General features: G+C 40.7%; 26 protein-coding genes and 1 long non-coding RNA gene across 47 annotated transcripts; 9 read left to right on the plus strand and 18 right to left on the minus strand.

Moving 5' to 3' along the window:
• Nucleotides 1-2,469: 2,469 nt before the first annotated feature.
• cfap73 (cilia and flagella associated protein 73) lies at nucleotides 2,470-4,867 on the plus strand. Its single transcript, XM_071482837.1, has 6 exons — nucleotides 2,470-2,695; nucleotides 3,178-3,270; nucleotides 3,397-3,588; nucleotides 4,011-4,232; nucleotides 4,346-4,504; nucleotides 4,602-4,867. Exons 1-6 carry the CDS (start codon nucleotides 2,603-2,605, stop codon nucleotides 4,719-4,721), a joined length of 879 nt encoding a protein of 292 aa, XP_071338938.1. The 5' UTR covers nucleotides 2,470-2,602; the 3' UTR covers nucleotides 4,722-4,867.
• A 727-nt stretch (nucleotides 4,868-5,594) lies between these two features.
• iqcd (IQ motif containing D) lies at nucleotides 5,595-10,112 on the minus strand. Of its 2 annotated transcripts, none has more exons than XM_071482836.1 (5): nucleotides 10,019-10,112; nucleotides 7,408-8,026; nucleotides 7,017-7,232; nucleotides 6,831-6,902; nucleotides 5,595-6,248 (listed from the first exon to the last, which is right to left on the minus strand). In XM_071482836.1, the coding sequence occupies exons 2-5, from the start codon at nucleotides 8,023-8,025 to the stop codon at nucleotides 5,970-5,972; spliced, it is 1,185 nt and encodes a 394-aa protein (XP_071338937.1). In that variant the 5' UTR covers nucleotide 8,026; nucleotides 10,019-10,112; the 3' UTR covers nucleotides 5,595-5,969. The 2 variants fall into 2 exon arrangements, with proteins under 2 accessions (XP_071338937.1, XP_071338936.1); XM_071482835.1 differs by lacking the exon at nucleotides 10,019-10,112 and adding an exon at nucleotides 8,517-8,601 and having other exon boundaries at nucleotides 5,822-6,248.
• Nucleotides 8,812-19,380, plus strand: tpcn1 (two pore segment channel 1). The gene is made up of 26 exons (XM_071482830.1): nucleotides 8,812-9,446; nucleotides 12,267-12,403; nucleotides 13,161-13,337; nucleotides 13,429-13,542; nucleotides 13,632-13,762; nucleotides 14,022-14,110; nucleotides 14,240-14,274; nucleotides 14,414-14,472; nucleotides 14,642-14,741; nucleotides 14,928-15,044; nucleotides 15,167-15,291; nucleotides 15,378-15,426; nucleotides 15,528-15,591; nucleotides 15,678-15,722; nucleotides 15,812-15,868; nucleotides 15,954-16,007; nucleotides 16,162-16,234; nucleotides 16,354-16,461; nucleotides 16,550-16,711; nucleotides 16,851-16,966; nucleotides 17,600-17,646; nucleotides 17,758-17,826; nucleotides 17,943-18,039; nucleotides 18,274-18,413; nucleotides 18,495-18,575; nucleotides 18,660-19,380. Exons 1-26 carry the CDS (start codon nucleotides 9,356-9,358, stop codon nucleotides 18,801-18,803), a joined length of 2,481 nt encoding a protein of 826 aa, XP_071338931.1. The 5' UTR covers nucleotides 8,812-9,355; the 3' UTR covers nucleotides 18,804-19,380.
• A 100-nt stretch (nucleotides 19,381-19,480) lies between these two features.
• On the minus strand, nucleotides 19,481-28,195 carry slc8b1 (solute carrier family 8 member B1). Its single transcript, XM_071482833.1, has 15 exons — nucleotides 27,782-28,195; nucleotides 26,118-26,270; nucleotides 25,650-25,702; nucleotides 25,088-25,145; nucleotides 24,867-24,972; nucleotides 24,572-24,739; nucleotides 22,343-22,456; nucleotides 22,109-22,180; nucleotides 21,863-21,993; nucleotides 21,611-21,752; nucleotides 21,364-21,485; nucleotides 20,605-20,758; nucleotides 20,423-20,503; nucleotides 20,265-20,329; nucleotides 19,481-20,120 (listed from the first exon to the last, which is right to left on the minus strand). Exons 1-15 carry the CDS (start codon nucleotides 27,941-27,943, stop codon nucleotides 19,929-19,931), a joined length of 1,773 nt encoding a protein of 590 aa, XP_071338934.1. The 5' UTR covers nucleotides 27,944-28,195; the 3' UTR covers nucleotides 19,481-19,928.
• Nucleotides 28,196-28,762: 567 nt separating this feature from the next.
• On the minus strand, nucleotides 28,763-35,069 carry LOC139624055 (acyl-CoA dehydrogenase family member 11-like). Of its 2 annotated transcripts, XM_071482832.1 has the most exons (16): nucleotides 34,949-35,013; nucleotides 34,294-34,341; nucleotides 33,703-33,998; nucleotides 33,322-33,545; nucleotides 33,078-33,177; nucleotides 32,657-32,774; nucleotides 32,226-32,368; nucleotides 31,967-32,119; nucleotides 30,762-30,856; nucleotides 30,556-30,655; nucleotides 30,327-30,467; nucleotides 30,140-30,232; nucleotides 29,957-30,064; nucleotides 29,685-29,856; nucleotides 29,284-29,350; nucleotides 28,763-29,171 (listed from the first exon to the last, which is right to left on the minus strand). In XM_071482832.1, exons 3-16 carry the CDS (start codon nucleotides 33,979-33,981, stop codon nucleotides 29,057-29,059), a joined length of 1,908 nt encoding a protein of 635 aa, XP_071338933.1. In that variant the 5' UTR covers nucleotides 33,982-33,998; nucleotides 34,294-34,341; nucleotides 34,949-35,013; the 3' UTR covers nucleotides 28,763-29,056. The 2 variants fall into 2 exon arrangements, with proteins under 2 accessions (XP_071338933.1, XP_071338932.1); XM_071482831.1 differs by lacking the exon at nucleotides 34,294-34,341 and having other exon boundaries at nucleotides 34,949-35,069.
• A 319-nt stretch (nucleotides 35,070-35,388) lies between these two features.
• morc2 (MORC family CW-type zinc finger 2) lies at nucleotides 35,389-47,729 on the minus strand. 3 transcript variants are annotated; one of them, XM_071482825.1, is made up of 28 exons: nucleotides 47,549-47,729; nucleotides 46,904-47,058; nucleotides 45,805-45,858; nucleotides 45,649-45,683; nucleotides 45,479-45,547; nucleotides 45,237-45,327; nucleotides 45,030-45,138; nucleotides 44,448-44,607; nucleotides 44,124-44,235; nucleotides 43,871-43,996; nucleotides 43,705-43,784; nucleotides 43,534-43,616; nucleotides 43,199-43,284; nucleotides 42,754-42,894; nucleotides 42,513-42,667; nucleotides 40,802-40,930; nucleotides 40,598-40,703; nucleotides 40,289-40,421; nucleotides 40,119-40,202; nucleotides 39,488-39,739; nucleotides 39,123-39,341; nucleotides 38,006-38,125; nucleotides 37,623-37,680; nucleotides 37,376-37,514; nucleotides 37,113-37,280; nucleotides 36,918-37,011; nucleotides 36,548-36,736; nucleotides 35,389-36,392 (listed from the first exon to the last, which is right to left on the minus strand). In XM_071482825.1, the coding sequence occupies exons 2-28, from the start codon at nucleotides 46,969-46,971 to the stop codon at nucleotides 36,324-36,326; spliced, it is 3,129 nt and encodes a 1,042-aa protein (XP_071338926.1). In that variant the 5' UTR covers nucleotides 46,972-47,058; nucleotides 47,549-47,729; the 3' UTR covers nucleotides 35,389-36,323. The 3 variants fall into 3 exon arrangements, with proteins under 3 accessions (XP_071338926.1, XP_071338928.1, XP_071338929.1); XM_071482827.1 differs by having other exon boundaries at nucleotides 47,558-47,696; XM_071482828.1 differs by lacking the exon at nucleotides 38,006-38,125.
• A 1,128-nt stretch (nucleotides 47,730-48,857) lies between these two features.
• Nucleotides 48,858-51,916, minus strand: LOC139624061 (transmembrane protein 248). Its single transcript, XM_071482839.1, has 7 exons — nucleotides 51,775-51,916; nucleotides 51,194-51,363; nucleotides 50,648-50,915; nucleotides 50,477-50,576; nucleotides 50,187-50,328; nucleotides 49,954-50,094; nucleotides 48,858-49,783 (listed from the first exon to the last, which is right to left on the minus strand). The coding sequence occupies exons 2-7, from the start codon at nucleotides 51,353-51,355 to the stop codon at nucleotides 49,763-49,765; spliced, it is 834 nt and encodes a 277-aa protein (XP_071338940.1). The 5' UTR covers nucleotides 51,356-51,363; nucleotides 51,775-51,916; the 3' UTR covers nucleotides 48,858-49,762.
• Nucleotides 51,917-52,336: 420 nt separating this feature from the next.
• Nucleotides 52,337-57,465, minus strand: plbd2 (phospholipase B domain containing 2). Its single transcript, XM_071482834.1, has 12 exons — nucleotides 57,222-57,465; nucleotides 56,282-56,375; nucleotides 56,018-56,176; nucleotides 55,827-55,927; nucleotides 55,489-55,703; nucleotides 54,758-54,852; nucleotides 54,498-54,658; nucleotides 53,977-54,072; nucleotides 53,790-53,861; nucleotides 53,531-53,683; nucleotides 53,223-53,385; nucleotides 52,337-53,033 (listed from the first exon to the last, which is right to left on the minus strand). Exons 1-12 carry the CDS (start codon nucleotides 57,434-57,436, stop codon nucleotides 52,863-52,865), a joined length of 1,695 nt encoding a protein of 564 aa, XP_071338935.1. The 5' UTR covers nucleotides 57,437-57,465; the 3' UTR covers nucleotides 52,337-52,862.
• Nucleotides 57,466-57,596: 131 nt separating this feature from the next.
• Nucleotides 57,597-65,694, minus strand: rbm19 (RNA binding motif protein 19). Its single transcript, XM_071482829.1, has 24 exons — nucleotides 65,535-65,694; nucleotides 65,257-65,439; nucleotides 65,061-65,174; nucleotides 64,832-64,876; nucleotides 63,948-64,173; nucleotides 63,004-63,278; nucleotides 62,856-62,915; nucleotides 62,652-62,730; nucleotides 62,398-62,469; nucleotides 61,637-61,846; nucleotides 61,396-61,526; nucleotides 61,134-61,261; nucleotides 60,955-61,051; nucleotides 60,701-60,811; nucleotides 60,414-60,614; nucleotides 60,253-60,322; nucleotides 59,991-60,133; nucleotides 59,834-59,894; nucleotides 59,198-59,277; nucleotides 59,044-59,099; nucleotides 58,545-58,661; nucleotides 58,329-58,434; nucleotides 58,054-58,174; nucleotides 57,597-57,948 (listed from the first exon to the last, which is right to left on the minus strand). The coding sequence occupies exons 1-24, from the start codon at nucleotides 65,568-65,570 to the stop codon at nucleotides 57,866-57,868; spliced, it is 2,805 nt and encodes a 934-aa protein (XP_071338930.1). The 5' UTR covers nucleotides 65,571-65,694; the 3' UTR covers nucleotides 57,597-57,865.
• Nucleotides 65,695-66,764: 1,070 nt separating this feature from the next.
• Nucleotides 66,765-72,168, minus strand: slc2a11b (solute carrier family 2 member 11b). 3 transcript variants are annotated; one of them, XM_071482840.1, is made up of 13 exons: nucleotides 70,450-70,621; nucleotides 70,236-70,334; nucleotides 69,727-69,887; nucleotides 69,509-69,633; nucleotides 69,273-69,402; nucleotides 69,009-69,157; nucleotides 68,562-68,749; nucleotides 68,300-68,410; nucleotides 67,717-67,818; nucleotides 67,547-67,622; nucleotides 67,309-67,436; nucleotides 66,989-67,228; nucleotides 66,872-66,953 (listed from the first exon to the last, which is right to left on the minus strand). In XM_071482840.1, the coding sequence occupies exons 1-12, from the start codon at nucleotides 70,519-70,521 to the stop codon at nucleotides 67,034-67,036; spliced, it is 1,536 nt and encodes a 511-aa protein (XP_071338941.1). In that variant the 5' UTR covers nucleotides 70,522-70,621; the 3' UTR covers nucleotides 66,872-66,953; nucleotides 66,989-67,033. The 3 variants fall into 3 exon arrangements, with proteins under 3 accessions (XP_071338942.1, XP_071338943.1, XP_071338941.1); XM_071482841.1 differs by lacking the exon at nucleotides 70,450-70,621 and adding an exon at nucleotides 72,089-72,168 and having other exon boundaries at nucleotides 66,765-67,228; XM_071482842.1 differs by having other exon boundaries at nucleotides 66,765-67,228; nucleotides 70,450-70,687.
• A 2,422-nt stretch (nucleotides 72,169-74,590) lies between these two features.
• Nucleotides 74,591-87,352, plus strand: LOC139624064 (EH domain-containing protein 2). The gene is made up of 12 exons (XM_071482844.1): nucleotides 74,591-74,753; nucleotides 76,246-76,357; nucleotides 78,842-78,935; nucleotides 79,722-79,776; nucleotides 82,840-82,980; nucleotides 83,072-83,232; nucleotides 83,322-83,420; nucleotides 84,104-84,249; nucleotides 84,407-84,578; nucleotides 84,697-84,809; nucleotides 85,408-85,495; nucleotides 85,820-87,352. The coding sequence occupies exons 1-12, from the start codon at nucleotides 74,642-74,644 to the stop codon at nucleotides 85,871-85,873; spliced, it is 1,347 nt and encodes a 448-aa protein (XP_071338945.1). The 5' UTR covers nucleotides 74,591-74,641; the 3' UTR covers nucleotides 85,874-87,352.
• A 104-nt stretch (nucleotides 87,353-87,456) lies between these two features.
• LOC139624063 (apoptosis-inducing factor 3) lies at nucleotides 87,457-105,185 on the minus strand. Its single transcript, XM_071482843.1, has 20 exons — nucleotides 105,020-105,185; nucleotides 100,904-101,113; nucleotides 97,123-97,336; nucleotides 96,206-96,315; nucleotides 95,998-96,107; nucleotides 95,850-95,894; nucleotides 95,667-95,763; nucleotides 95,389-95,501; nucleotides 94,265-94,351; nucleotides 94,009-94,100; nucleotides 93,784-93,914; nucleotides 92,668-92,783; nucleotides 92,340-92,411; nucleotides 91,645-91,708; nucleotides 91,438-91,514; nucleotides 91,237-91,354; nucleotides 91,019-91,117; nucleotides 90,733-90,808; nucleotides 90,439-90,543; nucleotides 87,457-88,792 (listed from the first exon to the last, which is right to left on the minus strand). Exons 2-20 carry the CDS (start codon nucleotides 100,932-100,934, stop codon nucleotides 88,750-88,752), a joined length of 1,800 nt encoding a protein of 599 aa, XP_071338944.1. The 5' UTR covers nucleotides 100,935-101,113; nucleotides 105,020-105,185; the 3' UTR covers nucleotides 87,457-88,749.
• Nucleotides 105,186-107,168: 1,983 nt separating this feature from the next.
• On the minus strand, nucleotides 107,169-107,991 carry cldn26 (claudin 26). Its single transcript, XM_071481693.1, has one exon. The coding sequence runs from the start codon at nucleotides 107,983-107,985 to the stop codon at nucleotides 107,320-107,322; it is 666 nt and encodes a 221-aa protein (XP_071337794.1). The 5' UTR covers nucleotides 107,986-107,991; the 3' UTR covers nucleotides 107,169-107,319.
• A 1,195-nt stretch (nucleotides 107,992-109,186) lies between these two features.
• Nucleotides 109,187-117,070, minus strand: lztr1 (leucine zipper like post translational regulator 1). Of its 2 annotated transcripts, none has more exons than XM_071482845.1 (19): nucleotides 116,444-117,070; nucleotides 116,278-116,340; nucleotides 116,137-116,193; nucleotides 115,956-116,035; nucleotides 115,741-115,849; nucleotides 115,333-115,416; nucleotides 115,185-115,242; nucleotides 114,934-115,073; nucleotides 114,638-114,839; nucleotides 114,273-114,383; nucleotides 114,037-114,129; nucleotides 113,436-113,531; nucleotides 112,829-113,018; nucleotides 112,558-112,727; nucleotides 112,038-112,321; nucleotides 111,533-111,682; nucleotides 110,742-110,847; nucleotides 110,527-110,607; nucleotides 109,187-110,098 (listed from the first exon to the last, which is right to left on the minus strand). In XM_071482845.1, the coding sequence occupies exons 1-19, from the start codon at nucleotides 116,593-116,595 to the stop codon at nucleotides 109,982-109,984; spliced, it is 2,343 nt and encodes a 780-aa protein (XP_071338946.1). In that variant the 5' UTR covers nucleotides 116,596-117,070; the 3' UTR covers nucleotides 109,187-109,981. The 2 variants fall into 2 exon arrangements, with proteins under 2 accessions (XP_071338946.1, XP_071338947.1); XM_071482846.1 differs by having other exon boundaries at nucleotides 112,829-113,015; nucleotides 116,444-116,737.
• A 2,250-nt stretch (nucleotides 117,071-119,320) lies between these two features.
• On the minus strand, nucleotides 119,321-127,142 carry gal3st1a (galactose-3-O-sulfotransferase 1a). Its single transcript, XM_071482849.1, has 3 exons — nucleotides 125,728-127,142; nucleotides 122,268-122,418; nucleotides 119,321-121,986 (listed from the first exon to the last, which is right to left on the minus strand). Exons 2-3 carry the CDS (start codon nucleotides 122,393-122,395, stop codon nucleotides 120,837-120,839), a joined length of 1,278 nt encoding a protein of 425 aa, XP_071338950.1. The 5' UTR covers nucleotides 122,396-122,418; nucleotides 125,728-127,142; the 3' UTR covers nucleotides 119,321-120,836.
• Nucleotides 127,143-127,279: 137 nt separating this feature from the next.
• On the minus strand, nucleotides 127,280-136,649 carry pes (pescadillo). Its single transcript, XM_071482848.1, has 15 exons — nucleotides 136,489-136,649; nucleotides 136,194-136,273; nucleotides 134,859-135,012; nucleotides 134,416-134,525; nucleotides 133,804-133,975; nucleotides 133,577-133,666; nucleotides 133,114-133,230; nucleotides 132,658-132,735; nucleotides 131,591-131,680; nucleotides 130,207-130,337; nucleotides 129,979-130,104; nucleotides 128,798-128,982; nucleotides 128,283-128,437; nucleotides 128,019-128,186; nucleotides 127,280-127,734 (listed from the first exon to the last, which is right to left on the minus strand). Exons 1-15 carry the CDS (start codon nucleotides 136,510-136,512, stop codon nucleotides 127,657-127,659), a joined length of 1,758 nt encoding a protein of 585 aa, XP_071338949.1. The 5' UTR covers nucleotides 136,513-136,649; the 3' UTR covers nucleotides 127,280-127,656.
• Nucleotides 136,650-136,743: 94 nt separating this feature from the next.
• On the plus strand, nucleotides 136,744-141,214 carry p2rx2 (purinergic receptor P2X, ligand-gated ion channel, 2). The gene is made up of 12 exons (XM_071482851.1): nucleotides 136,744-137,469; nucleotides 138,080-138,215; nucleotides 138,317-138,388; nucleotides 138,506-138,581; nucleotides 138,672-138,768; nucleotides 139,032-139,112; nucleotides 139,210-139,363; nucleotides 139,589-139,719; nucleotides 139,836-139,926; nucleotides 140,018-140,083; nucleotides 140,186-140,263; nucleotides 140,661-141,214. Exons 1-12 carry the CDS (start codon nucleotides 137,303-137,305, stop codon nucleotides 140,757-140,759), a joined length of 1,248 nt encoding a protein of 415 aa, XP_071338952.1. The 5' UTR covers nucleotides 136,744-137,302; the 3' UTR covers nucleotides 140,760-141,214.
• Nucleotides 141,215-142,507: 1,293 nt separating this feature from the next.
• On the minus strand, nucleotides 142,508-157,908 carry pole (polymerase (DNA directed), epsilon). The gene is made up of 48 exons (XM_071482847.1): nucleotides 157,659-157,908; nucleotides 157,395-157,530; nucleotides 157,218-157,298; nucleotides 157,029-157,073; nucleotides 156,854-156,946; nucleotides 156,208-156,362; nucleotides 155,962-156,106; nucleotides 155,790-155,870; nucleotides 155,584-155,691; nucleotides 155,379-155,489; nucleotides 155,155-155,240; nucleotides 154,940-155,059; nucleotides 154,686-154,818; nucleotides 154,462-154,575; nucleotides 154,153-154,365; nucleotides 153,951-154,058; nucleotides 153,744-153,872; nucleotides 153,550-153,652; nucleotides 153,160-153,306; nucleotides 152,882-153,027; nucleotides 152,529-152,677; nucleotides 152,304-152,396; nucleotides 151,710-152,012; nucleotides 151,323-151,518; nucleotides 150,899-151,113; nucleotides 150,209-150,311; nucleotides 150,015-150,095; nucleotides 149,801-149,923; nucleotides 149,373-149,582; nucleotides 148,959-149,171; nucleotides 148,698-148,841; nucleotides 148,456-148,596; nucleotides 148,103-148,256; nucleotides 147,708-147,814; nucleotides 147,385-147,561; nucleotides 147,038-147,261; nucleotides 146,706-146,926; nucleotides 146,398-146,602; nucleotides 146,083-146,256; nucleotides 145,494-145,619; nucleotides 145,121-145,253; nucleotides 144,795-145,002; nucleotides 144,575-144,706; nucleotides 144,190-144,383; nucleotides 143,825-144,025; nucleotides 143,565-143,690; nucleotides 143,015-143,104; nucleotides 142,508-142,888 (listed from the first exon to the last, which is right to left on the minus strand). Exons 1-48 carry the CDS (start codon nucleotides 157,724-157,726, stop codon nucleotides 142,766-142,768), a joined length of 6,888 nt encoding a protein of 2,295 aa, XP_071338948.1. The 5' UTR covers nucleotides 157,727-157,908; the 3' UTR covers nucleotides 142,508-142,765.
• A 376-nt stretch (nucleotides 157,909-158,284) lies between these two features.
• On the plus strand, nucleotides 158,285-180,854 carry acacb (acetyl-CoA carboxylase beta). 7 transcript variants are annotated; one of them, XM_071482852.1, is made up of 54 exons: nucleotides 158,285-158,365; nucleotides 160,639-161,210; nucleotides 164,161-164,293; nucleotides 164,417-164,555; nucleotides 164,760-164,869; nucleotides 165,011-165,092; nucleotides 165,250-165,348; nucleotides 165,515-165,624; nucleotides 165,748-165,858; nucleotides 165,970-166,179; nucleotides 166,281-166,451; nucleotides 166,585-166,746; nucleotides 166,843-167,006; nucleotides 167,375-167,525; nucleotides 167,610-167,713; nucleotides 167,807-167,888; nucleotides 168,097-168,242; nucleotides 168,342-168,492; nucleotides 168,600-168,734; nucleotides 168,955-169,101; nucleotides 169,200-169,388; nucleotides 169,489-169,589; nucleotides 169,693-169,781; nucleotides 169,895-170,019; nucleotides 170,110-170,223; nucleotides 170,407-170,520; nucleotides 170,612-170,701; nucleotides 170,793-170,911; nucleotides 171,463-171,486; nucleotides 172,087-172,227; nucleotides 172,313-172,409; nucleotides 172,491-172,598; nucleotides 172,685-172,741; nucleotides 173,240-173,281; nucleotides 173,376-173,591; nucleotides 173,713-173,868; nucleotides 174,199-174,402; nucleotides 174,531-174,686; nucleotides 174,769-174,891; nucleotides 174,991-175,260; nucleotides 175,359-175,456; nucleotides 175,578-175,698; nucleotides 175,786-175,896; nucleotides 176,690-176,833; nucleotides 176,911-177,031; nucleotides 177,123-177,219; nucleotides 177,312-177,408; nucleotides 177,511-177,646; nucleotides 177,746-177,923; nucleotides 178,031-178,143; nucleotides 178,254-178,408; nucleotides 178,536-178,706; nucleotides 179,021-179,157; nucleotides 179,640-180,854. In XM_071482852.1, exons 2-54 carry the CDS (start codon nucleotides 160,657-160,659, stop codon nucleotides 179,764-179,766), a joined length of 7,302 nt encoding a protein of 2,433 aa, XP_071338953.1. In that variant the 5' UTR covers nucleotides 158,285-158,365; nucleotides 160,639-160,656; the 3' UTR covers nucleotides 179,767-180,854. The 7 variants fall into 7 exon arrangements, with proteins under 7 accessions (XP_071338953.1, XP_071338955.1, XP_071338954.1 ...); XM_071482853.1 differs by lacking the exon at nucleotides 158,285-158,365 and adding an exon at nucleotides 158,419-158,622; XM_071482854.1 differs by lacking the exon at nucleotides 171,463-171,486.
• A 236-nt stretch (nucleotides 180,855-181,090) lies between these two features.
• On the minus strand, nucleotides 181,091-188,052 carry foxn4 (forkhead box N4). The gene is made up of 10 exons (XM_071482859.1): nucleotides 187,216-188,052; nucleotides 186,522-186,622; nucleotides 183,938-184,104; nucleotides 183,363-183,475; nucleotides 183,161-183,271; nucleotides 182,946-183,073; nucleotides 182,741-182,837; nucleotides 182,442-182,649; nucleotides 181,933-182,325; nucleotides 181,091-181,831 (listed from the first exon to the last, which is right to left on the minus strand). The coding sequence occupies exons 2-10, from the start codon at nucleotides 186,599-186,601 to the stop codon at nucleotides 181,584-181,586; spliced, it is 1,545 nt and encodes a 514-aa protein (XP_071338960.1). The 5' UTR covers nucleotides 186,602-186,622; nucleotides 187,216-188,052; the 3' UTR covers nucleotides 181,091-181,583.
• Nucleotides 188,053-197,514: 9,462 nt separating this feature from the next.
• On the plus strand, nucleotides 197,515-205,041 carry myo1ha (myosin IHa). The gene is made up of 29 exons (XM_071484142.1): nucleotides 197,515-198,167; nucleotides 198,261-198,376; nucleotides 198,508-198,706; nucleotides 198,800-198,880; nucleotides 199,329-199,508; nucleotides 199,594-199,692; nucleotides 199,784-199,897; nucleotides 200,004-200,075; nucleotides 200,172-200,446; nucleotides 200,559-200,664; nucleotides 200,753-200,833; nucleotides 200,939-201,030; nucleotides 201,327-201,421; nucleotides 201,527-201,573; nucleotides 201,779-201,859; nucleotides 202,272-202,377; nucleotides 202,469-202,586; nucleotides 202,711-202,824; nucleotides 202,912-202,988; nucleotides 203,068-203,136; nucleotides 203,241-203,325; nucleotides 203,416-203,578; nucleotides 203,658-203,741; nucleotides 203,821-203,914; nucleotides 203,990-204,045; nucleotides 204,130-204,265; nucleotides 204,349-204,419; nucleotides 204,736-204,833; nucleotides 204,924-205,041. Exons 1-29 carry the CDS (start codon nucleotides 198,015-198,017, stop codon nucleotides 205,039-205,041), a joined length of 3,180 nt encoding a protein of 1,059 aa, XP_071340243.1. The 5' UTR covers nucleotides 197,515-198,014.
• Nucleotides 205,042-206,581: 1,540 nt separating this feature from the next.
• kctd10 (potassium channel tetramerization domain containing 10) lies at nucleotides 206,582-210,875 on the minus strand. 2 transcript variants are annotated; one of them, XR_011691629.1, is made up of 8 exons: nucleotides 210,740-210,875; nucleotides 209,790-210,003; nucleotides 209,516-209,685; nucleotides 208,783-208,869; nucleotides 208,640-208,692; nucleotides 208,318-208,513; nucleotides 207,159-208,196; nucleotides 206,582-206,836 (listed from the first exon to the last, which is right to left on the minus strand). XR_011691629.1 is itself a non-coding variant. In XM_071482867.1 (7 exons), the coding sequence occupies exons 1-7, from the start codon at nucleotides 210,740-210,742 to the stop codon at nucleotides 207,978-207,980; spliced, it is 942 nt and encodes a 313-aa protein (XP_071338968.1). In that variant the 5' UTR covers nucleotides 210,743-210,875; the 3' UTR covers nucleotides 206,582-207,977. The 2 variants fall into 2 exon arrangements, 1 of the variants encoding a protein (XP_071338968.1); XM_071482867.1 differs by having other exon boundaries at nucleotides 206,582-208,196.
• Nucleotides 210,876-211,066: 191 nt separating this feature from the next.
• On the plus strand, nucleotides 211,067-220,235 carry ube3b (ubiquitin protein ligase E3B). Its single transcript, XM_071482860.1, has 28 exons — nucleotides 211,067-211,311; nucleotides 211,500-211,634; nucleotides 211,836-212,004; nucleotides 212,196-212,313; nucleotides 212,540-212,599; nucleotides 212,686-212,790; nucleotides 212,884-212,980; nucleotides 213,079-213,164; nucleotides 213,307-213,389; nucleotides 213,564-213,669; nucleotides 213,757-213,877; nucleotides 213,991-214,168; nucleotides 214,393-214,559; nucleotides 214,697-214,864; nucleotides 214,963-215,134; nucleotides 215,224-215,342; nucleotides 215,435-215,549; nucleotides 215,672-215,771; nucleotides 215,850-215,969; nucleotides 216,058-216,234; nucleotides 216,337-216,447; nucleotides 216,553-216,690; nucleotides 216,821-216,886; nucleotides 216,977-217,035; nucleotides 217,141-217,323; nucleotides 217,564-217,675; nucleotides 217,773-217,865; nucleotides 217,949-220,235. The coding sequence occupies exons 3-28, from the start codon at nucleotides 211,844-211,846 to the stop codon at nucleotides 218,138-218,140; spliced, it is 3,207 nt and encodes a 1,068-aa protein (XP_071338961.1). The 5' UTR covers nucleotides 211,067-211,311; nucleotides 211,500-211,634; nucleotides 211,836-211,843; the 3' UTR covers nucleotides 218,141-220,235.
• Nucleotides 220,236-220,570: 335 nt separating this feature from the next.
• aldh3b4 (aldehyde dehydrogenase 3 family, member B4) lies at nucleotides 220,571-225,586 on the plus strand. 5 transcript variants are annotated; one of them, XR_011691628.1, is made up of 11 exons: nucleotides 220,693-220,828; nucleotides 221,302-221,497; nucleotides 221,586-221,696; nucleotides 222,005-222,125; nucleotides 222,242-222,327; nucleotides 222,869-222,950; nucleotides 223,038-223,427; nucleotides 223,531-223,697; nucleotides 223,798-223,897; nucleotides 223,997-224,283; nucleotides 225,447-225,586. XR_011691628.1 is itself a non-coding variant. In XM_071482862.1 (11 exons), the coding sequence occupies exons 1-10, from the start codon at nucleotides 220,773-220,775 to the stop codon at nucleotides 224,194-224,196; spliced, it is 1,509 nt and encodes a 502-aa protein (XP_071338963.1). In that variant the 5' UTR covers nucleotides 220,693-220,772; the 3' UTR covers nucleotides 224,197-224,236; nucleotides 225,447-225,586. The 5 variants fall into 5 exon arrangements, 3 of the variants coding, with proteins under 3 accessions (XP_071338965.1, XP_071338963.1, XP_071338962.1); XR_011691627.1 differs by having other exon boundaries at nucleotides 223,997-224,252; XM_071482862.1 differs by having other exon boundaries at nucleotides 223,997-224,236.
• mmab (metabolism of cobalamin associated B) lies at nucleotides 224,631-226,400 on the minus strand. Of its 2 annotated transcripts, XM_071482868.1 has the most exons (9): nucleotides 226,215-226,397; nucleotides 225,922-225,980; nucleotides 225,734-225,827; nucleotides 225,588-225,645; nucleotides 225,426-225,498; nucleotides 225,217-225,314; nucleotides 225,064-225,128; nucleotides 224,905-224,964; nucleotides 224,631-224,823 (listed from the first exon to the last, which is right to left on the minus strand). In XM_071482868.1, exons 1-9 carry the CDS (start codon nucleotides 226,316-226,318, stop codon nucleotides 224,739-224,741), a joined length of 696 nt encoding a protein of 231 aa, XP_071338969.1. In that variant the 5' UTR covers nucleotides 226,319-226,397; the 3' UTR covers nucleotides 224,631-224,738. The 2 variants fall into 2 exon arrangements, with proteins under 2 accessions (XP_071338969.1, XP_071338970.1); XM_071482869.1 differs by lacking the exon at nucleotides 225,217-225,314 and having other exon boundaries at nucleotides 226,215-226,400.
• Nucleotides 226,401-226,502: 102 nt separating this feature from the next.
• On the plus strand, nucleotides 226,503-234,763 carry mvk (mevalonate kinase). Of its 2 annotated transcripts, none has more exons than XM_071482865.1 (10): nucleotides 226,503-226,870; nucleotides 227,259-227,406; nucleotides 227,572-227,719; nucleotides 229,580-229,735; nucleotides 230,920-231,023; nucleotides 231,185-231,230; nucleotides 231,567-231,657; nucleotides 232,101-232,220; nucleotides 232,400-232,553; nucleotides 233,549-234,763. In XM_071482865.1, exons 1-10 carry the CDS (start codon nucleotides 226,793-226,795, stop codon nucleotides 233,698-233,700), a joined length of 1,197 nt encoding a protein of 398 aa, XP_071338966.1. In that variant the 5' UTR covers nucleotides 226,503-226,792; the 3' UTR covers nucleotides 233,701-234,763. The 2 variants fall into 2 exon arrangements, with proteins under 2 accessions (XP_071338966.1, XP_071338967.1); XM_071482866.1 differs by having other exon boundaries at nucleotides 226,519-226,870; nucleotides 227,575-227,719.
• A 22,478-nt stretch (nucleotides 234,764-257,241) lies between these two features.
• LOC139624799 (uncharacterized) lies at nucleotides 257,242-261,639 on the minus strand. The gene is made up of 3 exons (XR_011691751.1): nucleotides 261,502-261,639; nucleotides 259,268-259,735; nucleotides 257,242-258,187 (listed from the first exon to the last, which is right to left on the minus strand). It is a non-coding gene; the product is annotated as an uncharacterized lncRNA (long non-coding RNA).
• Between the last annotated feature and the right edge of the window lie 9,383 nt (nucleotides 261,640-271,022).

Below are 271,022 nucleotides of genomic sequence, written 5' to 3' on the forward strand. Positions count from 1 at the left end.
AATTTTTAACCAGCTAGTTAACTGAAAGGGATGAAGAATGCAAATTGTAGTGGAAGTGGTGTGATGTGAGTCCTACTTTTTTAGTTAGTTGAAACAACAGCCATGTACAATACAGGATTTCACCTATAAAATAAAATTAAATAAAATTGAGGGGGGGGGGCAGCCAGCTTGACCCACTCTCGACCCGGCGCCAAGCTGCAAGCTAGCTGCTAAGAATTGAAGCTATCTAAGTTTCAGGAGCAGGACCACACCTCAATCACACCTCATACGGCAATCTCATAAACACCATCCATGTCCATAGAGTTAGGAATCACCTTCAATACAGAGCCGATTCAGGCCTCTCTCCCAGTCTAAAAGCTCAACTGGCTCAGCCTTTTGATCTCTAATTTCCTCCTTGCTCCATGCTGCACCAAACACCTTCTCTCCCTCCTAGGCTACCTCAACTTTGCCCTACGCAAACCGCGTGCCTTTATTTCTCACCTATTATCCATCGCTTCTTCCGCCCCCTCTCTCTTGGCTTCCATGTCTTTGGATGATTCAAGCTGCACCGTACTTCATCTATGGCTCAATCTGATTGCTTGAATGGGATTTCTTTTTTCAATGATGACCAACTGACTCATCCTCACAACATTAATCTGTACACTGATGCCGTTCCTTCTGCCACTTTTGGTTGTTTCTATAATGGTAGATGATTTGCAGAAGAATGGCCTCTGAAGCTGGCAAAAGAATCCCAAATCTCTTGCTCCCCCCTCTTTGAAATCTACCCATTAATAGCCACTGCTGTTCTGTGGGACCACAAATGGTCCATCCTCACATACTCAGACAATCTAGCAGTAGCAGACATGGTTAACAAAGGACGCTCCAACTCCCCACTCATCATGCCATTCATGTACCGCCTACCCTGGCGCTTGGTCACACCAATATATCTTTCAAACAGCTCACGTTCCTGGTAACTCCAATGCCATCACTGACTTTCTTTCCTGATTTTTGTCTCAGAAGTTCAGAAGCTTGGGGGTGCTTCAGTGGCTCACCTAGTAGACTGCGTACCATTAAAGCTTAGTCTTAACCGCTGTGGCCTGGGGTTCAAATCCAGTCTGCAGCCTTTTGCTGCATGTCATTCCCTCTCTCTCTCTCTCTCTCTCTCTCTCTCTCTCTCTCTCCCCAACTTTCCTGTCTCTCTCACTGTACCTATAAATAAAGGTCTAAAAAGCCCGAAAATAAGGTCTAAAAAGCTCCATAATCAGCACTGAGGTTCAACATGTAAATCCTGCATCAGCACCCACGATCTTTGACTCCCTGAACCACCTCATCAGCAGCCTATTTCCCTCGACCTTTTCATCGTACTGGACAGCATCGAAAAGTTACCATCACTTTCATGATCAGTATTAAATAACCTTCCCATTGTTCGATCTTGTCACTCTGACTTGTTTTATTATCTATGCCCAAAGAACATTAACCCCTCTCCCTATTTTCCTCCATATTTTCTGGTCTCACTTAACATTGGAGCCAATGGGGCAGTTAGATGGTACACCTGTCACTCAGAGGCTTTTAGTTCAAATTCTGTAAGTCACCGTGCTTAAAAATGATATGTGTAGAGTGAAATTTGTGGCTGTGAGGACAAGTCAAACAGAGATTTTTCAGTCCAGTTGAACAGCTTCTCCCCACTCTCTGACTTTAAGCAGCAACCAAAAATGAAGGAAAGTTTCTGAACCTGTTGTGACTGGAGTTTCTATCTTAAAGTAAGAATGACTAGAAGTGAAAAATGCATGAAAAATGGTGGAAAACTTTGAAAAAAAAAAAAAACTTGAAAATTTTGGAAAGAATGAAATATCTCAAAAACTGAATACATCTGATAATATCCTTTTTTATTGAGCTGAACATTTTTAAGTTTGAGAGTTTTTTGGTTGAAGTATATGTACATAAATTATAAAACGGTGGAATAATAAAGAATTTTTCAACCTGAGAACTGGTGGGATTGTGTTTGCAGCGATTAACAATATTAAAACATGTCTAAAAAGGATCCTTCAAAAGCTGGAAATCGCCAAATATTTGGCATGATTGCTCAAAAATTGTGTTTTTGGTATAGCCTCCATTTCAATTTCAATTTGCTGATTAGTTTTTGATCAGTCTTTGCACTTCTATTGGAGCCTGACTTAGATTAAATGAAAATAATAATCTTTATGCCATTACTTTAAATTTGAATTTCAAGTTTGCGAATTTCTAGTTAACTGGTTGGTGGCGCTGTGTTTTTTTATTTATTTATTTATTTATTTTTTTTTTTGTGTGTGTGTGTGTGTGTGTGTGTTTTGTTTTTGCAGGAAATGCCGGATTGTGTCTTTAAAGGACTCGGGTTTGTGTTGCCATAGAAACGACGGGAGCAACGCCGGAGGTCATAGAAACTTTGAAAACAAACTTTCAACCAGCGATTAAGAGGAGGAAAGGTTAAATCTTCCCCAAAACTTTCCAAACGCATCCATCAGCTTTCACACTGAGTTTCTGTGGAGGTCTCCCCGTCCGCCGGTCAGGCTCAACGACCACTGTCAGTAACTTTTAACCAGGCCTGCGTGTGAACCGGGAGCCGGCTGCAGGGGGCGGCTTTGTGATGGCGGCCGACAGGAGCAGCATGCTCTTCGGTCTGCAGAGGAGACTCCGGGAGGAGGAAGACTGTGGACGGGCGTTAGAGGAGCGAAATCAGGTGCGGAGCTGGCTGAAGTTTTGTTTTTCAGTACTTTATTTGTTGACTTTCGGGTCACAGAGAGTCGTTCTAGGAGCGTAAAACAACCTGCCTAAAATGAAAATAAACAGGCCAGAAACCCATGACCATGTGCATGATAACGTTAATAAAAAAAATAGGCTATATACATCAAAATGTCTCAAAAGTTTGAGTTTAAATAAGCTTAAATTTTAGTTTAAATAAAAGCACAATCTTCATAGCTTCAACATTTTTGGAAGACTTAATTGAATCATAATACCTTCTCCAATTTTACAAACCTCTAATGTGTGTAGTAATCTAGTAATCAAGAAAATAAGATTAATATAAAAAATGCTTTCATATTCTCTCTGGTCATCAAAGATAGCAAAGATAGCAAACACCTTGCAAAGGAAACAAAACATGCATTTGAGAATTAGTTCATATTCTTTAGTAAACCTTTGTCCAATGGCTGTGTTTTTATGCAGAAGTTGCAGAGTTTGCAACAGCGCGTAGATGGGTTGCAAAAGGACCACCAGAAGACACAGGACTTTCAATTTGGCCTTGATATGTTTCTCAAGGTAGGGTACCATATTTCACACATGACTCCTGTATCAGTCTGCACATACTGGATTTCACTTACATGGATGGAACTGGATGTCACCAGCCTAAGTAACTAAAATCGTTCTGTATCCTTCTGTGTATAGGATGAAGATGCTGCTCGAGTTGTTGAAAAAGCAGAGAGGGAGAGGAAAGAGGTTCTCCAAAAAAGCAAGGAGATAGAGAGGCTAAAGAAGAAGAAGGCTGAACTGATAGAGTTCAGTCAGCAGCTACAGCTTGAGTTGCAGAGCCACATTCAGTACCGTGAGATAATGGAGCAGATGATGAAATTGACTAAGGTAGGCTACTTTGAGGATTTTTACATGAAGGAGAAACATGTGACTAAATCCCTTTTGAAACTCATAGGACCACCTAACATGTCAACTCCTAAACTACACGTTATACAACTATTACATACAACTCATCTTTTTGCTGCTCTAAAAGCTTTTCTCACACAACTCCTTCGGTATAATGCAAGTATTTTCTAAATGAGGAATTTCTCTGAGGGTCCAAAGCTTTGACCTCTGGAAATTGTTTAGTCATGGTGGTAAAGCTTGATTTATTAGTCTCAAGTTAACTTTTTATTTTTTGAAAAGTGCAGTAAATTTTGTCACGTTAGCAGGGGTGGTCCGTGTTTCAGGTGAGGTGGCCTTACTCAGACTATTGAAAACCCTGACATGTTTTGAGGAGATAGTGGAGTTTCAATGTGTGTGTGTTACAGTTCAAAGACGTGGAGTTACTCACGGATCATGTGGAGGGTCTTCTCCACTTGAAAGACCAGCTCTCTGAGAGGGAGAGAGAGGCGCAGGAGCAGGTTGACCGGAAGAAAAAAGAACTGGTGACACTGAATGACCAGCATCAGTTGCTGCATCTGCAAAAGAACAATGAACTGTCCCAGCTCCAGACTGAGCTGGATGACACACGCTCTGAAGCTCTGCTCTGGGTACCACACATAACACACAAATGAGTCCAGGTCCAATGTGAGAACATATATGGTGCTTCAAGACTGAACTACCATCTTCTGTATGACATTTAGTTGTCCATGTCTTCATACAGGAAAGGAAGTGGAACCATATTCAGGAAACTGCGGCAAAGAAAACTCTCCAACTGGGACAGATTAAGATGGCAACCCTCAACCTCTATGAACTGACAGGTGCCACAGTAGAAGAAGAGGAGGGTGTCGATATGAATGACACAGACAATCAGCTGGGCAAGGTATGTACCCTGAAAGAGCAGAGATGGTGACAAACATCCAGAGCAACAGAAAATGATCATCATTATAACACACTGTTTGCTACTGCCTCCCTCTTAGGTCAAGACGTTCATCCAGGACTATGGAAACATAGTGAAACAATATCAAACTCCCTCGCAGATGTACAACGACGGACAGAAAAGTGACAAAAAAAAACAAGCGCGTCACAATTTGCTCTAAAAAATGATGATATTTCAATTTGAAATAAAACGTAAGTTTCTATGCTGCTTTAAAACAGAATTCACTGAACTATTGTTTGTTACTCTGTGAGTTAACTGAACTTTAAACTTGAAGACAAAGAACTACAGTAAACTGAAAACACTGAAGATATCAGTTGACAACTGAGTCATCATTTTGACAAGGGTTTCTCGTATATTTATTCTGTCAGTAAGGAAAAAGTATCAAGGGTGGGTATAATATTAGCAGAAATATTTGTCCCAGAAGTGGGCACCTGCCTTAATTGTGGTTTTAGTCGTTTTCATTTGAATTTAGAATAAAGACCTTTTTTATCTGCCAATTTGCCAATAAACGTCATGAGTTTAATAAGTGGCAGTGGGGAAGACGTATTCAGAGCCTTTACTAAAGTTAAAGTGCCAACACAGTAATGAAAAAAAAAACACCTTTACAAGTCAAAGTCCTGCATTTGTATACATGTACATCAGTGCATTTTGTATATTGATACTTTCAAGAATCTGAAAACTTCTTCCACCACTGTATTTTATTATATATGACATCATTAGATGATTGACTTCATCAGATGATTGAAGCATCAGTGTGTAAACAGCATATTACTGTTGTGCTGCCAGAGGCACAGCTAGTTTGAACTACTTTATGTACAGTTTTATAAACCCATATACATTTTAAGTTGACATGTTTTAACTTGAAAAATACTGTATATCTAGTATCGTCATCAATTAACATGTACTGTTGCTCCTATAGTCTGCTTGACAGCCAAATGAATGTAATGTAATGTAGGTAATTGATAATTTAGAATGCAACAGCCTGTACTGTCACCTTGTGGCCATTAAAGAAAACAGCAATGGGTATACCCAATGAATGAATCCATATTTTTGTTTATTTATTATTTGATTAGACGTATGCTGGAAATGTGCTGAAACTCCATATACTAACAATTATTATAAAGGTCTAAGTTGTTCACTCATAACAGGTGCAACAAAGTTCACAAACACACCTGTGTGGATGTCCATTGGTTTTAAGCAATAAGAATGTTTCAGTATCTGCTGATGTTTCATCATTTGCAATTAGTTTGATATCGATGTTGTGCATATTCTGTAGTTCACACAAATAGACAATGCTTATGCTAATGGCATGGATGACAACTACACTGAATCTGGGGTATAATTGTATTTGCCCAACAAGCAGAGTGTGTATTGGTGTAGCACCAGTGTAATGAAACTAGTCATCTGTTTATTTCTTCTTGCCTTTGCCTTTTTTGGCTTTCTTGCTTTTGCCCTTGTTCATTAAGGCTTTGCGAGTACTGTAACCCCTCCACCAGGCTTGGGCGAAAATAGCAGCTTTGGTCTTCAACTCAAGCTCCCTTATCTCCTTCTCTCTCTTCTCCTCTGCCAGCCGACGCCTCTCCTGGACCTGGTTGCACTCCTCCTCTAGGACAGAAAAGGGTTTTTCTAGCCTCCTCAGCTCCTCCTCCTCCTTTTCATTATCAACTTCATTCAGCTCCAGGTCGGCCTGAGAGAGGAGATGGTGGCAGTTATGGCGTTGAGGGGTGTAAGGATGGAAAAGAGAAAAAGACAGAGGTGAAAGTGATGGATAGCAAAGAAAAATGGAGATAGAAGACATTAGAAGTTAAATCTGACCAAAGAAAATAAGTGTTACAAAACATTCATATACTCATTTCACAGATACAATCTAAACATCCTGAAATCTTTAAAATAATAATATATTTAGTAGGAAGGTATAAATTCACTAATGGTATGGAAAAAAAAAACAGACTAAAATTTGTCTAAACCAATTACATAGATAATCTGTCACACATTGTTATCAGATGTTATACAAGTGTGAATGCATCAATGCTGGATCTCAAACCAAACCAAACTCCATCAGCTGATGAAGAGTGAGAGATGTGGTTGAAGGCTTTGGAAAATTCTAGTTAATGGACCCTGTGTTAAGGCAATTTAATAACTACATCTAGTCAAGAAAAGAGTGTCACGTTTAACATCCTGAATACATTCTTATCAGGTATATGTATTAGTATACACAATTTATATTTTTCCAGTATCTTTGGACATTTTGTGGTGATTTTTTTTTTACCTGATTTTCTTCTATTTCATTGTCAAACTTGTAGAGCAAATATTCAATTTCTGTCTCCACTTTTTCATATTTCTGCCAAGGAAGAAAAACATTATTACCTGACATTGGTTTAAATGGAAACTAAATATGTTACTACTAATTAAATATGAAACATTTACTGTGAAATACCAAATAAACTAAACTTACCTCTTGGAGTACTCTCTCTGCCTGTCTGTTCTCAATGATCAAATTGTTAAGTTGAATGGTCAGTTGATCAATTTCCTGTTTCATGCTGGTCTGTTTTTTTGATATCTTGACATGTTGCTGGCACTGCTCAGCTGCAAGTGACATACCCGCTTCTTGTGTGTTCTTGCCTTGCAGAGAACACTGCAAATTTTTTACCAGAATTTTTTTCTGAGAAATCTGTGATAAAAACAGACACAATAGTTGAGATAGGAAAAAGGCCAAGAGCAGAGGATATGCTGGCTATAAGTCTTGTTTTTTCCTTCTCTAGCTGCATCGAACCAAGTTACACATGAAGTACACTGGACTCTTTTTAGTGAAGGCTTCTTTTTCAACATCCAATGTGGTGCCCCACCTTTGCATCTGTTTCCTTCTCGCTTGTAGCGACCTCTTCCTCCATTAGAGCCATGTGCTCCAGACTGTGGGCAGGGGATGGAGATGCTGGCTTGTACAGGACCAGCTGTAGGTCCTCTTCCAGACTGGTAAGCAACTTTACTACCATTTGGCTGTGAAACATCTTAAGCCCTCGAATCAGTTTGTACTCACTCTCCCCCACTTCCATACCTCTCTCTCTAAAACCAAAAATGTCACCTGGATGTGCTCGGATAAGCCTGAGCAGGTCCCTGACAGAGTTTTTGATGTCCTTCTCAAGCCGAGCCTTTGCTCTCTTCCTTGCCTCTCCATCTTCTCCATCCTCCGACTCCTGCTTTAGACTTTCCTCCAATCTTTCAACTAATAGCTGATGCATTTGAAGTGCCCTACTCAGCTCCTCATCCACAACACTAGATGAACTGTTTAAGTGGAGGATAGCAGGCAAAGCTGCCACTATCTCAATTTGACTGATGCAGTTTTCTAGTACGCTTGAGATGCGCTGAGCCTCAAAGGAGAGCTGCTTTTTCTGTGACAGATCATGGTCCTTTAGAGCATCCACCGACCGGTGCTTTACCAGCCTTATTGGCCCCTTTGCAAACATACTGGATGATAGGAAAAGAACAAACCATGACAAAAACTAAAGTAAAATTTTTATACTTTACATATGACCATACAATGTTTATCTATGTTGGCTTAAAATACTATCCTCTTAAGTATTGTTACTTTGTTTGTATAGCTACTTTGTTTTCTACACAGTAGGTAGCACTTCCATATAAATGCTTTTGTCTATAGGCCAGAGTTCAGAGTTTATCACTAGAAGGCCGTTTTCAAATTCTTGTACTAAAAGTGTAAAGTTTCTGTGTGCTCACCTTACATCTGAGTCACAGATACTTTGCACTTACATAAGGCCGAGGGGGAAACTCAAAGTCTGCATTGCAACTACATTGAGAATGGTCGTTCAGTGATGTACTTTTTTTTTTTTTTTTTTTTAACTTTAAGTCGTTGAAAAATGTTACGGGGTATGACAGCTGTCTCTTTAGCTTGTGTTGGTTCAGATGAAGCAGTGTTAAAAAGGATTTATACGCTACATACCTGTCGGGTCGTGCCTCGGGTCCAAGCAGAAAATGTTGTTGACAGTTACTGCACTGTTGCTAAGAAACCACTAATGACAGTGATATGGCGCATATATAGCTTATGACCATAGACTGTATTATGACACAGAAAATAAATACATGCATATATACATATATATAGTATTTTTTTATTAAATAAAGGGATGAATAAATGTGATATTTTTCGATTCATTGTTTTACGGCACAGAATTACAGCCACTGATTTTTATTTTGAAAATTTGGCCACGGTCACTGAGCCTGCCGTGAGTTGGTCCAGTGTCGCGAAAGTTTGTTGATGTACGGATGGGCACAGTATCTGTAGAGCGTTTGTTGTGTCGTTAATGAGTGTTAGGTGTTGTTGTTTGCGAAAGTATTAAGCGGATATAAAACGGGTGTACTTGGGTATCGATTAAATGTTACCAAAACACAAAGAGTGTCTGTTGTCCAGCACGAAGCCCGGTGTGCGGTGACGATGCCGTAATGGACAGAGACGAACTGTCTCGGCTTGTTAGCCAGGGTGACAGAGAACCAGCTGAATCGGTGACAGATGTCATCTGTGACAGGACAAAGACCGAATCTGCAGCCAGCAGGCATTGCTCGCCTCACACAACTTAAAAGCTGGTAGTTCCTGTGTTCAATGTCTCCGCAGAGACATTTAAACTTAGCTATCACCTTGGCTAGCACAGCATAAGAAGTACTCCGTTTGTTAGCCACAGTTTGCAGAACAAATCGTGTAGTTATCTAGTTGGTAAAGGTCGATTAGATTATTAACTGAACGCTAGCGAATCAAGGCGGGTTGCAGCCTGTTTATCTGCTAGTATGGAGTCGGACGACGATGTGCCTCTCATCTTGACCTGGGACGAAGCAAACAGCGGTCTGCTCAGCGAGGAGACAGAGAGGGGAGACGAGAGTGAGTTTGTGCTGTGATGTCCTCAGCCTCAGGGCAGTTATGTAGGCCATGCCATACAATACAATTAAAGCACAAATACACAGATTTGCCAAAAATAATGCAGTCTAATACACAGTGCTACCATTATGAAGGTTATGATGTTTTTGTTCAAACTGTGTAAGAGAGGTGTTGGTTCAACTTCGTGGTCATTTTTTGTGCTACTGCATTGCATTAAACTGTTCCCTGTTGTTTTAGTTTACTATCACTGATATAAATGGGCAAAGTATTAGATTCAACACCTCCACAAACTAGTCTCCAAAATGACAAAGGTGAATCCACAGTTCTCTAAAACAGTTAACACAATTACTAAAAGTTAGGAGTACCAGCTGAGAAGAGGCTCGGTGGTTGGTTTCTTCTATATAAAGAAAGACAGAAATGTACACTTTGATTATGCCGCACTATACATGTTACTGCTGCCTGAGTGGTGATGCATTGTTTTTGTATTTGTATTTATAGTGTTGTTTGTAGAAGATTACTTTTATGTTATTGCAGAACTATATTTTGTGATACGAAGTCAATTTTCATCTACTTACCAAGTTTGCACTGGTGCTGTCTGAAGCCTGTTGATGACAGCTGGCTACATGCTTGCTGCACGTCCAGGCCACACTGCTTTATCTGAGAAAAGAGATTGTCCACCAGGCTCCGTTGTGATCACGTGTGTGTGCGCACACAGTATGTATGAGTGTCCATGCATCCACCCAACATAGTAATCCTGCTCCCTTTGTATTCCTCACATATAAGCTACAAAATGACCCATCTGAGAAACTGCTGCCTCAGCAGACAGTGGACCCCCTCAGCCCCTCCCTGTTGCTCATAGGCAGCGTGTGTGTTGTGTGTGTGAATGTCTGTAGCCTGTGTGTAAGTGTGTCTGTGTGTGTGAGCCTACTGGATCATTTTCTCTGGCTCTGGAGGTGAACAGGAAGAGCAGAGGAGGTTTTTTCCCCCATGGATATCTAGGAGTGGTGGACAATGAGGAAGTTTCACATTGTTCTTGCTGATTACTGTTAGAGCTTTCTGGAAAGAGAGGGAGTTTGAACCTGGACACTGCGAAAGAAGGCTGCATGGTATCACCTTAGTGACAAATCACATGCTTGGCTAGAAGTTTGGAGTTGAGTTTTATTGCTGGTGATAAGGACCCTTCAGATCACCACAAAACTATATTTTGTTTTTCCTGGGAGAAACAGGCATGACTGCTGAGTTTGTTTGTGTTTCTGTGAGCCTGACCCCACCATGTTATTGAGTGGGAGCTCCAAACATGTTATTGTTCTCAAACAAATGAGGGGTTGGAATGGCACACGGCAGACACGGGGTGTACTCCTGTCAGGATAATAGCCAGGCTGCTGCTGGACTGGAATCTGATCTTCACACTTCAGCTCGATCTGCTGCGGTCATGGTGGACAGGAAACGTCTGTGACTGCTTTTCTGAGACTCATATGGTCTCCACAGCATTTTATTCCGAGGATTTGTGCCTGAAGCAGAAACATGTGATGTACAGTGTGTGGGAAGATCACCCAGATAGACTCGCACAGGACTGAAATGTGCAGCTGCAGAAAGACACATGAAGAGATTTCTTATTCAAGAAAGAGACTATGATTTATATTTATGCGAGATCCTGCTTGAATCTGACCATGAATCTGTAATTGAATGATGATTAGACAATGTTGTGTTCATTCGGATTTCATCTTTTACTATTGTACTTTTGAGTTCATTTTGTAGACAGTGTATTTTAAAGAAAAAAGTATTATTTGTGTCATTTTGAAGGGAGTCATTACCTAATTCTGTGTAATGGATTTCTGTTGTCGTATCGTTGGGTATCTAGATGTCCTCCCTGTCTTCTGAGAGTTAGTCGCACTGGATCTTGTAGCACAGGATTAATTCCTCCTGTGGTTTATCTGTCTTGTGTCTGTATCCTCTCTGTGGCAGGAAGGAGATGTAATAGGCAATGTGACATCAGTGCAAACATGGCACTTTCTTACTGACTGACAGAGCTCAGTCCAAAGTTCAAACTCTGCTGTTAAGGCAGCAACATTTCACTGTTACTGGTTATTACTAGAATTTCTCTCCTCAAGAGAGACGCTTTTTCCAAAAGAAGCGACCAGTTGTCAAAGAGGTACTGACTGTAGTAAGTTGTTTTGAGTGGTGTTCTGTCTCTAGTGTCACTTCGATCACCCAACTCGGCCTGGATATCTCTGGATCTGTGAGGACTCGCATCAGGACTCCACTTGTGACTGTGTTTCTGGAGTTTGCATCAAGCCTGAGTGGAATGTTTGGCAATCTGTATCTCCAGATGTGTGTGGATGCTGGAGCAAGAACAGCATACTGCAATTGACACACACGCACACACACACACACACACACACACACACACACACACACACACACACACAGAAACACACACACAATCAGTGCGGTGGACTTCAGGGACCATAATACATCCACACAACTGAGGCACACAGACAAATCCGAACTGATCAATGGAGTGCTTATGCGTGCATGCAGCTGGTTTCCATGAAGATCAGACCCATCACGAGAGTCCAGTGGTGATCTCCTCTTATGCCTTACAGTTAGAGCTAGACTGCATTGGTAGGCGCATACTCCTCTATGTACTCTGTGTGTGTCTGTGTGTGTGAGAGTGTGAGAGTGTGAGTGAGTGATCCATATATGGTTTCATAAAAAGAATAAGCATGGAAATTAAAAGACAAGCTAATTTAAGTTCCAGTTAGCTTTTCCGCATATATAAGGGCTGTATCAATAAACTGACACTTGCATGTTTTCTTCCAGACGGAGGTGGAGGCAACTATGACATAGTGAACAATGCTGTGATCTCAACACCAGGGCCACAAAACTATAGAGCCCAAAATGTGTCATTACGTCAAAGCTGGGAGATGAACTACCAAGAGGCAGCCATCTACCTGCAGGTACAGAGCAACTAGAACAAACTAACATGTTTATAAGATGTTTTTTATTACATCCTCTACACTGTATTACTTGTAGATAATTAAACCATGTGCTCTTTTAATGGGCTATATTTACATCATGAACAGCTGCAGGAAGTAATAAAAATTTTGATATTCAAGAAACTGAAAATTACAAAAGAGGGAGGCACAAAGATGGAATTTCTTGGCTAATAAAAATGGATTGTTGTTAATACAGAGGCATAATCTTGCAGGTTTGTTATTATATTCAAAAAGGTCCAGGTTATAATCAGTTCAGTTTTGATAAGAGGAGCTACAACTCTGACAGATACAGTACATTTTTTGTAAATATAGTAATAACTGTAATACAGTAATAATAACTGTGTGTCTGAGTTATGGCAACTTCCCACCACACAACACATTTTTCACATTAAGTGCAAGAAAGTTGGTAAACAAATGGTTCAGATAAATTGACTTGTCACAGCAGGAAAAGCACAGGTGGAACTAATAGCATTAGTAATAGCTCTGTTCCAGCAATTAATGCAATGAAGCAGTTACTCCCTGTGTTTGTTTAACTCAAGTTTCACTGCCTCATCATAGCAATATGTGAGATTCGATTTCAGCAGCTGCAGTGTGTTTCCCAGCCCTCAGCTACTGCTCCACAGTGGCGGGACATTAGTTGAATCTGGCGGAAAGAAAATATTATGAATACTCATGCTCAGTGTGTGGCTTATATGTGTCTTTTGAATTTTATATACAGGAAGGAGAGAACAATGATAAGTTCTTCACCCACCCTCGAAACCCAAAGGCACTGGCAGCGTACCTGTTTGCCCACAACCATCTGTTCTACATGATGGAGCTGCTGACAGGCCTGCTGCTGATGATGCTGTCGCTGTGCGAAGCTCCCGCTGTGCCCTCACTGCGCCTGGATGTATACGTGAGTGAACACATGCACAAACAAAACACACTCACCCCCACAAGGTTGCGCACTCCTCTGAACAGCTCCTGTGTATTTGATACCTCTGTAGGTCCATGCCACTCTGGAGCTGTTGGCTTTGGTTATGGTGGCATTTGAGCTATGCATGAAACTCCGCTGGTTAGGCTTCCACACGTTCATACGACACAAGAGGACCATGGTGAAGGTAAGTCACACATGATGGATCATTTCGGCTCGCAGTAATTCAGCTACTGTTACTGCATATTGTTCATGTTATCTCCTCTCCCTGCGCAGACCTGTGTGCTGCTGCTACAGTTTGTGGAGGCCATAGTGGTTCTGATCAGACAGACATCTCACGTGCGAGTGACCAGAGCTCTCAGGCCCATATTCCTGGTGGACTGTAGATACTGTGGTGCTGTGCGAAGGTACATAATAACCTAATCAAACACCCACACAGATTGACGCAGTCGTGTCTTTCAAAAAATTAAATGTATTACTCATTGACATTTAGTTTTGTTGTCATTACTTTGTGAGTCAGTTACCTCATAGTTTATGTGCTTTTTTTATGTTTTTTGTTTTGGTTTTTTTTTTGTATTATTTTATCCTGCTCCTTGAACACATAGACGCCACTGATTTAACTGTTGAACGCGCTCGTCACTGACACAGTTTCTTTCATTCAATCAGAAACTTGCGTCAGATCTTCCAGTCCCTCCCACCTTTTATTGACATCCTCCTGCTGTTGCTTTTCTTCATGGTTATATTTGCTATCCTTGGTAAGAATATATAGTTATTAAATGAGTATTATATAAATGTTGTTGCTTCTTTTCTGCCCTCTTTGGAAGTTCACTTAGGGATCTGTTTTTCTGTCACTCAGTGTTTGATTTGCCCCTTGTCTCCTCCAGGTTTCTGCCTTTTCTCTCCAAACACCGCTGACCCGGTATGTTGAGTCTTTAGTCTGCCTGACATTAGTTTGTTTGAATTATGTAAGTCTGGAGACTTTGGTGGTTCTTCTGTCTTTGGGTTTTGTCTCAGTTGTGGTGAGATTTCCTGACTCCAACCCTCTCCTTTCTCCGCAGTACTTTAACACTCTGGAGAACAGCCTTGTCAGTCTTTTTGTGCTGTTGACCACAGCAAAGTAAGTACAGCAGTACATGTAGGACAGTTCAGTTTTTTTTGCACACATGGCATGCAAATGGTACTTCCCTCTTTTAGTCCTCAGCATGAATTGTTTTGCCCACTATGTTTGTGTTTGAGCTGATTCCACAGTTTTCATTTTGTATCTTCTGGTTTCCTCTTTCTCATAGTTTCCCTGATGTGATGATGCCAGCATACTCCAAGAACCGTTGGTCCTGTGTCTTCTTCATTGTTTACCTCTCCATAGAGCTCTACTTCATCATGAACCTGGTACAAATAACCTTCTTTTTAAAACGTTTCTTTTATGTCGAGCCTGATGCATCTGTGTAATTGCAGTAACTGTCGTGCCAATTGGCATATGAGAAATATTATATTTAACTCCTGCATCTCATTAGTCCTTTTTATATGACTGCTCATCAGCCTCACTACACTGTCATTATCTGTGTCCCTCTCCAGCTCCTGGCAGTTGTGTTTGATACATTTAATGATGTTGAGAAAATGAAGTTTAAATCTCTTCTGCTTCACAAACGCTCTGCTATTGACCATGCCTTCCAGCTGTTAGTGAGCCGGCAGGTATGACCTCACTGTTCTTTGTAGTGTAATGAACTGCATATTTGGGACAAAGGATTTATTTAATTCATATTGCAAAGTACTCACAGCCTCTGTGTTTGGTTTCACTGCTGTTTTCTGTCCAGAGGCCGATGGGCGTTTCGCTGAAACAGTTTGACGGTCTGATGCGTTTTTACCGACCACGCATGTCTGCAAGAGACCGCTTCCTTACATATAAAGCTCTTAACACCTCAGGGGCTCCCATGCTCAGGTAACGGCCTGAGACACACTTTTTTTCACTCAGAATCCGTCTGCATTAAATAGCACTGTTACATTTTCATGTCTGCTCTGCTACAGTCTACAGGACTTTTATAAGTTCTATGAGGTCACTGGCCTTAAATGGAAGGTAAGCAGTCTTAAACTTGTACTATGTAGTTATAATTTACTCTTCCTTGTGTCCTTCTTGCTGTTTTTTTAATACGTGCTGTATATATGTGTGTTGTTTAGGCACGACGCAGTGGAGAACATTGGTTTGATGACCTTCCGCACACGACCTTCCTAATTTTCAAAGGCAAGCTGTTTCTCCTCTTTTGGGTTATTAGACCAAACAAATATTTCTATTGCTTATTGTCAGTGCTTTCCTCTCTACTTTAATAGGGATCAACCTGCTGGTGAAGTCTAAGGCCTTCCAATATGCCATGTGTAAGTGTCATCATTCTTTCAGCTGTCCTCAAAGATATTGAGGCAAAAACTGTCATCATAAACATTTTAACCTTTTCTCGTGACTGCAGATGCGGTGGTGGCCATCAATGGTGTGTGGATCCTAGTGGAGACGTACACACTGAACAGTAAGATCTCTCTTGACAACATGAACACACTCAGGGAAAGAGTGTTGATGTCCAGATGTTTCACCTTCCTCTCCTCCTCCTCCAGGTGGATTTTCCTGGTCCAGATTTGTTCCCTGGAGTTACATTGTTTTCCTGACCAGTGAGTAGGATGCCTGCTGTCTCCTACTCACATAGAGACTCACAACAGTATTCATATGCTGTAACACTGTTCATAGAGGGCCACAAGAATGAATTAAATATGACTACATACACTTACACTAATATTAACTCTGCATCTGTCCTTCCACTTTTAGTTTATGGTGTAGAGGTGTTATTAAAAATAACAGGTTTGGGGCCGATGGCTTACTTCAGCTCTGGGTGGAATCTGTGAGTAATAACAGGGTTTTTTGATTAAAACCTAAATTATGGCTAGAAGTAATGTGAACACGTACCAAACACTGGTTCTGAATTTTTAGTGATAATCCTTACTTTGATTGTCTTTCCAGGTTTGACTTCTCAGTGACAGTGTTTGCCTTCCTGGGCCTGATTGCTCTTGCCTTCGATATGGAGCCGTTTTACTTTATTGTAGTGCTCAGACCACTTCAGCTACTCCGGTGGGCTTTCATTTCTACTGTTGTACTGTTTATATTTCCTTTTTTTTTTTTTTTTTACATTTACACTTTTATGTGTCATCTCTGACAGGTTGTTTAAGATAAAGCAGAGGTATCGCAATGTCTTGGACACCATGTTTGAGCTCTTCCCCAGGATGGCGAGTCTGGGGTTGACTTTAATCATCTTCTACTACTCCTTTGCAATTGTGGGGATGGAGTTCTTTGCAGATGTGGTTTACCCCAACTGCTGCAAGTGAGTCTTGCCTTATTCTCAGTATTTGGATGTCAGTATCTAGTCTCCTGCATTCTCCTATACCTTGTAACATAAGAGGATAAATTATGGTCACTTCTAGTAACTACTTATCACTCCATCCATTTCTTTTTTTTCTCAGCACCAGCACAGTGGCAGACTCCTACAGACAGATCAACGTCACACATGGCAATAAAACAGTGTTGGAAGAAGGCTACTATTATCTCAATAACTTCAACAACATCCTCAGCAGCTTTGGTAAATCATCTCATATAGGTTTACGATACTCTTGTTGTTGTCTGCAAATCTCATGAAAAGAACAAAACCAAACATGTGTAAGTCTGTTCTCCACAGCTTGTCTGTAGCTTGTAGACCACAAACTCATTAATTCCTACTGAGAGCACAAGTTCATGAATATTTCATTCATTTTTAAAAAAAGCCTGAATAATTTCCAAACACAGATGGGCACTGTAGTTTTTAGAAAATGTTACATAAACATGAGTAAATAGAGCATTTTTACTTCTATTATTATTTATTCTGTTTTCAGCTGTGGATTTGGTGCCGTACTGAGTATTTATGGCAGTACGACAGTGTATGGAGGATTGACTATATAAACTACAGTTGCTGTTTTTGTGGCAGTGAAGGAGTATGTCACTCAGTGTCACCCCTCGTCTTTGGACAAGAGTGGAGGTCTAATATGTGGCGCAGAGGAATAAACTATATCAAAACTCATTACTATGATTAATTTATTAATTTATTTTTGCTTTGGTGATGCGATTGATTTGGGATTTGATGACTAGAAGGTTTTGCTTATGAGCTTTTTCTCTCCAGATCTGTATATTTTCCTGTTTTTTTATGTGTAGACTCATTTGTTGTTTTGTGTCTCTCCAGTGACTCTGTTTGAACTGACTGTGGTCAATAACTGGTACATCACCATGGTAAGATCAAGTCATTTGTCTGTGCTGTCTTTAATCTCTCTCCACTCTGCAGTCTTGTCATTGATCAGTAGGTGTCACTGTTTGACTGCTGCTGTGTTCACTCTGCCACAGGAAGGAGTGACCTCTATGACGAGCCACTGGAGCCGCCTGTACTTCATGACCTTTTACATAGTTACCATGGTGAGGCCTGTGTGATCGCATAAGTGTCTGTGAAAGTATACACTGCATTTTTGCCTTTTTCAGTGCGTGGGAATGTGTCGTTGATGTCTGTGATGTATTGTGTGTGCCTTCTCCAGGTGGTGATGACTATTATTGTGGCGTTCATTCTGGATGCGTTTGTGTTCCGCATGAACTACAGCCGCAAGAACCGGGAACCACTGGAGAACCCAGAGGGTGGGATTGTGTGTTTGTGTTTGTGTATTTTGTGTATACATTTTACAGAATCTGTAGCATTTAAGAACAACCTTCATGTATTTTTGAATATTTGTGCTATTTCTTGCACAGGTGAAAAGATAAAATGCTTTGATCTGATATTTGATTCAGATTTAGCTGTCAGTACTGTGTAGAAGGGCAATGCCGAGTATGAATTAAGAGATTGGTGAGTCATTTTTATTTGTGTGTTTGCAGATGAGAACGGGATCGTGTTTGAAGTAGAGGTGAGTCGAGATGAAGCTCTAACCACTCTAGAGCTGTACAAACAGACATGCCCAGGAGTTTCCTCCCTCAGCTCTCTACAGGGAGTCCTCCAAGCTATGGACAGGAGTGGGGTAAGAACACACACACATAGTAACACCTAATGAACCGATGATCCCACTAACTAGCTTTCCCTCGTGCTTTGATGTGTACAGCACTCGTCTCTGGTGTACCTGGGTCGCAGGTCTAGGACGAAGAGTGACCTCAGCATGAAAATGTATGAGGAAGAGATGCAGGTAAGAAACTAAAGAAATAATCCTGGACATCATGACAGTAGTTAGTTGGTCTTTCCTGACCTTTTCTACGTCATGCCTCTCCAGGAGTGGTATGCAGAATATTCAAGGGAAAACCTGCCTCAACCGGACCAAAGCCTGGAGGAGAATCTGGACAGTCCTGTCTCTGACCCGTCTCCCTTCCCGGAGCCTCAGCTCAACTCACAGACCGGACCTCATAGCATCAACTAAAACAGTTTGCAAGCGGTACATACACACCACCATCTCAACGTTTTATTAATACTAAGAAACTCCAGATCTTTTCCAGTTGCCCCACACTCACTGTTTGCAACAGTGGGAAACTTGCCCGGGCCCTTTCGGACTGATGTGAGAGGGAGGTGAGTTAACATCACTGCAGACAGAAAGACAGCAGTGCAGGTCTGTTGCTCTGATGGGAGCGTTGAGCGTTGCCCTTTTTCTTGCCTTTTTAAAGCCTGCAGCAAATGTTATGAGGGAGCCTGTACCACCACAGTATGTTGTGTACGTGTACTGCTGTAGGCCTTTTGTGAATTCTAGCAAATCATGTAGTACTTAAACCCGATGCCTTAGTTTAATGGCTCATCTGATCAGTATTAACACAGACACTACTAAGTTGTCTTAAGACCAAAAGTATAAAGACTCACACTCCTTTTAGCTCAAAACAATTACAGTGTATCTCCTAACTAATGTCTCAACAGACTCAAAGTGTTTTACTTTTATATAACTTCTTATTCTGTAATGTATTTGAGTTAGTTAATAAGGGATTTTAATAAACTGTTCAAATTGTCAACTGCATCGATATATTTTTGCTGTAATGATGCTGGTAACTACATATTTACTTACAATGTATCATTTAACACAGAAAACAAAGCCTTATTACAACCTGTAAATACAAATACCAAACCAAAATTATTTAATTCCCCAAAAGCAGCTTTGGACAAGGTCATTTTAACATTTTGATGTACAGTACATTTAGTTCATTCACAATGTTTTAAAGTACACATTTCTACAAAATGTGTTTTCCCTCTCGCTTCAAAAAGTACTATATCAGCTCCAGTTAGAACAAACAAGAAGCTGATCAAAGGCACAGTGTGATTAGTTTCAGCTCTCCCTGAGCACAAAATGGTGGTTTGTCGTTCCTTTGCCCACTTGGTTTCACAAACCATGTACAGCATGGCTCTGGGTGGCAGGCAGGTGTACTGTTGATTCTTCTATAAATAGTGCATCATTATTGTGTGTAGTTGTCATTCGTCTGCACTCAGTGCAGCCTCTGTTCCAGTGTGTCATTTTGCATGATAGGAGGACGTCCCTCATTTCAGACTGGCCTCAGTGTTAGGTCTATACAATGTGGATCTTGCCAAACTCTGTGAGCAGCGCAATCAGAAGGAAGCTGGCATAGAAGACGAGCAGAAAGATCCCGTAGGTTCGACCCAAGTGGAACCGGGACAGTGGAACAATGATAAAGGACAGGACCAGAGACAAACCCAGAGATCCTGCAAGAATCCACGTCAGCAAACCCTCTGGTTCAAACTGAGGAGGAGAAAGAGACAAAAATGCATCATCTTCATGGGTTCCAAAACAAGTCTCATGTAACTGATTTTATTTTCTTTTATTTCTCTGTATATTTGACCAGAACTGTAAACTCTTCATTTGTGTGTTTAAGGAGAGGATTACCTGCACATAAGAGTATGTTTTAAGCATCTGCACCAGACATCCCAAACCCACTCCAAACAGCATGTCTGAAGGAAATATAGTCAAGGATGTAGTCGACAGCCACTGTTATACGTCATGTTTTTATACTGATACATGTTTTCATGTTAAAATAAGGATACTGAAAATGATGCCTCCAAAACAGGCAGATATGGCCATCCGTGGATAACCCTGCCGGGCGATGGTGATGTCAGAAAAACAGTCTGAAAACAAAGGATGCACACAGACCATGTGTTACAGATTTTAAGTCCAAACATATATCTGTAATTCTTTTGGATAAAAGAATTGGGTTCACAAAGATCACCTCCTATGCTGTTGCCCCAGGCCAACAGAGTCAGGCCCAACACAGTGTTGCTGAGACTTAGCACCACACCGAGCATGTGCAGAAGACTGACCACTTCAGAGGCTGCTGCACTGATCAACACTGCACTCACCACAAAGCCCAAAAGAGCAAACAGCTGGAGAGAGAGAAAAACAAGACAAAATTAGAATCACATGGAGCAGAGCATATTTCACCATCACACCATGAAAAAAACACAACATGAATCCAATCTGGTAAGAAAAAAAAAAAAGCTTTAGGAAAAGTTATTCTGGATGAATTATGATGAATATATACAGTATATATTTTTGGCCATGCTAGCTGAGGATGTCAGTGTCATCTACACTTCAATACATCAACTATTGGATGGATTACACCACGACAGTTTCAGACATTCCTGGTCCCCAGAGGATAAATCCTACTTACTACGGTGATCACGGAGTATCATCATTATGTAAAGATTTATGACCAAATAATCTCTAAAACTAATGACATTCCCATCATGCTAACATGCTAAACACTGCTGTGCCTCAGTGGAGCCTCACAGAACTGCTAGCATGGCTGAGGACTCTTGTTATTGTGAAATGATAAATGATTGCATTGTCTAAGATGTTAATAATATGCAAGACAAGACCTGAGGGTGACACTCCCCGACCCCCCACCAACTCCACCTGCCAAAAAGGGTGTATGTCTTGCATATTTTAGACGGTGTCTATTGTTTTTTCTTTTTTTTCAGTTACTCACTGGATGATATTTGGGAGGGCAGTCATTGGTGGTGGTGCAGAAGACAATGGCAGACAAAAAAAGTCCCAGCAGAAGAGTCAGCAGCCAGACAGGAAACTGCCCTTGGATCATGTGATCGCCATCTAGACATTAGTTAAGAAAAAAAAAAGATTGATATTGCAGGGTAATGATTTAACCATGTATTTCATCTGATTACGGCTGCCACAGTATGTCAGGATGCCTTTATCTTGAAAGGTAATCCGCTTACATATTCCAGACTGGAAGGTGAGCACACACACTAGTGGAGCAGTGATCAGATGGAGGCAGTTTAGTGGGCGTCTCCAGTTCTTGTCTTCTTTATCAGGGTCGACTACTGGGATACAAAGCAGCAGCAGGACCTCTATAGGTGTCTGATGAGTGCAGGACACAATTGCAAGATAATTTACATTACAAGAACAGTTCTAAATAGCTTTGACTTCCAACGAGCTTCATCCAGACACTGAGCTCTTTGCACACACACCTTTAGTACTTTGACCACTTTCCACCTCCATGATTTCCTCCTCCACTTCCTGTTGTCCACTGGGTTCAGAGAGCTCAGCAGAATTTGACTTGTGGACTCAGAGAATGGCAGAAGTGGCCTGTACTCTGACTCTGAAACACCCACAAAAACATAAACCCACATGCATGTTATAGTCCTGATCAAGCAGAAAAATCCTGGTGAACATTAACTTTTATTCTGGTTCAGAGAACACTGCTGCATTCCTACCATACTCCTGCTGAATGGTCCCACCAGTCAGATTTGGAACGTCATCATCAGATGAGTCAGATGAATTAAACTCTTGAGCAAAAAAAAAAAACAAACAAAAAAAATTTACACACACGCGCGCGCGCGCACACACACACACACACACACATATATATATATATATAAACTTTGGCAATTATGGAACCATAGTTTTTTGTTGTTTTGTCTGTGTGTATGTGAATATTTGTATCAAACCTGGAACAGGTGCAACATTCTGGACACTCGCATTCAATGAATGTTTTTGCCGGTTGTAGATATATGCACTGATGATAACGGTCAATACATACACCACATAGAGGCTCAAATACCCTAGAAAAAAGGAAAACAAGCAAAGTGAAGTTCAAAATGTAAAAATACTGAGAGCTTGGACTAAAACTGCGCTTGAAACTTGATACAGTGGCTGTATGTGCATGTGTGTTGTATGTGTGTGAGGACATAAAAATGGAAAAACGATGAGGGGTGTGCATACAAATACCCTTTACACCTCTGGTTAATTTTTGCTGTTTTTCTTAGCATTCATTTGGCTTTGTTTAGCACGATTTACACTGTCCGTACTCCACGCACATTTATTTCTAGTATAAAGCTGCAAGAACCAAAGATCTGTGAAAATTCACACAGGCACCTATGAAAATACAAATCTTTACTCAAAATACTATTATGAAACACTTCTAATTTGACTAATAAAATTGAAACAATTTTTGTTTTCAAAACAATGTTTTATGGTCTTATGGTCTACAGACTATAAGTTTGTCAAAAGATCCACATTAGCATTTTCAACTGGTTTTCTCTACTATACATATGTGTGTGTGTGTGTGTGTGTGTGTGTGTATAAGTTTTGTTACTGAAAATAAAAAATGCCTAATGTATTCACCAATGCAGATGGACTGAACACATTTTCATATTTTGATACACACAAGTGGCTGCTGTCCTCTGTGTGCCAATACTTGATTAACAGAAAAATACGGCTGAGTGATTCTTTGAACTGTATTCCAAGATAGTTTTCAGTGAGAAAATAGCTGAGATTGCAGCCTGAGGCTGTTGGCAACAGAAAGAGAAAGCGCTCAAGAGACACATCACCCGGGAAGGTTGTAAAATTACTTAAGAAAATAAAAGAGACTGTCGTGATAGAAAGTCACAGGATAGGCCTACATGTGGCAGGTTTTTTTCTTTTAGATAAGTTTTATGGTTATAATGGCAGTAATAGCAAATACCTGGATCTTTACCAAAAACTAACATCACATCCTTGACTCAAGGTGTCATTTTCCACATTATGTAACTACAACTGACATCTTAAGACAGGCCTTTGATATGGCCTTTTAACTAACATGTGACACTGCAGAGATACTAAACTGCTAAAGATGGACGGTTGGTCAGAGATATGGGCTAAATATATTATGATAAATGTGAATTGTGCAAATTTACCAATAGACAAATAATCTTATCAAAAGGGCAAAAAATAGATGTTTACGTCCATGTCTGTGCAGACTCATATATCATATGTAGTGAAGACTTTGACGGGAATTAATAAAAGATATTAAGTGTATGAAATTTTTGGATTAAATTTACTGATATGAATTATATTGACAAATGAATTAAATTAAACGTACTAAAGTAAAACTGAGTTGTACAAATTTAATTATTTTGAAGCAATTAAATATTTAGACTCAAATTAAATGTTCTCAAATGAATTAAATTGAGTTAAATTAATTAAATAAAAATAAATATAGTGTATTTAGTTGAATTAAATTAAATTAAATTAAAATATATGTATTAAACACCCCATTAAATTACACTGAGTTAAACGTAATGTAAATGAGAATTTAAACAATAATACAGCAGTAAACAAATTCATCTATTATTATCTTTGTAAAAATCTAGTGCAGTAATGGCGTCCTGAGCGTAGAACAAAGTAACAACTCCTCTCTGAATGTTGTAATCTGACTTTCTGTGTTCTCTGTTTTGGTAAACAGTCTGGGAACCATTAGTGTTCATACATGTGCATGTTCATGGTTTGAGTCCTTCCTGTTAAAGCCCTGGCCCTCCCCACCTTTAAACAGACAGGCACCACTCACACGCAAGCTGACAAACGGGGGCCAGAGGTGTAGCCGACAAAGATAATGATTTGTTTTGGTCTGAGATGCTGGTGGTCTAGTGCGACATTTAGTGGCAGTGACAATCATTTACAGAACCTTTAAAGTAATTGAATTAAGTTATATTTATTCAAAAAAATAAAATTTAATTTACTAAATTGAATTAATTGAGTTAAATTAATGAAATAAATTAAGTTAAATTTACGCAATTAGATTCAATTTAATCAACTACATTTAATTGGGTGAAATTAATTTCATTAAACTGAAAGTGCTCTACCAAATTAATTTAGTGCCCCACTCTGTGTGTGAGTGTGAGTGTGCACACAGTGTGTACCCAGTGTTTCTCCCAGGGTGGTCGTTCCTCTGTACAGCATGAGGAAAGTCCAAAACACTGCAGCCATGTAGAAGATGACATCACGCAGAAATGGACGGGACGCCACAGCAAAAGGCTTGACCAGTGCCACGCTGCCTGCAACTACTGTGGTAACAAATATACCGGCGCCTGTGGAGGGAGACAGAGAGAGATCAGAAAATGTCCAACCAAGTTTTCATATTAAAGCTTGATTTGTTTATTTATCTTTGTGTGTGTGTGTGCGTGCGTGTATGCGTGCTTAGGAGAACGTGCCTACCAAATAAGGCTCCGACAGCAAGACCAGCAGTGTGTGGGTGGGAGAAAGCTGCCATGGCACTGAAGATGTCAGGAGCTCCATTACCAAGAGCCAGAAATGTCACGCCCTCAGCACAAGTTAAAGAAAATATTCCTCACATAAAAAGAACATTGACATAAGTCTAAGAGATAGAAAAAAATGTCAGAAAAATCATAAAAAAACTGGAAGGAGATAAAGGATACAGCCACATTGTGTGTGAGGTGCAGACTTGTGGAGATGGCCGAAAGGTTGGGACAGAAACTGAGGAGAAATGGTGAAAAAACAATGAGTGAGTATGTTCCTGAGAAATGCAGAGGGTAACGGAGAACAAATATTCTCCGTAAAATATTCTTCAGTAGTTCAGGATATTTCATATCAAACATACAACAGCTTCTTTACCATCCAGCTACTGTGTTTGTTCAGTGTGTGAAGTGAGGGTGAGTGGGGTAGAAATGCAGAAGCAACCCATGTTTCCTTTGAGGAAATCTCACAATCTTACAACTCAAGTGAAACAATGATAAAAAATTTAAAAAAACTCTCTACAGTCATGTGACTCTTCTTCATGTGACTATTAAGCGGACACACTTGTGAGTGTCTGTGTGTGTGTGTAGTCTGCACGTGTGGGGCCTGTTAATGAGGTGTTTTCACTTTAAACTAAGCAGTGAAAATGAATGATTAATGCAAACTGCACACAGGGACTGTCCTGACACATAAAAGGGAACTTGTGGGGCACATATTGACACTGGCAACATGAAAAATACTTACAACTTAGATGCTGTGAGTCCGAGAATTACAAACAAAAAGAGCAGCCACATAATCTGTGGAGAAGCAGAAGAAACTAAGAGTCAGATAGATTTTTTTTTTCCAACTTGCAGTCAGTCATACACAGAAAAACATTCCAAAAAATTAGAAATTAGGTTGAATAAACTGAGCCTAATAGACATGGCTTTGTTTGAATACAGTGATCCTATTGTTTCTAATCTGTAATGCAGACAGGTCATTTTTTTACAGAACAACAACAACATGTTTGATGGGGAATTGAAGAAGTTCATACATCCTTTTGAAAACCCATTATTTAGCAAATAGTGAAATGACTGAGCCTGGTAAATCAGTTATTTGATCATCCCCGACTCTCCCACAGCAACTTCCTCAAAAGATCAGATGGTGCTGCTGAGCTGCAGAGTTTCTGTCCACACACACAAACACACACACACATTTATATACAGGCCTTACACAGAGAGTGATGGTGAGAGGTGTGAGGTTGGGAGGAAGCAGACAGAAGGCCACATCAAGGTAGTTGATGAAGCCGTCTTCCATCGTACAGTCTGGGGTTTTCTTCACAAATGCACAGCGGTCTACAGCGCTGAGGTTCATCACAACATCACACTGAATATGCACACACACGCACACACACACACACACACAAACAAAGACATTAGTGTTTCTACCCGTTTTCCTTTAACGTGTTGGTACAGGCAGATTCAAATGAGAAACATTTTTGAACTCTTTCTCTCATTACTTCAGTGATTTATTAAGATGAAAAGAACAAAATGTTTACTTGTTAAAGCTTCGTAAATTCAGAGTACTGTGAAAGACATTCCTATGAGCCAGAATGACATCACGGTGTGCCGTGGGGCAGCTGTGACATAGTTTTCCCAGAATCCAAGAGACCAGCGAATACTGCGATGCTGGAAATGAGTTTGCTGTAAGTGTCGGGGGACACGCGGCACATAAGCGTAATATGAACAATATCAGGAGTGGTCACTAAGGATAAAAAATCCTCTCTCTCTACAGTGTGGTAGTTAGAGCCGTCACCTCACAGCGAGAAGGTTCTGGGTTTGAACCCTGAGGCCTTTGTGTGAGGAGTTTCCATGTTCTCCCTGCGTCTGCATGGTACTCTGGCTTCAGCTTAGGTTAACTGGTGATTCTAAATTACCCATAAGTGTGAATATGTTTGTTTCTATATGTCAGCCCTGTGATAGACTGGTGACCTGGGATTGATTCCAACCCCTTGCAACCCTTCAAGGATAAACAGTACAGCTAATGGATGGATTGTCTGTTTAGGATTTCTAGCAAACTAAATACCTGTCAAAAAACAGGAACTACATTGCATTGAAAAAAAACCCAAAAAACCCCATAAAAAAGCAGGCCTGCTCATTCATTTGCAACACTGCCTACAATATTGGCAGAAAAATTGCTACCACACTGACAAATTAATATTGTCTCAAGGTATATACACTCAGACACTTTATTGAGTGCATCTGTAAAATATAATTAAACAACTGAATTGTCAGGAAGAGTACATCAGTGCCAAATGAAATAATAAAAGATTATTATTACATTAGACGCCCTTAACAAGACAGGGCCTGCTCAACATCAGGAAAAGTTCTGGCCCTGACTTTTTCTGTTTACATTAAACTTTAGTGGTACATATTCTCAAACAACATTACAGTTGATCAAATTACCACAAATCCACAGCTTCGCAGTGGTCCTGGGGCCTTTGGGGGCCCTGGGTGTCTAGTGCCCCAGACCAAATGTCAGGTTTGGTGAACTGTGATGGGGATTGTTCATTGTTTTATTGAAATGAATGCTGGATTTATTAAAATAAATATCAAGGCTTTAATCTGAATGAGTGTAAATTATCCCAGAAGGTAAATCAAATACTGTAATATTATGCATCCCACTGCCCTCAGTATAAAACTACAGAGGTTATCCCGATGTGAAATTACACATTTCAGATTAAACGCATCTGTCAGGTTTCATTCATGCCCGTAGCCTCTTATCATATGACACCTGGAAAAATCTGATGACAGCTTCAGACAAACTGCACAAACACACACCCGACCACCAACCCTCACAGCTCACAAGTTACTTTGGAGCGATCAAATCTCACCGACCTCATCGACGTCGCTGTTTGGAGACATCATGCCCAACATGCTGTGCTCTGAGGGCCGTCCTGCTAGTCCGACACCAGACCGGTTCCCGGGGACGTGAGAGCCAGCGGTGCCCGGCTGGTGACACAACGCCAGCAAAAGTGTCAGGAAACCCGCAGGAGACATGATTCACTTTATCCTGGAGCCGTGTCCATCCTGGTGACAGGGCTGTGATGGGCTGCTTCAGTCCCGACCTCTCAGATTAGAGGACCCCCAAAACAAGCTACACCTAAAGTGCAGGTCTTCGTTGTTGTTGTTGTTGCAGTCGCAGCTTCACTCAACATAAGTGGCTTGTTTTTCTGGGGCTCTCGACATGACCGTGCTCAGCTCCAATGTCCGTGTACAGTCTGTACACCTTGGCCCGAAACCCCACCCACTGTTTTTCCAACCGTGTGCCGCATTCACGTACTCCTCGTAAACTCGGGACAGAACAGACCGTAAAATATGTAATATATATATATATATTTTTTTTAAACTATAGAAAAGTGGAAAACATGGATTATATTTTTGGTTTGCCCTGATTTAATTTCAGATATGGTTTCAAGACACAATAAAACAGAAGTGGGTAGCAGGGGGCTGGAGCCAATCCCGGCTGACATTGGACAGATCGCCAGTCTATCACAGGGCTGACATGTAGAGACATACAACTGAAGAGTACTAACCATGGTACAATTTAAAAGAATTAGGTGGCACGTAAATTGCGCAAAAGTGCAAAGTGGGATACATATATCTTGCATAGTTCTGGAGCTTGAAAAACGACGTGTCATTTTCTTGACTGTTCCTGAAAGCACCATGTAGTTCAGTCCCTCCCGCATCTGCGTCAGTCCGGGCTCCTCTTGCCTCTGACCTGTGCTCTAGTTAATTTGTGGTCTGTTGATTATTTCTTACTCTTGCCTTTTAAATCTGTTAACTATCCGGGTGATTATGATTGTAAATGTGAAAAGCCTGGGGTCATGTTTTATTTATCCAAGTCAAAGGCCTCCAAAAATCATTTTTATATTGTGAAAATTGTGAATCAGATTGTTCATAAAGAACAAAGATACAAATACTTTCACATAAACATTCATTGTAGTAGAAGCTTCATTTTTAGCTCCATTGCCGTGCTTATTGGGAAATAAAAGCATGGTTTCAGTCATCTACAAAAAACTGTGGGATACAGTGATGAGTTCTGGCACAGAATTAAAGTGAGGCATAGAAATGGCAGATGAAGTGACAGATTTATCTGTTGTCAGTAAACATTCAGTCTTGGTTTGGCCGGTCGTACACCAGCGCAGCATCAAGTGGTGGGGTAGTGGGATCATAGCAGCCTCTCGCCTGTTTAGTCACCACAGGACACAAATCCTGTTCACACCATCTGAGGAAGGAAAGTAAAAACATATGATGAATGAGAACATAATTTCCGTTGTTTCTTTAAAGCATGGGATAAGTGAAAATGTACTTTTTCTTCCTTTTTTCTTTTTTTTTACCTGAGAGCTGCATAGATGTCAGATGGAGAGGCTCCTTTCCAACATGCATGGTCAATGAGAAGGGCACCTGTTGCAGACAGTTGACACACAGTCAGGTGTATGTAGTAAAATGGGATTTTGTATATGGCTGAAAACTGATTTCACTGATTTTTTTCCTCGATTATTGACTCATCGTTTGGTCTATGAAAAAAAGAAAAATGTGTATAGTCTCCAAATATCAGTCCAAAACCAAAAGATATTTAGTCTACTTTGATAGTATATGACCTAGGAAAGCATCAAATCCTCACATTTTAGAAGGTGACACCAGACCGTGTTTATTATTTTTGCCAATCATTAACTAAATCAATAGTAGAATGATTTTTGCAGGCCTAATGTTATGTGAGTGTTTGTTTAGTACCTACCAGTGTAGATGCGAGCCAGGCTGTATGCCAGGTCTCTGGCTGCCAGCTCCAGGTAGCTGGGTGCTCTGGTAGCTGCTACTTGAACAAAATTCTGCAGTTCAGAAAGAGCACCGTCTACTGCATTCACTGCTGGGGCCAAAGAGGAAACACTTGATGCACCTGCGAGCAGGGACTACAGGAGGAGGAAAACAAGTGCACCTCACATTCCTGGTCAACTTTGTCATAGATAGGTTACTTAACTTGTCAGACAGGATCATTCCCTGACCCCGTACCTTAGCATGGGTGAAGTAAGCATGAAGAACCATTCCTGAGCTCCGAGCCACACAGCGCAGCACATCCAGAGAGAGAACATTCGTTGTACCTTCCCAAATACTCAATACCTGAGAGAGAAAGAGACACATACACTTGAAAATTACAATAAGTCTGAAATACTATACTATTGGTATTGACCTCACCTGTGCATCACGAAGCAGTCCAGGCAGCCCGGTATCCTCAATGTAGCCCTGTCCACCAAAGCTTTCCAAACCCTCGGACACTACAGCCACCGCCTGAGACGAGACAAAACAAGGACAGTAAGGGTCGTTTTCAGGAATATCAAGCAACTGTTTACCATCACAAAATGTATTTGTACAAGCCGCGCACCTGCTTCCCAGTGTACAGTTTGACCACAGGAGTGAGCAGACGCAGGAGGTGGGTATCAAGCTGGGTCGCAATGCCACTTTCTTCTCGGCCCAACAGACGACACACATCCATCACAAGGAGGAATGCTCCGCGAGTCTCCACCTGTCCGTGACAGAGGCGAGCGTGGGTGAGCCATGATGGGAAACACTGTATAGAGTTTGTGTAGTTTGTTGACCCCCAGTCATCTCACCTCCATCCTAGCGAGAGTCTGCATATGCAGTGGGTGGTCTTTAAGAAGCTTTCCAAAGGCAGTGCGGTGGGTGGCATAGTTACGAGCTAATTGGACCACCCTGTGAACACACACACAATCACACTTATCATTAATAATCAGCTTATTTGTAGCATATGTTTAGAAATAAGCGCAGGATGTTGTGAGTAGTACGAGTCGCATCCTGCCTTCTCATTGCAGCTGCTGCAGAGACGCTGTTGTGGATCCTGGTTATAGTTAGCATGTTAGCTATGGAGGCCACACCTCTCCCTTCCTCTGAGAGCTGTTAGTGTAAAAAAAGAAATAAGGATGTCAAGGATTTCAAAATATTCATTTCATCCCAAATGAACAAATCAACTGCCTGTTGTTTCAATAGAACAATCAAACAACAAAGAAAAGGTATTTCAACATGAGTCTTGTTTCTGTAATAGGTAGCATTGTATTTCCAAACGAAAATGGTTCTTGTAATGGAGCATGAGGAAAGAGAAGCTGGTAATAGTGATTATACCACAGCCACTGGGCGGTCCAATCTATATTACACACTATTTCTAGGCCACATACTGTTAGTATGCAGCATGTTCACAGTGGAAAAGGGACCAAATGAATTATACTCCAGACAGTGTGCATACAAAATATGTTCAATTTTTGAGCGTGTTGTCAATGGAGAAAACATTGAACAAATTGTGGGTAGGGGTGAAGCAGCTCCAAAAGTTCTAGGATAAAGTGATCAATCATATTTCTGAAGTTTAATTGCCAACGTTATTGACATCTGATGTCACACATAATTTACTGTTTGTATAAAAAGTATGTTGATTTTTTGTATACTAACTGCTGACACAGTACACCATGACAAGAATGCAATATATACCGTATAGAATTAGTATGCAGTATTTATGTATTTATTGTTACATTATAAATTAATACTAACATGTCATTTTCAAGAACACGTGAGTAGAAAAATGTTGCACATTTTGGGGCAGTCCTTGTTAAAGCTCTATTGAGCAATACTTTTGATATCAACACTAATCAATGACTAATGCAACTCTGTGCATCTCTCAACTGCTGTCAGCTCATTGCTTTGGTTTTCTGGTCTGTTTGACTTCCTCCATATGAAGTCATTTGTCGGTCCTCATCTACTTCTAACCATCTAGCAGGAAATAATTTTTTGTTCTAGAGCTTTAGCAAACACGACCACTGTGAATTTTCCACTTGACAGAATAACACCAGAAAGCTTAAGCTTATTCCCACTGCACAAACCTTAAGTATTAACAGAGTGAGCTGTATCTGACCCAGTGTAGTTTCACTGTAACACAGGCATCAACTAACTCTGCATAAAAAAGAGGAGGAATCCACTGTTAATAATTCCTGTAATAAATGATAATGTGTAACTGACCCTGTGAGCCGGCAGACCATCCAGCAACAGCTCAGCAGTTGGCATCTGTCGTGTGCCCAGCTTGTCCTTCAGTCTTTGAACCTCTATACCTCTCAGTCGGCCGTCCTCACCTCGACTCACCTCTGCATAGAACAGAGACAAACCCCTGCTACCCTGTGGGACAGAGACAGGCATACACACAATGCAACTGAATCATTTTATAAGTGATTCAGGGACAGACTGATGATGAAGGAGTGCAAGTGTGAGAAGTGAGTTGTACCGGTGTAGTTGCACCCGTTCTGTCCTGCACTCTGGCCAGCGTGAGGGTCATGTCTGCGTCTGTAGCAGAGGTGAACCACTTGAAGCCGTGAAGTTTGTATGAGCCATCTGATTGGGGAACCGCCACCGTCTCTGTGCCGCTGCCTGATGACATGCAAGACGATGAGAAGAAACTCGTGAAGCATTACAATAGTTACTCTTGCTCTGCATAACAAAGCCAAAAAGCGAAGAAAAAAAAGATTCTTCCACAGGTAACTCATTTAACAAAAATGACGTATCCACTGGAACATAAGTGAACTATATAAGTTTGTCTTCATTAAATCTAAGCCATTCCCATGAGCTTTTAAATATGGAAAGCAGCCACTGCTCTAAGTAGCTTCTTATCTATAGGATGAAGTTTACAGTGGTCCAAATGCGAGTGTCAAGACTGACCCACATCAGATCCTCCCTGTCTTTCTGTCATCCACTGTCCAGATGTCCAGAAACGTTCAGGCTGACGAGTGGTCAAACGACTGTAGGCTTCATCTACTGGCCACAACGCACCTATGGACTTCACATACACAGCCAGACAATCACTCACTCACTATATTCACGAGCTCAAAAACAACAGCTTAATGGGAGAAATCAGGTTTAAATGCATGTATTGCAGTAAATATGGTTTGAATTTTGGATGCAGCCATTTAAGAATGAACTTTCCTATCATCCATCTCTGTAATTACTCAAGTACATGTACATGCAGCTACTGTTCAAATAACAACATTTAATGATCAAAGTTTGGTTTTCTGACAAAATAACGCCTGTTTATGACATACAGGACACAATATTAGTCAGAAGCTTAGTTTTTCTGACACACCTGGATGACTTTAGCAGCTCCATCAGTCATGGCCAGAGGACAGGTGTAGAGACCAGAGGAGGGAGAGAAGATGTACAGCTTGCTCATTTGGTACACACGACTAGAACAGACACACACACACACACACACACACATTTTTTCAGTTTCTCATTTGGAACAACTTATCCTTATAGAAACTGAAAACGCTGTTTACTGAACTCATATATGAGTTAAACCGAAAAAGGAAGTGCACCAGTCTTCTAACCTCCACTCTCCAAATGACCTCTCATAGCCAATGGCAACTAGCCCTTCTTGTGCTGACAGGTCTTTCATGCGTTTCCAAGCTGGCGAGGTCACTATGTGGTCCACTCTGCGACCCCAGGGGTCAAAATGTACCAGCCGTGGTGGGGTAACCTCACACTCTCTGCCCCATCCGTCCACCTCATTCGCCACACGCTCTCCAAATGCACACAAGTCTGAGAGAGCTGCCTGTGAAGTATATACACATACATTTACATAGATGCCCGACAAGACAGATCCTGTCTGGCCGTTTACTCAAGTTGTCGCAAATTCAAATGCTTTTAGTTGGAAATAACAGTTAGATGAACCCTGGAGCAAAACCAGCTGAAGACACAGCTGTGCTCACCTCCTGGGGCAGGTGTCTCCTCAGGTATCCTCTGAGCAAGGCATCTTCTAGAAAAGGGTTCCTCAGCACAGGCCTTTCCTGAAAGAAAGACCCTATCCTGGCTCTGGAAAATGGCAAGTAGCTTGCTGCCTCCCAGAGGTTTTCTTCATCAGATCTTTTTGTTCCAGGCTCAGCTACACTGGCTGATCTGACGTGGACGAGCGGCTGAGAAACACCACCCCACACCCTGCGGCAGCCACCAGCTACATGGCGATTCAGGAGGGCTGAGTGCACAGACATGGCTGAGGACCTGCAGTCTGAGGTGAGAAAATCAGCACAGTGTCATGAGATGCAGCATTCAGCTGAAGGCAGATTGGGAAAAGGATTGGTTTCATTCAATCAGGCATCATCAGTCATTTACAGGACTCCAGAATATGGTGTAGTCTTGGTTTACCCATAAAGCTTATTAATAAGATTTTAATATTTTTCAATAGAATTATTTAGCATTAGCTTATGTTTCTTGCCATTTTTTCCCATTGCTCATATTTTTTGATCGAAGTAACTCTTCTTCTTTCCTCTACATACAATACTTGGCATTTTTGAGACACATACCACAGGCTACTCCAGTGCACAGAAGCCATCGATGTTTGGACACAATCACTATTGGAAAAGCCACACACTGTTAACGGTGTTATGATCATGTGAACAGCTCTAAACTAAAACTTTATGGACATTTGTTAGGCAAACATCATAATTTATAACGATGTGGTTGGACCTGCAACACTCCTCAGTGCTGTTCCCCATTTAACTGAAACCTTATTTTTAATATTTAAGAACGTTACGTCTCGTTAATGAGGAGTATATCAAAAAAAAAAAAAAAAAAAAAGTAATTTGGTCAGCGGTCATTCAGACCGGGGATCTCAAAAGTGGGTCAAAGTTCATTCGATTCCGCTGCCCTTTTTACGCAGATTTAAGTTTGTCATTTGAATCAGTAATTTAATTTAATTTAATTTTAGTCACAGGTAACAAGATACCATCCTCACTGGTAGCTCAGCCCTGCTTCATCCGACTGCGTAATATCTTCACTCTCCAACAACAACAACAGTTAAACAAGCGATCACGCTGTTAACTACGAAGCTTTTCTGTATTCGTTTTAGCGGCAATGACTTTTTACAAGTTCACACCGATAACTTATGTTATAACACTGATTTATCTGCAAGTAAACAGTAAGGCTTCGTAGATATAAAAGAAATAATATCAATCTTACCTAACGTTAGTCCAGCAGTGTTTACAGCCACCACCACCGCTGAAACCTTTCGCCTTCAAAATAAAGTCCGGTTGCTTGTTAAACGGCCAAGTCATCCCAATTATATACTTTTACAACTTTTGTGGTATGCAAATAGCTTTGCTTTTATTTACACAGGTTTTGAGATGTGATTAATTCATAGTTAAGGTTATGGGTTGTCATAGAAAGACATTTTGTTGAGTAGTAACATTAATTTAAATTCCATTCACCTTTATTTTATAGGGACAGTGGCAGAAATCTCAAATAAAGCCCAAAAGGAGTTTGAGACTAATATTTAATCGCTTGATTTTTAGCATTTACCGAAGACTCTGTCCAAAATGTAAATGTTAATTTCCCACAACCAACATTGTTATTTGGCAAATATAGACATATCAACATAACAGACATACATGCGTCAAAGGTGTTACTGAGCCTGTTTTATTGTTTTAAGTAAAGATTTGTCAAAAATACAGAATCCTTTGTTCCAACCAGAACAAAAAGACTGAAAGCATGCACTGTTTAATAAAACATTTTCATGACATGTTAAAAATCTGTTCAAAAGGAAGGACACAGGCACTGAATAATTATGAACACACAACTTTTGCATTAGTGAGATTTTTTTTTCTTCCAAAAATAAACACAGAACAGTCAGATTAAATGCAGGAGGGATTTAAGGGAATACTCATACTGATAAAACCCAGTAAGTAGTTCTTGTTTGTGGGTGTGGTACATCACCCAACCATAAAAGATTTGCCTGGTGTGCAGACCAGGGTGGAGGAAGGTAATGGGCAACACTGATGTGTTTTTAGTGTACAAACTTAAAAGTTAATGTTAAAGATTGCAGTGCAGAGCACAGCCCGGTCAAGCCCAAGTCTTGATTCGCTTCCAATTCTCGCCCAACTATGGACCAAAACAAATGTAGTCTGCAGTTTGTCACATTAACATTAGTTGACGATATAAAAGGAGCATAAATTCTATTAAACCTACACAAATAATTTCAGGTCAATTAGGACAGGATGGCTTGAACATAGCTTAACATACAGTATATAAGAAAGTATATAAAAAAAAGACTAAAAAGAAAACCACAGGCTATCCAACAATGGAGAAACACCAAAGAACCTGCCCAAACTCAAAGAGCATGCTGGTGCTTCCTAAATGCTGAACAATCAAAACCAAAGATTAAACTTATGACAATCTGATTTAACATGTGGAAGGATCAACGATGAAAACATCCCTAAATATTCACAGCCGAAACTGCACATAAGCATGAGTCCTCAGGGAGCCGTCAGCAAGTAATGGCTGGAATAAAAACTGCCAGTCTGTTTATGTGTTTGTCTTCTTCTTTTTTACGTCTTCTTTAATCACCCTTGGTAAGAAGGTCCTCTATGTAGGCGTCAAGCTCGTCATCAGTGTTTATGTCAATGTCCTAGAAGTATGATTTTTTTTAAAAACAAACATCATAAACAACATTACTTTCCTTTTTTTTTTTTTTTTTTTTTAAAACAAACAAAAAGATATTCTTTCCTTGAGCCACCAATAATTTGCAGTAAAGATGAAAGATTAGGCAGTAAGCAACCTTACCTCTTGTACTTTCTGCAGAAGTGCTACAATGTTTGTTCGTAGTTTCTGTAGTTTCTCGTCTGCCTCCTTCAATTTTATCTCAGTACTGTTGTTCTTCTCTTCCACAGCTTTGGCCCTGGCATCAGCTCTGCTCTGGTACGAGTTACACAATGACTGGAGACCAGATTCATACTGCTGGAAATATTCTTTCTACATGTGGGGGGAAAAACACATTAATACACACACAATCTATACTCAAAGAAACACAATAATAATCAATAAACACATTCTCTGTTATGTATTATATCAAAAACTACATACTATTTTTTTGATTTCAAGTTTAATTCTAACATAAAGATCAATTTATCAAAACATCTACTATCTATCTCACCAAAGGAAAGGCCACCAACTCCTCAGCTGTCATGTTGTTAACATCATCCTTTGGAATCCGAAAAGCAGGAGGGAAGAAGTAACGCAGCATTGTCCTAGAAACAGCACAGTGAACTCACTCGAATGAAGAATGAAGAATGATATCATGATTTACAAAGTGTGTGGTAACAGCACCAGGTCATTGTATCCAGCTCACCTCAACATGGTGACCAGGCTATCAGTCACCTCTCGACTGGTTCCTGGCTGAGTAGTGTCCGGCTCCATGGGTGCCGGCCCCTTCTCCGTCTCCTGTTGGGTGTCAGGTGTTTGAGAGATTGGAGATGGCGGCCGCATCAACCGAACTTCATCACTACCCTTGAACACCCTTCCCAGACACACACATATATGTAAAAGATGTTAACTATCTGGCATGTCAACAAAAGCTGACCTGAATGTAGCAATACACACAAAGTATCTTACCAGCGGTCTTTAGGGGTGGATCGAGGTACATAGTCAAACTTCACTTTCCAGCGAACACTCTGTTTATTTGCTTCCACAGCAATGACTTTGCCTGTGTACCACTCCTTATTGACACGGACTTCAACTAGAAGACCCTTATCTGTAAAACAAAAACAAAAAAAAAAACATGGGTAGAAATTCCTCCTATGAGAGATTTCTTTTTCCAGTTATGTGATACATGTTAGTGTAGAGCAGTATATCATCTCACCTTTCTGAGCATTTTTAGTATCATTCTCTGGTTCCTGCTGTGGAGCCTTCTCGGGTATCTGCAAACAAAACAACCATTACCACCACAGCAGCCACAGAAGGATTGTTTAATGAAAAGAGAGCGTGATGTTAAAAGATCTCTGTTAATCAAAGAAGTGAAAGCCCCAGTGCGACCACGGTCATTGGTTGAGAATGGCATGCTTAATTGCAGAGAGCTGTTAGAAAGGAACTTTTGTTTAAAGAGGGTTAGGGAAGAATAATTATCTGACAGAACACCCAGATCAGCCCAAAAGATGAAGTTGTCATGACTGTTAGAAGTTGTGAGAGCGGATGCAGCCCCACTTTATTTGGGTGTAGTAGACAAGAGGGACTGAGCGAAGCTACCTTGGCTTTAGCCCCATGCTGTTGTGTGGAAATGGATTTAGGGACAGAAGTTGGTGTGGTTGGTGTCTGCTGTGTAGGAGTAGACACCCCTTTCTTCTCAGCCTGGGAGTGTGTTTTAACCTGCAAGGTCAACAGCAGATGGGCTCTGATTGGAGGTTCAGTAACTGACGTATGCACCCCAGAGTGCCTATACTTCCTTCTTTTTTTTCCACTTAATGAACCTGAAATTGATTTCAATGCTCATCATCTTGCCAGCCATCCAAAGACTGTGAGAAACAAATTAAGTAGTGCTCACTGCTGTTTAGTTCAAAGCCTCCTGCTAAGCTTTGCCCACAGAAACACAGAGGTCCAATCAGAAAATGTCTTTTAATGCCACAACTGCCCAGATGACCTGATGCTTTGCTGCTGTACTAATGTTCTTTAAGGATGAATACAGCTCTATCTCTGCTCTGATGAGCAATATGGCAGAGAAATTAACTTTGTTAAGTGTTTTCCCAAATACATAGAAATAAAGACTAAATAAATTAACTTTAAGACAGTGGTAGATACAGATATTTATGCACACGAAGGGTGGGATGTATTTTATTCTTGCACTGTAGTTGCTATTATTTCATGTTTAGACTCCAATTAAGAAGATGGTGAAATCTGAGTAACCTTTATAAGCCAATCAGTTTAATGAATGCACACATAGTGATGCTGCAAGTAGACTCAGTTTTGTTCACATTTGTCTCCTGTCATTCCTTCATTCATTTATTCACTTCAGGGTATTAATCTCACATATGACACAAGCACTACTTAGGGAAGCAAGGCAACATGTCGCGGAGAAAAGAGACTGCAGCACACGCATTCACAGCAGAATCCTTACAGCACGTTGCATGATGCACCACAAATGAAGACTGACACACTCAGTCCAATTCACAAGATTGAAGCAAACACTTGAAGCATTATGCAGAGTTGCTAATATCCCCATCCTATAGACCAAGTTCATTTTCTTCTGTCAAGTGTTGTGTGAAATCTTTGCTTTTGCTGCTATTGTATTTTCAGTAAGATTTGAAATTTCATCAAAAGTGTTTCTGTCCTGATGCCAAGAAGAATCTACTCTCACACATGCATTTACCTCGTCCAACTTGCCACGTTTGGTCTTCTCTACCACTTTCCCAGAGTTGCCAGCTGCTGAAGCCATCTTTGATTTCTTTGTCTGAGGTTCTTCCTCTTCACTCTCCTCCTCTTCCTCCTCCTCCTCTTCTTCCTCCTCTTCCTCACTGTCCTCCTGCTCTATGATTCTCTTGCGCTGTCCAGCAGCTGTTGCTTTGGCAGATAATGCTTTGGCTGATGTCTGTGGAAGGTTACAGAGGTTACAGATATCACTTTTTCACATAGTTTTTTGGTGTTAACTGTTAGGCAAGTTAAGAATTTTCTCCAACAAAACCTGCCATTGGTACTGTGGAATTAGTGGAATACTTCTTAAAACCTGTAACTTACCCGTGAGCTGCGGCTGGGGGGAGGTGTTTTGGCAGTAGTTTTGGGTGAGGGCTTTGCTGGAGGTGGAGGAGGCTTTGCTCCACCTCTAGATCTGGATGGCTCAACTTTGGGTGGCGGTGGAGGAGCGGCAGGGGTCCGGGTGGGCCGGTGAGAAGCGGCACGAGATGGAGGGGTACTTGGGGCATTTTTGAGGTGCGCTGGGAGCGGTGGAGAGCGGGGCCTTGTTGTGGACCTCTCAGAAGATCTAGTTGCCTGCAGCAATGACAGAGAAAAGCAGACAACAAAAACATTTCGGGGAGAGAATGATGAAATCATCCTCAGCAGCACTGTTAGTGAGCTACTTTGGTAAAAAACTACAAACTATTTAAACCGACAAGTTCAAAGCCTAGTATGTATAGACCACATACACAGAAATGTATATATGCGTGTGTGTGTGTGTGTGTGAGAGAGTGTAAATAGGGTAATCAATACAAGGGTAAATAAATACAGAAGCAAATTAAAACAGAGACATCAGTTTGCCACATTTTATTAATAAATATTATTTTGGTGCATTTAGTGGCATATTAATTTATCTATTGAATCATTTATTTATTTTTGCTTTTGGCAGTCACATGGTAGGTAGGGTTTGTACCTGAGAGGAGCTATCTGTTGGTTTCATGCTGACCTCCAGTGGTAGCTTCTTTACATCTGCTGCAGATTTGATGGTGCTGGTTTTCTGAGAGCGAGAAATACAATATTTATGTCCTGATGTACACAAAACAGAGAACAACAGAAAGAGTTACTGAGAGAAGGACAAAGTACCTGCAGTGCTTCTAGTTTCTCCTGTTGCTGTTTGATTTTCTCTGACAGCTCTTTCTGTTTGTCTTCAGCTGACAGCTTGTCTTTTTTCAGAACACCACATGGCAAATTCTGTTTCTGTTCAGGAGCATCACACCTGAAAACACAAAACACACAAACTACATAGCGTGTGGAGATGCTACATTGTACTCAAAACAGCAATGTAGTGACACAATTGACATGCAATACATACACTAAACAAATACTTAAACTAATAATATAGCCTGAATTGCAAAATGAAAGACATCTAATAAAACAACTTTTTGTGTGTACCTGTCCTGAGTGCCGTCAGGGTTCATGAGACACACCCAGCTGTCTGGGTAGCGTTTGTCCACAGCATCCATCTGGAATGGTAGCGTTCTCCACTTTAAACATTTATCTGAAACAGAGAACAGGATCAGAGAGTAATAAGTGGTAATACGTTAGTTTGTCAAGATATAGTACAAGTATACATGTGTGTATGGATATGTTACTAACCACACTGAATAGTAAGTGGTATCTCCATGGCCCGACGTCTTTTGTATCTTGGCTCTGATGATGGAGGTGCAGACCAGCTGGCAGACAGATATCCAAACTCATCCCAGAATTTTACTATGCCTTTCTGGGCTGCAGGGCACAAACAGATAACGTATAAAAACATTATATGCAAGTAAGTGTTTAAAGTTGGCATCTATAAAGTGAGAACTTTCCTACTTGTTTCTTACTGAACCTGCAACAATGCATTTACTCACACTTCTGCTCTAGTTCAAACATTACTCTATCCCTCTACCCTGTCCTCTACCTGGCCCATTCTTACTTGGATGAACCAGGTGGTTACATGAGGATTGTATTCTTTGATTTTTCAAGTGCATTTAACACCATCTGACCCTCCATTCTCAAAGACAAGCTAGAAGGGATGGGGATGGATCCCTCCTTCACATTCTGGATTGTGGATTACTTCATAAGACGACCACAGTACGTCAGGCTGGGTAACTGTGTCTCAGGGACAGTGGTGAGCAGCACTGGGGCTCCACAGGGGACTGTTCTGGCTCTGTTCCTGTTCACCCTGTATATGGTGGACTTTAAATACAACTCTGAGACTTGCCACATCCAGAAATATTCGGATGACAAAGCGATGGTGGAGTGTGTTAGGAATTGGCACGATGGAGAGTACAGAATTCTAACAATGGCCTTCAGTGAATGGTGCGACAAGAACTGCCTCCTTCTGAACACCTCCAATACCAGTCTTGGAGGTGTTCAAGACCAAAATCAACTCCTCTTCTTTGACTTCCGCATGTCTAGGCCCGGCCTAGGCATTGCTGTGGTGCACACTTATAAATACCTAGGTATGCACCTGGACAGTGAACTGGACTGCAGAGTCGGCTTTTTTCCCCTAAGGAAGCTCAGGTCCTTTGACGTCTGCAGTAAAATGTTGCACATGTTTTATCAGTCAGTGGTGGCCAGTGTCCTCTTCTATGCTGCTGTCTGCTGGGGCAGCATCATGTCAAATAAGAACACAAGCAGACTAGACAAATTAGTTAAAAAGGCTTGGTCTGTAGGGGTCTGGACTCACTCAGGACTGTAGAGAGACACATGCACTCTAAGATGCAGGCAGTCTTGGACAATACCAACCACCCACAATATCCTTGCAGCCTAGAGAAGCAGCTACAGCAGCCAATGTCTCATCTCACTGCGCTGCAGGACTGAGCAAGACTGTCTTTGCAGTTTGGGGTGGGGCCAAATCACCTTAATGTTTCAGTATGCTTCAAAGGAAGTGGGAAGTGTGTGCACACTGGAGAGTGACTAGGAGGGTATGGTATGACCATTTGAAACAAGAAAAGACTCTTACATGTTGTTTGATGAACTAGGCCTTTAACCAGCTCCTCATTTTAAGGAACTGCACCTCAACTGGAAGGCCCATAAGCCATAAATATTTGATAGTAACAAGCATAGATAAAGCTAATGATGCCTTTTGGTGGGATACAGATGGATCCTTTACGAGAAACTATACTTCTGGCATGTTTCTGAGAGGTGGGTTTCAAACTGAAACTTTTATGTGCAACAGGAGCACAGTGATTTTAATGCTTTAATAGTAACTTCTGACAACTTGTCAGTGATGACTAAACTAAGACTTGATGATTTTTCTATTTCAACTGTACAGGTCAGGTGTTGCAGACAAAGGGAAATATAACAATTCAGAGGAACCCACCAATGTTACTGTCCTTCCAGTACTGAGCTAGATGTTCCCCCATGGATTTCAGTAAATGTCGATACTCCTTAGCATCTGCAAAGTCTTGTTTGTTGTGAGTAGGCTCTAGAACTAAATATGGGACATCCACTACTCCAACCACACCTCCACAGGCCCTAAAACACACAAACCATATAACTGTAAAACATTGTCTTCGTCTTTCAAAAATAGTTGCTTTTCACTCTGTGTACATTTTACTTACATGCCTCCCTCCAGCTGTGGCCCCGTCTTCTCGTACATCTTGATGAGACGAGAGCAGTTGTACACAAACATCCCGTCCAGGTCCCTCTGTTCAATGTTCACTCCAAATATAAAATTCAACTCCTTGGGCTCCTTTAATGCTCTGAGGAACAAGAAAGTATGGAGGTCTGACAGAATATGGACAAAGCCCAGCAAAAAGAAAGTGCTTTGAAGTGTTCTTTCAGGTGACTTTTTCAAAGTACACACTACTGCTTTCTTTACAAGCAAGAACAGAACATGGTTGTGCTTTGTCATATTTGACAAATTCATATCTACATTATACATTAATTATGTTGGTTAGTAACTATTCTAATTTTGGTCAAAATCTCTTAAACAAAAACTTCATTTTAGCCGTCTATAAATCTATACATAAGAGAAATGAAGTTTTATAATTGTGTTTATCATACTTCTGTTTGGCTTCAAGAATCCTTTTCTTCATGTCAGCATCACGCTGAAGCATCATGGCTGAATCCTGAACCTTTCTCAGAATTGCCTAGAGGAAGAGAAGGGGAAGACAGACATTATGGATTGTGCCTTTGCTGCTATACACCACAGAATCACACCTGATTCCACTGGTGACCCTTTCAAATCCCACTTCAATATTAACACCAGTTAGATTAAGGTAGGGCTTTATGCTTACAATCAAGCTTTTAGACAAAAACCTACATGCCAGTTGCTTGCTTACATGGACACAAACACATTTGCATATCAGAAATTAATCAATATATGCTCTTTGGCTTACCCGTGAATCTTTTGACACATCCTCTCCTAATCTGGCCTCCAAAGCTAGGCGCTTACTCTCTGCCTCTCTGGCTTTCTCCTCCGCTGAAATATATGACACAAAACCCTAAAGTGCAGTCAAGTCAACTAAAAAAACAAAAGCCAAATATGGATAAATACACCACAGACTCACCAATCTTAGCGAGATGATCTGCTTTCTTGACCTCTTGCTCAGCACGAGTTTTAAAACGAGTAGATGAGTATTTATAAACCCTGTCAACAAAACAAGAACGCCAGTGAAGGTTTGTCACTCCAATACAGATGTTATCGTTATAAGTTTTACTGTGTTATTGTATTACCTTGGTTTATAAAGACAGCAGGACAGTCTTTTAGTCCTGACTTTATGTCCTTGGATAAAAATCCTCATGCGTGGGTCAATGTACAAAACAGCAGCATATGCCCTGAATGACCTCCGCTCTGGCTTCCTGTGTATGAGGGAGGAGCAATCAACATTAAGTAATGTAATGTGCAAAATAAAATTCCTTTCACCATGGGTCAGAGTTTTAAATGGGGTCACTTTTGTGAACTACACACAATAAAGACTACACTCACACTCCTTCTGCAGGTGTCCCAGCCATCAGTATGTCTTGGTGATCTGTCTCTACGTCCAGCTCTGGTTCTCTGTTGTCCATCAGCTTCAGATTGTAGATGATCACTAGAGTACCTTTTAACAAAATGCAACACAAAAATCAGCATCACAATCGATATTAACACTGTCATTCCCCAACACTAAAAAAAAACTGTGTACTGACACAACAGAAATAACAACATTATTGACAGAGACATTTTAACTTTTTATTTTTGGGAGTAGTGGCAATGAAGGTGTCTAATTAATGGCCATCACAAAATTAATCTTGCACAATTTAATATGCTTACCACTGCTGCTTTCTATTTTGTTGAACTGCTCCATCAGCTGCTGTTCATTTTTAAAAGGCGAGTATTTGAAAATCAGCTCGGTCTCTATGGCATACTTCTCCGGATCAGTGGTCAGAGGCTCCTTGGTCTTCAGATCCCAGGATGGGAGGGGCACTATCACCTGAAAAAAGACGATTAAAAGCCTTAAGTACAAAAATCCAGAGACATTTGAGAAGCTCCTATAACAATAAAAGCCCAGTGGGTTCCAATGGTGGGAATTGCAGTAAAGTAAAGCAGTAACTTTAAAAATAACATAGACTGAAGCATCCTACAACTAGTATACCATGTTTTTTGACTTTGTCAAAATACAAAAAGTACTCATGTAATTGGAGCTATTTTTACTGGCCACTATTTCTTTTGTTTTCCTAGTTTGTGCAGCAGATACATCACTTGTTTATTGTGCAGTCACGATACATAACAATTAACTATAAAATTCTATCAATTAGGCATATATCCAATTAGTAATCAATTAATCTGTAAATCATACTCATCCCTAATAAAAGATGACATCCAATATTCAATTGTCTAACAGCTGACTCTGACCTCATCCAGCCCTTCTTCTTCATGGAAAGTCCTTGATAGGAAAAGGCAAGTCAGTGCGTTGCCCTTTTTTGTGAACAAGATGAAGTCTTTGCCAATACGCATAGAGCCACTGTGGGAATAGAGTTTAAAAAAAAATGTTATGTGAAAAACACTAGTGTACAAACTTCAAAATGTCATAATCACACAAGAATTGGGTTAAGGTCTTACGATTTCAGTCCATTTCCATACTGGCCGATCTGAGTGGACTCAGGTGACCGTTTGCTGGACTTTCCAAACTGAATCACATGGGTTGCCTCATCTAAAAAAAAAAAAGTTGGTGTTCAGATTTATATTTTGCACAAAATACATAAACCATCAGAAAACCTTACAATGGATCCACAGAAAGCACCTTTAAACATGAAATAAACACTAGCTTGAAGTGATTTTTCTGGCGATAAAGTCACACTCACTTGGGTCCATGCCAATACCATCATCCAGAAAACAGAGCATATAGCCGCCCCGCAGCTCAGGCCTTTTTTCTGTTAGAAAAGTAATAAGGTGAAAGACAGATATTAGGAGTGATGAGTGAATGTGTATGCTTCAGTGTGTGTAAAACTGATTGAGTTATTCTGAGGCGTACCTGTGTAGATGTCTATTCGCGTGGCATTAGCATCTCTGTGAAACAAATAAACCAACTCTGAGACTTTATGTACTACAAGGAAGACAGCACACTAAGTTCTGCAGGCTGCATTGTGTTTCAATAACTATAAGGTCTATTATGAATTACTATGGGTACCTTGAATTGTCCACAAGCTCTGCCAAGGCTCCAAATAAGAACTCATGGGTTGTCCTGAAAACAGATAATTAATTTCATTAATTTAATATACTTGATGGTTTAAAGAGATTTAATGTTAGTGAACAGGCAAGATGGACAGAGAAACTTGATGTGTGGGAGGTACTTATTGACACGATCTGAACATCACATCAATATTCTGTGTGAGGTTATTATTATTTCCTCCTTAGCAACAGAATAATTTAAAGGAAAGAGAGTGAAGGTACAGATGCCATCAACAAGTAATCTCTCTTCCATCAAACAACAATGAATATTTGAGGTTCCCCTGTTTTCAGTTTAATCCTGAATGTTCAGTCATTAACATTAAAATACAAAGTGCTCAGAGAACATCCATATTGTTATGGGGTCGGATGTGGGCCACTAACATATTTGTGTATATAATAACAAATGTCCTCCACAAGCAATCAACATCACCAGCTATTTCATTTAGTAAATTACATAAATAAGCTCTAAATCGTTTCAGTACTGTTCTTGTGGATAGAGCCTCCCTGGATCTTTGCATAATCCCTTAGCAATGGATTTGGAAATGAGCCCAGAGTCTGATATCATCTGTGTTCCTCAATGTGTTGACTGGTGCACCACAAAGAATTCAAGCATGGACAAGAGATTCATATGTACCTGATCATGAACGAGCGAAAATTCACTGACTAAATTTACAGGAACAATTGATGTTGTGAGTACATTGTACAATTTTTTGATTCCACACGATACACACCAACAGAGTAGAGTTTAGTAAATGTTAGCAAATATACAAAATTATCACATAACATACAATTAAATGATCCATGCAGACTTTAGAAATTATTTTTGAGTGCAAATCATTAAATGCAAACCCAAGCACACAGAAATTAGAGCATATTCAATTGAAAATAACTTTTCAGGTTAGTTCAGGTTGGGGTAAGGGATATTTGCAGTGCTCAGGTCTATCTGTACAAACATTTATGTTGTAAAACATGTAGATGGATGAGCTGGCATGCTGTATGAAGTTGGTGTAACATTAGTTATCATAATTCTGTTCACATATCAATTCCCAGGTACTTACGAATTTGTGTGCAGGTACTCAAAGGTAAGCTGAGCCCTGCTGAGGTTGCTGTAGCTGGAGTAGGCCATGGCTACTCACAATTATTTCCTGTTTACTTCCTGGTCTCCTGTTTGTCTTTTTTCTGATGAACCAAGCTCTAGTCCAGAGTTTTCATCCTAAAAGGCAAGAAAGCTGTCACAGGTCCTGTACATTTAGCTACAGATTGTCGACACAGACACGACATCAGCTGATGTGGACGCTTTAGTATAAGACGTGGGGGGCAAGAAAACACCCACAACTTATTTAAACCCCCCCCCCCCCCGGGCAAGGGATACCACGTGGGAGGCCTGCTTGGAAACAACAAAATTTTCAGTCAAATGCAAAGAGCGCCTGTACACAAAGTGTTAGCTGTGAAGACATTAACGCATTTGGACATAGATAACTGGTGTTGCTAGCTATGCGTCTGCGGAGAAAGGCCCGGCCATGTTGGTGACGACCACACAATATAACCGTTTCAGACGTTGTGCAGCAACTGTTACTAACGTTTAATATCACGCTAATTGTTGCTAGCGGACGTTAGCGTCTTCTACGGAGTGTTTATAAGGTAACAGCAGCTAGCTAGCTTCACACTGTTTAAACATGGAGTGGACGTTAATTTTCACCAACTTTGCAAACCGTTTTCATGAGACGGCGACTCAGTAGTGGCTCCGCGCTGGTGTGATAATCCGTCCAAGGAGGAATATATATTCTTGCTGCGTTACGTTTCCCTTTTCCCTGACATGAAACAGTCCGCCAGGCCGCGAAGACTCCGACTACCCTGTCTACTCGTTTACAGAAATCCCGCCTCTAGTTTTCTAACACAGCCAATAGGAAAGCACCATGTAAAGTTTCTGGACGATGATTGGAGGATAAATCTTGCTACTAGATCGGACAACATACCGGTGCAGTAAGTGGTGGCCTTTGGGTAAAATGAACTGAATTTCTAGTCAGCAGTTTTTTAATCATAAAATGACACATATATTCAACTGTGCAGCTGGAAAAATATTTATTGTGTGTTAATCATATTTGATAATATTGGCCTGTCTTGATGATCAGCACCATAGTCTTTGTTGTAAAATCCTATGTTGAAAGTTTTGGTGGTGGATCTGGCCTTTCTTTTGCACACTAATGAAGCTTTGCTAAATTTAAACCAGGCTTTATGTTCATTAAGAGATTCAAGGCATATTTCCAAGTCTCTGTAAGTAAATTTCTACTGCGCTGAGAAGAACTGAGAAGAAAACCAATGCCTGCCAGGAACACAGGAAAACAACATTCAAATATCTAAATAATCAGTTATTTGGAAAAATAGAACAGTCATTTAGAATATGTTTTTTTTCTGGCCTCTTCAAAAATAAAAATAATACAAAATAATAATAATAATAATAATAATAACACCATACATGAAAATGTCCTCCTCTTTGATTGCTGGTCCTAGCTCCACAAAAAATCTAATGAAGCCAAGTTTGTAATTAAAAGTTCAATGTCATTCAAACCAGTAACTGCAAATGTTTATGAATACCAGTATTTTGTGTGTGTGTGTGTGTGTGTGTGTGTGTGTGTGTGTGTGTGTACTTGTACTTGCTACATAGTAAGGACCAAAAAAGTATTTTACTAACAGAGTGAGGACATTTTGGGAACGTGAGGACATTTTGGCTGGTCCTCACTTTTTGAGACTCCTTCAAATCACATTTTGAGGGTTAAGACTTGGTTTTAGAGCTATGGTTAGAATTAGGTTTAGGTTAAGGTTAGGGTAAGGGGCTAGGGAGTGCATTATGTCAATGAGAGTCCTCACAAAGATAGAAGTACAAGTGTGTGTGTGTGTGTGCGCGCGCTTCAAGTGTTACATCAATATCTTTCCTTCACTTGACAGAAACTCAAACAAACCAGATGTTAAGTTACTTGCACATTCCAAAAAAGTCCATTAACTCCAGTCACATTCACAATAGAAAACTAGAATTGATATATTTTACCATTAATGTTTAATTCACTTGTTTCTGAATTGTTAGTGCAGGAAATCCTGGACAGACTCTGTTATTCAGTGTCTTGAAGACACAGTTCATTAACACTGCACACACTTTACTGTGCTTAATTCGCTGTGAACTCCTTGTTATTTAACAAGTTTTGTCTTGAGAACTTCAGGAACTGTTAAATACATTTTCTTTTCGTCCCTAAACGCCATCTGTTGCTTATAAATTGAAGCAACAGCAAGAGCTAGAAACATTTCAAGTACTCACTTCTTGTGTTTAAAAAGATTGTTTTGTAGGGGGATGCAACACTATTTACACTGTGGATCTTTAGACATGACATCCAAGTTCAATAAGGTTTCAATGTCAGACATGTAAATGAAATTGGTCAAATATGCAAACAGGCCTACTACACCTGCTAGTAGGAATACAGTATGCAATATTACACTACTACTTTCAGTTTAAAACAATATTAAATTTAGAGTTTTAACTAGACACACACTTCTTGGTATATTAAGCCCTTACTCAGTTGAATGCAACCAGGTAATGTCCATTTTCTACAAGTTAGTAAAAATAAAGGCAGTTCAGACAGCAAATAACTCCTGGAATGCACTGTACATAACAGACTTGTAAGTGAAATGTATGACCAGTCAACACTGTGGGCATTACCAGCTGAAGAGTTGTTCCCATTACACCATGCACCAATTACAAAATATAGTCTTTCTTTATCACAACCATATTTCTCATATATAACAGGAATGCTCCACTGATTTAGTATTGCACATTCATTAAGTTGGCCCCTTTAAAAGCAGTGATCCATATGGCTTTTCTCTCAACTACCAAACCATCTCTTCAAGATACAGTGGATGAGAAATGTTCAGGGGTCAATCAATGGGTCCTGCAAATGAAGTAAAGTAAAGAGGTTAGATTAAACTGTTTGCACATTCCTCAAAATTTTTAAGATATCCAGATTGTGGTACACAAAAATCCTGGTAAATGTAAACAGATTCCAAAATACTTAGCAGTCAAAACTGTTACTTGGATAGTAATGCAAGAATTGACCATTACATTTTGTAGATCCAGTTCATTCCAGTGGTAACGGCGTGCGGGTGAACGTTTCAGACTAGCAGCTAAACAGAGCACCGAACAAACTCCAAGCAGACACACACTGACTTCCAACAGGTGATGTACTGCCACGTTCTGCTCGTCCTAAAGAGTAAAAGTAGAGAATGACATGGTGACAAGAGGACATCTGTATTACAGCCAAGCATGGTATGTTGTTAACTTGTGACACACAGTACCTGTGTTAACATGACTGTGAGTGAAGGGTCATTTGTGGAGTGTAAACTGTAGCAGGTTTGTGATGCTGTTGGCAACTGGTTGCTCACTTCCACATAGACGGGTGAAACATTTTTCTCAAATGCAGGACACTCTGGAGGAAGTCTTCATGAAAGTATATAGTATGTGCATAAAAACACAAACACAAAAAAAAAAATCATGGGTTGAATGACATTCTTTTTAGGTTCCTAAATATTCAGCAATTCAAATTAAGGAAGCTTTGAAACACACTTTAGAGAATGAATGAACTTACAGGCTCATAGGCAGAAGGTGTGTTGGGGCACTAATGGTGAGGCAGGTGTGGGTACTGTTTCCAGGCAGAAACTCTAGAGTCACATGAACAATCTCATTGCCTGGGGAGTACAACAAATGCTCATGGGTGAGAATGTATGGTCATACACGCTTCATTCAGTACAATACCAACCTCCAAGATGTAGTTGACTGGCGTCTAAGGTAGTGTGTAGACTAAGGCCATTCAGAGAGCCACTGGTTGAACTGGCGGTCACAGCCAGAGGAACCTTGAGATGCAAACTGGTGACTGAAGAAGTCTTTGTAGAGATAACTGAAGTTTCTTTATCCTTTCCCTGCTCCATCAGAGGAGAGGGAACTGGTGAGACAAGCTCAGATGAATTTGCGTTGGCTTTCATACACAGCTGAAACTGTGATAAAGAGGAGAGTAGATGGTTCCAGTCCTAAGAGAAGAATAAAGCACATGATTTGCACATCAGAATCAGCTCAGGACACACAGAAACACATGCATACATGCAGTCACAGCCTGTGCAACATTATGCTTCACCAGTACACCAGTACTCATCATCTTTTAAGAAGATTGTACGGTAGAATATCTGCCCACCTGAACAGGCAAAGAGCATTGCTGTAACTTTCATATTTGTTGGTGAACTTTATTCCAAACTACGCAAAGTTTTCTACTTCCAATTTCCAAAATGAATTGGGATAAATGAGTCCTTACCTTTACTATGTCAGGGTTAGGCAGAGTGTGAGTGTAGCTGTAAGAGCTGAAGCAGATGAAGGAGATAGCCAGAGTCAACAAACACAGGAAAAAAGTCACCCCTGGAGGATTATGGGATATATAGTCTCTAAGGTTAGTGACTGGCTTCGAGACACCCATCATCCGTCAACCTGTAAATAGGAAGGAGTCGCTTCAGTTATACAGCAGAGCTTTGACAGCTTTTTTCCACCACTAATGTTTGTTTATGAAGCCAGTTAGTGAACTTATAATTTAATACTCAGACTGGGTCAACACGTCTGTTCAATTTAAGCAAGCTGTTCAGCTGTTCGTTTCTAAATCAGAGGGACAAATGACTTTAACTTTCTTTATGTGACTGTACCGCTTTTACAGTCCACCAGCAGTCAGAAGGAAATAGAAAGAACCATGTGGGCAATACGGCGGACGGTAGAGATTTAGTCAGGACTACAGAGTCAGAGACGTGTAACTTGTCAATCAGAGCAAACAGCTCCACCGGTACAGTAGCGTTTAGGTTACTTTCAATGTAATGTTGCTAATCTACTAGCTAAAAGATAACTTTATACCTTGAGTTTGAGCAGCCGTGTCCGATCACATCGTCGGTTTTCTTAAAACGATGTAACACCCGATTTTCCTGATGGTAAGTGAACCGGATTTCGACATTAAAACAGTTTAAAGTTCGGCCACTGCGCCGCAACAATAACGGCACGACAGCGCTGTCACTTTACGAGAGTGTACTGCCGTGACGACGGCCATGACGTAATCGACGTGCTAACAGTTGATTGGTAGCTGTACTAGCAGAGCTGAAGCAGGAGCCTTAGTAGAATAGTTAGTAAAATAGAGCTTATTTTCCATTTTATCAAACATTGCACAAGTAGGACATTTAAAAATTAAATTATATTAATAAATGTATATGTAATAATTTATATCAATTAATATTTAATAAATTAAATATGAATTATACATGGATCTGGGATAATAAAATGTTAGAACACTGAATTAAATTTTCCAATATTCTATTGTCTTTTTGTTGTTTTTTTAATATGAAAAAATAAAACTGAGAAGCATCACATGGACCAACCAGTAATTCAAAATCATACTTAAAAAAAGGTAACAATCAGGGCACAGTTGATTTAGAAAATATTTAAAAAATAGAAAACATAATGCATCATTACAGAATTAAACTATTCACTCATGAGACATTTTTCATTAGTGTTACAGAAAATTTGCATCTGCATCAATATTAGAACTTGGTGATTCCCCCAAAGAAAGTTGTAATTCCGTGGAAAAAGGTTACCACTGCAATAAATCATTAAGCCATCAGACTGGAGATGATATGCGTTTTCACATATTTAGCATCAGAAATCAAAGCATGAAAATCAGATGTAATCTAATGTGGAAGCTCCCACTTAACAACAAGATTGTGAAGTTGTTCAAAGCTCTCTTTAGCCTTTTGGGCTTTAATTATGCAAATAGTGCAATACTGATATATTGTAAAATATTATTGCCATTCTCCTGAGAATCAATAACATGACAACTGTGTTCATAAAAGTCATGCCACACTAAATTAAATAACCATTTCCCTTTGTCAAAACCTCTAACAGCACAGATGGCAGTATTAATCATACCACTTGTATATAGAGTATAACAACAATTAGGCAGTCCAGGTGATTTTTATGGGCTTGAATGCCCAAGTATCAGGATGACCCATGTGCATCAAGTCTTTGTAAGGGGAAGTGCTCCACTGGAAGGGTGGCACCTGGTCCCAGGTTGGCCCGCTCACTGCCACCATGCCATATTCTCGAAACATCTCATAGGAGGTCATCTGAAGAGGAACACATAGAATCCATCTGATTTAGCAAACACCTCATTAGCATGCCACAGTCAATTTAATTTGAGACAAACACACACAAAAGATTTGGTAAGCATGATGGGTAAAATCATAGGCAAGAGAGATGGGTGATGGAAAGTTGATTAAAGGTGTATAAATGAGAAAAAAGAATGAACTAAAAACCTTCATGTCTGTTCCTCCATGTGGTCTCTGCTTTAAGGCACCAAACGGATATGTTCCATTAGCTGGGTTCAGGTCTGAACGAGCTGAGATCGCATTCTCCCCATTTGCAGGGGGATTGCAGCCTTCGCACCTTGACAATGGGTCTTCTTTAAAGTTGTTATACCTAAGGAGAGACACTGCATCTCATAAATAAAATTACATTTTAGTCATTATCCTATAAAAATATAAAATCACATGTTTAAAATTTGTTTGCATATGCTGATCAAACCAGCTCATGATGACAAGCCTATGCAACTAACGGGCCGTACCTCATGAGGCGGATCATTGAGTCCACATCTTTGACATCCGTCTGGTTTCTTCTGAATATCTGAGCCCGAGGATTCTGGTCCAGAGAGAACCATGGGCCAAACTTCTCAACAAGCTCATTGCAACCACTGGCATTGAATATTTCCACGTAGTACCTACACATGAGCACGAATGAAGAAAGGGAAAATTTACACACAATAAAATCAGAAAACATGCAGCGATGTTTACAGAAAACTCACTGTTTCCAAACTGGATACTTACGGTATGTTGTAACTAGCCCAATACCCTTTCTCCAGCAGTTCCTGGGTTTTATCAGTGTAAACAATGAGCCCCCTATAGCATCACAAGATAAGAAAAGCTTATTGTAAGTAAATGAGTTGTGTCTCATCGTGTCATCTGCAGAAATACTGAAATAATTATCTATTCTTGATCAAAGGTCAAGACTTACGGAATCTGCTCCAGCACAACAAAGAGGTCCTCTTTAATATCAGTCTTCCCTGGAGTGAAGTGGTTATAATCTACAATCATCCACTGGTTGTTATACCTACAAAACACACATACACACACACATCCCAAACTGAGCATACAACTTTTAACCTACTAGCTTTTACTGATTTTTATTTATTCCCTGTACATCGATGTAATTTAAGTAACTGGTGAAGCAATTCACAACAAACACTCAGCACAATGACCCTATTACAGCCGTATGACCCAGCTGACTTCTCATGTGACACCTGATAATACTGTAAATGGCCCTGTTCTGCTGCCTTTGCTCCTCTCAATCCGCATCAGTCTGAGATCACACAACATTGTATCTAATCTTGTTCTCAGTGGGATTTTTGAACACAGTACAAAAAGCAGCAGACAACAGAGCCTGGAACCTGCTCAGAAGATTACATCTGGACTAAGTGGTGATAATGTTGGATAAAAAAAATTTGATTCTGTTTCTTTCTGGCATGTGAAACTCACGTCCCACTGTTGTACTTGCTGAATATCTCGGCCCATCCCTTGCCAGTAACAGCCAGTCGATTAGCAACAATGTTCCTCAGCCATTCCATGACGGTTCCTGTGGGCTGAACAAACTTCCAGAGAGCAGAGTTGCTGTTGCCAATGGTGGTTTCCAATGTAACCTGCAAATACAAGATGTATTAAGAACAATAAACTCCATCTAGGAAAATAATAACAACACATAACTCAGTTCTGTCATGTCTAGTACAAAGAGTTCTCACCAAGCCACTACTTAGGATATAAAAGTCATCTCCAGAGAAGATAGATCCAGGGTAAGATGAGAATGCTTGAGTTCCCCCAGGAAGAGGCACATTGTCTGAAAAAAAAAGTACATTAATACAATTAGATTAACCTGCATTCACATAATAGACAATGGTATTGTCTCTTGCCGAGTCTTTCAAACTTGGGAACAAAATGTTTTGAAAGGTGCTTTTAAAAAAAAGTGTAGGCCATATGGTCAGAAGCAATAGTGTGAGAAATATGTTTAGCTTTCGTGCCGAGAGTTAAATTGAAAATCACCACCAATCTTGTGTGTGTAGGCTGGCTTTGTCCAGCAGTAACAACCAGCACCTCTACAGCTCGGCAAATTAACACATTATATCTTATTTCTTTAATTGTCACAAAAACTAAAGTCTATAAACAAGAAGTTGCCACAGACTACTTCCTTGAAACTTGTTGTCCCACTGAGATTGCCAGGCCAGAAGAGCAGATTTTGTTACCTTTGGACAGAGCCAGGCAAGCAGTTTCTTCCAGTCTCTAGTCTTTATGCTAAGATACACAAACTAGCTGCTGGCTATAGCTTCAGATTAACTGTGCAAACATGGGAATGGTATTGATCTTCTCATCTAACCCAAGAAAACTATCAGTATTTTGCCCAAAATGGTGAAGTATTCCTTTAATGTAATTAATGAGGGAGTGTAAAAGAGGAGATGCAGCTGCATCAGTGAACTACCTAAAGGAGAGACTTTAAAGGCGAACATGTATTTCTTCATAATTCGCAGCATGGCCTGGTAGGTATTCCAGGTGTCATGTGACACCAGCAGTTCTTTATTGTTTGGCAACAGCTTAATGAGAGCAGAGCAGGAACCAGATCCAAGAGGTCGAGTTTCGCTCGATTTGTTCAGAGCCGATTCCAAGTCCTCAAGATCCCCACCCAGCTGGAAAAGTCTAGTTGAACAGAGTAGCAGTGGAGAGTGTGAGACAACAGTAAAAAAAAAACAAAAAACTTCATCCTCTCAGGAACAGTGAGGAAACATGTTTGATTAATACAAAATGGAAACAAGTACTTACACGAAGCCAAATGGATTGAATGAGAGCGGCCCCACCGGAAATGACAGCTCATCATTGTAGCTGTCCTCTAGACCTTTCAGCTGCAGCAGGGCCAGACGCACCTGAGAGGAACAGATAATGCAACATATTTTCTCTGGCCTTAAAACATTTTTCTTTCCATGAAATGGAGTTTATCCATCCTACAAAAGTACCTGGTACCAGTAGGGTGAACTTGGGTGCTTCTGTATTTGGTCCTGAACCCACTGCAGATTGGTTGTGATGAAAGCCTTAAGGCGCTCGCAGTAACTGGTCTGACTTGTGAAGGGCCCACAGTAACTCATTAGAGTGTTCATCCAGTGCTTATAGATGAGCTACAACACATATAGACCAAGAGTTCATATCATTTGGAATCTAAAGTGAGTAAACATTTTGACAATTTGCACAATGAAGCCTGCAGAGCGAAGGTTTAAGCTGACCTGAGATGTGACGGCTGCCTCCACTGCACCTGCAGCATAAGCCTGGATACTGTCATTGTATTTATCGCTGGTTGTGACCTCCAGGAAAGACCAGCTGAAAAGAGATGACAAATAATACCTTGAAATAATGCAGTGTTGGTAAGGACAAGGCAGAGGGCAAAGGGCATAGGCTGTGCAGACAATTACTCAAACACCAGATGTAATTTTAAGAGTACTGCTGCTTGAGAATCACTTCTGTATGTCATGCATTTTTCACCTTCCTCTTTATCAAACCGGCCCAGTTTGTCCCGTGATATCATGGTGGACATGCACATAATCATGCTGAACTGACCTTGTCTGCAGTTTGGTTATTATATTCTGTGCTGCTTAATTTTCCTACAGTCTATGTCCTGTACTCAATTCTTTTTTATTTTTTCAAACTATTGTCATCTGATTAGTGTTGAATGTTTTATGGTGTTATGCCATGTTTTGTGTTGCTAATTTTTCTCTATTTCCTTTTACCTATGAGTATTTTCATGAAACCCATTCATGCATATATGTTGGGTTTTAAATTTGCACACAGGGCCTTTTATGTCTATAGCCGTCTGAGTTTCACTTCTGCTCTGCTGTTTTTTGTTGTTTTTTTTGTGTGTGTGTGTGTTTTGTTTGCATTTTCTGGTTCCAGCTGGAATAATGAGTCATGATTTGTCGCTCTTTTTTGTTACATCACAGATAATTCAATATATCTGGTGCTCTACGTGTCACTTTCGGCTCTGGAAAGACACTTAAGGGAATTGTTTTGGTGTCATGGTGTATTATACACTAAACAAACAACTAATAGATTAAATGATAGGCTTAATAATCTTTAGTTGCAGCTCTAACCTTACCCAACTCAGACAAGTTAGAAAATAGTTTCGGTGTTATCCCACCTAAATCAAAAGACACATTAACGTCCACTTACCCTGTTGTTTTAATGTCATCAGTGAAGTTCGCCCATGCAACAAAATCTTCCTGATATCCCTCCAGGACAGACAGCTGCCCGGTTTTTTTGTCAATAACCGCGGTTCGTATTTCAGCTCCAACAGATGCACACATAAAACACAATACGTATAAAATCGCTAAAACATTTAAAACTGCTGTAAAGCCCACACCAAACATCCTACACTTAAACGCCATCTTCACAAAAAGTCACATGATAACGCGGGCGATTGGTCACCTGACCGTACTCGAGTGTATTTTCAAAATAAAAGACTCTGTCGTCTTACCGTACCTTTTAGTCGCTCACGGTTGTTCATTAATCCAGCCACTCAAAACAGACACAATGTGTGACATAAAGTGACACCAACAGCTTTTATAAAATTTTATACAAAAACTTTTATCAGCCCAATCATGTTGAGGTTGATCATTCTATACAAAACATATGTAATGTAAAGAAATACAGACATTTTTCACACTTCAATCAGATGATAAATTTATCATGATTTGCTCCTTCTGCACATCTTGGTCAGGTCCATATTTTCTTCTCAGTCCTATTCACACAGAAAAACACAGGAGCACTGGTCAGGATTGTGTCGAGGCCTTAACAGCAACAGTAGCGCTTAGACCTCAGTCTTCTGTGCCCGCTTCAGTGTCCATCGATTCCATAATTCCCTCCAAAACCTCTGCCTTTCGCTGCTTTTTGGGGGCTACTGATATGAGAAATAAATGAGATGTAAGGGAAAAAAATAAATATATAGCAAATTTATCTTCATTTCATGGATCATATTCTGTATGTCAAAATTTTGTGGATTTACCATGAAAATGTTCAGCTGTTTTCCGCCTCAGGGTCTCCACTGTTTCCTCAGCATCAGCCCACTCCAGCACAAGACGCCTCCCGTACAAATGGGTGCTGTGGCACAGTGCAGCAAATGCTTTCTGTAAAGAAAACAGGGCATAGTATAGCATAGTAAGCAGGGCATACTATACTGTAGGACACGAGGACTCTTTATTCCCTAAATATGCAAAATGTGCAAAATATGCATCTTACATTATCTACAAAAAAAAACAGAATATCAAATCATACACAGACCTTAGCATCCTGTTTCGTGAGGAAATCAACAAAGCCAAAGCCTCTATGATTCCCTGAACCAGCTGCCTTTTTTGGAAGACGGACTGTCTTTAGCTCTCCGAATGTACTGAGAAGAAAGAGGGAAGAAATCTTAGCATTATTAAATTATCTCTTTCCAAACCCTTCTCCATGCATAGTGTGAATAAAAAAAAGCAGTTGTGTGTATGTGACCGCTACCTGAAGAGTTCTCGAATTTCCCTGACACTGGCTTGGAAGGGAACATTGCGCACAAGGATCTTAGATCCTGTCTGCTTCTTCTCAACTTGCTTCTTCTTGCGTGACACCTCAGTAGTCCTGCACAAGGGGAAAAACACTGAATGAATAGTATCAACAAGGGAGGTTTATATGCACCACAAACCCTCGGTCAACATGTTAAAACAATGACAAACCTTTACCAGGAAGTGTTATTTGTTCTTTTGTTATTTATTCATGCACATTTCAGTTTCAGTTTTCAGGCACTGAAATCAATATTTTCAATTTTAGTGCCTGTTTCCACCAATGGATATTTACAATATAACTGTGTTGCTTGGTGCTGATGCAGATGCTTGAAACATTCAATAAGGCAATAGCCCTGGTTTACTACTTAACACTTTAATTTCAATACACTTATAATTTCACAATAGATATGAAACTTAGACAACAGTGTTCACTAAAATCACTCTGAATCAAATCTTACCTTGTGGCTTTCTCAGAAATCTTCAGCTCTAACTTGTGATCATCTACAGAACAATGCTGGTGGTGAGAGAGAGTGAGAGAGAGACACATATTAGCCCAGGACCAGGCTGCAGAGAAAGTGCGTGAGAGTTTCGATGACAAAATAGAGCCAGTACCTGTAGCTGCCTCAGGGCCTTCTGTGCTGCCTCCGGCGTCTGATATTGGACAAAACCGTAGCCCATGGACAACAGCTTTCCTAGGAGTCAAAACAGAAACACAGGGCGGTTAACTCACCTAATGCTCTCACTAAGCATGAGAACACACACTGAACATACAGAGACGTAGATTTTCCCTTTTATCAGAATCACATTTGTTTAGATAAATGATGTGTGGCACTAAACCAACGGCACTGTGTGACTGTAATCAGACTGTGGATGATAATGCTGAAAATATGACAGCACTGTTGAGTGTCAGCTCACAGCCTTTTTTTCTTACTGTATTTTCCCTTTTAATCTCTCATGATTCAGTAAAAAGTCAAGTGAACTGTGACAGGTGACCTGGATAACATCACTGTCAAAATGTGTTTAATCAATTCAATCAATCTTCTCTGGTCTATCTGTATATCTACAGAAATACTTTCTTCCAAAGTAAAATTTGTGGTTGTAACTGAACTATGTATGAGATTATATCATCAGTTCAGTAAAGACAATAAAGATAATCAACACATCAAAAAAAATCTCACAAATGGAACCCTTATCAATCAATGTTAGGTCCCTTTTTAGATTAGTGATCCTAGTTATAATGTTTAGTACCTGTTTTATCTTTCTTCTTGGAGATGGTGCAGGATTTGATCTTGCCACATTTGGAGAATGTCTACAACAACAAAAAAAAAAAAACATCAGTGTATGATTAAACCCTTCTTAACTGTTGCTAAATATAACTGAGAGTTGTGTTTATGAATTGACCTACCTCCTGTAGTTTCTCCTCTGTTGTGCTGAAATTAAGATTCTTAATGAAAAGTGTAGAGCCTGGAGCAGATTCCTCCTCTTCCTCCTCATCTTCCTCCTCTTCCTCCTTCTTCTCTTCTTTCAGTGCCTCCTGTTTGTCTAGTACTTGGTTAGACAGAACCAACACATATTGTAGTTATCCCTTACATGTAAAAAAAAAAAAAAAACTAAAACTTGAAATTTATAATTTGCCAGGTTTATGAGTATTTGTGATTGTATGCTACCTGGTTCTGGTTTTGCTGCCACAAAAACCCCGACAGGCGCCCATTCCAAATACAATGGGACATGATGGAACTAGGGTTTGCAGAGATACATACAAGTTTTCAATGTCCCCAGTCAACACATACTGTATGGACAGATTATGCAGGGGAAAAGCATCACACACCTTGCTGTAGGCCAGCCTTGTGAAGGCTCGTTTTGCTTCAGTTGGCTCCAGGAACTCAATGATGGCGGTAAGTCCTGAAGGTGGCAGCAGCACTCGACCCAAAGAGCCGTGAGGCGAGAAGAGCTCCTCCAGCTCTGACACCGTCACTCCAGCTGGAAGGTTTTTCACCAGGATCACAGTTGTACTCCTCTCTGCTGCTGCCTGTACACCAGGGGGCACAAGGAGGAAACAATCTTAACCAACTCACAGTAAATCAGAAAGTAAGATAAAGTTAATATTAAACTTACCTGACTAAAGGAATCCAGACAGACACTATTATCCAATAGAAACTGTCGAGTTTCCTGGACGATTTGTGTCTCTCCCAGAGCCATCCTCACTGCAACACTTCCCTTGGACTCCTGTGGAGGAGGGCAAGGACCAAAGAAGTTGAATGCTTAATTTGTATTTTTCTTTATAATTCACATGCTGCTGTAACCACACCTGCTGTAGAAGTATGTTGAGGGGGCATAAATATAGAAGAACAGGATGTAGTATTACTCACATGGTCCAGAACTTGGCTCTTAGTGGTATTGTATTTTTCAGCGATGGCATCTGCCACTGCACTTGTGCCAAGAAACAGGGTGTTCCAGTTGTGTGAACTGAAAAGAAGAAGAAATTTCATGTGTAAACTTCAAGAAAACCACAAACAGAGAAGCAGAGGATTAATGGGATCATGTATACCTGGCACTCAAAGCTTTATTCTTAGCATCTTTTTGTCGTTTGTAAGATGAAGAACCAGGACCACCAGCATCTGAGGATTCAGTCTTTTCCTTCTTCATGGTGGAGGGAAGCAGGTGAAGCATTCTGCCCTAAAAACATGAGAAAAACACATGTTTCCAATCAGCCTCAATTTAACCTGCAAATCAAGTTGCACTCCTTAATTAAAACACAATCACACATCACGTAGGGTTAACTTCTCAAACATCATTTAAAGATCAAATACCTGAAATATATGTCCGTCCAACTGAGCGAGAGCTGTCACAGCATTCTCTGGTATCATGTAGGTGATGAAAGCGAATCCCTTAGGTTTCTTTGTTAGATTGTCAATAGGGAAGAGCACCTCAGACAGAGGACCTGTAGAAATTGCACAATTGTAATAAATTTAGACAAGAGTGAAAAGCTTGTGTGTGTGTGTGTGTGTGTGTATATGTGCCTGTTTTTTGTTTGTTTTTTTTCCAACTCACCATGTTTAGCAAATAGCTCTTTGATCTCTTCCTCAGTGCAGGTGTAAGGAAGGTTTCTGATGAAGAGTCGACCTGACTCCGCAATATCTTCCTCCTCCTCATCCTCCTTGAGCTTCCTGGTGAAGTTTCTGTCGATTTCTTTGTCCTTTCTGTCCCTCCTGCCCTTGCCCCCAGAGGCATCCACACGGAAGACCTCAATGTAACGCCCCCCTGAAAACACAGACATGAGGTAAGTCCTTTTACAGACATAATGACATATCACATTTACTAATTAGCATCATGTTTCTCTACATTTGTCTTTTCACACTCCTTGGGCTAATGCATATTCATTCATTTTTATACAAAATATATACTGGAAATGTTTTATAAAATTTGTATTTAAAACATTGGTTAAAAATACCAGAATATTACAGCATTTAGTGGTTAAATGTATCACTTTGGGCTTCTCAATTACACAGTTTTGATGTTTCCCATTGCAAATGAAAGCTGAATTACAGAGTGCACGAAGCAGAATAGTCTGTTTGTACTTTTTCAAACAATGTTACACTTTGAATTTGGTGAAGTAATTATGCTGGGATTAGGTTTAAAAGCTAGATGACATGGGGAATATACACAACGGGGAAAGAGTGGAAGTTACCTTCACACTCAACAAATGTTAAAGCACAAAAAAAGGAGCAAAGAAAACAAAAAGTAGCAATGTGAGGCATTCTTACTACTACAACATGAACTATATACAGAAATAAGAATGAGACATTTTTCACCTATGTAGTCTTTATTCTTCTTCAAGGCCTTTTCCACCTCTTCTTCAGAGCGCAAGTCCACATACACATAACCTGAGATACACACATAAGACAGCTGCACTTATACATGGGCCTGTATACAGTCTATGCGTTACATATACTATAGGTGACTGCTGTACAATCAGATATATGGTATGCAGCACACTCAGTCTATAAAATATTGTTAACACACAATAAGCTGAGGAGCATACATTCAAATGCTTTCATTAATATACCTGTTCTATTTCCGCTTTCGTTCTTCCCAATCCTGATTGCTGCAGGCTTCAGTGGGGTCATGAACTCTCGAATTTGTTGCTATTGATGTCACACATAAAAACACACGTTGCTGTCAAAGATGCAGACACTGAAGTATACAGAATGTTTTTAAAGCAGAGTATCGTCACTGCACCTCTGAAATCAGGAAGCTTATGTTCACTCACCTCTTTAACATTGAATGGGGCTCCTCTCAGCTTCACTGTGAACTCTGTTGTTGGCTCCATCTGCAACAAACAGACGGGGGTGTTAACAAGGACAGGCTGAACACAAACAATATGCTGCGCTGCAGTGTGATGTATGAATGCAGATCACCTCCTGTGTGGCAGTTTTCTTGGCTTTGCTCCTCTTGTTATCCTCAGAGGAAACTGAATTTTTTTTCTTTGAGCTGTTTTCTTTGTCACCACTCTCATAGGCGCTGTCTGTGTGCTGCACAGGACCATTATCCTCATCTTCATCATCACCACCCCCCCCTTCACCATCATCACCTTCTTCCTCACTCTCTTCCATGGTGTCGTCTGTCTGTGCCACCTTTGAGCGCAGGTAATCCATATCTGACAAGCCAGACTTCAGTGCTTCCTTCGTGGCACCTGAAAACAACAACATGCCACTCATATTAAACACTCAATCTTTATTTTGCCTTCACTGTATATTTCTGCAACTGTAATATGTAGCACTTGTAATATAGTAAAACAGAGGTAAATGTATTAAATGCTTGTCATTTGAACCTCACACTTTCATCCATCTGTTGCAACTTCATCAGTACATTGCACTTCTCTCATTTTTCCTAATTTTATTTTATTCCATTTTATGTGAGTATGGTGTATGAATGTTTTATTTTACTTTAACTATTGAGGATTTCAGTCACAAAAAGTTTTTGTGTTATTGTGTTCCAATTCTGCAGCCTCGAAAAGGGGTGAGGTCCAGAACCACAGGCGCTTGAAAAGACCTGGAGGCCAAACTGAATCAACTGCTCCTCCTTAAATGAGACTGTAAAAACCAGCTTTAGTAGTAGAAGGTTGCCCTAAAATGCCACAAAAAGTGTAAATACTGGTTGTAAATTTGACAAGTGTTTCATGATATTGGGTATCATGAAGAAGTTAAAAAAAATTCTGGATGACTAAGACCTATTGTTAACTTTAAATCTATGCATTAACAGTTTTTTTCTGTAATATCCTGTAAATCCAGACTTCAGAGGATGGAGCCTCTGAACTGGGACACAGATTTCAGGTACCCACACTAAGATTACCATTACCAACCTTCATCTTCATCATATTCGTCTTCCTCATCCTCATCCTCATCCTCAGACTGGTCTGAATCAAAGTTGAGGTAATCATCTGAAGCAAGCTTCTTCTTGCTCTGAGTCTTTGTCCGTCCACGGTCAGGATCGGCTGGTTGCTGCACAGTGTCATTCGCCCAGGTTGGTGCTTGGCTTCGATTCTGATGTACTGACAGAAACTCCTTGAATCCCTGTTCCTCTTCCAGCTGAAATGAGACAAGAATGTCAACATGCAACGATTAAATAGCACATAAATAATTTAAAAAAAAAAACAACAACTTGAGAACAAATCAATGAATATAACAGACAGATATTTATTTCATTATGATAGACTGGTGCAGTCTGCTCACTGATAAACCTACAAAATTATTACGGGTATATTATCCAGATCAGAACATGGATGATGTAGAGTGGACAATGTTAAAAGAAACTGATGGCCTCACAAAAAGGTGAAATGAAAATGATAGAGCTGGGTATCACCTAATTTATTTGTTGTTGTTATAATACTAGCAAAAGAATACTTTTATGATAACTTACTTCAAAAAATACAGTATACATGTTTTTCTAAACATTGATTTGTTTACAAAACAGCTCAAAAAAGCAGCTAAAGCTCTCAAAAGTCAGATGTTTAAAACATGGATTTGAATTAGGATGCAGTTGGTCAAAGAATAACCAAACAAGACCTCTGATGTTACATGTCATGACAGCTACATACTGTGCTATATGCACCGATTGGTAAGTCCAAAATAGTCCTGAGGTGTGATAACCAGTTCGGGTTCGGTTCCATTTTATCCACATTCCAATTTTATATAATTAACATTTAACAGCAAACAAACATAGTTGCTTAATGACATATTTACTCACATTTCCAAGTTCACTGTTGAGTTCCTTTTTCTGTTTCTTCTTTTTCTGAAGTCAGAAACAACCAGACACATTAACATTACTCTCCACTAAGTCAAATGCATATGCTGTGGCTATCCAGATAATAATATAAGAAAGCTTAAGTGTTGTTCTTTTTTTTTAATGGCGATATTAAGACTTCCATGTGATTTCTCTCCTGTTTTCCTGCCTGTTACTTTGAGTGTGCAGGTACCTTTTTGTCGTCAGTGTCAGCAGGAGCAGAGGGTTTGTCCTGGCCTGAGCTCTGAGTGTGTTTACTCCAGGCTTTTGCTTTAGTGGGGTCTCCAAATGCTTTACACATCTCCACCTGCCATAAACGACACCCGTGGATTAACGCGTGGAAAAATAACAACACCGTGAACAGCAGCGGGAGAAGACTGAAACCTCACCGTGACTCTGGACGTGTCCACGAAGCTCTTGTTTAAATGTTTCAGAGCTCTGGTCGCGTCCTCCTCCGCTTTAAAACCCACAAAGCCGAATTTACGAAACTTTCCGTCCTTGGTAAACTTCAGAGAGCAGTCTGTCACGGTGCCAAAGGCGGCAAACATCGACCTGAACCTCTCCTCCTTCATCTGCACACAAGACACACAGTTAACAAGACATCTTCAGGTGGACTGAAACAAAAACCGAGCGTAACTGTTTGCTGACATCCCGGCAGGTTACTCACCCCGTTAGGAAGGTTTTTGACGATGAGTCTCGACATGGTTTCAGTAGTTGTAGACCCACTAATGAAGTATAAATTTGGTTTTTAAATAAATGTCAACAAACGAGCGTGGACTCTCCTCTAGGTCGCCATGTTGAGTAGGAGGGGCTTCTTCTTCTTCTTCTTCTTCTTCTTCTTCTTCTTCTTCTTCTTCTTCTTCTTCTTCTTCGTTCGTATTTAGTTCATAGGTGCATTACCGCAACCTCCTGGACTGGAGGAGCCTAAAAATAGATTGGCACTAATGGCGGGAAAATAACGGGGGTCAATAAATAGGCTACATTTTAAATATATATATATATATATATATATCAAAGATTTAAGTAAATTTAAACTAAGTATATTCTTGCAAGTCTTACTACTGCTGTCACTGTTGGTTACAGATTTAAATCAGCAGTCAGTTGCATTGATGTAAGAATAAGGACATGATTGAGCCAGATGATTCAGGCTGTTCTTATCAGATTTGTTTTTTTTTTATCTTCTCTTTTCACATAACTGTGACGACAGACCACACATTTCCTTAATGTCCTTATGATGATGGTCAATCAATTGACAAGGAAAGAAATATCAATGAAATATGAAAATTTAATCTCATCACACTTTCCTCATGACTGCTGCGCTTAGTTTTAAAGTTAAACCTATTATAAACTTTGGGAATTTGAGCCAAATACTCACAACCAGGACTCAGTGGGATTACTGTAAATAAGTAGTCAGCCCCCTTTGTTTGCTTGTTGGTCTAGGTACAATCTAAAAATGTTTTTATTTGGAATCACACACATCTTTGATGAAATATTGTTTTATTTTTGGAACTGACAATAATGACAGAGCAGACTACAGCTTTGTTGTTATGGTACAATCAGGAGGATATTCCAGTTAAGTTTGGTTTGAACCCTGAAAGAAAACCTGTTTCTTATCAAGAAAGGATGGTCAAACTTTTACTTGAGTATAGTTTTTTCACCTAAATAATGCTTTGTCTGCTTGATAATATGTACGTCATGTGACAATAACTCCACTTATTCTAAGAAGCTTTCCACACATACAGAGACATGCATGATATTTTTGTGTAGCCGTTCCCCTTCTCACACACTTCAGTAATCCCTCTGTTCTGCCGGCCATGCTGAAAGGTCAGGCTGCAGATTAAAACTGAAACATCAGACAGCTTCAGTGGTATAAACATGAGACATTTGTTGAGACATGTTTTTCATAAATTGATATTTATTGAAAAATCTCAATAAAACACCCAAAAGCTGTGCAACCCAAAATGTATTATACCAAAATATTAAATATATTTAGGGTGAATTACTAGTTCAAAGAAGGCACCATCATTTACTGTATGATTCAGTATTATACTGCATTTTCTGTAGTGACGTATTGTGTTGTGTGTGCGGACCATAATCTTCATGACAAAGACTCATCTTTGTGGCATAAATATATTATGGGTCATGGCTTAGATTTCATGTTACATTTCATATAGAAGTTGATAATAGTGTTGCTCCAGCACCATCAGCACTGCGGGTCTTTCTGTTGCTGGAGGACTGGAAGTCATTCTGGATTTCGAGGAAGGTTTTGTTCTTGGTTTCAGGAACAACAAGGAAGATGTATACTGCCACTGAGGAGCAAATGGCCAAGAACACCAGGAAACAGTACTGCTGAAGTCCAATCTGTGCAAATACAACACAAGTGAGCCCAACTCCTTGAAAGATTCAAGTCTAACATATAGTTAATATTTTTGGATACCCACCACAGTAAAAGGAAAGACCAGGCTGATGAAGAAGAAGCTTGACCAGTTCACTGACCCTGCGATCATGTACGCTGCAGGGCGTGTTGTTTGTGTGAATAGTTCAGTGGTCAAGATGTTAGTCACACCACCTTCGCAGGGGAAGAGACAACAAAAGAAATCACTGTTACAACTGCTGTGCAACAGCGGCTGCTGAGGAAATTCTTCAAAGGAGGAAGGAGTTACTAATTCAGTCAGTTACCTGGTCCTAAGCCAAAACTCAGGATAAAAGCAAAAACACACGCCATGCTCAAGTATGGAAAAACTGGGCTGACATTCTGAGAGAAAAGAAATCACATAAAAGAAGTGTTAACGCAAACTAAGAATACTATGATTTTTTTTCCCCCCACATTTGGTCTTGAGATGAATTACCTGAAAGCTGAGTGTCAGCGTGAATAAAATGCAGCAGATACTCATCAGCGTGTATCCTCCTGCGATGAGCACTTTCCTTCCCAGGCATTCGATCAGCATACCCTGTGAGACACACAGCTTGTCACAAGACCAGAAAGACTCCCGGAAGACATCTTCCTTGACCTTTCATGCAATATTGTCAGCTTTATTCTGTCAGATCCTGCTGCACAGTATTTTAGTTTATGTTTTAACATGTCGTACATTTTTCAGTTATTTTATTCCAACTTTATAAAAAGTCTTTACTGTGTGTTATGTTTTAACAATTTCCATTTTTATCACATTTATTATGTCATGTGTTCTTGTGCTGTTCTTAATTTTTTTGTCGGACAACTTTTATTTTTTTTATATAAGACAACAATAAAGCCACACTCTATTCTGTTTTACTGTTTCAGGAGTCCTCTCCAAACTTTAGTCCAGCATGAGAACATTTTATTAAAAAGATCTTGACTGTTGTACCCTTGTTATACCCATCAGAACATCAGAATTGTGTGTATGGTTCACTGCAGCAATGTTCTTCAAAATATAACGTGGAGCTAATACTTACACATGTTAAAGCAGTGATGCATTCACAGGCACCAGTGCCGACAGTCACGTATGGTATTGTATCCTCAGGAATACCAGATTGATTGAACACGTAATCTGCATAGAAGTAAATCTACAGAAAATGTAGACATGAAAACCAAAGTACAAATTAAAAAAAAAAAAAACTGAGCTTTTGCTTTTAAAATAAAGATATTTCATCTTTTTGTTGATATAGGCATTGAAGAATAGATTCTGAGAGACAGCAGGGCAAGAAATGTACATACAGCATTGATGCCATTCAGCTGTTGTGTAGCGTTGAGCAGAATGATGGTGAGAAGCTGCCAGCGCATGCTGCGATCAGTAAAGAGCTCCCAGGGTTTCTTGGCCTGGAAACCTGCTAGATTATTCTTCTCCTTCTGAATCTCCTCCTGTTCACCAACGCAGTCAGCTACACCGTGCAGTTGCTTCAGGGCTGCAGACAGGAAAACACATGACACACATAGTGATTGTAGTCTTTCATTCTTGTCATCTGATCAGTCTGTTTCTGAGAGTACTATCAAAAGGTTACAAACTGGTTTCACTCTGGCGTCAGAAGTATGTGATCACATGCTCACAGCCATGAAGACAAATGTCTCTGCCTCTGGGGATTCCAGACAAAGGGAGTCCTTGTCGTGTGCACTAAATCAATCTTTGCAGACCAAAACGGTGCATCAGTTGCAGTGTCACTTTACCTTTCTTGCATCCCTCTTCATCTCCTTTGTCGATGAGCAGGTAGCGTGGGCTCTCTGGGAACCAAGGCAGGATCAGGAGCTGCAAGATCGCTGGAATACATGTGGTGGAGAGGAGGATGGGCCAGTACTCTTCTCTGCCCAGGAGCTCTCTGTAAAATCACAAGAGAAATGTCTGATCAACATCCTTTTTGAATGACACAGATTCTTTAATCATGCTGGTGAAAGGTTAATGTTTTTTTTTAACACTGTGTGATCAGTATTTACTTGAGGCCAATCACTTGTCCAGTCAAAATCCCACCAGTGATGAAAATGGAGGTTCCCATTCCCATGGCGCCACGAAATGCAGTTGGAGCTATTTCCCCCAAATACAGAGGTTGAACACAAATGCCAATGCCTATGAGAACAAAACATGATTAAAGCCACATTTCAGATGTTTGACATGCAATGTTAAAACCAAATATGTAAAGTGAAGCTTTCAAATGTTTTCTTGAATTATTTACCTGCGTTTATTCCAGTGAAAAAACGTCCAATTATGAGTAATTCAAATAAACCTGTAGGGTAACTCAGTCCCATCAGCAGAGCAGCCACTAATGCAAAGATGTTATTGGTCAACAGTGTCCCTTTCCTGAGAAAAACAAATCACATTGGTAAATCTTGGATAAAACAAAAGGTAAAGCATCAATTCTGCCAGTGCATTTTTTTTTTTTTTTGTCCATACCTCCCAAGCTTCATAGACAATGTCCCACCGATTGTTACTCCTATAAATCCTCCTATGGTGAATATAGACACAATAGTGGACCAAAGTAGGGTGAGAACATCCTTTGAGATGCCAGTTTCGTAACGCTCCCTCCAGGTTTGGTTGATAAAATCATGCACATACTACAAATAAAAGAAGAAGAAGAAGAATTCACACATTCAGTAGTTGCCAAATAAAAATATCAGAAATATGTACATGCATAATCATTACACATCACTACAGTGGAGATGTACTGTGTATTAGTGATTTATCGTCATGAACCACTGACTGTAACTCGTTTAGTTTGTAACATGAGTACAAAGGTGTCCGCAGATACTGCACAGATGAATTGTATTTCACATGTTGTAGAGCATCTCTGAGGTTAAGACTTTGCTCTAGCCACTTCCCATTAATAAAATCATCACAACCAGTCGCAATTAAAATGATCCAAATACAGAAATAAGCCCAGTGAGAGGTAGTTGGGTTATTACCACTGTGGGTGCATTGATGACAGACACGTTATATCCATACTGAAAGGTTCCCCCTATGCAAGCAGCACAGGCAGCCAGCAGAAGTGACTTGTTTGGAAGCTGAAAATAAAACAGAGACACAAAAGACACAACTCGTTGAAAACAAGTATTTTCATACAATCAAGGACAGAAAGCTGCACCTGATTGCCCAGTCTTGGCTTCAAACTCCACGTACCTTTCGCCGCTTTCTATCTCTGATGTCCTTAATAAGCAGAGGTTGATATTCATCCAGATTATCTTTAGTCATTTTGTCGCTGGTGTTTTGTTGAAAGCAGATTATCCTACACGTAAAGGAGTTTCCTCCCAACAGGACTTCCTCCCAACTTATATATGAGGGGAGGATGAACTTATTCCCGAGGATAAATACAATTGATCTGTTGTCACAAAGTGTCAGTGGAAGGTGTGGCGAATCAGCCACATTATCCCATGTTTATCAAGATTTCACGGCATCTACAGCTGCATCAAAATGCTGATTCAGAGTGAGGCCTTTTTTCTTTGAAAGAAAGAAAAGAGGGGGTGTGGGGGGGGGGGGGGGGGGGGGGGGGGGGGGGTCCGGGGGGAAGTGTCGCGGAAATAAGTGTCTGCATTTTGAAACAAACATGAAATAGTGGAACAAAATGAAAACCTGAGCGCGGGTCTGGCTCGTTCACTGTGGTTAACAGCGTCACAAACTGTAGTGACGGAGGCGCAGCGTCGAGGAAAGTTCAGACAGCGGTCACTGAATATTTGATCATTGAGGGAGATCCTGGTTGAAATCCCTGCTGTACAATACAATCATTTTTGTTATTTTTGATTTTTGTGGGGTTTTTTTTTTTGTTAGGGCCAATAAAATGTTGGATACTAATGTAAAAAGACTGAGAAAACAATGTTATAGGCAGCAATAACTAAACGGGCTCGTAGGGATGCAGAGTGCTGGCTCCCCCCAGGGTCCAGTGTTTGTAAGAGCAGTCAAAGGTTCATGAAGTGCTCCATACTCTGGATGTCTGTCTTTTCAGGGTGGATACATTTGCAGGATACCACCTGAGGCTTTATTAGGGGTTTGTAAGTGTTTGTTGTTTTTATCCTCCATCAGCAGGACACTTAACCTTTTTCATCAAGAAGACTGTGACAGTGAACCTGCTTGTAAATACCTACAACTGAAGACATCATGGATGATTTGAAAGTGAGAAACCAACGTGCATTCATGACTTACCAACAATTATAACTGCATTATTATCAAATAGTAAAGATAAACACCAACCGAAGCCATTTTTCACAATCTGGCAACCCAAAACATGTTCTTATTAATGGCTTCTAACTGATAATTATTCAGCCTAATTATTGATAAAGCCAGTTCAGTTAGCCAATTAAGAGGTGGTACCATATCATTTAGACTACATTTGATTATAAATATATAACTGAACAAATCAATAAATGCTACAAATACACTGCAGGTTATTTTTGCTGGATGCTTCACGGCCACCTACACATACCATCACTATCTTATTGTATCGTCTGTTCCAGTAATAACATGTGAACTTGGTTTGTGTGGACAACAAACAGATTCACAGCAAACTGGCTGAAGTTCAAAACTTCTCGGGGGGTTTGTGAGATTCCAGATTCTAATCGAAAAGTTGCTGTGAGATTCAACAGTGCATTGTTGCAAAACCACGCACTGTCATGCTGCTCTCATTGATTCCACGAAAACAAAAACAATAGTGTGAGGATGTCGTCCGCTCTAATCCACAGTGTGACTCCCCAAACAAAACATGATAGAGTTTAATCTAAACTTTATTCAGCATGTGAATCAAATCCCATGCTGAATTTTAACTTACCTCTTTCCTGGATTCCACAGATCCCTCACTGAGGTTCATCTTGGAAGGTGCCGTGAAACAGTGTGTGAATAAACCATTTATAATTGTGCTATAAAGGTGCAGCATATGATCTCAGCTCCGGGGGGGGGGGGGGGGGGGGGGGGACTCATTAAAGCACATTCCTGCCGCGGAGGCTTGCCCCTGGCTAATGGAGGGATTGCTGAGCCAAATACTGAAATAATATTGACCCTTTGTTGTCTCAAATTGAAGAACAACATAGTTAATGGATCTGATATGCCTTTGGACAATCTATAGTTATCAGTGTAAGTGCTCAAAAGATTATTTTGTTTAATATATTGTGATTGCTGGAATACAAGTTATTATCATATTTTTAAAAAAATTTATAAATAAAAATGCATTGATATATTTTAAGTTCTTTCAACCTAAGTTTATTTTCAAGTCAGCAGAAAATGTAAAAGATATCAACATTGCTTCATAGCCATAAAATGTTATAAAAATGAGAAAGAAATTCCCTTTACTGTGGCAATATAACATTATTCAGGCACATTAATAGTTGTGACAAGGGCTGAAAAACCTGCTTGCTTTAAACTGCCTCCAGCATTAGTCCATAACGACGATGAGGCTTCAAAAGATGACCCAAAGAGTTCAGCAGCTCACAGAACAAAAACTTTTAAACCTGCAAGAGCCTCTCTGAGTTCGCTCACTCCACCATTTGGCCATTTTGGGCATTAAACTGAAAATCCACAACAGCACATTATTGTCTTGATAATGTAGCTACAGTTCTGTGTTTTGTGAGCAGCAGACGGTGTAATGAGGAAGTCAACTGTACACATATCCTGGAGCTGCTCCACAGACAGCAGATAAAACAAACACTCATGTGACAATAGTTGTTGAGTTTCTAAGAACACCGTGTGATTCACAGCTAGAAGCTCTCTGCCCAAGTAAAAATACAGTTGGATGTAACATCAAATAAACGATGCTGAAAGCCTGTAAACCTAGTCTACAGAGGGTGTACCCAAGAAAGGTGTTGAATTCTTGGCACTGCAACATAGACTGTACATACAATTAACTGTTTATTACACTTAACACTACATTTATATGACGGCCATAATTGGTTATTTTACACATATTTTATTATTATTTATTATTTAATTATATATATGTTACACTTGTTAAACAGGACATTAAACTACCAATCAGGAAATAAAATGAGCTTTTCATTCACAATTTACAACATTAAAGCATCACATTAAGCATTAAATTAATACAGTATAATCCAATAATACAATAATGTAGCACCACTCTGCTGAATATGAGTACTATCGGTTTTTAAACTTTCAACACATTTACTTCTGCAATGTTCTGTATTTCTGTGAGATTTTGCAGGTGAGACATGATGATCATGAACATGATCACAGAACTCTGTCATGTGTAAAAGCAGTCTAAACTAGGCATTTTTTAAGGTTGGTGTGAGGATCAATTGATCTCTCCAGTTTTCTAGGCTACAGTTCTCAAGTACTGTACTGAAGTAGAATTTCCATTTTATTTCCATTTTATAGTATTTTACACCAGTGGAGGAAGAGGTGCTCAAATCCAGCAACACCACAGTGTAGAAAACAGAATACTGTTACAAATAAAAGTCCTTCATTCACAACTTTAGTAAAAGTATAACACAATGTACTGAAAGTAAAAATACTCTTCCTGCAGAATGGACAGTTTCAGAATAATATATGTTGCAATACTGTATTGCAACTATTGATCCATTGATGTGTACATCACTCCCCACCGTTAAATTACTTGATAGACCGTTGGGTGAATTGTGAATTTCCCCTCAGGGGTCAGTAATGTCTTATCTCAACCTATAATAACACATCATCATTTATTTGCTGATTATGTGTTCTATTGTTAATATAAATCTCCCAAGTAACTAGTTAGTTAAGTTATAAAATGGGCATAATGGGGTAAAAAGTACAATATTTGCCTCTAAACTGTAGTAGATAAACAAACATTAAAATGCTGCGTCCATGTTAATGTGTTAATAATCCAGTAATATAAGAGTTATTTAATGCATAAACCTGACAGGGGTCAATCTACTCCATAATAAAAAGCCTCCTTTTAAGAATATTTTGCTGCCATTATATTAATACTTTATTTGAGTAGCAGAATGAATTCAGGCACATTTTTACACTATGGTAGGTCTACTTTATACTTTTATTTGAGTAAGGACCTGAACACTTCTTCCACAACTGTAGCAGGATAGAAGAAGCCTAATTTGGTTAAAATCTGCTTTTGGTGTATTTTTTAATGTGTGTCCAATGGTCACACATTGAATAATAGTTTTCTTAAGAAGCAGACTAACATTTCCTTCATGATTAAAGATACAAACCACTCGCTGGCTCCGACCTGAAAGTGAAACGCAGGCGTCCCCGTCCCATCAACCTGTGGCCGCAGGGGGGCGCTTCATCCGCACGGGAGAGTCTTGGTGCAACCCTGAAACTCTTCCCCCCGGTGGTTTAGGGAACAGCAGAGAGGCGTCTGGTGGCTGGGTGCACAATGTCGTCCAGAAAGCCCCGGTCTGTGGCAAACCCCCTGGAGTCTACGATCACCACACCCAGTGAGAGGATCCTGAGGGAATGCCACAGTTTGTATATCGACAACGAAAACGGTAAATAGCCCGATCGATAACCCGGGTTCATACGAGCCAGTGTTGCAGCCGAGTTAGGACCATAAAGCAGAACCAGACACACATAGTTGTGATGTTATGTAACTTGGTGGGCAGTGGGACTCGGGCCGGAGTTTGTAGTGAAGTTAACAGCGAGAAGCTGCTGGTTTAATGAGTAAAGTGGGAGGCGGTGCAGCGGCAGCGGCGGCGGCGGCGGCAGCGGCAGCAGCAGCGGCAGCAGCTGTCTGTCAGTGTCAAACTCATGACATTGGACACTGGTACGGCAGCCCGTGTGGACCTGTCTACACCCGTGGTTTACAAATGAGGACAATCTTGAGCCAGACAAACGTCTTCTTGGGTTTTTATGGCCCTGTTTTTGTCGCCACTTTCCTCAACAATGATTCTGTTGTGCTGTGAATAGACGGATTATGGGATAATGAGCCCCTGGTCACCGACATGTAAAAGCCAAAGCTTCCCTGCAACATAAGATCAAGACCCCTAGACTGAAAGTTGTGGTCGTTTTTTGTTCATTTTTTTGTCATTGTATATCTCATTGTAGTCACTTAAAGTCCGTTTGTAGTTGTTTTGCGTCTCCTTGTGTCCTGTCATGGTTCTTACAGTATATTAGTTAACTCTGGTCTAACAGAAAAGACAGAAGCAAACCTCTCAACAATAGATTGTTCTGAATTTCTAGCAAATAATGAGGGACTGTTAAACAAAGTAAGAGTGGAGAATAAATTTAAACTTTCCCCCCCTGAGCTCCACTTGAAACACTTCATTTTTCATCATCTCTCATCATTTCCCAATAATTTCCTTGGAAGTTTCATGGAACAAACTTGGAACAAACAAATTTTTAGAACAGCAACTATCAATTATTTTCAGTATTGATTAATCTGCAGGTTACTTTGTTTATTATTCAATTCATTGTTAGTGTATAAAATTTCAAAAAAATTGTGAAAAATGCTTGTTGCAGTTTTCAAGTGGCCAAGGTGAGAACTTTAATCCCTTGTTTGGTCTGACCAACAGTCCAAAACTCATTCAGGTCACAATGATGCATCAACAAAAAGTCACATTCTCTCATTTGAGAGGCTGGAACCAGACGTTTGACATTTTTTCACTATTTTTTAAGAATGATTGAAGTGATCAATTATAAAAAATAGTTGCCAATTATTTTTCTGTTGCTGAACTAATCATTTCAACCCTACCTGTAGACAAACTGACTCTCCACTGACTCTTTAGGTTACAAGACAAGACAACAACAAATTGAAATTAATTCATTGGAAATATATCTGGACAACACTGTCTCCATATTCCCTGTACATTTTTACCAAATTTCTAAGTTTTATCCAGGGAACCTAGAAATGATTTGTAATGAACTGTAAAATAAAGTGTTTTTTTTTTTGTTTTTTTTTTTTTAACGTGTTGCATTGTGATGTTACCTCTTCAGTAATCGCTTCATGCCCTGCTCACTGAATGTGTTCATGTGTGTTTTCAGGCCTGGTGAAGATCGCCAGCAGCCTTGGAGTCCGGCTCCTGCCTCCCAGAAAGAAAATCACTGTGATGATAATGGGTAACCACTCTGCGGGGAAGAGCTCCTTCATTAACTGGTAATACATCTTATTTTTAATGGGATCTGCAAAACCACGCAGCTGCCTGACCATCACGTGCTCTGCTCCATGTGTGATGGAGAGTTGGGTGACAGGAGGAGTGATTTGTCATTGTTGGCATCTCATGGTAGCTAGCTAGCTAATTCCCTCAGACACATACCATTTACTGTATGACTGAATGAGAACTCAGATTGCACTGACTTTATTTATGCTAATCTCATGTTGCCTACGCACCTGACCAGAACCTCTTATTAGAGCACAGTGGGGGTTTTAAAATCTCTGTTTAGCAAGTGAAATATATTTTACAATATAATTAATTAATAAATAAATAAATAAAAGGGGGAAAAAAGGGAAATAAGTTCAAGAGACACTATCCTAGTTCTCAGGGTCCATCAGAGCAGGATATTTGATAATTGTCATCCTATAATCACATTTGCACAGAATTTACCATGTGAGTCTCACTATGTCTGCCTTTTTTTCCAGTTTTTTCTAACCTCATGTAATAAAAGGTATTCTTGAGCCACTGTGTATGATCAAGAGTTCCAAAAAGTATGAAGATGGGATCATTTTACAATGGTTGCATGCTGGATCTATGTCTGGGAATCCCTCTGACAACTTCTCTTTAGTCCAGTGTGCCCAGTGCAGTATTTTACACAGTAGCAGCCCATGCTTTGCACATATAGAGGAGATGTGGAGTTGTTTTAATGTAGTATCTGAAGTTTAGTCATGTCATGTTCTCATGCAAGTCCCGCTCCCATCTATGTCTACTGATGGTGAGGGAGGAATTTTGTTGAGGCCCAGTACAGGGTCTCACATCTCTTTTTTTTTTAAAACTCTGAAATAACTTGAAAATGGTGCAATTAAACTCTAAAGATCTCTGAACAGGGCTAAGCCCCCAATATTTCAAGATTGCCTCTGGACAGGAGTATGATCTTCACGTGACTTTAAAAAGTGCTTTGTGGTTCGAACACAGTTCAGCAGTTTTGCCATAGGAGATGTTTATTTGTCAGATTTACAAAGTTGACGGGGAAAGACAAAAATTTCACTTTACATGCCAGTTTAGGTTTTAACAAAAACTTCTTGTAGAATCAAGATATAAAATAAAAAAAGGAGAAAATACCTTACTTTTCTCTAATTTCATTCCTTTTTTTACTTGTTGATTCATTTATTACTGATTGATAGCAACGCTGTCCACAATGGCCTAATACAAAATAGCAATTTTGGAAAATTGTTTGTTTTGTTTCAAGGGTTGAAATTTGGTCTGCTGCAGTTGAAATGCTACCCACAGCTAATTCATGTGTTTTTAACTACCTCCATAAGGAGCACAGACGCCAATCAACAATCACTGACATCACATATTTTGGGCTGGGGGAGAGCTGCCCAGGGTCTGTAGGCATTTTTAGCATGAAGTTCAGCAGATTGTGTGAGAGTAAACAGAAATGGAAATATCAGTTATGTCCACAGTTGTTGTGACCATTTTCATTGTTTTGTATTTCAGTGTTTGTTGGTTGGGGAACTAAAAAAGATTCTCCCTTAGAGGAGACACTAGATTTACTTGTTATGGTTAACATCTGTACAATGTTTGTACAGTAAGAGAAAACAGCCTGTTATACCCTCATCATAGGCAAATGTTACAGATGCTAATCTTAATAGTTCTCATATGCATCATTAATACTGAGAACAGTTGGTTTTGAGAAGATAAGAGTAATCAAGTTTGTTTTATCTGTGAGGTGTTAATGCAGGAACACACCTGTGATCACAGGTTCACAGATTGCCAAGGAGGATATGTTTTCACCCCTGTCTGTTTATTTGTTAGCAAAAAGTCGTGAACTGGCCACGGAAGCCATTATATTTTAGTGTGGATCAGGTCAAAGGGGGGAATCTAGGGAGGAACTTCATGTATAGGATTGTTTGGCCTTGGCAGAGGTATGAGCTCTACTGAGTGCCATTCTAGTTATTGTGATTACAATACATCTCTATGTGCAACTTTAATCGTGCTATGTTCTCTTTTATCTTGCAATTCAAATTTTAGCATTTTTGGACTTAGCCCCTCCCCATGATAGCGGGTTTGCAGACACTGCACTAGGATTTCTCAATCATGTTTCCAAAACAAAATATAACTTTTCTAAAAAAAGTCGAGAAAAATGAAGATATTTAAGAAAAAAAGTCAAGACCATTTGAGTTATCTGTCTCATGTCTAAGTCAAGTCTCAAGTCATAAATACCGAGTCAAAGTGATGTCGAGTCTTTTATCAGTGTTGGTCAAACAAATCTCAACTCCTCAAAAGTCTGACTTGACTCAAGTCCCCCACCTTTGCTGAGGAGTAATGAATAGGGTGTTTCACTATTTTCAAAAGAAACGGTTAATGATTAGCTGTAAAAAATAATCAACAGATAAACCAATGATGGAAATAATTGTTAGCTGGCTTACAAAGGCAACATTAAATGTTTTTGCTGCATTTGATGCCTACTACTGTCATTTTAGGTATGTTGAAGAGCACATACAGAAAACAGGCGTCGCCATTGAAACGCAGGGATTTACATTCATCACAAGTGGTCGCAAAAGAGAATCATTGACGGTAAGAACAGCATGAAAACAGCCAACATTTCCAGCACTGTCACATAAGGACTGTTCAGTGCGTTCAGTATGAGATCTGATGAAAAGCCCTGTAAAGATGTCCCACACAACACTTGGAAAGAGAACCTAGATAGCTACCTCCCACACCCAGCTCTGTGTTGCATGCTCCACTTTACTGCTTTCAAACAAATCTTATCAGTGTGTGTAAACTAATAGTATTTTATATTCAAACAGGTTTGTGGATGAGGGATGGTGGGATGGGATTTTTAACTGCAGTAATAGGAAGTGAAGCTGCAGCCAGTCATAAAGGTTGATGAAGCAATACGTTCAATGTCAGGGTGTATGGAAGGCACTCCCTCAGTCAGTGGTGATTTCTCATTCTGCATGCTGCTCCAGTGAGGGGCTTTGTTGTATAGACACACACACACACACACACACACACACACACACACACCCACCCACTGAGGCATCTTTGCAGCATATAAACAGGCTCAGGAGACACCTGTCTCTCTGCCTCCTCTCATCCTTTCCCTCTGCCTCTCTGTTCATATCCCGTGTGTGGTGAAGGTGATGAAGAAGAATTATATATTTGCAGTGCAGGACTGCAGAGCGGAAGGATTATCTCGTATGTACGGGAAGAGCTTTAAAAGAACATACTGAGCTGCAGCACAAGACTGAGTGCGAAGTACTGAGAAGACTCTGTTTTAGAGGACTGGGAGCTGAGGAAAAGCTGCTGATTAATGTTTGTCTCATTCTTTCTCACATTGTCTCTTTTCTTTTCTCACAGGGGAATGCAACGCTACATCTCTACCCGCACTTTCGACCACTCCTTGAGTTCAAAGGTAAGACTTTTCATCTTGTTTTAGCATCAGAAACTCATAATGGGTTTCTGAAGAGTGCACCACTTACACTATTTGCTGTGGTTGTATTGAACATGCAGTGATATTGCTGCTAAGAGAAAAGCCAGGCCTCTCTACTCTGTACTCACCCTGTATCTGATCTGGTGTATGCATGCAGATTTTGAACAGCTCCTAATGTGATCGCACATATCACACAACAGAAACATTTCCAAAGCTCTCACATAATAGAACAGTTTTATGTATTCCTCATGAGGATAATCACTAAATCTAGTGGCTTTATGTCTGCCTCCCTTTGATATTGAAACCCCTTTTATGACAATGATAATATCAGCTCTGCAGTCTTAGTGCACAGCAGTGTCATTAACTTGTGCACAGACTTGAATGCGATAGAAATGCAGGTGGTTGTGGATTCTACTGATATTTTACTTCTATTGGCATCATGATGATAAACATCAAAGGGTGCAAAGAGAGGGTAACGTGCAGGGAGATGCAGCGTTAGTCCAACAGCACTACAGGAATAGTGAACAGGAGATGAATGCAATCATTAGCTGGAGACGGAGATGGGTTCCTTTGAGGTTCAAGATAGTGCTCTCTTGTGTGGCCCGTGAATATTTCCCTCTGGAGGCTGCTCATGCCCGTCACAGACTCGGTTTCAAAGTTTAAAAGTTTTGCTCTTTTAGATAAAGCAAACTCAATTTTAAACTGCAGTTCATCCATAACATCAAGAGAAATCTGGCTGCTGTGTTGTACTGTGTGTTGTACTGTGTGTTGTACTGTGTGTTGTACTGTGTGTTGCTCTTGAGCTGTAACAATGAGTTATTTATGTGCTTCTCGCTATCACAGGTCAGGCTTGTCTTTTGTGATTTGAGGTCGAGTTTAGATGCTTCACCTTGATGACTCAACACTGAGTCATAGCCTCGGCGTATCAAGTTTTTGTTATAAATCAGACCAGACTCTCACATTGGTGCCATTTATTTCTACTCTCACAAGAAAGAGAAAAAAAGTTGTGCGTTTAGTGGCATCTTGTTTGAGGAGAATTGGTCTCAGCTCTCTGTGCGTCAGCAGTGGTCTGTAGCCTGTGGATGTTGAGGTGGTCGTGCAGAAAGTCTGGGTGTGCCTGCTGCCTGAGTGCGAGCATCAGTATGGAGGCGTGAGAGTGAGGGAGGGGGTGTGTGGGGGGGGGGGGGGGGGGGGGGGGGGGGGGGGGGGGCGTAATGTATGTGTGTGGTGTGGTTCGACAGTGAGTGTACGGAGAGTGAGGGTTCACTGGGTGCGGACCGGAGCGCTCACGGTATGGCGTGTGAGTCACACGCCCCATCGACAGCAGTGCAGTGGAGTCAGGAGGAGCTGCTGAGAAATGTCACAGCCATTAGAGACGGCACAGCCCAGACTTCACTCTGCAGGCCTGAGACTCGCAACACCAACCGTCTGCTGCTGAATACAAGCAGGCTTTTTATTTCAACTACATCGCCGCTTCTGGAAATACACTATATCAGGCATTTGTTTACCTGTCACAGCGACTGAGGATGACTCATCAGAAAAGCACCATATATCCTTATGTGGGAGCAGCTGCTTATCATACAGTTTGGTCTCCTTTGGGAAATGCATGAAGATACTTCTAAATACTGTTTTAGACTTGCATTCAGAATATTTAACTGTCTTTTTGTCTTTATCTTGTCAACCTGTTGTGAAGAGTTTCTGTTGTGGCTACGTGCCAAGATTTTTTGCTGTGTTCTTTACCCATTTTCATCTGCTTTGACCCGTTTAGTCCAACAAGTTCTTTTTAAGTCTTGGTCAATGCAGTGTTATTGCATTGCCTCCTGCCCTTTTCCTTGTGCACAGGATCTCCAGTGTAGCCTTCTCAGTTACAGTCACTTGAGGAACTTAGCACCCATCAGAGAGCATCACTCCTGTTTCCTTTTCACCTTTCAGGAGACTCAGAGGACTTTCTTCAGTTAGAGCGGATGAATAGATCGATATCAAGGCTATTTGTTTCATTTATTCTTAAATGGACTTGCATAATTGCTATTTTTTGTTGTTTTAGTAATGCAAAGATGCATGCATGTGTACCTTCTGAACAATGCTGACTAACTGAAGTACAGACGAGCACCCTTCTAGAGGTCTAACATGAAGCTACGTGATGCATTAATATAACGTTTTTCCAAAGGAAGTCATAGCTACCTTTTGTGTAACAGGGATGCCTCAATATTGCTAGACCATGGCAATACACTTTTAAGCTGTGTGATAGGTGGCAGATGTATTGATACTGTGGCCATCCTGATGTAAGAGAAACATACGGGAATGCTAATAAGGGAATCTTTGTGCTGCTCGCTGCAGCACAAGGATGTGATTTGTGCTGGCTGTTAACACCTGCCTCTTCCTATGAAACAGCCTCAGTGTCGTCCTTGGCCTGTGTGTGTGTGTGTGTGTGTGTGTGTGTAGAGGGAGGGTGGCGTGGTGGGTGGGGTTTATTTAGTGAAGAGTGGGGGATATGTCTCAATGGTGATCTATATGCTGTGCGGGCTCATGTGTGGTGGAGTGTCATAACCTCTCAGTGCGTTGCCTCACAGTCGTTCTTCACTGGCTAGCTTTATGTCCCACGCCCCGCGCTAAAGCTGCCAGTTGAAGAGCTGTTGTGTGTAACCATGACAACAGATCTCTCCGCAGAGGGGACGGTGACAAAACTGAGATGTGACAAATGTTTTCATGTGGTTAAAGTTGAAGTTTAATCTGTGAGGCGCTGGTTGCTGCCGCTGCTTATCACAACTAGAATTTACTAAGAATTGTTTTCATGCATGATCACAGCTAACGTACATGTCTTTATCAGGACCACTTTTGCAGTGTGATATACAAATGCACAATTCCTACAAAGCTGAAAGCACAAAAAGTTCTTGATCTTTAATGTCACCAGCCTCCCTCAGGTCTCCAAGTATTGACTGTACTGCGGCTTTCAGTAGCACGTAATAATAAAGTCATGAGAGGTGACAGCATTTGAATTCATCCTGAAGGAAGCTCCTGTACACACACAGCTTCTGTGTATTCCAGGTGTTATGGACTACCTGTGTGCTGAGATCTCCACCTCCAAACAGAAGAAGTTCAGCCTGGTGACATTTGTGGACACTCCGGGTTTGGTGGACGGGGACATGGTCTACCCTTTCGATGTCAACAGCGCCATCACCTGGTTGGGTATGTCTTGACAGTTCCAAGTTGTCTGTCCAGTGCTGATGGACAAAGCTGTTGTGTTTCTCTAATGGATGTTATTTCTGTTTCTGTGCAGGAGAACAGGCCGACTTGATATTTGTATTCTTTGACCCAATGGGCCAGGCGCTGTGCAAACGCACGCTCAACATCGTGGAGAAGCTGAGCGAGAAATGCGGAGACAAGCTGTTGTTCTACCTCAGCAAGGCAGATGAAGTTTGGAAGGAAACAGACAGACAAGTAAGTTGACTTGATATATACATGTTATATTTTGACTCAAAGAAAGTCAAGTTAAACCTGCCAAAATAACCCTTTTTTTTTTTTGGCAGAGGGTGATGATGCAGATAGTCCAGGAACTGTGTCGCCGTCCAGGTCTCAACAAATGTGGTTTTGAGATGCCGACAATATACATCCCCAACCCACAGAGGGTAAATAAACTGTGTGTTCCTGCACTGGTTATTTTACAGCATGTAGTATATTGAAGCAATTGCACTTGAAATCTTTATTTTCTTAGTTTCTATGTCAAGTTTTTAAAAAACGGATAAAACAATAACCGTCTGATACTCAGAAGCGCTGTAGAGCTGTTTTCTGTCCTTTTCAGGAGTGTTTTCCTCAGATCTCAGCTCTTGGGTCTGAATTTAAAGCTCTGTGCCATCCTTGAGGTTGAGCAGCCATTGATTATCCTTGAATGTAAATTCTCCACTCCAGATTTCCTGGTGGCTCTTGATGGCTGGGAACGGGATGATTCATTTTGCAATATGATGACTCGGGGGTGGTGGGTGGGGAGTGGGGGCAGGGGTTGTAAACCATGGCCTTTCTCAGCTACCTTTGACAACGGCAGCCCCAGCCCTGAGTTATTGCTGCACCATCTTGTGATCTACAACCACAAAGCTCTACTTGGCATGGTAGATTTGTGCATCCCTCCTGACCTCCAATTTATTTTTGCTGAGCAAGTGCATCTTCACTTCCTATTAAGTGCACATGGCTGTCAGTCAAAATACCCTCAGGATTTGTCATGGAAGTTTCCAGAGCTTCCCTTTTTTGTGATGCGTGAGGTGTTTGTACATAGATTCCAAAACTGATGGTGCTTATGAGCCTTTGTCTTGTTTAGCCGAGCAGGTGTGTGAACGAGATTGATGGCGTTTGTCAGACCATTGAGAAGACCATCAACCAGGCTGTTCAGAAGACTTTGGATCAGCTGGAGAAAGACTGTGACCTCATTCGTTCCACCATCAGCAGCAAACTAGAGCAGGACAGGTTTGACCTCTCGACCCACAGTGCAGCATGATACCAATTTACCCTGATGCAAAATTAGTAAATAAACCATATCATGTGTACGGAGGAGATGATAGTCACTAGATATTATACGGTGCAGTAAATATTAAAACCATCTTTCCTCTGTGTGCACATACAGGGCGGATGTGACTTACAAAAAAACTGTCCGTCTTCACTCCTTCTTGTGTGGGGCTCTGGGTTTTTTCCTCCCCGTCCTCTTCATCCTTAGTTTCATTGTGAACACTCTCTCCAAAGAGCAGCTGGAGGAGGTGTTGGGTGAAGGTCCCACTCGGACCCTCACTGTCTTCACAGTAAGTCCAAATGAAATTTTTACAGTTTTGAAGAGAGTGACAACTGACAGGACAATATTTTTTGAGTTATTAGTTGTGTGTTTGATGTCTGACTGTCTATTCAATGTATGTCTCACAGGGATTGGTGATGTATTTATGGGAGTGGATACCTGAAGACGGACAAGTAATGTTTGTGATCATTTTTGGGGCTTTTTGCTACCTCCTGCTTTTCCTAGCAAAGTATTTTGCAGGGTAAGTGTATAGTATACAGCTGAACAATTCATCGACTAATCGATTTTTCTATGTGTTTCCAAAATAGATAAAAAGTGCAAATTATTTCTTTCTCAAGTGTGATTATTTTCTGCCTCTCTGTTTTATATCAGTGTAAATTGAATATCTTTGGGTTTTCGACTGTTGATTGGACAAAACAACATATTTAGAAGCATAATCTTGGGGCTTATGAAGCTCTAATGGACATTTGTTCACTATTTTCAGATCTTTTGTTGAAAAAAAAGATGATTAATTGAGAAAATAAGCTATTAGCAGCAATTAATTAATAATAAAAATAATTGTTGCAGCTTACACATGCGCACATCCCCACCTAATCCATGTAGTAACCAGGTTACTTAAAATTTACCCTTAACTCAAATAACCTTGATCCTCAAAGAAATGTCTAAATAAGGAGGGTGTGTGTTTCATAATAAAGTAGATGCAGATCAAACATGCTCCCATACCTGTATGCGCACACACACACACACACACACACACACACACCCACACACACCAATAAATAAAAGAAGTGATTATTGAAATTCTGCTTGAACATTGTTGTGATGTTCTTCATTCTCAGCCAAGGAAATAAGACTCTGACGAAGAAGGAGAAGAGGATGATGGCAGAGTACAGTGATTATATCCAGGATATTGTCAAAACCAAGAAGGTTAGATTCTTAGTATTTTTATTCATTTGGATGTTAAAAACATTAAAGCTGCAGTAAAGTTTATTTTTATATTACCAAGGGGTCAAATTACTAAATGTAATGTGGAAAGGGCCCTTAGTGGTGATGCAGTTAGCTCAGTTCTACAGAGCTGTTTAGCATCTTTCAGTTTTCTATTTAAAACCCCAACTTTAACATGAACTGCTTAGTTCTTAACACAACAGCTTTCTGAGGTGTTGATACATCAGTGTTGTGTTTTCATCTTTTTCTGCTGCTCTTAGCATAAGAACTTCAGTGTGAATGTTAATCGTTAATTGTGTTCTACAGGGTAAATTGTACGAATGGTACCTCCAGCAGTGCGCAGCAGAATATGACCTGTGACCCCAGGGTAAGCTGAAGGCGGTTCACATGTGTTTGTTGGCATGTTGCTACAAGGTTTATGTGAAAAGCGTCAAAGCTGCATTTGGTGTTCTTATTGGAATCAGCGGGACTTTCTAAGCAGATGATCATCCACCAAATAATCAGGATTTTCATTTCATGGAACAGACACGTTAAACCTCTGATGCAGCTGAGAACACCAACAACATTATCATCTCAAGAGCTAATCAAAGATTAATAAGTGCCTTTGTTGTTGAGATTAGAAGAAGCTGTGATTGTAGTTGTTTGATGAAAGCAAGTGTCATAATGTGAACAGATTTTAAAATTTTTGTAGTACATAAGTGATGCTAGAAGGAAGTGAAGTGTTTACAAACTGAATTTTTTTCTTAATTTCTTAATGAGTAACTTACAGCTGCCTTTAGCAACGAGCATGTTTCTATGATGCCCTCTCTGATGTCTGTTCTTATTGTTCTCATGTGGTCCACATATCTCACTACACTGCCCTGAAGTCTGTCCTCTTGTCTGATACCTGACTGTCAGCAGTAACTACAATAACACTTGGGCATTATATGAAGAACATTTGATGAAATATTTTCATACAGTTAATAAGACTTCAAGCTTTCTCCTTCCTCCAAAGAGTCTGTCCTACATTTAGACAGTTTTGTTGTGTGATGTGCGCAGCCATTATTGTCATGTATTTACATACAGTCAAGACTGGTAACTACTACTAAGTACTACAATAGTACAGTAAAACTGGTGAGTGGTGAAGTCTGTCATCGCTCTGATGAGCATCTCCTCGTTGTGTTAATGAAGGCTGAACCCCTCATTTTGTCTATGGATCCACTGAACTCGTTTTGTGACAACAAACACCATGTAATTCCTTCACTCCAATGTTTGAAGATATATTTATTAGTCTCAACGGGTGTTTTTAAGGTGCTTCTTACAAGGGATGCACCAATCCGATACACCAGCTCTGTATCTGGGCAAACTGAATCTGACCTTTTTAAATTGGTTGGGTATCCACAGTTGTCATTGTCAGTGTCATTATAATATTTGGTGTTTCCATTATCATTCAGTTTCAAATTTTGGGGAAAAAAAGAGCACTTGGATCAGTAAGCTGTATCGGCAGAGACCCTGAGTTTAGGTATCAGTATCGGGAGAAGAAAAGGTGCATCCCTACTTTTTACCCCCAAAAATTTAGAAAAACCTCAGAGTCCATTTATATTGTATATGCTAGATGCCTCCTAGGTATCCTCCTCATTAGGGAAATCGGGTTTTAAGATATTTCATTTATAAATGTGTGAAACTTGTGTGTGAATTGTGTAATTTTTCCAAAAAATATTTTTATTGTCTGAAACCTGGACTCCAATGACTTATTTGGATTTTTTTTTTTTTTTTTTTTTTAGTTAATGCGACTCAGAGAATGAAACGCAAACTATGCTCTGTCACTTCCTTGAAAATTATTAAATATTTTCTACTTAATTTCACTCTAGTGACTAATTTTTTCTTTTCCTGGTTAATGAAGTCAAAAATGCACACAGAAACAACAGATGAAGTTACATGGAGATTTATACAGCAGTGAGTGGTCATTGTTGGAAGACTTTTTATTTCAAAGTTTTAGTTATAAAAATGCCATTCCAGGCGTCTCAGTAGGAAGAACAATGCTTTTTAAAACGCTGTGTCAGGGCTCAAGTAGTTCGGGATCATCAGCACACCGGGATGTAATCAAGCATCCACTTTATATCCCAAAAGCACATTACAAGCATTTCTGAATGAAAATGAAAGAACCAGTGAAATTACAATAACTGGGAAAATATATATTAAAGCAACAAATTCATTTCTGCTTGCAAAAGGACCAGTAACTCCAGTAAGCCCAGGCCACAAACCTCAGTTCCCTGAGTTAGTAACAAGTAATGTCCCTATCGAGGTGATAACAATCAAAAATAACCTTAAGCTACTATTGGATTTGTCTAAAGGAGTGATATCTGTTTGTTAGAAAATACACAAATCTATTGTGCAAGCACTAGTGTATAATCAGTGTAAGATTAGAATTTCATTTGTGCAATCTACCAGCAAGGCAACCTATAATAAGAGGTATGTTGTAATCCTAGACACTAATTCATCACAAATTAAAGCTGCATGTGTGTGTGTTTGTGTGTTAGTGAGTCAGTTAAAGCTGCATTCAGGGTTTTGCTGAGGTGATTATGCTGTTTTTTCTTGTTGCAGATTTAAGCTTGTTTGCTGATGCATCTACATTGAAATATCTCTGTTTTGGGGCTTATTTTTTAACTCCTGTTATCGTAAAGTTATACAATGCAGATTTAAGGTCTGTATGCAAGCATACAACCAAATCTGTTATTTAAAACTTAGAAAAATTCAGTTCAAATTGTATGTTCTTATTTTGTTACAGTGCATTCAGGATTATAGCTATATACAATGTTATTTGTACAAAAAAATGCCAATGCCCGTCCCTGGCTTCATATAAACAAAGTGTACAGGTAGATACATCTTGCAGCAGCACTGAGGCTGAAACCAGTATTGCTTTGTTGTGAAATATGACACAACATGATCATAAAAGACCTGCCAACACAGTGATTCAGGGTATTCAGACCGTGTATGGCTCCATTTGTCACGTTAAAGTGTCTCTCAGGAACAAAAGCAAGTTTCATTGTTGTCCTCAGGGAAGTGTGTCTCAAACAGACACAGTCCTGTTCCCAGTGTGTGTGTGTGAGAGGGAGAGCAAGAGAGAGAGAGAGAGGGAGGGAGAGAGTGTGTATGTCCGGACCGGGATAGCTGCTCAGTGTCTCAGCACCATAAGTGTCCATATTGAGGTGTCCAGTGGACTTTGTGTGTGTCCTTTGGGACCTTCAGATGTGAAGTCATTGAGAGCCTTTGTCAATCAACCAAGAAATGTCTCCAGTCCTGCAACACAAAAAACAGCCCTGAGAAACATACACATGTACGTTATCAAGTCGATTAGTGACAACCCCCCACAAGTGGGGGGTCAGTTTGAGTGAAATAGAAAAGAGGAGAAGCTCATGTTTTTCCGTACTTGCCAAGTCGTGCTAACATCCTTCGATTTTTTTGGTTTGCATTATTAGAAATGAAAGAAATGGAAGACATGAAGAACACTACAGTCAAATTAGACCAACAACACAATGACACAACAAACAGAAATGTATCCAACAACAGCAACATTACAATGTCGTAACACATTATATTACAAGTCCAGTGGTTCTGTAATAACTTGATGATGTATTAACAGCCAAGTGAGTGTGAACATGCAAACACTTAAAATGTGTCTGTGTGCAAGTAATTCAAGGAATATTGAGAAGACAACACTTTATTTTAACAGCTTTAACACTAACATTTATTAGTATCAGTATATCAACAATTTAAAAAAGTGGTTTCTAACACACCACCACTCACTGTCATGTAGGCATCAGCAGATATAAGGACACTTTAAATTCTTACGAATGTATCTGTCAACAGCTATAATTCATGACTGGTGTATCCATAGATATTGAATGACAATGTGATATTTACACTATTGTCTTAGTATCTTATAGGAACATGACATTTGAATTATAAATGTATTAGATTTAATGTTTTTTATTTACTGGTATTTTATGAAAGAAGTATGTACTATGATTATGTCTATTATATTATTATGATATAAATACTAATCATTTTTATTTGTTATTTATTTATTCATTTAAGTACTGCAGCTGGAAACATCTGACAAAATTAAGTAAGAAGCCTTTGAGTTAAGAATTGTATTTATTTATTTTTGTCAAACTGCTTTTTCCAAAGTCAAGAATGAACCTTGAAGCTCAACAGTTATGAACAATTTTAATCCTGCCTGTCAATGATGATCAAATGTGAATGATGATCAAATATTTAATAATATATGTGTAATCAAATATAATTAATTATGATTACAGCATGTTGTTGTTATTTATCATCAATCTACTGTTTATATACCTCTTGAGGATTTTCATAAAAGTTAAAATTAAAAAAATGTTTTTTCAATATCTGCTCGGAACTACTTTACAGTGTGTTATAAACTACTATGTGTTTATGTACATATGCTTACAAATGCTCAGTTGAGGAGTTAAAGTGAGGCGTTACCAGCAATTCCTATAAAAATTAATATATGATTATAAAGCGCTACATAACTATATAATTACTATATAGTTTTTTTGGTTCTTGCTTAAAAACAATAAATTAGTGTGTTTTTCCTGTAATTAGTACTACATTACATGTTTTATTTCTCCAAGAAATATTTACAGAAATTAGTGGGAAATTGTTAGCCACAAAATAAAGTGTTACCATATTAGTTAAGCCTGCAAAAAGCAACAGCTGTTATTGCTTGACAGGAATCTTAAGTGTTAGGTTTGTATAATACTTTCCATGTGATTAAAGTCACAAGCTCCACAACTCGTCATGTTTTCTGTCAAAGTGATAACATTTGTCAGGTTTTTCTTCACAGTAAAAACCTGAGAAACCTAAAGAACATAACAGCTATTGTAACCATGACCAGATTTAAGTCTTGGAAGCAGACTTACTCAACATCTCGTTTCTTAATCGTCTTTCCGGATCCTAAGACCTCTGCCACTCGGGATACAATAGGATCATAGTTCATGCTGGCAACAGCAACCACCTCCTCACTCCTATAGCCAGGCCATGGAAGAAACAATGAGAAACTATCATTAAACTAGATGAACACTCACAAGAACAGATTACAATTAGTTCATAAATACAGTTAGACAATAAAGTATTAGGACCAAATGTGTCTTTATTTTAAATAATATATCATATTGTGAAAAATAAATAAAGAATCAACAGTAAATAAACCTTACCTGGTATAAAACGCTACAAATCTGAGTTCATCCAGATCTCCTTGTATAATGACATCATCAAATCCATCACCATAACCTTCACAGGTAGAAAGAGAATAATCCAATTCAGGCTCAATTCTTGGTTTGGGTCTTTATACTTAGTTGTACAACTAGATGGCAGTGTAGTAGCAACATTTCTCTAAGCACTTCAGCCACTTTTCAACCTCTGATATTTCTCCTGCAGCATGTGTGCCTCATGACACCGATAGTAGCAAAGACTCTTAAAACTAAACACAGGCCTACCTACCTGCATAGCGTATGGTCTTCCCAAACATGGCTGACCAGAAGTAAGGCACAGTTTTGATCTCAGCGGCTCTGCCCATCATGCTGAGAGCCGCCACCCTTCCTGTCAGTAGGGTTGAAAACATGTTTGTCTTTAAGCATGTACATCATCACCACAGTGAAGTATGATAGCCTTAGATATGCAGTAGAAATACAATCAGGATCTAGCTGTAACACACTCACCGTGAACATGAGCCATTTGCCAGTGAGGGATGTTCACCTTCTTGTTGTTGCGTGGTGGGAAAGGAAACATCACCACATCTCCTCCAGCAAAGACCCCGTCAACATTTGTCTGCATCATCTGGGAGAAAGTTTAATGGACAACAATTAACAAATTTGGGATCAATTGGAGATTTTTGTCATGCAGAACACTTTGCAGAATACCTTGTTGACAGTGATGAAGCCCTTGGAGTCCATGTGGAGACCACTCTGCTTCAGGAAGCCTGTTGCAGGAACACTTCCTGTGGAAGAGGAGACACATGAAGGAAGTTAAACATGGAACCCTAAATTGAAAGTCGTCCAATGGGGAGTTTCATCACCTGCTGTAATTATACTTTACTGCAGATAATGAGGACACATGTTTGACATCACCTGCTCCGATGACACACACGTCTGCTCGCAGGACTTTCCCACTCTTCAGTACCACCTCTTTCAGCTGTGTAACAGGAAAAACAAAACTATGTGAGCTGATAAGCACAAGATAGAGATGGAGGCTTTTCTATCTGCTACGTACTACGAGCAACACAGTCCTGCAAACAATAAACACACAATTCACTGTTTAGGTCATTTTACATTAGAAATTTCTGTCTTTGTATTTTTGTCCTTAATTTACTAAGTTTACTAAGGATCCATTAAAATGGTGGAGACTCACCATAGAATAAGCTAGTGTCTAGTGCACTATGTAGTATTGGGCAATGATTTCAACCACAGCCTCAGAGTTTTGAAGCATCTGAATAAAATCTTTGAATAAATTTGAGTTGTTGTTTCCTTCTTTCGCCATCACTGTGAATCAAATCTGAGTCTTTTTGTCTCTTAAACTCTTATTAAAAATAAAATATGGGATGTTTCTTTTTAAAATCTAAGTTAAGCTGCACATGTGGTTATTTAATATTATAGAGAAATATTTTGAAACCAAATTTTCAGGGAAAGTTGGAACACATTTCAAATGGCTTTAATTGTGGAGAATACTCTTGTTTCTTATCTGCCTCATCTTCATCGTATATTAAACAGGAGAGGATAGTGCTTCTGAGCATCATGTCATGCTGTTTCTCTCACTTTCTGAATACCTGTCCATGATGGCCAATCATCTCTGACACCTCGTTCAACATGTAGAACTTCACCCTGTTTCCTTCAAACAGCTGCAAAGACGAAACACAGAACAGTAAACACATGAAAACAGTTGAAAACAGCTGAATTTCCATGTGTCTGCATGATCAATCACTGCTAATGAGAAGATTTACACTCTCCTTTGTGGCTGCTGCAGTATCGACCAGAAAAACACGATTTGCATTTTAACTAGTAGGTTTTTTTTCCTCTCAGGAAGAGTGCTGATGATAATATTGTAGAGGTGTTTCATGTTCTGTAAAGCTTGATTTCCCTGGAGTGTGTACGTACCTTCATTATGGCTTTCCCTACTTTCTCCCCGAGAGCTTTTTTAAAGGGGACTGACTCGATCCCGATGACAGAGACCGAGTGGGCCTTGTCAGTTAGAGCTGCAGCCACCTCCATACCTGCCAACACAGCAAAAAACAGTCAGTGTGTTTTGCAGTCAATACAAAATGCAAAAAGGAAAAATGAGCAGTAAAGTACATGGTAAGTAAAACAAATGCAGATTTGCAGATTCTTCCATACAGAGCACACAGTGGTCACACAGTAGTTTAATGAGAATGAAAATGATGCAAATTAAGTGATGGCTTTTGTGGTCACTTAATTAAATCAATTAGAAATAAAAATAGGTCACTTTCACTTATTAGCAAATTTAAGAACACAAGCAAAATCTTCAAAGGAGCTCAAATTTAAGAGAAATTTAAGAGAACTGTGGTGGCTAAGAGTAGATCCTTGAAGGGTCGTCTGATGCATCTCATCTACCAGCAGCAGAATTTGGTTTTATTTTTGTTTCCATTTCAGCCAATTTTTGTTTTATTTCATCCCAGTCTCTATATTGATATTATAAAAACTGCATATTAGGTTGTTGTTAATTTCATCTTAGTTGCCACTAGACATATTAAGGATTTCACAGAAATAAAAACTGAATTACAGATGTTTTTTTAAGCAAAATGTGAGATTTTTTTTAAGCAGTGGAGCAGATTCAAGGTAAACGTCTCATCTCTGACTGACTGTTAATATGTGTGATTAAGAATGTGAATGCTTAGCATTCACTGACTACACTTTAAGTGGGAGTACTTGTGTGTTTTACTCTTCACATTCAACAAATGATTTTTTAATCCTATATAGGCTCTTCAGATCATTCTTAAGTGTAATTCTTAGAGGTTTGATAAATACAGGCCCAGATCTCAACTCCCATGAACAGTTATGGGGGTGGTGCTTTCCAACACCATAATAAAAATGTGTACACATTGCTTCAAAAGTTTGAGAAATATGTAGAATCACTGCCAAGCCACTGTTCTACTAGTTTGTGGTGGCCTGACACTTCATTCACTCACTGTCTGTTTTTTTTTTTCTCTTAATTCATCCACTATCTTAATCAGGACAAATGTGTCTTTTTCTCACCAACAAATGATGTTCCCACAATCACAGCATTCTTGTTGTTGGCCAGCCTCGCGATGCTGTTAGCATCCTCGGGCGTCCTGAGGTGAAACACGTTCCTGACGTCTTTGCCTTTGTAGTTCATTGGTTTGGGTCTTTCAGGCAGGAAATGGAAGCAGTCAGGTGTCGGTTTATACATGAATGATCTCTGCTGCTTGATTATCATGCAAAATTAGAGTGTTTCATTACTTGCTTCCTGTAGCAATAAAGAGTTTCCTGTACTCCATCCTCAAGCCATCTTCAAAGGTGACAGATCGTGTTTTCACATCTATTGCCACGGCCTAAAATAAACATGGCAGAGATAGTCATACAAGTTGGATTTTTGTTCAAATTTTAGAATAAAAAGTACAAAAGTCATCATTAATCTTGATTTGATGAAATAACTGAATAGGCTCATACCATTTACATCATTTACCATCATTAATCAGTCTTTATCACCTCTCACCTCTTTCTCTGTGAGCAGTTCAATGTCATGGTCCTGCAGGAGGTCCATGGAGCGCAGTCTCAGCTGCTCTGCTGTGCTGTCTAGGGACTGAGCAAGTTACCAAGTTATCAAATCAAATCATCAAATCAAGTTTTACTTATATCGCGCCAAATCACAACAAAAGTTATCTCAAGGCACTTTCCAATTGGAGGAGGTCAAGAGAAGAGAAAGAGACCCAACAATTCCCACCGAGAGCAAGCACTTGGCGACAGTGGCAAGGAAAAACTTCCTTTAAGAGGCAGAAACCTCAGGCAGAACCGGGTTCCGGGTGGGCAGCCATCTGCCTCGACCAGTTGGGTTTGAGAGAGAAAGGGAGAGAGAGAGGGAGAGAGAGAGAGAGAGAGAGAGAGAGAGATAGAGAGAGATGCACTAATAGTAGTAACAGTAAGAAGCACTAACAGCAGCAATGATAGTTGAAGTAGGAGTAGAAGTTAGTACTGAGTACATGAGTAAAAAATAAAATGAAAACTTCTGAAATAAAAAACGACCTCTCCTGTCCTTTCTTCGTCAACTGCTGTTCTCAAGGTCAAGCATGAACTTTCCTTCTCAATTTTTAAACAAACATGGACGAGGCATCCTTTAAGTGCTCAGAAAAAATGAGATATTTGAACATCTGCTGAGGAAGATCATTTAATACGACTGAAAGCTCCAGAGGAGGCACTAAGTGTACCTTGTAGTGAGATTGTAGTCAGATTGTAGTCAGATATTTCCAGCTTTATCTTGAGTAGGGAATCTTATTTTACGATTACAGCCTTCAGATTCCAACAACAAACCAAATGATACTTAACTGTCATTTGACATGTAGATACCTGTAAACAGCAACAATAATAATCTATGATTATAATGTCAAATAAATCCAAAACAGTCTTTTTCAAGCTTTTTATGGCAAAAGTCATATTCTCGCTGATCTACTAATATCTGTTTGCTTCTGCACAAGCTACTCTCTTCAAAGCTTTGCCGCTGTTCCCCAAAGAGCTCCTGTTAGCGCCACCGACTGGAGCAGCACCTCTGCAGTCTGTTATGTAACTCACTTGGCAAAGTCAGTTCTGTCTCGGCTTTTAAGTGGTCGTGGTCTGTGTACAAACCTTACTCAGTTTAGGCCTGTCATATGGAGGATGTCTGTCCATGGTGCACATGACGATGCGATCGGTGAAACCCTCTTGCCTCAGTGTCTCTGCACACACCAGACCTGCTGGACCTGCAGACACGTTCCATAGTTTCCCAAAAAAACAAAGAGGTACATGACTTTGAAAATGAGTAAGTGAAAGGACAATCTGGAAATTAAAGGTCAACTGCAAGATATTAAACAAATAGAACTGCATCCCTGTTGGAAATAAATGAAGGCGGACAAAAACACACTGACCTGAGCCAATAATGAGAATGTGGCTGAAGCCAGTGCTGGAGTTAATGACTGCTGAACACCGAGCCATGGGCTTTGACCTTTTCTGTGACTGAAGAGCCTGGAAATGTTTGAAAAAGTTCTCAGATCAGTCATCTGGTCCCTTTTTCTTCCTTCACAAATTCTCCACGTTCTTTTTCTTGTTACCTGCTTGTTTGCACGAATGATCACCTTGTCCTTTTCAACTCTGACCTGGAGCAAACAGACATGAGCGATGTGTACACTTTTTGACGGTGCTTAGAGACATGATAAGGCAGGGAATGTGTTAAGAGACAGCACCAGCAGGGAAGGTCACCTGGAAGATAGGCAGGCTGTCCAGACCAGGGAAGTCCTCAATGTCCCCTGTTGCAATGTTGAAACACGCACCGTGCCAGGGACAGCGCACGTGTCCTTTTGACAGCACACCTGGAATGAGAGAAATGAACAAGTCTGTCAAATGTATACTAGTGTGTTAATAAGTATATTAACAATGTTCAAATCATTACTGACAACATATCACTCACCTTTGACCAGGGGTGCTCCATAGTGTGGACACTTGTGGCCCATGGCTGAGAACTCCCCGTGCTCTTTGATCAACAAAGCTCTGCCACTTCCCAAGTCAACCTCTCGCATCCTGTCAATCCCAGAAAAACAAAGAGGTGTCTGTACGTTCATAGGTGTGTTTCTATTAAAACCGTCAAAGAAACACACAAAGGTCATTTTGACAGGGAAAAACAACCTTGAGGAAAAATGTCACTCATTTATCAGGACCAGAACTTACCATCTGCAATTCAGCAGGTGCATCTATCTATCTAGGCTACGCTCCAGTAGTAACAATGAGTCGAATAACTTAAAGGAACAGTTCACCCAAAAACACTAAAATGACAGTTGTGAAAGTAAATCATGTATTCTGGGTGAACACCAAAAAAGTTTGTTATTAAACAAAAGAGACCATTAAAATAAGACTAAATGAAAAACGTGACAGAAGAAAATGACATAATCTTCCTCTTACAAATTAAAAGTTGAATTCATTCGGAATAAAACTCACCTTTACTCAATTTAATACACTGAGAGGTTTAGCTGCCACAGCCTTACTTGGTCTGGTATGACCAGTAGCTTACCATGGCTAATGTTAGCTACTGTTAGCTAACACAAGAAATTTGTACCTAGATATTGACATTACTGAGTGTGTTCACTGAATGAATGAGCTACTGTCATTTTTTATTGTATTTTTGTGTGAACGGTTCCTTTAAGATATGAGTCCCTCTGGGTTCTCGAGCCTCATTTCTCTCAAATATGTTTTTCATTTGATCATCTTGAAATAATGATGCGCATCATAATGATACACAACTGTTCATTTACCTGCATGCATGTGTGCATGAGAGTGTGTGCTCTTGGTGTATTAAGAAAAAAAGCAAAGTTTAATTTTTTATATTCTTACTGTCCATTTTCCAGATCTTTAACATGACAGACCGAGGCCTCCACGTAGTCCCGTGGTTTGTGGTAGGGGGGGAGTGGCGTGGAGTCGTCATCAGAGCCGTGTCCCAGGGCCCCATTAGGTCTGCAGTCAGCAAAGGGACTTGCTTTACCATTAGGTGACAGCCCGTCCACCTCTTTTTCTTTTTCCAGGAGAGAGAGTTCCACTTTAACTTCAACTGCACAACACAGACACGTTTCACTTAGAAAATGTCTGAAGATGCACATCTGAACACAAATAAGTCACAATGAGGATCTAAAGCTTTCAAATAGAAATTTGTTGAAGTAATATTTGCTACCAATCACCAGTGGATTGTATTTGATCAGTCTCTGTTATTCTGTAGAGAATAATTTGCCTTTCAGTGAAGACAGAAACGTCTACACCTTTGGCACAAATTGAGTCTGACAACTCCACAACTGAAACAAATGAGAGCAGGTGGCGTGAAAAGGGGGAACTGTCTAAGTGCAATATCTTATTTACATTTCCTTTTTTATTTTGTTTTGTTTTGTTTTGTTCTAGTGATTACAGCTATCAATCAACTGCTTAACATTCAATATTAATACAGATTTTCTAAATACGATTAAAAATCCACCTCAACTGTCTTCTAACAGCAGGAAATCAATCAAATCGGTCCTGTGCAGAGCAGTGCCAGACATATTTTAATATTGTTGCTGTTCATATTCTAGTTTTATGGTGCCGAAAATACACAAAAATAGAGACAGCTACTCCAATATTTTGCCAAAAAATTTTAAACAAATTTCACATTCTGTCTTTACCTAAATTAACTTACTGAGTTGGAAAATATGATTTTGACAGGATAATAATGCCTTTAAACACAGTCTTAATATCCATGAATAATGAGATTTCTGTTAAAGAAACCAACGTTAACACAAAAAATCCATGTAAGTACTGCTTTCCTGCAGAGACAGTTAAGAAAACAGACTATAACTAAGAGGAGTATATTAATCTGTCTTCTGGTACATATCCAGTTTTCTTTGATGATATGTGATGCGCTGCTGTTGGGTTTATGTTTCTGAACTTTAAGAAAATGGTTGTGTAACTCCACTGCAGCAGGCTTTATCTGTTGGGCTGGAAAAATGTGCTGATCATCCGGTTCTTACACAGTAATCTGGCTGGAATTTTCTCCTGCTGAGCAAGTCTTAATTAAAATCAATGGAAAATCATAATAGTGAGGGCAATTGCAGGAGAAAAGAAAGAGAAAGCTTTCCACAGCTGAAGAGAATCTCTAGACACTGCCACAGTAAACGGGCCATCACCACACTGACGCTCCATTTGGTCTGCACTAAAAATTGATCAGGCTCAGAACCCAAACATTTCTTGTTATGCTTTTGATTTTGATCTTTTCAGTGTTAAGAGCTATAACACAGAGTTTTTATTTACTTGATCACATGATCCTTATGTATACTTTTGGAGTATTCCTCAGCTTTCTACACATGTTCACATTGTAATGGAAATGAAGAGGGCAAAGCGCCACGTCTACAAGCTCTCTCTCCCTCGTAGAGCCTGGCACGGTGCCGATTTACTCCCACTTACACTTAAATCAATATAGTAACTATATATTTACTGTATGTTCAGGGGGAGTTATCTACATTTATACTTCATGAGCAGGGTGCGTTTATATTTTTATGGAGTTAAAAATATGAACATTATGTTTTTAATTTAATTCTTTAAGACTATGATTCAAACCTATAAGAGACTTCAGCCCTGGGTTGGTGACTGCCATGTCCTCCCCTGTTGACATAATCATAAGCTGTACCTGGAAAAATTACAAAATGACTCACTGTAAGAATGAGCCTATAGTCAGTGCCACCACATCTCTTCTTTTGTTTGGTTATAGAAAACTATTGACATAAACATTTTGGAAGGTGTGTATATGTTTTACATTCGACAATCTGGTTTGTGAATTGATTTTGAACATTCATAAGGTCTCTCCTCACACCACAATGAACCATAAATCATAAGGTGTTTGATTTATTACAATTTCAAATAAAGTTTGCTTTATTTTCTAATTAGTCAAGACTGCATTAGCTCTGTAGACAGCAGCTGCTTTACCATGTCATGGTAAAGCACATGTATGGGAAACCAAAAAAGCTTCCCCTCCTCTCCTCGAAGCAGCTTTTTCAGCAACACAATTTACTTCAGAATTCATGCCTATGCACAGATTCCTTGCGTGAATCTATAAGATGTAAAGAAGAACTGTCTTTCCCACTGTGAAAGAACATTTTAATAGATATTCCTGTCAAGTTTGATTTGTTACAGATTGTTAGTAGCCGGAGGTCGCACTGTGACAGGCACTTGGTCCTCATAGGGCTGACAGGCAGCAGCCTCGTTTGCATCACACATCTAGACCCTCATCTTTCTCACTTCACCTCCACGTGATGCACTGAACTGTCGATTTCATCTCAAAGCTTTTGTGTGTCACTAAAGATGATCATGGAGCGGCACAGTGCATGATTATCACCTGCAAGACTACATCAAGCATGATAGCTCCCAGCCATGCTACCACTGAAATGGATAGACACACAGTGTCAAAATTTGATATTCACTTCCCAGCATGTAATCCTCTTGACCAAAGATACCACAGAGAGCATTAAAATTCCTCCTACACATAACACTATACTGCAAACAGAGGAGGCTGAGAGGACATGTATAACAGGATTTGGAGGCAGTAGGTAGCTTTGAACATGAGTCAAACTGAACAAACTGTCCTGAAATATATATTTTAAAACACACGTTAGTTCTCACCACAAAAAAAGCATAACTGGCCTCCACACAGACAACATATGTCTTCAGCGACAGAGGGTATCACACGTCGATCAATAGTTCTATTAGAACTGCATCAGACCTATATTTTTCTGTACCTCATCTTTACTACAACTACATGGACTGCTGTGTCAGTGTATGAAACCTTTCTTTAGAACACACCAACAGCAGGGAGGATTTGTAAGAAAACACACTGTTCATCAGACTTAAACTGTCATCTACAAACAGTTAACACTTCTGTCCAGGTTCACTGCTCGTAAAAAAAAAAATCCCCCAAAAATCTGACCTGCACACGATGCTGCAAATGATGGACTGGGCGATAATTCAATGTTATCATTTACTGACTTTCAGGGGAATCATAATGTGATCATATAATGTTATCATGTTATTGTTCTGCCAATGTCTGTTGTCTGAATCAATGTTTCTGAGCAAGATGAACAAAAGGAGTAAATGAGGTGTCTTGTGTTATGAATATGAAAATGACAGTCCTGTGTAAGGCATAGCACAGAGACAAATTGCTGTAAACATCACTTTCAGTATTTTTAAGTGGCTTGGCAGACATTTACATTTACATTCTGTGATGTATTGCATATATATATATATATAAATATATATATATATATATATATATATATATAAGAGGAAACACTGTGAGAATTGTTTCAACCACATTGTCCATCATTTGTTCCAGTACTGGAAATACTAACAGCAAGAAAACATGTACGGAGTGGACAAAATTACATGAACACCTGTACAATAATATGCAATCCACTTCCATAACAAGAATTTAACATTACAGTTTGTTGTATTACGGTGCATCAGAGTGAGAGCATGCCTGTTTATCCTCACCTTCACAAGCTGTTATGGAGCTTGTTCGGTGCAGATTTTCTTCCAGACTAAATTAACCAGGGTGAAGGAGAGAGAGAGAGACAGAGGGGGCATAGGAAAACATCTTGGTTACCTGGTTTGGGTTTGGAGAAGCATCCTCCCATGGTGGGCCCAGGATTGAGGGACACCCAGGGTGAGGGAGGGAGGGGGGAGAGGGAGGGGAGGCGCGGTCAGATCCCCGGGCCGGGTTGCTTCGTTGGGAGGTAACGACAACACAGGACTGTGTGTATGAGAGCCTGCAGGTCCAAGCTGGCCATCGCACACGTCAGCTCCTCCACATAATCTGCATGGACAGAGGGAACGACATTGTCAACAACAACACAAACAGACACACACACACACACACACACACACTGCTGTGACTCACTGCTTAAACTGAGTGTAAAGTCTGATGATAGGATGAGTCGTGTTGTCATGATATGAGAGGTGAAAATGTTGCTATGTTGTGTGAAATGCTGCTATGAAATGTTTGCTTTTTGGCTGCATTCAGTTTAAAATGGCCTCTGTCTGTTTTTATGGTCCTGATTTATGAACACTGATTGTGTTTGTGTTATTTATCACAAAAAACTGCCCGGTGTTGCTCTAAAGTGTCAGAAGCACACAAACTTCAAGTGCTGGGGAAAGCTATTCAAATCATTTTCTGTGTGTGTGTGTGCGTGTGTGTATGTGTGTCTGTGCAACATATCGATGCTTGTAAAAAGGAAGCAGTTGTGTTAATTAGGAACATTTCCACACACATTGTTACCTTTGTTCATGCATATTGCATGGGAAACCGTTAAATATTAACAGCACTCCGACACCTATTAACTTTCTCGTCACACTGCACTTTAAAGGGAAGCAGGGGCCCCTTGAGGTTCAAAATCCCCCTTGTTTTGTTGCCACGTTGCCCTCACATTTCTGCCAGCTCTGGTATTTCACCCACTCATACAGTAGGTAGTTACACACAGAGCACTGGCTGCTATGAATCTGAGCAGACACAGGATGGCAGGTGTAACACTCAACGTGGTGCAATCCATCACCAAATTATCCTTTTGAGGTACAACCAAAAGAACTGCTTGATATTCTGAGCACATCTTAGTGTCCTTGAACTTCAGAAAAAAAAAGTGTGCAGTGTTGAAAGGAGAGCGCTGCTAAGAAAAAGTTCCTGAGAACAAATGAGAAATGGAAAGATCTTCTTTGACTGGTCACAATCATGCGGCTGAGATTTTGTATCTAAACTGTGCATTTGTTTGGCGTAAGTGAATGTAACTACATAGAATTACTCATGTACAAATACAATTTTGAGATACATGCACTTAAAAATACTTATTTTATGTTACTTTATACTTACTTTCAAAGGAAAATACAGAACTTTTTAATCCACTACATTTATTTGACAGCTATTGTTACTAGAGACTTTGCAGATTAGGTTAAAAAGGTTTTTAAAAGAAATGATAATCAGTGATTCTCAACCTTTTTTGTGACTTCCTCACTTTACTTCCCAAAGAGGTAAAGTCATATAATATTAAACAAAAAATAGCAAAGATATGTAGAGTATCTTATGACCCTTTTGGGGGATGTGACCTGTGGGTTGGGAGCCACTGGAATAAACTCAGACTTTTTTGTTTGTGACATATAAAACTGAACAAGTTGTTGCAGAAACTAATATAAAGCCAAAATACAGTCAAAAAAGCCAGTCATAATTTTCTGGCTGCTATATCTTGTCAGATTTAACAAATTGAGCATCACCCACAAATAGAAAAGCCTCTTTTTGGGCTGTATTCCTGCATTATTCATCCAACTCTCTGTGCCAAGCACTTGGTAAACAGCCATGCTCGCACACCAGAGCCTTTGATGTTGTGTGTTTGGCTAAACACAGAGAGCAACATGTTAAATCACTTTCTGCTCAGAGGGGCGGTGGGGGATCATGAAGAGTTTTGCCTCGCTCTCATGTGTTGTCCCTTTAATTATTCGACACCACTGAAAATTTGATGAATAACGAATTGGATCGCAAAGAGCTCCAGCAAGTCCAAGATATTTTGTGCAAAACTAAAGTAGGTTAAGCAGATTTGGTCCTCACAACATATGACGCAGATCCCGCTTTCTCACTGTTGGGCCTGTCCCCAAGCAGTGCTGATAATCCTGCCTGCAAACAAGCTGTCAGTTTCACTCACTCCCCTACAAATGTAATACCTGTTACTGGAATGCTGGGGAGAGGGGAGAATTAGCAAAATGCAGCTCCTGGTTGGTCCCAAACCTTAAACAAAACTTCTCCTTTCTACGAGCGCAAGCATCGATTTTATTGCTCTACATGATCCTCTCACAGCAGTAGATCTCTCTACCGCATACTCCTCACAGCCAGAAACAAAAGTGTTCCCCGTCAATAAACAGCAGCAGCAGCAGCAGCAGAGGAGCAGATGCTGCAACATCCTCATAAAGTACATTCAGTGGACACTACAGAGGTCGCGGACAGGCAGCAGCACCTGGGCTGAAGAGGAGCTGCTGGTTCGGTGGCTCAATCACCTCCTTACAATCCACATTGGTGACCTCTGTTTTAATTCAGACACTTGCTTGGTGGGTATGCAAACCTGTAGTTAATGATTAGGACTCTCTGATCCTCAGCTGATAAAAGACAAGTGCTCACAACCCTGAGTATCTGACCACACCTCCTTCCTTCACTCAGTTGTCCTGGTTTGTGAAATACGAGATAAGCCCATGGAATCATCCCCAGATTGTGTAAACCAAAAGTGCCCTCTTACCAGGCTTGTTTACTGTTGCCTTATGGAAACATTCAATGTAATGGACAAGCGGGTGAAACTGTTTTAATCTTTGATTTTTTTTTTTTTTTTTGGCATTTCTACATTTTTTATTTTGATTGTGGAAGGGGACAGGAGGGACATTAAATGTCCCAAGCAATATTTGAAGTCAGATGTTTGCCAAACTGGCCACCAAGATGGTCCCTGAAATGCAAAAAAGCTTTTGATTGACTTCTGTTTACTCCATCTCCTACATGTCTTACACCATGAAAGAAAAAAGGAGTGGATTACACTTACCACAGCCCCCATTAAGAAGCTCTAGCGTGTGTGACACAGTAATTGTGAACAAATTCACTCACATCATTCTTGACCAAGACTGTGCGAAGTCTTTCATATTTGTTTGTTTGTGGTTGAAAGAAAGTGGCGGCTTCCTTGTTAAGAGGAAAAAACTGGGAGACGTGTCAGCTGCTCCGTGTGGCTCCAAACAGCGTGTAGGTTGAGCGTATTTCAGTTATCAACAATCAGAAAAAAGGATGGAATATAATATCTGACACGTAAACCGTGTTTTATGTTATTATCAGAGTTTAGTTTAGCTTCAAAAGGAAAAGTGTGGAATAGAATAATATATACTGTAGATGCCACGTGGCTGTGGACAACAAAGATTATACCATCACACAGCACTTGTTTACTGATTAACACAACAGTGTTCATCAAGCAGCTTAAATCTGAGTTGCTCAAATGCATCAAGTAGTATTTGTCTGTGAAGCTGAAGCTGGTTAACAATGGCACTGCTGACTTGTGTCAGGACACTTTGCTGCTACTTTGAGCGATAACCTCTCCATGATGTCATGGAAAACTGGAGTTGTGGTTTACAGAGGGGTGTACCCCCCTACAGAGGAGCTGTGCTTCCATACAACAGTTCTGCTATTGACCAGTTTCTCAGTATGCACACACACAGACACACACACAACAACAACAACAACAAATACACACACAGTTGCTGTCAAAACCAATAGCAAAGAATAAAAATTGAGGAGTGCTGTGAGACATTTAAAAAAAAAAAAAATTCAGCATTTTAATGAGTTATTGGTGTATACTGACTGTTAAAAACTTGGCCAGCTCCGTATAAGAGTGTTGATCGGGTCCTGTTTCTTAATTATGTGGCAGAACTGATCAGGATTTATGCAGGAATTACAGCCTGTCCTGCCCCGTGGCTCTGTCTTTTCTGTGATTTCAGTTGATATACTGCAGCACAGCACACGGCTCTCCAGGGGGGAGCGCTGGTACCTGAGGCAACTTCCTTTCAAGTGCTGGATGTGACCACAGTGCAGGCAAAATCCTCTTGGGGAAATAAGTCAGCATCACCAAAACACACCGCGTTCAAAAAAAAAAAAAAAAAAAGTAATAAAACATCAGAACATTTCCCTGACTGTAAAAAGAATAAATCATCTTACCAGTGAGCATGGAGCAGGTGCACTGAGATCCTATCAAACTCCCCGGTGCTCAGCTTCCCCTGCGGGACACGGAAGCATATTAGCACAGGAGTCTCCTCACAGTCCGGTCCCTCTCTCTCGGCTCTGCCCGCTGGAGTATTCCCAGTCTGCGTGTCCCTCTGTACCCTCCTCCGCTCTCCTCTTCTGCCTCTTGATGCAGCAGAGGCTCTGGAGTGTGAGTGTGTGTGTGTGTGTGTGTGTGTGTGTGTGTGTGCCCCTCGCAGAGCCCCTCACCCCCCCCCCAGCAGCAGACTTGGTCGTGGGAGTTGCTCACTTTCGCTGGCCGAGCCTGCAAATGCAGCACTGGGGACGTTTGCCAGTTTCTCAGCTGTGTGCAGTATTGATGGAGTTGCTGAGGGGATGCTAACACAGCATGAATCCTCACCGAGCTCTGCTCTCGTCCTCCTACCCCTCCCTCCCCCACCTCTCTCTCTCTCTCTCTCTCTCTCTCTCTGCCAGAGCCTCCCCTTCAGATGTCAAAGACCTGACCTGCCAGTCAAGCCTGATCAAAGCCTTGCTGCTCTCCCCACTGCACTGGCTGGTCTGACTGCCCACTTATCACACTGCCTGCTTACTGTGCATGCATTGTGCCGCATGCCTGTGCTGCTGCAGGAGTATCAGCTATGGTTAAAACTCAGCAGTGTGACATTTATAGCGTTTAAACTGAGCCCTAGGAGACACTGAAGAATACTCTGCAGACAGTTACATGCTGTTAACACTGAGACAGCTCTTCCTGTTATGTGCGCCCTGCACTTTTTTCAGTGTGTGCAGCAGAGGGAGTGAGTGAAAGAGCGGTTGGTGCAGTAAATCCCAGTTTCAGTCAGGGGGTAGGGTGGAGCAGGATTAAAAAGGTATACTGAGTATTATAGAAATGAGCTCCCAAGATATTTCCATTCCTTATGCTCCCACTGTGGGAGCAACTGTGCTTCCCCTTTAAATAAGTGCTGGGAAGAGGTCATTCACCTTATAATCTCAGATCTCATTTCTATGGAAATGATGACAGCATTGACACAGGATGATGATTAGGATGCAGCATCGAAAAACCTTTGCACTGTTTTCAGAATGCTAAAGTCTCCAAATGAAAAAAAAAACATATCAAATCAATTGAGATTTAGCAGCTACAAGAGATTTCCACTAACCACACTGAGTAATTGGGTTTCTACAGTGTACTGACAGCCGACACGTGCACATGTGCTCCAGTGTCAGTATGTTTGTGTTGCTCTCTGCGTGTGTTCGAGCACATGTAAAAGCATGTTTGAGTGGATGCCAGGGTGGGCGGCGAGCACATGTACCACGAGATGACTGATCGGACTCTCCCAGTGTGTGGAGAAGGCCTCCTTACATCACTCAGTTTAATTGAATTACAGGGGGGCTCTCCTCTGCAGGGGCCAGAGAGGGCCGCAGCATCCAAAAACCCAGATTAAGAGAGGCGAGAGAAGTGAATGTCATCACAGACTAAAATAACACAATCAACAGCCTGCCAAAATATTAATGTCAGAGGCTATTAGGGGAGATTCAAGCTGACTGTTAACAACCAGCTTGATATGACACAAACTAATCTAAGGGATTTATTCTGTTGTGGCATCAGAAAAAAGTGACATAAATGTTTCATATCAGTTCTAATCAACACAATGTACAGCAGTATACAAAAGCCAAATTGTGCATTAAGGACAAGGAGGAGCTCATGGTGCCAAGTCCCTCCCCGAAACGAAATTCAACACAGAGGAGCTGCAGCACTGGAATGCATCTCCTGTTAATTTGGGTGATGGGTTATTCCTCTAAAGTCAACCCACCAATAAATGATATGCTTTCCTGGTCATAAAAACATAATATTAAAAGTTAATGTTTACTTTTTGCACCAAAGCAGATGTAAAAACTAAAGCTGTATGGTATTTCTACTCTTATTTCAAGAAAGGTTTGATGTGCACTATGGTTCATGTCTATTTGATAAACAGCCATCCTATCCTATTAATCCAGATACTGTAGACTTTAAAGGAATAAGAACTGCTGCAGTCACTTATCATCTCACATTACTTTAATAGTTTGTGAAAACTTTTCCATTCTCATCACAGTTGCATCACTTGATGTGGACAAACTTTTTCCTCTCCACGTCACTTCTGTCAGAAATATGTTATTCTTGTCAGAGCTATTGAAAAAGTTCACAGGTAACGTCAACGTCTCATCACTCAAGTGCACAAGCTGACAGGTTTCCATATGAAATACATGAAGATGCAGATGACACACATTTGACAGTAAGACATCTATAAAACCTCTGTCTTCAGGTAGTGCTGTGTCCTGTGCTTCACCTGCGGGCTGTTTGGGACGCTTGGTGGCTGCTGGTCGTAGTCCCCCATGCACACAGCTACAAAGAACAGGGTCCCTCCGATGACCAGAGCCAAACCTCCAAACCATCCGGAGAACATTGCCTCCCCATACTCCCAGCGTGGCATCACGTCAGGAAAACCCTCGTCCCAGAATTCCACCACAGTCGTGTAGGCCACAATAGAGACAGGAACCAGAGTGGTAAGGCCCGACACCCAGGACAGCACCCCGCTGAGGATTAGGAGCCCTCTCTTCAGGCCAGCTGCACACATCTCAACCCCCTCCAGACCCGGGAAAGCAGCCAATATGGCTAAACCTCCAGTACCTATAGACACTGACATGAGCACCCTGGAGATCTGCAGGTCCATCGGGAGTCCAAGGACAGAATCATAGGCTTTACACTGAATTCCCACCTCCTCTGTGTAGAGGCAGGTGTGCCAGAGCCCAGAGTACCAGTTCTCCACCTCGTTCAGGTCAGAGTTCATTGTCTTCCACAGGGGAAGGAAGGTGGTGATCAGAGAAGTGACCAAACCCCCGAGCGTCACAAAGAGTGCAGTCCTTTGCATTATTTTAGTTGTTAGAAAAACCATCTTCTGCCTCTGCATGTACACACTGTGCTGTTCAGGTCTACGTTACAGGTTGGGAGATCCAGAGTGCCTCTGTATAGCCCGTCCCACCCACTGAGGTAACAGGACCAACCTGGACAACCCACTTATTCAGCCTCCTTAATAAAATGCACCAGATAAGTGGGAGATAATCCAGACAACAGACATACTGTTTTGTTCCAGTGTTCAATGTCATCACAGTGAACAATGAACTCTGTTTTTACATGAAACTGGATACGTCCACAGGGATTCTGGGCTATGTGTGTTGATGCAAAAGTGGATTTAAATGAATGAAACACCAGCAAGCTGGGTATGGGGGGCACACACATAAAGAAAGTCGCATAAAGTTGCAATTATTTCAGATGAGTGTCACTGAGGAGAGAAGCATCATTTTAATTAAGACCTTAACACTCACACAAAGAAATCAAAGGCAGAGCTTTTGATTTGCCAAGTGTCTCAGGTATCTGGGCTATGAATGGCACTTTGTGCTCACTGCAACGGTTCTTACAACAGAGTCCAAAATAGTCCAACACTTTGTGAATTCCACTGTGGGTCTCTAAAGATCTTGCACTGGCAGCTTACAGCAAACCGAGTCTATTGCCTTGCCTCAGCAATTAGGTCAACCTTTCTTAATCCCATGAACACAATTTACTATAGATCTTCAAAATAAAATGGTCAAAAGGGCCTAAAAAGAACAAATGTTGTGAGACGTTGTAATTTATACAATAGAATTAACCGAATAATTTTATCTCATTTGAGTAATTAAAATCTTTGCAAATGCAATTATCTTGCAGAAGCTTAAGGAATTCATCCTCTCAAACCAAGGAGCATTGTCTGACCTTATCAACTATAGATCTGTGAAAACTGAAACCCCTGAAGGAGTGAAGGCTAATTTGATGAAAGGTCAAGGATTAACCTTCAGCTTTTTCACATAGTGTAGAGGTTACAATAGCTTTAACTTATGCCAGGGGTCTGTATAAGAATTTCAGAGTGGTGCTGCTATTCCTTATAAAAACATTTGTGAATACTCGACTGCAACGATTTTCAGAAAGAGCAGTCTCAGTTCTTATTTTTAAAACATACATCTCTAAGTTGCTTAAAACCTTGAGACTTCCAAGTTTCATCCAAGCTATCATAAATACCACAAGGCAGGGATGATGGCTGGACTACTTGCTGGCATAAAGACACAGTATAATATGACTTATTTTGTATGAGAAGATTTATTAAGGCTTTAAATACATGAAAATTGTGGGTGAACATTTAACAATGGCATACTGGTGTCACTAAATACTCCTTGCTGTATTTTATGGATAAGGAGAGCTTGTCTGTTAGTCATGGTAAGAGGTGATTAGTATTACAAAGATGTGTGTCAATGACAGGAACATTCAACAAATCAAACAGCTGCGAGACAGACATACATTCATTATTTTCATATAATAGTCTTGATTCCTTACAGCAGGTGTGTTAACTGTGACAGAGCTGACAATAATACAAGTGATGGATACATATTTAGATAAATAATCCATTTAATGGTATACTTTGATGAGGCTGTATTTGGATGACTGAGAATATATCCGAGCAGATATCTTAAAAAAAGACAGCTGAGGGCAACACTTGAACATTTCTATAGTGTCACAAGTGTGAATTATTACAGTGCACTGCATAACTTAAATGCAAGTTTTTTTTATGTGTATACAAAATTTATAAATTACAAACTAAAAATAAAGGGGAATTTTCAGATCATTTCACAATTGTCATTCAGCTAGATTTTGGTTTCTTCACCGATTTCACTCCTCACTGAGATGCAGACTGAGAATCAAGAATAATTTTGATACTGCATGGATTAAAGGCATCTACTGTATGAGGGTCGAGAAATGTGAAGTCCAACATAAAGAAAGGTACTGTGGGCTGTGGAGGAGGGAATGACTAGAAGTAGGTGGAGCAGAGGTGTATGGCTTCTGTGAGAGGACAAAAGAGCCCGGCTCTCGGCGTCATCCTAAATGTCGGAGCCCATCTCAGCACACTGTTTGTCTGATATGTGTGTAGCTAGAGACTCAATGATGTCCAACAGCAGCAGCTGGCTGAGAGACCGCAGGTTGGGGAGCTTGGATACCTTTGGGAGGGGAGGAGAGCAAACAAAAGAAAAAAAAATGAGCAATAAATTAAGAAAAGACAATGATGAGTCAAACAGAGGAATAAGCAGCACTTGATTGCTCATGCACGAAAAATGAAGATAAACATAAAGAAGCTTAACAGAAACATTAACACTCCGGCGAAGTAGGGCGAGAATTGAGTGCTTTGCTGTTTCTTTGAATAACAAGCAATAATCAGAGTGATACTATGACCCTCATCGGTATGTGATGAGGTGCTTGTACAGCCGGCTGGGCTGTAAACAGTTTCCTCCCTACGCAGAAGATGGAGGGTGATCCACTAGGAGGCCAAAGGTGTTGGCCTCTCGCAAAGACGATTGGGCTACAGGGTTAGCTCAGCTGCAGTGAGTGGGCAGCAAACCCCCAGGGCTCCGGATACAAGCCCACCCACCTTTATGAATTGGTGGACAATAATGTGCAGGCAGTGCTTTTTCATGTCCAGAGCCTGGGTCTTATCTGCTGCCTCCAGAATCTAAAGAGGGGGAAACACGAAGGGAGAAATGAGTGAAAAAATGATTCACACTGCATAAAAAAAAGAAATCTTCAAGTACAGGACAGCATTGTCACACTAGGTCACTGCTTCCCTCTGGGTGAAAACATAAATACCTGCAAGACATTCTCCACAGTGACGTTCATCTCCAGATTCTGCTTGCAGTAAGCCTGCAGCCTGTTATTGGAAAACCCATAGTAATATGGTGCAGCAAACAGATAGCTGTTTTAGCAAGAGTCAAGAAAAATGAAGAAAAGTTTTCTCTGTATGCAATACGGCAATAAAAATCTTTTAGATTTTCATTCTGCTTAAAATTCAGGACTGTGTGTTTTGACCACCTATGCAATCACTTTTACATATACTTCTATATGAATAAGATCATTATATACAACATATGTACATTTCCTGACGTGATAATGATGCTAACAAAACAACTAAAAGAGATACTGTGTTCCCTTTCTTGCATCCTGCACAAGCAGCAAGCATAATGACTTGAAGTTGAGGCCAAAGCAGACTTAAACCTAAACATAACCTGCTTATACTAATATGCCTAAAACCAAAGTTCTGGTTTGGTGGGCACCTTGGTGGTACTGACTTCGCTGAAGTAATACAAAAAACTAAATCAATACTTTTTTCCTAAATCAAGACCTTGATTGACAAGTTAGTTTATCACACTCAGCTACTGTGGTTAAGGCTTTCTCATCCCATCTCACCACAGCCTTGCTCTGCCACTGAAATGTGTATGTGTATAATGTGTGTTTCTGGCTCAAGGAATGAAAGTAGTGTCTCATTTAAGGAGCTGCTTTCAAAGGACTCTTTCTTCTTCTTTTTTAATTTTGCGGGCTCTGCCTGGGAAAGACTTAATCTTGAGAATGAAACTAAGGCTGTCTGACTTTGAGAAGGATACAGGGAATCCTCTGGAGGCATGTTGACATCACCATAGTAGATGTAACGCAGCATGGACTCAAAGGCCTGCTTACTTGGAACCATCTCACCAATAGAGATATTAACCTGACCATCCTCGGGCATGAAGGAGCGGAACATCGCCTCAAAGTAACTGAGAAACAAAAGTGCAAAAAGTACAAAATGTCAGAACCATCACTACAATAAAAAGGACCACAGTGTTTACAAGTACAGTGACTGATAATATAGGCATCTCCGAACAATTCTTGTACAGTTTCACATTATGTATGCAAAATGGATTTATCTCTGGTCCTCACACTGGGCCAAGTACATATCAGTTTAATTAAACTGTCATAAAGATGAAAGTAAAAGTCAAATCTGACTGAATACTTAACTTTACTTTAACAGTAAAAACCAGTACCAGAAAAAGTTAATTTAGCTGCGGACCAAAAGTTCTGCTTTATGCTATATGTGCACAAAGCAGATCATAAAACCTGCGCTGTCGCTACCTGGATCGGGCTGCCAGTATGGCTTTATGTGCAGGTCGTGGGTGTCCGTCTAACAGTAGAATAATGTCACAGAACTCCAGGCCGCCTCCCTCCAGGTAAGCCTTCATATCCTGCACCAGGGAGGTCCCAATGTCCACAGGCTGGTCTGAGTACAACCTGGGAGGAGGCTGCTGCTTTCGGCGCACTATCTCCACTATCAGAGGGGTGGACAGATGCTCAAACTCCTTTGTCATGATCACCTGGTTGAAGTGTGACTCCTTCACCACGAAATTAAGGCAATGTTCCTGGAAAAAAGAAAAATATCTTGAAATAACATATTGAAATAAATTATCATTTCTCTTTCCTCAGCATCAATGTTTTTAAAAAGTAATGTAACACAAAACTGCAGATCTTTATTTGACTGACCTCTTTTGGTTGAAAGTATAAATGTATTGTACTGAGGACACCCTGAACTTCAACCACTGGGGGGCAGTAAAAATGAAATTAGCAGCTGGTACTAATGCAGTTTTTCTGGCTGTACCTTGAGCTGGTCCAGTTGCAGCTTGTTGGCATTTTCACAAACACTGAGAACGTTCTGCAGGTCCACTGATGCCTCAATATACTGCACACACAGCTGCTCCAGGCGGGAAAGCTTAAAACTAAGAGCGAGTTTGTAAACATCCATGATCAGGAGAACATCCTGGACATGACCTATGAAGACAGGTAAAGCCAAGAACAAATGATCAACATTTTGTCTTTCTCTTTAGGATTAGTGCCCCATCTAAACATGACAAGCATGAGGAGAGAGCTACCTCTGCGCGGATACTGGATCTTGTCTGTGTAGAGGAACTGCATTAAGACTTCAAAAGGCTGGGCCTCTGCTTCCCTGATGGATACTTCTAGCAGCGGCTGTGTGCCTGATGGCCTGCTGCCTGCTGGGATATCCCTCGGGCCTCCAGCTGCCCCTTCATCATTCTCCTCACTGCTTTCCTGTTTAGTCTTCTGCAAACAGAGACAGAAAATTATGTAAGACTTTATATTTAACATTCCAGCTCTATGTATCAATAACCTCTTACTGTTCCAATTGTTTCTATGTAAATCTATAGTGTTCTAATAGTAGCTATGTTGATTTTGTATGTCACCTACAAACATGGTACCATCATAAATTATGCTTCTATAGCTGTTTTGCTCAAAAAAAACATTTATGTCAGTACCTCATCATCTTGCGATATCAGACTAGAGATCATCTGGGAATTAGATGATCTTTGTGTTTTCCTGTGTTATATTTCAGTGAAATGAACTACAAATGCCTCTCTCTCACTGACCCAAATCTTTCATGTGTATAAATATATTCTGACAACACTGATAGTCTTTCTTCGTCTCAGAGGAAATGGGGTGTACTTGCTGCGTGGCTCTGACCTGTCGTTGTCTATCCCGAGCCTGCAGGATCTTCTTCCGCAACCACTGACATCTTGCAGTCACTATGGCAATGTGCCCCAAGACTCTCTCCTCCCTCTGTAAACAAAACAACAAAAAAAGGAGTCAGACAGATGGACTAGAACTAGAATTACTGCCTTGAAGTCATGTGCCTTTGCCAACCAGCCAAGTTGCAGGAAATATGGTCACAATCTCGCCTTCCCAAGTTACAGCGATGAATAATGGCCAGAAGTGTTTTTGCAGAAGATCATGATGTCACAATGAAATTCACCTTTGACCATTTGGATATAAAATGTCAACACTTCATAATTTTATTCTATAATACATTTGTGTTAAATTGTGTCAATTAGTGTATCAATTTGTGAGTTATGGCATAAAAAAAAAAAAAAAGCATTTTGTGAGGTCACAGTGACCTTGACCTTAACCACCAAAATCTAATCAGCAATCCAAATTAAAGGGAATCCCTTTAGGAGATATTGCGTTCATGAGAATTGGACAAAGGGCAATATGGATGGATGGACAACCCGAACGCACAATGCCTCAAAACATGTTAGTAGGGTGATGTGAAATTTGAAAAACCTACCTCTCCCAGAATAAACTCCACGTCACAGAACTGACGGTTTTCCCACAGTTTGCCATAGTCCTCATGGAGAGTACACTTTGGATAACATGAGAACTGCAAGAGGAAGAAAATAACTGCTTTAGGAGGTAACCGAAAAACTAATATATCAACTCTCCAAGCAGATTTGAAGAACCCTATACTGTGTATCACTTATTATTATTATTATGTTTCAGTGATAACAACGTTAAGCCACTAACCTGGAATCTGTACATCTCCCCACTGCGCACATTGTTGTCCACCGTCCCTCCAAAGATGTACATGGCATCTTGAATCACAGCAGCAGCATGAAAGAGTCTCCCACTGGGCATCTGAGGATGCAAAGAGAGCAAATTCAGCTTTTAGTAGAAAGTGTCAGGAGATTCTTCAAAAGTACTGCTTCAAAACTTAAAGTTAAATATTTATTAATGAATATAAAAAGGTGGCACTAAAGGAACATCCTTAGTGTGATCAGCACTGATTCTACTGCCAAGTAGTTACGCTTCAGCCAGATCTGAACAATCATCAGGCTTTCTAGATATGTTTTTAGCAATAAATAATGCTATTCTAATGCTAATGTTCACACCTCACTGTCCAGGCTGGGTTGGATCACCTCCCAGGTCTGAGAATCGACATCGTAGCAGTGCAGCTCGTTGGGAAGAGTGTTGTCAGCAGCACCACCAAATACGTACAGGTGGCGGTCAAAAGCGACCATAGTGTGGCCATAGCGTCTCTGAGGAGGCGGAGGGGAGCCCCGCAATAAATGTTCAGTAGGGATACGTGTCCACCTGAGAAGATGGAGTAACAGGAATGTTTAGTGACATGTAACACTGACAACTACAGAAATGAGTATCAAAATATATAAGGAAAGGCTTTGCTCACATGTGACCCTTGAACTCAAACTGGAAGAGGTTATTAGTGATCTTGGCTCCACTCTGGCCAGAAAACACAAACATCTTATCTCTGCATACGGCTACAGGGAAGTTACAGCAAGATGGAGGAATCTCACCACTCTGATCAATCTGATGGACACAAAGGCAGAGACAGAGACGCTAACACACATACATACAGTATTTCAGGGCAGTTTACCCTTAATGCACTTCTCATTAACTATGGAAATTTGTTATACTAGCCTCTTCCCAACACGCATGTTCTCGATCCTGCAAACTGACGGTCCACATGTCGTTCAGCCTGCACATATGGAAAATATCTTATTATGCGCAATAAAACAAAGTGTGGATGTCTCAAAAGATAAAAACAACCAAACAAAATCAAACATACCTGGCATTTCCATCATAGCCAGCAAATATCCACAGTTTATCACTGTAGACTGTGGCTCCATGTGCAGATCTAGCCACTGGGAGGCTAAAACAGAGACAGAGGACTGATAAATATTTCCACTAACTTTATCCCCCAGACAAACAAAAGTGGTTGTGCTCCATTACAAACCGAGAAAACACAAACATGGGGAGAAAATGCAAACTAATGATAATTAAACTATGTACTACAAATGGCATAAATCGTTCTTCCCTAGATTTGAAAACATTTTCACTTGATTTTTAATATTCAAAATAAAACCAAATAAAATCCCATATTTGTTATTGAAAAAGAAACAACTGAAATAACCACTCCCACTCTAGATTTGAAACACAATTTAAACATTAAAAAAAAAAACAAAAAAAACATTACCTCCCCTCCACTTTCCATTCAGTCCACTGCCCTGTTGCAAACTTGTACTCAAAAAGGTCATTTTTGTTTTTCAGGTTTGAGTTTGAGTAAATGTCTCCTGTGTAGCCCCCTGGAATATATTGAAGTCCAACAATACAGCATCAATATCACATGAGTTTGAAAAGCACAGAATGAATAACAACTGATTTTGAAGACGATAAGATTATAAAATTCACCAAAAACAAACATGCTGCTGCCATAGACTACAGCTGAATGGTGATATCTGGGAGCAGGTGGAGTTCCAGTGGTGAAAGCTCTGTAAAATATATCATAAGGAGCCATTAGATCATGTTCTACAGTTTGTTTTTTTATTTTATTTTATTAATGATTCCTGGATTATAGGGGCTGCAATCTTACCGACACCATGAGCAGTCCTTCACATCAAAGCGGAGCAAGTCATTCAGCATGTTCTTCCTGTTGGGTGACACATAATTTAACTGTATGTTGTGGTCAAGAAGTAAGAGGTAGAAATGCATGTCACTGTGCATTAGTACTCACCCATTGTCTCCCCCAAACACGTATATAGCATCTCTGTATGCCACAACAGTGTGCTTGCTGCGCCTGTATATAGTCACATGAAGTTCAGGGCGAGTGTGATAATAATATAATATTATGTGGTGAATAGTTTAATGAAGATGCTTCTACTCATCTGTCAGCATGTTACCTTGCACCAACAAACTCATCACACGGAGGGAGTCTTCTCCAGCGATGAACTGTCTCAAATGGGCCAAAATTGAGCGTCAAATATTCCACGCTGTCGGAACAACTGTGGTCGAAATCAACACTCGGGGCTACTTTGGTTGATTTACAAGACATTGTTGCTAACTCATCGGGCTGAATCACTCCTCAGGGCCACTCATCAGCAGGGACGTCCACCGTTAACGCCATCGTCAATGTGAGTCCTCCGGCGGCGAGAGCTAATGTTTCTGCCACCTCTGATTTAGGTGGGGCCTCCGCACCCCTGTTTGTGTTGCTCTACTGTCCGGGTTTCACGGCAGAGGACCGTAGTCTTCCGGCTAACACTTAGCCTATAACGATGCTAAAAACTAACATGACTAGCCTTGACTAGCTTACTAGCTTTACGCTACTGCTAAGCTGCAAAACAAGTAACAACAACAACTACGGCGAATTAAAAGTTACAGCTTCTAAAATACATTAAAAAATCTGCGTAACCGGCTTAATATCCAGCTGGTGTTTACACCAATTGAATGAGTTCGCATTTAGGTATTAGCCTCCGAAGCTGAACTAGCAAAACAACAGTGCTAGCTGACATTAAAGAGCACAGCTGCCCAACCACGCCCCCATGAGCCCGGGGAGTACTTCACTTCCTCTAGTGCAGGGCTGTCACACTCAAATACACAGAAAATTTAAAACTTGGACAAAGTCGCGGGCCAACATTAATATTTATTGAAAAAATCTTCCTCCAGATATAACAATGAACCTTTTCATATGGACCCAAACAAGTTTTGCTTAAACATTGAATATGGAACAAGCAAAGCTTAATACTATACAATATATAACTTAATATTGCAAACATGCAAAACCGAATTTCAAATAAAAAAAAAACACATCAATGGCATTCATTTCTTAAATAAAATTTAAATAAAAATCGTATGCCTCTTTTTTTATTTGCAGCTTTCTGATTCAGATTTCAACAGTAACCTTTTTTCCACAGGCTAATAATAAATTTAAAAATAAAATAACAACATTAAACTGTTACTCCTGTTTTCGCCAAAACACCAGCAGAGCATTCTGGGATTTGTAGTTATTGTGTCGTACTGCACTCCGCCCCATGGATGTATTATAAGATTATAATATTGTATAATTATAATATGTATTATAATACATCCATGGTTTGCCCCGCAGCATGGCAGTAGTATTAGCGATACATGCGCTGTATAATACCGGCGGGCCAGCTCTAGTAGTCATTGGGTATTGTCTCCTGGGCCAAATGTAATTACACTGTGGGCCAAATTTGAGTTTGACACCTATGCTCTAATGTGAAATCAAGACTAGATGGAAACCGAGTATACTTTATGGTTGGACCATAGATGGTGAAGCAGCAAAATTTATCATTTACAGACTTGTAAAAAAATGACCCTGTCACGTCTCATCTGCATTTTTAGCGTCAGCTGCTATCAGCTCTTCATGTGTTTTCTTCTCCCCCTACTCTCTGTGCTCGCATATACAGCATTGTAATGCAGCCGCATTTGCAGTAAAGCTGTTCTCATTTACATGTTTTTCTGTTTTTGTTTTTCAGACAACAGAATACATTTGAAATGGTGACAGAAAAGCAATCCATCAAGACCACATGTTAACTTAAACCATCTCCAAGCTGCAAAAATCCAGATCTTATGACCTCAACTTTGTCTGAGAAAATAGCCATACACATAAGTTATAGTCTTATAGGCCTGTGCTGTGGTTTCGTCTACATTTAGTTGTGAAATTAAACAATTTGTCTCTCACTAAGTGCACAGCCTCCATTGGGTTATTGGCTAGGGGCTTTTTTTTTTTTTATTTAAGTGACCCCTTACACAACCACTGTAAGCTGACCTGTCACCAGCCCAGCAGCTACACTTTAAAATGTGCTGCAGCCCCGACAGAATTTAAAAACACACAACTGAGGCGTCTCACACGGAGGCCCTGACACTTGCAGGAGCACCAACCCCGGGATAGGATGCTACAGATCCGCTCTACCTGTCCCCTGCATCTGTGTCTCCTTGAGTGTGCTCTGTAAATAATGCATCATGACCTCCCTGCTGTTGTCTGTGTCCTCTCAGCCCGAACAGAAAAGTACACTCGTCTGACCGTGGAAGGAGTCAATTGCCTTTTAAGTTGGTTAACCCCTGTTTAAAACTCACTTATATACACAAATTCGGTGTAAAAAGGGTACGAATACAGCAGAAAATGCAGGCTGTAACCCCCCTCCAATAGAAACTGCTCCAATTTACTTTGAAAGAGCAAGAGCCAATAGGGAGACTCTAATTCGGTTATGTGGCCTTTGGCTGACCAATGGTGGAATATGATTATTCAACTATGATCACTCAGTCAGTCACAGTGGTTATGGGGCTGGTTACTCTATGGCCCAGCCAAAAAAAGGGTCATAATTTTTAATCCTGAGCCACAGGTTGTGTATTCAGTGTATACTGTCGATATATACATTTTCAAAGATACTAATGTGCATAACGCATTAATAAAGGGTGTAATTAAGATTTTCTAATATTGAAAAATAAATGAAGAAATACTTTAATGGGTCAAAGGGGACCTCCTGATGTCTCTTTGCCACTTTGGTATACTATCTCCATCCCAAACAATTTTCAGCAGACAGTCCTCTTGCGTTGTTCATTCCCAATGGCCACTGCCAACATTAGTTTACTTACTCAGTAGCTGGTGGTTGTTTATCTTGGTCCATTCTTTCAATATGAGATTTTTTTCAACTTATTCAAAGATGTTGGGATGTCATATACACTCATACATGATAAATCAAGAACAATCCTGCTTATTATTATACATATTAAAGATGAAATCATAGATAGAGAGAATCTTAACAATCTTTATGAATCAGACATTTAATACATGCAGTATTACATGTAATTTTCACTTTATTTTTGAGGATAAAATGATTATCACATGTTGCTGGGAGCGATGGGGAAATGTATGGAGGACAAAATCAGTAAATTACAGATAAATGAATCAATAACTGAATCCATTACTGAATACAAAACACTATAAACAAAGTATTAAATGCATAGAAATACACAAAATATAATATGTAGGCGAATGTACACAAATGAAGAAATAAATAAGTGATACAGTGCATTATCAGGGAAAAACATCTATTTATTTATCAATTTAATTCCCTTTATTTCTGCAGGAAATAAAGGGAAATTTCTGCTGTGATTATGATGCTGTGTAAACACTTGTAGGTGGTGTTTAACGCTGTTAGTCATGGTCATAGTGCCTTTCCGGATAGGACTTACCCTACTTGGCCGACAATGAATTTTTTTGGCTCACCACACAACAAAGTCCCACTACATCATAATTCGTACCTACGATGACACCTGACAGGGGCAAATGCCATTAGGATTAACACTGTGGTATCAGGAGAAAGAGGAGAATTGGCTACAACTGGAAGGTGCCCTTGAAAAGCAATAATAGTATATCATATAGCAGAAAACTCAACTGATAAGGAAAATAAATGAATAATGAGATTATTTTTCTTCTTGATTACACAGTGCTGTACCATGTATTTAATTTATTCACTTCTTTGCGTATTATTCCTCAGATCATCTTTAATTTTGTCATTTCAGGGAAAGCACTGGTGTAATTAACAGCAATAATTGTGGCTACATTTGATTTAGATGATGTAGTCCTGGGTCCTGGATAAGAGTGAACATTAATGCTGTCAGTTGTACCTGTGGTTTCCCCTGTTATGACAAGTGACAAGTGCTATTAGAAATCTGCGCACATCTATTTTTCTTTAAGTGACAGCTGATTTTGTCCTCCATAGACAATAATGTGGGATGGAATATTTAAACATACATTCACTATTTTCACATCTGTATTTTAGCTGTTAGTGGGAATTCAGTCGCTTACAATTTAAATGTTTCAACTTTGGGGAATGGACACCAAAGTGTTGGACAACATTTAACTCAAAGTGGAGTATGATTCTTCAAACAACTTAAACAATTTGGCAGGGATGATCGCAATTAATCTTCACTCCATCGTAGTTAACTCAACTGCTCCATTGGGACAAGCTCACATCTGAGAGTAAGAACATTTTAATGTCTGAAAATTGACTCATAAACACAGAGAACAATACTAGGCCTCATCTGCATGCAGCAAACTGGTTCAGTATTTGTAGATTGTGTGGTCAACAGTATTTTTTTTCTCAAGCACCCATCGGATACATTACAGTGCACAATCATATGAAATGCAAATACATTTACAACAAAATGAGACAGAGACTTTTAACCTCTCTTTCAGCCACACAGTCAGATTTCTCTTCTTTGAATACAGTCTTGAGTTGAATTGGCTAGTCTAGGTGACATGTCTAGTCACCAGTTAATGATATCTCGGACATGGCCCCACAGCTTGGTGATCCACAGGTTCACCCCAAGCTCTGTTAAGTATTGAAGCTCTGGCGTCAACATCTTACGGCACAACTTCCGATGTGCCTTGTCCACATTCTTCTTCAGGTTATAGCCCATGATGGACTTCTCTCCAATGGGTTGCCAGGGCTGCATGGCTGTCTCTTGGATGCTGCCAGCTTCCACAGCTCGACCCCCTTCAATGCAGATGGATGCCATCTCTGCGTTCCTTCTCCTGAGCTCTGCCACATCCGCAGCCATCTGCCGCTGTCCATATGCATCTACTTTCTTCCAAAAGGTTTGGTTGAAATGCTGATATAGCTTCCAGTCAATAGCGTTCCACTCAAGGGCCCTGGCCCTCAGCTCAGGGGTGAGTTTAGACACAGTGGATCCCTTGCGGGCGTTGAGCTTAAAGAAGAGCAAGTCGTCCATCTCCCAGCAGAGGGCATCCTTGAGCAGGATGAGTGATTCCTCAAAGTATTCCACCAACATGACCAGCTGAAAACGGTCAGTGATGAATTTGATTCCTTCTTCTACCCGTGGATCATCCAGCTCCAGAGTGTTGTCCTGTCCAAAGTCAAAGAACAGCAGATTCTTGAGGTAGAAAGAGTTGAAGCCCTGTGGATCAAAGTAGTAAAGGGGGTCACGTAGAAACTCAGTCAGCTTATCATCACCTGGTATCTTCCAGGTAAAAGGCACCAGCCGGCCAAAGTAGTGAAAGGACGACTCAAAAAGCTCTGCAGGGTCTCGGAGAATAGTGATGTAGGAAGTGTCCGTAGGGAGCAACTTGGCCACCTCAGGTGCATTGAAGCGCATGTGATTACAGATTATATTGAAACACATTCCTGGTCTGTAGTCTTTTACCTGGGAGCGCTCGAAAAGAGACGGATAGAAAAAGTCATTTCTGCTGTCAGGAAAGGCAAATTTAAGCCGGTGCTTCTCTCCAAAGCGGAAAAGGATGTTCAGGAAGGTGCTGCTGGCTGTTTTGTGGGTCTTCATGAACATGATATCGACTTTAGGAGCGCAGGTCTGACCATGGGTTTGGTGTGAGCTGTTTGTGGTTGGTTTAGGGTGAAGCTGAGATGGACGGTGGGCACAGGAGTAAGGCACTGGAACCCTACAGAGAGGAAAACAGGGGAAACAATGAAACAATAAATGTGCTAATATTGCTGATGAAGTTTACTCCCACACAAAATAAAGAAAATCAACAAAACCGTCACATTTGAGAGGCTGGTACCAGAAAAGCGTTTTTTCTTGAAAAATTAGTGATTTTTTTTCTTGTTGATCAACTAATTGATTCACCTCTAAAACACAGTTATTATTGAAGAAATCTGATATACTGTATGTTTTACATGATGTTTTTATAGAGCACATATGCGCCAGTGTGATGATTCTTACTCCGGCAGACTGAAGTGGATCTGTGGAGTGGAGAGGCAGTAGAGCAGGATCATGCAGCTGGTCAGGAGGGTACCCAGGACCAGACCTTTGCACATGGACCTCCACTGCCTCCCTTGCTTGCCAGTCATGGTGCAGCAGTGTCAAGGATTACCTTAAAAACACAGAAAATCATTATCATCAACATGAGGTTAAGCATTTCCTACGTTATTGTTATTCTCTGGATAGATAGAGGAAGAAAGCCAACACTTTCTAGATTGTTGTTGTGGACAGAATGACGACGCTGAATCATTTATTTAGATGGTAACTTGGAAATTAATTGTAGTGTAAAATGACTCCATAGATTATTATCTTCTCTGGTTTCTGTGTGGACACAATAACATGAACAGTTGTAAAATATAAACCAACCCAATGCAAAAGTCTGTGACAGAGATATGTTGGTTCACTAATGTATTTCTACACTATACTACCTCTGTTATTCAAAAAGGTTAGCTGGTAGTTTTTAATGCAGCTTTTATGTTGGATTGTGTTTCAAATTTGGTGTTAATCTAATTGTGTCCACTACCTGTAGCTCTGGCAGGGATGCACACAACTAAACACAAACAACATATTAAATGAATTTGTCCAAAATCATTAATATTAGAAATCTAAATTCTGTTATGAAATGGACCTCTCCTTTACAGGTTCAGAGAAGGAGAGGTTGAAAATTCTTTCACGTGATGTTTTTTTGGTTAAAAAAAAAAAAGACAAGGGTCTCTAATAGCAGCTCCAAGAACTGTAATCTTTGTGTAGAGTGCACTATTGTCATCAGGTAGACCATAATTTAAGGTGTTGACGAATATGTACCCATAGGTACATAACTTCTACTTGACACAGTTTCAGTGTTAACCTCATTTCATGTGGCTGTCCACGTCATAAACATTGTAAACACCGGGTGTAGTAAAAATTGTATGGTGAACTACAAAATGACATACTTGCGCCTTGAAATGACCAACCCTGTGTTTCTCAGCTGCCCTATAAGATAAATAATGCATCATAGTGGAAAGTGATATTGCATTCCCCCTTGCAGACTGCGGTAAGACGAGCCACCTGCTGACTCAGCTATACAAGTCACGAAATGACACTCACCACCTGGAATTTAAGGCATTATGTGACCCAAGGTGACCCCAATACAGGGCAGATCCTGGAGAGATTTTCAGTTTTTATTGGCTTTTTCAAAGAAAAAAGAACAGAGAATTTATCAGTATGTATTTTGACCATTTTTTTAAAACAATTCTGTGTTAACCTGTGTTTATAATCTAGCAGAGACTGATCTTCAGCATAATCAGCAAATGTGCTCAGTTTCCCCTACATTTTAATGCTCAGTTTCTATCTTAAGAATGATATTCTGAACTAACTTCACCACAAGAGGACTCTGATCACTGTAAACTGTGATGAACCATGTCCCTTTGCCACAGGAAACGGAGCAAAATTATGAGTTAAAATCAGCTAAAGCTCAGTTTCAGAAAACAAATAGTCTTTGTTCCATATTTGTTAGAGGGCTTGTTATCTCGCACAGCCATTGGTGGAAGAAATATTTAGACCCTTCAATAAAAGTACTAGTAGTACAGTGTAGTCCATTGCTACTGAAGTGTAAGTACAAAGTAGGCTATTATTAGCAAAATTTACTTAAAATATTAAAAGTAAAAGTACTAATTCTGCCATAAAATGGACCTGTGACTGATATATTATTACTTTTGTAGCTAGTTGATGTGGAGTGAGTTTTAAATAGTTTATATACAATACAGTATAGCTACATGTTAGTTCAGTGAATCCCATTCTCGGGCCGGGCCCCTCCAAAGGGTCACAAGATAAATCTGAACAGTTATGAGATGGATAAGGGGAGAGGAAAGAAGAAAAAACAAAGTTCAGACATATTTAACACCTGGACCTCAGAACAGTAACTTAAGTTAAAGAATCTGAGAAGTTTAGAGGGGAAATGTCTTTTTAGTGGATCTACTAACAGCATAAAATGTGACAAGTCCCAACAACTACTACTGGTTTAATCTCAAACAATTTATTATATTTTATAGCCTTTTTAAAACTTATGTCTTTGTAAAATTGTAATTTGCAATGTAACAAGTAACTACAGCTGTCAAATAATGAAGTGAATCAAAAAGTACAATATTTTCTCCTGAAATGTAGAGTAGTGAAGTATGAAGTAACATACTTGAGGCGATGTGTGTATTTCCACCACTGGGAGCAACACAAAGTGTAGAGAGATTTGGCTGACAGTGACATACAGATGAAATGGCATGTTACCACTTTCAGCTGCATTGTTACTAAGTGTGGGAATTTTGTTTAACGATAGGGTTTTTGAACTGGGACAGAAAATCTGAGATAAATAATTCAAATAAAACCCAATTTTTCTTTTCCCCCCATTTGTGTGTCTCTGTGTCTGGGGCTGGGTGTGGTGTCCGTTATGCTGTTTGGGACATTTCCCTCCTTTTCTGTTAGGGAAAATAACTGAAGTTAAAATAATTTTGACCATGATTATGTTTGTAAATCACACACCAGTTTTAATGAATCCATGCTTAATTGTAAATGTGATAGCCTTTCTAGACTAGTCGTGTGTCATTTATTATTCATTTTTGGATTTAGTCCAGCTTTGGGATTATGGCTTGAGGTAGATGTCTCAAACCCTCAAACCGGCTTGAGTTACTATATGTGCTTTGGTCCTATGAACTGTAGAGTTACGTTTTAGGTTCAATCTTATCAGCGTTATTATACAAACATTACTCTCCAAACACAGCTAAAAGGACTATTCCCGCTATTCATGAAGGGGCCATTATGGAGATGTGAGAGAGCTTTCTCTCTGCCATGAGAAGCTCTCTGATGGGAGACATTGGAGGACAAAGCTCATTCAGGTGGAACAGTTTGGCTGGCAAATGTTAACTTAAAGTAAGCAATATTATTTTCCAGTAATAACCTCAAAACCTGAGGTCTTACGAACAAATAAAAGGCATTGTTGATTTTGGGGCTAGCTGATATCATTGTTTGTTCAAGTTTTCCCTCAAAGTCCCATGTATGTCCTTGCAGGATGTATATTAGTATAAGGTAATCCTTTACCCTGAAATGTCCTCACACCTACTCAGCATAACCTACATACAATGTTACGGCCCACATTTAGCCTAAAAATGTTTACCGTGAGCTTTGTATGGCTGCACACCAAACCCAAAGACAGATTTATTTATTTCCCTGGTATAATAGGAACTCAAGAGTAAGTTGGATTTTAGTTAAGAGTAAACACAACACAGGACTTTGTTGAACTGCTTTCCTTGTCTGCATTTTATGCAACAAAGCTGAAGGTATTGTATAGTATAGACATATAGTATAATAATGTCTTAATTTTGTTTATCATATCAATATTACTAAGACCATTTTGGAGAGAAAACTTTCAATAGGCAAGAGAAGGCTTTCTTACCGTCATACATAAATCCAAAGAAAAACTAATGGGAGTGTTTCTTTTCCAGCTGCATTGTCTTCTTCCTTGCCAATCCACCTCCAGATGACTAATGCAAGTTGGTCTCCCTCCTACAGCTGTTCTTATGTCTGATCTCGACATACACATACTGTTATAGACCCAGCACAGCCCCGCGCTCCCCTTATCACATGTCCAGTGCCACAGAGCTCATTCATCTGGTTGCTGCTCCTCTTCTCCTCTTTCGCTCTACCTCTCTGCATGCACACCTGATGCCTCGGGCTACCTGCCGCCTCCCCCTCAACTTTCAATTCCAAAACTGCACTTGCTGCATAAAGCACTGCAGGGAGGCTCATCTAACCACCAGTGACGTCAAGTCCTCTGTCAGGGGATGTGCACTTGTCAGAGTGCAAATGAGGGGAGGGTGGGAGAGAGGCTGTATAGTCCCTGTTCTGTGTCTACATACAGAGGGCTATTGAGTGCAGACACTGGAGTTTGAGCTGCAAGCTGATAGGAGGGGTACAAAACAGCATAAAAAGAACAAATGCAGAAAGCCAGAGCACAAAGGCTCTAATTGTACCACTTGATCAAGACTGTTTTGTGTTTTGTTTGAAATGCTTATTTAGCAAGCTGTGTCTACATGTGCTGAAGACAAATGTACACAGGACAGCTATTAAATTTGGCATCATGGATTAAGCAATTATCTTGGCAAACTGAGAAAAACTAACAAAGCCTGAAATGTCACGCAATAATTGTGTGTATATATTTAAAATAGTTTTTTTCCATTTATAAGGAATTAATCTATTTTCCTCAAAAATGTTTTCCTGCAGTTTGTGGGTTATAAGCATTCAATATTTTAACATGTCAGAATTATGATACAGCAGCAAGTATCTTATGCTTATGAAACTGCCATTCTCAGTAGTCTCTCTTGTGAAAGACAGCAGACTTCAATAGAGAATGAAATGAACATTCAACCATGAGTGACAAGTCTATTTGGCTCTGCGTGCCAGGATGTAGCAATATGTGGTCATAATGCCTCAACCACTACAGTATGCGTGAGCTTGTTTGCTCTCTCCCTCTCTCTACTGTGGCCCCAATTCCTGGAGGGCATGCTGGATTTGTGCTGCTCATCCCACAGTTGTCATGCTCGGGCTCGACACTGCTGCTTTTGTTGTGCAGAGCGTGCCTTTGCCTGCAGGCACCCATAGTGCCAGGCTGAGACCTGGACTGGGTGGGCATGTGTGGAACGCAGATCAGGGTGCGAGAGGGGGCAGGGAGTGTCACAGACTGAATGAGGAGATTGAGGAGTGCTGATGACTGGCCTGGCCTTTGGCCCACCAAGATCACAGCAGCATCTCAGGGGGCAGAGGGGCTTATGCTCCTTCGTCATCAGCACCCACTGCTTATGTGTGGACCAATCCATACACAGCTTTGGGACCTGACACCCTAGGGCTGCACCTCTGTCACGAAGAGACTAATTGCTTTCTTGAATCATATATAATCCTTGAATATGCCACCCAGTTGCACAATGTGAAGAAACACACTGCAGCTTAGCAACAGTTTTAAAACTTTCATCTGATGCAAGATCACAATTAACAGATTTAATACATTGTGTTTTTACTTAAAAATACAGACCGTTTTAAGTACAGATTTTAAAATAATGTGGAATACCTTGTGTAACGTAGAATAGTAGAACAGAGTTCATACAAACAAAATGAAGACAGTCACTTTTACATTAATAATTATACATCGGCATACAACACATCCTGCATTTCAGCTTGAGATTATTCAGAGGTTAACACACCCACGTCATGGAGCAGGTAACACACTCACAGGGCTGCCTGATGCATGTACAGGTTTTCCTGTAATGCACTCTTCCGCATGAAGTTAAATACACAAAAAGTCAGTCTGAAGAAGATATCATCAGATGAGTTATTTTCGGGTCTTCCTCTTCTTCTTTGCTTTTTCAGCATCATCATGGGCCTTCCTCTTGGCAGCAAGCTTGTTAGCCTGTAAGAAGTGAATTAATGCAGTTAATGAACAGATGCTCAGCGCCAGTCACACTAGCATTTTAGAGGTCAGTGAACGCAGAGGGTCATCACTGGGCTTGCATATTTCTGTACACAGTAACCACACAATACTGTTAGACATTCTTGGCTCGAGATAAGACACCAGATACTGAAAATAAAGGACCCAATGTTAAAAATGTCAGAATGTTATCTTTTCACCAAACTGCACAAACAATCTTATCTACACATGAATCAATACGCAATCAATAGAAAATTGAGACAAACCTCTCGGGTCTTTCTTTTCTTTCCGAACATGATCTTGTCGTAGAGGTATTTTTCCTTTTTCTTCATCATCATGATGGCAAGACGTTTCTCCTCTGCTTTCTCCTCCTGCTCCAAGCGTGCTGAGTTTTCTACCTTCACTTTTCCAGGCGTCACTTTGACTTGTAGAGACTAAAAGGAAGAGAAGGAGTTGATGAAGGCTCCAATAAGTTTATAAAAACAGGAGATGACATAAGTGGCAAGGAACAGGGATCAGAAATCTCTTACCTTGCCCTGGGATCTTTGTTCTTCCATCTTCTTTAGGTTTTTCTCATCTGCCTCTTCTTCCTCATCTTTCTCTTCGTCGTCATCATCATTGTCGTCATCATCCTCCTCCTCCTCCTCTTCTTCTTCTTCCTCATCATCCTCCTCCTGTTCATGGGCTATGATGGAAGAAAAATCAGTTTTGTGTTAATAATCTCTGAATCCAATCTGTGAATGATTGACATTATTCATAGAAAAGATTCCTTAGTATCAAATTTCTATTAACTGATCTAAATTTCAAACAAATATCAAATCCAACATGACTGGTTTCACATGCCTCATTGTAAAGTGGGTGAACCACTTTACAACGAGGCACCTAATTTATTACTGGTGCAGCCAATTGCTTTTAGAAGTTGCATAAGTGAACAGCAATCACCTGTGCTTAATCAAAGTGTGACCATTGATAGTATGAAAACATGAGTGAAATGTTTTTATAGAGTATGAAAGCTGAGACGTCAGAAGAATGCCTCAGTTCGTACCAGGTTTTTCTCCCCGTTGTAAGGCCATGATCTTCACTTTTTCGGGGGGCACATAGTCGCCTTCTTTCTCCTCAACAAACGGAGAGAGGTGAGGGGGCAGAGTCACTCCAAGGAAGTAGTCCTCCACAGGCAGGGGGATTTTGGCGTTGACACAATCATACACCCACTGGGGCTGAATATAGTACCTGAAACATAAAGTAAAGTTAGGATATCAACCTCTGATGAAGCTAACAAGTGTTGTGTATTTCCCGTTCTAATATGAAATAATGAGCAAATATCTCTTTGGTGAGAGGTGAGGTCTTTTCCTCTTTGCTTAAAAATGTATAAGGGAGTTGCAAAAGAAAGAGGACAGGGTCTGTCAAACACGATGAATGGGGTTGCTTTGAAGCAAAAGAACAGAAAGAAGACTCTGAAAGGATTCATTGTAAAGGATATGGTAATGTACAAGGAGAGGATCACAATCAATCTGCAGAGACTTCCTGTATTTAGAATTCAGGATTCAGAAATATACTATATATGTATATAACACTTGTTAAAAAAAAAAAAAAGTAGGACAGCGAAGTGATTTAAAAAAATTAAATTAAATGCTTTGTGATTAATCTCTATTATTTGCATATATTAACATTTGGGATTGGAAGCAAGTTAAATAGTACACAAAATAATACATTTACAAATGTAAACGTAAGGTATGTGGCACTGCAATTCCATTAGCAAGAGCAGTTCATACAATACATGGCGTTCTTTTCTTTGAAATCTCAACATAAACTGTGAGCATCAAAGAGAGTGCGTCTGAGTCGTTTCCAACACAAGCTCACCGGCTGATTACTTGTCTGAACTGTCCTCATCAGAAATTTGGGGCTGAGGTGGCTCACAGGGATCTGAACGATCTTTTGTTTTGAAAAATTAATTGATTGTTTTTTTCACTGTCCCCAAAGGGAGTGTAGTTAAGGACCGGACACAGGTAGACGACATCCTTTACAGAACTGTCCACATCTCATAGGGTGTCAAGGGGCATCATAGAGAGCAATTCATCTGTTTTTTTGTTTTTTTTTTTATGCATAATTTTTCTATAATTAATTGAAATGAACATGTTATTTTGAAAACCCTAATATAAAGGGATGTGTTCAGCATGTTTGAAAAGCAAGTAAATTGTTAAAAACAAAGAAAACCTCAACCATTACCTGTTGATATACTGTTTGTCAATGTTGGGTCTGTCAACAATTTGATGTGTGATGGTCTCATCTGTCACCTCGTACGTGCTACCAATGCAAACAGACTTGTCCCAGGACACCTCACCACCAAAGCACCTGGAAGGCAGCAGAAATAACAAGATTAAAAAAATCTGTCTGAGGTTTATAAAAGACAGCTTGTAAAAGTCTCTGATAGAGACAAAAACAGATCTCAGTCACCTGATGACAAAAGCCAGTGACTCTCTGGGCACTTCTCTGCTGAGGTAGAACTTGAGGCCCTCAAACAGCTTTTTCTGGTCTTCCTGCTGTTTATGTTCCTTTTCTCTTGCCTCCATCTTTTCAATGTCGTCCTGAAGTAAAAAAAAAAACATTAAAAAGGAAAAATTTATTTTTGCCCTAGTGTCTTATAATCCCGCAAGTGTTGTCCCAGGCATGACATTTACCATTATATTCAAATGCACCATTGAAGGATATTTTTCAAAGACATCACTTTCAAAAATGCACAACAACTACTCTGAGTTTTGTTTTGTGAATCATTTCCCACGGTACAAGCAGAGGATTAAAGTTCAGGTAGAGTTGCTGTGATGTTAAGAAGGGGGGGAAGTACCAGATTCTTAGAAAGTAAATACCTCAGTAAGGTCTAAAATCCGGTCCAACAATTGCTCAGGAATGTTAGGCATTTATATACAGTAATACTAAAAAGTTTGGACACACCTACCCATTCACCCATTTTATCTATCAGCCACCATAATTCCATATGTGTTATTTCATAGTTTTGATGCCTTCAGTATTATTTGATATTAGTTACCTACCAGCTTAAAGGTGTTTAACAAAAACGGCAACAAAAAAAAAAAAAAAAAAAAAAAAAAACCCAAAAAAAACACACTTTTAAAAAGAAAGATTGAGAGATGCTGATTTTTTTTGTTTCCATTAGTACAAATGCTGGGAGGAAAAAAACCCATAAAATCCTTATAGCATTATTACTATAACTTTGATACTATTTTGCAGGACCTACAATATCAAAGTAAAATTCTAAGGTCATGGCCATTTCATCCTGTCTCAAGAACTAAGAAGCTACACTCTGACTAAAAGTCGGTTTACTGCATTAGTGTTGTCATTTCCATTCAAGTCTGAAAGAATGATGAACACATTCAATTTAACCCATCAGGAAAGATTAACACTGCAAAGTCTACCCTATATTTTCGTGGAAAGTCAAGTAGGGACATGGCAACAAGAACTGGAACTGGCTCATTGTTGAAATGCAGCTAATGTTTCCTAAAAAGGTGTCTGGGTTCCTGGAAAGTCCATGTGGTGGACCTGAGCCAATAGTAGAGTCCCAAATCTGTAGGGTAAAATAAGCGTCCCAGGGTGGAAGACTTTAGCAACCAAACATGAAGGTTGTAATCCCCAGTTTCACACCTCCAAAATCTGTGACTCCTCTGACAAAGATGTGACCTCTTACCTCTGCCCTCGGAGACCAATTAGTTTATCTAATGTTGTTTTTCTGCATGTTTTGACACATCTCAGTCTCATGACTATGACATAGATCTTTTATTCATAGTCCATTTAAAACAGATCAGACACAACAAACTGGTTTTCTTACCCCTTCAATAGGAAACTGGTCGAGTTCAGCCTCCTCCTCCTCTGCAGTAGAAACCACCCGTGACAGACTGGCACTCAGAGCTGACAGTTTCTGCACAGCCAAAAACAACAGGGTTGGAGCAACAATCTCTAATTTTATTATTTATATGCACATTTACAGATCATATCTCTGAATAACCACATGTTTACATAATTTCTTTGTTTATAACCAGAGGAATGTGTGGTATCTTATTACCTCTTCAAAATAAAAGGGTGTACTGTTTTTCCAAATTGATGAATATATTTTTACACTGTTGCTCACTATGTTTTTTGTGTTTAGAAACCTTCCATCAGGTTTAATGGATGTACTATATGGCACTGGAACAGAATCAACCAACAAATGCAATCAGAGGTGCCATGAGAACTTTATTCTCATGGCACCCTAAAAAAAGAAATCCAGCACAACCCCTCGAGTTTTTTTTAACACAGTGCTGCTGTGGGAGTTCTTGATAAGGGCTTTATATGTGGCAATAATTCAAAGGCTCGACCTGTAATGCGTGTGTAAACTAGCTGATATTTAATTTTGACCTTTATTTACCGGTAGTTGACATAACACTTAAAGTATGTCTTGTAGCATTTTAAGACAGTCACAAATAATAGAGGATTAATGTAGTTATAATAAAAATATAACAATACTCCATGTGTTGAGGGCTGTATCTTCCAATTTCTTTCTGTCTTTCATTGATTTAAACCTACTCAAATTAAAGCTGAGACTTTGATGGTGTATCCAGTATATCATTTCAATTTGAATGTGCTGAACGACCAAATACTTACAGTCTGTAGGTCAGACAATAGGTCAGTGGAACTTTCTTTGTGTTGCTCAAATTGTTGAAAAATTACATTTTAATTATAGAGCAATGAGTCTTTAAAAAAAAAATAATGTCACGATCCATGAACCTCACTGTGATGCCATTTTTCAATGGTATGAGAACCATAAACGATATGGATATTTAAAAAGTAGAAACCACTAGAGATAAGAGTGAGTAGTTTCATGAATCCTTTACAAAGTTTCAAGATAAAGAGGCTCACCTCTAAGTAGCATTCTGAATTCATGGCATAGTCATCCTCATTCTCTTCCTTCAGCTCTGACTCTGCTTTGATGTCCAGCTGAAAAAGGAGGAATGACATTAACAAAGCACAGATTTGCCAACAGGTAATCAAATAGCCATAAATCCTTACTGTAATCATACAGTATCATTATTTATATTTGATAATCACCACATACTGAATCTTGCTGACATCTAAATACTTGAGAATATGTACATTTTTGGGAAGAGTTTAGTCTAAAATACAAAATAGCCATTAGAAACAATGTAATGAATGTGAGCTTTGAATGTATTTTCGAACAACATAACTATTCACAAGTATGGTGTATAAATTTTGTCTTTACTGATCACCCTCAACTAACTGTCTGATAAGGCCTTAATAGTAATATGTATATACTACAGAGAAAAGCCCCTGTGACATGTTCAGAGTCCAAGATACCTTTGGTGGGTAGAGCAGGTTGAGGGAATGGTAGAGTCTGAAGTTGACGAACCCCAGGAGAGTGGTGTACAACTCTGTGAAAGTTGCCATTACTCTGTAGTCAACATCTGTTGGGTGCTGAAAGGGTAAAAAACAGATTTGAACTCAAGCAAATCTCAAGGGTAAAATTTATAAATTTGAGTGCCAATATTTAAATTAATTTCTAACCCCTAGAACACACAAACAGCAGGGGCAGTCAGTGAACTAATTTTAACAGTCTTTTATACGGAAGAGTAATGCCAGTCCAGACCACACTGACTTGACCTTTTTGTGTATAACAGCAACACAGATTTGCTGACTTTATGATGGGTCCAAATGCTGACAGAAATGTGTCAGCCTTTAGTGTAATTCCTGGATAATAATAACATGACTGCTTATTATTAGCATAATCACCATGGACTACATTTCATCATTCTACACTTACATCATGGGAGAACTGATATGGCACCAGCCATGTAATGAGCTGTCCCATCACCTCAGCTTGATAATATATTCCCTTGATGGAGATGAAAACCTGTCAGGAACAGACAAATCTTTAGTGCATTGCAGGACAGAGGTCAATGAACTCGAGTCATATCAATATACCCCCATTTTTTTCCTTTAAATGCCAATTGAACAACAAAAAAAGCAGCCTGACGGTTACACTGGCACCTTTCTGAGAGCACGAGCTGCAATCACATAGTTCATCCACTCCACAGTGAGGCGTCTGCACAGCTGGATTGTCTGCACGTGGCATTTTCCCGTTCGGGCGAAGGTGGAGAAGAGGAAGGACATGCAAAGGGCGTCTTCGATATCACGGAGGGCATCAATGAAGGTGGGGTACCTGTCAGAGAAAAGAGCAACTTGATACAATCTCTTACCTTAAAAAAATGCTAAAATAAAATATGTAAATTATGCCCTTTTGCAATTACCTAGTCATTTCTATTAATATGATCTCATTTCATTTGCATTTACATTTACATTACATTTAGTCATTTAGCAGACGCTTTTATCCAAAGCGACTTACAGAAAGGGGAACAATCAAGGTTAAGTGCGATAAGTGTTAGCGCAGCAATAAGTGCTAGTGACGATTCTTTAAGTGTAGATTTGCTATGTAGTGCTAGGAGAGAGGGTGCTCTCTGAAGAGCTGGGTCTTCAGGAGTCTTTTAAAGGTAGAGAGGGATGCCCCTGCTCTGGTAGGAAGTGGTAGTGCGTTCCACCAATGGGGGAAAAATCAGCTCAACTATGTCCTACAATGTTGAGTGTGGAGAATACGACCGTCACCTTTCTTTGATGATGTGGTCCAATTTATAGGTAGGCTTGTTCTCTCTCAGTCTCTCCACTGCAGAATATTCTGTTTTTCCATAAGCCCTCTTAAGCTTGCGAACAAATACCTGTTAAGATAAAACATTTTGACAATAGGATTAGTGTTCATGTTCCATACCATTATTGAACAAAATCTCAGCGTATCAACAATAAATTGCTAAACAGGGAAAAAAAACGAACTACATATAAGGAAAAAATAAAATTTAACCCACACAAAAATACTGAAAAAAATTATACTTGATTTGCATTGTTTTTAAAGGGGGAAGCCATTTATTGACAACAAAACAAATACAATTTAGTTAAGATCTTTTTCCAAATTAACCATATCAACTCTTACTTTCAAGAGTGTTCATACATTGGTGTTGATATTTACAAAATAGGGAAAAACATGCTTGTAATACCTTGTAGTCTCTGAACTTGCCAACGATTGGCTCATGCAGCAGAAAACGGATGTCCTTGAGCAGGTAGAAAGTCCTTGGGGCTGTGGAGCCCTTGTTCACCTTCTTCTTGTGCTTGGGCTCATGAGGGTAGATGCCTTTGAGGATGCATAGTCGCCTGAAAAATCAGAGAGAGATCAGGAATTATTTGTCTGTGACATAGATGCTTTTAAGAGTTTTCAAAAATTGTGATTGGTCTTTATCTTTGCATCTATAAGATGAATGACATTTACTTTAAGGTATTTAACTCATTGGATTAGCCTCTTAATTAATTATCTTTATGTTGAAACTATTTTGGAGCAGTATTCAGTTTGTTGTGCTGCTGAACTCTATTTTGGGCTGCGATTAACCGATTACTTGACAGTAGTTGACCAACTACTTTGATAATCTAATAAAAAAATGTTTTAAAATGTTTTTCTGCAAGAATGCAAAATTATTCTGTTTCTAGCTTCTCAAATATCAAGTTTTGATGCTTTTTGCAGGCCTTCTTAACCATTTCCTGGCATTACATAAGCAAAAACGAAAAACCTAAAGAATAATCAAAATTAATTAGTTGAAGCCTTAACTGTATAGCATTAAACTGCTGTCAACTGGTGTGAGTTTGCTCTTTCAAAACTTGTGGGGAGCATTTTTCACTGCTTTTGGACATTAATCCAAATAAAAATCTTTTCAACAGCCCTAATACTGTGAGCTAATAGAAATGTATCAACTATTTTTATATCCTCAAGTATTTATTTCAAATAATTGGCCACAAACAAGCTTTTAATTATTTATATATCTATATCTATATACAGCTCTTCAATTTAACTATCAGAGAATGCACTAACTGCCAGTCTATTAGCTCCATCTAGCTAAAACTAAACAGCCCTGCAATACAACCTACCTTCATGAGGTCTATAATGTTGAGCTGTTTTTGTTGTTTTAGAAAGGTGCCAATGTAACTTTATGGCCAGTTCAGAAGCTGCAGTTAGTGGTGCTGTTGAACTGTGTTGGGCTGTACTGGGAGGTGTTTCTCATATGTTGTCTTCCCTTAGTACATGTGGGATGTACAAAATATTAGAAACTCCTCAGTTTAATCTAACAAAATTAATCAACATCTCACCACAGCCACCTAAATGACCGGTCGTATCAAAACGGCTTCGACAAAAACTGAACGTAATAATCTCCATCAAGGTAGGATTTATTCAAGGAGACCGCAACAACATGTAAACCGTGTGGCCAATAAACTGTCTATTGGATATGTCGATCTAAAAATCACAACACAGTGACACAGGGTTACAATGAGCGCTGCAACATTACCTGAAGTCCGGGAGGCTCAGCTGTAACTTCTTACGAGCTTTATTTCTGGTGATGTAGTTGGTGGCAGAGCCCCTCTCAAACTGGAAAACAAGAACAGTCGCTCATATTATACTCCCAAAAAATGACATTATTTCGTTGTCAGGCTAACAAAATACTTAAAAGTTCAAATGCTCAATTGAACCAACGTTGGTTCAGAAAAACAAACTTCAGCTAGCTCCGTCTGCTAACTAGCTAGCCATGTTGGTATTAGTGTTAATGTGCCTGAGCCTGACATTAGCCCGACGTCGACTCTTACCTTTTTCTTTTGAAGTCCCCCCATTTACAAAAGATATGCGACCTTCCACACGAATTTAGGGAAATGTAATAATCATGAAATTGCGCAGGTCACTGGTGAACACAAGGCTCACTACCACCATCAGCAGCCGAAACACGTGTCGTCTGACATGCGCTGATGAGGCGGTGCTAGCAGCATGTAGGACCCCGGGGCTGGCCGTGTGTCCGCCTGTTTAAAAAAAAAACAAAAAAACAAACAAAAAAAACAAACAAACAAAAAAAAAAAAACAAAGCTCACTGTCTCTTTTTTGCTTTTTTAACCTTTCATATATATTAATGCACACCCACGCCCGTGATACTAAATCTCTTCCACTTTACATGGAATATGTATCAACATCATGCTCTGCATCCAGCTAGTTTGTATAACTGCATAAATGCCTTCAAAATAAGTTTTTAACTTTATTGGAATTTTAATTCAAGACAGGGAACAGCATGATTTCAAACCAAAGGTTTAAAAATTGTCCACAAAATGAATTCCTGCACAGAACTGTAAGGACCTCATTCAGATGTTAAGTCTGGTCAACCAGCAACATCATAGAGCAGTTTGGTCACCAGAGTAAACTGACATAAAAGAAAATGCATGATTCAACCACATCTGAACCCCACCCCCTTTTCTCCCACCCCCCGCACTGGTTCCAGGGATGCTTGAGGGAGATGCAGACTGGAGCTAAGCAGGACCAGAGAGTGATAAAAAGGAATTGCGAGAGAAATAAAAAAAGCTAGATACAGAGAGACAGAAAATAGATTAATTAGACACCACAAGGGTATCTCAAAATATGTGTGAAACATTTCATAAGTTCATCATGGGACTACGTGATTTCATAAAGGATTATTTTCTTGGTTTCTGGGACTATGAGACACCAAAGGTGATGGTTGTTAAAAACAGAACTCTTGGAGTCATTTACAGGGGAGTTCAGTTTCTTGTGATCACCTATTTCATCTGGTAAGCTTCATGTTTGTGTATTTGCATGTATGCTTCATGTGTTAAAAGAGACATTCTATGAAATTCAAAGGCTTTGGTAGCTTCAGTTTATTTATTTTCCTATATATGATGTATGTTAGTTGTAATGCTTTGTGTCAGAATTACTGTAAAGTATAAAATCTTAATTGGCCAAAAAAAGAGCTTATTAGGATTGAAAGATGCGCTTCGGCTTTAAATTCTCAAACCAATAAATTGCAGCTTTGTGGAGAGGAAATACTTTCCATTTGCAATTAACTGAAAACAAATAAACAGCATTAGTGATGGAAACATAGCTGATAAGAACTGTGGTTGAGTGTCTCTCTCTCTAGTATCAGATACATTGTTTGATCTGAGCAGAGCAGTTTTAATAGATTAAGAATTTGTGAAAATCTCACTATTCATCTTGTTACAGATCTTTAATAATTTCTCAGCTTAGATGTATTTGGTTCTATAATTGAAGTGCGTCATCTTTCCCTTTTTCCTCGGCTTCAGCAAAGAGGGCTGAACAGATCCAGGGTAACATGATACCTCCAATAAAAATTGACGTCACACAAAATCTGATATTTGTTCTCTCTGTTCCATCATCCTGAAGGTATGTCTTTATAAGTCAGAAAGCATACCAAGAGAGTGAAACCCGTCCAGAGAGCTCAGTTTACACTCTCATGAAAGGCACAGCAGTTCATGGAGATGATGTCCTGGACACTGTGGAGTATGCTCGACCCTCAGAGGTGAGTTGAGAATAAATGTTGCAGCATGATCAAGAAACTCTCACCAAATATACTCTGCCGGCATCATTACAGTATCTCTTTTGTTGACATTTTCTTTATAGGGTGGTGATGTGATTAGTACAATATTGAGACGAGAAGTCACGTATGATCAGAGGCAAGGGACCTGCGCTGAGGTGAGAGGTCAACTTAAAGAGTAGTATTCAGGAAAATACAATTTAATAAGTGTATCAGTTCCACAGATGCTTTAGTTTTTTTTCCAATGACTGAGCATTTGTCTTACTTCACTTCAGTATTTCAAAGTTGCTAGTGCCAACTGTACAACAGATTCTGACTGTGTCCAGGGGGAGGTTGACTTTGATGGCCATGGTAATGTTTTTATTTCTCACAAAATCCTTCTTCATTCCTGGTTGGTTTGTATTTCCCTCAGTTCTTCTCAGTTTTAACACTTTCTTACAGGCAGAAGGACCGGCAGATGTGTTCAATACTACAACCACACCTTCAAAACTTGTGAGATCCAAACCTGGTGTCCTATTGAGGAGTATGCTGTCGTACGGTAAGGCAGGCGATATATAATCACCACCAAGTTGATTTGTCATGTTTAAGTCAGGTTCATTTGAGTCATCTGACCCCAATGGAAAAGTCCCCAAATAAGAGACGTCTGTTAATATTTGCTTGGTCACTGATCTGACAACATGGTGTCTGTAACATATCAATATCAAAGTGCTGTGGGACTGTACCATAGTGGTTGTTAAGCAACACAATAAAACCAGATGATGGTGGCAGATTCTCACTGTGATTCTTTGGTGTCTTCAACAGTGAACCAGCATTAGTGGAGGCGATCAACTTCACAGTGTTCATCAGGAACTCTATCCACTTCCCCAAATTTAGAGTGTTGAGGTAGAGTACATCCACAAACACACACACACACACACACACACTGGAACAAATACATAGAAAATACGAAATTCACAGGAACTTCTCTTATCTTTGGCAGGGGAAATATCAAAGATGCCTCAAACAAGCGTGACATGCAGAAATACCTCAGTAAGTGTCATTATGATGAGGAGAAAGAGCCCTACTGTCCAAACTTCCGCCTGGGCTACATCGCAGATCAAGCCAGGGAGAATTTCAGTGAGCTCTGCAGAACTGTGAGTATGAGCTCTGCATTGCAAAATGAGTTTGATTCACGAAGATGTCTGATTTAAAAAATGTGCACATGGTTGGAAACTTTCTTTTTTTTTACCTAATTTTGCATCACAAACACTGCCCCTATGATTTTTATTTTAGTTGGCACACAGATGTGTTAGAAATGACCTACTTTGTGACAGTATAGCATTGCTTGATATGTGAATGTTCATTGCTGTTTTCCTCAGGGAGGAGTGATAGGAGTTTTCGTGAACTGGAGGTGTAACTTGGACCTGGATCCTTCACATTGTAAACCGACATATTCCTTCCGTCGTCTTGATCTCCGAAAGGATCAGGCCAACTCTGGATATTATTACAGGTGAGCTCCATCACTAAACACTGACTATTTTGTTCAGTATTTTAAACTGTGGTCTTTGCTTTGGCTTGTGGTAAGTTTCTCCATCTTTACCCCGTGATTTCTGTGTAACTGTCCAGATTTGCCAAGTATTACAGCAAGGATGGGGTAGAGTCTCGGACTCTTATAAAGGCCTATGGCATCCGTCTGGATGTCATTGTTCACGGACATGTAAGTGCATCAAAGCATCACTACAGTTTACTATCTGCTTACTCAGATGACTGTCATTATATCATTTGCATCATTTGTCACTTCTTTGCAGGCTGGTAAATTCAGTCCCATCCCAACCATCATCAGCACAGTGACTGCGATGACATCAGTTGGGATTGTGAGTAATAACTACGTTCCTCTCTTATCTTGACACTTTGAAGTGACAGCTATCGCTCTTTGCACCACAAACTGTTTCTTCTTTTCATTTCACCCCCTCTAGTGTACCATTATCTGTGACTGGATCATGCTGACGTTTATTGACAAGAATGAAGTCTACAGTGAGAGAAAGTTTGATGAAGTGAGCAAAAGGCATCATATATTTGATCTTAACACATGGGTTCATCTGTGTTGATGGCAGCTTTGAGATATACTAATCATCAAAGGTTTTATATCTCACAAGGAATAGATAATAAGAAAACATTTGCAACAATCTATTTTTAATAATATGTACAGATCTATCAAAGTACACAGTTTGGTTACAATATAGTATGCAAAACTGTTGGTACTTAGTAAGGAGGACATCTAAATGATAATAAATTATTATCATTTTTCTCACCAGTTGATTAATGACAATCTTAAAATATCTTTTTTTTAACAATCTGTAGTTTTATTTAATTTTTTTTTGTCATTGCTCTTTAAATAACTTTTTTGGTGAACAACATCCTCTCTAAATGCAGGATATTTGTCCTACACAGGTTATCAAGGAGCCCACAGTGCCCATTCCCACAGAGCTCAGCTACATCAACAGCTACGGCTCAAACCATTCAGACCTGTCGGACGGTGTACCACTGTGATTTCGTCACAGTTGCCTCAGTCCTCGCTGGACAAGTGTGTGTGTGTGTGTGTGGACTCTCCTAAAACCAGCTGACTGTGGCAACAACAGCAACTCTGAGTGGATTCTCAGGTGTCTGCAACATCAGTGATGGACTACCACTGGCTGCTTTGCTCGTGTCAATGGGAATATACTGACAGAGCAGTGTCATGACTTTCTGAAATAAAAACAGCTGGTTCTCTGCCTGTGCAGTGGACATTTATCGTCTCAAACCTTGATGGACCTCCAACTGTTTCTCAGATGACAGTAACTCCACTTAGAAGATGTGTTTATTGCCTCAATATGAAAACAAACCAAATAGTATTTCATGGCAGAAAAATATTTGAGAACACAGTCTTGAGAAATACATTTACAAACAATACAAATGTTGCCCATGTATTGCAGACATTCACTCCATCAATAAAATTCATCTACTAACTTGTGTTCCAGACAGTTATTATTATAACATCACCTCATTAAAGAAACACTGACTCTGATTCAGTTCCTTTGTCTTTCGACCTGACATGTTCAGCGTAATGAGAAGACACTAGAGGAAATGGCGAGGAGAGGCACGAGGAAGGGAGCAATGAGCAGTAATCAGATAATGCCGACATTTCCCATAAGATGCTTTCTCTAACAAGATTGTGGGGAAGTGTGAATCCATCTGAATGCCTGAGAGCAATACAAGTGTCAGCGGTGAAAAAAAAGACTGAAGACTCAATTCTAATGAATCGATATCTACCATGATGGATGGAGGAGCACAATGGACAGCCACATGTCAGTTTCAGAATTGTGCTTTTGACATGTGAAGGGCATTATATCTTAAAAGGGTAGCGGTTATGTTAATTTATTCCACTACTACTCTCTGAAAGTCTTTGGTTTAAGTTGCATTGAGAGACTAACAAGTGAAAATGTAAAGGATTTAGTCATCTTCCCTGTAATAGGCCTTCATTCGTCAACTGACATGTACAGTATGTGTCAATGAGAGGCTCCTAGTTGCCAATCTAATTGTGCCTCAGTTCAGAATCTGAAATGTGATTACTTGTCTGGGAGATGCCCATCAGCAGGCAAAGTGAGTCATCTGTGGGGCAATGAGGTTAAAGAGATGGAGGTGCACGATTTAAGATCACCATGATGCAGGCTTCCTCGCAATAATCACTTACCACCTATTACCACCCACATTCGAAAAACAGTAAAAAAAAAAATAAAATAAATAAAAAATAAAATGTATTCACAAGTCAGAAATGCCTGATCTTTTCATGTTATCACCATGTAAACAGCTAAGCCCACATTGAATTGCAAACACTCACCACATAATGACTTGAAAGGTCAGATTTAATCAATAACTCCTCAAAGAAAAATTGTAAACAACAAGAGAAACAAAATCATCTTCTTAATTGCCACACCAAAGAAAAACTTGACAGTTACTTATTATGCAACTTGCAATAAAGCAGCATCTGACACATCTCATGCATTTCACTGAAGTTGACAGATCAGGTGGGGTGAAGTGGGGGGCAGTTCAGGTCACAAGCTGTGCATAAGCCACAGACACATTAGCAGCCACATGAGGAGGAAGCTCAGACAATCAGTGCCTGGTGATTAATGAGGGTCCCTAGAGTAGGCAGTAATCAGGATTTCCGTGCTTTTTTTCCTTTGTGGCAGAACTGCAATCCAAACTGCAGCCCTGAGACAAATCACCGAGCGGTAAGAACAATGAGGCTCACAGTTAAAAACACTTGAAAAATATTTATTGACAATAAAAAGCTGAAATTAATACAAAATTTTGATATGACATAATTCTAACATATTTACAGTTCAAACATTTCTCTTCCAACCCTCTGTTACAGACAATCAAACAGCACTGAAACAGACATCAAGTGCATCAGCTAGGGAAGTTTTAGTGCTGAGTGTTTTCCGAATCGAACAGAATTAATAGTTGCCACAGATGCAGCTGAGTGAGTATCAGACGTCTTGTGGTAGATCCCACATTTAGTGAGTGCTCTGGCTGATCTGTGGGCTCATTGCAAGCAGCCAGTCAATGGTCTCCTCCAGGAAGCTCATGTTGTAGTGGGACGCTATGTTCCGAAACACTGTGATCTGCTCAGAGAAGCTCTTTAAATGGAAATGAAAAAAAACAAAAACAAAAAAAAAAACCATGTGTGAGAACAGTGTCAAATGGGAATGATCATATGCTTTCATCACTACACTGAATGGGGTAATGTATTTAAGAGTAGAAACCTTGGCTGAGAAAGTGAGGTCAAAGTTTCCAGCACATCCACAGTAGAGAGGCATGTTTGCTTCCTTAACTCCTTTACATTTGGTACACATCTGAAATCACAGTTTAAGAGAAAAATGTGTGAAACTGCACACAGCTTCACACCACCAAGTTCTGTTTTTTTTTTTTTTTGGGGGGGGGGGGGGGGGGGGGGGTTGTTACTTTATTGGACAGGATTGAATAGAGAGATAGAAAATGAGGGGACAGAGAGAGGGGTAGTAACACACAGCAAAGAGTCCGGCCGGCCAGGAGTTGAATTGGGAATCTAACCATCGCCCATCGCTATCAGGTCGCTCAAGTTCTGTTAATTTTTTTTATACTGATAGTAACAATGAAATCACTTTGACCAGTCAGAAGAGATACATTGCTGTTTGAGACCTGTTTTTTAAGTCTATTCTTGGTATTTTGCCTTTATACAGACAGGAAACATGGGGAGAGAGAGAGAGTGGTGACATGCAACAAAAATCCTCTGCTCAAATCAAGCTGGGAACATTACAGTTTACTTTTACTCACCAGGTCCTGCAGTGTGTAGCTCATCAGTTTCTTTTGCAGGGCTTCTACCAGGGCCATCTCAACAGACTCAGTCTCGTACTGGGCCTGACAGTTGGAGCAGAACCACTGAGGCAAGACAGACCCATCCTGAGGAGAGGAAAACACAGTTTATGCCATTTACATTTCTTCTGAAATAGAAATATAATTTAATAAAGCAGATTCAAATAGGATGAATATCAGCGTTGTTATCAGTTGCTCCTCTTCTTTTGCTCAGTTCTTACCTGTGCCACAGACGGGTCCTTGCAGAGATCGAGGTCACGACAGAAATTGCAGTGGTGGCAGATGACCTCAGGGAGGATGTAGGAGTTACAGGGGTCCTGGAACTGGGCGTCCTCTGAAAACTCTCCAACATCCACGAGACGCAGGAGGTCTCTCTTTAGCTTGTTCACCTGGTTCACTATGTTGGCATCCAGAGAAAGGACCTGAGGGGGGAAAGACAGTGACAAAGAAAGTGTGGCAATCATGACTACATACATCACAAAAAAAAACAAACAAAAAAAAAAAAAAAACAGCTTTGCCAAATGTTTCTTTTATTGTGTCCCAGCCTTGGCATTTACCACCAGTAATGTGGTATTTAGGTGTGTACCTGGCAGACATATTTAATAAACTCCAGTGCTGGGTTGTTGAGTGGCAGGTGGGATCCAGGCAGGACAGGGAACATCTCTGAGGGCTGGGTCACACTCCTGGTACCCGTCACCTTCTTTTGGATTTTTTGAGTGATAGTGAAAAAGTTCTGTGTCAGCTCACTTGACACGTATTCCTGGGAGAAGGAGATCATTCCTGTGCCAGAGAGTGAAAAAAAAAACACATCTGAGAGGAAATCTATCTAGATATGATTAAAAACTGCCCATTAATGATTTAAGTGTAACAGACACTGGTCTGTAGTGACTCTAATGTTTGTAATGTGACATTCCTAAGAGACACAAGTTAAGTCTTTAGTAACTGAAGCAGCTTCCCAAACAGCATCTTACCAGGAAGTGCACTCAGGTCTCCCATTGCCTGCTGGGAAGCCTGGCTGCCTCCACGTCTCTTGACTGGTGTTGCTCCAGGAGCGTTACGTCTCAGCTCCTCTTTCATGCTGTGGTACACTGCTGCAATGTAGGCTGGGGTGGAAGAGTGTGTGTGTAAGAGTTGGTAGAGAGGAAAGTAAAAATATAAACAGATGTCTGTTTTGTGTGGATTATTTTTTACCTGAGACAATCATGAGGAAGTATTTCTGACAGGAGGCGGTTTGGGGCAGATACTGCATGATGTTCCAATTGCTCTCAATCAGCTCCTCCACCTCATCCGTCTCACCATCACCGTCCTCTTCCTCAACATCAGCTTCATCCTCATCTTCATCCTCACTTCCGTCCTCATCGCCATCACCTTGTCTGTTTTTCTTCTGTTTGGCCCCTCCCTAAAAAAAAAAAAAAAAAAAAAAAAAGGCCATTGAGGGGGGGTGAGCTCTGTGTTTAGATTGGTAAACTTTAATTAAAGCAGATAAACTGTCAGGCAGAAGTTTCAGTGTGAGGTACCTCTCCATACAACAGGCTGGAGGGCAGTTTGCCCTTCACTCCGCCGCAGTTGGCTGGGTCCATCCACAGCAGGAACTCCCAACATCGGGAGAAGGACAAGGACAAAGAGTGGAAGATTTCTCTGGAGTGGATGCTTGAAGGGGAACAGTTAGGCGATTTGTCAGGTGTTGGATTCACTTAGAATATGATAGTAGAGATTGAAAAGATGAAAAAAAAAAAACCCAAAACTTTTTGATAAAATAGTTTGATATTAATAATATGATAAATAACAATATAGAGGTTGGGGAATGAATAAATGCTGAGATTAGGCGATAACATGCCTTTACAATGAAAGGACTTATAGAGATGTGACTTCAGAGGGCAAATGTCTGACCTGTTGGTGATGTATTCTACGTAGCCGATTGCGTCATCTATCCTCCGTTTTTTAGTACACAGGATGATCCTGTTGAAGTTTCCATACACCACAGTTGAGCCAAGACGTTTGAATTCTGCAACCAACCTGACAGCAAAGTGAGAGAACGATTAATGGAAGGTGCAGATACTGTAGAAGTTATGCATTTAACAGAAGGTGGGGACACAAAAAAAAAAAAAGAAAGCAAGACATTAATAATATTAGACCCAAGGGTAGCAGAGTTGATGGAAAATGACTGATTGTGCTCATTATTATGTTTAGTTGTGAAAACTAATTTTGATACAAGCTCTTCTTCATCTGATTTCCAAAAAAGCTTGAGCATGTTACCAAATGATGGGAACGGAACGACCTTTAGATTATTGTTAAAAAGAAAATCCAACAAATACCAGTAGTGCCTGTACTAGTAAAAAATGTCCTTGGAGAGGCTGATAACCAACTGATATACTGGCAACATGAAAAAGACTTAACATTGTTTCAAAACAAAGACTAAAAATGTGACTAAGTAAATGAGGCATGGTTACTATAGTGAGGAGAATGATGTGGTACTCACTGTAGAAACACCTTCTTCATCATGTTGTGTAGGGTGCGGTGCAGCGCAGGATCATAGAGCAGAGAGCTTGGGGAGCGCAGCCAGCGGTAGAAGTGCATCACCTGGTTGTCTGCGTACACATTGTGGTACTGAGTGATCTCCCTGACCCATCCAACCACCATGCTTTTCAAGATCCTGCTCATACAACACAGAGGAAACAGACGGATGAGCAAAACACAAATCATAAAATGCGACCCGTCTCCTTTAACAATGAGGAACATAATGAAAAACCACTGTGTTCGTGTAGGTTTAAACAGCCGTGCACACATCACACACCTGAAGGTGTTGGAGCAGAGAGCAGTCTCATCGTAGCTAGCAAGAGCGCTTGCTCCCTGGTTTCCTGACATCATGTCCTCCAGCGAGGCCTGCTGGATCACATCAAAACTGACGCCCAGACTGGCTCCACCCTCCATGTCATTTACATGCTGTGACTGGAGGATGGTGTTCACTGCCAGGCTCTGCAGGTCCAGCTCCACACACACTGGAGGAAGGTAAACAATCCATAAGTGTAGAGAAAGACATTTCAAAAATTGCTTGCAGATTTAGCTTTTTCCTGTGTGTGTGTTCCTGGTGTTTTTATCTACCCGTGGAATAGCATCCTTGAGCGTTGATCTCCACAGAGCCCCTGTCATCGCTTTCCATGACCAGACGACTGTCATCAGCCTCTTTCCCTCCGAGGTCAGGTCTGGCTGTGGGGGAAAGCCACAGCAGGTGGTTGTGTTTCCGCAGATGTCTCGCCAGAAACAAGTCTGAACCAAAGATGGACACATCCTGAGGCAAGTTCCCCACAGGTAAGTGGTAATACCTGAAAGCGAGAGACATTAGACATTAGACAAACCTGTGACTAAAACAGGTCATTAAAATTAAAATGAAAAGCAAAAGAGGGTTCACAGAGCCTGCAGAGTGCATTTTCTACCTGGCCATGTCAAAAGCCTGTGACAGGCAGCTGTCCAGGTTGAGGTAGTGGCGGATCATGCGTCGGGCACCGTGGCGTTGCCAGTCCAGCACATTATAGCTGATCTCATCAACCACATGTACTGGAACGACCGGGAACTCCTCAAGCACTGGCATCCCTGCTGCCAATCGCCGCAACTCCCAGTTTGACTGCACAGCAATGAGGGTGGGCCCCCGACGCTCCTCCTGTAAACAGCAGCAGACAAAGCAGACAATCTCTAATTTAGTCACAGGAACATAATTAGGATTGTCCCTGTATGTAATGTATTACAGAACAACAAAGTATTAAATAGGAACAATGTTTTATACCTTGTAGTTCAGGAGTATGCGCTGCAGTGCGCGGTAGATAGCCTTCACGTCGTTCTCAGCTCGGACCTCAAAGTTGTGTTTCTCTGGAGGCAGAAGCTCCTCTGTTGTCTTCTCCAGGAGGGCAGTGCGTTCAGTTGTGTAAAGGTTACTCAGGTTGGGCATCTGGTTGCTTCGAACCTAAAAAAAAAAAAAAAAAAAAAAAAAAAAAAAAGACCTTGTTATTCTCTATAAGCTGGAGAATTTTGATAGCTGAGACACTAAGATGTGTGTTGAAACACCAACACAAAGGCAGTGGAAGAAATAAAGAGTTGTATTATTCTTACTGTGTCCAGGACAAAGATGCTGGCTTTGCGCTGAGAGGGGATGAACAGGCCAAACAGAGCCTTGTGACCCTGGCTGTGATGATACAGGTACATGTGGCGAACACTCCCTAAGCAAAAAGCAAACATAGGACAATCATAAAACTTGTAACATATAACAAAATCCATGGGTCCTGCCCAGGAAATTACAAAACCCTACTGTGCACCAGTCTGCTGTTCCACCAGAAAACTCGATTTAAATCCTACATTTACTTAGGTTTCCATTAAAGAACTAAAAATATAAAATCTAACCAAATATTAGGTTAGAGTGAAACCAAGTCAACAAAACAAAACTATAATCTCTATAGGAACCATTTTGACATCAATTCAAAATGACCAGTGTGTGAAACAGGTCTTACCAGGCTCCAGGTAGCTGAACTGGGCCAGAGACCTCATCTCAAGATGGTCCAGGTCAAAAGTGTCAGCCTCCCTGCCGGCCAGATCCCTCACAACATGTTTATTGACCATACACACACATCCGAGCCGCACCAGTGCACGAAACAGCAAGGGGACCTGAATGAGTGAGAATAAGGAGATCACATTAGCACTGCATTACCTGTTTCCAAATGGCACATTATAGTAGAAAGATACAGGAAAACTGATAATGTGGAGTTGGTTTAGTGTGTCAAACACCTATGCATCATTAGATACACTCACTCCACACACACATATTATGTTATAGTCGGTTATGAAAATACTGTATATATGATACCTGTGTTTCATAGACTCCTTCGATGTCTGGTGCAGAGAGGTCTGCGTTGATCTCATTGATGTGCTCCTGGTACATGTCCTCTGGTACACAGTATTCATAAAGGTAGTACACAATGTTGGAGCGAGGTAACATGCGGTTCACCTGAAGCCAAATGATTTCATGTTAACATTTATGTGGTTGATTTATTATGATGGCACTTGCTTTCAAACCATTTACAGTGACTGCATTTTCTTATTGCGTGCCTTTTTGTACGTGGCTCCCTCCTCTTGTTTTGGGACTTTCTGATTGACGTAGAAGACACGGGGGATGTTGAGCTTCATGCAGTGGAGGTCATTTCCAATCACAGCCCACAACTTGTACAGACCAGGGTGACTAGTCTCTGCAATCTGTGAGGTAGGTAACAGGATATCACATCAGTGTCGTATGATAATATTAGACAATTTTCTATGGATTATATCAATTATTTCTTTGATGAGTAGAAGGTGCTGACAACAATACTCCACCTGCACGATTTGCCATGGCATGTCCAGGATGCTACGTGCTGTTCTGCGGAGGAAGCTTCCCAGGCCCGTGGTGGGGCCATCCCTGATCACTCCTCCACCTACAGATTGAGCTTCACCATCCAGCAGCCTCCTCCTCTTCTTTCTCTCCTTCCTCTGCCTCAACTGCAGCTCCCACTTTTTCTTATGGTAGCGCAGCCACACCAGACGCTCCTCCTGTATGCAGACACAGTGGTTCAAATTAGAGCCAATGTAAATGTAATATTTCTCAGGGAATGGTGGAACAAATTTGAAATTGTCTCAAAAATATCTGTCATTTCAAATACATTTAGAAGGCATTAGAAATTGCCTGAAAATACCAGGGATCAATACACTGATATGGCAGGTAAGACTCTGTGGTTCCTGCTGCTTCCCTACCCGTGTCCTTCCCATAGGTGGGGGTGGTCCCAGAATTTCTCTCCAGGACTGGGTGAGCTCCACATCCTGAGACTCCACCTGGCTGTCTTCTCCCTGAGAAGCCCGCTTCCGCTTGGTGCTGATGAGGATGGCCGGCTGCAGAGGTCTGGCTGCCATCCCAAAGTCCTCTATGTCTGCTGCTTGGCCTGCTTCGAGAGGCTGATGGGCCACCTGAGAGAGAAGAGGACATTTAGCAAAATGTATGATGGGGTGTCAGAGAGGATGAAAGAGGCTGTCCCCCTGACCAGAGGAAAGTCAGCTTAAAATCACAGAATAGGTTAAAAAAAAAAAAAAAAAAATCTCTAAACTACACAGTAAATGTACAGATGGGAGCAGTGGAAACTTTGTGTTGACAGTTGACAGGACATTTTGCTGTGAGGTGAACGTACCTGTCTCTTGCCCTCACTGGTGAACAGCTCACTAATTTTCTTTTGTTTGTAAATGTCATTTTTCTCCAGGAGTTTCTTGTGAAGCCAGTCTGGATGCCTCACCCTGGGCACTGGATTCTTCACCTAATGATGAAATGAACCAAATAAAAATCACCTTCACATAAATTTTGGATATACTGAGACGCACTAAACACATGTTGTTGTTTTTTTTTACCTGTTGCAAAGCTGCAGGGATGGTGATGATTTTCTGGATGGCACTACCCAACCTCTCTATGTAGTAACTCCAGTCAAGGATCTGAAAAAAGGCCCACAACAGAATTGTAATGCCAGATGGAGCACACAAGCAAATTCACACAGAAAACCAAAGGCTTGTGTGTGATTAATTGAGTCATTTATCTGAAAACTCACAGAGCGTATGTCCAAGTCATGCAGGCTGGGCATCTTCAACCACTTACGGAGGAAATGTTTTTTGACACTGGGCTCTGCCTGGAAAATGGCCAGAGGAATGGCTCTGATGGGGAGAAACACAAATCAATCCATGTGAAATTAAAGGCTTTTACTTCTGGTTATATTACAAAGTGCTTGTTCTCCAAACATTTAACACTGGGAAAGAAATTCTATTATCACTTTATTTCTGCTAACAAAAGAAAATCTATTCTCAGCATACTGTCTTATGTTTGCCTATGTTTTTTGTTTATTCTTAGATATCCTGATAGTGTGGGTTGCATACAAGACCCAGTTTCACTGCCTCAAGTGCAGTTCTTGTTTTCTCACTTTGTTCATGACTATTTTTGTCCTTGTACACTACTAGTTTGCTATTTAATCTAAATCGAATCTCATCTCAGTAATTTACTGAAATCTGACTAATGTTTTTAAAGTTGCATCTTCTGCTGAGGACGTCCCACTTGTGTATAGTTACAACCCCACGGAAACCACAACAGCTGCAAAATCTGTCTCACCTCACCCTGCTCACATTGCTGTCTTTGATACAGAAGGCTGAATGTGGGCTTTCATAATAACTATAGCATTATTGAATGTATGCTTTTTAAATAATATCTGAGAGTGTATGGATGTTTACTCTCAGAGCTGTTGCCCCACCTTTCTGTGACAGGTGAACCCTCTGGTTTTCGGGAGATGACGTAGCGACAGCTCAGACCAGCATCTTTCACCATCTGGTCTCCCAGAAACTCAGCAAGTCTCTTAGCTGTGCTGATAGAAGTGGACTTCTGCTCTCCGTAGTCCTCCAGCTTTCTGGACATTGACCTGTTCTCTGAAATCAGCTCAAACAGCTCTGCGTCTGGCATGTTGGCAGCCTGGAAAACCAGTGGAATCAAGCTTTTAGTTAAGATGACAGGAACCGGAATCAACATTTTGACTGGGCTTTCTCTGCAGATGATACTGAAATCTAACAAATTTGACAGATGGCTGGTTAATCCAAGTTACTCAAAACACATCTCAAAGCATGATGTAAATATCTTGTAATGCTAGGATGCCATTTCATAACCTCTGTTCAGATTTTCACCTTGCTGTATAGAACATCCAGCCAGTAGTCGGCCACTTTGGCCACTGAGGCGTAGACCTCCTCCAGAGTGGTGCCTTTGAGGAAGGCCTCAAACACTGAAGACTGAAAAATCTTAATGAGCTGGAGCTCTCCTCTTCTCTTCACTTCAAAACCCTTCAGCTCAGCAAGAGAGCCATCCTCATTAAACACAGCGTACCTAAAACAAAGAGAGAACCCTGTGATCAATAATCACATAATAAATGATAATCACTCTACAGTTTAATATGATCCTAACCAGGTAGCCAATTCCCTAAATTCTTGGTACAAATCATCCACTGGACTTATGTTGTACATTTAATCACAAAAACTAAATGAGTAAAAATAAATAGAATTCCTCTACTGCCATACCGTTTCTTCAGCTTCTTCCCTTCCTCTTTAGATGCAGGGAGGATCATCGCCAGATACGGGCCGTCCACCTCGAAGAAGATACTATTCTCTGACCTGGTGTCGTAAGTCAGCGACGCAGGATCGACCAGCTCGTGGTACTGGTCGTTGGTGAATCCCTCTTTCACCATGATGTTCAGCATGGCCCCTGGGTAGGAGACGGTCACCTTGGGCTTCTTCTCATTACTTGTCTTCACCACAAAGTTCTCAGGAAAGGTGTTGGGGAGGACACACCAGATACCATCAGTGTCCAACTCAAGGGGCCTCCTGAGTCGCAGACAAGCAGAAGTGAAAAACATGATGAATTTGTTGCAGCATTTTTCAGTTTACATATTGGGGATTTTGTTGATGCCTTTGGTGAATGAGTATGGGTTCAATATTTTTATTGAGTGCATTTCATAGGGCAAGACATAAAAATAAGAAAGAAAGAAAAAACCATGCCATACGAGCTGGATTCAAGTCTACATGTTTTCCATGTAGGCAAGAATATGCCTGTTGAGCCTGCACTCTGGCTGCCCTTGCCATGACGGGGAAAATAATCATCAATACGACACTCACCCTATTTGCTCGATAAGCTCTCTGGCCTGAGTGATGATGTTGGCCCCTGTGTAGCACACAATGCCAGCCATCTCCATGGAGTACCAGCGTGCCCTGACGGAAACACAAAGACAGAGCGGACAACATCAGGTCCAGAGTCCAAATAAGATGATACCGGATCATTTTATAAAATGACAAAAAAAAAAAAAATCTCCTAATGAAAGCTGCACAATGATTGACTCCTACCCTTTCCTCATGACGTAGCCATAGAAAGAGTTGAGAATACACTTGTGAGCCAGCTGAAGAGACTCGTACAGGATCTCCATATTCTTGCAGCGCTTCACCTCGGCAGCATCTCCGCTGTCCTGAGCTGATGACAGTTTCTTCTTCCACACCTTAAGTAAAGAAGCATGAAGATGACTGCATTCAATAGGCAGGGCAAAATAATTTTAAGTTCATTTAGAAATTAGTGATCTTGTGTGTTTAATGGCTGAATATTCTCAAAACTATCACATTTTAAGATTATTGGTCCTATTTTATAAAGTGCAAACTGTGTGGGGGTGCTTACTATTTTCATTACTATTGATACCAAAATGTACCTTGTGGAGTCCTTTGAATTCGTAACGCCGATCTCTGAAAGCTCTCACAGTGTCGACATAGAAGGAGTTTTCTCTTTGACAGATGGTGGTGACTCGTTCCTCCAGCCTGGTGACGTGTGTCTTCTTATAGGCTTTCTTACAGTAGTCTGAGACAAGGAATACATACGTTAAGTTTTGGTTACCAGTACATTCGAACACTTATTATCATAATTGAAACCAAAGAAGTGAAGAGTGAAATTACTAAAAACCTAAATAAAAGCTGGAAAAAAACAAAGCACCTGCCAAACGTTTCTTCTCATGCTTAGCCTGCTCCTCTCTGTTGAGGTTGTGGAAGGCCCGAGGTGGGCCGTTGGGGAAGAAGGGCGGGAACTTCTCGGACTCGAGTTGCTGCTGGATACGGTGAAACTCACTGCGACTGGCGGGCACTGCAGACAGAGGTAACAGCTCACTTATAATACTTGATAAGCCTTATTACATAAAACTATGTTGACATTTTTATTTCTTGGATAAAAATATCTACAGTGTACTGAGCTCTCTGGATGTAAACCGCACAGAAGTTTTGAGGTGCTACTGTCTGAAGCCAACATTGGTTTAAATGACATTTTTGTTGCCACCTCCTCAGCCCTTTGTCATATTCATAGCAAGACACAATAGACACATTAACTTACTGATTTCCCCTCTCCATTGCCAGGTCATCCTCCTCTGGCAGGTGGACCCAGGCTTGTTAAAGTCACAGGCAGCACAAGTGGCTTCATCAACCATTGCAGATGGCTGTAAAAACAGAAAATAGAATTGAGTTTCATGCTTTTCTATATATTTTGCTCACTTTCATACCTTTTATTTGTTTTCATTTTTTTTTTACCTGCAAGCGGTTGGTGAGAATGATGTTGGGGTACATCGCCCCAACGTCCAGATGGTAGATGAGGGGGCATTCGATCCTGTTTGGAACCTCTTTCAGGGAAGTCAGTTTCTTCTTGATCTCATCGCAGACCTGAGAAAATAGCAGGCACGTTTTATACCTTCAAGCTGAGAATGCTGAGAACAGAACAATGCTGAGAACAAATCATACCTCATTAAAGTTTGTGACTTGCTCCAAAGGGATTTTCTCCTCTTCTTCAATGGCGTGACGCATCGTTCTCTCTACTCTTTGCAGCAGGAAGTCGAATGCAGCTGGGTTCTGTCAACAGGTTGTACAGAAGTGTCGCATTAAAAACAGAACAGAAGTATGAAAGTAAGGAGTCGGCATTAAGTACAACTGTGACTGACTGTACCATTTTGAAACGGCAGGGGATGTCACTGCGAAAGACTCCAGACTCCAGCGCCTCCACGTGGCCGCCCACGTAGGTCTCTGAGTCCATGACGTGGCCGTCGTCTGTCAGTTTGTTGAAGACCTGCTCCTGCTTGTTGGGGAAGATGATGTTGGCGTGGAAAGCCTGCACCATGAGCAAGGCCTCACACAGAGTCCCAGAACCTTTACGTAGCACCTGGTAACACATGGACAATGCAACAAAAGAAATGAATAACTATCAAATTGCAGGTTATTTTTCATTTGTCTATTAGAGCACACACTAGAGACAAACCTCATCAGGCTCCATGGGAATGATGGTGCACAGAGCGAAGATGAAGGGGTGAACGTATTTCATGTACAGGTAATATGTGGCCACAGCGTCTGACACAGAGTAGGTTGCTAAAGTCTGACAGAAAGGCAGAGAAAAGAAAAAAGTCAATGAAATTGCAGCCGCTCATTCAAAACAATTTGCCTCTTTATTTCCTAAGCTGTAAAATCTGAAGTCCATTTCTGTACCTGTGGCTCCTCTGTTGCCATCCGGCACATCTCCTCTGGGTCCAGCTCCACTGGGTCATAGCCCAATTTTGCCTTCGCTGCCGCCTTCAGATTATGACTTCCCACTGGCAGGTAACTGTCTCTTTTTACCCACCTGACAAAAAAGAGAAACAGGTTGGAAGGATGATAGCAATGAATTCACCTGTAATAAGCCCTAGTGTATGTTTAAGTAAACCACACTGATATCATCTTAACAGTGTCAGAGATGTGCAGACCTTAAACAGTCCATGTGGATGGCCTGACTGGACTTGTACTCGCCCTGGCTGTCCTTCTGGAAACCAATCTCTCTGTGCATGCTCAGTCCATGGAGGGCAGCCCGAGTCTCAACAAAAGGCCTTTAGAAAACAAGTCGGAGAGGTGAAAGGTCAACATCATTGTACATGAGTAATACATGAGATCATTTCATAGAAACACAAAAACAACAGCTCACCAATCAAAGAAGTCTCCATTGTACGTTACAAAGATGTTTGGCTTGGTCTCTTGAACGTGATCAAACCACCTCTGAATTAGGGCCGCCTGCAGCCAAAGTCATGTTACCACACGTTATTGCACTGATGTAAAAATTGAACATCTCATTTATAAGCATAAACTAATTTTCTAGTGGTTTAATAAATATTTACTCTATAGTATATTTACTATCATGCAGCTACACACCTCATCATCCTCATTGAAAACAGTAAAAGGCCCCTCGTATTCAGGTTTGGGAGTAAACTCAAAGTCCTCAATGTTCTCAGAGACGATCTCTCTGTTTGTGATTAGGAACCCCTTTAAAAAGAAAGGTAGGTAAGTAAAATTTACATATACAGTATAATACCAATAGAGATAAATAACACAAACTTGTAAAGTAAATAAAACTCACCTGTCCGTCTATCATGTAGGAGATCATCATAATCTGATCCGTCTCTGCGTCTGGGAATTTCAGTGGTAGTTTGGTGGTCTCAATGTCGAAAGCCAAAACAACAGGGTCCTAAAACAACATGAAACAGTGTTTTATGTAAGTAGGGACAGGTGCAGCCTTCCAGATAAACCTGACTACATGACAGATAAAAAACAAAATCCTCATACTGGTCGCTCCACAAGATCATCTCTCCGTACGATCTCTGGTGGGTAAGTGCTGCCTCGGTATCGAACATTGTACCAGTGAGCCTAAGAAACAAAGACAATAAAAATAAGACCAGCGAGCAGGTGTAACTTAGAGGATTTCTGAAACACTGAAGCAACAGACATCTGCCTTTACCACATGGATCTTGAGGTCAATGGACACTCGCACATGATAGGGCACGTCATACTCTCTCATGTCCACTATGTTGTCTAACTGGTCTGAAATACTCTTTAACATCCCGTCTTCATCTGCAGAAGTCACGTTGCCACCTGATAAGGCGCTGAAAAACCAACACAGGTGTCCACAGATCAATATAGAAGTTGAAATAACTGGTAAACATTATAAAAAAAAAAGGTACTGTGATTGGTGGTTTGGCGTTACCTTGATAACATTGAAGTGTACGCGTCATTGGACTGCTCCCTCTCTCTGTTCTTGCGTACCGCTGGAGAGATCTCACGCTTTACTTTGACAAGGTCGTCCACAGTGTTGAACGCCAGCTTGATGTAGCTTCTCTTCAGTCCAACTAAATGGTTTGGCTGAGGACAGCAGGACAAAACATCAACAACACTCATGGCCAATAGCATCCTATACTGTTGTCCAAATTAGGGCTGAAACCAATTTAATATTTTCATTATTGATTAATTTGCCCCCCCCCCCCCCCCAATTAATCCTTCAATCTATGAAACATCAAATAATTTAACTACAGTATCTTTGGTTGACCAGCAACTCTTCTCTTTGAGAGGCTGCAATCTGCAAATATATTTGGTATTTTTCACTAATTTTGCTTGAAAATTATTGTAATCAATTATCAAAAGAGTTGCCAATTATTTCTCTGCTGATCAAATGACCAATTAACCAACTAATTGCTTCAGCTGTAAAAAGTATGACAGCATGTTTTTTTTTAAAAATTTTTTTTAATGTGGCTTCTAACTTCACTTTGGCACTTATTATTTTTGTTATATGATAAAATGGAACATATTAATGGACTTAAACGCTGTCAAAAGGACACTAAAAACAAAACTCTCACCAGGTCTAGGTCCTCTTTTGGGAGAATTTCAAGCTTTGCCACCTTTCCCTGGAACTTCTTAGACAGGTATGAGATGACTTCTCTCTCACAGTTCTGGAAATACAGTTGTCGTCAGGGAGGGAGTTTGTGAACATGTTTACAAGGCATAAGAACCAAATGACAGACGCTGACTTACCTTTTTAGTAGCTATGTAAAAATATGGCTTGAAGGGGAGAGCCACCTGCAAACATAATATATATATATATAAATATATCAGGAGGAATATGTTAGCACAGTAGAAAAGGCTAGAGGTTTGTTGCACATTTTTCAGTGGTTATTCACATGTGAATTAGTTTGCTCACACTTTTTTTTCTCCTCAACACACCTTAAACCTGTTTCCATCCTCCTGAATAAAATAAAAGTCCACAGCACTGATCATCCTCTTGTCTTCATCCAGGATCTCTGTCTAGAAATATATTTAAAAAAAACACTATCATAGTTAGTGTGACTTCCCCTCCCCAAGAACATCCAACAAGTCACACGCCACACTGTGTGGACCTACAGGGTGCATGTTCATCAGCCAGCCCGTCTTCTCCCCCGGCTCCCTCATCCTGTCGAAGCCGAACCTGGTGTCCATCTCGTCGGTGAACTGGCTGCGCTCCAGCCGCTTGAGAGCCGACATCGAGGATCCATCGTCCCTGGTTCAAACACACATGCTTTTTATTCCGCCGTCCACTAACCTGCTTAACAAGTGCAGTCTACACTATAATGTACATGTCTGGACTCTAGAGTACATGAAAGCAAGTGAGAAATACCGTGAACTTACTGATTTTCCTGATCTCCTCCACTTGGTCCTCGGTCCGCTTTGTACCGTCCACTGTTTTGCAGAACCATCTTTTATCGCGGGCTAAAGCCTACACGCCGCCAGATAAACGAAATACCCGCTCAGTTTTTACAAGTCTGCGGATGCAGCCGCATTTGAAAAAGATTTTTAAGTAATTTGTCTCCTGTGTTTCTCTGTCACCGCCACTGTGTTTTCTTATTTTGGCGCTTTACTGCAGTTCCCGCGAGTGTTGCGCCGACAGGAGGAAGAACGAAGATCGTTTATTGAACAGATGACTCTCTCAAACCAAAAACCCGGAGCGCTTCCTGATCTTTGAGGATGTTATGCTGCGATTACGCATTACGAAGAATTCATTTATTTATTCATCTATTTGATTGTACATTATTGTTATACATTGTTATATAGCTTTGCTGTCCTTGTTTTTTTGCTGTATGTCTACGTGTATCTTCCTGAATACTGTTATTGTTACTGTGTGTGAGCGCCATAGGGTTTTTAACCACAGAGTGATACATGAAATACAAACACGATCTTTCCTTCTCCCTATGTTCCTCCCCTGGGTGTGTTTACTATCTCAGAGGGGGAGGGGGGGGGGGGGGGGGGGGGGGGGGGGCTGGGGTGTAGGAGGTGGATAGTGTCGTGGGTTGTGGTGGTGGTCGTGTGCTGAGGTGCTGAGACAGACTGGACTGGTGGTAGGTGGCTTTGACATTTGCTGTTGCAGGCGTGAAAAATATTAAAAGCACGACCAGCGGTTCATTCTCTTAAGGTGGCGTTTGAACTGTCGGTCGAGTTAAACAAACCGTGAAGGAGATGTTTTCATTCAGATGAGCTCTGACTAGTGTGAAGGCATGAGGACTATTCAGTGGGCTGCCCGTCAGCTAACTCGCTAGCTAGAGTTGCAGCTGCGACAATAACAACACCAGAGCAATGCTGTCCTTTATCTGTTGTGGTGGGTGTAAGTTACATGTTTTTATAGTTTAATAATGCTTATACAGTTCAATTTAACTATTTAAACCTCATGAGCATCTCGCTTATACAAATGGACTTGAGTTTTATCTCTACAGGCAGCTTGGTTTTCCTGTTGAGTTAAAAATGGATTGAGTTGTTCTGCTAGAGCTGACTTAGGTTTACATCCTGCTCTCTGTCTGTCATGCAGGTTGGTGAGAAAGTGACAGCTCATGCATTTATGTATTTAGCTCAGTTTGCAGGTAATAAGCCACATTTAGTCTGTTAACATTTTGTGTGCATTTGACAGCTGGTTGAGGTCAGCATGGAGCTGAAGTCATCACAGTTTGACCTCATTTATCCTTTTTATGAATTAGTGGAATAACTAAATTCTAATTTAAATTTGCAGCACTAATTACTGGAAGTATTGATTTCTTCTATAGGAAACATTTGCAATGCTTTTGTAATAATATGACACAAAAAATGTCATATGACATAAAAAATAATGTGCTTCACATGAAAAGTGATGGTTTTAAAATACCTTCTTGTCTGCCTCTTTCTCATGGGCTGCATATTAATTTATCTTTGGTTTTTATTTAATATGTGGACTTTGAATCGCGTGAGGAATCTATATATGTTTAGCATAGATTGTGTATTGATATGTCCTTTATTTTGCCTTCTTGATTTGGGTTCCTCCAGATGCTCATTAATGCTGTTTGTGTGGATGTTTTTGCCCCCTCTTATCCAGCCTTCATTCCCTCAGTGTTGACCTTTACCCCATATGAAGCAGCCACACTTGGCTCCCATGTCAGCTGTTACAGACAGGCTGTTTATGGGACACCAGCCGCGACATGTAGCCTGCCAGGTCCTCCAGGCACAGTAAACTGCCTAGCTGCCTTGATTTACTGATATATAATAATCACAGTCAAGAAGAGCGTGTATATGACACATTTTAATCATTGCTCATGATATGATTTTAATTGGTTTACTTCATAGAAAATACTTTTGCACTTTAGTAGTATAGATGTTCAATTGGGGTTGAGTTAATATAAAAGTAAGACCTTGTGTATGTTTTTTTTCTATCTTTTGAAGTTGAGCCTAAATCACAGATCTCATCTTAAATTACCCAGAGGGCACCTGTCCTGAGAGGGTTACTGACCCTCACTTCAAGATAAATGTCCTTGGACTAGAATAGTATACAGAGAGCATTGCTACATAGCATAATGTTTTCTCATTAACTTCAAAGGCAACGACAAATCTGATGATGATATATATTGGACGATACTCATGCGGAGTGTGTAATGATGACACTGTTTTCAATAGGCTCACACATATTAGCATATAAAACTATTACTTGATAGTGCACCATTGCCCATATATCTACAGTAAATGACTCTGAATTGATATATTGAGCTCTGCTTACAGTACTTTTGTTTTAATGCCACGAAAACAATGTTATGTGTGTATAATGAGCCTGTAATTTTAAAAGAGCGAAGACTGATTTAGCGTTGCGTTCCCATGACATTGTCACTCATGTTGTGCAGTTTACCAAAAAACCTTAATCAATGCAGCAGAACCAGAGATATCATCTTTTTTATTCAACGCATTCTTCTTCCTCATCAAAACCTGGTGCCTACATTACCCACAATACAACTCAACACAAGTCACTCATCTATACAGATTCGGGTGTGTTGTTTTGAGCCGCTAGTCTCAAGCAGAGATGGGGAGCAGGCTACAGAGCTCTGGTCGTTTTCAAACTTGTAGTCTTCAGCCTTAACCAACACTGACTCAAGTGACATCACTTGAGGCAATTTATCAGACTTTGCACACTTCCCTCTGGAGCCACAGAAGTCTTTATGCAACTTTTATCATTAATGCAGCAGTACCCCCAGGGCCCTTGAACAGACTTTGTGTAAAATCGATGGAGTCGCCTTGATGTGTAGATGTTATTTCAATTTCTGGTATATATATGTATATATATATATATAAGTTATAATTGTTGTTATTGTTCTTGTTGCAGTCACAGGAGGATGTCTGAATGCTCCCCTTTGCAGTTTTGGGATTAATCCTATGGATATTGTTGCTGCTGTGGAGGATTAATACCAAGACAGTAGCCATGCACGTGAAAGGAGAGGGAACTGTGTCTGGCTGTGGTCCCCCGGCAGCCGAGGAGGACATGTCTAATGCACACACTCCTCATCCAGACGCACATTCCCTGTCAACAGTACCCACTACCTCAACACACAATGAGAATGACAGTCCTCTGGCTGACAGTGCCTCTTCACGTCTTGATGTCAAAACAGTGGACTCTGAGCCTCTACAGTCCTCCTCTGAGGTAAATTCAGAGTTGCCATCGTTACCACCGACCACCCAGAAACCTTACAAAACCAACGTGCCAATGCTCAGGTCAGGGCCTGAGGCGAGGGAGCGCCTCAAATTCATTCTTGGAGCATCAGAGGATAACTCATCAGATGAGGAGCCTCTGGTCACCAAACCTCCAAATGGTGCATCTCAGCCTCCAAGCTCCACCCTGAAATCTTCCCCTCAGCAGGCGTCCTCATCCGTCCCACAGTCCAGCTCCTCAGGCATCAAGTAAGACTGTTTTTATTTAAGCAAATTAAATGTCAACTGGCATGTTTTCAGCACTCCATCATGTGACTATACATAGGTGAAACTCCATGTGTGGAAATTGCTGGTATGGGAGATAACCATGGAAACATCCCACTTACACCTGTTATTAGAGTTAATATGAACTGGGTTTTTTTTAAAGGTTTGCCAGAGCATGTTTTTGCTGAGACATGTGTGAGTCAAACATGCGGTCACGTTGGTGACGTACACCAATGCTTCTGCTTGCCCTGTCTCCACAAGCTGTGCATTATCACCTGACTCCATGGCACTGACTTGTGTTATTGTCGCATGCCAAACACCTCGGCTCTATTATTGGAACTAGAGCCTCGGCCAGTGACTTTGAAACCTGTGGTGTGACTCCAGGTCACAACACAGCAAACAAAAACACTTAGAAATCCTTCACAAATTGTTTTTTTTTCTCTCTTTTTTTTTGGGTCACAGTTGGCATAGTTGAGAGTTATTTTTCATACCCAGTGATGGTATATGATAGGATGGAGGATCAGAAGATTTGTCTAGTGCACACAGCTACGTATTCAACTTGACAGGCTTATTTGGATTGACTCGTGCATTAAGTTATGTGTGCCAGTGGGACTTGTGGGAATCATCATGAAAGGGAGAGAGGTAAGAGAATTTCCTCTGCAGCGTTAGAAGCATCTTCCCAGACTTCAAAGGGATACATAAAAAATAAAATAAATGTTTGCATGTGACTGCATGAAGGTTTTAGTTTTCTGTGTCCAGATCTTTGGCTGCAGATTTTTGTCTGGATACTTGTTGCCTTCTTTTATAAATGAAGTAGAATTAATCCTCTTGTGCTGGTGTTGGCCTCAGCTGTGTGTGTATTTGTAATGAGCAGCCTGTGATCTGTCACAGGGAATCTGTTGATATTTTGCTGCACATGTGGGAGGGGAGAGGGGAGGGAGCACCTCAGAGGAAGCACTTTGTAACGGTCTCTTTTTTCTTTTTTGGTTTGATATGCTAAAATTAATTTTTACAACTAAGTAGTGAAGGACAATGATGTAGGCTGTATCATGGAGGAGCACGGCTGCCAAAGTCTCAGCTTGTTCCCATATCTCCGAAGGCAAGTCCCGTTAAGAGGTTTGGCACTGTTGTTTGTAATTTGATACTCTCGCTGCAGTGTTTGTTCTTTAGACAGTTATCACATGCTTTATCTCACGGCAGCAGAAATAACGAAAAATAATGCACAGTTACTTTGTATTAAACTTCAGCAAATGTTGTAGCAACTCCTGCAGACATATTTGTGAGCAGGAAAGGTCGCTCGTGTGGTTGTTATGTAACTGTACAGAGCTTGTCTTGGCACGTATAAGTTTGAGGAAATAAAAAAAAAACACTCCAACAATGTTTAGTCTCCAGTGGGGGAAGTGTAAAACAGACCAGAGGACCTTGATGTCATCTTGAAACAGGATAGTTATACGCTCCTATAACGCAAGCTATACTCTTTTTGTCCTGAAGTCACGTTCCTGAATAGATGCTTTTGGTTTGTTCTGTGTCTTGTTAAATTTTACCCTGTCATATCATGCAACATGTGCTGGAAAAAGATCAGAAAGTGGACTGAAAGTGCATGACATAGAGCTAGAAAAGGTAATCAAAAACTAGCTCAATCACCAAGTGCAATTTGTATTTCCACAGTGAACAGTACAGTACAGTACAGAGTTAAGTTTAAAGTTCATGTCAGCTGGGGCAGAATTGCACTCCAACTCCACAATATAACTCACCGACAGAACGCAGCTGTTTCTCAATGATATCTTAACAGGGGACAGAATTTCTATGAAGGTACAAGTGGCCTGGGATGCAATTGCAGTGAGACATTGGATTGAGCCAGATAGATAATGATGGTATGTAAAATTACATAATGATATTGAACTACTTATTCGTGTTGTGTATTGGAAAACATGGAAAAAATGCTTGTTGTCTTAATGTGGTGGTATTTGTAATGATAAAGGATTTAAACAGTAAAATAACCACCTCACTGTGTTCAGTTTTTCTACTTTTGCATTTCATGATGTAGCTGCTCTTTTAATCTTACTAAAATCTGGAGTCAAACGGTAAACCAAATTAGATAATCCACTTTTGTATCACAAAAATGGAGCTTGTGATTCTAAAACCAAACTTGCGATTGAGATTACATGAAATACATCGACTGTAACACCCAGCACAGCATTGAGGAACTTTTCCCTGCCCATGGCTCCTGTATCATTGAGTTTGAACGACTGGTAGACTGAAATCAATAACTATTATCACTGGCCGCTATGTAGAAATAAGCTAATAGTACTTCATAGATGTAGGTGTCTGTTTAAATCCGGCTCTTGCATTTGAAATATTTTTGAACATCTATTATTTATCACTTATTGATCTTGTACTTTGGGTGTTGGTAACCGCCTTGTACATCTGTTGCATGACTGGGCTAAGGTACAGTCTGTATGATACATTGACTTTTATTGGCTCTGCTGTGTTGAGCAACTGATAAAAAGGGACAATTAAACTGATAGTATTGGCCTAATTTCTGACACAAGTTTGTTGAAATGAAACTTTTCAGTGAAGAGCAGCGGTTAAGTGTCATTTTGAAGGTAAGGTCAGAAATAAATGGATCCACAGTTTGTCTTTGTCTTTGTCTGTTACAGAGACAGGCTGAACTTTGACTTGAGTTTTTGATTTTTTAGTGCTGCTGTTTACCTGTTGCTGTCATGTAGTTTCTTAACAGGTCCCGTGGTTGTTAATGAGATCTGTTTCTGTCCTGCCTGCTTGGGTTTGACGTTATGGAGGATGATATGCAGGCTTCAGTTTTCTGGATTATTTAATATATGTTGCACCTAATATACAAAACAGAATAGATGCAGGTAACTGTGTTTTGCTGTGTTATTGAGCAAGACAACTAACCACGAGCTCTCCGCTATAGGCCTAGCATGTCTGGACCTCACTTGGTGAAAAAAGGACGTGAACACAGAAAGATGGATCTACAGAGGGACTTCACTGTGGCCTCTCCTGCTGAGTTTGTCACCCGATTTGGTGGCAACCGTGTCATTGAAAAAGTAAGAAAGAAAGTCCTTCCTGTATTTGTGAATCTCGTATTTTTCATTGATTAATGACGTTGCAGCATTTTCCAACTTCTTACTGTCTTAAGGCTAGTCAAGAGGTGTCTGTTTCTGTTACAGGTGCTGATAGCGAACAATGGCATTGCTGCAGTCAAATGTATGCGTTCTATCCGTCGCTGGTCCTATGAAATGTTTCGCAATGAGAGGACCATACGCTTTGTGGTCATGGTAACGCCTGAAGACTTGAAAGCCAATGCAGGTCATTGTGAGCTTCATACTTTTAATTTTTTTTTTTTATTGCCCAGCAGTTATCACCAAGTGATTATCTGGTTGGGCATTAGAGGAAAACACTGGAAACTGTGTCTTAACTTAGAGTCAGCTGTTTGACCATGCTGCCAAAGACAGTTATTCCCTGTACTGAACAAATATTCAACTGTTATGTGTACCTCTTTTCCCCTTGTAGAATATATTAAAATGGCTGACCATTATGTGCCTGTACCTGGTGGGCCCAACAATAACAACTATGCCAACGTAGAGCTGATAGTGGACATTGCAAAAAGAATCCCGGTGCAGGTACATTTCAACATTTATCTACACAGCTGTGTTCTGTGGCTTCTGAGTTAAACCTATTCCTCTTTGACCTTTTCTACCTGTTAATGAAAAACTATGATAGATGATTATTCTGTTTGTCTGTTTGTGTGTTACTCTTTACAGGCTGTGTGGGCCGGCTGGGGCCATGCCTCAGAAAATCCCAAACTGCCTGAACTCCTGAGCAAAGCAGGGATATCATTCTTAGGTATATTTGTGTGTATATATATATATATATATATATATATACTATGTGTCTATATATCAAAACATTTTAAAACTGATATAAAAATATTTGCATTATTAGAATTTGGCTCATTTGTACCTGTGTCACATCTTTTTGTTCAATGATGATTATCTGTCAGGGCCATCCAGTAAAGCCATGTGGGCTCTAGGGGATAAGGTGGCTTCATCCATTGTGGCTCAGAGTGCTGACATTCCCACACTACCATGGAGTGGATCAGGTGATGCATTACCTCCACACACTGTCTCACTTCACATAATGTGGGGTAGGACATATTATACTGTCTGCACAGGGCATGGACTCCCTGATGCTGTACACTGCAAAGACTCAATTTCAACATCTGGCAGTGATTTTACCTTCTTACCTGGTGTGTCTTTGTGCTCCAGGTCTCAGAGTGGACTGGGCAGAGGAGGACCAAGGACTGGGCAATGTGATCAGTGTTCCTTCAGAGGTCTATGCAAAGGGCTGTGTTCATGATGTAGATGATGGGCTGGCAGTAAGCATATTAATCAATCATCATCAAAATAATATCTACACATTCTCTTCTTTTATTATAAAACAATTGCCTTCAAGCATGTACCTTTTGCTAAGTTATATTTTATGTGTTGTTTCTTTGCAGGGAGCTGAGAGAATTGGTTATCCAGTTGTTATCAAGGCGTCTGAGGGTGGTGGTGGAAAGGGTATCCGGAAAGTAGAAAGTTCTGAGGATTTTCCAAGTTCCTTCAGACAGGTTCCTGGTTTACATTTTACATCCTAATGCCTGATTTCTCTCTAATTCAGCCCCAACTTTATGTGGTTGAATTTAATGTAATTCTTACTAACGTGTTTTTTTTGAGTGCAGGTTCAGACAGAGGTACCCGGTTCACCCATCTTCATCATGCAGCTGGCTCAGCATGCGAGACACCTTGAAGTTCAGATATTAGCTGATGAGTATGGAAATGCCATCTCTCTGTTTGGACGAGACTGCTCCATCCAGAGAAGGCACCAGAAGATCATAGAGGAGGCTCCTGCCACCATAGCTGCTCCCTCAACATTCGAGCAGATGGAACGGGTTAGTTTTCTTCACTGCATGTATTTATTTTCCCTCCCTCATTAACTTGGCCTCTCTCGTTGAGGCTTTTACATTTAGTCTCCTCTTTCTTTCTGGGCCAGTATGCTGTGCGACTGGCCAAGATGGTGGGCTATGTGAGTGCAGGTACTGTAGAGTATCTCTTCTCGGAAGACGGAAGTTTCCATTTCCTGGAGCTGAATCCTCGCCTGCAGGTTGAACATCCCTGTACAGAGATGATCGGAGATGTAAACCTGCCTGCAGCCCAACTTCAGGTAAACCTCTGTCGGTGGACACTGACGCAATAATTATTATACCACAGCTACAAAATTATTTCTCATCCAGCGAAGAAGAATGTAGCTACAGATTACATCCTGCTGTTATAACTCGATGTTTCATCTCTGATAGATTGCGATGGGAATCCCCCTTCATAGAATTAAGGACATTCGCTTGTTTTATGGAGAAACTCCATGGGGCGACACCCTCATTAACTTAGAGACTCCAGACTGTGTACCAAGTCCAAGAGGGCACGTCATAGCTGCGCGTATCACCAGTGAGAACCCTGATGAGGTAGAGCTCTGTTTTATCAATGCTTTAAAAACACATTCTTGTTACATACTCTTAATGTGCATCACTCACTTGTTGTCCTTGTGCCGTCACTCACAGGGGTTCAAGCCCAGTTCTGGCACCGTGCAGGAGCTGAATTTCCGCAGCAGTAAAAACGTGTGGGGTTATTTCAGTGTGGGTGCGACTGGTGGTTTGCATGAATTTGCAGACTCACAGTTTGGACACTGTTTCTCCTGGGGAGAAAACCGTGAAGAAGCCATTTCGTAAGCCTTTTTTTTTTTTTTTTTAATGAGGTCATGATATCTGTTATTTAGTAATTACAGATTTTGGGTGTCAACACTGAGGCAACAGGCTGTACTGCAATCTTCTGTAATGCATAATGTAATAAAACTATGTTGAAAATAGAATGACCTGCCAGTAATACAATAAAATCTTAGAAGACAATGATGCAATATACTTTTGCAAATAATGCAGTTGTCTTACATTTTTCAATGTTATTCGAAATATGTTCTTCTTATTTTTTTAAGGAAGGTTAAGAACTATTGCCTAAATCTATTGTTGAAACATGATAACTTCTAAATCTCGTAGAATACATGTGTTTATCAGCTGTAATATATGCCATTTGCTTCAGGAATATGGTGGTGGCTATGAAGGAGCTGTCAATCAGAGGTGACTTCAGGACAACGGTTGAATACCTAATTAAGTTACTAGAGACAGAAAGCTTCAGAAACAATGACATTGACACCGGCTGGCTGGATCATCTGATTGCAGAGAAAGTGCAGGTAAGAGACTGAGGACCTGATGTCAGACATTTGTGTGGTTTCTTTGTTTTATCAGACCATTTGAGCCACGTTGTCTTTCTGCAGGCAGAGAGACCAGATACCATGCTGGGTATTGTCTGTGGGGCTTTGCATGTTGCTGATGCCAGCTTCAGAAAGTGCATGTCTGATTACCTACATTCCCTGGAAAGGTCAGTAGACACAGTCCTTTCCTGTCTGACTGTCTCACTACTCACATTACTCATATAATTGACTTTTAAGAACATTCTCTGCTGCATCCCTAGAGGCCAGGTACTGCCTGCAGCCAGTCTCCTCAACTCTGTCAATGTGGACCTAATATATGAAGGAGTCAAGTTCTGCCTTAAGGTATCTGCTTTATTCCATTCACACATTTCTTGTTTAACTCAACCTTTTACCTTTTTTATTCAATAAATGATCACTGCTGCCTGCAAGGCAAGTGTATTTATATAGCACTGTTCAGACACAAGGCAATTCAAAGTGCTTTACAAAGGCATGGACATACATTAAAATAGAACATTAAAACAATAAAAACAAATCTGAATAAAAACTTCAGGTGGCTCGCCAGTCTCCAACAACTTATGTCATCATGATGAACGGCTCCAACATTGAGATAGATGTCCACAGACTGAGTGACGGAGGTCTTCTGCTGTCCTACGATGGCAACAGCCACACCACCTACATGAAAGAGGAAGTAGACAGGCAAGCCTGTGACTGTGTGCAATCGTGATGAATCATTGTTGCTTATTTTGCTTCTGATTTATGTGTTTACTCATTTCTAATATTACTTGAACCGTACAGCTACCGCATCACCGTTGGCAACAAGACCTGTGTATTTGAGAAGGAGAAAGATCCCACGGTGCTGAGGTCGCCCTCTGCTGGCAAACTGCTGCAGTATGTGATTGAGGATGGGGGTCATATTGTTGCAGGAGAGACCTATGCTGAGATTGAGGTGACTCTGACAGACTTTAGTAAAAATGTGCAGTGCTCGTGATTTCATGAGGCAATGCCTTGTCTTTTGGTTTTTTCCCTGACTAGCTGTTTGTGCTGTGGATTCAGGTGATGAAGATGGTGATGACTCTGACTGTGCAGCAGTCTGGTTGTATACACTTTGTCAAGAGGCCTGGAGCAGTACTGGAGTCTGGCTGTGTGGTGGCACATATAGACCTGGACGACCCCAGCAGTATACATCGGGTAGATTACTCTAAGTCACCATTTACAAATGGATCTCTTAATAATGCCTTGATATCTGTGTCAGTTTCTAACAATATTCTAATATGCTTACTGTTGGTTGTTGTAAGTTCTGGCTGGAAAACAAAAGAAAAACTGTTCTTCTGTCGCATGTTGTAAATGTTTTGTTGTTAATTTCAGATAATTATGGACACTGTAATTTCCTAATTGCCCTCTGTCACAGGTGGAGCTCAACACGGCCACACTGCCACCCCAGCAACCCCTGCCCATGGTTGGGGAAAAGCTTCACCAGGTGTTCCACTGTGTGCTCGAAAACCTGGTTAAAGTCATGGATGGGTACTGCCTTGAAGAACCCTACTTCAGCAGCAAGGTACAGTCCTTCTGCTGCTGCAGATTCCTGAACTATAAACATCAGTAAGTTTGATTGCTTTAATAAACATGTTTGGGTTTGCATGTTCACCTCTGCAGCTGAAAAAGTGGGTGGCCACCCTGATGAAGACTCTAAGAGATCCCTCCCTGCCGCTGCTGGAACTCCAGGAGATCATGACCAGCGTGGCGGGTCGTATTCCACCTAGTGTTGAGAAAGATATCCGTAAAGTCATGGCTCAGTATGCGAGCAACATCACCTCTGTCCTCTGCCAGTTCCCTAGTCAAAAGGTAATAGCCAACACAGCTGATGTCACAAAACAAATTCTTTAAATGCAAACAACCACTCTAGTCAGTATATTATAATGATGTTTCTCTTATTTTATTCCAGATTGCAAATATTCTAGACAGCCATGCAGCAACCCTACAGAGGAAGGCTGACCGAGAGGTTTTCTTCATAAACACTCAGAGTATTGTACAGCTGGTACAGAGGTATGTTTTTTTCATTCTTGTCACGTGCAGATTGTGCAGCAGCAATAACATATATAAATGATATTGGTATTGCACTGATTGACACATGTTCTGTTCTGTTCAGGTACCGCAGTGGAATCCGTGGTTATATGAAGTCTGTTGTTCTCGATCTGCTGAAGCGCTACCTGCAAGTAGAGATGCAGTTTCAGCAAGGTGACATTCATACCCTTTCAGCTTTAAACGACAACTCTAGATGAGGCATTTTCTTTATTTTAACTGCACTTGAGCTTTAGTTAAAATACTGTTGCTCTTTTGTTCCCAAACAGCTCACTATGACAAGTGTGTCATCAACCTGAGAGAGCAGCACAAGCCTGACATGAGTCCTGTGCTGGAGTACATCTTCTCCCACGCCCAGGTCTCCAAGAAGAATATCCTGGTCACAATGCTCATAGTAAGACTTTCATTCATATGAATGCATAGATCATTTTTGTACATGAAATCTTTGTGATATGATGTGATGTGTGTCTTTGACTTTGTGTAGGACCAACTGTGTGGAAGGGATCCCACCCTGGCAGATGAGTTAATGGCTATTCTGAATGAACTCACACAGCTCAGCAAGATGGAGAACTCAAAGGTGGCTTTGAGAGCCAGACAGGTAAGACAGCTTGCATCTCATGTAGACATAGGCTGTTTATTTTGAATATATAGTTTAAGCACAATGACCTGCCAGCCATTGAGTGAGAAAAATTTTAAGAGATTGTTTATTATTAAGTAATTATTTTCCTGTCAGGTTATTTAACATGTTTAGATTGATAATATATTTCTAAATGTCTCATAGGTCTTGATTGCCTCCCATTTACCATCATACGAACTGAGACACAACCAGGTGGAGTCCATCTTCCTGTCAGCCATTGACATGTATGGCCACCAGTTTTGCCCAGAGAACTTGAAGGTTAGCCGTGTGTGGAAATACATTCACTGTAATCATAAGTTTTTATCAGTCTGAAAGTCAAATGAATCCTACATGTTTTCATTTCCCACAGAAACTCATTCTCTCCGAAACCTCCATTTTTGATGTTTTGCCCAATTTCTTCTATCACGCCAATCAAGTTGTATGCATGGCTGCCTTGGAGGTATGGTTAGTGGATTCATACTGACAGATTTCTCTCTTGTACAATTGTATTTCCCAATCAGTGATAATGACTTGTTGGTCTGGACTTTCAGGTGTATGTGCGCAGAGGTTATATCGCCTATGAGTTAAATAGCATCCAGCATCACCAGCTGCAGGATGGAACGTGCGCTGTGGACTTCCAGTTCATGTTGCCATCATCACATCCGAACAGGTAACACATTGCCTTCTCTAAACTACACTGCAAAAACAGGGACGGACAAATGACACATTATCATCTCATTTTTACAATGACCATCTAAACTGGACACATTGTATCAAGTCTGCTGTTGCTTGTGATCTTTTACTTGTGGTAAGGACAGAGTGGGCTTCAACTGATTGAGCAGCTTTTCATTAAAGCAAATAAAACTTCTTCTATATAAAGTTAATTTTCAAGCTCACATAAAGAAATCCAGGCCTTAAAACAATTTTTAAGTGTCCCTCAGCTCTCAGGCATCATTTAGTGTTAAATTTGCCTGATTATAATTAAACATGAATCAGTTTAAATCATATTCACCCTTGGTGGTACAGGTGCAGAACAAGCTACAAACCCACTGCTCTAACAGCTTATGGCTAACTGTTAATGCAATGTTTTTTTTTCTCCTCTGGAAATTAATATGAATGTGCAAAGCATAAAAAAAGTGCTTTAATCTAATCATAATGCCTAGAGCTAGAGGTGCAGTTTGATCCACTGCTAATATTCACCTGTCAATCATCTTATTTCAGAGGGAGCAGCCCTACTCTGAACAGGTAGAGTAAAGCTCCTCCCAGCCAGCCATACCTCCAGATCGTGTGTACAGTATGTCCTACAGCAATGCATGCTGGATGTACTGTGTTGCTTTTTCCTTCCGTCTTGTGAAACCAGAAACATTTGCTTAAGGACTCCTCTAACAAGTCCTTCCTAATTCACTGTTTACCTGAGCTTCTCCATATTTTTTGTTGCTTCTTTCTACTTTTAAAGCAATACTGAGCTTTTTGACAGGACCATGTTTTATTTATTTCATGTTCCTCTTAAAAACTTCAAGCCTGAGATTTTATTGATTGGGAATCCTGTATTCTCCAGCATCAGATTTCGGTTCTTGATTTGCAACTCTCAATCGGATATAGTAACTATTGTTCTTGATGACAACAATTCGCAATTTCCTTTCAATTCAATACAATACATGAAACGTACCTTGTTATTGTTATTATTATGTAAATAGATAAGAACATGCAGACTTGCTTTAATTGTTCCTTGTACCGATACTTGTAGTTTTGGCTGTTAAGTGTTTTTTCCTATAGCAAAGCTTTCTATGTGATCATTCAGTGGTCCTGTCTTGCTATCACTGTCTATGTGTGTCTCTTTTTCAGGGTTCCTGTGCCAGTGAATGGATCAGGCCAATTTAAAATGAGGCGGCAGGGCAGTGAGCTCTTCCTGGAGGGAGCTTTGTCTCCACCCTGCCAACGCATGGGTGCCATGGTGGCTTTCCAGTGTTTTGACGATTTCAGAAGGTAACTTTTAATTGTTTATAAATTTCAAAGATATGTTGATCAAAGTACATTTTTTTCTCCATTTTGATGTTGTTTTCTTTTGCAGGAATTTTGATGAAGTACTCTCCAGCTTTGCTGAACCACTTTTGGAGAGTGCTCCGTTCTCAGAGTCCTGCTCCAGTCTCTATGAGGAGAACTTCAAGGTGAGGGCTGTGTAAGGGTCATTGGATAAAAAGGGTGTTTTCTGTCTCTGCAGCCACCTGTTTCTCTTCCATCCCATACAGAATACGAAGGAGAACCCAATCCACATCATTAATGTGTCCATAAAAACAGCAGACACAGAGGATGACGATGCCTTGGTCACAGCCTTCACTGCCTTCGCCCAGTCAAAGGTCAGTTTCCAGAAGTAAGATAACACATGACTGATTCTTATGAATATTTATTATTAAAATGAAAATGGTGTATTTTTTGTTTACAGAGAGCAATCCTCTTTGACTACGGAATCAGGAGAATCACATTTTTGATTGCACAGAAGGTAATTCAGCAAGTGAACTGTTCATTAGGCCCACTATTATATTCATACATATTAATATATGCTAGTTTTTAAAGAACTCCATGAAGCCATAAATGGCTCTTTGTCTGAAGTGACCATAGTTTAACTTGTGTTTTTGATGTACAGTAGATCATAGATGGCCTTCATGTGAAAACACACAACTTATTTGTTACTGTGCTAAAACTGATAACAAAGAGAATGAATACGTGTTTCATTTTTTTTGTTTAAAAAAAATATATATATTCTGCCCATTTCATTGCATACGTAATGCATCTAGGCATCATGATAGAGAATAAATAAATCTTCATATACTCTTTTAAAAACATAATGAAAATAGATATGATAGTCTGCTCCTATCATAGCTGTCCTCTCAGCTGTTCATGAACCATATTTTCCATATCCCAGCCAATAACACTGCACAATGTGGTCTTGTACCTTTTGCTCTCTCATTATTATTCTTTTTAAATTTCAATTTGACAGAGAGAATTTCCCAAGTTCTTCACTTTCAGAGCCAGAGACGGGGTGAGTTTTTAGTAACCTGGAAACAATTAATGAGCCGACATGCTGCTTTTTGAGGAGATGATGACCCCCCCCCTCTGTCTATGCATCTCCTCAGTTCCAGGAGGATCGCATTTATCGCAATCTGGAGCCGGCTTTAGCATTTCAGCTGGAGCTCAACCGCATGAGGAACTTTGACCTTACAGCTGTTCCCTGTGCCAACCACAAGATGCAACTCTACCTAGGTGCTGCTCGTGTTCAGGAGGGTGCTGAAGTCACAGACTACCGCTTCTTTATCCGGGCCATTATCCGCCACTCAGATCTCATTACAAAGGTAAGGGGGGAAACTGGAAGGTACAGTTCACTAATTATTTAAAAAAAAAACTGTTATTTGATTTAAGTTTCTAGCTGATGTTTGCAGTAACTTGCCATTAAATTTCTGTTTGCACAACCAGGAGGCCTCCTTTGAATATCTTCAGAATGAGGGAGAACGTCTTCTACTGGAGGCCATGGATGAGTTGGAGGTTGCCTTCAGTAACACTAGTGTCCGCACAGACTGTAACCACATCTTCCTCAACTTTGTCCCAACTGTCATCATGGACCCCTCTAAAGTCAGTGCCCAGCACATACTGTATACACTACCATAATCAAGTCTTATTAGTAATAGTAGCTTTAATCAGAATACATGGCAGTTTGAGTGCATCTACAGCAAAACAGAGTCTTTTTTAAGATTATAGATGCAGACATTCTGTATATTTTCTCTTCTTTCTTCACTTATTTTTAGTGTGATTTCCATAAACATCTTTACTGTTGTTAACAGTAGAAACTTGTTTAATGTGATGCTGTTTAGTTGGGATTTTAACTTCAAAAGTCCACATTCATTCAGATTCAACACTCAGTGGTCTCTTAAATATCTTTGTTCTCTTCTCTGGTACCATCAGATAGAGGAGTCTGTCCGCTCCATGGTGATGCGCTATGGCAGCCGTCTTTGGAAGCTGCGAGTTCTGCAGGCTGAGCTGAAGATCAACATCCGTCTGACGCCAACAGGACATGCTGTTCCTATCCGTCTGTTTCTCACTAATGAGTCCGGCTATTATTTGGACATCAGTCTGTATAAGGAAGTCACCGACCCAAGTTCTGGACAGGTGAGGACAGTGGACTGAGGTAGCCTCCTTGAAGATTTTTGTGTTATGTTGTTTGTTGTTTTTTGTTCTGTGTGTGTGCGTGTTTTTTATGACTGCTTTTTTTTACCTCAACATCTTTGCCTTTGCAGATCATGTTCCAGTCATATGGAGACAAGCAGGGTCCACTCCATGGCATGCTGATCAACACTCCCTATGTGACCAAAGACCTGCTGCAGGCCAAGCGCTTCCAGGCTCAAACTCTGGGCACAACATATGTATATGACTTCCCTGAGATGTTCAGACAGGTATTGCTCACTCACTGAATTAAACTTATTTCTTTCTTTGATGTTCCTAAGGTGTCTGACTCTACTGAGAATCTTCTTTTAGGCACTATTCAAGCTGTGGGGTCCCGGGGACAAATGCCCTAAAGACGTGCTGATGTGCACTGAGCTGGTTCTGGACCCACAAGGTCGACTGGTGCAGATGAACCGCCTGCCTGGAGACAATGACGTAGGATGCTGTTTTAGAACATTTACATCAACTCCTAAAGTTTTCATTAATTCTTGCTCAGTGTGATGATACCGATAACCACTATAACCTCTTCACCAGGTGGGAATGGTCGCCTTCAGGATGAAGATGAAGACTCCAGAGTGCCCAGAGGGCAGAGACATCATTGTCATCTGCAATGACATCACTCACATGATCGGCTCGTTTGGTCCTCAGGAGGATGAACTGTTTCTCCGGGCGTCTGAGCTGGCTCGGGCTGACGGCATCGCCCGCATTTACATCGCAGCCAACAGCGGAGCACGCATCGGCCTCGCTGAAGAAATCAAACACATGTTCCAGGTGGCGTGGATTGACCCCACTGACCCCTACAAGGTGACTCCTGAGATATGTTTCTCATGACGCACAAAGAATGGCAATGCACATGAGCAGTTTGACATTTCTTATTTTTCTTTTTCCATATCTCTCTGCAGGGCTTCAAGTACCTCTACCTGACACCTCAGGACTACACACGCATCAGCTCCACCAACTCTGTGCACTGTCACCATGTAGAGGAAGGTGGAGAGTCCAGGTACAACGTTTATTCCTATGAAAAAAACTCTGTCAGTTAATTGAAATATATGACACTCATAACTTTTCTCTGTGGGATAATAGACATTTGTTGATGTTGCCAACCTTCCCACCCGTTACAGGTATATCATCACTGACATCATCGGGAAAGATGAAGGTCTCGGTGTTGAGAACCTGCGCGGTTCTGGCATGATTGCTGGAGAATCCTCTCAGGCCTATGAGGAGATTATTACAATCAGTATGGTGAGAATCTGGATCTGACTTTCTTCAGCAGCTACAGCCAGTAAATTTCTCTGGGACTTTTTTTTAAGCAACTTTGTGCTCTTGCAGGTGACGTGTCGCGCTATTGGAATTGGAGCCTATCTGGTCCGTTTGGGACAGCGAGTGATCCAGGTGGAGAACTCTCACATTATCCTAACTGGAGCAGGCGCTCTGAACAAGGTTTGCTGGTTTAACTCATCTTGTTATTTTTAATGACTAAACAATAAATAAGACATTGACATTAGAAAAACAAGGTACTTGAGATCAGGTCAATCCTGCTGTGTTTGTGATTCTGTGTGTAAATGCCTGTTTGCCAGAAATCAATGATGTTTAGGATATTTTGTTGTGCACATCACAGCCACTGTGTGTCTTGCCTATACTGGGTTGATTTGTAGCAGTTTAATGTAACAATAAAAACAAAATAGCAGGGAAAAATCAAAGAAAAAGGCAGAGACAAGTTGGAGGAATTATCAGGCAAAATATGTTGTAGACAAAGCCTGTCAGAAGACATAGATGAACATTGGCAATGTTTTTTTTTTATTTATTTCTGATTCAGCACATTTGTTATCTTCTGAAGCACTAATTGTGGGCTTTATCAATGCTGGTTACTTAAGCCAGGTTAGGTGCTGCAATGCAAAAAGTGAAAGTAAGATAAAATATATGCCTGTTTTTTATGTTAAAGCTGATTTTTGCTTATTTTAAAAATCTTGGCAAGTGAAACTTTCTTGTTCTGTTTTTTTTATTTTATTGCTTTATTTCCCCTTGTGAGCTGAGTTTTTGCAGTGTATTTAAAAATGTGTAGCTCCAGATGCAGACAGCTGGTGGAAAAACTACTTGAGAGAGACAAAGCTAGGTATACCTCAGAAAGAAGTGGTCAAAACAAATAATGGTTTCATAGTGTAGCTTTAATACTCAAGTATTTTAAATACAGAAATCCATGACTGCTCTCATTTAAGTCCCTGTATCTCTACAGGTTCTGGGCAGAGAGGTCTACACTTCTAACAATCAGCTGGGAGGAGTCCAGATCATGCACAATAATGGAGTCACTCACACCACAGTGCCAGATGACTTTGAGGGCGTCTTCACCATCCTCCAGTGGCTCTCCTACATGCCAAAGGTTCATATATCATATCCAGGTCTATATACAGTTACTGAACCAAATCGCTAACTATAGTTCTTCTTCTCTCCTCACAGAACAAACACTCCCCTGTCCCTGTTTTAGCAACTACAGATCCAGTAGACAGAGAAATAGAATTCACTCCTACAAAAGCCCCGTATGACCCTCGCTGGATGCTTGCTGGGAGACCTCACCCCAGTGAGTTGCATCTAAACTTTGAAACTTTTCTATTCCATTAGTCAACCGAATAAATTTACTTGTTATGAACATTCATCTTTTGCGTCATTAGCGGTGAAAGGCACCTGGCAGAGTGGTTTCTGCGACCACGGCTCCTTCATGGAGATCATGGAGTCTTGGGCTCAGACAGTGGTGGTGGGAAGAGCACGGTAAATCTGTTTATACTCCACAAAAATATACAAAAATATTTCCTATATTTGTTGCACTTTAACTGATTATTAATACTGCTGAATGAATACAGGTTAGGGGGAATCCCCCTTGGTGTCATTGCTGTTGAAACACGCACAGTTGAGTTCACTGTCCCGGCCGATCCAGCCAACCTTGATTCAGAATCTAAAGTGAGTAAATCTCTCCACATGTTTTACATCATACAACAGACTGTGATTTTAATTAGAAGAGCATTTAAACTCTGCCCTTGTGTTTTTGTGTGTTCACAACAGGTTATGCAGCAGGCAGGCCAGGTGTGGTTTCCAGATTCAGCCTTTAAAACAGCTCAGGCCATTTGCGACTTCAACCGTGAACGTCTGCCTCTTATGGTGTTTGCTAACTGGAGGGGCTTCTCTGGGGGAATGAAGGGTATAGGATGAATACTAAACATTGCAGAGAGACTGTATAACATACACGACTTTGTTGTGATTATGTAATAACTTCTTATTTTGTCCATTTCTCCCCCAGATATGTATGACCAGATATTGAAGTTTGGGGCCTATATTGTGGATGCCCTGCATGGTTTCCGCCAGCCAGTGCTGGTCTACATCCCACCCCATGCTGAGCTGAGGGGAGGGTCCTGGGTGGTGATTGACCCCACCATCAACCCACTGTGTATGGAGCTCTATGCTGACAGGGAGAGCAGGTACATGAGTTTTAATAGTTACAGCACTGTGCTTCCAACCTTCCAACCACACACCTGTGTGTGATTACAATTTTTTTTTGTTTCCCTGCTGTGCTCTCTCTGTCCAGAGGGGGTGTGCTGGAGGCTGAGGGTACAGTGGAGATCAAATTCAGGAGGAAAGACCTGCTGAAGACCATGAGAAGACTAGATTCAGTCTATTCTAGTCTGGTTGAGCAGCGTGGTAAAAGCTCTGCACCTCACTCATACAACCGCCTTTATTTCTTTATAATTGCAATATTGCTGGGATGTTGATAACTTTGGAGTGACTCAGAGCTGTTCTGTTTTCATCAGCTTCACCAGAGCTGTCTGAAAAACAGTGTAAGGAGCTGGAGTCAAAGCTCAAAGCAAGGGAGGAATTCCTATTGCCCATCTACCACCAGGTGGCAGTGCAGTTTGTAGACCTCCATGACACCCCGGGGAGGATGCAGGAGAAGGGTGTCATCACTGTGAGTGAACACTTCATGAACTCACCAATGTTAAGTTGGGGAATATGTGTGTTAGGCTCGGAAAATGAAACTGCACTCAGAGGAGCATTAAGCCACTATAACATATTTTACACTGGCTTCTTTGCAGGATATCTTGGATTGGAAGAATGTGCGGACCTTCTTCTATTGGCGTCTGCGTCGCCTCCTGTTGGAGCAGGTGGTGAAATGTGAGATTCTGCAGGCTAACAAGGACCTCAGTGACGGACACATGCAGTCCATGCTGCGACGCTGGTTTGTTGAGACAGAGGGAACGGTCAAGGTATGAGATGACACCAAGAGTTACTTTCTCTGCCAATGCCCAACATGCAATTTAAGCAAAAGTATAAGTGTGTATAAAGTAGTGCACCCTGAAGCAGAGCTAATGGGTCCATTTGTCAAACTGAATGATCGCCTCTCTAATTTTATGGTCAGCGAAGAGTAATAAATGTATAAAAGGCTAAAGCCTGTTTGTTGTTCACCTTGTCATTACCCAGTGACAGTTTTAGGCTGTGAATAACAAATCATGAGCAAGTCTTCAGTATTGAAAAAAAGAAATGATTAGAGAATTGACAGTGTGTCTTTTTGTGTTCCCAGGCTTACCTTTGGGATAATAACCAAGCAGTAGTTGAGTGGCTTGAGAAGCATTTGTCCACGGAGGACGGCACTCGATCCGCCATTCGTGAGAACATCAAGTACTTGAAACGTGAAAACACTTTGAAACACATCCGTAGGTATGTAGACACATGCACACACACACACACATTTTGTGGGCCATTAACAGCGTGATTAATGTTATCTTAACTGGGTGTCTCAGTCAGTCGCTCAGTCAGTCACTTTATCTCTTAAGTCGCGTTAAGCTCAAATTGCCTGCAGAATTGTAATTTCACTGTAAGTTCACTTTGAAGCAGTGAGGACAAATAAATCAAAGAGGTTCCCATATATTCCTCATTGGGGAGTCCTGCTTATAACTGAAACCTCACTGAGATGCATTCTGGGTTTAGCACACTCATTTAGTTTCTGACTTATCAGGGGACAGGCCACTGAAAGTCTAATTTTCTTCAATCACAAGAAAAAATTGCAGGACAAAGTGCAAAGAGATGACTAATGATTCCACTACATCCAACTTAAATCCAGACCAGTCTGTCTCTTCATTTCCACCTGTTAGCATGTTCAACAGCTATGTCTGTGTCACAGTTTTCCTCTTGTCTTCTAGCCTGGTGCAGGCCAACCCTGAGGTAGCCATGGACTGCATCATCCACATGAGCCAGAACATCACTCCGTCCCAGAGGGCCAAGCTTTTGCATGTGCTTGCAAGTGTGGACAGCACCAGCACCAGTTAAGCTGAGGGGCTTTATCAGGTTATCATACAACAAAGAACAAGAAAGATCTGTTCTAACTATATGTTGAAAATGATTTTATAGGATTATAGTTGGGGCAGTTCTTTGCAATAACGCACACATGCACAAAGTGACTTATTCTTCAGTGATCACAAAACCACTACAGTGCTCTGTATGTCTTTGCAGGGTTGTCATAATCCGTTCCACTGCTTGTCTTTTACATCTGTGAGTTAAGCTGTCAGTCATTTCAGGAGCCAAATCCAGGAACTTTCTGGTTCACAAACTATCGCTGTAACGCACATTTCACTCTGCTGCATTTGTACATAGTGGTGTGTCAGTGTTAAATCTGCCTCAATAGGCTCTGTGCAGTCTACTGAGGTCAGGGTTATAAAAGCTACATGAAATGGGAGACTTCATATTAAGGTGCTGATTGTAATGTTTATTTAAAGGTATTAAATAAAGAATTTGGGTTCATCTTTGAATGTAGTTGATGTAAAAAAAAAAAAGACAACTGATCAATTCTTTGACCAGTCTTCAAATAAAAGAAAATAACATTATGTCAAATTTCTGACCCAGTAAAAGGGAGAATTAAAGTTTCAGCTTCATTTCTGCATGAACTAAAAAAATAGTAATTTCACCAGTGTTTTAACACAGAAGCACATTTTTTTCTTATACAGCAGTATCATGAGTCCAGTTGTCATTTCACTGTTGATATTGGAATCAGGCATCAATCTTTTTCGTTGTCACTTTCAGTCTGTTTGTTTAACTGTGCTGTCTTGTTTTTATTCTGAAGACAATGGTATGAATGACAGGAGATAGTTTTGACACTGTATGTGATAATTTCTTTCATTTTTGTTAGAATGTCTCAGATTTAAAGAAGCAATTCATAACACTCAGGTTTTGTCAAAGGCGGACATTAATTGCCAAAGTGGTCCCCCAGTGATGTGTGGATTTGCCTTACCTCTGATTAGAATACCAGAAATATGAACCATGACATTTCATTTGAATGTATATAAACTCTTTCCAGTTTGTGGCTTTCTACCAAAGGCTGTTGTTAATAAATGTCATTGATATATTTTTTGGCAAAAGAAGCCTCTTTTATTTACCCATTTGATTTTTGCCATGGTCAAGTTAATGCACATAATATACATCTGACTTTCAGACATGTTAATCACAGTGTGTAGAAGAATAATGTGAAAAATCTGGAAGTGATGGCACATGTTTGAATTTTGGAATGACGTGGGTAAATACAGTCAAAAGAAAGCTTTTCTGTGGCGATAGCAATTTGAAACATTCAAATATATACAGCAAAAGACTGATAGAGTCATCACCTTCTCCAGCTGCCTTTTTATAAATATAAATAAAACATCACAGCAATAATGTCTAGCACAATACAACAGACAAGAGACGGAGAGCTACAGTATGGAAGGGCCTTAAAATGCAGAGTGAACAGTAGAAAAACTGGTGGATGCTAACTTACACATACTTCTCCACATAGAGTCCTTGAACTCACACAGGCTTTGAGTCTTTGCTTGGCAAAGCTAGATATTTTAAGTCTTACATACTTTTTTCTTACAGCCATATCTTAGATCACCAGCAGTTTTAGTTCTTAATAAGCAGTTTTCTTGTAGACTGTATGTGAAATGATTTTCAAACATCCTTCTCCAGGTAGTTCCCAGGTGACTGTAGGAAAGCAGAGTGATTTTTACTTTAAGTAGCACAGAAGAAACCAGACTTCAAACTTCAGACCTCAGCTGGCGTCCAGAGATATCCACAGTTGAATAAATCACGTTGACTCTGTTAGAGACAATTTAACTGCTTTAAAGCAGGGCGATGGGCTTGCTGTTGGCTGGTGCGCCCATGTACTGGGAAGTCAGGGCATCCTGGGAGGTGTAGGAGGTGTAGAGGCCCGTCACCTGCACATCTGAAAGTGGCAGGTTCGCTCCAGTGGAGGCAGGAGGGAGACTAGTTCCCAAGTCACAGTCTGATAGTCGGAGGGGTGAGTTACTGAAGGTGCCCAAAGCATCCAGGTTAAAGCTGTCGTCCTTCATTTCCTCCCACAGATTACCTGAGCAGATAGGTAAAGGTTACTGTGATGATGCAACAACACTTCAGTTATCTAGCAAACAAATACCAGGCCTGACACTTGTCAAAAAAAAAAGTATTTACCTTGAAGGGCAAAGTCCATAATGCTAGGGTCCAGTGCATCCACCTCTGTGTGCGTATCACCATGCACACTGTAGAAATCATCAGGGGGCTTGCTGGGCTGCTGGGTGAGTGGACTGTGGGAAAGGTCAGGGACCGTGTGGAGGGGAGGTGTCTGGGCCGGGGCAGGGGACATGGGGGCCAGTCGAGCCTGAGCCTGGAGCTGGGCCTGAAACTGGTGGTGCTGGTGCATGGGTAAACATGGCAGGGACAGCGTGACTATAGGCTGAGGCTGCATCTGGGCAGGGACGGGCAGCGGGAGGCCAGTTTGACAGCTGGGCAGCCGGGTCATGCTGGGCTCTAAAGCCTTACGTCTGCAGTTCTCTGGGCGGTCTGTGATCAGTTTGTCCAACTCATCTGCAGGGAACAAGACAGATCATCAGACTTACTAGACATTGTCATTCATTGGTGACTCATGCTCACTGGATGAGCATTAGACCTTTAACCTTTAAGTAAGCAAACACATCTCTGACCTGGGTTAGCCATGCTGCGGCGGATAGCTGGCAGGTCCTTGCGTTTCCACTTCTGCATCTCTTCCTCCATCTTGTCGATTTTGGCAGGGTTCAGTGCCCACAGACAGCCCTTACGGGACGAGCTGCTCGTCTTGTTCTCCACTTTCTCAAAGCATTTGTTTAAGGACAGGTTGTGTCTGACCGAGTTCTTCCATCCATCAGGTGCAGTCTGCAGGGAGAGAAGCATAATCAGTCACATTCTTTATCTACAAGCACCTTCTCTTTTAGTCCCTGTGTGTAGTATGAATAGAGTGTCGTACCTTAAAATAAGGAAAGTGTTCCTTCATAAAGCTATAGATCTCACTGACTGGGAGGCTGCCGGTTTTGCTGTTTTTCAAAGCCATGGCAATCAAACAGCTGAGGGAAAAAAAGATTAAATCATTATTTGAACGCAGCTCGAAGCATACACTAAGGAAATTTGGTGGATATTTGAATTTAATTTTAGCCAAATATTTGTGTCCTGACCTGTAGGAGTAGATTGGTTTGGGGAAAGACTTGGGCTGCAGCTCCTGGTCTTGTGGAGCCAGGCGAGGTTGTGTGAATAAACTTTGGTCATTGAAAGAGACATTGCTATAAAGCCCACCAGTTGAACACTAGGAGAGAGATGAGAGAATAATGAGGACCACGTCCCTTACATTTTTCTGTTGATGAAATCAAACTCTTTCTTTGTTTTTTGTTACCTGTTGTCCAGTTTGGGTTAGAGAGTACACCTGCTGTGGTGTGGGCTGGTAGACTGAGGTAGGGCACTGGTATCCTGGAGAAGGCAGCCCGTTCATGGAGAATGGAGACATCTGTGAAACAAATGCAGGAGCAATTTACATTAAACCATATAAGTGCCATACAACATAAAATATTTGTTCTTGCAGCACTGCTGAAACTCACACTTCCACTGTGGGTGTTGATGATGCTGATTCCCAGAGGGCTGTGCTGCATGTTGCTCTGGAGTTGGAGCATGGAGCCCTGTCCCGCTGTCATTGTCATGTTGCTCAGCTGAGCTGTAAAAATGAATATCCAGACTTCTCTTAGTTAAAAGTAAAAAAAAAAAAAGAACACAAGCAAACCTATTTAACCTATTTATATGTGGAGTTCAGCTTATAAGAAGCTCAGCAACAGAACTCTTGATATGGCTACACATGACATTTACAGACTACAAATTTTCTTTTCTGCATAGTGACAGAGTTGAATATGGTTAGTAGTTCAATATAAGATCTCTGAATCTCTGAATTGTCATGTAAATAACCTTTTCATTATGTCTGGAAACCTAAGCTATTATAGAAAAATTCTCATTGGTTAGAACGTTACATCCTCCAGTTTCATTGGCCCTTATCTATCTTATAAAACTGTCTCCATATCTACAAGGGCCAGAAGTGCAGACAAATCCAGCAGTCCTGATCTATCCAATCAGGGAGATGATACGGTTTTTGAATGTTGCACTGTCCCCCTCCCTGACACCTCACCTGCCTGTTGCTCCAACAAGCTGCCCTGGGAGGGCCCGTTACTGTGGCCTCGACTATCAACCATCTGCTGTAGCCGGGGCACATCCACAGAGGTGAGCCATGACAGAGACTGCAGGTCCCCAGGGAGGTCCTCCTCCCTAAGCTGGGAGGGGTCCGTGGTCAGAAGCCTTCAAGAGAGGAGGAGGTAGGGGTAGGGGGAGATTTTTTTTTTTTTGGGGTGGTGGTAGGGGGAGGGAAGATGGGGGGGGTTGGGTTAACACGGCTGTCAGCACAGACACACATAGACCACAAATAGAATTTAAATGTAAACACTTGATAGGACATTTTGTCCTTCAAAGTCAAAACCACTGTGATGTGTCTGAATGAGGGGAAGCAGAGATGAAAGCTGCTCGGTGAAGCTGTGCATTAGCTGTGCCATCCAGGATTTCCCATAAGAAGATTAACTACAAGTGCTATTTAGCAGTGACAGTTTTAATCAACAATGAGGGAGTTAAACAAGCTTTCCATTCAGAGCAAATCATCTGTTGAGATTATTGTGGGTTTTTCTTCCAGTAGTGCCACATTGATCTTTGTTTGTCTTAGTGTTTATGTCTTTGCTTCTTTGTCAATTTGTGAATACAAATATGAAAAATAAAATAAATATAAAATAGCTAATTAATTTTACACAATAGATTTTTCATCTAAAATTATTTTTTTCATCCCAAATGTTGTGCTATAAACTGGATTAGATGTAGGTTTTATGTTTAACCAGTGCACTGCCAGTACCAATCAGCTTTCAGTCATTCTGTCTTTTATGTGAAGAGCCTCAAAGAGAAAGAAAGAAAAGGGAGGAATCCTCTTGAATCCTCTCCAGTCTCTTCGGCACACACACACTCGTACTGGGCAAGGGTTTAGTAATTGGGGTCGCTATGACAACACATACTATTCAGTTACTTTGTGGGTCTGTTGACAGTGTAGTACCCCCCCACCCCATACACACACACACACACACACACCAAATCTCCTAATAAAAAATCAACCCTGTGTCAGGTGACCACGGTTGCGCTGTAACCATTGGCTGAATCATAAGTAAACAACGCATGAGATCGTTTGAAACATGGGACAGCAGCACATGTTGCCTGCAACAGTTGGCCTTGTCCATTGAAAAATGATCACCTATTGTGTCCCAAACGACAAATCTGCCCAGTGGCACGTGGCTCTATTGTCTTCTCCAGACCCTTCCTTGATTGTCTCTGTCGTTTCTTTTCTTTCCCCAGCCCTTGCATTAATCTGTTGGAATGACAGCCCTCACATAAGAGGGACAAATAGGATGCCATCTGCTTCCCGATCCCTTTCCAGCCTCTATCCTCACTGCCGCCCACAACCCCCCTCCATCACCCTCTGCCCCCACCCTCATCCCCCCTAAACGGGAAAATCAACGGAGCCTCAGGCCAGAGGGGGTGCAAATGTAGTTTGAGGTCAGGCCTCTGTGTCTGCCGTCTGAATGGGTGACATCACTGCAGCCAGGAATCAGCAGCACACATCCTCAAACACCTTGCATGCACCAGTAATCATCATCCTTTAGAAGTATCATCCTTTAGGAGCAGGTGGCAATGTGAATTTAACACCCTCTGAGGTATCACAATATCACAGCTGGAGCTTAGAAGTTACTGTGCCTTTGTGAGACTGACCCTCATTCTTCTTTTTCTCTATCTTTTCTTTTACTTCTGACAAAATGAAGAAATAATGTCCAAGCATAACAATCAGAGAATCCTCAACTGACTCCTGAACGGAGTTGCTTTTTGTTTTGTACAAAAAGTAGATGTGCTGTTGCTCTCGCTGGTCTTTTACACTCGTGCTTCACAAATCCACTCAAGGTTGCAGTTATTCATGATAAATGCCTAATACATGCTGATAGTAACTGTAGAGTAGATGACACACTGGGGGTATTCCCACCTCCCCTCCTCTCTCTGTACCAGCACCATAGAAATTGCTCACTGATGCAAAACATGTTGAACTGGTGCCTCCATGTATCATCCGAGCCTTCCCAGAGGTTCAACAACACTAAATATTGCACCTCCTCCTTCCCTCCCTCCCTGTCTCCCATCCTCACTACCTCCCTCCTCTTTTCTAATTGGGAGCCACTTGTGCACACTGGTGACCCAGAGCGCCCCGTCTCCCCCTGAGCTGGCAGGCCAAGAGGCTCAGGCGCTCCGTGTGCCGACAGCGGGAGTGTAAACAGAGCTGATGGTTTCTGACAGATCCATTCAGACTGAAAATCATTTATTCTTCAGGATTTTTTCTTCCTCTCGCCTTTTTCATGCAACCCCCCCCCCCCCCCCCGCCCCCCCCATGCACAAAAAGAGCTGTCCATCTACCTTTAGATTAAACATAGTGTGGTTAGACAATTTGTTCCATGACTATTTGCAAAACACCTCAAGGGATTTGATTAATACAAATATTCATTTTACCTATTGAGGCATCTTAGAGTTGATTATGAGTTTTTTTGACAATATGCAACAAAAACTATATGCGTTGTTTATCCCTAAAAGACTGTAGCTAGTGTCCTGATATAATGGAACAAGGTTTCAGTCAGACGTCTTACCTGTAGTCCTGTGGAGATGGATGATGCCCAGCATTCTCAATTATTCCTGACATCCTGGATGTAATCCCACCTTCTATCATTTCCTGGGATATGTGGTGCCTCTGCAATGAAATCATTAAAATTAAAACACTTAAGCTTATGTCCTCTGCGAGTGTTCAAACAGAAGTAAACAAGCTACTGAGAAGAATTCATTACAGTATTAAAAATATTCAAATAGTGTCTTCTTTAGTAAATAGGGGAGCAGCGTGTGCTATTTCTGAAAATATAAAATTGCAGGCAAACATTTTAAAGTCAAATTTAACACAAGAGAAAGCAAATTCAAAAATTGAATTGATAGCAGTGCATAACATTTCTGTTTGGGATCAACATGTCTTTGTTGTAGCTGGACCCATTTCATCTCGTTGCATGTGTTTTGTTGCCCTTAACTCGTAATAATTGAGATTTCATAGCCTAAATAATACATTGAATGAATTCGCTAATAAAGCCTGTATGTAATAAGCATTTAGCTCAAATGTTTACACAACAGTTTGGTCACATGAACTAAACCTATAGATTTAAATGGCTTATCATTTAGCCTGCTTACAGAGAAACTACTCTTAAAGGCTTAAAATCATTCACATGTTAATTGGCTTATAAAAATGAAAAGTCCGACAAAACGCTGTGGTGCTGAAAGACAGAAGCAATAAAAACTCACCTGTTTTGGATGATACTGAAGAGTGTGAGAGCCGGTCGTGAGCCCCTGTACTGTATTTCACTGTGTTGCACTTGATTCTCCAAAAACCGTTTTTAAATTTCCCTCTCTGGAGCTGTCCAGCGCTCTGACATGCGCAGTGGAGACCTCAGCAGAGCTCCCAGTGGCCCGGGGGGCAGGAGGATCCCATGAGTTTGACAGCTGCCGTTCATGCAGAGCCTCCTAACAGTCCCGACTACATCCGCACATCTCACGGCAAGCGCACAGGCAGCGATGCTGAGGTTTTACTTCGCTTTTCTCAGTCTCTGGGAACTTTCAGGTGGCGCACACCTCCACTGAGTCCAGCAGCAGCCACACACACGACTGTCGCGTTAAGAGTCAGGCCATACTCCCTCCGGACATTGTAGTTCTCTGGGCGGATGATTACTGAAGGGATAAGTTGATGTAGTGGCACACAGGTGCGCCCTGCGCGACTTAATAAAATAAAATAAAATACAAAAAAGTTCAGGCCTGATTCCTTTTCAGGATATTTAATACAGTGCGACAAAAATGTTCAGTGTTTAAAAAAAAAAAAAAAAAGTTGAACGACACTATTCGCAAGAAAAAGCAACAGAAAAAAAAAATGAATTAAACAAAAATAATCATTAGATATCCAGTTTGCTCCACTATATCCTGCTGTCAGGTTATTCCTAGTAAGCTCCCTCCTTCAGGTCTAAGACGATGTGAGTCGCTGCTTGTGGTGGCATCTGTGTATGTGAGTGTGAACTTTTTTTTTTTTTTTTTTTAGGGAAGTGCTTGTAGATAATTTGCTTCCCGCCGCTATGGCCGCGTCCTGCTCCTCTCAGCAGTGGGAAAAAGAGCCGGGGAGGCGCGTAGGGAGGGCAGGGCGCCGGGCGGGCTGCAGCAGGAGGCGGCAAAGGCCCACACCAGTCTGGAGAGCGAGTCCACTTCAGAAAAAACAAAACAAAAAAAACTGGCATGAAGGAGTTGTGTCTTGGGCAACGCGGTAAGAAATTACTGTGTCATCATTTCCTCACTCAGTCCGAAATAAAATGAAATCCCACTTGTTGATTTTTTTCTTATCAGTCAGCATTTCATTAATTTTATTCAAGGAGGAACAAATGTGCTTGCATCGAGGAAGTATTGTGATATAGTGAATTTCGAAAGGCATGTGTATGCTATTTGTTTTGTTTTTTTTTCTGTTTCTGAGAAAATAATATAGTAATAAGAGCTCTGCCTAACTCTATTCAAGGAACCCCAGGGGTGCCCAGCAAGGAAAAAGTTAGATTTCAGCATTATCTAATTAAAAAAGGATGGTCCTCCTAACTATACGTCTCTTTTTTACTTTTTGATATAACATCGAGAATGACAAAAGCCTTCCCATACGGAAGGTTTCACTCATATATTCATAAATGAATATATGAGTTTGTGCACCAGAAAAGATGAACAGGCTGCAGGTATGGTCTTTTAACACCAGGCTTAAATGTGAAACCTGTTTGAGATTAAATCTGCGGCCGGAAATTAAAGGGGAATTCCTTAAAGTCTGTGGGGAGACTAGTGACAGCAGTATCAGGCCCATGGGACCTTACAGATGGTAAATCGGCCTGTCACAATGGGCTCAATCAATGATTACATGCATGAACGTAACGGACAAAAACAAGACCCTCCTCAGAGAGCAGATCCTGGAGGTCCTAAAGCCCGCAGGGTTATGATCTGGAAACAGTAGGGACACTGGGGGTGTGCTCCTGCTGTGTGAGATACTGTAGGGGGAAGAGCTGGTGATGATGAGAAGTGTCACAGGTTCACATCACCCACTGTCCATTCATAGGCCACACTGGATAAAAAGGCGTGGACAAAATCACAGAAACATTTTGCTAGAGCTGAACCGATAAGTTGATTAGAGACTAGATTAATCAACTGACAACAAAATACCCAGAAGATATTTAGTCATTACAGTAAATCGTCCAGCAAAATGGCAAACATCACCATGGTTCATAGCTTCTCACCTTATTGAATATTATTTAGTTGTGTTGCTATAAATACCAAACTGTATTTACTGGTTTTGGAGAGATTTGCATTTTTTTTTTCTAACAATTTAATGGCCACTTTTGGGCGAGGGCAGGGTACAGATGCCAGTCTATCACAGGGCTGACATATAGAAATTAAACAACCAGGCATGCTCATATGCACACCTATGGGTAATTAAGAGTCACCAATTAACCTAACGTGCATGTCTTTGGACTGTGGGAGGAGGCCGGAGCACCTGGAGGGAACCCACGCAGACGCCTGGAGAACATGCTCCACGCAGAAAGGCTCAGAACCGTCTTGCTTTGAGGTGACAATGCTAACCACTGCACCACCAATGGGGCCAATATTCATTTCAGTAAATGCAGTTTTGTTGGATTAGCATCAACTCCACATCACAGCTCTGCAGTGTTTTGCAACTGATGCACCGGTTGGTTCAGGCTATGACTTTATGTCTGACCTCTGTATGTCACCTAATGTTGCTGTGATATTTCCCTATGAAAACAGTGAACTGACACCTATGCTATTAAAGTAAGATAACTAAGCTGTGCAGCTGTCTTTATTAATTGCAATTTACAGTTTGCAGTCTAAATTGCTGGTGCTTGGTATAAACACTGCAGAATTATGTAATATGGGCTATATCAAAGACCTCAAGAACCTAAAACAATATTTGTGAGTCTTTTTGATGTGATAGTCCTCAAATTTCTCTGCCTGGCCATAAGCAAATATCTGGATAATATCACCATCAAGCTAATATCACCACCAAAATAAAAGAAACACCTTAATTTATAACTTATTTACTTACCTTATACATGGCGTGGTAGTGGCATATGTAGGACTATTAAGGTAATGGCAATGACCTGTGGGCAGCTTTGAGAACTTGACCTGGCTGCATGTGTTGCATTCAGGGGAGACATGAGGACTCCCTGCAGTTTAGGGACACAGAGTGACTGCTCTCCTCTCTCATGCCTGTTCAGGAGTAATGGGGAAACAATGGGATCACCGCCGGAGGATTGGCCTGTGTTTGTAGCCTGTGTTTTTGTCTTGCACCAAGTGTTTACTCAAAACACATTGGCCCCTCTGAGAACGAGGTCAACTCGCCCCTCTAATCTCCTCTGCAGGCAGAGACACTGTGTCCCCCCAGAACAGCATGTCACCCAGAGTGACCCTCTGGCCACACAGAGGAAGCTGCCGTCAGCCATGCTTAGCTCAGGAGCACCATCGGTGTCCTGCCAAAGACTGTGTTTTCTCGCTGAGGCTCCAACCTAGAGGGGGCAGAGTGTCCAGACTGTCAAGCCTCAGGTTGCCCTGTCAAAGGTCAGTGTAGGTTTCAGTGTAGTTACACCTTCACAGAGGGAAGTCTTGGCACAACTATAAATAAACTGATTAAATTGACAATGGCAACACCATTATCAAGGTGTGCGTGTAATGTTACCTGTATGTGGCCACTTTACATGTTTATTCTAATGAACTTTTTTAAAGGTGTAACTTGACACTGAACATTTAAGTGCAGCTCCACAAAGCTGTAGTTATTATATAAACTTGATGCTCTGCAAAATTAGTTCCAGGGCTCCAGGGTCAGGGGTCAGTTCACCCAAATCACCACATAATATACAGTGGTATTTCGCCATGAAGAGACTTTTAGTTTTACCTGGTGAAATTATCAGATCTCCACTAAATGCAACGCAGATAAAATTCATGCCTTTACATTGTTACTCAGTACAATGGAGGTGAAGGTGTTGTGCTCAACTTCTCATGGCTAATTCACTGTGATCTCACTGTGATCTAAAGGTGTAACTTCATTTTGAAATCGGGCTTTAGTTTTGAAATAGACCTTTTTCACAGCAAACATTTTGACTTGTCATAGCAGGAAAAGTTCAGGTTTTACTAATGACATTAACTATGGCTCTGCTCTATTTAAATGTCTCAGTAAGCCTCGACAGTGGGACAGTGAGCCAGCATGCACAATACCAGGGTCCTGAAACTGAAGCAGCTAAATGGAATCCAGCCATTATTAACCGTATAGTTTACAACTAATGTGACATGTCAACATGTCTACTGTGAAAAAGAGCTAGGGTTCTCAGTGAGGTTTACAACAGTGATAACTAAACTGTTGTAGAGATTTCAATACCACAAATGGCAAAAACTGTAGATACCACAAGGAGTAAGAAGGAAAATGTTTTGTTTGTTTTTGTGATTTGGTTAATGGACCCCTTCACGAAATGTGCTCAACATGCTGCTGACTGTATCATCAAATTTCAGCACTGAAATGTAACTAAGTGCATTCACTTAAGTACAATTTCCCTCTCATTCTACTTTATACTTCTACTCCAAAACAATTAAAACTGAAATACTAGACTGCTCACTCCATTTAAATAACAAGTGAAATTGCTAGTTACTTTATAAATGAAGATTTTATATACAAAACGTATGATTAATCTATGAAATGTGATGCATTGTTATAGATTATCCAACTATACATGATCTAACTAACTATACTAATCAAAATATGTCTATATACATATACATGTAAAGTATAATTGCATGACAGTCACAGGGTCCATTTTTCTGCATTATGGATACTTTACTTTTTGATACTTTGATTAGACTTTGCTAATAATACTTAGGTATTTTTATTGAAGTATATTTTCAATGCTAATTTTAACTTGTAATGCAGTATTTACACAGTGTTGTAATGCTAGTTTTACTTAAGTATAGAATCTGAATATGTCTTCAACTTCAAAAACTGGGTTTTTACTTTCAGCCTCTGTCTGTGTCCAACAGAAGAATGGAGAGGTTGAGCTGCAGCAGATACTGACAAAGTGTTGGTCAATACCGGTCAATCACAAATGTTTCTACAGGTCCCGTCACACCATTTTCTCCTCTGCCTCACGGCAGACGACTTCTCTGGACAAACCGCTGGACTTCCCAGTCCTATTGTCCTGAGGGATCACAGAACAGCCTATCTTCAGTGTTTAGAGGGGTCAATGGTGTTGACCTCTGAGTGGCCTGTGTCAACACCAAAGCCTCTGGTCTGAGGCGAGGTCAGTTCTTTTTAGTGCCCTAAAGGGTTAAGATGGAGCTAAAGTCTTCTTCTTTTTCACAGCCATTTGAGTGTAAAAGAGCCTCATTTCCAAAAGAGCTCTCGTTTACTTTTTATGTGACACAGCAGGCACATGGTGTCCCCTAAGGATGGCACTCAGACACCCCTAAGTCAAGTTGTCTAACTTGCTTTGCATTTAGTTTTTGCAGTGACCTTTTAGAGGTTATCCAGGCTGACAAATATTTTATTCTTGGTGCGTACTGTGTTAAGAAAGAAGTCAAATCAAGTGTAATGCAATTAGATGTTTAAAGTGACATTGAATAAAAAATGGGACAAAAGTAAAAATCACAATTACAAGGGAGACACAATGATGTTATATATACATTATACTCATTTTTAAGTAAAAAAAAAAAAATCTATTGTGGGGTATGAAGTAACCTCACTGACCCAGTACTTTGGACAAAAATGATGACAGGGCCCAGCCTTCGTTACGCTGCTCTGAAAAATTAGAATCATGGACTATGAAAGAAAGGGACAGGGGGAAGAAAGAGGGTCTTTGGGAAAAGAGGAATTAGATAGGAAGAGAGGGAGAAATAAAGGGAGGGACACAGTGAAATGGAGACAAAATAAGAAGGAGAGAAGAGAGGGAGAGGGGGCAGTAGCGGTGTGATGTGAGTGTTATCATCAGCTCTCATTCTCAGCATGGAATCTATAATGGGAAAATCAACCTCTCTGACTCCTGTGTAATTGGATTTGCCGGGTCTCGTGCTGAATCAGAGCCCAGTGGGTAGCACAAAGCTTGTTAAGATTGGACAAGCATTGCTGGGCCGCTGGGCTGGGGGAGAGGTGGGACGACGGCAGAGGTAACCTTGACAACTTTTCTGGAGTGGAGAGTGAATAATTCAAATATGCTGAACACTCAACTGGTCACCCTTAATAGCCAACTGACAGAAAGCTCTCCAAACATTAATCAATCCATAAAACTGGTGAAACCTGAGCTTTTCTCACATTTAGGTCACCAGAGCAGGGGAAATGGACACCTGTGTTACCTTGGAGAGTGTGTGTTTTCTAATGGTGGTTACCAGGTTACACAAGTTAACATATTATTACTCCCACCCAGTATCTCACCACAAGGTGCAGCTACTTTGAGGCATGGTCATTTTTGCACACAGAAGAAAACTGACTATTGCTCCTTTATATTATATATCTTTATAAATATTCTCAAGAAGCTGGAATTCCTTTAATAAATCCAACGTCTCAGTAAATATGGTATGTAATTTAATGTAGCACATATATTTATGACTGGAGATAGAAATCGTCCAGAATTTCAGCATGTCACCAACTGAGTTACACCTGGTTGAAAGCAGTAGTTCATGTCTTTAAAATACTGTAAAGGAAAGACTCCTGGAGTTTTGGTTTCTCTGTAGCATTGTACTAGCCATGCCAGTAACTACATTTTTTTGTTGCTATCAAATGTTAACATGCTAATGGGCTAAACTAAGATGGGGAACATGTTAAATATTGTAGCTGCTAAACATCAGCATGTTAGCATTGCTGATGTTGGCATTCAGCTCAAGGCTCAGTATAGCCACTTGCGTGACTGTACACTCTTGGCTCTCTTACTACCATCAATATCAGATCAGAGGCCTTGCCCAGATGATTTGTGCGTACCTCTGGTATCTGTCAAAGATTTCAGAGGAATGAATGATTTCAATATGATATATTATCTTATTGTTCATCTGTGGTGATTTTTAGCCTATGTTTTATCACCTGGCTGCAAATTATTCATTGAGTGCAACAAAGTTGAAGTTGAAGACTTATGGGGCACCCTGGTCGACTACAGGTTTAAGGTGACGACCACAAATTGCAACGTTCCCAGGTCAGTGATCATTTTCTTTTCCCGCATTTCCAATCATGTGTACACTGTCAACTCTCTCATACAAACACAAAATGCCCCCCAATAATACTCAAGCGTCTGACATTTGAACACGACCAGAGGAACTTCAATTAGAGGTGCTGCTATCTGGTAATTGTTTCCAACCAAGCAAGAAATGAATTAATTGCATTTGGGCATCATCCCAGTAGCATTTTACAGAAGCTATGCTTTGGCAGCTTGGACTGTGGCTCTAAACAATGGTGCTCTATTGACTCGTTATACTGAGGAATAAAGGAATTGGCGATTAGTTGGTAATTGATCCGCCTAATCAAAGATCAGTAACCAGACCTAGACTGTGCCAGCAAGGAGATAGAAACTAGGGGATTTTTTGCTGGTGGTACTGATGTAATGGAGCTCAGAGGTAGAGAGAAGGAGAGACAGAGAAGAAGGAGAGAAGGAAAGGGGGATGGTTGGATTGGTGTGGTTTGGATCTTGTTTCTGTATCGTTATGTTACACTCAGTAGAGCAGTAGATACCCGGGTAAGCACTGAATAAGATCTCTGTCCCTTCACCTCCCACGACATGAATGATTAAGCACCTAGCCCACAGTGGCCTGAGCCTGGGTCAGGATGGTGTGGAGAAGCATATGTGCGCACAGGCCTCGATGCAACATCACCAACATTGTACTGCTACAGCAAGCTGACCGAATGAACCACCAGACAGAACAAAGAGGATTGTAAATGTGCTTTTTACATGTATATTATTAATCAATCTGGACTACTGTCAATAATCCAGTGTTTACAGGTTCACTAATTGTCTCCATGCAAGCAGACACAGGAGGACACACTATTCTTGTCTAATTTCTCTGGAGAGAAGGACATTTGTTCCAGTGCGGATCCTCATTGAGATTCTACATCTGGCAGCAGAATAATACAGCTTCAGAAATGCAGGTTTGAGTTTTCTTTTGTGTCATAAAAAATTGTCATGTCTTCTCCTTTTGTTGCATTTTTAAACTGCTCGCTGCACTCCAGGTATCATAATGTAGGTGCTGTCAAAGAGTTTCAGAGTTGATAAAGCTTGAAAGTTAAGTGTGATTGACTGACTATTCTGTGTAGTGGTGTTGAGACCAGAGCCTCATTTCCTAAAGGCATCTTCAGGCTAAAATGATCTTTGTCCCATTGTAAGGCCTAAGATGACTGATCATCTGATAGTCTAATGACACTCTTACTTGCTTTCTGGTGCAGAATTAGATAAGAAGATCAATTGCACTCTCACATCTGTCTGTTATGCATGTAACGTGTACATATGATGCCAGAAAGTGAATAAGCACATTTCCCAAAATGTCGAACTACTGCTGTGCAGAAGTATAGGAAGTAATTTCTAGTTGTACTGACAAATGAAGACCTTTAGGGTCAAGTGGAGATTTTACCAATAAACCAGTTGATCAGGCAGAATCCTCTGTAAGAGGGAGAGAGAGAGAGCTTTCCTGTTACTTAGTTGGTAAATTGCTGTATCCCCCTCCCTCCCTTCCTGGTCTAAAGCTTCTACTTCCCACACAGATGAGGTCACTCTGTCTCAGGCAACACTGACACTCTAGACCAAGATGAGGGACCATCTCTTAATTAAAATACAATTGGTTGTGCTCTGAGGTAGCAAGGCAATTCACCTGATCTGACAATGGCTTAGTGGATTCATTACATAATCATTCTTTCCGCTGTGCATCAGATTTGGCTGTCGATTGTTTAATTATAACTAGAGTTACAACCCAGTCCACATTGTATTATACAAAACTACAAATAACACATGCATCAGGAAAAACCTTTTTCTATAGTCCAGCGCTTTTTTCAACTCAGACTTTCTTGTCCAGGACAAGAAAGTCTGAACGCCCATTCAGTGTTCAGCCTTTCTAGCACAGTGTCATTAGAAACACTTCTGCATGCTGCCTACAGATTTCTTAAAAAAGAAATACCTGCAGGACACCAGAGGAAACCTGAATGCAAACCAACAAACCTTTAGATTTTGTCAGTGCACTGAATGAAAGCCTAAGACATTGGCATTATTATCACCGCTGAATTCACGAATCCTCCTCTTGACAGGGGCTTATCAGTTCATGTTATTACTTGTAATACTGTATGGCAGATCCCTAAGTCACGCTGTCCCAGCATATTGTCTGCTTGTGCTGCCCTGAGAGAAGTTTGTTCCCATGAAGAAAGGGGGTGTCACAGATACCCCACACCAGCACCACTACCATCACATTGCCAGATTGATTCTGACGTCCAAAAAAGGGTTCCTTCAATGATATTGTTCACCTGTCTCATTGGCTTAAAGTGGGTGGGTGGGAGGGGGGTGGGTATGGGAAGGGGGTCGGGTGAGGGTTATTGGTGGGGACACGGGGTGAGGGGTATTGTTGGGGAGAGGGGTGAGAGCATTGGGGGTGTGGGGCTGACAGGTGGAAAAAAACACTCTCATCTGACTAGCCTCCTCTATCCTTCTATGGGGCCCTGTGTGAGCAAAGTAATGAAGTCCAAATTACAGCACAGGATTGCTAAGAACAAGCCTCTATTGTTCCCCCTCAGGGCACACTAAATGAGTGTCACAGCAAGCAGCGGGGCACAGACCGTTACTGCACTATTTAGTCTGTCCCGTTGTCTCAAGATGGCCCCGTTTCAGAGGTTCTCAGATCAGACAAATACTGCTCCCCTCCTCCTCCCTCCTTCGCCTTCACCCTTCCTCTGTACAGCCAACCCCTCCCCAACTCCTCACCCCAAAATAGGCCAAATCTCCTCTATTGTGTTTCGACTGCCTAGTGTGAAATTCACTGTGACGTTAAATGTTTTCTAATGAATAATTACTGAATGGATATGCAGGGGGAATATGTGTAATGGATTGTAGACTGCATTTTAAAGACGTCTTTTTTGTCTCTGCTCCGTGGTATTTACAGGACAAAAACACTTGGCCTTTCTCAGAAGAAATGAGGGCCATAGGCGGAGGATAGAAGCAGGGAAGGAGGGGGGACGGAGGGCTTTGTGTCAATTAGATCCAATGGATTATCTTTTTTAATGTTTTTACAGAGAGAGTTGAGAATCAAAGGATTTCTGCTTCTAAAGGAGAGAGAGGGAGAGAGAGAGAGAGAGAGAGAGAGAGAAAAAAAATACAAAACCAACAAAAGCTGTGAAAACCTTTGGTCTAAGTGCTGGTGCTGAGAATGCAAAACAGATTGGTGGAATTTTTCCCACTATGCTTCTTAAATGTGCCGCTGTTTTGGGCACCCCGAGTCCATTTGCACAGTGTGTTATGTTTGCTCGGTGCGTCAGCTCTAGTGAACCATGGGCTGCCGGCCAAGGTCCCTGTGTGCTGTGTAGTGATCATTAGCTTCTGTCTGTTCGTCTGCACAATCACAGAGCTTTGCTTCAAAGACACATAGGACCTCTAGACCTCTTATTTCAATTCACCTAACAGGGACCATGTTTGTTCTTTTTTTGGTGCTTTTTTCTGCGCCGTCCTCCCCCATGGAGCTATTTATTCAATCATTCATTCATCTAGCCGCATTTGTCAAAATACATGGCTGAGAATTTGGATATCATTGTTATGCATGCAAAAATGTGTTACACTTGTTATTGTTACTTTGGCAGAGTTCGCTTCCTCTAACGATAAGGATTAAACTAACTGATTAATACACACATTTATAAAATTATTAACTCAAATTGATGACTGTGAAGCATTGGATGTGTAATGGCGTTGTAACTGTGTTTCAGAAATAGAGAAATCTGCAGATTATGGTGGTAAACAACAGGAATTTGGACTTTTAAACGTTATTTCTGCAGCTCTGAGGCTGTGCATTCAGCTCCCTCATGGTCGATGCAACTTGTTGCACAGGGACAGCTGGACATGGAGGGTGCCCTGACTGCCAGGGACAGGGTGGGAATCCAGGATTTTGTCCTTCTGGATGAAACCACAGAGACAGCCTTCCTAAGCAACCTCAATAAACGCTTCAGCAAGGATCTCATCTACGTGAGTCTGAGAAAGGACTATTTAAACCCTGCTGTCAACAAATATATGTACATTTTCACAGTAAATATGACATCTTCTAACTCTTTCTTTTAGACCTACATTGGCACTTTGTTAGTGTCTGTCAATCCCTATAAACAGCTGGACATCTACAACAAGAAACAGATGGATCTCTACATGGGTGTCAACTTTTTTGAGCTTCCACCACACATGTGAGTTTATAATCTTATAACTTGAATATGAGGGTGCATGTCCCTTACCTTTATATTAAACTAACTCTCAATGTAGCCCAGTTCATCAAAGTTCATTTGTGAAATATTGTGATTGCTCTACAACCCTGCAGCTACGCCTTGGCAGACAACGCCTACCACACAATGCTGACAGAGTTCAACAATCACTTCATCCTCATCTCTGGTGAGAGCGGAGCAGGGAAGACGGAGGCCTCCAAGAAGATTCTGCAGTATTATGCTGTCAGCTGTCCGAGCACCACGTTGCTGAACACTGTCAGGGATAAAATGCTCAAGTCCAACCCTGTCCTCGAGGTCTGATTGTTACTTAATGTGATATCATTGCAATGACACACCACAGGGTAGGTCATTAATCACTGCGTGCGATACGGTTGTGTTTTCTTGCAGGCTTTCGGGAACGCCAAAACACTGAAAAATGACAACTCAAGTCGGTTTGGGAAGTACATGGACATTCAGTTTGACAGCCAGGTAAAGATCATGTGGCAGAGTCACAGAAATGCTCCCAGCAAATACATCAATAAATTATAAATGAGAAAGAAGAAGTCAGGAAGTTCGTGAGAGGCCCTTTAAGTACAGTTTTCCTTTTTTAAAATCTTCTTACAAACATATAGAGACCATAATGTAGCCTCTAAGTTTAACAATAAAGTGTCTAGTTTGGATGCTCAGTTTAATAGTAAAAATTTGTAAAAAATAAATTAGAAGCCTAAATATTACTCACAGTGGGTGATCAAGGATCAATTTGTTCAGTAAAATACTTAATGAGTATTAACTTTCCTTTCATGGGACTGAAGAAGTAGCTTTCAAGGAAAAACATACTTTATCCTAGAAAATTATTTTAAATCTGGCCACTGGACCATAGGCTATGTTTTTTCTGCAAGTTGTAGAGCTGCTGTCTTTAGGATCATGATGCCCATAGGGGGATGCTGTCGGAGGCCATATCCTGAATTACCTGCTGGAGAAGTCGAGGGTTGTGCATCAGAATCATGGAGAGAGAAACTTCCACATCTTCTACCAGCTGGTGGAGGGGGGAGAGGACGACCTGCTGCGCCAGCTGGGCCTGGAGAGAGACTGCCAGCATTACAACTATCTAACCCAAGTATGTCACCACGCTTTGATAGATGAGATTAATGAGATAATTGTACACTTTGACACTGTGTTCCTGTGTTTACTCTCTCTGACAGGGAGAGTGTGCCATTGTGTCTTCCATTAATGACAAAAATGACTGGAAAACAGTCAAAAATGCCCTGCAAGTCATCGACATTGATGAGATTAACACGGATGTAAGTTGAATGCTGTTACTGATGCTCTGACTTAAACCACTCACTCTTCTCCTGCAGTTTTGTGTCGTCTAAAAATATTTGTTCTGTGCAGTACTTGTTTGGGATTGTTGCAAGCGTCCTCCATTTGGGAAACGTTCAGTTTGAGTCTGACGGTAAAAACCATGCCCTCCTGAACAACAACACAGAGCTACACTGGGTCTCAAATGTAAGAAAAAACATAATATGCTATGCAGTATATGCTATTCTGCAGATATGTAGCATAATGCAAAAAGTCAAAGAAGAAACTCACTTAATGTTATTTTTCCTTGCAGCTATTAGGAGTTGATGCTCACAGTCTCCAAGAGGGATTGACATACAGGAAGATAGAAGCCCAAAAAGATCAGGTGAAAGCATGTAAAAATGTCCTTTTGTTTTATTTCTGATTTAAACGTTCCAGTGTTGTGTCTGAAAAACAGCTGTGATTTTTTCTCTCTGTAAAGGTCCTCAGCCCGTTCACAATTGACCACGCCATCTATGCCAGAGATGCCCTGGCTAAAGCCATCTATGGACAGACCTTCACCTGGCTGGTCAACAGGATCAATGAGTCCATGGAGAACAAGGCAAGAAGAAGCGTGTGCAACAAATCACAAAGTGAAAGCGGTGAAGATGACTTTATAACTCTCATCTGTTTGTTTTTTTTCTGCCAGGACTCTTCAAGGAAGACTGTGATAGGGCTTCTGGACATATATGGGTTCGAGGTGTTCTATGTAAACAGGTGGGCAGTCGTTTATGCCTTTCCTAAGTTTTTGCATTTTTGTTATTAAGAAAAATGTTACCTGTTCTAATTATATTCTACCTGAGTTGTTTGTGTTTACTTTTCCCCTCAGTTTTGAGCAGTTCTGTATAAACTATTGCAACGAGAAGCTGCAGCAGCTTTTCATCCAGCTGACACTCAAGGCCGAGCAGGAAGAATATGAAGCAGAGGATATAGAGGTACTCCCGTTAACCTGAAACAAAAACTCGGGAGGAATAATAATGTGTTTACATTCATTTGCATTAGATAATAATAATTTTTCCCCAGTGGGAGCCAGTGCAATTCTTCAATAACAAGATCATCTGTGATCTGGTTGAGGAGAGACACAGAGGAATCATATCATTGCTGGTGTGTACTTGCTGTAACAGACCTTAAAGCCTGGCCAGCAGTTTATAAAACACACTGTTACTCTAAAATATTGTCATGTAAAACGTTTTAATGAATATCCTGCAGGATGAGGAGTGTCTGAGGCCAGGAGATGCCACAGATCTCACCTTCCTGGAGAGAATGGAAGAAAAGATGGGCAATCACCCTCACTTTGTCACGTGAGTTGACTTAATCTACCAAAGTGTCTAGCAGAAATTCACATGTGAGTATGCTGACGTTTTCTTTGAATTTTGAGAAATAAAAACCTAAAACAATTTGGCAATGGAATACTTCTCACGTTGCATTCACATTTGGTAATGAACCAGTTGTTTTACTGTGCGAGTATCAATGTTGTGCTGACTGCTGTCTTGTGAGTGAGCCGACAGTGAGCCGATAGAGATGGAGGATTAGGATTTGTCTACAAAGCCTCTCACTCTTCATCCCTCTGTCTCTATCTCCACCTCTTTGACTACAGGCACAAACTGGCTGACAAAACGACACGTAAGACTCTGGAGAGGGGAGATTTCCGTCTTTTACATTATGCCGGGGAGGTCACCTACTGCGTTGTGGGTAAAAGGAATCACTATCTCAGGCCCTCTTTTGATTTTCAGCAGACAAACAGCCCTATGGCCCCTAATGTTTTAATTTTTTGTTGTTGTTGCTGTGACATTCTAGGTTTCCTGGACAAAAATAATGACCTATTATACAGGAACATAAAAGATGTAAGTTTTGTAATTTATTATGTGAGGCAGGGAATATGTGCTGGAGAGGAGGCTTAGTTCCTGAATATTAACCGCTGTAAATAAAACAAGAGGGTAATGGATGAATGGATAAAAATCAACATTATGTTTGTGTGTGTGTGTGTGTGTGTGTGTGTGTGTGTGTGTGTGTGTGTGTGCGTGTGTGTGTTATTCCATCTTCTCATAGCTGATGTGTCAGTCTAAAAATGCCATAGTCAGAAAGTGCTTCACCAACATGGATCCAGACAGCAGGCGAAGACCAGAAACAGTGAGTGCTCACCATGCTCAACTGTATCACTACATTATATCATCATCAGTAGCCTACTATAGTTCACAGTTACAGTACATGCCATATAAAAGCCTTAAATATTATTTTCAGTGGCGTTATCAAGAGTGGAAAAGGAGTAAGCATCCAAAATATTTTTTGTCCTTAAGAAAGGGTTGTAGCCCATATGAGACATACAGTATGTGATAAACATTTCTTCCCATGCATTTAAAGGGAACAAATGTGCATAATCTAGAGAGTACAAATGAGTAAATGGTCTATATTATCCAGTGACCACTGAGACAAAGACAAGTCATTTTGTCAAGTGAGTAGCAGTCTGACCGTGTCATCATTAAGCCATATGGATTTGACAGATGAACTGTTGGGGATTATGACCCTCATGTTGTGTCTGTAGGTGGCGACCCAGTTTAAGAGCAGCCTGCTGAAGCTGACAGAGATCCTCATGGCTAAAGAGGCCTGGTACATACGATGTCTTAAATCTAATGAGTCCAAGCAGCCAGGTAGTTTAATTAATAGATGGCACATGTAGTTGTTTTCATAATAGGATTGAGTCATTTGAATTTGACCCTTTTCTCGCTCACATAATCACAGGTCAATTTGACGAAGCGCTGATCAGGCACCAGGTGAAGTACCTGGGCCTGATGGAGCACCTCAGAGTCAGACGAGCTGGTTTTGCTTACAGACGTAAATATGAGGTCTTCTTAAAGAGGTATGAGGGAGCACAGAGGTTGGAATTTATGTTTGATTTTTAAATGGAAAATATTGTTGAATTGAACGATTCCTTTCTGGTTCCTTTACAACATGCTGATCGGGTTGTGTGCTGCTTCTCACAGATATAAACCGCTGTGCCCGGCCACCTGGCCTCACTGGAGAGGAATGCCTGCTGATGGAGTGGAAGTGCTGGTTCAACATCTGGGCTACCTGCCAAATGAATACAAAATGGGGCGGTGAGGACAACACTTTCTAAATACAACAGAGCAAATGTACTGAAGCCAAGAGTAACCAAAAACATATTTTTCCCCCCTTTGTTGTAGCACCAAAATATTCATCCGTCATCCGAGGACACTTTATGCCACAGAGGATGCTTATGAGAAATGTAAACATGAACTGGGTGAGTGCCAATTAGCTATAAAAATCCTTCAACCGTCACTACCTGCACAGCCATTTAATTTTATGCTCTGAATTTGCAGCTACAAGACTCCAGGCCAAATACAAAGGATACAAAGCAAAAGGAGAATTCAGAAAACAAAAAGAAGCTGGTAAGTGTCACAACACATGATCCAGATCAGGATGGACTCTGCTGCTTTGCTATGGAAGTGAAAGAAAATTACACACACACCGAACTATACATTTTTTTCCTTAGCCACTAAGATTGAAACTTGTTGGCGAGGAGTGCAGGCGAGGAAGGAAAGAGAGAGGAGAGCCTGGGCTGTAAAAGTCATCAAGAAGTGAGGAAGAAGATGAAAATATCATTACACAGCTCCTCTCAAGCTGAGCGTCACATTTTTACTAATTCAGTATCTAACAACCTGTTTCAGATTTATCAAAGGTTACATGACCAGAGGGCAGGCAAAAATCACAGATAACTCAGAGTACCTGGCCTTTGTGAGACAAAATTACCTGAACCGGCTTAAAGAAAATCTGCCAAAGACTGTTCTGGATAAAACCACGTGGATGTCTCCACCAGCTGTGCTAACAGAGGTACAATGATCCATCAGCTCCAGATGAACAACAAGCTGACATTTTATTTAGACTCTGTGCATGTTTTCATTCTCTTCAGACATCAGAGATCCTGCGTAAGCTTCACTACCGTCTTATGGTGCGGAAGTACGTGAGAGGAATCGCACCCCAGAAAAAAGCACAGGTAACTCGCATGTCAAACACGACTGGATCATCGTACGTCCTTCCTGTAGTGATCAGCTTCAGATTTTTTGTCCCCTCAGCTTCAATTGAAGCTTGTCACCAGCTCCATCTTCAAGGGCAAAAAGGAGAGTTATCCACAGAGTGTCGCTCAGCCTTTTGTAGACACCAGAATCAGTTAAGTATCAGATACATTCCCACAATGCTGTTTTATTTTTGAACAATCATTTTTACATCATTTAATATCTCTAGGTGAACAAGACATAAATGTGAGGGTTCTTCAGATTATTCGCAATGAGCACATTAAGGTAATAAAATATCATTACACACCCAGAGGAAACACGCCATCGCATCAAACACAACTCACTGTGTTGCGTTCTGTGTTTCTGTAGTACAGTGTCCCGGTGATCAAGTATGACAGGAACGGTTTCAAACCAAGGCCGCGACAGGTCATCCTCACTCAGGCAGCTGCCTATGTGGTAGAGGAAGCCAAGATCAAACAAAGAGTGCTCTACACCTTTCTCAAAGGTCAGATCAGTATAATAATACACACTTTACTTGCCATCAGGATGTTTTCATATTTGATTAAATATTTGTTTGACTCAATGCAGGTATTTCAGTCAGTAATTTGACTGATGGCATGATTGTATTCCACATAACATGCGAGGACCCTAAAGAAAAGGTATGTAGATATATAATATATAATATATATTTGGGTTTGTCAGAATTGCCTCTTTCTCACCAATATGGCACTGGGAAAGTTAATAGTAAATGTAAATGATCCAGTGTGTGTGGGGGAAAATCAAACCTTTATAAAAGTGTTTGTTTTGTTGCTACAAACAAACAGAGATACAGAAACCACTTGAATTATACAGCTCATTCACACAGAAAAGTCTTCAACAATTTTCAGTTGGAGGTTTCTTAAAAGCCACAAACAAAATCGTATTTTTAATTTGGGGTAATTTGTCTAATTGTATTTTACTCTGTCGGCGTTTCAGGGGGATCTGGTGATGCAGTGTGACCACTTGTTTGAGTTTTTGACCAAACTTAGTGTCATTGCTAACAAACAAAATACAATCAAAGTGGTTCAGGGCAGGTGAGTGTGTATCTATGTCAATACAGTAGAGGTTGCATTTGATGTGCACATTCATCTGAAACTCTTGTTTGCATTTGCAATCATACTTAGTATCAAGATTGAAATCCAGGCAGGGAAAGAGAGTGCAGTGGACTTCAGCACCGGGCAGGAGCCCATGGTATACAAGGCCAAGAACGGACACCTCATGGTGGTGAGTTTAGTCCTGTAATGATGAAGGATTTATGTACGGATTTGCTATTTGAGGCTCTGATCTAAAGTTAATCTGCAGACGAAGAGATACTACTTTGACCAAGGTTTATGTAAGATTTGCACAATATACAAATTACAAACTATACACTTTATCAAATCTAATCACAGGTATCTGCCCAGATACAGCGGCTGCCAAACTGCATAGAACAGAGAGAGTATCTTATCTTCTCTAGCCCAAGACGATGCATAATGACTTTTAATCCAATGAGTATGAGCTGCCTGGCCAACAAAGTGCAATAGGCCAGCAGATTGCACTTACGATTGGTTAGATGCACACCCTGTGATAACAACAACAACAACAACAACAACAACAACAACAAATATGGCAATAAGAGGAGATTGGCTCCTTTACTATTTTAAAGAGAATATTGAAAACTGACTTCCAGAAATGATCTCAGATGATTCAGTCTGATTCTCAGACATGTCCAAAGTAAATTAACTTGAATTGTACACAGCATACTATTAAAAAATGGACGAGTGGACCTTTGGATAATTTTCTGCCAAATTGCATCTTGGATTTGTTCATTTAAGTCTTCTTCCCATTTTAAGGTGATCTGTAGTTGTCAAATATACAGAGTGAGAAGGTTGTTTATCCTACATATAATCTGCTTTAAGACATTTTTATCTTGAAAATAGTCCAACAGAGATGTAAGGGAAGCAATTGAATTGCGGGGCCTAACAAAATGGGACCTAGGGATACAAAATTCATCCTGTGGAGCCCAAAGGATGTCTTCTCCAAGATTTCACCATTTAGTATTACAGTTATGTATGTCACTCATCCAGAATGTCAACACCCTGATATTGGCTGCCCAGTTATAAAACAAAACATTGGGAAGTGCCATATCACCCTGGAGATGAGCTAATAACATTTCTATGGCACTAAAGAAGAATTTGGTCATAAACATAGGAAGTTTGCATTGGCGAGGTCTTTACAGTTAGGTTATGTGTAATCCAGATTCTCAGATATTGAAACTATTTTGTGCAGACTTTAAAAGGGTTGGAATTTAAGGAGGAAGAGAAAGGAATACCACTTTAAATCAAACTGTTTGTGCCCACAGGTTGCCACTAGGACTCGGACACGGTAACGCGTGGGGCTGAAGAGGAGACACACAAGAAGCCCCTGCATATTTCATTAGGAGACCCCTAAAGAGAGGATCAACATGTCTACAACTGAGCAGAAACAGCTGCACTTTAGGAACCCTGGATGAGCCAGTTTGTTGGACAGCAACACCTTTTTTATACATTGAAGTTAACAATCAAAAGTATTTTTCCACTAAATAATATTAAATAGGAGCAAAAAGGTTACAGTTTCAGCATCATTCTGTGTTTAAGTAAGGGTTTGTCTCTGTTGTTTCTTGTATCTTAATGTACAAAACACTGAACATTACTCATTAACTGCTTGAAAGAATATGTCATTCTGATTTCTGAATAATGAAACCATATGTGTCATAATTTTATATGTTCACTAATAATGTGAATATAAGAATGAAACACAGAACAAAAGACTGTAGAAATGTATTTGTGATAAAGTAGGTATAAATATAAAACATACATATATGTTCACTTTTGTACAACAGTCCTACAAGTACTGTGATTGTTAGACATATTTCAACTCAAACCATTGTGTGCAAACAGTACATCCTCTGATGAATGCTGTGGTGACGGACAGGTCTAATTTCTCTCCTTGTTAAAAGCTTGTAGACAGGATTCCCTTCCTGCCAGGGAGATCTCTGGTTACAGTCATTCACTTCATACTGTTCCAGATACTGTGTGTGGAGCGGACCAACCTGGACTCCTTAGTTATTGTCCTTGGTGACTTTAACAAAGGTAACCTCAACCACGACAGACAGTTTGTTAATTGCCTGACCAGCAGAAGGCTGCAGTCCTTCAGGACCAAAACCTCTCACCACAAAAACAGCTTCTTCCCGTCTGCTATCAGCCTTATCAACAAGGCTAGAGAGCCCCACTGTCACTGATCCCCCCGATCCCCAATTGCACCAATCACCAGCACAAATTCCTTGTATGTGGAAACATACTTGGCAATAAAACTGATTCTGATTCTGATTCTGATTCAACCTCAGCATCCATCATTCGATCACCCCAGTACATTTAACACCTCAGGTCACAGCTCAAGTTGCCTCCACTGAAAATAATAATCATTTAGTGAAGTGAAGGAAAAATGCATAATGTTAAAACTAAATATAGCTGAAGCACTACAGTGAAATGTTGCATCCACCTGTTATATCTTAACTGTATCAAAAATCATTCAATTTTTAAAAAGGTTTAATTGCTCTTATCTGCAGGCTACGAAATAGCCGTGTTAACATCTTCTAAGAGTAAAACAGTGCCACCATGTGGCCCTATTGTGTACAACACCTGGTTCATCCATTGATGAACTTACAGTGGACCCGTAAGGATCTTGTAAGGAGAAGCAAAAATTATGTAAATACATTTTTAGCTGCTTATATGATATAATTCTTGTTCTCCTGGATGTAATCTAGTTACAACCTCAATTAACAAATGTATACTGACAATATTACTTTTCTTTTCACACTCAGGTGAAACTGTGGTCACCTGCAGTGCTGAATGCAAACATACATGTCCATGGGCCTCTGCACTCCAGCAGAAAACAGTGATACGAGTTATCATGACTAACAAACATTACAACCTGTCTGACCACACAAGAAAGATGACAAGTGGACACACAAACATGCACAAAATCACTTCACCACTACACACTGTTGTATGACACTCATCTCGTAGTAGTCTCCTAGAGAAAGCTGGTAAAAGAAGAGTGAAAGTGAGACAGAGAGGCGCTGGGTGTTGTAAGGCACAAGCGTGGTGCAAAGACTGTCCGGGGTCAGAGACACAGGCTGATGGGTCGAAGGAGGAAGGTCACTGGTGGTGGTGTGTGCGGTCATCAGGTCGTTTGATATGAATCCTACGAACTCGTTCAATTCGTTCTCGCTCCTCATCCTCATCCAGATGATTAGATCGTCCTGCAGCGCCTCCTGTGGCCTCCAGCAGGGCATTGTCTGGACCCCTCCCATCATGGGACTCATACAGGAGGATGTTGAGGGTCTCCTCATAGATGCGTGCCTCCGGGAATTCAACCTAGGAGAGAAGTAGGGTGTTACCAGAGAGATTAGAGAGATAGTTAAACCACTGGTACAGTATGATTACAAGATAGTGACCACCTCTTCATAGTAGACTAAAAATATATAAATATATTCACCTTTGTCTGCTTCTTTTCTGTGGCATAAACAATGGAGGTGCAGCACACTTCAGCAATCTTACGCCCCTGGCCATAAAATGACCAACAACAGATCTCATCCCCAATCACATCTTTGATGAAGAGGACCCGACCATTGAACCGCAATGAAAGCTTGTCAAACAGCTCAATATTTTTCAGCATGTTGTCATCAGAATTGCTGGGGGGTGGAGAGTGAGGAATTACAGGACAGTCATTTATTAAGACAACTTGCAGGATTTCACCACATTATATTTCTTCTTGAGTTAGATATGCCAGCTCCTGATATCATTTGAAGAGGACTTACCTGGTATATGAATATTTATTGTTGCTTCTGTTATACAGCAGTTTGACAGTAGGCTGTGAAGTCAAAGAAAAATCTAAATGACATTTTTTTTCTTGATATTGAGCACTAAAAATTCAGCACATTATGCAGAAAACATAACATACCTTATTAGATGTTGCAATAAGCTTCTGCTCTTCCTTAGATGATGTCATCAGAGGCACTTTACAAAGTGGCTCATAAGTTTCTTTGTTCTAGAGGAAAATATTTTTTTTTTCCATTAAAAAAGTTCCACTTGTCAAACTGCAACATACAGTACATAATAAGAGGAAGGAAGCCACCTAGTGGAACAGGATAACAAAGATGATGAAGGATACACATCACCAACTCCATCAATGACTATATTGTTTTGGTTACCAATTGTCACCAAGAAATGCTGAGACTTTTTTTTTTTAAACACAGATTGGTTTAAAATGATTTTTACACAGATTTTATGTCCATCATGAAAAAAAAAGGTTTACACCTGTATTTTTTTGTACATTTGGTCTTCTTATCCATTAATCAGACGAACAGATTTTTAAAATTCCATTGAAAAAATAAACAAATAAACAAACTTACTAAAAATAATGATACTTATCCATCATGAGCAGTAAGGTAAGTAGTAAGTAAAAAAAGACAAACTGCTCAAACATAGAGCAGTCTTACTAGTTAATAATTTAATTAAAACTTTTATTAAAAAGTCTAATTTGAGGTGAAATGCTTATGTAGTTCAGAAATTATTCCAAAGACATAAAATTTAGTAATAGTTCTGAAGAGTTAATTTAACAATGATGACATGGTGAGAGATGAAATATTAAGATATTTCCCTGCCCAACTGACATCCCTCTGTGGTAATGGTACCTGCAAGGCAGCTGTACATTCATCCGCTAAGCCTTGGACAAGGTAATACTTGGCCTCAGCGAGCAGTTCCTCAGTTTCCCGTCGGCTGTCTGGGAGTGGCACTGCCCCATCTCTAAGATAGTTCAGGATTGTTCCAAAATGTTTCCCACAGCGGTCAATCAAGATCCAACCTATAAATATTTAATGGTGAGTCATTTCTTAGTAATTGATTACGACCAGTGAGGAGATGATGTAAATCCCACATATAATTGAAACATTTTCACTAACAGCTCACCTTCACTGTCTGTGAGGACCTCCATCCTTCCACTGAACATGGCTTTGAGCATCGTGTCCTGTTTGGTTAGAGTCTGCATTGTAGTGTAGTACAGTGCCCCACCCACATTTAACTTCACATATTTAGAGCTGGGGCTGGAGCCCTTGAAGGATGTAGTCCGGGTTGTAGCTGCTGGCACTGCCGAGCTCACCACACTCTCTCCTGACATCTCTTCCTGTGACAGAACAAGATAATGTACAAAGTGACACTAGGATCAGGGCTATTATCTCACTGGATTAGCTTGTTTCAGAGTTAATATAGGTACACATAGTTCTTTTTTTTGACCAAATCCAATAATGTTAGCCTGTCTCTCTGTACCTTCTGTATTTTTTAATCTGCAAATCTTATCAACTCTAAGACTGTTATTAAAGCGGATTCAACTGCTAATATATTACTTTTCTTATAGCAAAAAATGACACACATGTACAAAACAGGTTATCATAAAACGTATTGAACTTTCATACTGTTGGTACAATTTTATGAGCAGTGTCACCTTTCTTTAACATTTTTGCCAAGTTTGTCATGATATAGCTATGAAAAGACTAACAAGGCAGAGACAATTCAAAGACAGTACTGCACACTTTTGTTATAAGACTGCTTTCCTTTCTAAAACCACTAACGGTGTTATTACATTTGTAGGATTGTTCGAGGGTATTTTTTCTCCGTATAAAGTAAAACACTGAACCGTATCTCTCAACCCATTCAGTCATGGTAATTTCATTGTACAAAGCACGGCTAATGGGCGAGCTAGCCAGTTAGCGTTAACTAAACTTACCTACATTTTAACAAATCTGTATAAAAACACACATATTATGTCACTGACTATTCAAGCTTTGTCCGCATAATGTTAGTAGCGTGTTTGTACTTGGCTCTTGATAAAACAACAAAAAAAAAACCGCAAGTATATTTACCATAGAAGCCGCAGCAGACTTCGTAAATGTAGCTCGCTAACGTCAGTCAGCTAACACCCACTTCCTTCCGGTCCAACGCTGCGCAGTTATAAAAATGACGTCAACTATCCTGTGCTGTTTTTAAAGGGACAGTTCATATAATTTTGTTAAAGGTTACAGAGAGTCACAGACTGTTCAAAAATGAAGTTAATGAGACACGAGAAACAAAGCAGCACCTCGCTTCATCCCACTTTCTGCCTTGCTACTTTTAATTCACTTGTTAAAGAAAATAGCTTTAATTGTTTTTATCTTAACCCGCACATTTCCGCTGTTGAAAGAGTAACAGTGATAACAGTCCCTCTCACCAAACACCCATATTTAAAGCTTTATCCAATACCAGAAATATAGAGTTTCTGTAGTTACAACACGAACAAAGATAGGTTGGCATATCCCAGAGCTTTCAACGAGACATAGCCTCATTTAATGATTTATACATTAAGGCAAACACTACCCGGAATCATTTAATGCGACACATGGGATTAATGGCTGCAGTCAATGTACGGATCTCCTCTCATTGTTTACATTTCGAAACGGTATGTTCCCTGTGTTTTTGAGGCTGTCATTGATACAGGGTCAAACCTAACCCCGCATCGATGATAAATATCGCTAAATTTATATGAAACTATTCTCCCCAAGGCAGCAACAAGCCGACAAGCGGCTAACTAGCCCTGTGAGCTAACTAACCCAGCTCCATCTTTACTGTATCGCCCCGTTTATCCAGAGATGGCAAGTTAGTCTTCATGTCTCAGTTGGCTTTCCTCCTGCTCGGATCTCAAGGACAAACAAATGACTGAGGAGGTATAGCGTCCCGTGAGCCTAAAGGCCAGACAAGATCTTCATTTGAGGAATATCAAAGGTAAGTTCACTATTAGCTTCACTCAAAACAACGTGAAGATGTGTAGTTGTTTGGATGCTGTTTTATCACAGGCTCAGTCTCCACAAAGCACGGATATTTGCTCTGAAGCCGTAGTCAAAGTGTTATCAACAGAAGCAAGCGGGTTATCGGTTTATAGTTTTGTTTTACAGCAGCCAAAAGGTTTAAATTCTTCTTTCCTAGGGTGCACAATGTTCAGTGTACCTCAGAGCTCCAAGTCCGAGTTCCTGGACAAAGCCAGGCAGGCCAGGGAGGAGAGGAAGGGGCAGAAGGAGAAGGAGAGGGCAGCAATCCAAATCCAAGCTCTGGTCAGGAGATTTCTCTGTCGCTGCAGACTCCAGAAGCAAATAAGGTAGTGTCCATTTTTTCATTTTAGATTTACTATTCACCTGTGATTTGAAGAGGTTTGATTTTGATCATTTTGATATTCATTAGCTTTTCTTTTGATATGTTTGCTTCATCATGAGTGAGTTAAGAAATATTAGGTTTAACTGGAACTGTTTGCATGATCATTAGCTCTATGTTTGGTTTGTGTCTCACCAGGAAAGAAGTCGATGACTATTTTCAGACCTCTGAAACTGGGACTTCAAAAAGAAATGCACTTTCAATTTTCAAAATTGCTCGGAAATTACTGTTCATATATCGCCTAGAGGATAAGATGGTGAGTTGCTAGCTATGCTGATTTGGTTAACACAAGTGATGATTAGTAGTAGTAGTATTAGTATAGTATAGTTCACTTTTATAAAAGTGTTTTTTATATAACCTGTTAATCCTCAGCCTTTGTGGAGACTCTTCTTTGGGCAGACTGTGTAAACATGACAGGCATAGCTTAGATTCTTGTCCTGGGCTGTTTGACACAAATGACTCTAATTTTGTACATCACACAGAGGTTCGAGAAGCTGTGTCGTGCTATTCTTGCCAGCATGGAGGTTGAAAATGAACCTAAGGTGAGTGTGCTCACATTTTACTCTTCACATTTTAGACATTCTTATATGAAAAGTAATGTCTCAGTGTTTTCACATTTGGCTCTCAGGTCTGGTATGTGTCCTTGGCTCTCTCCAAAGACCTCACTATTCCCTGGCTCAAGCAGATAAAAGATGTGCTGTGGACCTGCTGTCAGCTGCTGAAAAAATTAAAGGTTAGTCTTGATTTCAAACAGGAAAATGTGATTTGTTATTCATCTCATGATATACACAGTACATATGATCACTCTGTGTTTTGTGATTTGCAGCCTGACGTACTTCAGGACAATAAATTGGTAACTCTGTACCTCACCATGCTGGTGACCTTCACGGACACTTCAACCTGGCGGATAGTCCGCGGGAAGGGTATGTCTCAAGTGAAGCAAAGGTTATTGATAACTTTTGTTATTGTGGGTCATGGTTTCTGCTAAGAAAAACACAATATTTTCCCCCTGTTATTTTAGGAGAAGCACTCAGACCTGCTTTGATGAGGATCTGTGAAAATATCATGGGCCATCTCAATCAAAAGGGATTCTATTCAATACTGCAGGTTTAGTACTACAGCTCATACTTTTTCAATTTTATCAAGAGATTCAATAAAGTAGTGTGTTACCTATTTTCCTCTTCAGTGCCAGCTGTTATTTTATGAATAATGCTATATATTATATGTAATTTAAATTTCTCTCATTTAGATCTTGCTGACTAATGGCTTGGCCCGTTCTAAACCATCTCTGTCCAAAGGCACTCTAACAGCTATCTTCACTTTGTCATTAAGGTGAGTCTGATGCCAGTGACTCCACAGATGTGCTTTTCAAAATAAGAGCTAAAAAAACCTGTATATTCCAATAAAACACATAAAGTGAAGGAGACATGTTATATCATGTTTGCTTTGTATTATCAAGTTTTTTTTTTGCAGGTTCTCCTTTTAACTACATCTAGTATTTTTCAGGCCTGTCATTGCTGCTCACTTCTCCGATAACCTGCTAAGATCATTCCTCATCCACATCATGTCAGTTCCAGCCGTTGTATACCACCTCAATGTGCTCACTCCAGAGGTAAAAACGCTGTAATACGTCTTACCAACGTTTATGATCATTTGAACTATTAGAGTGGAGGTTTTAATATCTGCTCTGTGTCAACAGTGTATGGCATCCATCCAGACGCACGACCTCCTGCGGAAGTTCATTTTGTTTCTCAGCCGGGAAGAACAGTGTTCAGACATCTGTGTGTGTCTGGAGGGGAGTCACACACTCTGCTTACTTGGTATAGTACTTTGGATAAATGCAGGCTTGCACTTTCACCGATCTGATCTAGTTGTGTATGAATGAGAGTATCAATCTGTGTCCTTGTGACTGCATCTTTCTCATGTGTGATAGGCAACCTGATTCATTTGGGTTACCTTAATGAGAAAGTCCTTGAAGAGGAGGCTGGCCATTTTGTGAAGGACCTGACTGATATGCTGTCCTACTGCCAGAGATACGTATCCCAAAAGAAGTCCAACCTTACTCACTGGCATCCTGTCCTGGGGTGGTTCTCACAAACCGTGGACTACGGGTCAGTAAAAGAGATACTGTTTACTGAAATGAACTCAGCTGGACTCCCTTTTAACTTAAGCTATTGCACAAATAAAACACTTCAAGATGTAGATTACAAAGATGGCTAATGGACTTCCTCAGGCTGCCTGATGGTTCCAGAGGAAGAGCTCACTTTTCCTTTGTTAAAAGACTAATGCCAGACATACCTGACTTTTCCCTCTCTGCGTCTTCTGTTCTCCGTAGCCTGAATGAGTCAATGCCGCTGGTCACTAAGCAGCTTCAGTACCTGTGGGGCGTTTCTGTCATTCGAACACTCTTCAGTGACGTCCTCTCTAAAAAGCTGGAGAGTCAGGAGCCCACTCCCCCACCTCCACAGCCTAGCACTTCGCAAAACAATCTACCAGTTAAAAGTGAGTTATAAACCCAAAGCTATTGTAATATTTCAAAATAAGTACAATCTTTTGGGGTATTTTTTAAAAAAAAAAGAAAATTTGGAAGTTTCATGAAGGTTCTTTGGATCCCCTGTGTGCTGTGTCTGTGTTGACAGACCTCTTCAAGCGAGCATTTCAGAAGTCGGCCTCTGTGAGAAACATCTTGAAACCAGTAGGAGGGAAACGAGTCGACTCTGCTGAAGTTCAGAAGGTGTGCAGCATTTGTGTGCTCTACCAGACAGCTCTGTCTACACTGACACAAATACGCCTCCAGATCCTCACTGGTCAGTAACAGAATCTTCCATTTGTTTTTAATATTATACAGTATTTTGAAGCACCCTGGAAAGGTCATTGTCACCGTACATTCTCTGTTTTTCTGCAGGTCTGACACATCTTGATGACCTTTTGCCCAAGCTTTGGGCCTTCATCTGTGAGCTTGGTCCTCAGGGAGGCCTCAAACTCTTCATGGAGTGTCTGAACAATGACACTGAAGAGTCCAAGCAGCTCCTGTCCATGCTCATGCTTTTCTGTGACTGCTCACGGCACCTCATCACGTAATTTCTTATACTTTTTATACTGTGTTGTGCATAAGACGCCCAACTTTATAGGCAATTCTTTGTGACATACTGTAAACATGTTACAGAATTCTGGATGACATTGAAGTCTATGAAGAACAGACATCTTTCAAGATAGAGGAACTCATCACTATCTCCTCATTTCTGAACACATTTGTGTACAAGATGATATGGGATGGCATCTTAGGTGTGTATCCTAACTGAATCTTGAAAGTTATGATGATGGCAGCTAATTAAAAGGTATATTTTTATACTGAAAAGCTGTTCTGTGTTTCATAGAAAATGCTAAGGGAGAGAAACTAGAGTTGTTCCACAGTGTTCATGGCTGGCTCATGGTGCTTTATGAACGAGACTGCAGGCGAAGATTCACCCCTGATGACCACTGGCTACGCAAGTAAATACAAAAACTGAAACACAGAATATCTGTTGATATTCTAAGCACACCGGCCTTCTATTTCAGAAAAGACCGCTTTGTGATAAAATCTCACCTGTATGTCTTTGTGGTGTTGCATTCAGGGACCTGAAGCCCAGTCTGCTGTTCCAAGAGCTGGAGAAAGGAAAGAAAAGAGCTCAGCTTTTACTACAGTACATCCCACATGTCATTCCGCATAAGAACGTGAGTAACCAGGATCTTTGATTTTAAGGTGTCATTTTCATTATCAGGTGTATGATTGCTTTATCCTCTGCATTTTAGAGGGTGCTGCTGTTCAGGAACATCGTTACAAAGGAAAAAGAAAATTTGGGATTGGTAGAAACAAGCTCAGCTTCACCACATGTCACCCATATTACCATTCGTCGCTCACGCATGTTGGAGGTAACAAACAAATCAGATCGAGTTTAAAGTTTCAATGTGTTATACAACATAAGTCTTCCCAAATTAATGCTTACTTCCTGCTTCTTAGGATGGATATGACCAGCTCCGTCGGCTGCCAGTGAATTCTATTAAAGGCGTCATTCGTGTGAAGTTTGTTAATGACCTGGGAGTGGACGAGGCTGGTATCGACCAGGATGGTGTCTTCAAAGAGTTCCTAGAAGAGATCATTAAGAAGGTGTTCAATCCTGCTCTCAACCTGTTCAAGGTAATTAGGGCAAATACTGTGCTACTGCTTTCAACCACTAGACCTCTGCTGCTGACTTTGATTGTATATGTTTTGTATGATATGATGTTTATTTTTCCACAGACTACAAGTGGAAATGAAAGGCTGTATCCTTCACCCACCTCTTACATCCATGAAAACCACCTGCAGCTGTTTGAGTTTGTGGGGAAGATGCTCGGGAAAGCTGTCTACGAGGTGCCTATCATCTCTAAAGAAATGCCTAATTTCCTGTTCTCATTCTGAACGCAGTGTTCTAGGTGGCCTTCAATTATTGTATCTTCATTACTTCTGTGTATTCAGGGCATCGTTGTGGACGTCCCGTTTGCCTCCTTCTTTCTCAGTCAAGTCTTGGGTCACCACCACAGCACTTTTTACAGCTCCATCGATGAGCTTCCCTCACTGGACTCTGAGTTTTACAAAAACCTCACGTCCATCAAGGTCAGAAAAAAATTACACTTGTACTGTCAATTATTGTATTTACTCCAATATGCCAAGTTTTCATCTCTAGCGCACATTGTTGTAGTTTGGTGTCCAATGTTGAACCAACATTTCATATTTGATTTTTCAGCGCTATGATGGAGATGTAGGGGATCTAGGACTGACGTTATCCTATGACGAAGATGTCATGGGGCAGGTAAGGATGGAAAACGTGGAAGATATGAAACAATGCAGTTGAATACATGATCATCATTTGTCAAAAGTTTCTTGATCTGTTCCTTAACAGCTTGTCTGTCATGAGCTGATACCTGGGGGGAAAACCATGCCAGTCACCAATGAAAACAAGTATGTAAATACAGATTAAGGTGAAAAGGTATTTGGGAACTGACCCATTTTAAATATAAGTTGTTGGACCTTTTGCTAATTGTTTTGTTCCTGCATCTCCTGCAGGATCAGCTACATCCACCTCATGGCTCACTTCCGGATGCACACGCAGATTAAGGAGCAAACTGCAGCTTTTATTCGAGGCTTCCGCAGCATCATTAACCCAGAGTGGCTGCACATGTTTTCCACACCTGAGGTCCAGCGCCTTGTTTCAGGAGACAATGCTGAGATTGATCTAGATGACCTCAAGTATGTAACATTTCATCTTTCATCAAGTCTGTAATATAATTTCATTTGATTGATATAGTCCCTTACTGTACCCACTCACCACAACAATTATACTGATTATGTCTTTAGTAAATGCACAACTACAGCAACATGTTTCCATTACTTCAGCTGTCTTCTCAAGACAAATAGGGATATTTCCTTCATCTATTTATAGAGGCAGTTTAAGATGCTCATTACTGATGTTTTCCTCTCTTCTTACAGGAAACACACAGTCTATTATGGAGGATTTCACAGCAGCCATCGTGTCATCATCTGGCTGTGGGACATCCTGTCCAGTGACTTCAATGCTGAAGAGAGGGCTATGTTCCTTAAAGTAAGCTGTCCTTTGTATGTCACAACCAAAAGCCTTTAACTTCTAACACAAGGTGGTTTAACCATCGTCTCTCATTGTTTTTCATATGTGTTTACAGTTTGTTACCAGCTGTTCAAGGCCACCTCTTCTAGGTTTTGCCTACCTCAAACCACCTTTCTCCATCCGCTGTGTGGAAGTTTCAGATGATCAGGTGATGAGCTGTTAAGTTTGTGTTGTAGCTGGCATGTATGTATGTGTTAATGTTTTTACTAACAGAGCATTTACTGTGCCTAGGACACTGGAGACACCCTCGGCAGTGTTCTTAGGGGCTTTTTCACTATCCGCAAGAAGGAGCCTGGTGGCCGACTTCCCACGTCATCAACTTGCTTCAACCTGCTCAAGCTGCCCAACTACAGCAAGAAGAGCATCCTGCGTGACAAGCTGCGCTACGCTATCAGCATGAACACAGGCTTTGAGCTCTCCTAACTCAGATGCACCAGGACAATCTGCAATGGAGGCTTGTGTTGAACAGCCTGAACCTAGCAAGAGGCTCGGCTTACCTGGACTGGAGCCTGTCACGTCAAAGGGGCATTGCCTAAACAAAAGGGGAATCATGAAGGACCTACGAAGTCTCCTTTTGTCTCTTTTTAAACCTGGATGAGCTCTGCTCTACGACAGCCCACTCCCTCACATCAAAGGGGATGCTGTTTCTGCAGCACAATCTAATCTTAAGCATCTCCCTCTGCCACTCCAAAAATTCAATATGTCGTGTATTTAACTTGATAAAATACGGATATACAGTGGCTAGATCTCTGTTTCTCAGGCTTAACAAAATCATTCTTGGACCTGACACTCCCATTTCAAGCGAACTGGAAAGCAATACAGATGCAATGCAAGCCATCAGACACGTGGTTGACTCAGTCGAGAGAAACCAAGCGATGCATTGTTAATATACTTACATGCTTGGACTCCATTATCCAAGCAACTTTTAGCTGATATTGGATGAGTCTTAAAATGTTTTGTTGAACATGATGCATTTTTATAAATGGAAGACAAATCAATGTCTTGTGTTCAACCTCCATGAAGGCGGAGTAGCTCACAACAGTAATCCTGTGTTGATTACATTATGTCCCATTTCCAAGAAAATCACATTGACCTCATTCCATTTCTCCCTACAGTCACCTGAGAGAAATGTTTGCCCGCTGGTTTGTGTGTTCTTAGTATGTTTGAAAATCGAATATCTGCTCAGTTGTGGTGAAGCAGCAGATGATTTCTTGACATGAAAGAAATTTGACCATGTTATTGTTTGGTTAAAAAAAAAATGTTCTGAAACTGGATATGTTATGTCCTAATTTGTATCTGCCCAGAAGAGCAGACGCGGCCGAAATGTTCATGTCACACGTATTCTTGACCTACAATGTAAAGTCAACAATCAGTGATGTTAGTTTTTGTATGTAATGTAAAAATGAAGATTTCTCACTACACCTTTCAATAATGCTGAGTGCCTCATGTATCCCCCCTCCCCCTGCTGTCGCGTCTGAGTGTATTTCAGTAACCAGTAACCACGTATATTGGAAACAAGCCATACAAATGGGGGCTATGTACTTGGACTTGTTCTCTGCTACTACTAACAAGATGCAGAAATCCAAACACTGTACTACCACTACAACAACACCGTCAACCGAGGAGGGATTTACTACGACGCTCTCTGATCTCTGTGGACTTCTTAAGCCATTGAAAAGAATTTGAGGTGTAAAAACCTCTCAACATGATGTCATGGACTGGTTCATCAACCAAATGTGACTGCTCGATTTGATGTTCCCTTTAGATGGAAATGTTGCAAATGTTTCTGCTGTTTGTGGCTTTAGGGGAAAGGGATGTGAGGGTGAATGTTACCTTATAAGCCTAAATATCACTTTACACAGGGTTCAATTACATCATAAAGTTAAGGAAGAGACTTCTTGGTCATTTACCTGAACAACGATTGCAACTTTCAAAGAAAGGGTTAAAAGAAAAATATCTTTACCAACTTCTTTATTATGCAAAAAATGTTTTCTGTCATGAATGAGTATGAATACTTTTGTTAATAAGTAACAACACAACACAAGCTATAGCTCATTGTTGCCATGTTTCTAACTAGTAATATGATGGCCACTAACAAAAAAAAAGATAATTAAAATGCAACCATTTTATATATATATATATATATATATATATATAATGTATAACAGTAGTTGTATAGAATTTACCTGCAGTCTACTAATGAGATTAAGCTATTTTCAAATCTGACAAATCACTCTTGATCTTTTCAAGAAATGGAAGAAATGGAAATGGAAACGCTGCAAATGGATTTTACAGGACACACACACAACAGTGTGAGTGTGTGTTCATGTGCCAGAGAGATGAAAGATACCTCACAAGCTCGTCTGTGTCGTCTGATGAGGTCACTCATCTGTTTTAAATGATGTCAACAGTAGGCTAGACTTTAAATGTACCAGTGAGGACTGCTGATACTGACTTTGGATATCCTCTCTTTTAGTACAAATAAATAAATAAAAAATGATCCTGGAAATGCTCCCACCCTTCCTGTGAAAGTTTTCCTCTCCTCTTAAAAGTGTCTTTGAAACTGGCTGCACTACAGTATGGAGTGTGTTGTGGAAAAAAAAGGAGATTCCTCATGTAAGATTTGTCCATGTGTAAGATCATTTTTTTTTTTTTTTTTTCCCCTGTAATGTTAAATCATGTACACCAGTATTATATAAATCCTTTTCTTTAAATCATTCGCACATAATGGGTGTTTTCTTTTCGTCAGAACATCAGTGCCTCACCTCTTAATTTAGAAATTAAATGAACTTATTGCCAACACCTGCTGTGTTTGGAGGCCCGCTCAAAAGTCCACCGCGGAGCTACGCAGGGCACCCGAGTACTTCCGTTCCTCTAGAAACCTGCTGACAACCTTAAGGAGAGGCCGTGGGATTCAGAATGCCTCACAACACCTCATTTTCTGCTTTTGTCGAAAAACGTGCGGCGCGGATTATGGTGTGAATGCGCACGTCTGAGTCACATCCTCCGTTGTGCTCGGTCCCTGCGCCGTGTGACCCGAACCCGCAGAGCACCAATGAGCAGCAGCCCGCCGAGCCCTTCTCCAGCCCGATGGTTCAAAGCGTTGCGCAGGTAAATGACTTACTGCATTTTAATCAGATAATCAAAACTTGCAAAACAGGCTGTCACGTTTTATGGGAAGTATTTTATTTTTTTTCAGTTGAGTGGGTTTGCTGCAGTTAATGAGGAATGAAAATGAATGAGGTAGCTCTGCCGTCCCCTGGCTCACCTCCGCTATGATGCGCCGCAGGAGCTGGGTTAAAGATTAGACTTGTTGGTTTATGCGCATCACCTGATTGGCTGGAGTTATTAGGGTTTTCACTATCCTCCCTGCTAGCAATGCCAAGGCTTAACTGCACAGTAACTCAATTCAGAGAGGCCAGCGGCAGAGAAATCTGGACTGGAATAAATATGAGTGGAAAAGTGAGGGCATGCAATGCTTGTCAGAGGAATGGCCGGTTAACATGCAGAAGGTATTGTGCTAACATATGGACTGAGAATGTGTTGAATTGCCTTGTAGAGTATTAAATTGGCTACTGTTCCAGGACTAGGCTGGGGGAGCCATGTTTGAAGACGTACCCTCTGGAGTGTGTGGATCTGCTGAGAAGGGCCAGACTTGCCTTTCAAGCTGGACGCACCCTCAAGGAGAACTTCAGACTGGCTCAGCTGGAGGCTGTGGTGCGGATGCTGGAGGAGCATGAGTGTGACTTTGTAGATGCTCTTGGAAGGGACCTTCACAAGGTGAGGGTAATCTCATCTTTCTAGCTGTGAGTATTGACATAATGGTCCAAATAGTCACCTCTTGGCATATTTGTCTTTTTATGACCAGCCACGGTTTGAGACGGTTGTTTCAGAACTGATGCTTGTGAAGAATGAAGCACTTCATGCCATCAACAACCTGAAAAAGTGGATGCAGCCGCAGCATGTGGAAAGAAACCTGGTGAGACTATGCTGTTTGTAAGGCCCATTTCCCCCAAAACATTTTTATAATATTATCGGGATTATTCATGACTTGCACAACCTTTCGGAGAGAACATTCCGTCTTGCTGCTATAAAGAAATGTATTGTGCTGAGCTCGCCAAAGCAGATTAAAACTAAGTTGCCTTGCCCTTATTGTAAGAACAGAGTGGGCCAATGCCTTTTTACTCCTCTCTGTTTGTCAGCCTGTGCACTTATAAACTCTGCTGGCTTGACAAACTCCTGACTGTTCTGTTTCTCTTGTAACCTCATTTTGTCTGACTGGTTTAGTCCACCACGTTGGACGAGTGTCTGGTGGTCAGTGAGCCGCTGGGGGTGGTGTTTATCATGGGGACCTGGTGTAGTCCTGTCCAAATGTGTCTGGTGCCGCTGGTAGGGGCCATCGCAGCAGGTGCAGCAAACACATTCATTTAATCACTGATTTTTTTTATTTATTTATTTTTTTTTCTACACACAAGCTTAGAGAGGATCTGACAGTCACTGATAATGTTTGGTTCATTTGTGCAGGAAACTGCGCCATCATCAGTCCGTCTGAGTGCACCGCTCACACATCAGAGCTTCTCCATCGTCTCATTCCTTTTTACTTGGATAATGTGAGTAGTTTCAAGCAATCAGGAGAATAGATTGCTCTTCTGAGTGCAATTCTGCGAATGACACTTGACCTTTAATGTCTCATAAAGAGTAACGTTTGTGTTTCTTTGACCTAATGTTGACTCTTAAGTAGATAATCTAATGGATAAGATGGTTCTGGATTTTGATTCCACTCATCACAGATAATGAGGTCAGATAAATGGAGAACTGTCAGTGGCTGCAATCAGAGCAAAACCCTTCTCTCTTATTGTGGATTTCATTAAGGTAGCTTAATGACTTGTGAGAATAAAACTTAAGATGATTTGCCTTTTAGTCTGTGTGCTTTCAAAGGGGTCATTCCTTCAGTCCAAATAAGCAGTTTTTATGTGACATGAGATTTTATAGAGGTTAGATGTGGTCAAATCTGGAAGTATGGAAACCTCTCCACCTTTTGTTATCCAACATTGACTGGAATGCTGACTTTCAAACGATGGTTTTGCAGATGTACTACAACACTCCAGTTAATATGTAATGATCTGATCTAAAATTCTCATTTCCCTCAAGGAATGCTTCCAGGTGATTCTTGCAGGCACAAATGATTTGCCTGAAGTTGTGGAGCTCAAATTTGATCATGTGTTCTTTACAGGTAAAGATGAAATCACCCTCAAAAATAAATGTAATGCAGATTTATTGAACTATTCCAAATGTGTAAAGGATGGCTGTCATTTTGTAGGAAACAGAGGGGAGGGAAGCAGAATTGCTCAGGCTGCAGCTCGCACTCTCACACCTGTCACCCTGATATTGGGAGGCAAAAATCCATGTTATGTGGACCAAAACTGTGACATTGCCACCACCGCGCAGCGCGTTGCTTGGGCTCGTTTCCACAATGCCGGACAGAGCTTGGTGGCTCCAGATTACATTCTGTGCCACGTGAATGTCAAAGAACGGCTGGTACAGGCCCTGAAATGCTGCCTGATGCAATTCTATGGTTCTGATCCCAGAGAATCCCGCAGCCTTGGCCGCATGGTCAATCTGGAGATCTTTAACCGTACAAGAGACATGCTGTGGAGATCTGGCAAGGTGGCTGTGGGTGGGCAGGTGATAGAAGCAGAGAAATATATTGGTAAGAATTCTCCATGTTGGATTCCTCAAAAATAAAGCCAGCAAATTCATTCATTCAATTCTGATGCTGTTGTACACTCACATTTTTTTTTCTCTATCCAAAGCACCAACAATTTTGACGGAGGTGACGGAATCAGACCCCATCATGGAACAGGATGTTTTTGGCCCAATTCTCCCTATTCTGACTGTGAACAGTGTGGATGAGGCTATAGCCTTCATTAATAAGCAAGAGAAACCTCTCTGTGTGTATACATATTCCAGCAACAGTAAGGTACGTGGCAACATCTAACGTTAAAACACTGAAGAAATTGTCCTGCCTTGGGTTAGACAACATGCACTCTGACCATGTGTTGGCCTTCCTGGCACTGCAGATCATTTCAAGACTAATGAATGAGACCTCTAGTGGAGGCTTTTGCTCCAATGACAGCGTCCTGCAGAGTCTGATGGTGGCTCTGCCTTTCGGTGGAGTAGGTAAGTCTGTTGCATCACTGTATTAAAATATGCCAAACATAGTGGTGGTATAATATTACCAGCAATCTGTCCACTCTCCCAACATTTTTTTTCTGACAGGTGCCAGTGGAATGGGTTCTTATCACGGCCGCTACAGCTTTGATACCTTCTCTCACAGGAAATCATGCCTGCTGAGAGGCACGCGGTTTGAATGTGTCACTTATCTGCGTTATCCGCCCTATGAGGACCGCAATCTGTCTCTAATGACATGGGCCAGTGCCCTGTCCCAGAAGAGCCAGGGATGGTGCCAGATCCTGTGACTGTGTGGGAGGGTGGTAGCAGAGCCATGTTGGAAGACAAGCAAGTGCCCCCCTAGGTCGTGAACAGTCTTGACATGCAAATGTATTGTTAGTGCACTGAAAAGAGATGAGAGCAAATTCAGTGGCCATGTTTCACAGAGGATTTCCATATTAGTTTAATCTCAGAGTGGGATGACAATTGTGGGGCCAACAAGAACGAGGGTTAATCTCAATTTAATTTAATGTTTCTCTGGAGAACTACCTTAACTGTACATCAACTCAACTGAATGTATGTGTTTGAGAAAACATTACCTGTGCACAATTAAATGACCGGATACCAATATTTTGGGTGTACATGTACTGACTGAGTGGTTAAAGATTTAGCCACAGTCGATTTTATTATGACCTGTGTTCTCACAATAAGACAAGAAAAAAGTTGCACCAAATCAAGAAAATAATTTTGGACCTCATTCATATTTATTAATATATTTACAATATAACTGAAGTATCTGCATCAACCATCCCCAAAATCAAACTTTGTCTTAATCCTCGTGACAATGTGGTCATTCAGGTCTTTTGTAGATTTTCTCCTCATTGCCTTCTTTCATGGCTGCGTATCTGGCCACAGTGAACAGGTAGTCGCTCAATCTGAGTGAAAATGTAGGGACAGTTATCAAGGGTGGTGGAGGAACCATGTTCTGATATTTAAATTTAAAGCACAAGACTGACCTGTTCAGAAACTTGGCAACATCTGGATCGGCCTCCCCCGACCGCACAATTGGAGCAACACTATCATGAGAGCAAAGAGCTGTCAGAACCTTCTATACCAGTGAAACAAGACAAATCCTTCAAGATAAGGTTACAACCAAAGAACAAGCTATAACTGACCTGCGTTCTGCTCGCCGACAGACTGTCCGAGCTAAGTGCAAAGCTGCACTGCTCTTCCCTCCAGACTGTTAAACAGAAAGTATAAATGTTGATGCAACAGGAACCTGGACACTCTTAAGAATTCCATGTATACAGGTGCACAAATGGGCTTACAGGTAAAATGAAGTTGGTCAGTGGATGGAGTTCTTTTGTAAAGTTATCAATCCAGGTTTCCAGGTCTGTAATTGGCTGGGCAGTAAATTTTGTTTTCTCTAGCAAAATATGATTAAAAAAAACCAAAAAAAAAACCAAAACATTAAATCTTAAAGCACAGTAAGACACAATACATTTACAATTTTACTTCATTAGATTTGCCAACATACTTATGTGACTTTCTCTTGCAGATGATCGAGGGGTGGCGATATTGGAGCCCACATCTTGTAAAATGCACTGTATCTGCAAAAATACAGTCAGAAATCCTACCTCTGGTGAATGTAAAAATATTAGCACTGAGGAAGTTAATAAATGCAACATGAAAATCAAACCTTGTCCAGCTGATCTGTGAACGTGTGACCTTTGTCGAGGCAAAATTCTCTGGCCAAGCTGTAATGTACAATTCAACATGTTCAACTTCAGGCAAATTAAAGAAGTTTCAAAATTACATGTGACATTTGAATAGTTGACATTTTACCCTATAGCTGATGAAAGCTCATCTGTATTTCCTAAAGCTTCAAAAATATGGTCTTCCTTTGGCCTCCTTTCTCCTGTAAATGTGCTTGAGAAACCTTTTTGGGGAACAGTAAGAATCAAGTCAACTAGAAGAACTATTTACTCTAACAGTATTGTAACACTGTTTTCCCAGTAAATGTGAAAAACCACCTTTGTCTCCAGTTTTGGTGTATATTTTGGGAACCCTGTTGTCTCCCTCAGTGGCATAACTGTTGGAGAAAAGGACAGTTTGTCAGTTTCAAACAACATTCAAGCTCATTATCAAGAATCATGGCATTTGTGCTAAAACTACTTTTATTTTATGTACTTGTGCATATGTTTACCTGTGTAGCAGCTACCTCGCTATCACTTTGCTATATTACACTGACAGTTACATGAATGACACAAACAGGGCTGAACACTTTGCACAAGTACTTTGACAAAGAGCAGGGATGCAGGACTACCTTCTGTCTGAACACAACGTTTTCCATGTCCGGAGCTCTCTCATGAGCCTGCCTGTCCATGCAACACAGCGGAGGTGGGCAGGTTTGATAATAAACGAAGCCATTGTTCAAGCTAACAGCTAACAGCTAAAGTTGACGGATGATGAGTAATGCCTTATGTCCCTCCGTGGTGTCCGTAGTTTATGGGCGTTTCTTTTTGATCGCGCCATTGGTCAACTCACCGGACGCTGATTGGACAGAAGAATATATGTTCAAGTATCTGCGGCGCTGATTGGATGTTGGAAAAGGAGCCTCTCTTGGTCTTGGTGTGTCAGCTGTGTTTTTAACATGGGGTTATCACGCCGCGCTGAAAAGAGCTTGTTCCCAGAGCAGCCCCTGTTTCAGACCGAAAAAGTGCTTTGCTAAGCCCCTTTATATTCGTCCAGCGTTGACGAAAAGCGCAGAGCTGTGGGGCAGAGCTGTCGACTGCTTGTTGCTGCTTTAGAGGATTAACATTAGCTAGAGGTGGCTGAGCGAGCCCATAATAACACCTGTCAGTGAGAAGTTGAACCAGACACGTTTTGCGCTCTGTTACAGAAATGCAAGTCAGTGACTTCTTTGTGTCCGCTCCTGGAAAGGCGATCCTCCACGGAGAGCATGCAGTTGTGCATGGAAAGGTAACCTGTGAGGAAAAGTGTACAGCTAACAATGAAGATACTGATTTATGCGATTTTATGATGGCTCTTGGTACATCTGTTAGTATTTCAACAGAAGCAATGACATTAATAATTGTTGGTTTTGCAAGACAGTTTTCCAGACTTTTTTTATACTTGCCTCCCTCCAAGAGGATGTCTCTTCTTAAGACTTGTTCCAGTGGTACTCTGCATGTTGATTTTGCTGTTGCACTGTATGGAAAAGGCATTCAATAATCACAAAACCATGGTATACCCTGGAGCAAACTGTTAATATTGGAAATTATACTCGAGCTAATACTTGGCGAGGATAAAAATTTGACAAGTGTGAATCTTTCATAACCCTTTAACATCTGTTGTTGCTCCTTCACAGGTGGCTCTTGCTGTCAGTTTGAACCTGAGAACATATTTACGCTTGGTGGCCACCACTACTGGCAAAGTTTGCATCAACCTCCCGAATATTGACACATTTCTCTGCTGGGACCTGTCTGAGCTGAAGCAGCTGATTCCTTACTCATGTGGTAAGGGATGATGCAGCACTGGGGCCTGTAACCACCTACAATATATTTTTTAATGATATATCATACATTCCATAGTCCAGCACGTGCAGAGAGATTTCCATGTTGTTCATACATTTACATAAGTGTGTGTTGTTGATTGCTGTGTCTTGTAATTGTAACTCATAGCAGCTAAGGGAGAAGAGGTGAAACGTCTGGATCCTGAACTTGTGAGGAGACTGCGTGAATTTGTTGGTGTAACAAACGGAGACATGGATACTTGCAACATGGCCACCTTATCCTTCCTCTACCTCTACCTCTCACTGTTTGGATCAGGGTGAGACAGTACTGCTATTACTGCTAGTATTTGTTCACTGTAGTATGTAGTGTTGTTCACTGTACAGCTCCAAAAATCGCAACACACATTACAGATGTTTTGGTACAAAAGGAAAACCAGAGACGAGGCCCAGCAAATATCATCCAGTTGTAGAGATGTGGTGCAAGCAGTTTCAAAAGTGCAGATGTAAACATGTCAGTGTCCTTCATCTACAGGCAGTTTGAAGCAAAAGCATGTAAATTTGACATTTCCACCACCTTCAGGCAATAAGAGTTTACCGAATGCTGACAAGTATGGACTTTACTCATGTCATCGAGAGTCGGCTGGTCTCAAGAACTGTCCTCCTTTGGATAGTGGAGGAAGAGTCTCAAATGTCAGATTGAGACTCGTTTGTTTGATGGTTAAGTCTGAAAAAAGCTTAATGTTTTGCTGGAATTCTTAGATTATTTTAGGGAAAGAAAATAAGAAAAAAAAAATACATTCACAAAATCAAGAAAAGGTTACATTTGGTGTGGACAGAAGCTGAATAGTTTCTGTTAGAATTTCATGTTCTAACATAATAATATTTTATTTCTATTCTTTTAGTTTAACTAAAACAAGCGTTAGACATAAAATCTAAGAGATACACACTCAAGAAAATACAGCTGTTAAAAAGCCAAAAAACTGCAGCTGTAACACTCATTGCCTGAAGTTGGCGCAACTGTCAAAACTGCAGCAGTGAGCACGTTCTGTGCCTGTAGGTGATTCAATGAATGTGTACATTGACAAAAAAATGCTGCCTGCTAGGCCAGACCTGAATGTGTGAGATTGTAACTTTGCATATGAGCCACAGCCAGGTCAAATTCATCTATGCTGTGCTATTGCTCATGTGTAGCATTGTGTACAGTGATGTGAACTGTAGTGTACCATGGTGGAATTATTACATTTTATACTTTGCACTGTGACTTTGAAATGAAATGATACTTTAATGTTGCTCTTGTGTCAACTATAAATGTAAGCAATGTTAACATAACACAACAAAGGTCACAAGTACTGAAGGTTTATTACACTGCTCTCATGCAGTCACATTCTCAGTGTAGTTTCTGTGTTGTCACTTCTTGCAGCTCTTTTGAAAAAGCTTTGCAATAATGTGCTCCCTTTTGATGTAGATAAGAAAAAGGCTGAAAAAAAAATCCCTGCACTTAGAGATAAAGATATTAAGGAGAAACAGACAGAAAGTCCGGATATTAGTTTTAGCAGCACGAGCAGCTGTGAACAGGGAGGATGCTCAGGGACATTAGAGCTGCAGGTTGTCGGGAGGTTTAATCGGCGCTGACACGGTGCTTGCATGTCTGAGAGAGGTGATGGGTTCTGACAGTATGGTCACTAATGAGAGTCTGGCACTGGGCCACACTGCAGCCTTTAACAAGTCTGGATGTGTTTTTCCCTCGAGAGAAGAGTCGGACAATTAGTTTAGAGTATTCTCCTGTCTGCCCAAAAGCAGCTTCCCTGATAGACATGGACAGGAGTGTCAAGTAAGTTTCTGTTGCATGTAGTAGTGAATAGATTGATACACAATTACAATTATAAAAAACTGTTACTGTACCAGTTAATGTGATTGTAAAGAAGGTTATATGATACATTATTTGCTTGATTTTTTGGAGGGTAAAAATGCACCATAAGTGACCGTAAATTAGCAATTACTATTTTTAATAATGTAAATAATCTAAAAGATTGTGTGATGTCCCTGTAAAAATCATCTCAATCATCTGCAGTCATCGCTTAGTAACAGTAATAAGTCATGTATGGAGTATTTAAATGATGATATACAAAGAGAAGCTCAGTTTTCAATGTTTTTTTGTGTTGATATTTTATTCTCAGTGAGCTGCCCAGCCTGACCATATCTGTGTGGTCGGAGCTGCCGACTGGAGCGGGACTGGGTTCGAGTGCTGCCTACTCAGTGTGTTTAGCTGCAGCTCTGCTTTGTGCAAGTGGAGCCATTCCCACTCCTCTCAAAGAGTGGGATCACACCGGCAGGTAAATAAAAAACACATTACAATAAGGTCTCCAGCAGTGTGTATACAGTCTGCACAGACTTTGCGCAGACTGTATACACAGAATCATTTGGTCTGATTAATATGATCTAAAAAGACACTTAACTAAAAACAAGTGTACAAAGTGTATTCAATCACATTTCCCAGATTATGTAAACAGTCTATCCAAATGAAGAGGATGGAGAATTAAAAACTTTGAATCATATAAATCTCAAATACAAACATAGATATATGGTCGAGGGTCAATAAATACCATGTTTGAGAAGTGTATAATGTTACATTTTTGACAAATGTGCAAACCATTTTATTTTTATTCATCCTATATTTAACCAGAAACGCTTTGCATCAAATATAATTTCTTAAAATATTTCACTTCACTGCTCAATTTTGTAAACTTTGCTGTAATTTTTGAGTCCATGGTTTATGGTAGACTGCATTATCATGCAATGTGTTGATGGCGATTTGAACCTCCCAAAAACGTCACATTTTAGATAAATTCTTATCATTGTTCCTGTCTTTGATTCTTGGTAGTATCAGAGGACCTTGCAAAAATTCAAATTAAAATTACAGATTGCAGTCAAATATCTAATGAATCATGTTAAGACATAGTCTTTTAAGGATGAAACTGTCTTTTTTGGAAAATTAAAGACGCATTAATTTTCAGTGGGATATTGTTAAACTGTATTGTGCTGCAAATCCTGTGATCTTATGTAGAGTCAGGTTGCTTCATCACAAACCACATAGGTATAATCCTTTATTGAACATGTATGAACTGTATGTTCCACTATGGGCTGTCAAGATATCAGATTCTTTCACTACACAATTGTCGTGGCCTTAAGAATTTATGATAATGATATTTTCACAATGTCAATAGAAAATGCTATCAGTCAGTCTGCCACCATAACTGTACAAAAGTGTGCAAAAAGTACAGTTACATTCAATGGATAGTCAAAAGACAACCAGATAAACTGATAAACAAAAGATCCACACAATATTATTATATGTGTATTTTTAACACAATATCAATATTTAGTTCTTTAAATATCATGATTATTGTCAATACCGGTATATTGCGACATGCCTAGTCCTGCCCATGTACCAGTGTTTGGTTAGGAGATAAAGTGGAAGTTAGAGGTTGGGTTTCCTTTCATTTTAAAATGATTGCAGGTGGAGTCAGGAGGACCTGGAACTGATCAACAGCTGGGCTTTTCAAGGGGAAATGATCATCCATGGGAATCCTTCAGGAGTAGACAACGCTGTAGGAACATGGGGTGAGGTCTGAAATTATGAGGCAGTACATATGGTGTTATACTTCCCTTTGTCTCTGTGGATGCTTAGAACTCTTTGGTGAAATTATCAGTGTATTGTACCACCACTTTCCATTATCATCTGATGGTTATCTGTTTAATGATTTTGATTTCCCTCTATATAGGGGGCATGCTGAGATTCTTGGCCGGGAAGATAATACCACTGAGCAGGTACTGACACAGATTAACAGTTTTTAATTTGATTTCATTTAAAGCAAGTAAATTAATAAAAAAAAAAAAAAAATATATGTATGTGTGTGTATATATATATATATATATATATATATATATATATATATATATATATATATATATATATATATATATATATATATATATATATATATATATATATATATATATATATATATATATATATATATATATATATATATATATATATATATATATATATAACTTGCAGAAAGCAAATATAGTCTTGGTAAAATTAGTGCATCAGAATAATATGTCTGTATGAACTCTGTGATCTCTCTGCTTTACTTCCAGGGTACCATTATTAAGAATCCTCCTCACTAACACCAAAGTACCACGTAGCACCAAGGTACTTGTTGCCAGGGTGAAGGACAAAATTAACAAGGTACTAAATGGTTTCTTCCTCCCCCGTGTGTTACTTGTCGACACTGTAATTAATATAATAGGCGGTGCTTTTGCATGGCAGATACTCCAGAGTCTGGCGTCGAGTGCCTTCATAAAATATTGAAATTAAACTCTTAGCCAGCACCCCTGTGTGCTGTTGCCTTGGTGACACCAGCAGGTGTGCAGATTCCTGCCTCAGACATAGATAGGCCTGGATGGTGTTGTGGCAGTGTTGTGATCAGGCTGGAGCACAGCCAAAGTCAAACCTGACATTTTACAGTCTGTATTTGTTTAGGGCTTATCCATCATAAGCCTGTTCGGATGTTTTAAACAAACACACACAGGCTTGTTTTGCATATAACCTGCAGTAATGACTTCATGGACACCTGCTGTGGTATCGGAGATGACGATTTCTTTTCTTTTTTTCCCCCCTCCCCCCTGCAGTTTCCCTCCATCATGACCCCTGTGCTTGACTCAGTCGATGCCATTTCTTGCACTTGTGAGAAAGTCCTCTCAGAGATGACCTGTGAGCCCATCACAGGGGAGCACTACAATATTCTAGAGGTACCAAATATTAATATGATTGTGTAAAGCACATTTTGCTGTAGATATGTTGTTGATGGTAAACTGTAATTGTGGTAAATGCTTGTAGTCCAGGAGCCCATATTTTTATCCATGCAGCAAGTCCTTCCTGTGAGCAACAGGTATTAACAACAGGTATATAAATGTCATATCATTTATAGGAGCTCATTGACATTAATCAGCACCATCTAAATGTGATGGGGGTGGGACACCCTGCCCTGGACACGCTGTGCCGGGTTACACTGACCAGGGGGCTACACAGCAAGCTAACTGGTGCAGGTGGAGGAGGCTGTGGCATCACACTTCTGAGACCAGGTACTATGGGCCACTCGTTGTGCTGTGTGTGTCATAACGGTGTGCATTTTAAATGTTTGTATAAAGGGTAAAGTCAAAGGTTTTTTTTTTTCTTCAAAGAATCATATTTTAATTGCTGTTGTAATTACTTCTCAAGTTTTAATGATGCATACAACTAAAATGTATCCTTCATTTAATCAACGCTATACAGCATCCTCTGAAGGATTGGTCTTACAATGAGCTCAATTTCATGAGGGAAGTTTGATGAGCCAAACTGTCAGACTCCTGCTGACAACAAATGTTCAGTTTTTCCTCAAACGCTCCCTCGGTCTTCCTTTCTGAAACAGCAGTTTGAGTGGCAGGAAATGATGAGAAGGGTCTTTTGGTGTGTGGGTACTACAGTGCCATTGGTTATAGGGAAACTTTGTATCATTCTCCCTTTGACAAAGCAAACAAGGAAAGAACCTGTGAGCCGAGTCTTTGTTTATGCCTGCAGCCTGTAGCATACTGAATTTTAATAAGTTTAAAATCCTCCAAATAGATTTCCAAATGCTCTTTATTTGTTTTCTCAGCAAGCATTTCCCTCTGTGTGAAAATGCAGCTATTTTCAAATAGATCGTCTAGTATCTGTCTTCTGTAATGTTCTCAGAGAGTCTTTATGGTAAAGCTCTTTTTTAAGCAAGGGGTAAGTTAAGTTATTTTATCATTGCGTTAAAAGCTGCTCTAGCATTAAATTTTCACCTGGACGTGTGGTTAGCACTAGTATTGCTGTGTGGCTGTATCCTCCCCGCTGAACTGAACAATTATTATTCTACATTTATGGACAGTGACAGAGACATTTCAGGTTGAGTCCTGGCATCTTTATGCTCTGTCCCTGAAAGCACCACTGTAGCACATTTAGTCATAAAGACTTGATTTCAGTCTTAAAGGTTCCACAGCATCTATCCCACTCTAATATTTTTTTTCTTTTTATGTATTATTGCAGCCCAACTTGACATGACTTGTTTATGTTGTAGAAACGGACTCCATCATTATCCAGAGTACAGTACAGGACTTGAGAGACTGCGGCTTTGACTGCTGGGAAACAAGTATTGGCGGGCCAGGTGTCCAGCAGCACTCTCCTTTGTCGGTCAAGGAGGAAGTCCTGGAGATTTTAAACCGATACTGACATCCACCTGCGGCTGTGGCTGAACAAGAGGACAGACGGATGGTTCGTCTGTTTGTTGTCGGTACAGCAGGACCTGAGGTGTGCTGAACTAATGAAGTGGGCCAAGGGACGGTTCATACTGAACAGTATGTACAGCTGTACAGAGCTGCCTGAACTTATTAATTATAGATTTTCCTGACTGAAAAACAATGTAATCTAAAGTTTGAAACTAACAAGTCAACTGTGTTGAGTGTTTGCTTGTAAAATGTACTCTGGGCTAGAGGCCTGTGTACTGAGCTCTTTGTCCAGTAGATGGCAGCAGAGTTGCACAAGTGCTTTTTATTAAACAGGAGTTATGTTAAGAGGCTCTGATAAAATTGATTAATATATAAGTGAGATACAGGCAGGATTAATTTATATTTTCATCCAAATGCTTAAAGTAGTAAAAGTAGTGGAGCCAATGTATCTTCATGGATTAGATGATCGTCCACCATTAATTACTGACTCTTGAGATTGTAACATGAATCTAGAATGAATGAATGTGATCATTTTGTAGGATTTATTTTATAAATAGTGATAATGGAGGAAATTATATGAATAATATGATATGTATATACATTTTTGGGTGGGTGGGTGGGTGGGTGGGGGGTTCAGAGGGTATCAACAAAACACAATGACTGCTACTCAGTTTTTTAGTCTTCATAGATACTTTCATAAAGCAGGTTTATGAAAGTAACTGTGCTTTAATATTTCTCTTCTCATGAACAGAGTTGGTGAGAATATGTGTCTGAATAAGTCAAGACCAGGAAATGTCATGAATATATTCTGAGAATTATTCACATGTAATGTCAGACTTCACTCTAATGAATTATCATTATCAAGATCGCTTCAAATAAAAATCTCAAGAAGTAATTACAACATAACTTAAGCACATGACTGTATAGTGCTGCATTGCTTTTCAATTTTGCTCTACATTTAATATGTAGATATGGTGAAATGTAAATTTATGCTAAAACTCTTCAGTCTCTTTTTAAGAGTATTTTAGAAATCTGTAATAATTTGATAAAATGTTCTTGTTATTTCAGTTTTATGTGCTGTTCATTTCTGCAGTTAAAGAGTAACTGGCTGATTTGTTGTGCTAGTACAGAATGGGGAGAGGGGGACAGCAGGAGTGTGTGGCCTCTCTGGAGCCTCTGGATTAGCGCCACTATAATGTGAATCAACAACAACCAGCGTCCTTCTGTGAGTCACACATTTGTGCTGACACATATGCGCACACACATACACACACACACACACACACACACACACACACACACACACACACACACACACACCAGCTTTCCCAAATTATTCTCCACCTAATCACTCATCCTCCTAAGCATTACAAAATATTCTGCAAATGCCGCAGATACAGAAGACGGATCTGTTTAGAATATCCCTGATTTGGGGAAAAGGTCATAGTGGGATTCAGTTGAGTTTGAATATCCATTTCATTTTCTATTTTTTAAATGTCATGAAGATTGAGTAGTACAAATCTGGCAGTGTACGTGAATAAATGACATTCGTCACCCTCCCTCCTTTTCCGCCTGGCGCCCCCTCTGTCCTCTTGAATTGTGTCATCTTTATGTCAGGGCAGCCCCCCGTCAGCGCGCTGCACAGTTGCCCCTAACCCCTGCTGGAATTTAATTACCACTGCGCTTTTCAATTGAAATGGCATTGACGAGGGGGGACAAGAGGGAGACAACAGAGCCTGTTTCATTTGAAGACCCTCTCTTTCTTTTTCTGTCTTATTCTCTCTCACTCCTTTTACCCCTGCAAGGCACAGATGGTATTTTTTTTTATTTTTTTATCAGTGTCAGCGCCTGCTTCTTTCTGCTCTGATGAATAGAATCTAAGGAGGCCCTGAGATTATTTCAGATAACAGAGGGAGTGAGGAAAGAGGGTCAAGGATAGAGGGAGAATGTCAGAATCAGAGAGATACAGTGAAGACAGTGTGCTGTCCCAGGAGTGAAGACGGAGATGAACAAATCATTTAACATTTAACATTTAGGGAGTTTTGTCTGGATGGATCAATGTGGGAGAATCAAGGATGTATAATTCATTTTGTACAAGCAGGAGGAAGGAAATGTTAAATGTGAATTTGCTGAGTGGTCATGCTCACTGTGGCACAGTCCCTCTGGTCCGTCAGTCGACTTTTGAAATGCTTGTCAGGAGCCATTAAGTTTGAATACAGAATTAGACTTGACTGACAAGATATCATGTTGCTCATGGCCACTGGTTTTACTAACAGGGATTCGGCGCGTGCATGACTTCCTACAGTGAGCATTTTCATTTACATAAATAGGATCTCGGGATCACAGTATGTCGTTGGTTGTTATTATGGAAAATTACTTGTGCGTTGATTGTATTTTATGTCATGATATCTGTGTCAAAGGAGGATGTGGAATTGGCCACAGCAGGGGGAGATCTGTGCTATCGTCCTCTCCCAGCATTCATACAGACACACTGACAGAGGCAACATCAACATCATGAGCTCCTCTCTGTCATGATGGGCTGTATGATCCTCCTGGGGGTGTTTGCCCTTTCGATAAGTGGGGGGTGGCGGCCGGTGTTAGTAGCAGGGGTCCGACTAAGCCGGCGGGTTACAAGGGTGCTGTCAAAGAACTGAGAGGATTTAGTTTTAGGGAGAAATGTTATTTTGTTCTATTAGCCCCAGCTCCTGATAATATGTTTATTCAATGAAAGGAACTTTTTTTTAAGCAAGCAAACATTTATTATTGCTTCATTTAGTACACTAAGGGGCTTTGTTGCTACAGCTCTACTTGGCCAATCGCTCATAGCGATTATTATTAGCTAATGTTAGCAAACTTTCAAGAGATATTGCTGACATCACTGAATCAGCATGCTGACCTTTCTCAGCTTGTGCTATGCTACAGTTTAGCGTTCACTATTATCCTAGTTGTGATTTGTGGCCACAGTAGCTGCTTTTCAGCTAAAGGTACAGTGTCTGCTAGTCACTGTTTGCTTATGTCTACCAGTTGTAAAGAAATATTTCTTTTTTACTTTGTTTTATTGGAATATTTTTTTTATCCAGTAATTGGCAAAGAATCAAGACCAAGAGTTAAAGCGATGGTGGTGGCTGTGTTAGGCTGTACTGTGGCAGAGAAGTGCTCTGAGCTTAAAGCTAACATATGCATGCTAACATGCTCAAATTGAGAATGCTAACTCTCTGACATTCACCAGGTCTATCATGTTCACCATCGTAGCTAAGCGTGTTATCATGCTGACGTTTGCTAATTATCTCTAGTACAAATTATAATAACTCAACTTAATGACTAAATTAAAAGTTAAAGGACTCTTAGTTTTTATCTTGAGGGAGACATAAATGTCTGGACCAAATTTCATGACAATCCATCCAACAGTTTTTGAAACATTTGACTTAAAACCACAAATGTCAGCCTCATGGTGGTGCTACAGGAGAACTTGCAGGTTACAGCCTCAGGCAACCATGAATGTCTGTTGAGAATTATTTCGGTTTGGATTAAAGGGAGGGCAGGCCAACGGGCAGACTGACATTAGAGCCATGCAGCTTGCATGGGAGGAAAAAAACAAACAGAGAAAAGAAACAGCAAATAGGTCTCAAAAAAATAAATGATTTTGTGTGGGAGATTTTTTTTTTTCTGTTTCCCCATCCTGTTGATCAACTCTGACCATTCAGATATATTGCGTTCCCTTGTGGAGCTCAAGACCCAGTCTTAACTCCCACCCTTAGACAAAATATTTCAAATGAGGTTTCCACCTGGAGGGTCTGTTTGGTCTAGAACTGGGATTCTTTCATGTTTATAAAATGGGCCCACAGTGTGTAGCCCTGCTTGAGCTGTGCTAGTGTAAACATCTGAGACACATGACACAGAGCAACTCCCATCCACGTCCCATTTTCCATGGAATTGTATCATGTCATTGTATTGATCCTGTAATTGATCCTGTGAAGTTGAGGGCACCTGCAACATACTCTGTCATCCCTCAATGCCACGAGCGCTCTTGTTTAATTGCAGGCTAAGGTGCTGGTTTTTCTTGTTGCCTTTGAAGAGCCTCATTGATTTTTATACCGCCCTTCATCCTCGCTGTGCTCCATTTTAAGAGCAAATCCCTTGTGTCGAAGTTGCCCAGAATGTAAAAGTATGAAATCTGTCAGCGCTTTTCACAAGGCTTCCAGGTGCAATCCAGACACGTTAACAGCTACGTTTAAATAGTCTGGCTTCTGTTTTTTTTTTTTTTTTTAAACACATTTAATCAGAGGAGGGGGGAATAGAGGCTGTGGCTACACTCTGCCTACATCCAGTGTCTATCTCATATGGGACTAGTTAAATGTGAGGTGGTGTTGGAAACACCCTGATCAGACTGGAAGGGTCAAAGTTCGTCACCATAGCTCTGCCTTTTGGGTTGTTTTTGTCAAAATAAACTGATTTCGCGAGAAAAAAAAAAAGGTGTGTCCAGTATTTTGGGATAAATCAGAGGTGTATAGATATTTTTCTATTTGTTTGGTATCCAAGAGGAGATTTGTCTTTTTGTTTACATGTGCGATGTGTATGCATTTATAACACTTATGGTAAAAGAATCACATTATACTGCAATGATATATTGCATGAAATAATCTGAAGCCAATAATCCAAACAGGAATGGTAATTCTTTTTGTCAGGCTTTAAAGTGTAGTTTAGAAGCTGGCACAAAAATATATTCAGTACATTAGATCTATATAGAACAAAAATATCCTAAATGAAATTTGATTTGCATTAATATGAGAAGCAGCTTATCTAACATTCATACTTTGAACTTGCTTTGAATTAGAAATAGGTTCTCATCATTTCCCTGGGATTGCAGCCAATTTATTGGATTCAGTTTTTTTTTTTTTTTTTTTCTTTCATCAGAGGCTCGGGGAGGAGGATGATCTCCAAATGTTATCAAATGACACTGTGTGATTGATGGACCATTAAAATGTCAGCCAGATGTACTTAAAACCACAGCTTTTAGGTTGATAAATCATGGCACAAATGGATACATAAAGCTGTTAGAAACAAATATTCCCATCTAGAGCTATCTGCAGTCAGATAGTAATGGATGTTCTATCTCCTTGTCTGTCTGTCTCTCTGTATGTTTATTTCTTCACTTTTTTTCCCCCTCTCCCAGTGTATCTCTCGACCACTGCAGTCATGTAATTACAGCGGGACAGGTAGGAGTGTTCATATTTCATCTGCTGCATTCACGATAACATCTAATAATCCGAAAGCGTTGCAAAATTGGTATCTCGTTGCTCATGCATTATGAATGAGTCACTGATTGCTTTTTTGCATAGATTAGCAATCATTTCACAGAAATCTTTCATATAAAAATGTGCCAGGAGGGTTCTATCTCTTTTTCTGAAGAGTTGAGGTGACACATCCTGCCGCTATTTAAGATAAGACAGATCAGGTGATACCACTTCTCGCCCTTGCCCCACTGCTCCCTCTCCTGCTCTCTGATTTATTTCTCTATGTATATCATCATGAGGGAGGGGGTAAGTGTAATTTTTGCAACTGATTGCTCACTTAGTGAATATATTCAGCATTTGCAGTGTTATTGTGTATGGAGCCAAGTGGCTAAGTACCACTGAGATTCTTTGGCATCAAAGTAAACATTCTCAGACTCCAGAAGTGCATCTTCAAACCTCTGAGATTGTGCGTGCTACATATGGATTTCAGTGACCTCTGCTTGTCCTGACTTGTAGCTTCAGATTGGCATAACACATAAGGGGCTCATATGGTCTAGTGGTTAGGAAAATAGGCTGGCGGCCGGTCGCAGTCCAAAGTCCTGGATGAGGTTTACATACCACTTTAGTTTCCTGTCAGGCAAATAACCTGTTTCACAATGATCTACATCATCCAGTGAAAAGTCAAGTCAAATGCACTTCAGAGAGTTTTATAAACAGTCTGAGCGATGCAGCTGTCATGGTTTTAATGTTGCTGAGAGCAGCATGTAGACCAAACATGAAACAGCACTGTTTTTAAACTTAAAAGTTCTCATACATAAAAGCCGTGTTAGAAGTTTTAATTAAAGCTTTTGTTGGATGCTTTGATGTGCGTGGACTTAAATTTGAGCTCTGCTGTGTTACTGATTGAACGACGAAGGAAAAGCGTGAGTGTGAGTGTGAGTGTGAGTGTGAGTGTGAGTGTGAGTGAGGTAAGTGCATGTCTGGATGCCTGTGCTGTGTGTCCCATTGTAACCTTTGGCCTTTGCCCCCTCCCCCAGATGGGCAGACTCTCAACCAAGGCCCTGTGGAGGTTGCTGCCCTCTGCCTGACAGCCTGTCACTGTGCTATGGTGGTGATTTTTTTCTGCAGGAGATGGTGTCTGATTGGGAGCAGTGTGTGAATAGCCCTGTCACACTCGATAAGCCAGCAAGACGACCTGTGACGAGGACATATGGCATGTTTGACAGGGAGAGAGGGTGCGAACCGCACTGAATGATAAAATGGTGTTTTTCCCCCTTCGGCAATGTCATGCTTTCAGGCAAGCGTGTGGACCATCGCTCACTCAAGCGGCTGACTCCGGCCTCCTTGTGACATCTCCTTCAAGGTCCTGGGTTTCTCTGCCTCGCGCCTGGCCAATTCTGACACTGCAAGCCTGTGCTGCTCACAGCTGCTCCGCGAGCTTGTCGATGTGGAGAACATAATTGGATATCAGTTTAGTTTAGTGATACATACTAGAAAATTCATCTTAAGAGCCTGTTCGTCAGAGCTCCTCTTAAAGCTCTCTGGCACTGCAGCCCTTCATCCTGTCTCTTCTCTGCCTGTCACACGCCTCACACTGTTGATTAATACACACACACAGTCTCATCAGACGACTCTAATTGATGGGTTCAGCCTCCTCAGGACCCTGATTTATTTAAAGGGCCATGAACAATGAGGAAATGATAAGAAAGGAGAAAGGAGGAAGGAGACAAACAGGCTTGGATTTAAGTGTGTCAGGGAAATTATGGAGTTGAACTGCATGCCTCTCATCCTCACTGTCAGCCGGGTCTTGACTTCTGGTGTTGCAGTCTCAGCTCCTATCCTGTCAAGTGTCACATTGTCTGTGTTTGTGGCCGTGACAGACAGCCCAGGTGTCACACTCAGGCTTCAGTGCACCATCAGGCACCTCTGCTCTGGTCCCCAGTGGCTTACAGTCAGAGAGACAGCACAGTCCAATAACCCAGCATGTCTTGCTCCCCAGGGAATCCCCTGTAGAGTTTACTCTCTGTCCATTGGGCCAGAACTTAGAAACTCTGCCAACAGTCACATGATCCTGCTTTCCCTCTGAATGCTAATTATAACACCCCAACTGTTATAGTGCCACTTCTGCCACAATTATGACTATTTCTGCTGCTTCTTTCTGTAAGAAACAAAGAAGTAGGACATGTCCCTAAATTCAATGATTGCTGCTGCTGAGGGAGGGGGGTCAAAATGTTTTAGCATAAGAGAATGAAAGTTCATTAAGGCGGATGAGAATTGAGACTGTGTTGTTTAGATCCCTGTAGGTGAAGGAGGTTAAAGCTGTTGATCAACATTTTCCCAATGGATCAAATGATGTCTTTGAGCTCACTGTTGTGGCTTTGTGGCTTGCAATTTTACTGTTTGGCTCACTCTTCTAGTGTTATTTTCATCCACATCAATCAGCTGTTTTTAGCGAGACACAGTTCTGAAAAACCAACTGAGCACTGGTGAATGTAGTGGAGCATTTAGCAGCTAAAGAGAGATATATCCTTCAGGGGTTCAAGGAAACCAAAAGCAGAGCTAAAGGGAGAGTTAATATTAGACTTAGATTGTCTAAGTGGCCAAAAAATTCAGTTATGGCATATTTAAGCTGATTCAGAAATACTTAGTGCCAGTTCAAAGAGGGCTGCCTGTAGGTGTGATCTAGAGCTGGGCAAAAAGTCTATATTGACCTTTACTGATGTTCAAGACAATTATATTGTGATACAACTATTTTATTGTGTTACTATTCTACAACTTTCAACTTGTCCAAATGATTAGTTCAGTGTAAAGTTCTCATAAAGAACTGACAAAATTAGTCAGTGAATACTGTTCCACAGATAAAGAGTCCTGTCTCATGTAATGCATCACAGTGGACACTGCTGGAAAGTAATTAAGTACATTTACGCAAGTATTTAGGTACAGCTTTACTTTAGTTTCAGCATTTTATGCTTTGTACTTTGTACTTCTATTCCACCACATTTCAAAAGGAAATATTTACTCTATTACATTCACTTCTAATAGCTATAGTTACTTGTTTCATTGAAGATAAACATTTTAGATAAAAAAAAACAAGACCATCTTATAAGATATCATAAACTCAAATTATGAATAATTTGAGTTTATGACTTTATAATAATTTGTTCTTTTTGTTTGATCTTCTTTAATTCAGATGGTATTTTTTTCAAGTCTGGCTCCCTGTTTGTGTTTACATAAGTTTAGAGGATGGTGATTCAGTGACAGTTTGGCCTTCAGCTCTTGCATATCCATAAATTGTGTTGACATTTTCCCATTTATCTGAACTGCTGTCCATGCTTGTGTGAGCACTTTGTGACAGCTGCTGTTCCACTGGACACCATTTCAAGCTGAGCAGAGATGGGCCAGGACCTTCACTCACTGACCCCGCATCAGATTTTTTTGCACTGGATTCCATCAATAAAGCTTGAGTGGCAGGCCATCCTCTCATTCAGCCGCTCTGTCGAATGCTAAAGTGGCCTTGGCCTTGCAGCAAGAGATGACCTCAGTGTTGTGATCGTCCCGCTACAGTGCCATCAGGAGGCGAGGAGGGGTCTTTATCATCCACTGCAAATTAGTGCTGTGCCTTCTCTTTGTGTGTGATGCTTGTTTGTTAATCAGCTGTTCGGGTCCTTGGTCGTCAACAAAACTTTTGTCAAGTAGCCGTTTTACAGATTTTGTCATGTTTCATGTATTCTCCTAGAAGATTATAGGGATAGTTGGCACTACAACAATATTCATAAATATGCATTGAGCTTTGTTAAACACTAGAAACACAGAAGTGACCATTTTGCATGATTACATTCACTCACAGGAGCATAATATTCTGGGGGAAGCAATTTTAAAGAATTGTGAAATAAATCAAGTCTTTGATTAGCCAACAAAATCTGTTACTGTTATGGAAGAGAGGATTCCTTGAGGACCGGAAACAAACAAGACACTTTTTGATGCAACAAATACAGGCGTGAAACTGTTTATTAATATGGAGGACTCCTATGATATTGTGTGTTCAGATTATAGTATAGATTGCAGATCTGATGAAGTCTTCCTGAAAGCCAGTAAACGTGATCATATTAAATATCCTTCAACGATATAATGTAAACATCAAATATTAGTTTAATTATCATCTAGTTGAAAAATCATATACTATACCTCATAGTTATGTGACTTATTATATGTTTTAATGGACTACACTGTGATGTCATGTTTGATGTTTATGTTACTGCTGTGTGTTGCAGTTTAACATATTCATATTCTATTCTGAGGAAGTGATAATGAATTCAAATCACTTTAACAGTTCACAAGATTGTTACTGAATTCTGTTTTAAGCAGAAAATGATTCAACACTTGCTGAATACATTTTAAAGTATCATGTCTTAACCAATCACATATTACATACATAACAGGAATCCAGTGATTACTTTTCCCTGCCTGGACTGCTTCTCATGTACTTGTGATCTTTTCCATTAGATGTGAAGTGAGACGAAGGAGAAAAAAAATAAAAAATCACAACCACTGAGGATGAACACTAAACTATTTAGTCCTCATCTGTAGTCATGAGGGCATCAGCACTGATGAGCCTGGTCAGGGTCACAGCACTTAACTCTCTAAAGGAGGACCAGTGCTTGTAATCACATAATATGTATGATCTCTCATTCAAGTGGAGCTGACGTTTGGCAAATGCAAATGGATTTCATGGACTGTGTAGCTGTGAGAGTTTTGCTCTCTGTGTGCTTGGTGTAATTTACAGTATATATCCATTATGGAAAGCATGCTAAATGCAGCCTGCAGTGCTTAGGTTTGAAGAATGATTGACAAAATACTGACTATTATTTTTAAAGCAGCATGTGGACTGTCATGCCACATCAGATGTTTGATTTGCCTGCGTTCTGCAGGTCAGAAATTGAACCCGAGGGGACCATGCAAAAGCTGCAGCCCTTCTCTGCTCTGTCTCTGCCCTTCTGTAATTAAAAACAACACTTTGTGTTAGATTACAGGGAGACCCATCATACCATTGAACTGGTCTGCCTGATTAATAAAAGGCAGCTAATTTCAGTGGAGGAAGGCAGCGCTCCAAAATGGCTCCTAATTACACATTAGGAGTGTGAAAGGCTCCTGCCGCTCCGGCCTCAATCCTCCACCCAGCCCGCAACCCCTCCCGAGCCGGGGTGCATGTGCTGGCCCACCAGCACATTAACGCCGCTCCCAGGAGTGGCTAATTCCAGCCAGCCCGTCGGCACAATCAGTGGCAGATGTCAGGAATCGAAGATGATGAATTATGAATATCCCGGAGATGTGGATAGGATACCAGCGTTAGGGGAAAAGGATTCCTTTTTTTTTCTGTGCCATTTTGGGCAGCCAAATAAGCAGACAGATTCAGGAGGAGTGTGAAGCGGTTGGAGTGATTGATTTCTATTCGTCATTATAAATAGGGTCCGACTGAAATTGGATGTTTTAGTGAAGTCGTCAAGGACTTTATGAGTTGGAGGGGCTGTCTGGCAGTGTAGGGACTGTGCCTGACTGTGATAGCAGTAATGACTTCCTCTTCTCCCTCCCCTGAGTGGTCAACTCAAGGGCTCAGGCAGCTGGGAATGATGTCCCGGAGAGAGCAACATGAACCTCTCAGTGCACAGCATTTGCATGGCCACATGATTACAGCTGAAATGGAGGAGGTGTGGTGAGGGTCGGGCTGGGGGTGGAAGGTGGTGACAGTAACAGCTGCAGAGAAGAGACAGGAAACGGAGAGCGGTTGTTTTTCTTGCCATTGAGGCGAATCCATAGAGGCATGATGGGAAAGAACTGATACCTTGACAATAGTGAGAGGTATAATAAAACTGAGCTTGTAGTCTTTTTTCCTCCTCATTAAGACTCAGTTTTATTAAGGATTGAGTTGAACTGAACTTAATTTTAATAGATTGTTATCCACCATAAGATCAAATGTGTCGCTTTTAAGCTGGAGGCAGCTGCAGGTGCTTAAACTATGCCTGACCTTTAAACATACCCTTTTCATATGGATGGGGGAGAAGCAGTGGACACTAGCTGCTGTATCCAGGGACCGTGATACACACTGATGGAATTGGATTCCTTGTCAAAACAGATGTCAAACTGATGCTGTGGTCTATTACTGACCGGCAAGGCGACTGATGAGCTGGCTGCAGATATGTGAACGTGCACCTGGACATCTGTGGGGGGTCACAGCCGTGGTGAGGCGCAAGCCTGGGGCAGGCTGCCAGGCCAGACTTCACCTTGCCACCTCCAATGAGCCCACAGTACATTTCCTCAGCCTTCCTGCCATTCATCACCACACCATGACAGGCAAATTCATCTGAGCAGGAAAGAGGAACTGATCCTCTACATCTGAGACAGTGATAGACTTGCTGCACCACAGGACTGCTGCAGGACCGATGAAATTAGGCTAAAACTGCTGTGGGGGTTCACAGGAAATTGGCCTTGCCAATCACACACAGCAACCCAGCGTTGTACCACAAGCCTCAAAATTAATGTCAATCCAGCCTGCATCCGTTCATTTACTCTGCCCTATTTTCATAATACAAATGCTTCCGTCTCTGATTTTGATTGCCCTCTAACTGCAAAGTTGTTGCTTTCTCTAACATGATGTAGAGATTAATGTAGCTAATGTTTTGAATCCATAATTCGGGGACATCGGAGGTAAACAGCAGCCCTATGTCCACAGTAGAGGATCAAGTATATATTATTTTAGATCTCTCCAACTCTCTATGTGGCTGTATTGATGTAGTTTCAACCCATTTTCCTGATGAGTGCCTCAGCTCTGACGCCCACACAGCTTCTCATAATCGCAGCGGTCAGCATATAAGTGGGCTCTCCACCAGCAACTCAGCAATATTGAAAAGTGAAAATCTATTCATCAACATGTTTTTCCGTTAACTACATCTGAATGCAGAGTGGAATCCCCAATTGGGTTGAGTCATTACTTTCAGTAAAATAACTCCATTAAATAAGAGTGAGCACAAAGCTGTCCCCCACATGCAGCCCCTACTTTTCCCTCGAGCTGCAGTCCCTCCTGCTGTCTCCCAGCTCTGGGTTCAGGAACGCTAATACTGTCTGCCAGTTCAGTTCTACATAGATTTGTGAGGGGACCAGGGGTGATCATTTCTTCCCCCTTTTTTTTCTCCCCTCAGGTGACACTCTGAAATATATTTTGTGTGCCCTTTCACTTCAGACGAGCTCAGTGTGGAGGAAGCCCAGAGGAGACTAATGAGAGAGCGCAGGGGTATGGCTCCGTCTGCCTCCATGCCTCATTTTTCTTGATTTCAGCTGCTTCAGTGTCGGCATGGGCTCCTGCTGGTCAGGTGATGGCGGTGCCAGCTGGTGCATCCAGCTCGGACGGACAGCGATTCATTTCCCCCAGCTGGTGATTTATGGCACGGCAAAGCAGAGAGAAGCTGGTGTGCATGGCACCAGGCCGCCTGAGTTAGTGCACTGTCCGGCCCCGTCATGCTTTACCACACAGCGGGCTGGACTGCCTAATTTACGCTGGCAGACAGTCACATATATCACACCCCGTCTGGCCAATGAAGATTGGTGGTGTTTGAAAGGGTCTGTATACACAGTCGATTTTACCCACGTGTTACTCCCGGCCCAACATTGCACCAAGGAATATTGTTTTTCTTTTCCTCTCCTTCTTTGTCTATTTGATCTTTCATGCTTCATCTCTGCACCTCTTTTTGTTCTCTCCCATCTCTATCTTTCTCTGTCGCCCCATCTCTCAGTGTGTGGACGTAATGTGAAGTGACTGTGTTGGAGGGAGGCCCTCTCTCACTGGACCAGCTCCTGAGGACTGTGCCCTTCTGTTCAGGGAAACTGGGGGAGGTCACAGTAGGTAGCTCCCCCGAGCCATGGCGTATTAATGCCTAGGCTGACCTCAGTGATAAGAAGGAAGCTTCGGGCGCATGTTTGATTCATGAGTCCATCCTTAGTGGGCCCTAGGGGGCTTTTTCCACTGCTGTCCTTTTACTGGCAGGGTGGAGGGTTGCTGCAGGGGAGATCAGTCCTGTCTGTCACAGCGAGGTTGGGGTGTGATAAAGGCACAGGGCTGGGAGTGGGCCAGAGCACACAGATCAGCCCCTGTGTCGGACACAAGCATTGACTTAATGGTGGGTGGTGATGCGACAGCCGAGTGTTGAGGGATATTAGAACGGATATCAGCGATGGGGCCTGACATCATGAGCACCCCACCTGCCTGGAGGAGGGTTTGTTCAGGAGTGGGATGAGTAAGTGAGTTGAAGGGCACTTGGCAGCTCCACTTCCTCCAGCTTTTTAAATTTTTTTTTTTTTAAATCCATATTTCACATATTCTACCATTTCAAAATATTGGACTTGTCTGAGGGCTGGCAAGAGGGAGTTAGATGGCTCAGATGGGGTGGAAGATGGGGTTTTCGGGAGTAAGCCGACACAGTTTCAGTTCCAGCTCATATCTCCAAATTACATCCTCTGGAGTTTGGTTAGGGATTACTCCTGTCTAATCCTGACAAATGCTGCAGAGTGAGACACATCTCTGACAACAGAGCAGCTACACAGCCTGCGATGACCATGGTGATCGGTTTAAATAAGTGCAGGGTACAGGGCGTACTTTCATGTATTCACAACATAAAAGCTTCATGTGCTGTGATGAGAATTTGGATGTCTTCATTATTAAAATAGAAATAGCCAAAAAATGAATCACAAAGTTGAATTTATGAGAAATTTAGAAGATAATTTGGCTCACTAAATGGTCAGGGAAACATTTTGGATGTGCAGAATGTGATTATACAGGCCATGGCTGCATGAATCCATAAGAAATGTTTTTCTAAAAGCCCAGATCTGGGTAATTACAGTGCACACACACAGAGAGAGAGAGGGAGGCACATCCTTGAACAACAGTATCTTGCCAGGCACTTCAGAGCTCCTAATGCCAGCTGTTTGAATATGGCTATGTAATACATAATCCTGATTTGTGTTCCTTTCAGTCACCAAAAGATCTGTACATGCCTCAAAGAAACTTGTCAAGGCTTTTCAGCACACATTGCCTTCTCACAATCAAGTCGATGCTTGTCAACGCTACCGCTATCAAAATAGTCACAGTAGGGAGGGGCAATCCACTTTTCACATATCCCATTGCTGTCACCTCCTTCTGCCCGTCACTAATCTTTAAAAGCTATTTGCAGTTTTAATATAGATCTCAAATCCCGTTTCCCTTTCTCTCCTCCCCTCGTACACACACACACACACACACACACTCATTGTTCTTCTTTTGTGGTTTGCTGGAGAGCTTGGTTTGGGTAGAGCGAGCCTTCTCATGCCTCCATGCGTTCCCATGGTCTTGCTTTTGTTTTAGCTAAGCTGGTGCCCCCGGATTAAAGGGAAAATAATCCTTCTTTCATTGTTGTTTTTGTTTTGAAAACCTGCTGAAAAGCGATCTGTTGATTTTTCTCTCATCTTTCACAGATTACGTTTAAATTGAACGACGAAAGGAGAATTTGCTGGTAATGTCTGTTTATGTTTGTGCGGGCTAAGGCAGAGGTAACATTGACTTTGTGTTTTTTCTGGTAATTTCATTTGAACACAGTTGAGTGGAAGGAGCTCTAGCAACCTTTTCCAGTTTTATAATGTGTAATGCAGATTTGTTGTGAGATGTAGTGTATGTTTAATTCATCCTATCTCTGATGTATATCCCCTTGAATTATTGTCTGGCCCAGTAGCCAAGCTGCCCATTTGTGTCAGATGGTAGACTAATGGTGATATTAATGAAGTCATTGCTTTAGTCAGAAAATCAATAGTCACTCGAAACAGTCAATGCAAGCGAGTGGGCTTGAATGGTGACCTAGTTCCCATGTAATGACAGCTCCTAACCCATTCTGTATTGTTTGATGCTTGCAACATCTGCTACCATACTGCCATACAATCATATTTATGCAACAAAACACAGCAGAAGACAATGCACAGCACAACAGAGTACATGAAGAATTGGGGCATCCGTAATTTCTTTATTTGTGGGTAGCACCCAACACTGCCAAGTAAAAATGAATTTGCTGACGCTTTGCACGACTTCTAATGCCGATATTATTCCACATCACTGGCTGTGAAAAACAACTCCAAGAAACATCAACCCGTGTCTTCTTTTGGCCACAGAAGGCAGGGGCCAAATGGGGCCAGGAGGTTAACCTGGGTTTGGCATTAAACAGCATGGCTGTTATTGTTGGGTCTTCGGAGTCTGTAAGAGACACAGCATTCACTGCGTTGGAGTTTGAGTGGGGCCACACAGAGGTCAGCAGGCCTCTGTGGTCAACTGAGCAGTGAGGAGAAGGTAAGGGGGCCTGTATACCAGCTCTGCTTCCTGCTTACAGAAGCAGCCCTGCGCCTCACTGACATCAGTCAAAACTCATGACTGTGTTATTACTGTGTTCTGTTGTGCGCTCTGAGATGAATAGGCTCTGCATTCAGTCTAACAAAGAGCCTTGGCATGCATACAGGAGCAGGAAGTGGGAATTCTAATACTGCTTTATCATGGGCAGTAAAAGAAGACAATGCAAGCTGTCCCCTCTGAACTGGTTTAGCGAACACTCACATCCCTATCTTCTGTAGAGAGACACTCCCTGCAACTCATTTCACAGACAGGATGTTTTTTTGTTTTTTGTTTTTTTCCCCAAAGTGGCTTATAATGGCACAAGTGTATACTGTATGTGTTTCAGCACTGATAGCTCCAGAAGGAATAAGTCACCATACTTGGGCTGCGTCGTGTCTCATATTATCTCTGAAGTTACCATGCAACAGTCACGCTTAACAAGAAAATTATCTTTTACACTTTTACACAGGTACCAATTACTTCAATAAATGTCAACTTTCATTTCATTCATTCTTTTAAGTCATTTTCACAGCTATAGTGATTTGACTTGACATAGTAGTAGAAAATAAGAGGAGCAACTAATAACATTTCTATGACTCCTTGCTGTTCAAGTGTCCTTTTAAGTCATGACAGTCTGACAGCCAGCCAGCACGAACAATATGAGGACCTTGGAAAGTGAAGCAGCTAAATGGAATTCAGCCCTCGTTTATTTTATTTTATTATTTACATATGCGTTTTCCTACTGTGAAATGTCAAAAATGTCGTCAGTGAAAAAGAAGCCTATTATATGTTAGCTGCTTTGTCTACAGTTTTAATCTTTCAGTAAACTCTCTGGAGACTCCAATGTCCATACATACCTAATATCAAGTGACTATCCAGGAGTATGTGTATTCAACATTAGCTGATAACTACCAGTTATAACAACCATTTAACATCCATAGACACCATTCTTTCAAAAGATAATCCCTCTTTTGGCATTTTGATGAAGACGGGTGCTCACTAACATGTTAGTCCAGAATCTTCCATAGGTGTTCAGTTGGGTGGAGAGCTGGTATCTGCAAAGGGTATAGCATATGATTCACATTATTATCATACTTATCAAATCATTCAGTGACTCCTCATGCCTTGTATGGAAACATCTACATTTGCTATGTTTCCTTCACTTTTTCCACCTTTTTATGGGCATGTTTTTCATTTCTCTTACCCTGTATTGAAAAGTGTATGACATGAAATGAAAGGAGCACATTAACTGATGTGTGCCAGTGGCTCTGTGTATATCTACTCATTACACGGCCCTGGCTCAGGAGGTTGAGTGGGTTGTCCACTAATCACAGGGTTGGTGGTACCTCAACAGACAATGAGACATGATCTGGAGTGGTGAAATCTGGAGCACTTGGTTAGCCTTTTAATAAAGCTTCCTCATTAGAGTGACTTATGTGCAGTATATATTTACTGTATACACTGTACTGCCTTACCTGCAAAACAGTCCTGTAAAGTTTCAGCATGTACAGTGGAGAATTTGATGCAAAACTGAAGTGATAATCTGCCCAAAATGTGTGTTTTGAGTATCAAACACTCACCCCCTGTAGGCTTGAAAAGTGGCAGTAATCTGTGAAGGAGCAAACAAAATTTTTAAAGCCCCCTCTCAAACCTAGAGGGGATCAGGGTTTGGACAGAGTACTGCTTTAAGTTCTAACGTAGATATCCTTGTAAAGCTCAAGTGTTAGATGATGTTGTGTTTTAGCATTGGACGTGTTGATGATGAGTACGAACATAACTGTACTTACACAAGCACTAACTTAGCTGTAAAACTAGGCTGATGGAGGTTGAGTGTATGTTTAGATTAGACTCCCTATCTTGCATTTACATTTACATCGTACCCCAACAACCTTTACCCCCCATTTTCTGCTATGCAAAATGACAGTGCCTCTCTGCTGTGACTTTTTTATGCCACAGAACTGCATTATATTACTTGTTTGTTTATATATATATATATATATAGCTGTATTGGTCATAAGGGGTGAAGTACAGTAAACATTGTTGCTCTAGACTGCAGTGCACTGAGGTTAAAATGTGAAGAGCTTAATAATAATGATTGTTTGTGCACAAAGGGCCGTAATCTGTGTCTGTGGGGCTAACTGAGGAACAGTGACGCGAGTCAGCGTCTCCACTGTGGGCTGCAGAGCAGATGCAACTAAAATGCTGTTACCAGAGACAAGCCTGGTCCTCGGGCTAAGCTCAAATACCCAAATGCCAACCCCCCCATCCCCACCCCCTCACCCCTTCAGCACAACTTCCACATTTTAATCCAATAGTGTGCATAGAGCTCAGGGAAATGATATTTAGGAGACAATGAGTGCCCTGCAGAGAAAAAGAAGGGAGGGGGGATTAGAGTGTGTCTCTGAAGTGGCTTTGACTCCCCTACTGATGGAGAGTAATTAAAGCAGCCTACTGTGTTGTCGATGTAGCTAAAGGGGGATAATAATGAAACATCACAACTCACAGAGTTTGGGCCTGCAGCACCTTACGTTGGCTTAGGAGTGCAGTCACTATGTAGGTTGTTCCTTGACTCAATACTTAACACTCAGACACACACACACACCAAAGAGCAACGTCTTTCAAATGTTAGGCTTTATTAGGTACGTTAGGTACAAAATCTTTACTTATAAGTAAATGTAGATGAAGTGGATCTGTGTTACAGTCTTGTGAAATTTACATTTTTGATCAGATAATACATCAGGCAAATATGCAGACTGGCTGGCCCCTCCAATTATAATTGAGCTGAGAGGACATCAGTAAAAATGAGTTATCACAGTTATCTGAGGTCAGTATTTCCTCACAGGCCAGTTACACACAAACCTGTGTAAAGTCTGAGTCATCCTCATCGCCTGACTCCTCTTATCTTCCTTTAAGATAATGTAGCAGTCCCTAAATGCCACTGCTTGCATCTTGAAACATGTCAGTAGGCTCAACAAAGTCTACCTTCAATCCAGCATGGAATAAAATGGATGACTGGCTTACACATAATGTCCAGGCTCTGAGCTGTGGTGTCGACCAAACACCTGCGCTCCCCTGTCTCCTCTCCGCAGGTTACTGAGGTCACATCAGCTATGGGTGCTCCTTTGAAATTGTTACTGAAACCCATAGAAAGATTGGAGCCATCAGACACCTGACTGATGAAGTGACCCTGTCACAATATATTACTGGCATAGTAATTTGTCTGTTTTTTAATGTTGCAACATTAAGACCAGCTGGGTGTCATCATGTGTTATCCAGATGTTCATTTGTGCTTTTTTTTAAAAAGGCAGACAGCCAGACTTTTCTCAAACATTGCAGTTTGGTTTGCATGTGGTTAAAGAGTGGAAAAGGGACTGCAGGTGAGAGACAATGGCAGGTTTCACCTAGTCTATTTCTGTCAAGAGCAACAGTTGCCTTCTCATCATGAGTGGTTTGGTTTGGAAACAGTTCAGAGCGTATTAAGGCAGAGATCACAGCTACAGAAAGAAACAGCTGGGATAGAGCTCACTCTGTCCAAACACATGTGGATAATGGATCATTTTCATTCCAACTCCCATGCGTTTGCACAAGTTAGGGGGTATAGAGCAAGGGTGGGGAAAGTCAGCAGATGTTAAATTAAGCATGGAATGAATACATAATGAGCTATTAAGGCAGGAAAACATGTTCTAAATACAGTGGTATTTCGCACACAGATCCCAAATGGTCAAAAAAACTGTATCTCAAAGCCTCACCCCCTGCAGTGCTCCTGGCAGTGAAGAGGATATGGGGAGGATGGATTTTTAGGAGGGCAATTCTGGTGCTCTTTGAATTTTGGATTTGAGCATTTAGGTCAAACTTTACCACGGGTCTTGCAACCATCTGCTCCTGGGATGCAGGCCAAGGCCACAGGGCAGGGTTCTGGTATCAAGGAGGAGGCCAGCACCATCTCAGGCTTTATAAAGGGGCATTATAGAGCTCAGCATATCCCTGCAATGTGCCCTCTTCCCACCTTGTGTTTCAGGTGTTTTCCCTTTTTAGCTGCATCCTCCAGGGAGCCAGCTTTAAAATGGATGATTGCCTGCGACCGTCGCATTAAAAGCATTAATCCCGCTCTTATCAAGCAGGGAATGATGAATTAGGAGCGTCAGCTCTGGGCTCACCTTTGTTGTCATTTGAACAGAATCAAAGCTTTAAATCACAGGGCTGCACCTGGTAATAGGAGGGGGGGATGGCGTTCTAATACTGTGTGTGACAGAGCCGCACTGCTTCCAGCTGATTTAATAACTCCAGAAGGAGGGGGTGGTGCCGGGCTAAATGAAAATTTGAGCAAGGTTTTAAAATATATGATTGCAGAATGAAATGGCAGTTGCCCTCATTTCTCTTTGGTTAGCGTTCCTTTTCTTTTCTGTGTCTTACAGTTCGGCTGAATCTGAGCTGTCATTCAGTCATTGTCGGGCCAGTTTTCATGAGGTTTATAGCACCACAGCACTGTATGTGCTTAGCATACAATACTTGCTTTCTCGTTTCCTGTTGGGGCCAAGGGGAATTCAAGTCCTTTTTTAATGATCAGACTCACTTGTTGATGTTTTTGACAAGTTTTCACTGGGGAGGGCTTTGTTATAATCAAGGTTGATTTGTTTAGAGGTAGAGAATGTGTCATTACAAGAGGAGGGAACATGCTCTACCAGCACTAGGACATTCACTCCCAATAGTGCTGAGGTGCTGCTGCTACACTGCTTGCAACTCATAACAACAGCAGATCATACTGCTCTTATAACACCGGCTACTGATCTGATATAAAATTTCCTTGTGGTGTAAATTTTACTGACTACATGCTGAATGGTACTTTCATTTAATTCTTTGCCGTCTTTTCACATCATTTTGATATTGAGGTGGAGAGCAGCAATTGAAAATACAAAACAAATCAACCCTGGCTTTTTATGTGTACATGTTTGCATATTTTAATGAAACTGAATTGTTTATGAGCAACATTTAAGCTGCTAACCTCTCTTCTTGTTTATGGAGTGCTGCCGTGTATTTATGATAAAAGCAGGAATGGAATTAAGCAACTGTTTTAATGAGAAAAGACAATGTAACTCTATTAAAAAAAATTATTTTACCATGTTCATTTCTGTAAATTCCCACATCAAAGCAGCTCATTACATTTTGTTAATTAGAACTAGAATAATTGAACCTTACTTGAAAATGCAGGAATACAAGAGTAGATTTCTGTTGCTCATTGAAATAGGGATTGGACTTCAGTAGCCTAGTTTTCCACAACATCTGAGGCACCTAAAGGTGATTTTCCACTTTCTAAATTATATTATTATTCCCCTGTCCCCACCGTTCTATACTCTTCCTTTTTTTCCTCTTTTTTCCAGCTCTGTCATTTCTTTTCTGAACACCCACAAGGTCTGTAAAGCACTCAGCCAGCTCAATCCATACCCTTCAAGTAGCATGGAGACCACTCTCCTTTGAGCCTGTAAATGCTGCAGAGAAATATGTGAAAAGACAGTTATGTTGCTGCGAATATTAATGGCTCTTTGAGTGCTTGCTCCCTGGTAAACAGAAGGATTGAGTTGACATGTAGCCAAAGACATAATTTAAATCTGGGGAGGTCACAGGAAACATTAGCAAATTATCTACCCAGTGCCTTCCAAGATCTCTCTGCAGATAATGGAAAAGCCAATCTATTTGGCTGATCGGTATCTTATCGGAATAGGCTGAGAAAAGCTCACAGTAATTTCACTTGATATGATAGAAGATTTCCCTTCACTTTGAGATTAGGTTTGCCTCAGGGGTCTGTGCAATAATTGTAAGCTTCTAACAAGGTGAAACATTTGTGGAATTCACAACTATATTTTTCATGAGACACGCAAAGAGGGGGCAGTGCAGTGTGAGATGTGCATGTGGGGGTAAACATGTATGTCATATGGTTAATACTGACACAGGTAAAGGATAAATGATGCTGATAATTGTCAGTATGTTTTACTTATTGTAATGTCACATTGGAATTCCTTGTATTTTGAAATCGTGTAAATTCCCTATAATTTTTGTTGTTGTTAAGGTATTGTAATGTTAGTTGTGTTTGTGATCAGCAAATATATAATTTACTGAACACTGAAACATATAGTTTACAGAAAATAAGAAGGCACATAAATGAGCTATGAAAAGCTGTATAAAACAAGACTGAAAGTCTACAGCCATGTTAGCAGCTCTCCCAGCAGGCACTGGACGCCAGTGGAACAACCAGAAAGATGTTGGACTCTAACAACTTGACAGAAGTAAAATTTTGGTTGGAAATGAGAATCAGGTTGACATTATAATCCAACATTGGCTAACTGACATTGTAAAATTCATTTGGAAGACAGTGAATTTTGGTTACTGAACAGCGCAAAACTAACAAAATATCAACCTCAGCTGTCGTCAGTATTCTACGTCAAATTAATTTTGGCTTCAGATGTTGTCCTGTCATTGAATTTTGGTTCCTACTGTCGCAACCGACATTCAGACAAATATCAACGTCTAATGACATCGGTGGCAGATTCGTGCCAGCAGGGCTGTGAAGCTGTACTCATGCTTCAAGCTAAATGTAAGTTGGTGTTATACCTGCTAATGTTAGCAAGTATAATGTTAAATTTTCACCATCTTAATTTACCATGTGAGCATGCTAATATGTGCTAATTAGAACTCAACACAAAGTACAGCTTAGGACAACGGGGGCACCATTAGTTTTGCAAATATTTAGTCATAAACTAAAGCACTGCACAAATTAAAGTTTTGTGCTGATGATGGTGTCAGATGAGAAGTCATAGAATTGCCACGTGGTTTTAACCTCTGGGTATTTGTACCAAATTTTAGGGCAATCCATGAAATATTTGTTAAGATATTTAACTAGAAAATAAACATGTCAACCTCTTCATGGCACTAAATGAATGACGTTAAAGGATCAACAAAGTCAGTAGTTATCATCCTTTTGGGACCATGAATGTACAAAATTTGATGGCAGTTCATCCAATAATTGTTAAGATATTTCAGTCTGGAACAAAGTTTTGGACCAACCAACAGACAGACCGACATAGAGCCACACTGCTAGCATTGATAAAGATTTAAAATCCAAAACAGACAAGAGGATAGGTGGCTGGACAAATAGGTGGATGGAGGAATGAATCATTAATTTAATCATAATGCTATGCTTAGCATGGCCAAAATACCATACAAATCTGTCTAAATGATGTTTTATTACCATGATAGGGTCATGCATGGTGATTAATGTTTGCACTTGGTGTTAGTAAAGCAGTTGTCTATGACCTTAAAGATGTGGAGATGAGCCATCAGTGAACTTGAGGCCATCTGTTGCACATCTGCAGACTGTAGATCCATCCATTTCCAGAGGAAGAGCAGAGTAGCGAGGGAGACAGTGAGGCTGAGACAGACAGAGGCGAATCTTACCTTAATCTTCTGTCTATCCAGTCAGATTCCATCAGACTGGTTTCTGCCCCAGAGTACTCTGCCCTCTAAGGTTTTGTTTTAGTTAAGCCCAGCTGAGCTACCTTCAGAAATGGTGGTCTGTCTTGACGGGAATGAGCTCTGACAGCTGTGGCTATAAAGTGGAAACCGATCTGTGGCCCTGTGTATGGCCTCTGGAATTCCACAGCTCTCTGGGGCCAAATCAGCTGTCCTTTACACCGATCGATCCAAGACCATTGATTCCTCCTCCGATTTAATTTTCTCTGTGGTGTCTGATTAGTAATGATTTACAGAGCCCTTTGTTCTCCACGCTAAACCTTGAAACAATAATTTTGATGAAATATTTGACTTTTTTCTGTGCCCTTCCATGTATGAACCTTAAAAATACATAGGTTATGACCCCACGGACCAGAAAGGAGCATGTCCTGCCCTCTGGCGATCAGTGAGAATTGGAGGAGCTTGTTTTCACCTCCCCACAGTAAATCTAGTAGCAGAGGTCATCAACTCAAGAGACACTTTCACAAAAAGAACAGCTGACAGGTTTCTGCTGTTTGCCCACTAAACTACAAACTGCACTGGTTACAAGTATTTTCAGAAACTGATTGATTCTTTCTGTCATATACTGTATATGAAGCCCCCCTCAATAAATTTTGTAATTTAATAAGGCATTAACGAATTATGGTAGGTTGTTAAAAATGATGTCTTTTGTTGTTAATGTACGATTAACACTGCAATTGTGTTGCAATGGAAAGAAAGGTGGTGTCAAGCAGTGATGGCCAAACCAGTGATTAACCAGAAACCAGAAAAGCCTACTAATATTGGTATCGTTTGAATTTGGACTCTTTTAGGTGTGTAGGGTAAGTAAGCACAAACATTTTAGTCAAGCATTCCTTTTCTGGGTTAGTAGTCACTTCTGTACTGCACTTACTGGAAACACCTGCACCCATGCACACATGTCATCTGATATGTTGCAGTTATGTCGGTAACCACTTTTTGTGAAGAAAAAAAAAAACAAAAAACAACAAAAAATCAGATGTATTGTATGTTGACCTTTTTTTTACACTTTATTTTTTCACTATTTTCCCTTTACATACTTGAGAAGAAAGTTTTGTCTTTACATTCCAAAAAGCAATAAAAATATATATGCACATTATGTCTACAATGTAATTTCTGGAAAATGCAGGAACGAGTGAACATACAAAAATAGTCTACATTAGTTAGAAACCACCCTGCATGCCATGCTCTTCACTCGTTGTAACCTCCTCCCACCATGTGGCGCAGAGAGCTCTGAGGTCACAGCTGCAGTGTGCGGGGGATGTCAGGGCAGGCTGGGTGGAAACCTGGGCCTGAGAGGAGAGGTTTTGTTGAAGGGAAGATTTGGAGAATCTCTCCTGCTGTTGGGATGGGAGGCAGGAAGTGAAACTTGTACCAAAGCAGCCTCATAGGCAGAAGCCTGTGGGTAAAATGAGCTTCACAGCTGGAGAACCCCGCCCTCCCCCACTGTGACCCAGTGACTCCTGCTGCAGGTTTCTGTGGTGTTTACAGCCCAGTGATAAAACATGAGAACAACTTGCATAAGCAACAAAGTATTGCTACGAAACCTGTAAGGCAAAAGTTCTGTAACCCCTAAGAGATGCTTTTGCAGAGCTAGCATAGTGTCTGACAATGCAGGAACAATTTTGGTGAAAATACAGTGAGATCAGAAGATAACATTTATAACACTGTATGTCTTTGCATAAAGTATGGACTCAGGTGTTTAGCATAAAGCTAGTTAGCATGTCCATCCTAACAGCACAAATGTGTATGTGGCTTTTTAAATTTCTGATTAAAATACGGATTAAAGAAGTTTGCAGTCTGCACTTAAAGCACAGACATGAGACTGATGTCGATGTTCACTTCTTATTCTGGGAGAATAAGTGAATAAAATGTTTCCCAACAAGGTGCCACATGTACCATTTTAATCTATAAACACAATGAAATCCTCATATACTGGTTTCATTATATGTTATCATATATTTTTGAAATGGCAGAAAAGATACACTTTTATATTTAATATTAATTGACTATGTGCTGTTTTTTTTACTATCAGTTATTTTAATCAGATCATCCAATATTAATTATTGGATCATCTGTACCTTCAATTCCAGCCACTAAGCAAAGCTTTATTTCTAAACATCAACATTACCTTAACTGTAAATTCAATATGGACCGATAATATTAGTTTGAGTATCAAAAATATATATATACTTGGTAAAGTATTAACATTGACTTGAAAACTGAGGTGGTTTAATTTTATAACCAATAAAAAAAAGTAGCCTATAAGGATATCACCAACACTGTTTGTAAAAACACAGCTACAGCACTTACTATCTACCAGTATGTAAAGGTCTGATTTCCATGTGAAGTGCTCCTGATGTGGAATAAAGGAATAACCTCTGGTGTGTAAATGTGAATGTTTACCCCAAGTCATTTACCTGCCAACAGACACGAAAACTCGGAGGAAATGAGCTGTGACACACAGGCCCACACACGCCAGGTCGTGGCAGTTGTTCCTTTGATGATCCAGCAAGCTCATGGATCTCCAGGTGAAACGCAACTCCTTGTCCCAGGCGTTGACTGTAAATATCATACTGTTGTCTACACCACGCAGGTAGGGGTTTGACTTTCCCTTCACGCCCTTTCATGTTTTTTCACCTTATGTGTTATTCACAATCTTCCTGAGAACTTTCCTTATTTGTTGCATTACAAAGCAACAGCTCAGTAGATTATTATCCTTTGTTGTGTGCGTTCTGGACTGTCTACGTGGAACAATGGGAGGAGATCGTCTCTGATTATTTTGAGGGTGCCGATAATTGATTATGGTGTTTGAGCTTCGTCTGCAACAGCTCTGTAGATTACAAGCTCTGTTGGGCAACCAGCTTCATGATAACCCCACATCTGGCCTGATGGTGAGATAGAAACAAAAGGAGCCTTGATCAGCTCAAGATACCCGAGTTTAAAATCATCTAAAGTACAACAGTCAAACAGTTGGGAAAACAAACTTCTTGAGATGAAAGCAGTCTGTGTTCATGCATTCCCAAAAATCAAAGACCACCTATGTCTCTTGGAATGTAAGATCATGTGAGGTGACATTGGTAATAAAACCAATTTGTTTTCAATCAGAAAGAACATCTTGTGCTGAGATTCCCCCGTGTTTTTCAGAAACAGGCCTTGATTATTGTTCTGCCCTTGCCTTCAAAGTAAGCTTCAATAACCCTGCCGCACTCACAGGTGTCAAAAGTACAAGGCCTCCGAATACACACTGTCACATTCCCTTTTTCTGTCAAATTATTCCTCTTTGTCTTTGCACTTTGTTTGCCATCAAAAAACATCAAGCAGGGGCCTGTGTGTTGTTTTCAGGCTTCTGTCTGTGTCTGTGTATGTGACTGTGTGAGCGTGTGCATTTGACGTGCACAGTGGCTGTGCGCTCAAACACAAAGTTAAGCCGATGATGGCTTGTGACGGCCTGATTGATTTCTGTCAGAAATAAAGCAAGCCAAGGCTGCACTGAGACAGCAGGTGGAGATTTCTGTTAATGGCAGAGAAGTGCAGCGCGAGACTCCGCTGAGACACCTGGAGTGAGTGTACCACTCTTAAGGTCAGTGACCAAGTGTGTGCATGTTAAGCACACACAAACAACCACAGTTTCTAGAGAAAAGCATATTATTTGATACAGATGTGCTTCTTTATCCACATTCATTGAATAAAAGAAAATTGACCATTTGCTAAAACCCTCCCCTGAGCAGTAATTGTCCAATCATAGCTTAGCAAGGGGCTGTCGAAGCAGATACGCAAACAGTCTGGAAGGTGGTGTCCTTTTCTTACAAGAAAAGCAGAAGTGTAAGTAATAGAATAAACATTGTGTTTGTTTGCTCTAACATAAGCGACAAATGTTAGCATGTCCAGCTAACTGTTATCATTAGCTAACTACATTTTATGGGGTAACAGGCTATAAAAAGCCCTCTTCAAGGTAGCATAAGCAGTTTAATATTTCCCTCTCCACTCCATCCACCCTAGCTAAACTCATTAGTGAAGACAGTGTCTTTAAAAAGTTTTTAATTATTATTATTTTTAATTTGGTTAATTCTTAGCGTAAAATCTTTAAGTCATGTAGAATTAAAGGAAAATATGATCAATGAAGCATAGCTAAATAACCTGTCTTGTTAAGATGGCTAAGATGCCAAACAGAGTAAAATGTTAGAATGAAATGAATAGTTTGATCTTCGATTTTCATTATCACACTAATATTAATAATAATATTAATAATATTAAGGCTAGCTAGTTCGAAACTGCAATACAAGAACAATCTTTCTCTTCATTTCCATGTCTTCTACATAAACTGGTGAGCGGCTTTAGTTCTTTTGGCATTATATCATATCTGTAGCCATCAAGTACATATTTAAGACTGCTTTGCAAGGTTCTCATTGTAAAACAAGCCATATGGAAACATAAGAAATTTTGCTAGCAATAGTGGAGAGGGTATTTTTGACTAACTCATAAAGCCTGAGCATTAGCTTAATTAGCTAGCTAGCTATGGCTGATAAAAGCCATGCACAATTGTAATTTCAGGCAACAAAACTGAACCATAATCTGCATACATTTGCAATTTACAGCCACTCTGTTCTTTTGTATGACTCTTTGTGTAAATACGTTCTTATTCTGCACGTACCTGTGTAAGGCACATTTCAATCAGTCAATAAAGTTTTTCTGATTCTGCTAACAAGAAAGGAAAAGCTGGTTTTGCCTACCACGCTCTTAAAAAAAATTACCAAAAATTGTGAGTGGCAAATCTGCCGCTGTTACCATTGTAGACTGTGTTTGTGACACGCAAGAGTGGAAAGCCTGACAGTTGTAGCTATAGTAATCAAGGGGGCTGGTGCTTAGCGAATGATCAATTGTCTGTAAGAGGAACCCTTTATGTCCTGTCTGGCTGCTTCCTGCCTCCACCCACACTTTTCTCCTCTTTTTTTCCCTTTTCCTCTCCACGGTTAGGCTGTGGTGGCAGTGGTCGGGTGTCCTCTCACCTCTCCTCCCCAGAGGGCCCTCTTCCTTATTCAGTTCCCCCTTATCTGGCACATCAAAGGATCTCATTACGAGCTGCGACACCAGCCCCACCCTGAGCCAACCTGTTCCTATCATCACATTTAAATAGCATCACATTGTCTTCATAATAGGTAATGTCATGCACTGTGGTCTCTGATGTCTCGCAGATCCCCCTTCCCTTTCCTTTCCTTTCCTTTTCGTTTCCTATCCTTTCTACTTCTCTCTCCTTATTTCAACCCCACATGCCCGACAGACGCCCCTCTATAAAATTCTCTTTTATTTATAGCTTGTTTGCTTTTTATAAGGCAGCTGTGTAGACCAAAGTCGCTCGTCTTGTTTGATGTGCACATCTCTCATCTGTGATTACGAAGTGAATCTTAAAAAAAAAAGGACAGGCTGTTAAATGAAACGACTGGAGTGGAGCCTCCTTAGTGAAGATTATTCTGTATGGATTTTATTGCCTTCTCTCCATCGACAGCACATAACTTGTGTCTGAGGTCCTTTCTGAAGGCCCCCAACACACCCTACTGCAGGAAGAGGGGCCTACTTTGACACTCCCACCTGGAAACTTCTCTATTCCACCCCCTACCTGTTAGCTCAGGAGTCCCACAGCTGCTGCCAAGGCCGTAATTAACATGAGTGGGGTCCTACTCTTGCCGCTCACCGCCCTCATTTACTCACTTAATTTATTTACTAAACAGAGCAGTGCTGCTCATGTTCCCGGTAACGCTCTCCACACTGTCAGGCCTGTTAAAGAACAGAGCAGTGCTTCTGTGTGTGTCGTAAATAATCTCCATGGCAGACTTTTCTGGGGCCACTGAGCTTAGCCAGAGATGAATCAGATAGTAATAGCGGATGGGGAGCTTTTGTGAGCAGCATTTTTCATGATCAATGTGAAGACAATGGAATCCGGCAGGAATGATAGATGTTTAACTTTGTCTCCTCTTTGTGCTCGCTAGTTTGACAGATATCATTCATTCCCCACCTACAGACAGCCAATTAAATTGGTATACAGTCTAACCTACATGCTCTCGCTCGACGGACCCAGCTACAGTATGCAGGTGTGTGTGTGTAACGTATTGGTGGGGGCGAGGGCACATGCAGAGTTTAGGCAGAGAAAGCACAACTGCAAGGACAACTTCTCCATCTCCTCCAGACATTTATCTGACACTTGAGGGTAATAGATGAAGGTTGCAGCATTTTTTGGAAGGGGATGCTAGAGTTTTATTTCACAGGATGTTTTGTTTTTCCCGTGGAGGATTTATTTTGGCAGGGCTGTTACTCAGAAGTGCTGCTCTTTCCTCCCTGCTCTCTTCCTCTCTATCTATCTCTGTCCTCTCTTCATCTCCATCCTTTATTTCTCTCTGAGGCGCTGTCTTTTTCTTACAGCCTCCCCTTCGTTTGATAAACTTTTGAGATTTTGTATAACAAAGCACACAAGAAACAGCAGCCATGAGGAGAAAAAAAAAGGACAATCACACTGTCAAGGTGCTTTGAAGAGCAGAGCACTGCAGCAGCAGATTAATGTCCTCATAAAGCGAGGGAGCTGATTTTGATGGAGGACTTTATAGATTTTGTAGGTGGACCACCTCCTTTGGGTGATATTTCTTTTCTCTTTTGTTCTACATACTTGAGGTAAGAGAGAGAAAGGGTGGAGAGTGGGTGCGAGCACAGGGGTTGATGGTGACAGTGACAATAAGCAGATCAGCTGCACAGTCAGTCATGTATATGAAAATCTCCGCCTTCTGCGAAAATGGCATACAGTTTCAATGATTATTACCTCTCAGGAACAATAGACAGTATGCATCACCTTTAGCCTTGCCCTACCTGACACACACACACACACACACACACACACACACAAGCACACACACAGAGTTTTTTGACAGCTGAACACTGCCACTGATATTGCACCATTAAGAGGCAATTGTCCAAGAATGATTCGCCCCTTACAAACAATGAATCAGTAGTTACTATGGAAATGGAGTCAAAAAGAAAACAGCAGTGGCTATTGACGTGGGCAGGTAATGAAATGATAATACCTCACAGATGGAACGGTTGTCAAGGAGTCATTGACCTTGATTCCTCCCTGAGTTCCTTTCTGTTCCCTCTGCACATGGTTGATAAGAGCAAACAAGAAATGTGCAAGATCAAAAAGATCTGTCACAGAAACACATGTGTGTCATTACACACATTTAACGTGTAACACACATCTGAGATATTTCAGAATTTTACCCATACCATGCAATGTGTATGTGTTTGATGATAACAAACAAAAGTGAGGGTCTATACTCTACTGGTGAGTAAAGTCTACCGAAGTGATAACTCAGATGGTGTTTGCTTTTTATAAAATCAAAAGCAAACAGCAGCCCGTCCTGAACATTGACTATATGTGATTGCATATTTGTCTGGAGGACAAATGGAGAGTCTGTGGAATACAAAAGCCTTATGCTATATATCTTCCCTTTTTTGTTGAGACCTTTTGATGAAATTCAATTTGATGGCCCAAACAGCAGTAAAAAGAGAGGCTTGATGGAGGAGAGTTGAGCCTGAGCCACACAAGCCAGGGTAAGGAGACCTCCCTCTGGGCCTGGCAGCCCAATCCAGTTTATTGATTTTCTGTCCTCTCCTTCAATATCTGGAATGCACCATACCCAATAGATTATGACAAACGTGCCAGCAGAGACCACCGATCCTCTAATTGAACTTGATGGAGTACAGCTGAGGATCAAAGGTTGGGAAAATTCAGTGACATAGCAGGTTTCTCTACTCCTCCAAAAGACACTACTTCAAAGTCTATAAAACAGACCTATGTCTTGAGGAAAAAGGTGTCTTCCCCCCATCCGACCATCTCTCCTCTCTTGTCTTCTCCATGGCCATGGACAACTAGACTTTCACTGCACCGCTGAGCACAATGGAGTCAGTGCTTTACAATAACAACCTCCTGCCAAAAGCACAAAAAAACAAGGCAGGAGAAAAGCTCAGTGCTCTATTTTGATGAAAGTAATAAGCACAGCTTGTTGTAAATAGGCTCTCTGAAGCCTGAGGCAGCTTTTCTCCCCAGGGGACATGCTTTCTGCATCTCTCCCAGGGTTGCTGTCGCCAAAAGGTTCTCTGTAAGGGAAAAAGGAGGCACAAACAAGAAGTTGCTTCAGCTCTTCTGGCAAGAGGAAATCATCCCTCAGTAGGGTACACTAGCTGGGATTTACCATCCATTCAGATTAGGAATAAAATGTTTGGGTTACAATACACGATTGTGTACGGACCTTTTTGTTAGCTGTATTGGTAGGATTACAGTCCAGGTGCACACAGAGGCACATTGTTAGCTGAGTGTGTCGAGGTGTTGAGCTACTGAGGAAAGAGGTAGCACCCTGTCTGTCTGTGAGCTCTTCCTCCTGATCCCTGATAACTCGGATGTGTGCTTATTCAAATGAGTTCTGCTCCGGGCACCCTCTTGCAAATCAGGTGCCATCCGCACTGGCATTGTCACACAAATTAGAAACGGATGTTTTGGGCAGAGCAGAGGTGCAGAGTCTGTGGACTTAGTTAGCCCTGGTTTCTTTGACATGTTCATGTCTTTCTCCACACCTCCACAGGAAGCTCAACCACAACGACCAAATCTCCCTCACCCTTTTCTCCCTTAAGGAGGGAAAAAGGAACGTAAAAGATGATTGTCTCCGACCTGCCACCCACATTTGAGAGAGTAGTTTTTTTCTTTTAATAAATCTCCTCAAACCTCTCTTCAGTTACCTTTCTCCCCAATGCCTATAAGCCCCTCTGATCCTTTCCAATAATAATGGCATTGCCAGCCAATCTCTCTGAAAATGGGTTCAGCGCATACCTAATCCCATTTAATTACTTAGACACACAGGGCTCAGGACACACTCCTCAGGCGGCGCACCCCCCTCTCTGTAAGCATGCCCTGTTTGCACCCCATCCACCTCTTCTCATGAATTATGGATCCGTGGCTGCAAGGCGAGGGGTGATCATTCCGCCTGCTCTGTCATAAGGCTCAGGGAGAGCCTTAGCACAGTGTAAATATGGTGCCTGTCTGGGGTTGAGGTGCCCTATTGTGCTTGGTATTAAAAGCTCACCACTCTCCCTCTCAGTCCCTCCACCGCTGCAGTGCTCACAGCAGGGGGGCAGGGGTAATCGCACAGGCCTTCCAGCACTCTGCTCAACTGCAGCCGGGCTCACGCTGACCGGCATTATGGCTGACAGTCATCATACCTGAGAGGAGGGGAGAAATGAAAAGGAGATGGAAGCTGAAAACTGGAGAAATGGGCTGAATCAGCTCGGCTTTACTGTTGATTTGTCAGCACAAATGCCAGTTTACACTGTGAGAAAACATCAACACTTTCAGTGTGATCAGATGTCAAAGTCTGCCCGACCCCTGTGCTCTGGGTGATGTAATGGTGATATGACTTGAACAGACAGTCCATGAATGATAAGGCAGTGGCTGTTTGCAGTTTTAACAGGGGTATCTGTATGCTATCTGAACACTCTCAGTTGCTGCTGTTGATTCCACTTGCTGCCACAGCTTTAGCAGCTGAGTAGAGCAGTGGAGCACACTGGATAAATCATGCTGTCCGCTCCTTATGTGCTCTGCTGACAGGATCAGACCTCTCCTTTCCAGCCGCTATCAGATGCTTCAACTGCACACACTTTTGGGGATGATATACCATTTTCCTGTGTCACTACCTGGCTTGAAACATGATGACATGTTTATTGGGAATAAAACTCAACAATTGCTTTTGTCAGGGTTTTATACATTCACAGAAACAGCTAAAAAAAAAAGATGGCCACCTAAGGACTCTGTAATTTGCAATGTCACAGTTCTCCTCTTGCAACATAGGAAAAGAAAAGAAAGATGATGTCTTTGTCAGCTCTGAGATGGTTCGATGCTGTCTGTCAGGGCCCTGAGCACATTTCCCTGAGCTTGATACAGACAGGGCTTGTCTCGCTGCCCTCAGCAGCAGACAGACGTCTCATCTTTATCTCTCCAGATTTCTACCTAATCTGTTTCTCTCCCCTTGGCCTCTCTTCATGAATCTGTCATAAATCATTTTTGGATTCTGGCCCCGTTTGCACAGACGGTTTCATAAAGGGAGAGGAATGGGCATCAGATATCCAGACTAAATAGCGATCAAATTACACGGGATATGAAATGCTGTAGTTTGGAATCCATTATACTACTCAATAAGAGTCTTCTCACTGTAATATGTCAGCTCTGGCCCTGAAGGGACAAAAGCACAGATGGTACTGTATATGTGCAATATGCATATGACTGAACAATCTAATAACTATGGTTGACAGCTGAGTGAACAACATATGAGCTGAGTGCACACAACTTGTCTAAAATACAAACCTGCCTTGGTATTAGTCTTACTGTATATACATCAAAATTTACCTTTCTGCAGCTATATCATACAAAAAAGCTCAAAAACACAATAAAACGGTTGAGGACCTTGAAAATGAGTTTGCAGTTGCTTTCAAACCGCCCACAGCAGGTGCTCTTATCCACAGAGAGGGTTCATCTCGTGCTTAGCCTTCTTTACTGGTTGCATTGATTCTGCAGGTTAATTGCAATGTTTTTTTTTTTTGTTGTTTTTTTTTTTTTCTATGGTTCACATGAAAACAACTAATTACATTCAATAACAAACTAAAGTGATGATCGCACTAAATGGACTGGACCTCTCTGCCTCCATCTGTTAAAACCACTGTCTTTTAAAAATTTTTTTTTTTAAAGGGCTCTTCATTTTGACAAGTATCATTGAAAAATTCTGTCGTCATGGCAACGACAGACTCATTACATTTAATCCACTAATTGGTAACTGGCTCCACAATTGGCTGTAATTGCTTTGGGGAAACAGTTAACCCCTTGGTTGGTATGGAGAGCAAGGCTACTTCTGCCGACGTCGGACAAAGGCCAGAAATGAAATATGGTGCGGTGGAAACCTTGTCCACCAAATCCAACCTCTCCCCCCGTGCCTAAAGACAAAAAAATCTGTGCACACTCTGTCCTCATCATCCAAGCATCGCTAAATCTCCCAGTGCAATATTAATTAATGGGGATGGTTGCCATGGTGATTGATCACCATATTCTCTGTCAGCAGTATTTAGTCAAATGGGCCCTAACGTTTGTTTGTTAATGGAGCAGTAAACAATACTGCTTGAAGTCTTTTATTACCTCCTCAGCAGCTCTGCTAGCACCTGGGCCATTCAACAGCACACTGTACACCCAACATCAAATGAAAGAGAGGAAATCTACTCGCGCTGATGAGTTGCATTTCTTTTGGCTCTCATGGTTAGTGAAAATGGCACTGAGACTGACAATGAGACTGACAGCGACCTAGCATGGCGAAAGATATCGTGATATATCTAACAACATTGAAGCCATTTCAGACTGCAAAAAATCCCTGCCACATGCAATGACTTGAAAAAAAAGTGAGCTACATTATCAACGTGCACTCTGGTCAATAATCTTACTATTTATTTAGGTGATGTCTAGGTTAGGTTAGGTAATGTAGTCATTAAAATGACTGTGATGATGAAACATACTGGAAGACCAATGGGAAAAGTGCTTTTACGTTAGTGTGTGTGTGTGTGTGTGTGTGTGTGTGTGTGTTCACATGTCGGTGTTAGAGTATGTTTTAGTGTGTGTGTATGAGTCAGGGCACTGAACAAACCCAAACCCCTTTGAAGAGTGAAAGGCTCAAAGGATGGAGAGGCAATCCGAGAACTTCACAGGCACAGAGGGGAAATTGCCTTGAACCTTGAGGTGTATGAAAGTGCAATTTGTGTCCCATCTGTTCTGCTTCCCTTCCATTAGGAGGAAGGGTGCTCTAAGGCCACCGAGGAGAAAATGCCCCCGTGAGGGTCTCTGGGTACACAGAGGCTCTCCTAGATTTAATTTACCAGACTAGTCATTCACTTTTCCTCTCTGTATTATTAGAGCTTTGAATGTTATTACTTTGGTCCGCTTTGTATTTTTTTAATGAAAGAACAATGTATTTTGGCTTTGGAAAAATTAAAATGTACCTGACAAAAGTAGCTTTTGGATTCATGTGTGTGTGTGTGAGAGAGAGAGAGAGCCAATAAGCAATTTGGACTATAATATTTCCACACCATATTGGCCATCTTTCCAGGAGAAATAGGAACATTGGAGAAGAGAGAATGAAAATGAGAGCAAGACAACCCTGCAGCTCTATTGAGAGAGGAGTCTCTCCACCTTCGCTGAATCCTGTCTACTGTCATACCTCTCTGCAAAGTGGATGGATCGACTTCCTTAACTTTTTGCCCTTTCTTCAGAGGGATTTGCATGACAGAAGCCAGGAAAGAAGTTTGTTGCCCGGGCAACGGATTGCCTCCATTTGCAGTTGGAGCAGAGGTGTTACTAGAGGAGTTGGAAACCATGGCATCAGAGATTAGATGGGCCCAAAGGATACATGTTTGTCAGAGCTAAGGTAGTAGAGTGCATTACTGGCACCAGAAAGAGCCACTATCATCGATTCAGATTTGAAATATAGCTTTGGAGGAGAGAATCTTTGAAGTATCACTGGTGCATTAGGTCAACTGTTGACCATTTTAGCCTGCAGGGATCAGCACAGAGATTTACATTTGAATGGAGACAGTATTTGTACTTTAAATGGTGCAAACTGGTGAATTTAGCAGATTATACATGCAAAATCTGTGGCATGAAAGTTTAAAGTTATATTATGAAGTTCCAAGTATTCCAAATGATGCAGAACTATTAGTCTTACAGACAAATTAAATATGGCCTAAATACAGGAATGATTATCTACAGGAAAACAGGATGGGAACTGCACGCATAATGGACAGCTGAAGACTCGCTTTTGAGTTCCTGTTGGGAGCTATAAAAGAGCTGTAATGGATTGGAGTGGCCATAATTGTGGCCCTTTAAAGATATTATTTTTTCCTGTTTCATTTTTAGTCTATTTTACTTTTTTTGGGAGCAACTACAGTGTGACTGAGGTAAGAAGCGGAACTGTATTTATGTATTTAGCATGTACGTCTGTGAAGAAAATATCGGATTTTGCATTTATGTCTAATAACATGAGGTATGTCAATTTTCTCTGAGAAAATTGGGAAAGTACCCCTTCACATACAGTAAGCCCACACTTGTGTGTATTGCCTCCATTCTTTTACTTTACCCTAGTCATGTTGTTGTTTTAATATTCTATTAAAATACAAAACAATTTTCATCTTTCTGTACATCATCAAGAAAGCTTTTTTGTCCAGGTGTGGTCTCATTGGAGGAACGTATTTAAAAGGAATAAGGTCATAGGTGCAGACACCACAACAGCCTCCCTGCTGATATTAGCAAATCCTAATGGCACCTTTCAGTGAAACGCTCATCTCGACAAATTGATTTCCATGTGTGAAACAGAGAGTTGTCCCCGGAGACAACAGCTCCTAAAACCCTCTTCACACATATATGCTGCTAATTCAGAGGAAAGGACAGAAAATGAATGTGAAATAGAAATGGGGTTGCATTGCGAGAGAATATTAACAGTCAAAGGGATGAGGTGGGTGCGTGCAGTTGGCGATTAGAGCCACAGTTTATGTAGAGGAGAGTGCACACAGTCCCTATTGCCAACTGTGAAACAAATGGCATCTAAATTGAATAATTCAGTCTGGGGGAGAAAGATGTGGGATTTGCACACAAAGACTGACTGACAGATATAGTGAGAGGAGAGGCAGCCAACCTTTAGCAGAGCTGGAGAGGAGAAACAGTAAATGGCAAGTTAGATTAATAGATTGGCAAGGTCTCACAGAAGATGGGATAATAATTCACTGAGCAAAAGAAAGGCAGCTTTTTTGAGGTCAGAGTTGAGTGAGGAAGAATGATGAAGATGGAAATATGAATACTGAATAATGCAGTCAAGCTCCTTCCTTGAAACAAAAAAGGGATTAAGAGTGGTAGAATGAGTCAAAGGTCAGAAGCCGTTGTGGAGAAAGATAGAAATGAGTCAGGTGGGTGTAGAAGAAGAATCTGTGAAGGAACTGAAGCGTAGTGGAGACAGAACAGCTGGAGAAAGAAGAGTGCTGGACGGAGGTCAAGGTGTTATTATAATCCACATCCAGCACCAACCGGCTATCTTGAGCATTTACCTCTGTCTGTGC

Source organism: Trachinotus anak, unplaced genomic scaffold (assembly GCF_046630095.1).
Source record: "Trachinotus anak isolate AG129_WGS33_773 ecotype Australia unplaced genomic scaffold, CSIRO_AGI_Tana_v1 ptg000008l, whole genome shotgun sequence".
Classification (NCBI taxonomy): domain Eukaryota; kingdom Metazoa; phylum Chordata; class Actinopteri; order Carangiformes; family Carangidae; genus Trachinotus; species Trachinotus anak.

Bases quoted from the DNA above. Each gene is read 5' to 3' on its own strand.
- cfap73 (XM_071482837.1), top strand. From the start codon at position 2,603: ATGGCGGCCGACAGGAGCAGCATGCTCTTCGGTCTGCAGAGGAGACTC. The intron at 3,271-3,396 runs GTAGGGTACCAT...TTCTGTGTATAG, and splicing joins GCCTTGATATGTTTCTCAAG to GATGAAGATGCTGCTCGAGT. The intron at 4,233-4,345 runs GTACCACACATA...GTCTTCATACAG, and splicing joins GCTCTGAAGCTCTGCTCTGG to GAAAGGAAGTGGAACCATAT.
- iqcd (XM_071482836.1), bottom strand. From the start codon at position 8,025: ATGTTTGCAAAGGGGCCAATAAGGCTGGTAAAGCACCGGTCGGTGGAT. The intron at 6,903-7,016 runs GTAAGTTTAGTT...CTTCCTTGGCAG, and splicing joins CAGAGAGAGTACTCCAAGAG to AAATATGAAAAAGTGGAGAC. The intron at 6,249-6,830 runs GTAAAAAAAAAA...CTCCTCTCTCAG, and splicing joins ATGAAATAGAAGAAAATCAG to GCCGACCTGGAGCTGAATGA.
- tpcn1 (XM_071482830.1), top strand. From the start codon at position 9,356: ATGGAGTCGGACGACGATGTGCCTCTCATCTTGACCTGGGACGAAGCA. The intron at 16,967-17,599 runs GTAAATCATCTC...GTGTCTCTCCAG, and splicing joins CAACATCCTCAGCAGCTTTG to TGACTCTGTTTGAACTGACT. The intron at 17,647-17,757 runs GTAAGATCAAGT...ACTCTGCCACAG, and splicing joins ATAACTGGTACATCACCATG to GAAGGAGTGACCTCTATGAC.
- slc8b1 (XM_071482833.1), bottom strand. From the start codon at position 27,943: ATGTCTCCTGCGGGTTTCCTGACACTTTTGCTGGCGTTGTGTCACCAG. The intron at 24,973-25,087 runs GTATCCTTTATC...ACTTGTGCTGAG, and splicing joins ACCTCACACACAATGTGGCT to GGCGTGACATTTCTGGCTCT. The intron at 20,759-21,363 runs GTGAGTAACTGA...CTCTCTCTCCAG, and splicing joins GCCCTCCCAAATATCATCCA to CTGTTTGCTCTTTTGGGCTT.
- LOC139624055 (XM_071482831.1), bottom strand. From the start codon at position 33,981: ATGTCTGTGCACTCAGCCCTCCTGAATCGCCATGTAGCTGGTGGCTGC. The intron at 30,233-30,326 runs GTGCGCGGCTTG...GTCTCGTCTCAG, and splicing joins AACTGTACACTGGGAAGCAG to GCGGTGGCTGTAGTGTCCGA. The intron at 29,351-29,684 runs GTAGGTACTAAA...TGTCTGCAACAG, and splicing joins CCTGGCTCGCATCTACACTG to GTGCCCTTCTCATTGACCAT.
- morc2 (XM_071482825.1), bottom strand. From the start codon at position 46,971: ATGGCCTACTCCAGCTACAGCAACCTCAGCAGGGCTCAGCTTACCTTT. The intron at 42,668-42,753 runs GTAAGTAAAATG...TGTGTGTTTTAG, and splicing joins CCACAGCTGGAGGGAGGCAT to GGCCTGTGGAGGTGTGGTTG. The intron at 36,393-36,547 runs GTAAGGTTGCTT...TCATACTTCTAG, and splicing joins TTCTGCAGAAAGTACAAGAG to GACATTGACATAAACACTGA.
- LOC139624061 (XM_071482839.1), bottom strand. From the start codon at position 51,355: ATGATGGGTGTCTCGAAGCCAGTCACTAACCTTAGAGACTATATATCC. The intron at 50,095-50,186 runs GTACTGTGTGTC...TTTACTCTTTAG, and splicing joins TCACAGTCATGTTAACACAG to GACGAGCAGAACGTGGCAGT. The intron at 49,784-49,953 runs GTAATGGTCAAT...CTTCATTTGCAG, and splicing joins ATGAACTGGATCTACAAAAT to GACCCATTGATTGACCCCTG.
- plbd2 (XM_071482834.1), bottom strand. From the start codon at position 57,436: ATGGCGTTTAAGTGTAGGATGTTTGGTGTGGGCTTTACAGCAGTTTTA. The intron at 54,853-55,488 runs GTAGTTCACTGA...TTTTTTTTTCAG, and splicing joins CTTTAAAGTCTCTCCTTTAG to ACAATGTGCCTCTTCCTGGG. The intron at 53,386-53,530 runs GTACGGCCCGTT...GTCTCTCCTTAG, and splicing joins TCAATGATCCGCCTCATGAG to GTATAACAACTTTAAAGAAG.
- rbm19 (XM_071482829.1), bottom strand. From the start codon at position 65,570: ATGTCGAGACTCATCGTCAAAAACCTTCCTAACGGG. The intron at 65,440-65,534 runs GTGAGTAACCTG...TCTTGTGTGCAG, and splicing joins TCAAAAACCTTCCTAACGGG to ATGAAGGAGGAGAGGTTCAG. The intron at 64,174-64,831 runs GTGAGTAAATAT...GTCTCATTTCAG, and splicing joins TCAACAGTGAACTTGGAAAT to CTGGAAGAGGAACAGGGATT.
- slc2a11b (XM_071482842.1), bottom strand. From the start codon at position 70,521: ATGACTAAAGATAATCTGGATGAATATCAACCTCTGCTTATTAAGGAC. The intron at 69,634-69,726 runs GTATGGACAAAA...TGTTTTTCTCAG, and splicing joins TTGTCTATGAAGCTTGGGAG to GAAAGGGACACTGTTGACCA. The intron at 67,819-68,299 runs GTAAGTATTAGC...TGTGTCTCACAG, and splicing joins GCATCACTGCTTTAACATGT to GGTATGCTGATCGAATGCCT.
- LOC139624064 (XM_071482844.1), top strand. From the start codon at position 74,642: ATGTCGTCCAGAAAGCCCCGGTCTGTGGCAAACCCCCTGGAGTCTACG. The intron at 83,421-84,103 runs GTAAATAAACTG...TGTCTTGTTTAG, and splicing joins ACATCCCCAACCCACAGAGG to CCGAGCAGGTGTGTGAACGA. The intron at 85,496-85,819 runs GTTAGATTCTTA...TGTGTTCTACAG, and splicing joins ATATTGTCAAAACCAAGAAG to GGTAAATTGTACGAATGGTA.
- LOC139624063 (XM_071482843.1), bottom strand. From the start codon at position 100,934: ATGGGAGGATGCTTCTCCAAACCCAAACCAG. The intron at 97,337-100,903 runs GTAACCAAGATG...TGTGTTGTGCAG, and splicing joins CTTCTCCAAACCCAAACCAG to TTGAAGTTAAAGTGGAACTC. The intron at 94,352-95,388 runs GTTTGTACACAG...TAACTTGCTCAG, and splicing joins ACAGGCCTAAACTGAGTAAG to TCCCTAGACAGCACAGCAGA.
- cldn26 (XM_071481693.1), bottom strand. From the start codon at position 107,985: ATGCAGAGGCAGAAGATGGTTTTTCTAACAACTAAAATAATGCAAAGG.
- lztr1 (XM_071482845.1), bottom strand. From the start codon at position 116,595: ATGTCTTGTAAATCAACCAAAGTAGCCCCGAGTGTTGATTTCGACCAC. The intron at 115,417-115,740 runs GTAATGTTTTTT...TCTCTGTTTTAG, and splicing joins GAATGGAAAGTGGAGGGGAG to CCTCCCAGTGGCTAGATCTG. The intron at 111,683-112,037 runs GTAGCGACAGCG...TTTGTTTCTCAG, and splicing joins ATACTGGCAGCCCGATCCAG to TTACTTTGAGGCGATGTTCC.
- gal3st1a (XM_071482849.1), bottom strand. From the start codon at position 122,395: ATGACTGGCAAGCAAGGGAGGCAGTGGAGGTCCATGTGCAAAGGTCTG. The intron at 121,987-122,267 runs GTAAGAATCATC...TCCTCTCTGTAG, and splicing joins ATCCACTTCAGTCTGCCGGA to GGTTCCAGTGCCTTACTCCT.
- pes (XM_071482848.1), bottom strand. From the start codon at position 136,512: ATGGGGGGACTTCAAAAGAAAAAG. The intron at 133,667-133,803 runs GTGCCAGTGTAA...TGTTCCTGACAG, and splicing joins CAGCTCGTGCTCTCAGAAAG to GTTTTCATCTCCATCAAGGG. The intron at 128,983-129,978 runs GTAATGGTTGAG...TTTATGTTTCAG, and splicing joins GACAAACAGTATATCAACAG to GTACTATATTCAGCCCCAGT.
- p2rx2 (XM_071482851.1), top strand. From the start codon at position 137,303: ATGTGTGAAACATTTCATAAGTTCATCATGGGACTACGTGATTTCATA. The intron at 139,720-139,835 runs GTGAGCTCCATC...GTAACTGTCCAG, and splicing joins AACTCTGGATATTATTACAG to ATTTGCCAAGTATTACAGCA. The intron at 140,264-140,660 runs GTGAGCAAAAGG...TGTCCTACACAG, and splicing joins GTGAGAGAAAGTTTGATGAA to GTTATCAAGGAGCCCACAGT.
- pole (XM_071482847.1), bottom strand. From the start codon at position 157,726: ATGGTTCTGCAAAACAGTGGACGGTACAAAGCGGACCGAGGACCAAGT. The intron at 156,107-156,207 runs GTAACGCCAAAC...TTGGTTTTTCAG, and splicing joins TACACTTCAATGTTATCAAG to CGCCTTATCAGGTGGCAACG. The intron at 145,620-146,082 runs GTGAGTACCACA...CTTTGCTGTCAG, and splicing joins ATGAAGAAGGTGTTTCTACA to GTTGGTTGCAGAATTCAAAC.
- acacb (XM_071482852.1), top strand. From the start codon at position 160,657: ATGCTCCCCTTTGCAGTTTTGGGATTAATCCTATGGATATTGTTGCTG. The intron at 165,349-165,514 runs GTGATGCATTAC...TTTGTGCTCCAG, and splicing joins ACTACCATGGAGTGGATCAG to GTCTCAGAGTGGACTGGGCA. The intron at 175,897-176,689 runs GTTTGCTGGTTT...GTATCTCTACAG, and splicing joins GAGCAGGCGCTCTGAACAAG to GTTCTGGGCAGAGAGGTCTA.
- foxn4 (XM_071482859.1), bottom strand. From the start codon at position 186,601: ATGATAGAAGGTGGGATTACATCCAGGATGTCAGGAATAATTGAGAAT. The intron at 184,105-186,521 runs GTAAGACGTCTG...CCTCTCTTGAAG, and splicing joins CCATCTCCACAGGACTACAG to GCTTCTGACCACGGACCCCT. The intron at 181,832-181,932 runs GTAAATACTTTT...CTATCTGCTCAG, and splicing joins TATGGACTTTGCCCTTCAAG to GTAATCTGTGGGAGGAAATG.
- myo1ha (XM_071484142.1), top strand. From the start codon at position 198,015: ATGCAACTTGTTGCACAGGGACAGCTGGACATGGAGGGTGCCCTGACT. The intron at 202,587-202,710 runs GTATGAGGGAGC...TGCTTCTCACAG, and splicing joins TATGAGGTCTTCTTAAAGAG to ATATAAACCGCTGTGCCCGG. The intron at 202,825-202,911 runs GTGAGGACAACA...CCTTTGTTGTAG, and splicing joins AATGAATACAAAATGGGGCG to CACCAAAATATTCATCCGTC.
- kctd10 (XM_071482867.1), bottom strand. The intron at 209,686-209,789 runs GTGAGCTGTTAG...AAATATTTATAG, and splicing joins GGTCCTCACAGACAGTGAAG to GTTGGATCTTGATTGACCGC. The intron at 208,514-208,639 runs GTAAGTCCTCTT...TCCACCCCCCAG, and splicing joins AATAAATATTCATATACCAG to CAATTCTGATGACAACATGC.
- ube3b (XM_071482860.1), top strand. From the start codon at position 211,844: ATGTTCAGTGTACCTCAGAGCTCCAAGTCCGAGTTCCTGGACAAAGCC. The intron at 213,670-213,756 runs GTAAAAACGCTG...CTGTGTCAACAG, and splicing joins TCAATGTGCTCACTCCAGAG to TGTATGGCATCCATCCAGAC. The intron at 215,343-215,434 runs GTGTGTATCCTA...TGTGTTTCATAG, and splicing joins GATATGGGATGGCATCTTAG to AAAATGCTAAGGGAGAGAAA.
- aldh3b4 (XM_071482861.1), top strand. From the start codon at position 220,773: ATGAGCAGCAGCCCGCCGAGCCCTTCTCCAGCCCGATGGTTCAAAGCG. The intron at 222,328-222,868 runs GTGAGTAGTTTC...ATTTCCCTCAAG, and splicing joins TTCCTTTTTACTTGGATAAT to GAATGCTTCCAGGTGATTCT. The intron at 223,898-223,996 runs GTAAGTCTGTTG...TTTTTCTGACAG, and splicing joins TCTGCCTTTCGGTGGAGTAG to GTGCCAGTGGAATGGGTTCT.
- mmab (XM_071482868.1), bottom strand. From the start codon at position 226,318: ATGGCTTCGTTTATTATCAAACCTGCCCACCTCCGCTGTGTTGCATGG. The intron at 224,965-225,063 runs GTCAGTTATAGC...CTCTCATGATAG, and splicing joins TGTCGGCGAGCAGAACGCAG to TGTTGCTCCAATTGTGCGGT. The intron at 224,824-224,904 runs GTCAGTCTTGTG...ATTTTCACTCAG, and splicing joins GTTGCCAAGTTTCTGAACAG to ATTGAGCGACTACCTGTTCA.
- mvk (XM_071482865.1), top strand. From the start codon at position 226,793: ATGCAAGTCAGTGACTTCTTTGTGTCCGCTCCTGGAAAGGCGATCCTC. The intron at 231,231-231,566 runs GTACTGACACAG...CTTTACTTCCAG, and splicing joins AAGATAATACCACTGAGCAG to GGTACCATTATTAAGAATCC. The intron at 231,658-232,100 runs GTACTAAATGGT...TCCCCCCTGCAG, and splicing joins TGAAGGACAAAATTAACAAG to TTTCCCTCCATCATGACCCC.